Raw genomic sequence first — 245,747 nt, forward strand, 5'->3', positions numbered from 1 at the left:
AACATAACCCTTGGGGCCGCTCATGTCTTACGGTCTTATACGTGACCAGGTAACGCACTTTTTTCAATTTTTTGACCCCCCTTGTAACGCACCCGTAACGCAGCCCTACACCCCCCTTGTAACGCACCCGTAACGCAGCCCTACACCCCCTCTTGAATTACATAACGCTGACCTGACAACCCCCCCCCCCCCTAATTTTCGAAAAGATTTTTTCGGGACCGGCGGGATTTTCAAATTTTTGCACTTTCATTCAAAGTTTTTTCCCCCTCTGCTCGCGAATATGTTACGTTACGCTGGGCTTGATCCCCCCCTCCCCCCTGTAACGCACCGTAACGCTGGCTCAGAACCTCCTTCCCCCCTGTAACGCACCATAACGCTGGCTCAAAACCCCCTTCCCCCCTGTAACGCACCCGTAACGCAACCCTACATCTCCTCTTGAATTACATAATTCTAACCTGACAACCCCCCCCCCCTTCCCTAATTTTCGAAAAGATTTTTTCGGGACCGGCGGGATTTTCAAATTTTTGCACTTTTATACAAAGTTTTTTCCCCCTCTGCTCGGATATGTTACGTTACGCTGGGCTTGATCCCCCCCTTCCCCCCTGTGACGCACCGTAACGCTGGCTCAAAACCTCCTTCCTCCCCTGTAACGCACCATAACGCTGGCTCAAAACCCCCCTCCCCTGAGTGCGTTACGTAATACTTGGATACTAGATCTATCGATGATTCTGTTCGATTATCGACGCATTTTTTCTTGAAAGAAGACGCGCGTCACGCATGAGCGAGAGCGAATGAAAACATGACCTCTGGGGAAAACAGCGGATTGTTTGTCTGTTGCTTGTCGATTTGTCACTAATTTATCGGCGCAGTCAGCGAGATGCCGATAATGCATGCGGCCGCCTGCGACTCCGGGCGGAAGCAGCGTCATCCATACTGCCGTGCTGAGGAAAAACGTCGCATGAGCCTTCAGGCGTTGCCAAATTCCTCTAATAAATCATGAATTGTCGGGAAAATTCACAATCGTTTTGCCTCCAATTTTTCAGATAATTTTGTTTGCAATTTTACCTAAATTTCCTGAAGATTCCAAGGGAAAATATCCATAGCTTTCCTCGAAAATGAACATTTTATCGAAGGAAATTTGGCAACTCACGAATGCTCATACGGCGTTTTTCCTTAGCACGGCAGCATACTGCTGACATCCCACAAAATGTAAACTAGGTACTGTTTTGGTACACACGGGTTCTTTGCATACACCAGGAGATCCGATGCGCATCACCAGGTTTTCCTCCACGCTTTTCCTCCTTCATCGAGCCAGGTATGCTGTCGTGCTAAAGGAAAAACGCCGTACGAGCTTTCAGGCGTTGCCAAATTTCCCCTGACAAATCACTAATTTTCAGGAAAATTTTTAAATGTTTGTCTATCAATTTCTTAGATAATTTAGTTCGCAATTTTATCTAAAGATTCTGAAAATTTCAAGGAAAAATATTCATAACTTTTCCGAAAAATAAACATTTTATCAACAGTGGCGTGGCGTGCTTTGCGATGTATCGATTGATCTGCTACTTAAACCTATGGAAAAGGATCGATAAACAGGGTGTTCGCAGCGAACACCTCAATAATCGATACTTTACCATAACTTCAAAGGAGACATATCGATAATCGATCATTCACGCCACGCCACTGTTTATCAAAGGAAATTTGGCAACTCTCAAATGTTCATACGGCGTTCCTCTTTAGTACGACAGTATGCATACAAGGTGAAAATTAAAACTCGTAACACGATGCTGCGTGGAGGAGGTCAGCGATGAAGGAATCAAGAGCCCTTCCTAAGTTGCATTTTTCAACAGAAAAATCGCGATGTCTTTACAATAGGTTGCGTTTGTTTTTACGATTTTTCGGGGATGAAATCGTCAGGATTTTCAACATCTGACCAAATATTCTCATTCTTGTCGCGATTTCATCTCTGTAAAATCGCTTTCGATAAAATCGAAATCTGACTGCTATTTGGTCGTCTGGGAAAAAATTGACAATAAAAGCCTTTGATTTTGGATTTTTTGCATTTCGCCATGCACCGGAAAAAAAGTTTGATTATATGAGCTGAACGTTCGGTGTTCCACACTGAAAAAAAAATCTCGGTGTATTTACTAAGAAAAGGGTAAAATTACCAAGAACTCAGGGTTCTATTTGATCCCAGTTTTTTCTTGGTAAAATTACCGTTTATGGAATTGGTAATTTTACCGAGAAATCTCGGTAAAATTATTGAACTTTCTCGGTAATTTTACTGGACCTTGGTAAAAACGCCAATATTTTTTATCGACTGTGGTAGACCCGAGATAAAATGGCAAAGTTACCGGGAATTGATTACCAATAAAAGTGGTATTCTTACCTGAAAAAAACAGTAAAAATACCGATTTTTAGGTAAGCTTACCAGTCTGTCTTGGTAGAATTACCAATAATTCGTAAAAAAAAGTGAGATGGTAAAGGTACCAACGGACCTTGGTAAAAACGCCGAGAATTTTGTTTGGCCGAGAACTCTTGGTAAATATGCCGCGACAGGAATTTCTCGTTGAACCATCAGAAAATAAAGGGTATTCCCGTTATTGCACAAAGACATCTTGTTGCTTTAAAGAGATTCCCGGTTGACTCAACGAGAAATGTCCTGTCACGGGATATTATTTAATAGAAACAATTTTCTCAGGATTACGAAATTCGTGAACTATTATAATCTACCTATTATAAACTATTATAATCAGAGTGAAGGACGAAATTAATAATTTTTGCTCAGATAGAGAGGTGTAAACATGCGTCCTCCGAATCCATGCGATGATCTTCAAACCTCTACATTAAAACAAAAATTGGCAACAACACGCTGGAAAGTGGGTTATTTCAACAAAACTGCTACATTTCAGTCGCAGTTGTCTCGTGTTGCCGGTGGACTCCAACTCATTGTTTTAATCGTGGCTGTAAATATTTACTCCAGCTGACGGATTGGGTCTGCGGGTGAGAGAACCAATTTATCTGGAAAACCCCGCGTTTTCGGGAAAATTCCTCGATTTCCGGTCAAGAGACCTCAGATTTCGTCACCTTTCGGCCAAAGTATCACAAGCACCATGCGACGTTCAACAATTTCCGCCGCCATTTTATTTTTTTTTACACAGAAATTGTTGGTTGAATCTCTTTGAAAATTTCACTGAATTTTATCGGCAGCACGAAGAAAATTCCGTGAAATTTTCGGACAGCTTCGTTGAACAATTTCTCTGTAAAAAAATAAAATGGCGGCGGAAATTTGTAAACGTCGCGTGACGCCTGTGACACTTTGGTGACGATTTGTTCTAGAAAGATGGATCGATCTCACGGGTGACATGATTCCGTATTCCCGCATCCAATGTGGTTGATCCGTAAAAAATAATAATATTGATTCCGACACCAACTCCTCACGTCACAAGGAAAATCTACGAAGATAACGCATTATCAAGAGCATGTAGATAGCACCACTCACCTCCATAGTATTTACGCATGTGGTGTTTTCCAACACAAATAATGTCATTCTTAACTGCATGTTTTCAAGAGGCATTACGACCATCAGCATCAGAAGCGAGGCGTGCATTATCGCTTATCGATGCTCCCCATTAGACTCCATAGTAAATAATCGCGATCATTAAGGTGTTCGTTGCAAACACAATGTTCATCGATCGTTTTCCATAGTTTTAAATGGCAGATCAATCGATTATCGCATAGCACACCACGCCACTGATCAGCACTTGGATCAGGCGGGTGCATCTCTGATCGTGGCTTACAATTAGTTACACCGTATATGGTCGTATTCAAATCAAGAGGAGCTATTGGAATTGAATTAAAGGTAGACCCCGAGACCCGTATGAATGCTTGCTGTACACAGCCAATATCACAACGGAGATAGTTCCTTTTGATTAAAATACGTCCATATTGACGGTAAAATCACAAAAAAACGTATCTCGGCTCAATTTCAGAATTTTAAAACATCTAAATCATATTGTTTCTCGAGAGATGCATTAAACATACCAGAATACCCACTGGGCATTTTGGTACAAAATTAGGCATAGAAAAAGACTTAAAAGGTAAATGGAAAATCACACCGAATATATTGGGCACCTCCATCGAGAATCAGCTTAACCGAATATTTCAAGTTATCTGACTTTCTTGTTTTCTTCTTTTTCTTGCTAAAAAAAACTAGGAAATATATAGTTTTGAAACATTTGCGGCCCCCTGATACGAGACAGCGACACACCACGCCGTTAAAATATGACATTAATAAGCAGAGCTCATTTGATTAAGTCGTGGGAATTGAAGCAGCGACTATTCGAACACTGCCGTCGTGCGGTTGCATACCCATATATCTGAAGGCGATTTCTGTGCCGCGACTGCTACTGCGTTAGGCGACTGCGACGGATCGTGTTATTAAAACGTCGCAATATGGAGAGCTCCTTCGATTAAGTCGTTTGAATTGAAGCGGCAACTATTCGAACACTGCCATCGTGCGGTTGCATACGCGCAATTCTGAAGGCATCTTTTGGACCCAAAATTCTCCCCTCCCGCCCTCTCTCTTTTCGGCTGCGGAGTTCGATTGTTCGAATGATACGTATTCAGAAATGGATGTCGTGGTGTTGCATACTCATATTCCTGAAGATTGAATTTGATTTCTCTTCCTGGTCTCTATCATTAATCAATCGAATCAATAGGAACATTGATCATCATTGAATATCAATCGAACAATTAAAACAACTTGAGCATTGAACTCCTTCTGGTAACCTTTTTTAGACTTGTCAGAAACATGACTCGTAATAGTTTTAGCCCCTTTATGGCTAAACGAAATCCTTTAAACTTTATTTTAGGAATTCTATTCCAAAAAAGATCATGGAAATTTTTAGTGCCACCCGCACGTTTACCGATACGGTTAACTTTTGTAACCTAATCTGCAGATGATTTTTTTTTTTTTTTTTTTTTTTTTTTTTTTTTTTTTTTTAAATGGTAGCCAACAATAAGCGTCTAAGAGTTACAAATAAAACATAGCTTGACTGCACCTACCTTGGCATGATAGTAGGGTGAGTTATGTTTTATTATCTATTACGAAGGCGGCGTTTTCCTGCTCTGGGTTAGTTAAGCGATTTTAAAAATGGGTCGTTTATCTTCTGCAGACAGGATTATCAAGGATGTACGATAAAAATTCACAATCAGGAGCCTCTGAATCACTGTTTTGCGAGATTTTGCTCGATTTCCACATGAGCCCTGTGGTTCTATAACTCCGCGCTTTCTGGGGCTCACGTAGAGAGCGAGATACGCCCTTACCAGTGGCGTGGCGTGCTTTACGATACATCGATCGATCTACCATTTAAACCAATGGAAAAAATCGATTAACAGGGTATTCGCAACGAACACCTTACTAATCGATTCTTTACCACAGCTTTAAATGGGAAAATATCGATAATCGATCATTCACGCCACGCCACTGGCCCTTACGTCAGAGGAGCGACGAAGTAAGTCTTATCAGAGGGAAAATCCGGCTGAATTGACCTCGTATTTTTTGAGGCCCACTTTCGTTTTTCTCCACAAAGTGTGCGAGACCGTGGTAAAAAAGTAGTACTTGATGAGGAAATATAGTATAGTTTTTAAAAGTTAGCAAATACTCACCAATGCCTTCCGACTTTCACCATGCAGCCGTACTTTCCTCTAGCTTCCTATTTTTTTCTCGGTAACTTTCGAGAAAAAATAAAAACTAAATAATTAGACCATTTCCTCGAAAATTTACTCAAAAGTATCATCCACAAAAGTGGCGTTCAGTGATTTTCCGACAGACTTTGGTGATTCGGATTTACCCGGGTATTACTCAACAGACAACAGGAAATGACATGTGCGGTCCTAAACGTAGAATCAGCGCATTCCGAGAAATGTCCATCGCATCGCAACAATGCGGTCAATGAAAGCGGATGAATGAAGTTCGCGTGTGTGCAAGTTTACAACGCTTTTGAAAGGAGGACTACTGTCAATAAACAGACGCAGCCCATTCAAAATATTTTGCTCCGAAATCAGGTTGTTGCGTAGTTCAAACTCACAATCAGATTAGTGCGTCGGTCTTTGATGCATGGCGATCGGCAAAAAAATAAGACTGATCTCTCAGGTCAAAGTAAGGTTTATGTAAAAATGATAAGTAACTTTAAAGGAGGGGCTTGGGGAACAAAGGGCATACGTACAGTTTTTGGGGGAAAAAATGAGGTTTGAATGATTTCAAGCTATAAAACCAGTCTTAATGCATTTTCTGTGAAAAATTTGCTCCCCAATTCCAATATTTAGGCTTTGAAAAGTCCGTTTATAATTCCTTTCCGCCATGATGATCTATGTAATCTCGAAACTTCAAACACGTATTTCTCAAAATAACAGAAACTGCACTTATGCGCCTTGTCCTCCCAGCCCCTCAAATAAAATTAAAAATACAAAATAATGTTTCAATCGAACCGAATGCTTATTGAGGAAACGTGGACAATAAGCCCCTATTTGAATGCAATTTAAAATGTTATTTTGACTATTTCGCCTATAATGCGTTACGTAAATATTATAAGCATTCCGGCAAATCTTTTCTTTCCTGGCAACAGCCAGGGCCGGATTTATCTACTTTTCTCATTAGTTTTGAAACATCAATAAAAACCATCAAATGAACGTGCCAGCGGGGGAGGGGTGCATAAGACGCGTTTACTCGTGTTGGACACATTTTTTGCGAAAGCCCTGTCAACGCACTACTAGCAAAAGTTCACGGAACTTTGTGCGAAAGATAAGTTTCGTAAACCTTTCTCTGTGTGGACAAGGCCTTCCATTCACAAGTAATGAACGAAAAAATTATGAAAGAACAAACATAAATGTGGATTAATGATTTTAACTTCCGCCGCCGCGCCGCGCTGACCGCACCGTGTTTGGCGCAATGCGTGAAGTATTCCGACAGTCTTGTAGGCGCTGTGAGTTTCACGCTGGCCGCTGCTAAACGCACTGTGTTTGACGCAATGCGTGAAGTATTCACGCAGTCTTGTAGGCGCTATCCGTTTTACGCTGACCGCAATGACCGCACTCTGTTTGATGCAATGCGTGAAGTATTCGTGCAGTCTTGTAGGCGCTAATATGTGTTACATGCCGATCGCCGCGCCGAGGGCTTCTCCTTTTCATCTCAAGTCCTTGTCATCATTTCTCTCTAAGTCGCGCCATCCCGGGCCAAATTGCGTGTTTTAACTATTTGGTTTCTCTCTTAACTCGAATAATTAAAGGTGCTGTCCCTTGTATCTCGAAACCGACAAAATTCGAAATTATTATACTCTCAGGAAATGAGAGATTTTGTCGCCTTCTGTCGTTTGTAATTTTTTTTTCTGAATCCGATTTTTTTTTTTATACCTACATTTAAATAAATTGCAAAATTTGCCGCCCCCTATAGATTTGCCACCATGAGCCGCGGCTCATGCGGCCACCCCCTTAATCCGGCCTGGCAACAGCGCTAACGAACTTCACCTGCGGTTTTTTTTTTTTTTTTTTTTTTTTTTTTTTTTTTTTTTTTTTAAACCGTAGATTTATTTTTCTACTCCTGCAGAAGTACTAACTGTTGAAATTTGTGAATACTCTGGGCGCCAAATAATACAAAATTAACCTCCCCTTCTTCTCCCCTCACCATGGTATAGTTATGTTTTTGCCTCCCTCTTGAAGCCTATTCGGCCTAACTGCATTACAATTGCTTCAGAATCAGTGCAATTACATCGAACGATGCCTTTTTTCCTCTCGTGTTTATTTTTATAAAAGGAAATCAGGAACAATCTGCTTCGAAATTTTGCGACCATATGCATCATACTCTCTGAAATAACTACATACTGAAATATTCTGGATGTCATGTTGCTCATGTTGTCTTTTTTAAAAAAAATAATAAATAAACAGGTAAAATATGAGAGGAATTAATTAGATGATGTGATATCAACGGCGTAAGTGCGAAACCACGTGACTCCATTGCGGTGTCTCAAAATGTCTGTTCCGATTTTATTTTTTCAAGGTGAAACAGAAAACAGGTCAACTTTGTCGTTGGGAATCCGTAAGGATTCCATCAACAAAGAAGAAAAATCAAGGAAGTTTTCAAGAAATTACACCCATTCTTCAGATGCGGATCCAGCAATTTGGCAACACCGGCTTGCCTCCATTTAAATCTATGCTAAATGATCGATTATTGTCGAAGCACCTGGTCCCTCCCACAATCGATCCATTTCCATAGGTTTAAATGGCGGAGAAAAGACAATGTTGCCAATTCGCTGGATCCGCCAATGCCTTTATCCGAGGAAAAAATAAAGTATGGCAGGAAGTTTGCAACGTCGAAAACAGAGATACATGGTTTCGCTTTTTAGCCATCGGTATATGGTTAGGCTGGTTCTGGTTATATTACAATCAGCCCCATTGCGAAAATTTGTCCCTCAGTCAGCACTTTTTTCCTTCCATTAAACGGAACTGCCTCTCGCGCTCTGTCGAAATTCCACGCGACAGTCGCACTGAGGCCGAACTTTCTCCCAGTCGTCCTTTCGCAAACCCGATTTCCGCCGTCCAGCAACGGTCAAAATATTGTTACATGACGGGCGAAGATCAAGATATGGTAATCGAGCGTTTTCGGTCGATCGATTTAAAATGCAGCCCAACACAACGTACAGGCTTGCCATTCCGACTCGATAAACGGCCTTTCTTATACACCTAGACTGCGCTACGGAAGAACGCCGGACGAACATTCGAGAGTTGCCAAATTTCCTTCGATAGAATGTCTATTTTTGAGGAAAGTTGTAAGTACTTTTCCTTTAAATTTTCAGGAACTCAAGGTGAAATTGCGAACAAAATTATCTGAAAAATCGGAAGGAGAATATTCTCTAGTTTACCAGTAAATCCGTGTTTTATCGAAAGAAATTTGGCAACGTTTGAGGGTTCTTACGGTGTTTTACCTTGAAACAGCAGTGGAAGCAAAAAACGATGCTATATGCTCCGGCAACGCGCAGTGCCGACTGAGTCAACATTAGCAACGTCACTTCGGTCTCCAAGTCAAGTGCTATCTCCTCATTTGTTTGGTTTTTGCTTGTTACGTAAAGCTCCATTGCCAACTCCACCGCGAGTTCTCATAACCTCTGTGTAAATAGGCTAAATTTATGAGAAAAATTGCAACATCGCAGCGGAGCCCCGGCTTTGTTTGTATCGAGAAGCGATGAAGAATAACGATTGGTTTGCGTTAGTATTCATAAGATTAGACGCGATGTAGGTTTTGAGTTACTTCCTTGCGATTTAAAATCGACGGCCAGGGTATATTTTGTGCTTGAGGAAAAACTGAGTAGCTTTAGGTTTGATTGGTGCCAGATATTATTGATTCAGGGATCAGGATTGATATTTTAAGTCCTGCACTGAGGATTATACTTTTTTCTTCTCAAACTTGGACCGAATTCACCGAGCAACTTTCTTTTATGAACTTTGGAATGAGATGAAGTGGACGATGTGCGGTTGCCACCGTTGAAGGAAACCATTATTTTGCAGTTTGCGAGACCGCCATAGTTTCCTTTCTTATTGTTTTCCACTTTACTGCATTTCAGAATATAGGTGAGGAAAAGGTGGTCCAAACACACTTAATTGGACGTATTTTTGCTAAAAGGAACTATGCTTCACGCAACCTCTGTGCACATAGTTCCTTTCAGCATAAATACATCCAATTGGGATGTTAGGATAGTGCTGGATTCATCGTATGAGGAATGGAAGCCAAAAAATAATCAAAAGTTTGTTCCGAACTCTTGATAGGATAAGGTCCACTATTTCTATCTGATGTTAGAAGCAAAATGTATGCCATTGATTTTCCTATGCAGATACGACGATACGTGTTTTTATAGAAGAGCGCGAGATAGTGGCTCCTTATAGTAAAATATAATCCAATCGATCGAAGTACAAAAGCAGAGCAGCAACTATTCGTGCATTACGGTACGGTTTTTTGCCTACCCTCGCAGTTGAAGGCACTTTTACAAACCGTCCACTCGCAGTAATTTTCACATAAAATCGATGTCCCTCTCTTCTTCGCTTAACGTAATATTGTTTTAAAAAAAACCAACTAAAGGACGTGATTTGCTGTCTTGACCGTTCAATATTTTAATTTAATTCCTGTAGGAGTGTTCAATACTTATATTCATTTCAGTGCTGAATTTTGAACCGTATTTATTCGGAAAACGATAAGTTTAGCTCTTACATGAGAGTCGTCTGGTAGAGGTTATACATATACCTCCTCCTCCGCCCTCTTTCGACTAGAGCTAGCGTCTATTTCATGTTCAAGATGACAAGAATATTTGGCGTTAATCCTGAATGTCAATTCTCAGCACAAATGATACCTAAATATATTATCATGATATGAAAAAAACCCCGTTTTTCAAATAACTAAGAGGACCAAAGCTCTTGGAGTCCTAGGAGAAAAATCCTACTCGTATGATTTCTCATGTAGCCCCATCTGATTCATGAACATTGTATTTGCGAGCTGTTCGTAAGATGCGTGCTGAAAAACGGATTTTTCGCCCCCCCCCCCTTTATTCCACCACGTTACGAGCTCGTAACACGAGTTTGCAGTTATGGACCCCTAAAATAATTACGTAAAGCGCTACTCGACATATTTTCTCACCTAAACTGTCGTTTTTTGAAAAAAAATTGATTGAGGAATTGCCACCTCGCGTCAATTTTTCATTTCAAGTTTTGAGAAAAGTGTACTATGCCACGCAGCCCTGGACTTCTTCCCTCCCCTGCAACTGTAAAGTAGCTTCAGGGCGTTACGTATTTTATGAAAGGCCCTTTATAATCCTAAGTCATCTTCGGTTTCTCTGTATCTAGAACCACTTACTCTGCCGTGCTAAAGGAAGAGCGCCGTATGAGCATTCTAGATTTGCCAAATTTCCTTCGATAAAATGTTTATTTCTGAGGCAAGTTATGAATATTTTTCCGACAAATTTTCAAGACCCTCAGGTAAAATTGCGAACAAAATTACCTGAAAAATTGGAAGAAAAATATTTGCAAATTTTCTCGAAAACTCTTGATTTACCAACGAAAATTTGGCAACGCCTGAAGGCTCATACGGCGTTCTTCCTTAGCACGACAGCACTCTAGTGCTACCATTCTTTAGATTTTTTCATAAGTTTCGAAAATTTTCGGGAATTTCAAAAGTTCCGGGAAAATTTCAGGAAAATCTCAAAAGTTCCGAAATTTGGAACTAGATTCGGGAAATTGGAGCACAGACCTACTCTATTTTATTTCCCTCGGAAAAACCAACATAACTTTGCGCTTTGAAATATTCAGATTAATTTTGCGAAAAATGTCTCTCGATCCTCTCATGCAACGTAATACATTCCTGAGCTTCCTATCGATTCAACTGAGAGCTCGGTCTTCGAGAAAGTGAAAAATTAAGCCGAATGAAAATCGGGGTTTTCCGAGATCCAGGTCCGGAAGCCCTCTCCCTTTTATTCGCACCGCTAAGTCGTCGGTAAGACGATCATTAGCATAATATTCGCGAATTTAAATTTTAAAATGCTAATTAGTGAAGCGAGATACTTGCTATTCAAATTCGAGGAGATGGGGGGCGAACGTTTCAGCCGATGGAACGTTGAACAATCTCGGAGTTAGAACCGTAGATCGTATTCGATAGTGGTTCGATGTATCGTTTGGTTAAAAAAATAGAACGTGACCTTAAACAAAAATTTTAGGATTTAAGACGAAAAAGCTGAAAATTCTTAACACTTACATTCTTCATTGCCATTTTTTACTCATGATTATCAAAAATCCATCACGAAAAACCCGTTCCCTTAAATTACTCAATTGACTTCTGAGGCTATGTTTTCAAGTTGAACCATTCGAAATCGATACAATTTCACACGTTTGATGTATCGAATACGACCCATTGAAATCTTGACTTTTATGACCTTCAAGACCTTGGAACTAATATTTTTATGAAAACTTTTAAGCGACGAACACATGTGAAAGATCACGCTGGTTAATCAGGCTTTTTTTTCTCGTTCCTTGTCAGTTTTTCATCGCTAATAAGTAATAATGGTTTTTCATTTCCTATACTCGATACTTGCGCGCGTTCACTCTCAAAGTGTCTTCGACGTTACCGATGATGAGAATAATTATAGCTGTGTCGCGGCAAATATTACCGCCGCGCCGTGCTGTGTAAAAACGCCGTAAGTGCATTCGAGGGTTGCCAAATTTCTTTCGATAAAATCTTCATTTTTGCGGAAAGTTATGCATATTTCTCCTCTAAATTTTCGGATGTCTTAGATAAAATCGTAGACAAAGTCTGAAAAATTTGATGTAATATATTCAAAATTTTCCGCAAGAAAATTCGTGATTTATTGAATGAAACATGACAACATCTGAAGGTTCATACGGCGTTTTTCCTTATCACGGCGGATTATTCAGCCCCGCAGTTCCTCGTCTATTCCGATCCTCGTCAAATCCTGTTCCTGCTTCGCATGAGACTTTAAGTTTCCATCATCGATGATGACATATTCTCCTGTCGATCGTAGATAATTATGCCATAAATTGGCGAAGGTAAATGCCGATTGATGGCTCGTCTCGCTATTTATTTTAGTGGACATATTTCAAACGCGCAAATATATCTGTGCCGTGGCGTGCTTTGCAATATATCGATTGATCGGCCATTTAAACCTATGGAAAAGTATCGATACACGGGGTGTTCGCAGCGAACACCTTAATAATCGATTATTTACCACGGCTTCAAATGGGAAAATATCGATAGATCGCAAAGCACGCCACGCCACTGTATCTGTGAGATAATACTCGGAGAGCATTTCCCTGGTAAAAAATTGGCTATAGGAGCTGCCTTTCAAAATACCAGGAGTTCTTATGCGACTAAAAGAAGGCTATGAAAATAATATAGTGGCTGTAGAAAGCGGGAGCAAATCATATTGCGGGCTATAGTTGCTATCGCCGGACTTTACACTCTATCGCCATTGGCTATAAGAGGTCTATAAGAGAAATTGTGTGGAATTCGTGTGCTTTGGAAATATCTTTATACTTTTGATTACGGAAACTACCTTAAATATTTACAACACACACATTATATTTTCCTTTTAAATTATTTTTTCAACAATTAAAATTGAGAATAATCCATTCAGAGTGTACAAACATTTCAAAAGCATGAGTTGAAAAACGCTGATGAAACTCCGCAAAGTTAAATGTTAAAGCCTGAAACACAAAGCGGACGGCGAGCACTGGGCCTACAAACTACAGGGATTACCTACGCATTGCGCAATGACGTGACGTTTCCTGATTAGGTTTGAGCGCGCTAATGCGCGTTTTTGCGCTCTCTGCCCACCGCCGAAACCGCGCCGCAGCGTGCCACGGTCGTCTGAGCAAACTTATTTCACACCAGAGGTATTGCACAGTATCATAAGAAATTGAAAGCGCTCCAAACATATTAAGAATGACAGGCATCCTTCAAAAGTACGACATTCCTCGCAAAATAAATCAAGATACTACGACTCACAAAAAGAGAGCGGTAGTTTGTCCCAAAAACTAACTAAGTTAGTATCGTTTTAGTAACGTTTTAGCATTAAAAACTTTATCGTCCGGCTGTTGCTTAATCGCCATTCGCTGTAAAGGCGAAAGATATTGTAACAGCGGCTACAGAAGCTTTTGAAAATCTTACAGCCGGCTTATGTTATAGTATTTTGGAAAACATTCTACTGCCAATTTTTACCAGGGTTTGAAGGAGCTTTTAAGGTCAGCCTTCACTGTGCGACGCATATTAGAATGAACTAATCACAGGCTTGAAGTTGGATCCTCCAAGTCCCATTCGATCCAGATGTGTTCAGGACAAAAGTTTATCTCAATGCTAATTGGTTTTGGTGAGCACTATAGGGCCTCAGGACCATGGAGCTCAAAAAAAAAGAATCAAATAAATAAAAATAAATTCATAATACGGAGTCACTGGATCGGGCTCAGGCGAGGAATCCAATTCATAATAAAATTCGCTTCATGAATTCGTGATGTAAGTATATAGGGAGATTCTTTAGGGAGCAGTCACAGTCACTGTGTCATTTTTCCGAGTAAGCTACGGGATGACTTCATGAAGAATGCATGTCTGCTAATTTCTGTCTTGGTTTTTTCTATTACGTTATTTTCTGAGCGAATAGGAGCCAGTTTGAACTGCTTCGAATATCCATGGTGGGACTGCGAGAGGGGAATTTTCACTGTTAAATTACCACGTTGAAACGACCTATCCTAAGTACACGGACACTCTAGTCGCACGCTGATACCAATTTGGTTGATTCATGAGGTCTTAATGGAACAAGTCAACCGGATATGGTCCGTTTAGAATGCATCACCCCTACCCCTACCCAAATATTATCGGAGGAACCAGGAGAGTTCCCACAAAATGTGAGTCTGTTAAAATGATTCGTCGACCCTCCCCCCTTTTTTTCCCCCTGTTTCTATGTCTTTTTACCTCTCACATCCATGAATTCGGTACCTAATCACTTATAACTTAAATTCGTAACACACACTAGTCTAAAGTTGGCTGCAGGTGCATGGCACAAAGCCATTAAATAACAGAAAAAAAGGGGGGGGGAAATGATTCGTTTAGCCATGCATATTCGATCCGATGTACCTACACGGCGTGATTGAGAGTTAGGTGCAAAGCTTTTAAGATACGATTCTTTGAGTCAAAATAGAACTTTTTTGAGACGTCATCAATATTTTTATCCAAAAACGCTCAACTTCATAGTTGCATCTTATAGCCCCTTCCTCCTTAAAGAACGGTAAAAAAATTGAGCATTTTTTGTTTCGAATTTCTATGTTCTGGTAGTTTTTTAGTTTTTTAATTTTGTTCTCTATATTTTTTTTATTTCACTTACATTTTTTCCATTTTTTGATAAAATTAACGGATCGAATCACATGAAAATTGGCCTCCTAGAGTCCTTTACCTTCTCTATTCATTTTTTTTACCTCAAACAGGATAACTAACTTCGTGAAGGCTCGCCGCCCTGTCGCACCATCAAAAGCCCAAAATTTATGTTTGTACGATTATCGCCTAGCAAGACCCCATTGAAATATAATTTATTCCTCTCTCTCTAAGGTTCAAAATTAATAAAGAGCTTAAATCAAATCACCCCGGGATCTTTGTCTCATATCGGTCACTGTCCCTGTGTATTGACATTTCCTGTGAGCGATCAAAAAATCTAGCGGAAAAACCATTATGAAACAAATGAGCCAACAATAATATAAGAACTAACAATTGAACATAGGAGCCAAATATGCGAGTACTTTTTTTCGCTTACACGTGTGGTAAATATTTTCCCAATCATCCAAAAACGAATGAAACAAATGCCAATATAAGAACCAAATGTATGGGTACTTTTTTTCGCTTACACGTGTGTTAAATATTTTTCCAGTCATCTCACCTCATAAGTAAGTAAATGCGATTCGTTATCAATCTGATTTGACCTCGGGCCCTTCATTGATTCTATCAGCCACACGAGTAATAACCGAGTTACTGAGTTGGAATGCACCTCGTAAAACTTTACTTTGTATAAAAGTAAAAACCGATGCCGGACGGATGCCAAATCTCTGATAGAACCTGAAACCGAACCTGAACCTGAACCTGAATCTCTGGACGAGTCTCCGATAGAATTCGATGTTTTTCTAATGGCCACGCGGCAACCGTGGCAACAGTATTTGAGTTGTAAACGGAAGACGGCCATTGCCAGCTCATGCCGATATACATATCACGGGAGAAAAATTTCCCGACCCCAGGAGCCGAAAGTTACGTAAGTCGGAAAAAACCGACACGTGGATTTTTGCAGGAACGGTCGTGGTCAGCTCTGCCTTTCGTGGATGATGTGGGTGCATTGGGAATGGACCACTAGACAAGGTACGAATTTAAGCAATCTGATATATGTTTCTTAACCAGAATTTCACGTAGAACACGATTCACACTACGAAAATTACCGAAATCAACTTCTAACGAAGATATTAACGTTTTTATTTCGCACTGATTACGAGGAATTTGAACTGCCCGCTCACAAGAAACTCAAAGCTCTACGTGAGTCAAATCGCGCACTACAACGGTTTCAGCAAGCTTCTCAATCGAGCAATGTTCATTTTCCACCATGTGCTGTTCAAATTATTGGTAATTTGCTATAGCTGAGCCAAAGTGTCAAGATTGAAGTTGTAGATTTTTACATCGCAGAGACTGTCATGATAAACATTTAGCGTGCGATGTGAATCACGTAGAGCATTGGGTTTTCATGAGCGGGTGGTTTGAATTCACGCATCAAGAATCATTAAATATCTTCGTCAGGAGTTGATTTTAGTAATTTTCGTTGTGCGTATCGTGTTCTACGTGAAATTTTGGTTGAGAAACATGTATCAGAATGCTGAAATTCGTACCTTGTCTAGTGGTCCATTGATGCCAGTGGGAAAATGCGTCGTTTGTTCCAAGCGCTGAAGGGACGTCACCAGTGGCGTGGCGTGTTTTGCGATATATCGATTGATTGGTCATTTAAACCTATGGGAAAGGATCGATAGACAGGGTGTTCGCAGCGAACACCTTAGTAATCGATTTCTTACCATAGGTTTAAATGGCGGAACAATCGATATACCGCAAAGCACGCCACGCCACTGGACGTCACGTCACGTCGAATTGCGGAAAACCCGGTCTGCCGTGCTTAGAAAAAACGCCGTATGAGCCTTCAGGCGTTGCCAAATCCCCCATCGATAAATCACGAATTTCGGGGTAACATGTAAATATCTTTCTGCGAATTTTTCGGGGGGTTTCGCTCGTTATTTAATCTAAAGTGCCTGAAAATTTCAAGGAAAAATATCCATTAAGCTCTGCAAAAATAAATATTTCCTAAGAGGCAATTTGGCAACATTCGAATGTCTATACGACGTTTTTCCTTAGCACGGCAGCGTAGATGATAGCTAATAAAATGTAGGAATGGATCACCAGACAGGGCTGTAACTTTAGCGACACAATCGTAGATAATATATTTTGAAGACTCCGTGCTGCTATTTCAGCTGAAGCATATCGACGGCCAAAGTGCGACAACACGTAGTTCCATCGCAATTTTCCCAAAGTTCCGCTCCTACTTTATTTTTTCCAAGAGAAATAGACTAACTTTTAAGCTTCAAGTTTATACAGAATATTCTGTAAACATAGAGGAAAAGTCAAGGAAGTTTTCAAACAATTACGTTGACTAGTTTTCCAAAGACAAAATAACGTGTGGCAGAAGCTCTGCAACGTTGCAGACGGAGATAAAGGGGTTCGCACTTTAGCCTTCGATATGATTGAAAGTGTCCGAGGGCAACGATAGGATGAAAGCAACCCTGAATAGTATTTCTGGGTCCGTACCCGAAGAAATGATAAGAAATTGGGAAAAATAAAATTCTGGAGGTCTAGTGGTGGAATTTCTCCTACAATATTTTTAATTTTTTAAAATAATTGACCGAAAGGAAAAAAAAATTGAATTCACTGAGATCTCTTAAAATACATAATTTTACCCACATTATTTACGTCCTCCACAGAATAATCTAATGTTCCACTATTTAAGCGTTCGGGTCAAGAGAGCATCAATCGGAATAGGCTTTATTTTAGTGAAAATAGTTAAGATAAAAAAAGCGCAAATTAATTATGCGTTCTAGGGACTTTGAATTCTGAAATATTTATATGTCTTAGGCATGCAGCAGTCGCCATAAATTCGCAGGCAGCATGCGTGATAACTTGTCACATCGAAATTACTTGCATCGGCATAGCAGGGGTTCCATTGGTCAAGAACTTCAAAAGCACGGCCTCGGATTAGGCGCCTTCAAATACCGGTGATACACTCCGCATTGCCACAGAGTTAGTTTAGTTGCCTATCCGAACCAAACCAAACTAAGATCACCGATTCACGCACTCACTTGTGTGCTAGCTGGTGCCATACATTTAAGAAGAGAAGAAGTTGTTTGAATACCAAGCACGAGAATCACTGATTTCTATCTTATTTTCTTTACTTCTGAACTCAAAAGTTTTTTGTTGGACATGAGTAGATTTCAATTTCCCGGCGAGTGCTAATTGCTTGCCTGCGACTTATGTTTCAGTCATCAGTCTTTGGGCTTCCCGTGTGGTTCTGAAGAACTAGTGCAATTTGAAAAAAACTCAATCGAGAGATTTTTACTTTTCAAATTGAAAAATGTATTTCATTAGTGGTTACCGCACCTATCTACGTGACTATTAAATGTACCTAATTGTATTTCTCATTGTCATGGTGAAATTGGACTAGGTACATTATGCAATCAGTAGTTACAAATTCTGGCTCAATTTAGAAAAAAAATATGTACTCATTAGTTTCCTAATGCACATAAGTGTTTTTACAAATGGGTCGGATAATTCAGTTCCTAATTGCAAAATGTAGTTTGATGGTACCTGCCTCAAGGCATCTGATACTCTTCTTAATACCTTCTGCTTCTGTCTATGATTTTTTCTCGTGCTCAGAAAAGTATACATAGAAAACAACGTAGGGGAAAATGAGCATTTCCTTTCCGTCGTTTTTGGGACAGGGATACTTAATTCCATTCCCAAGTTACAATTGGATTAAAAAAATTTATTTTTTTACAAAAATGTACCCGTGCGATTTCTGTCCAAAATTAATCTGATTCTTGCAAGAGATGAGAAGAAAACTCATTGTCAGTGAAAACTTCAGTTAAAAATGCCCAAGATAATCCTGATAACAATTGCATTTTGCAAGGGAAGACTTGGCAACATGAAATGAAGTTACGTTCTTTCGAGAGGCAAACGACGATTTGAGCGCTGCGCAATACGCACCCCGTGATGCTGATCCACTGTTCGCCAGGACGGTCTAGAAAATTTTCGAAATTTGAGCCCTGGCCAAGGTATTTGCATTAATATAATATTCCGCGGCAACCGCAATCCTCCGACGGTTTGTCAAAACGAATACGGACGAAAATAACTCAGGATCGGTTTAATATGGATTAAAGTTTGTGTCACGTAATTTCTCACGGCCACATCGTCGTTTGTCGGTCATTGAGTCGTGGCTCTTTTAGGCATCAGAGTGTACCTACGCTGCCACACTAAGGAAAAACGCCGTATGAACCTTCAGACATTGCCAAATTTCCGCAGGCAAATCCCGAATTTTCGAGATTATCGAAGCGCATTTTTCTACCGATTTTTCAGAGAATTTTTCTCGTAAGTTGATCTACAGCGTCGGATAATTTCACGGGAAAATACTCGTGATTTTTCTGAAAAATGAATACTCTCTGAGAGGAAATTTGGCAACATTCGAATAATCATACGACGTTCTTCCTTAGAACGGCAGTACGTGTGCTTTGTCGTGTGCGACTGAGGATTCTTGCGATGCTGATGAGGCGATCTCCGAAAGGAGGCTGCATATATTCTCCTCCGAAATTCGGCCCTGCTAATTGTAAGATTCGCGCAGTTACTGTGGAAACCTTACGCGAATCCGCGATTTTTGCATATTAGCACGGCAGAACACATTCCGGGACACTGGAATGTGCTTCAACTTCACTCGAGGGCTTCATTAATTCATGGATCTGTCATCTCATCATCGGTTTTTTATCCCTCTTTTTTTCGTTTTTCCTCCTTACTGAAAACTGTGATAAGATTTGCTCCAACACTTTCATATACTGCTAATGGAGAATTTGCATGCAAATTTTTTATTGCTTTGTCTGAGAGTGCTTTAAGAGCTGATTTCACAGTATTTTTTATAATTTTTTTCTGATATGGGAAATAGCATAAAAATAAATTAAAAGTGAGAAAATACACCGCCTAATGATGTCATCTGGCGGCATTTTCCGCTTAAACACATGCATTTTAGAAGATTAGATCATTTTTTCAGATCTTCTCTAATAATTGTTCAATTCACGAACCAAGGGTATCCTCGTGTTCAGTTCACCCAGTAGCTTCCACTTAAACACGAAATTCATCAAATTTCAGACACCTGTAAATTCTCTATTGATGGTTTGCATGGTTGGACGGATTTCGTGTGTAAGGGCAGTGTTTACATTCGTTCCTGAGATTTCATTACTGAGAGCTCTTTGACCCGCATTTCATTTTACACGGCTATAACTAGAGGTCGGACTGGCTGATTTACATGACTTCTTGGCTATTAGCTGATCATTATGTCTCGATGAACCAGCACAAGCACGGTCTTCAAATGTTTTAATGGGTCAGTTGCGCCGGTTACAGAATCGTGTTTTGATGTATGATTCTGGTAGATAAGCAAAAAATAATAAGATCTGTCTAAACAGCAACTTTCTACACTCAATATTAACCGAGATATCGACCTTTAAAAAGTCGGGTTTTTGACGTCATCCACCGCGGTAGTGACACCTTTGGATTCTTCCACCTTGCTTTCATCTGAGTTTCAAGTTGAGGAACCATAGTGCAAATGCGCGTCAGGACCCGTTACCTCAGATTTTTAAATTGACTCTTGAGGCTGTGTTTAAATATTGAACCAATCGATATCATTATAATCTCACCCGTATGATCGGTCGAATACGACCTATAAAAACCATCAAGTGAACGTGGGGGAGGGGTGTATGAGACGTGTTTACTCGTGTTGGGCACATTTTTTGTGAAAGCCCTGTCAACACCAACAAAAGTTCAGTTCCGTAAACCCATCCCTGTTTGGACAAGGCCTTCCATTTCTAAAAAACGAACGAACAACTTATGAAAGAACAAAAATAAATGTGGTTAATAATTTTAACTTCCGCCGCTGCGCCGACCGCACTGTGTTGGCGCAATGCGTGAAGGATTCATGCAGTCTTGTAGGCGCTATGCGTTTCACGCCGACCGCTGCTGTGCTGACCAGTGACCACACTGTTTAGCGCAATGCGTGAAGTATTCATGCAGTCTTGTAGGCGCTATGCGTTTCATGCCGACCGCCGCGCCGCTCCGTTCCAGGTCAAATTGCGTGTTTGGTTTCTCTCTTAACTCGACTAATTAAAGGTGTTGTCTCTTGTATCACCGAAATACGACAAAATTAGAAATTAATATGGAACATTACCAGGAAATGAGAGATTTTGTCGCCTTTTCTCGTTTGTAATTTATTTTCTGAATCCGATTTTTCTCTCTCTTTTTTTGATCCCTACATTCAAAAAGATTGCAAAATTTGCCGCCCCCTACATTTTGCCGCCATGGGCCGCGGCCCATGTGGCCACCCCCTTAATCCGGCCCTGTTTGATATACGACTCTCTGGAAATTTAAGGTGTCTAGAGTTCAGGGCTCAATTGCATTCCAACGTTGCAATTTTTTTATTTTTTTTTGATAATTCATTTATTTCCTCAAAACATTTCCGAGCTTTTTTTCCGTGGTGCCGCGTGTATCGCGTAAGGGAGAGTGGGCCCCTGAAGTTTTCGAGGGTTGAATTTTTTTTTCTAGAAACACCTAAATTTAGATCAAGCCCTCCCCCCCCCCTCGACCACCCTCGGCGGAGGGTAATGCCCCTTCATCTCATGTTATCAATTATAACAACCCCTAACGTTTCAGCCCACGCGCTACCACCGCGATTGTCCTTTAGGTCTAATATAAATGCCCTGAAATTCTATATTTAAAATATACAGGGTGATCAAGGGTTAAACGGCCAGACTGCAGGAGCCGGAACACCCCCAAACCCCCTCTTTAAATTTCGATTTCAATTTTTTTTTTTTTCAGATCATTTACGAATTCAGGGCATAAAAGTACGGGGGAGTACAAGTTTGCATGCGATTTGGTTCACAACCGTTGCCAATATTCAGGAAAAATGATTCACTTTCCGAATTTTTTGGGGGGACGGGAGGGGGAGGGGCCGTAGCTCCGATTGGGGCACTTTTGGATAAAAAAACTTGATACGAACAAAAAAGTCTTATTTTGACCCATAGAACACGCTCCTGCAGTCTGGCCTTTTAACCTTGGATCACCCTGTACACTAATTAGGCAAGAAAAAAAAGAAACATAAGGGCAAGACTCTACAACGTTGCAATGCAATTAAACCCGGTGATTCGAGCCGCTTCAATTAAAGACTGGAGAACGTCATAAAATCCATGAAACTAAGTTTGACAACCAGGTTCGTCATTATTTCGGGAAGAGCCCCGAAAAGAAACCCACTCCATTGGCCCATTGAACTCCGGCGCGGGGCGGGGGGCGGGGGCTGCGGTAGAGTTGGCAATGCCGGTCCAAATTCACACGAATATCTGAGTTTAACGATCGGGGAACCTTGAATCGAACCAAGGTTCGCGACTCAAGGTAAATATTGAGCTCACAGCTCGCCGCCGCCACCACGCATCTCTGGTGTGGTGTGAATGAACACAATGCCCAGGTTCTGTTCACCCCGAAAATATCAAAGGAAGTGGCATTGCTCTTTGTTTCGTTTTAATTGACTCGCTTTTCCCCGTCTCGAATCAAATGCAAGAAAAAGCCTCCGAGTTGAATCGGGTGATCTCTGATCGTAATTCCGACTCGTAGACTGCCATGCTAAGGAAGAACGCCGTATGAGCCTTCAGGCGTTGCCAGATTCCCCTCAAAAACCACCGAATTTACTGGAAATTTTTTGAATATTTTGCTTAAATTTTACAGACGATTTTGTTCGCAATTTGATCTAAAATACCTGAAAATTTCAAGGAAAAATATGAAGAAACTTTCCAAAAAAATACATGATTAATCTGGGGAAATGTGGCAACTATCAAATGTTCATACGACGTTTTTTCTTAGCACGGCAGCGTAGAGCTCTGCTCACGAAATCACATAACTCGACTTTCACGAAAGCTCTTGAAAACATGCTGTCTCTAACGTACGGCAAGGTTTATCATGAGCTGCACTTACGTCCTTTTAACGGCAGAGTGACGGCTAATTCGGACCTAATTTCGTTGCTCCTCGGGCGTGAAGGCGTAGCTCGATTTCAGCATGAGTCCCAGAAATTATGGAATTATATGTAAAACAAGGCTCACGTGGAAATTAAGATACACCCACCGTCAGAGTGGAGACCAAAGACCATGGAACCGCGCGATCTGGTAATATCAGTCCGTGCTGCAAGTTTAGATAATTTTTTCCTTAACATTTGTTAGTAAGGAAAAAAGTTTACATTCAATATCTGAGCATGGGGTGAGAGGGGATGTTCGACAGCGCGTTATGTAAATAACAATTTTTCAAATTATTTTGTTTCACTATAATTACAATCAGGCTTTTGTATTAAAAAAAAAGTTCATAGTTTTTTCCGTTGCTTTGTGATATTGCGTTTTATTTTGAAAACTTCAAAGCTTAGGTAACACGTACTCAAAATTCAAGTTTCACGAGTACGTCGCGATCTTTGCCTCTTTAGCAGCAAAAGAGGAGGAAGAATGAAATAATGCAATAATCATTTGTTTCATATCAGAATCAATGGCGATTAAGTGGCGATGACTGATAAGGTTACCTTTTGTCGTTTTATTACCGTAACGTTTATGCTACGCATTTGGTCTTATCGGAGCAATTGCTAGCTCGCTAAAAATTTCGTGAAACTAATATGCGCATTGTAGGAAAGGAATAGCTGAAGACTTAGACGTCACTTATGAACTAGGGCAGTGTTGCCTTAGCGCTGCATATTTTTCTTTCTCTAGTCAATTCATGAGGCAAAACTGGACGAATATAACGGAAATTAGCAACTCCAATTCTCGTTCAGATGCGATTATAATGTCGCATCAAACACCACGATCTCGAATCAAGCTTACGTAATTCTGATGTTGATTAGAGCCGATTTTTTTCCGAGTTCAAACTGTAGAATAAGGTCAAGGTCAACATCAGGACATTGCGCGGTAGTAAAAACGGATGGGAAAGGGGTCATTACAGTCGTTAGTTGACACGGTGTGTTGATAAGACGAACGCGAACAAAACATTTCGCACATGAAAATCCTTCCTGCCCCTCAAAAATGTATTGTACATTTCGTGTGGACTTTGAAGACTTTTTGATAAAGTACATGGCGGCTCCTTCCCTTTTTCGAACCCGCGAGTAATTGAGCCACATTTTGCAGGAAAAAACTATTATTTCCAGCTCATTTCATGAACAACATATGTACCGTTAGTTTTCTTATGCAGATAGAGGCTTTTATTGATAATCCGGAAATAGTGGCTCCTTGTTGCTCAATGTAATCCAAATTTTCATTCGCATTTCAGTAATCGTCATGACGCAGACGCTGCAGATCCTGTTAGACCGGAAGTAAACAATAACAAATCTCAATCTACTAAATCGCAGTTTTCTCGGTTCAATTTTCCCAATGCGATTATCTCCTGGGTGATTTTTTTCTCCTCCTTCTCTCTTCTTCAGGGGTGGCGGTATTTGAGAGAGGTAATATCAGAGAGACGAGGAGTAAAAGTTGCTGAACGGATTCAAAATGCTTGGGTAGCAGAAACTTAAAACATTTTTTAGAAAATGCGCTGAAATTGATCAAAATTACAGTAGAAAGCTAGGGTGAATATCAAATGCAAATGGGAACGGGAATTGCTACTTCTCGTTGATTCCCTATTTTTTTTATTTAGGTACCAAAAAAAATCAATGCTCTTATTTCAACGAACGTTTGGGTGCCCATGCCCAATAACTTACCAATCTTTCTTCATGTTACTTATTACGTTCTTCACTTATTTATCGACGGATTTGATAGCGATTGGATCTCCTGTTTTCGCCTTCATGTACTTCGTCCCATCGTCCCCCTCCCTCTCCCTCAAAATTTCATCAAAAGAGAAAGGATATTTAAGTATCGCGGGTAGAAAGGAAATACCGATGATTGAGAATTATTACATCACCGAATGAGACTCTTCACCTCACTTGATTACTCTAATCCGCGACCATACGTTCACAATGTATACAATGTTGCATTTAGGTATGAACTTTGCAGAAGAAACGCAGTAAACTGTATGGACACAGCTGTGCAACATTTTTGTGGGTAAATGTAAACTTCAACTTTCTTTCGTTCTGCTTCGCCCTATTCAAACAAAGTTCGGGGCGAATATGTTTATTTTACCACGCTATTAGTGGTTCGCTGCACATTTATCGGTATACTTTCTCCCTTTGATTCGTGGCAGTTTTCACGTGCAGTTATGTTTGTTCAAGTTGATTTCCTTCCGTTTGAAGCGTTCTTTGTTCACGAGGAGAACGGTTTGAACAAATGCTCTGCGCTGATTCTTTTAACCCGTCATAAGGGTGGGAACCATAAGTCAATCAATGATTTATTGTTCCCAGGATAAAAACTTAAAATCCAAAAAGAAAAGCAAAGAAAAAAAAACTGGGGGTATAGTACGAATGGGCAACGATTCTACCAAATTTAGCAATTGAGTAAAGGTTCCTCAACTGAGGATGCCATTTATCCATGGTGGATTGGCGTCAACCGAAAATAAGGAACGCGAAAACCAGTCTGGTTAAAATATCTATCAACCAGCGGAAGTTTCATTTTGTAAAAATCTCTGAAGTCAAGGAAGGTTTTTTTAAATTTTTTATTAGTACCATTATTGTTATTATTATTTTGAGTGTGTCCTCGCTCAGGGCGGTTTCTAAATATGAAGTAAAAACAGACAAAAAATAATTGCCATTCCCTGGTAAAAATTGGCAGTAGAATCTGTGTTCCAAAATACCATAGACCTAAAGCCGGCTGTAAGATTTCCAATAGCTTCTGTAGCCGGCTGTATAATTTCTTTTCGCCTTTTACAGCCGATGGCGATTAAGCAACGACGATAAATTTTATGCTAAACGTTACGAAATACAGATACTAGGACTTAGTTAGTTTTTGGACTACCGCTCTCTTTTTGTGCCGTAGTATCTTGATTTATTTTGCGAGGAAAGCTCCGTACTTTTGAAGGATGCCTGTCATTCTTAATATGTTGGAGCGCCTTCAATTTCTTATGATACTGTGCAATACATCTGGTGTGAAATAGTTGCTTCAGACGCCGTGGCACGCTGCGGCGCGGCGGGCGGGCAGAGAGCGCGAAACGCGCATTGGCGCCTTCAAACCTAACAGGGATACTTCACGCATTGCGCAATGCGTGAAGTATCCCTGTTAGGTTTGTAGGCGCCAGTGCGTCGCCGCTCCGCTTTGTGTTAGGCTCTAATATTTAGTCTCGCGGAGTCAGCGTTTTTCAACTCATGATTTTGAAATGTTTGCACACTCTGTATGGATTATTCTCATTTTAATTGATGAATAAAAAAATGTTTTAAAGGAAAATATAATGTGTGTTTTGTAAATATTAAGGTAGTTCCGTATCAAACTTAATGATTTCCAAAGCACACGAATTTCTACACAATTTCTTACAGCCTTTTATAGCAAATGGCGAAAAAGTGTAAAGCCCGGCGATAGGAACTATAGCCCCACTGTATACTTTTTTATAGCTTCGTATAGCCCGGCTTTATGATTTGCTCCGCTTTTTACAGCCAGCTATATGATTTTCAATAGCCTTCTTTAGTCGGCTTTAAGAACTCCAATAGTATTTTGAAACGCAGCTCCTATCTCCAATTTTTACCAGGGTTGTAAAGGGTTAGCTGCAAGGCAGTTGCAGGGGGCTTATTTATTGATTTAAAGATGAAAAATGTATTTCATTTTGTAACTTATCTCATGGTAAATGTTTTGGTGATTTCACCAATAAATTTTTCCAAATTTTTTTGCAAGTACCTAGGTACTTATTTTATAAAAAGAAACACAAGAATTATCTGATAACCGTGAGTAGTAGAAATATTACGCAAAAAAAGACGTTAATTGGCAAGATTCAAAACCGACTTATTTTGTTTCATTGAGCAGCTTTTACCTAAGCATTATTTTCACAAGACTTGGAACTACAGGAGTTGTAAACATCGAGCTTAAAAAGGAAGTTGCAAACAATTTCCCTCATTTTATGCAATTAAAAAGATTTTACTTTTTTGTGTCATGCATGCCATTGTTTTAAGAGTCATGCATAATTAGTCCGATACCAAGAACGGAAAATTCCAGTTATTCTATGTATTCCCTCGAGACATAACAATACAAATAAAGTTTTTCGCAAGAAACTTCCATTATATAATGCGCCTTATCCTCAGGTTTTTTCTAGTAAGAACTGGTGAGTGTATTTTGGTTTAATGCGATTTAATGATTTGACGGTCACTGCAATGTGGAGATTATTTTTGATTTATCAACGTTGATTACGTTCGTGCCCAAATGACGTATCGAATATCGATTGAACCGAGTTTAGCATAAAAGAAGAGGCTCGCGTCGAAAATAAACAAGTTGAAAAAGGGTTTGAAGTTTTATTTCACTCACAAGACCGAATGTAAAACATAAATTTTATTCCCCTTTATACCGGACTAAATATTTTTCTTGAGTTCGAGTTTCTGATGTAAGAAACTTTCCTATGCTAAAAAGATACGAAAAATGGCCATACTTTCCTCATGATAGTAGGTATTCAATTACAGTTATACTAAAGTTTCCCTAATGAAAATAATGTTGGCAGAGCAACAAAAAAAAAACTTTGGAATGAAAGAAAAATAAAAGGGCGGAGAAGAAAAGTGACTTCCAGGGGCGTCTGTTCGTTTCAATGATCGCTCATTCGTACTCTCATTTTACCGTGCCTAAGAAAAACGCCGTATGAACATTTTGATCTGCCAAGTTTTCCCCGATAAAATATTTACTTTTAAAGAGAGATATGAAAATGTTTTTTGATAGTTTCAAATGCTTTGTACATCAAATTGCGAAAAAAATTCACTAAACAATTAGAAGAGTAAAGTTCACAAGTTCCCCGGAAATTTCTCATTTTATTGAGGGAAATCTAGCGGCATCAAAACGCTTCATACGATGTCCTTCCATAGCGTGACATTATTTCGCACCGTAAGGGATTTCAATATGAGTCCTCATCGCACAATAGCGATAGACGTCTGGCGATTTAATGGAATTAAACGTCTGATTGCTGAGCTTCTCCATTTTTGCTTTGTGCTTATTGCATTTCCTTGAACTGAATCGTCTTTTATTCTTTACATTGATTTTTGCTTAAGTTTCCTTGACTCTCCCTCCCACATTTTGATGACTACGTTTTCTTATGATTTGTGAATGCAGTTTTGACTGGATTTGCTGATTGAAAAGGACCCCCCTAAACTATCATCCCTACATGGTCATCACATGTCTGGTAAATGCATACATGTCATGTCTACATGTCTGGTAAATACGCATCGTAGACATAATAATTAGGGCCCACAATGCAAGGAGGAGTTACTATTTTTGTCTCATTTTAGCAATATCGTGCAGAGAAACAATTGGTTTCCCCTTGCAGACAGATGCTATTTGAACCGAAGATAGTGGCTTCTTTAGGATGAAACCAAATTCTCAGTCTGAATTGGGGAATTGGAACATAGTGTGCTCGTTAGAGCTACATTTTGCATAAACGAGCTGCTTTCTCTGATTCATAAGTAAAAACGCCTACCTGCATGGAGGAACTAGAGGAATATACGTTGTTTAGGAAATTAGCCACGAATATAAAAGTTCCTCATTGTAAAATGTGGTTCATTTAGATTGTTAACTGCCAAAAACCACTAAATATGATGGAAATCAGTCACGTAGATCTCTGAAAATAAAAAGATTACAAAAAAAGAAATCTAAGAACAGAGCGATGAGGTTTGATAATACCTACAAGTCATTTCAGGAAAAATGTTCCTCTCTGTGAAATTTCACCTTTTCAGGAGGATTTAAAGGTTTTTTTTCTTCAGCCCCGCACCACAAAAATTCCGATCTTTCCACCTCACATCTGTATGTATCTTCCTAAAATTCGGCTGAAATGGCGCCCTTGTGTTTACCGTGAGTGATGATTAATATACATGAAAAGTACTTAAATTTAGACATTTTTGGTTTTAAAATCGTGTACCATAAAATTCGGGCTTAGGAAACTGGATGACAACCGCGTCAGTGAATTCCATTCGCGAGGATCGAAATAATCATTTTTAAACCACACGAAATTAAAAACACGTCAAATGTCAAAATTTTAATCACGCGTGCGAAACTGCATTCGAAATCCTGAAACTCGTGTTTCGTTTGCTAAGAGCGGGAGGATTTTTCGGTCAAACATTTACGTAACACTTGACCGCCAAAATATTTCTCAAGTGAGATTTTGAAGCTTAATCGCGATTTCGAACAAGAACAAGAACCACCCTGACTGGATTACATTTTGCAATAAGGAACCAGTATCGCTGGCTCTCCCATAAAAGTACATATCTGCATAGGGAAACCAATGGCATGTGTGTTATTTCTAAAATGGACCAAAAATAGTGGTTCCCTATTGCAAAATGTAATACAACTATGTAAGCATTGCGGGAGCTGTCTAAGCACTCGTTGATCAGCAACATTATCTGAAGAGCAAAGCTGTAGATTGAATGGGCACAAGATGTTTTAGGTACCAGGTATTAACTTTTATGAAGTGGATTCAAATCAGCGAATCCTACCTCAAGCGCAATAATTACCCATCTCCCCAACTCCCAGCTCTCTGCCATGCTAAGGAAAATCGCCGTATGAACATTTGAACGTTGCAAAATTTCGTCTGATAAAATAGTATTTTCTGTAAATCTGAAAATTTGTTCAAACGAAATTTTGGAAGAAATTCAAATGAAATTAGTCCTTTACTGACAGAAGAAATAACACATAATTCCGATGAATAAATGTAATAAATAATGTAACTCAAACCTTCGGTTGACAGGGTGTCCCTTCCTTTGATTCCTACGCTGAAATCAACGCAAATTGTGCCGGACTCAACACAAAATTTCGGTTGGTTTGTACTTCATTTGAACCAAACGTAACACAAGAACGCAAAAACTTTTCTAGCAACAGTGTAGTGTATTCGAGAATTTCAATGATAAAAATTCATACATTTCCTTCAAAATTATACTGGTCCTCGTTAAAGTTCAAAAATGTTTGACTCTAATTGAAATTTTGAATGTTTTGCCTTGTTTAACCACGCAAATAGTGTCGACCCAGCACTGTTTTACCACCTTGTGTCTATACCGCGAACAGTATGCAGGGCCACATTTCTAAGTGTTTTATATTTTTTTCTCGCCTCCTTCAAAATTAGAGTCCCTTTATACCCAGAGTTACGACATCTCAATTTTGGTCGGGCTGAAAGTGGCCTAAAAAAAAATCCAATTCTGATTGGTTCTCGCTCATGGAGTCACAAAAGAGTGCACCAAGATGGCAGTGGCTCGAATGTGAACAAAAATAATGAAAATATTACCTAATTCTGCTTTATTAAGAGTAAATTGTTATTTCCATCGGTCCAAAATGAAAATAGATTAAGAAATTATGCACAAACCAATCTCATTTTATTTTTAATTGATCAGTTTTGTTGATGTTGTTGTTTATGGATGACAGACATCGCAGGATTCCTTATCCTTATCCCTCAATATCGTTCGTTTGGGTGCACACTTTTGTGGCACCATGGCCAGTCCAGGCCAGCTGATAATCGAGATGTCTTAACTCTGGGTATAAAGGGCGACTCTATCCAAAATAAACACTATACCGTGGGAAATTTTGCAACATTTAAATTCCCATACGGCGTTTTTCCTCAGGATGGCAGCACTATCTTTCATGTCAGCGAACCGCAAGGCACGATTCCCAGCCCGGATCATTCACCTCGCCGAGTCGTAACCCAAACATTTTCATTCGCGAAAAAACTTTTAATTAGTGCCGGCCCAATAAACGTTGTTTTACAGCTTTTAAGTCTTACATAAACTTTTGTCCGGCGCGGGAACGCGGGAATTTATCCCCCCTTTTCCGTGCCCCCCCCCTCAATGGAACCGGCATCTGGCTGCCCTTGCGACCCTGTTCCCGACTAAATTACATTCCGGGCTCGCCGGCCGGCCGCACAGTGGATCGAGTCACTTAGAGAGGTCGGAGTGCAATTTTAGACTAAAACTGCAAATTTTGATGTTTATTTCGACAAATTTTGAATTCATGGGGTGTCTATATTGCCGTGCTACGGAAGAACGCCGTATGAACATTCAAGAGTTGCCAAATTTCCTTCGATAAAATGTTTATTATCAAGAAAAGTTAAGAATACTTTTCATTGAACTTTTCAGGAACTTTATGTGAAGTTGCGAACAAAATTGTCTGAAAAATTGGAAGGAAAATGTTCATAAGTTTACTGGGAAATTCATGTTTTATCAAAGGAAATTTGGCAACGCCTAAAGAGTAATACGGCGTTTTTCCTCAGCACGACAGTATAGCAGAAAATGTCACGAGGAATCCAATGGACTCACTTTTAGAACCTCAAAGTTTTGTTTAAACGGAGTTATAATCGTTTAAAGTCTCCAAATTTTGTCCGGCCTCTCCTTTTGACTCGAACCACTGTGCGGCGGGCCGATAGACAACAGACAACAATCGAAAGAGCGCCGTTTCGCGCTTCACCAGGTAAGGCAGGTGAGAAGGAAGCCGAGTCCCAGGGAAGGGGGGCGGGGGGGCTTAAGGTCTAGGAGGTTCCGGGGGGCGGGGGGTTGAGAGGGCACCGCACCCGGGCGCGACTGCGGTGATCCGTGTTTACAAACAGACTTCTTTACTCCTCTCAAGGTCATCTACTTGCTGCCGTGGTGCCGTCCTGTTGGGAAAAGCTCATCGAAGGATCGCCCTGAGGTGGATCTTCAGCTTTTGCGCAATGCATTCTGGGTAAATAAATCTCGGTGCATTAACTCAGAAAAGGGTAAAATTACCAAGAATTCAGGGTTCTATTTGATCCCAGTTTTTTCTTGGTAAAATTGCCATTTATGGAATTGGTAACTTTACCGAGAAATCTCGGTAAAATTATTGAACTTTCTCGGTAATTTTACTGAACCTTGGTAAAAAACGCCAATATTTTTTATCGACTGTGGTAGAATTACCGAGATAAAATGGCAAAGTTACCGGGAATTGATTACCAATAAAAGTGGTATTCTTACCTGAAAAAAACAGAGAAAATACCGGTTTTTAGGTAAGCTTACCAGTCTGTCCTGGTAAAATTACCAATAATTGGTAAAAGTGAGATGGTAAAGGTACCAACGGACCTTGGTAAAAACGCCGATAATTTTTTCAGTGATGATCGATAATGAAAAAGGAAATACAACTTCTGGCTCATCCGTTAAAAAATCCATGTACATGGGGAAACAAATGACACAAACGTTGTTTCTAAAATGAGCCTGAGATCGCACTTCCTATAATTACAAAATGTTGTCAAATTTTTGCTTTTCCATTCAATCAAAGAAAAATCCATCACTATCCACCAGGGCACGTTTGATTTGACTTTGGTTTGATTCCCTCAAGAGACGCACATCAAAGCGCCTAAAGGTAGATTTTGTATGTAAATAAATCGTGAGTGGATCGATATCGACGGTGAGTTGGAAGCAGTGCTTTTGACTTTGTGTTCAGATTTTGGAGGATGATTTTCTGCACGAAATTATTATTCCCGCACGTGAATTATTTTGGGAAAATCTAAATTTAAGTTTGTTAATAAATCATTGAAGAGTGTTCGTGCCGAAAATCAATCTTCAAATCTAAAGTCGAAAGTACTCAGGGCCGGATTTAGGGTGTGGCCACATGGGCCGCGGCCCATGGCGGCAAATTTAGGGGGCGGCTTTTGCAATTTTTTTAAATGTAGCTATAAAGAAAAATCGGATTCACAAAAAATATTACAAACGAGAAAAGGTGACCAAATCTCTCATTTCCTGAGAGTATGTCTCTAATTGTGTCGTTTTTCTGTGATACAATAGACAGCACCTTTAATTAGTCGAGTTAAGACTAAGAGAGAAACCGAACACGGTATTTGGCCTGGAGCGGCACGGCGCAGAGAGCAATGATGACGCGGACTTGAAAAGGAGAAACCCTCCTTCGGCGCGGCGCCGCGCGGCGGCGGTCGGCATGTAAGACATATTAGCGCCTACAAGACTGCATGAATACTTCACGCATTGCGCCAAAGACAGCGCGGTCGCTATGCGGTCAGCAGCGAGCGGCGTGAAACGCTTAGCGCCTACAAGACTGCATGAATACTTCACGCATTGGGTCTTACATAGTGCGTGCACGCCGCACACTGTGGTATTTGACCGAAAAACCTGGCCAAAACCTCAATTTTAAATTTTTTTTTTTTGGAAAACCAATGTGATATTCGAAATTTACACCGTTTTTTACCCCAGTAGCCATGTATGTGCCATTTTTCGAGTGGCTCAATTTCCCGCGAAGAGACCACGAAGTTACCTATTTCTCAGCGATTTTTTTTATATGTTTCGACGCGCTACTCGTCGATCAGTTTACTTCAACTGTGCGACCATGGGAGGGAAGTTCGGCGATATGCAACACATTCTTAAGGGTATATTCTACACAACTAACCACAGTATTTTCGAAATTTCCTTTTTTAGTGATTTTCACAGGAGGTTGAAAAGTGATGTAAAAGTAAACGTTTTTTTCGAATTTCACAGTCCGATTAAAAATTTCTCTCAACTACTCTCAAGCGATTTCAGGCGGAATGTTATAGTCCGAAGTGGGTATTTTCAGGATTCAGGGTCGACAGACTGAGGAAAACTGAGGAAATTGAAATTTTTGACTTCAAACATGGACTTTTGAGCGATTTTCACAAAAATGAACGGGAAAAATTATGTCGATATGACGACTGAAATTGTATTTTTCCAACAGCTCTGACCCATTTAGTACCAATTGGGTGATATTTGGTCACCCAACCTATGTTTTTTTGGCCCCTACGCCCTCGAAAGAGGGATTAAAAAAAATAATTTGAAAGCGGATGGGAGGGTCACTTTAAAGTCTTGCAAAAGTGCTTAATCCGTTATCTAACAATATCTTCGTGCATTATCCTTGAGTATAGACATATTTATGCCATGATTTACTTTGACAGACAAATTTGAGTCCATGCGGCCCCGGGGATGGGGCCTTAAAAGTGGCCCTCTGGCACCATAAAATTACGCTGTGAGGCACACTTGAAGCCTCGTAAAAGTGAGATATGTGGTTTTCTTACAAATTTCTTAGTGAAGTGCCTCACTTTGAGATGTGGGACCATGGGTTAGGAAGGAACCCATCAAAATGAATCTTTTTCACAGGTGCTTTCTGTCCTTACAATGGTTCTTAATATGATAAAACTCATTTTCATCTTATAATTAATTATCCTCAAATCATCATATGGAGGTCCCGGCACTTTCATATTAGGACTAATTTTGATTCAAAACTGTCAAAAATCTAATATCTAGAATGATTCATATTAATTGTTTTGAGAAATGTACAATTACTCCTCAATGTGAGAGATCGGCTGTTTGGTCAAAAATTTTGAAGTGACTTACGCTGTTTTTAAAAAAAACCATTAATGAGGTAATAGAAAGTCCTTATTTCAAAAAGTAGACCATAGGTGAAGGAGAAACTCGTCTAAATGCACCGCTTTAGTTAGATACTTTGCGTCCTTTTAAAGGCTTTTTGGAGGGCTTCTTGCACCCTCTTTAAACTCTCCGCAAATTGTCGTATGATGTCTTAAGTGGTTAAATTGTGCATATTATCACTTAAGAAGAAGTACTGATTGTAAAATATTTTTAAAACTCGGCGATATCTGGTGATAAATAGTTTTGGCCAGCTTTTCAGGTCCAATACCACAGTGTGCGCCGTGCAGCAGCGGTCGATTTGAAACGCATAGTGCATACAAGACAGTAAGAATACTTCACACATTGCTCCAAACACAGTGCAGTCAGCGTGGCGCGGCGGCGGAAGTTAAAATTATTAAACTATACATTTATGTTTGTTCTTTCATAAATTTTTCGTTCATTTCATGCAAATGGAAGGCCTTGACCGCACAGAGATATGTTTACGGAACTTAACTTTCGCGCCAAGTTCCGTGAACTTTTGCCAGTAGTTGCAACGTTGCGTCTGTCCCAAGCAGAAATTCTGAACAAGTAGGCATACCTTAATGTAGCACTGTCCCAATAGAATAAGATGTAATTAATAAAAACTGAATTATTTTTTAAAGTATTCTGGACCTCCAAACTAGCGAGATACTTTCGGTGAAAATATCATTTTTTAACGCTAATTATTTATTTAATTATATTATATTTTAACGCTACTATTTTTTTAATTATGATTGTATAGGTATAGTTACTTGTTGAGCGTCCAGTTAAGAAGCAATAAAAACACCTGAAATGTCGTAAAAAAATCAAAATAAGGTCACTAAAATATGCAAAAACTTCGTCGAGTTATTGAACTTGTTCTCAAAAGCTTTTCAGGAGTGACACTGAGAGTCATCAATAAGATCGATAAAGAACATATCAAACTCCAGACCTGCACACATTAGGTAACTTAATGATCAAGAGTCGCATCGATTACCCAATTAGGAAACTCTACATCATTTGTGTGAAGTCATTTTTAGTTTGTTTGTCAAAGTCTCCTTGCAATCGGTTGATTCGAAATTAATCAGCCTTCTTACCCATATGCAAAAAAGGGGGAAAAGCTAAGAAAACAGTGTTCGAAACTCACCTTTGAGTTTTCGGAGCCAAATGGCGCATCAAACCCAATGTTTAGGCGCCATTGAAGATTTTTTAGGGGCCAAATTGACTTTTTGCCTGTACATTACGGCGCATTTAATGAAAAGTTAAATGCAAGATGTTTTCGTAACAGAACTAGTAAGTAGCTGTAACTTGGGGAAGGCAAAAGCACAAAGGACAAAATCGTGAAGAATAGAAGAAGCTTTCACTTATAGTGCTGAAAATTTCGAATAACCACCTGATATGAAAATTCAAATTTTTAAGGGGCAATTTTTAGGGGCCACGTTGGAGCAGAGCCTTCATTTTTTAGGCGCCATGGTCGATATTTTAGGCGCATTTGACGCGTTGGCGCCTGTGAGCCTCAAACACTGTAAGATAATATATTTTAAATACGTCAATGCGTAGTGTAAGTTTGTCAAACTACGTGCCTATTATTCGTGAAGCAGATTGCCAACAGGTAGGTATCATCGGTTATCGATCGGGAACAATCAGCTTGAATTTGCAAAATTAACTATCTGATTCGACTATTCGAGGCTATATGTGCAGGGTCAAAAGGATCCATTGTCCTCGGCTCCACAGCCGGTTCCAACAAGTCGATATTTGACGTCACCATCCAAAACCTTCCACCACCTTTGTGTGATTCTTGTCTCTTCAATGTTTTTTCTGACCGGCACAATATGACGCGTATGGCTCAGGGCTCAATATTTCAGGTGATGCTAGGTGGTCGAATTATTATTCAATGAACGCCGAGCCATTGCCGCCGAACGGCTCTTGTTATTACTCGTTTTTCCCCTCTCAAACAATGCGGAAAAGGTAGAATTTGTCATCGTTTGGCAACGCTAAACACTAAGCCCGCGCCGCCGCGCGAACCCAATTGTCGTTGATGTCCGCCGGGCGGAAACATTAAGATGAAGATAGGGGAAAATGTGCGAACCGAAATGAGCCGCAAAACTCTGTTGTCGGCTCTACAACTGCTTAAACGTTTTTTTCTTTTAACAAACTTCCTTAAGGTGATTCGTCAAGCTCGATTGACGTGGTCGAACTGGCATGCGATATATCGCATCGATTAGGTCAAAAATCTCGGCAGATTTTGAAAGTTTAAGCCGAAAGAAGGACGATAGTCCCTGCGCATGAGCATAAAGAATCATTCCAAACCGAAAAATTTGCAAAAATCAGAGAAATGAAAGCAGAATAGTGTTTGGGATAAAACCTCGCATTCGATTCAGCTATCGATTTCTATCTGTATCGAATGCGAGGTTTTTTCCAAACACTATTCTGCTTTAATTTCTCTGAATTTTGCCGATTTTTGGGCTTCGAATGATTTTCTTGCTCTAGGCTCTTGCGCAGGGGCTATCGTCCTTTGTTTGGCTAAAAATTCAGAAACTGTCGAGATTTTTTACCTCATCTTTGCGATATATCGCACGCCAGTTCGAGCACGTCACTTGAGCTTGACGGATCATCTTAATAAATTCATTTTTTGTAGGGATTTAACTTGAAATTGCTAATCGGGTATTTGTTCCCACTAAACGTCGAAAACCTTAGTATTTAACTCTTGTACCTACGTCCTTATAAAAATAACAGGATTCTACCATCAAAGCAAGGAACCACGCGTCAAGTCCATTTGACCTACCGACGACGCACTGCGAAAATAAGCTAGGGTCAGAGCGAGCCACTTAAAATAAAATTACAAGTCGACGTATTATATACTCACTTATTACGCGCTCTGCTATGTTAACTTTTTCGACTTTGCTGCAGGGCCGGATCAAGGGGGTGGCTACATGGGCCGCGGCCCATGGCGGCAAATCTAGGAGGCGGCAAATTTTGCAATTTTTTTAAATGTAGGTATTAAAAAAATCGGTTTTAGAAAAAAAAAATTACAAACGAGAAAAGGCTACAAAATCTCTCATTTCCTGAGAGTATAGTAATTTCTAATTTTGTCGTCTTGCAGTGATACAAGAGACAGCCTCACGTTAAATTAGTCGAGTTAAGAGAGAAACCAAACACACAATTTGGCCTGGAACGGCGCGACTTAGGGAGAAATGATGACGAGGACTTGAGATGAAAAGGAGAAGCCCTCGGCGCGGCAATCGGCATGTAAAACATATAAACGCCTACAAGACTGCACGAATACTTCACGCATTGCATCGAACACAGTGCGGTCATTGCGGTCAGCGTGAAACGCACGGCGCCTACAAGACTGCGTGAATACTTCACGCATTGCGCCAAATACGGCGCGGTCGGCGCGGCGGTGGAAGTTAAAATCATTAAGTGTTTGTTCTTTCATAATTTTTTTGTACATTTCTTATGAATGGAAGGCCTTGTCCATTAGAAATAGGTTTACGAAACTTGACTTTCGCGCAAAGTTAAGAACTTTTGCTAGTAGTGTTGACAGGGCTTTCCAAAAAAATATGTTCAACACAAGTAAACGCGTCTTATGCACCCCTCCCCCGCTGGCACGTTCACTTGATGGTTTTCATTGATGTTTCAAAACGAATGAGAAGGGGGCGGCAAAATACAGGCGGTCCATGGGCGGCAAGTAGGAAAATCCGGCCCTGCTTTGCTGCTTCATGCATTTACTACATTTTTAAAAATCTATTTGCCCAAGACTTAACTGCTGAAGCAGAAGCATTGTTTTAATTGAAATTTTGTCGCCATCCTCATTATGCTTTTGTGCTTATGACATGATAAATCGATGCTTGAGTGAGTTGGCAAGACACACAGCTTTGATTTCTCTTAAACTTTTGGTCTTTTCCCCTTCAATTACCCATAAAATTAATGTTTTCTATTTTTCTAAACATTTTTCAGTTTCTATAGGTTTTGTTCTCAGAGGCTGAATTTTCGGAAGGCTTGAGTGCCCCCGATTTACGGACAATTTGCGATCGACAAGACTGCGGCCACTAAGTTGCGATTATGGCGAACTGGTGACATTTAAATGTCCGAAAAACGATTGATTATTATCGAAATACGCTGCATCCCGTGTAATTTGTCATTTACTAAGGATTAACACATGGAGGAAAACATAGGTGCAAAATCCTAGAGTTGCGACACGCGACTACGGACAGCAACTTTTTTTATTCGGCCAATTTTTGTTGTTATTGTGTTGTTGTTTTCGGTCTCTCCTCGTAATCGTTGCTACAGCAAATTCGGCACGTGTAACTCTAATATTCCCCAAATTTTTCTGTTTTCTATTACCTACCCGAAAACAGGGGGAATTAGATGTGACGGACCAAAAACAAATAGCTGCAGCCGTTTCCAATCAGCGATGGAAACTTTTTACGATGTGACTTCTGCAAATATTTTTAAAATTGGCGTTACCGACAGGTATGCCAATCTTTCCAGTCCAATTATTCCACCGTAGATGAAATATTCACTTTTGGAATAAAATAAAAACAAACAAGAAAAAAAAATTAGAGAGAGGGTAAACAATTTTTTTTCTTTTTCAATATTTTCCTGCTGGACTCAACAAGTAAACAGCATGTTGAGTTGCAGGCACTCGCCACGCGGAGAGTAATCGTAGTCGAGAATAGACCTCACTTTGAATTTTCAGTCAGTGGGTGAGTCATTTTAATGCTTCACTGTATGCTCAACGCGTCACTCAGCAATCACAATTAAACGAGAAATAGTTCTACGGTCGCTGAAAATAACTTACTTTGCAGGAAACCACGGTGCTTGGTCTTTAAAATATTTTAATTTTAGTACATTACACAATATTATACTGGGTCAGTGTTATAAAAGCATCTTTGTTCAGAACCTCTGCATAGGACAAACGCAACGTTGATACCACCCTCTGAATACAACTATTCGTGCTCCATGGGTGTCCGCGTTGCATATACGATACATTGAAGGCGTAAGGTAAGTGGGACATCGTGATTAATGCATATCGACGGTGAAAGTCGGCAATCACATAACTCGTTTGCGGTGTCTGAAAATCTCCGCCTCTACATCATTTTTTTAAAGGAGAACAAATTGACATTATTTCTTGAAGTTTTTGCAGAATTTTCTTCGCATTGAGGAGAAAAATCATGACAGTTTTAAAGAATTGCCGTTGAGTAGTTTTCCATTAAAAAGATAAAGTATGACAGGAAGTCTGCGACGTCGCAAACCGAGTTATGTGATTGCCGACTTTCACCGTAGATATTTGGTTATGGATGCAGCCGAGAACCGAGGCACCGTTGACAGCAACGCCTGGATGCAACTATTCGTGCTCTATGGATGGCCGTGTTGCATACGCAATGAAGTGAAGGCGAAATATAAGAGGGACATTCACATTGTGTTAAAATAGCTTTGGTCGTTGGTTGGAATTGTTTCTGTGGGCCGACGCAACTTTGCAGATAGCAACGTCCGGATGCAAAACATCTGAACACCAAACAGTTCTACGTTTCTTTAAAACCTGGAGACTGGGGAGAAATTAAGCGACCTGAAATTCAGTTAGGATGATTCTGATTTGATTCCACAAACTGTTGAGTTACGATGAAGTTGGGCAATTCGTTTTGCGAACACGGCAAACCGTTCTTGGTCGACATCTTGCACACACCATGGTAACACGTAAGCTCAACAACCACTGTTGCCTTTTCAGTTTTTTATCGTAACAGCCTAATAATGCACTGTAAAGCTAGTGCAATTACACATAAGTAGGTGCTAGATTACAGGAGAGGGGCACAGTGGCCGATGCAACTGAACTAATTATATCTGCTTTTATTGTTTTTATTTCGGAGAAAGAGAGAAACTGTAAAGTGTGATAAGAAGAGGGCTCAAGGAACTCTTCAGAGTAGACAGTCTCAAGAACTTCCGTAGATATTTTGGGAAGGGTGGAATCAGGGCCGGATTAAGGGAGTGGCCACATGGGCCGAGGCCCATGGCGGCAAAATTAAGGGGCGGCAAATTTTGCAAGTACAAAAAAATCGGATTCAGAATAAAATTACTAACAAGAAAAGGTGACAAAATCTCTCATTTCCTGAGTGTTCATTAATTTCTAATTTTGTCGTATTTCGGTGATACAAAAGACTGCGCACCCTTAATTAGTTGAGTTAAGAGAGAAACCAAACACGTACGTAATTTGGCTTGGAGCGGCGCGGCGCAGAGAGAAATGATGACGAGGACTTGAGATGAAAAGGAGAAGCCCTCGGCGCGGCGGCGGTCGGCATGTAACACATATTAGCGCCTACAAGACTGCATGAATACTTCACGCATTGCGTCAAACACAGTACGATCAACAGCGGTCGGCGCGGTGTGAAACGCACAGTGCCTACAAGACTACATGAGTACTTCACGCATTGCGCCAAACACAGTATGGTCAGCGCGGCACGGTGGCGGAAATTAAAATTATTAAACCACATATATGTTTGTTCTTTCTTAATTTTTTAGTTCTCTTCTTATAAATGAAAGGCCGTGTCCACACAGAGATAGGTTTACGGAACTGAACTTTCGCATGAAGTTCCGTGAACTTTTGCTAGTAGTGTTGACAGGGCTTACGCAAAAAATGTGTCCAACACGAGTGAACGCGTCTTGTGCACTCTTCTTTCTCCGGCACGTTCACTTGATGGTTTTTATTGATGTTTTAAAATGAATGAGAAGAGGGCGGCAACTAGGTAAATCCGGCCATAGGTGGAATAGAAGGAATGCCCTAAAACTAATCGTAACTATCTAATGTAGCGAATTTGATCATCGGTTATAATGTGTATTCTTCGGGCTTAGAATGATTTTGACTTGACTGATTAAGCACCTGCTATTATTGAACGCAATTATGCAATCTGTTTAAGTTTTTTGACAAGCTGAATTTAGCATGGCATTACAATCGAAACCAGTAGGGCAGGTATGAAACGTCAATGTCGCTCATTATGAATGACTCACATATTCTACCATAAATAACAAATTCAGTAGGGTGCAAACTAAATATGCGCATTTTATAAACTTACGTAGTGGTCCATACATGCAAAAAATGAGCGAACTCATCGCATCGTATCTTCTGCCTAAAGGCATGTCAAAAAGATTCCTTCAATTCTGTATAATAAGACGCGACTCCTCATAAGACGCTAACGAAGCAGCGACTCGTTTACAGTTAACGTGAAGGAGGAAATTATGAATCGAAAAATCGGAGGACAGGTAATGTAGGACACGCGCTTTAACATGCAAATTGCAATTTTTTCGACGGAAAATAATAAGCGAGTTGGTGATGTAAATATATTGAGTAAAACAGTGTAGAATCTGGTCGAGGTGGCGATGTTTTATAGACTGTTTTTACGGAAGATTAGGTACCATTTAATTGATTTGAAAACCGCAGAGAGACATCTCGGCAAAATGCCTGTGAACCGTTGTATAGACAGACAACACAAGCATACCGCACCTACCGTGTTAGCAGGCACAAATAATCGAAAAGAAAAGATGTCTTACGTACGTAGAGCTGTATAATCGCTGAAAATTAATACGCCGGAAACCTCGATCCACAAAAGGGAATTAATTCCTGTACGGAATGGGCCAACATTTGGATTCAATGTAAAATAGTAGAGGATCCAGTCATTTTGCCACATATCAGGGGAAAATGTCGTATGGAGATTCTAACGTTTCCAATTTTTTCCATCTAAAATACATTTTCTGAAAAAGTAATCCATTTTTTCAGGAAGTCTACGACATCGCATTTATTCATAAAAAAATGTAGAAAAATTAGTAGAATCCGAATTTGGGGAGGTCACCAAAACCCCGCTAAAATTTCATCTCAAAACGCCCCAAATACTGAAAAATTCTCGAAATTTGCCAGATTTACCTCCTGAATTTCCAAGTTACGCCTAAACTACTCGTTGGAGCGAAGTCAAAATTTTAGGAGGATAAAACATTTTATTTGGAAAACATCGTTTCTCCGAGAGGATCCCATGCCCAACGGATGCAGTTTCCGCAAATTGACAACGCTGCAAGCTGCTGCATCGTTGCCGGACTGAGGCTGATTCAGCAATTTGGCAACACCGGATCTCCTCCATTTAAACCTATGCTAAATTATCGATTCTTGTCGGTGATGAAATCGCGTAATTTTCATCATACGGTCGGAGCTCCTGGCCCCTCCAAAAATCGATACATTTCCATGTGTTTAAATGGAGACAAGACAATGTTGCCAAATAGCTGGATCCGCCAATGTTGCCGGATCGGATGAAACGTTGAAAACGGGGATGCGAGCTATTTCGAGCGTGGAATTGGACGGGAGCATGACAAGCGCGCGAGCGACCTGCTCGCACTGCCGCATGCCGAGTGGTGCGCTGCCCGCGTGCCTGTCAGGTCGTTGCCCAACGGTCGGCGCGACTCCGCGGAAAACAGCCGCCGGGGGGGGAGGGAGGGGGGTTTCCCCATACGGGCTGACGCGACATCCGCCACTTTAGGGGGCTCTCAAGGGTGGATCCGAATCAATGAACCGTGCAAGTTCACGGATTGGCGAACGTTCCCCGGATGAGTTGGCGAATTTTATCTACGCGTCAGATGGATTGTTCCGATGCAGTTCGTTGCGGCGATGGCTGGAGTTCGAAACCACGTACCTCCGATTGCGAATTAGAAGACTTTCTATCATACTTTGTTTTTTTTTTTAACTCGGAAAAATAATCAACGTGATTTCTTGAAAACTCCCTTGATTTTCCTTCCCTACTAGCAAAATATTCCGTGTAAATTGAGATGTTGCATGTGTGAGGAATTTGCGATTTGACTGTTTATACTAATGTAAAAGTTCGCGAGAAACACGATGGTGCTACTGGTTTTTTCTGAAATCAACTCCCAAGCTCAAAAAAAGCTCTCAAGTTGAAGCCAAAATGGAAGGGATATCCCACCCTACCCTGAGAGTCCACGTCTACATTCAGACAAACTCTCCATGCAAAGATGGGGAGCAAAGACATTAGCAGGGTTGCCGTGTTTTCAGTTTTAGAGTCCCTAAATAAAGTGGCAGCCTTGTCAATGTATTTGTTCCCTATCTTTGCATGGAGAGTTTGTCCTAATGTAGACGTGGACTCTCAGGGTAGGGTGGAATATCCCTTCCATTTTGGCCTCAACTTGAGAGCTTTTTTGAGCTTGGGAGTTGATTTCAGAGAAAACCAGTGGCACCATCGTGTTTCTCGCGAACTTTTACACAAGAATCAACAGTCAAATTCCTCACACATGCAACACCTCCATTGCGAGCCATTAAGATTCTCCTCAAAAAAAATAAAGTTAGAGTGAAAATGTTGAAACGCCACGTTGGAGATATTTGTTTACTAAATCCGCAAAATCACAAATTGTGCATTATTTTGGGAAAAATTTTCGGTTTTACGGGGTTCAGACGTCCTGAAACCCCGAGACCATTCCCTTCAGGCTGCGCCACTAAGCGCGACATTAATCCGTCGCGTTGAGCTCAAGTTCTATGAAGTTTTGTGGAAACCTCTTGCTTCCGCCGAACCGCACCGAAGTTTGGTTTTGGTGAACATCGAAGAGTATGGACGGGTTGAAAAAGCGTTCAAAGTTTATTGATACAAAGATTAGCTCGGATTCGTATGAGCAATCAACGTGAATTTTAGTAGAGTCCACGCGCAAAGAGTTTACGCTTTTTTAGACCGGGCAGAAGATCCACCGTCTTGATTCGAGTATCAATGCTCAGCTGACACTTAATATTTAGTCGCACTTAAAAAGTGCGAAACTTTATGCGACGTGGACCTCAAATCGTCTCTCCTCTGACGTAAGGGCGTAGCTCTATCTCTACATGAGCCCCAGAAATCATGAATTGACATGTAAAACAGGGATCACATGGAAATTGAGATACGCCCTAACGCCAGAGGGGTGACGATATACGGCGGGAATTCTACATAGGGCCGTTTCCGGACTTCGCAAGCATTTAAACCGACTTTTTAAGGGTCTCTCCTTCAAGGCACCTATGACTCATGAGACCACTTTTCATCCCCCATGTATTATGAATTACCCAAGACTAACCTGCATGACCTTCTCTTCCCTAATATTTCAGAATATAACGGAGAAAGCCTGAAAAAATATCTGAGATAATTTCTTTTTATCCAAAGATATTCTAATCTTCTTCAAAGTGTGTGGCTCACGTAAGATTGGGCCTGACCCTCCCTCTTATAAGACCCAACGAGGCAAGCGCTGGACCCCCTCCCCCCCCCCGGGGCTTACGAAATACCTGAGTGGCTTACGATGTTCGTGTCAACATTGTTTAAACGCTGCCACAAATTGTGAACTTACGGAGCTTTTTTACATCTTGATCAAATTCAACATGCAGTAACTTATGTTACGTTACCTTGAGTACAAAATAAGTGAAACTGTGCTATTTTCGCGGCGAATTTCGCCTTGCCAACACGGTTTCCTCGGGATTTTGGCGGAGTCAGTGCGAGAGCTGACAACAGCGATGAGAATTTAAGGGTAAAATTACACAACTGTGACACTGATTGGATATTCAAAGGAAAATGGTCCAAGCTCCGTGAACTTTCAAGACCGCGTGTGCCGCAAGCTCAGGGTTGTCAACTTTAGCACTTTCCAATCGCTCCGCTCGGAATGGATTGGCGATGGATGACAATTTCTCTGCGTTTTTTTCAGAGGCAAACTCTCTCTCAAGGAGATCCTGCACATTTGTCAATTAGAACAAGGGCTAGAGCAAGAGTTAATTGTCACTCAATCAATCAGAGAATCTGGCGCCTCTCCTCTCCTGACCAGCGTTACTGAGAGGAGGGAGAGGAAGAAGGGAAAGAAGAAGAGAAAAAAAATGGAGAATGAGAAGAATGAAATGGTGAAAAAAAATGTAGAAGAAAGAAGAAGATGCAGGCGAAGATATGTCCGTCGTCCCATAACTTGCTCAGTTTCTTTACGGTTTTGTCAATGGTTACGTCTGTCGTCTTATGGTTATGTTTATGGCTATATCCATGGCTATATTCCTAGCTTTGTTCATTGCTATGTCCATGGCTTTATCCGTGCTTACACCGAAAAAAATGAAGGTGCTACATTAACATTGTTAAAGTTTGTTAAAAATACGTCCGGTCTAGTTGTTGCCTCAACGACTGTGGTTGTTACGATAACACGCTTTAATGGTGGCATTAACGATCTCAGAGGGTGTTAATTTTACATCCCATAAAGGATGTTGGCCTAACAATCATAGACGCGTATCTAACATATTCTTGCAACGTTGACTACACAATCTCTAAGATTGTTGCGTTCACACCCTTCAGGACGTAAATTTTACGCCCTGAGATGCTTATGTCTTGTCAATGACGCACCCACAGATAAGCCGTGTAAAAAGCAAATATTTCAGCCTGTTGATAGTATCAAAAAATGTATGAAATCTTGGATTTACAGCGATACCTGGCAGTCCTGTTGGCAAAGAGTATGCAATATACAATGGGACCACCTGAAATCATATCATCGCACATGGACAATACGTAGCCGTTTAGATTTGGGCGCGTGTTTCGCTTACATCTACATGAACAATGTCCAAGAGAAAGGAAGTCCCGCGGACTTCATTTGCATGGAATACAGAGACCTGGGTCGCTTATGCTCATCGCTTAAAAAATCACCCGAGTTATGCCGTGTGATGAGGACTGGTCTTTTTCTTACAGGACTCATTTCACTTCGGTGCCCGCAAAGTATCCGCGGTAGTGACACGATCAAATATTTTTCATAGAGGAGTTTTTGGTTTTGGACGCAAGGTACTTAATGTAATCACCAATGTAACAACGTTTATTCACATTAAAATTGTATCAGTGGATTATCATCAACAGTGCACCGTTGCGCGCTCACACTGACCAGTTCGCCTTCAAATTGTAAAGTAGGCAATCTTAGCGGCTTGGGAGCAGTAATAGTTGCCTGCAGTATTGTGGTCACGTTAATTCCTATCAAACATTATACTTGTAATATTGATATGTATCTACAGTGCATTGGTTCGCACACATTCTGATCGGTTCGCCTTTAATATTAAAGTTAGCAATATGAGCAGCTTAGAATCAATAAGTTGCTTGCAGTAATGTGACCACATTCATCAATTTTAAAATAAAGACATAATGATGATTGATAATTGAGGCATTAAGGAATTTTTCCCGCATTGATAATTAATGTTTTAAAATAAAGTATAAAATACGTTTCAGGATGGTGAAAAATGGGGAATAAACTGTTTTGCACGATACACTTGACTTTAAACTGATTTTCACAAATCTATCATGGCATCGACTACGCAGAACTCTTGAGCGTGATTGAAAGCTCGAATCCTCATTTTCTACTGCTCTCTTCTCAGAAAAGTAAGATTACCTTTAAAAATCGACAAAAAATATGTCACGTAACTCTATGATCGTGTTTTTAATGATGATCGGTGATAGCGCTTCAAGCGCACTTTTACCTGACAATGACGGTTGGAGCATTCCCAAATGAAAACTCTACCCTTCACGTAAGTCATTCATTTACGCACTAAGCGGTAGTGACGCTAGCGAGATTTAAATCGGTTGAACTTTTTGTTCATACTTTTGGTGTGGGTAAGGTTTTTTTATTGTGACAAAAACATCATTAGAGGAAAGACCAGTCGCTTAAGCATGACGAAATTGCTGAAAGCTCATACTTTACTTCCCCCGTACGGAGTGGAGTATATCCGCGCGCTTTTTTATCACGCTAAAAGAGTTCGCGTTCGCACGCACTCGCGTATTGGCACGCAGCTTTGCAATCAACAATCCATGACTAACTCTCGTAATGAGGGGCCTGAATCATTCCCCAAGAAGGGAACGCTTAGGCTTCCATCATTACCCGTAAAAACTGAACTAACAAAAATTTGGACCAATTTGAACAGAAACGTATGAAATGGCATCAAGCTTAAACCGAGAAAAGGAGCTGGAGGTTTCTTCCCTCCATAAGACTGCATAAACTGTGTACATACATCTAAATCTTTTAGTATCTATTCTATTTATTTATTTTTTTCCGTCCGCTACAAAAAAAACAATAAAACGATATAGCAATAGTTATGAATACATAATGTAATGAGCGAGCACAAAAAAGGATATTTTTTTCTTTTTTAATGTTACTTTATCGCGAACTAAGGGATAATCTTGCGCTTTACCATCCCTACAGTCCCATCCCCCCTCCGTCCCTCAGCAAGCCGGCCCCGAGCCATCAAACTCGGATCATCTGACCGGGAATCAAACCCAAGAGCAAGCACTACAGTCACTACACCACACTGCCGTACTAAGGGAAAATGCCGTATGAACATCCAAATGTTGCCAAATTTACTCTCAGAATATACTTAGTTAAGAAAGAAGATTACACTTTAAATCAAATTCCGAACGATTACCTCTGAAAATTTGGAAGGAGAGGACTCACAAATAGACGTATTTCTGTCAAACGGAACTATGTGCACTATGACGTGAGCCCTGTTACGCATATTCTTACGGGTCTTAGGGCTCATGTCTAAATAGACATAGTTCCGTCATAGTTCCGTTTGACAGAAATACGTCCAAATATGCACGGAAATGCTGATTTGTAAAATGAAGTTTGGCCATGTTCGAAGGCTCATACGGTGTTTTTCCTTTGCACAGCAGCACAGGAGGCCGACTTTTTCGGCCCTCGGAGCTACATGAAGCCTAAGATGGCTGAACCGATCACGAGTGGATCCTTCAGAGGCTATACACTCTGTCCACACTCTGTTACACTCTGAAAAAAAAGTGGTAACTTTATAATATTGTTATATTATAGGGCAACCCCTAGAGAGGGTATTTTAATATAGTATAAGCACTGTCCTCCCTCCCCACAATAGGAGGACAGTGATTATACAGTAAATATATATAAAAATGTATAGAAATAATTTATATAATTATTAAAAAAATAAAACCCCTAATAATAAAACGCTACGCTAACGGGTACGCTAGTCTCCAGCGATGCACTAGCGGTGGGTTTCAGTAAGGCGATGCATCGGATGTTTTGTTTGTAAACAGTGTTTGTTTACGAGCGATAATTGTGGAGATGACCTAAATACGTCATCCAGACGTCATCTGCATCTGCCCGCGCTCCGGTGCGACACGGCGCCGGCTATTGTTCTCGCCATCTGTAATTAAAACGAAACGCTTTGACAAGAGTTTGCAGTCTGCACTCTCGTCGAAAACAAACCGAGGCTCATCATAAAAATACGTGATCAGCACTGCCGTGCTAAGGAAAAACGCCGTATGAGCCTTTAGACGCTGCCAGATTTCCTTCACTAAAAACCGAATTTACTGATAAAATTTTGAATATTTTTTTCCAAAATGCTCCGACAAATTTGGTACGCAATTTGACCCAAAATATCTGAAAATTTCAAGGAAAAATATGCATAAATGTTGTCAAAAATACATGTTTTATCAAGGGAAATTTGGCAACTCTCGAATGTTCATACGGCGTTTTTCCTTAACACGGCAGCACAGGTGTGTAACTTATGGGTGAGTCCCGCTCCAGAGTGTGGAATTTCGGGATATACATTTCTCCCCCTTTTGAGCAGGGATAGAAGTTTGAATAGTCGTCAGTTTACCAACCGGATTTTTTTTTTGCAGGGTAAAAACGACCGTGCTATGCACTACTTACTTATCCTGTGAAATGAATAAAACGTGACGCATGAACATCGCAATTTTCATGTTAGCGATTTTTTTGTCGGCATGGAAAATGTCATGTAGAATTTATTTTATCTCGTTCATATTCGGATTGGGTGGGGGCTTTTTATTGAAAGTTACCAACACTATTCCAGTAGGCTTGTACTCTACGTACTCTAGGTGTGCGTATGATAAATTTTGATTCTTCGTGTGAGAGGGCCAGTCTTTTGACTATTTAACTCCAAAATAAAATAAAAAATTTCTCTTGGAGAGTAATTCTCAGTTGTCAATACTACGAAAATGGGTTTATTCTCGTGGTATTTAATTGATCGGTTATTTCAACTTTTCTATTCTTCAACAGTTTATTGTGTGATTTTCTCCGTCAATGTTATGACAGTCTCTCACGTTCTTACGTTAAAAAATAAAAAATAAACTAATTTTCATGTAAAATCAGAGCTAAAGATTAGTTAAATAATGGATAGAGAATGACACATTAACTGGAACTTTTTTCTTTCTATACCCGATCAATAATGGTTTAATAACATTAAAATCTAATCGCAGAAGTCTAAATTTTACGCGCTGATTGAGACCATAGTAGTAAAGAGAAGGTACGTGTAGGTACTTTGGCAGGGCCGGATTAAGGGGGTGGCCACACGGGCCGCGACCCATGGCGGCAAATCTAGAGGGCGGCAAATTTTGCAATTTTTTTTAAATGTAGGTATTAAAAATATTGGAATTCGAAAAACAATATTATAAACGAGAAAAGGCGACAAAATCTCTCATTTCCTGAGAGTGTAGTAATTTTTAATTTTGTCCTCTTTCAGTGATACAAGAGACAGTACCTTTAATTATTCGAGTTAAAAGAGAAACCAAACACGCAAAACGGCGCGGCGCAGAGAGCAATGATCACGAGGACTTGAGATGAAAAGGAGAAGCCATCGGCGCGGCGATCGGCATGCAACTCATATCAGCGCCTACAAGACTGCACGAATACTTCACGCATTGCATCCATCACAGTGCGGTCATTGCGGTCAGCGTGAAACGGATAGCGCCTACAAGAATGCATGAATACTTCACGCATTGCGCCAAACACAGAGCGGTCAGCGTGAAACGCATGGCGCCTACAAGACTGCGTGAATACTTCACGTATTGCGCCAAACACAGTGCGGTCTGCGCGGCGCGGTGCGGCGGCGAAAGTTAAAATCATTCAACCACATTCATGTTTATTCTTTCATAATTTTTTCGTTCATTTCTTATGAATGGAAAGGCCTTGTCCACGCAGAGATAGGTTTACAAAACTTAAATTTTGCTAGTAGTGTTGAAAGAGCATCCCCAAAAAATGTGTTCAACACGAGTAAACGCGTCCTATGCACCCCTCCCCCGCTGGCACGTTCACTTGATGGCTTTTATTGATGTTTTAATACGAATGAGAAGGGGGCGGCAAAATACAGGCGGCCCATGGGCGGCAAGTAGGTAAATCCGGCCCTGTACTTTGGTAGTGTGACATCCTAGTAAAAGAAAGCCAGTTTGATGTCTTCCGAGCATAATTTCATACTGTCGGCAATGCCGTCTGATATGCATAAGACTGACATCAAACTACTTTCAGAGAGGCTATCAGTCTTGTATCAGCTTGAAGTTAGATTAAAAGGTGACTGCCTCTGGATGGTATGTTCCTCGAGGTAGTCTGATTAGTCTGATTTCAGCCTAACCCACTTTTACGGATGTGAAAATTGTGTGCAATCTGACCCTCTGAAAAACAGATGTAAAAATAAAACTAAATACTGTGACTCTCCAAAAAACTTAGCAGATACGTGTTAGTGTTACAGGAAAAATCGAACTAAACACAGTTGAAAAAAAATTGCTGAATTTTATCCATAGAGCAAATTCAAGAGGGATTTTTTCATAAAAAATCTTTACAAGTCGTCAAAAATTTTAAGGAATTGTGGGAAAAATTCCACTCCAAACCGACGTAGACAATTCGAATCGCAGATAACTGAGACCCACATCGAACTCAAATAAACGGTTAGATCACCTGCCTGTCAGGTGGTGACTGATGCCATAGTGAGGGGAAATGCTGCATGAGAGCAGTGGAGGAAAATCTATATTTCATTGAGTTTAATCCTATGTGGGATTAAATGAATCCAATGTCGGCAGTTTGGTTCATTAACTAACTCCGAATTCATTTTATCTGAACTTTAATTAAAGTTGAAGAAGCCTCGAAGCCTACTAGAACAAACCATAATTTTTAATTTACTCTATCTGACATCACCTTTGAAGTAATTTAACCGTCGAATTGTCCTCAATTTCCCTTGAATTAATCCAAATCAACATTTTCTCGTGAACATTCAGATATTGCCAAATTCCTTCTGATAAAACATGCATTTTCCAGGAAACTCGTGAATTTTTTATTCGCATTTGTTGCAGGCTTTTACTCCCAAGATATTCCAATGGCTGACAAGAATGGCGATTCGGTGCCGCAGAGCGCCCGGGCGCGCTGTAATAGCGACTTGCATGTATGTATGTATATGTACATCTGTTCCTATGTATCTGGAAATTTCAATGATAAATATCCATATAACTAAACTATACATAATATCGAGATTTAGTGTAACCACATTTCACGTTCTCAAATTTCTTCACATTATTTTTGTTAACAGACGGCTAAAAAACATGACGCCTTGAAACGTTTCGTGAATTCTGATCGGCACCTTCTGATCTCCTCCTCCAACCCTTGTCGCCAACCTTTCACAGGACGTCCACGCCGTCGCCTTCCGGGAGGAACCGGGTTCCTGGGACCCAATCGAAAACCTGCTTGGGCAACCGATCGGCTGTCATCCTTTGCACATGTTCATACCAGACCAACTGCTTAGGCAAAATCAGGCGATGCCTGCCGTAATTAGGCTATGTCTGGTTGTATTCATCCAAATTTCCACTAAATGAGACAGAATGTAAAAAAAAAAAAAAAAAAAAAAAAAAAAAAAAACCAACAAAAAATACAGGAAATTTGGCAACTTTCATATGCTCAAACGTTATTCTTTCAGCGCGGTAAAGAACTTTAGATAAATCTCTCGCGGGGCACTTTTCCCGTGCGCTAAGTATCGAGCGCATCCCCATTCCTCGAAATCAAAATCGTGTCCCCGCCCGACGTGAAGTCTTTTTTTCACAAGTCGTAATCGGAGACGGAATCTGAGAGTAATCCAATCACTATTTTTACCAGTCCTGCCGTGCTAAGGAAGAACGCCGTATGAACACGATAGTTGCCAAATTTCCGTGGATAAAATGCTTATTTTTAAGGAAAATTATGAATATTTGCCTTCAAAATTATCAGACACTTTAGATCAAATTACGAGCCAAATATCAGAGAAATTGGCAGAAAAATACTCAAAATTTCCCTGAAAATTATAGATTTGCGAGAGGAAATTTGACAACGCCTGAGGGCTCATGCGCGGTTTTTCCTTAGCACGGCAGAGTCGGTGGCTTATGCTCGTGCGTGTGAGCTTCTGGGACCCCCCCCCGCCCCCTCCCTCCTGAACAAGGAAACTCGTTGGCGGGAACAGTGCATGGCTGAGGTGGAAGTTCGGGGCAGCGGGGGGGGAGGTGGGGAGGGGGGGAAGGGGGTCGGTGGTAGGAAGTTGGGGAGCCGAGACGCGGCGGCTATGTTGACTTATTTTTGGTCCGCCCTGTATTCTGTATTTAAATGACACGTTATCCGCGGTGTGTTTGGGTGGCGCTCCGCTAAGCTGCGTTGCCGGCTTGGAAAAAAAAACAAAGCGTTATGTAGTGGTATTCTTGGAGCCGCGTGAGTATTACATAAGAAGTCGTTCACGTATGACGTCAGTCACGTCGGGTATTTTGATGGGAGGTAGTTCTGGGACTGCCTGACATACCCCTTTAAACGAGGGTGGGACATAGAGGGGGCCGAATACGTGGAGGAAAAACTAGAAAAATTGGTGAATGGGCCAGACATAATTGAATACGTATCGTTTTAAGGTGAGAGGGTCTAACGCTGCGCCGCACAGTGGATCGAGTCAATTCGAGAGGTCAGACAGGAAATTTAGGAATTTAGGAACATAGAAAACATGAATTTGCAGATTTAACAACATTGTAGGTAGTTAAAAAAGTGTCCGACATGCTTCAATGTAGATTTTACAACTAGAAAAAATACTAATTTAACCATCCCCCGTTGTTAAATTAGCTTCCCACTATTGTAAAATGGACTTTTGAAACATATCGGACATATTTTTTAACAATTTAATTCTTAAGTCAGCAATCCATTTTTCCCGTGTTTATTTGACCATACGGTACCTAAAGAAGAACTTTAGTAAGAGAGGGCTGGCCAATCAGACGAGTCTATGACGTCACGTCATGCACAATGAATATTAAGGAACTACAACGCGTCACACCGTCACACGGCCGGAGCCTTTTCCCCAATCTGATGGCCCGGATGCTAATCACGCGGAGAGAGGAACTTTCTCTCAATTCAGATTAGCGGAATGGATGGGAAAGAGCAAAGAACAACTGTCACCAGGCTTTGGTCCTTCTCTCTGTTATGTCTTCCGATGACAGTATCTCTTTTGGAATTCGAGTATCGGGAATTTCAAGAGGAGAGAACTTACCTACGGCAAATTAATGGGAATCGTGAGACTGGATTCTCCGCACCGAGCAAGGATCCAAATATCGTTGAATGATATAAATGGACGTATTTCTGTCAAAACGGAACTATATGCATTAAGACATGAGCCCTGAGACCCATAAGCATATGTGCATAACAGGGCTCACGTCATAATGCACATAGTTCCGTATGATAGAAATACGTCCAAATGATGTCTCTATAAAACTGAAAGAACACGATATATAATGTAAACACATTGATGAAGTGTAGGAAATCAGGAAGCGTTCACCGCTTTCAATCATCAAATGAAGATTGAATGAATAGCCTTATTCAGGAGGGTACGGGTTAGATCTACAAGAATCGATCGAAAAGTAAAAACCTGAACCGACCGACACCGATTCCGTCGACAACCGTGAGTCAATCTAAAAATCCGTGAATGAATCGACCGAATTTTGTCCATCGATTCATGTCGAGCGAATTTTGTCGATCCATTTACGTCAATCGATATCAAATCGACGCCGTTTTTTTTTTTTTTTTTTTTTTTTTTTTTTTTTTTTTTTTTAACAATTAACACAACAATATTCATGTCGTGATCGGCTCACGTCGGTCGATTCACGTTCTTTTTTTTCCCGATTGATTCATGTAGACCGAATCCACACTCTCCCCTCATTTGGTCTCATTTTTAACGAAACTGTAGCGTTAATGTAAATTTTACAATTCATTTTATTTAGGGATTCATCTAAATTTTGTTAAATGTTTTATTCCCTAGACGAGAAAATGTTTAAGAGTGATTAATGGCTCCAGGCCACGAGTTACCCTCAAAGCTAAAAACTCAAAATTCAAAATTTAAGTGTACTCAAGTTTCCAAAAATATAACAATTAAATGGGAAAACGGAAACTTCAGAAATCAACTCAGGAGTGTTGCATGAAGTTTAAAAAAGGTTGAAAGATGCAATAAATGTGAGTGGAGGGGTATAATTTTTCCGGTATCGGACCGTACGACGCAACTATTCGAGCGTGGATGTAACGCTGTGCGGTATCATACGAAAATGAAGGCGGTTTCTCAACTTACTTAAATCTACTCGTAAAATGCCGTTCTCATGCAATACATTACGCACATTTATTTCTATTTCATCGCCCTCATGCTGTTTACTTTGTATCCTACTAAGTTCACGACTTGTAGAACATGAAAGTGTTTCGATGCATTGACAGTCCTGTTGCAAACGTATAAGTAAACACTTGTGTATATCTGTGCCTTAAATGCTCAATAGCAAAGGAAAATGATTTGATTCGGTATTTGTCAAGTTTGCCACGATTGCTTGCACAGGTGAACTTCAAATGTACAAAGCCGTGCAATACCCTCATCGAATTTTTTTTGCGATGGTCGCAAATGTCATATTTACTCGCGCACGTAAAAGCCCATCGTATGAAACTTTATTTTAATACATAGCAAAAAAAACTGTCCAATACGAAACTGTGAATCCCTCTTTTTCCTTATTTTTTCTTTGCTTACGCAACCCTAAGTAAATGGAATTGGCATTTTCCATTTTTTTGAGTGAGCGATGAGTATCAATGTGTTTTTATAAGCATGATTATAGGCACGACAGATAACAAACTTAGTAGGTTCCGTTATTCGCGATTCTGATTATCCGCAATCTGTACCAAGGAGATCTTTCTGGCGTATTTTACTGTTTTAAATAATGAGAAAATGTTATAATTATAAAGTAAGAGGATTTTTTGTCAGATAAGTAATTCTGTCGAAAAATGTATATTTCCTCCGCACTTGCTGTAAGAAGTAATGCTTATTCAATCTTTTTTCCATGACAAAGTAAAGTATTTTAGCTTTGTGAATGTTGTACATTTTCATATTATGTTTTAATAATGAAGTTTCCAATCATGTTTTAAGTTGTCTTTACTTCGTTTAAATTACCGATACGAAATTTTCGATCAATTTCGATAAAACTTTTGCATTTTCATGGTATTTTTTTAGAATGAAGTTTTCGGTTTACGTAATTTAAAGCACGTGTTTCCTTCATTTTGGTTTCCGATCGACCGCACCGTTGTGATTTTGTATAGTTGCATGGTGCTCTTTGGGAGCGAAGTTTCTGCAGTTATGTTTCTACTTTCATTTCAAAATAAACCTATGATAGAAGCTTATAGCCGGACCTAGATGCAGGAAGGAAGAGTACCTTTGAGGAAAAATATTGGCTCAAAATCAGCCATAGTGGACAAATAAGACTGTTTAGGACCCAAAAATGTCAGACCTTACGAACAGATGCAAGTTATGGTGAATCCTGAACTTTGGCACAATTCACTCTGGGTAAGATTACACTTCAAATTTTAATCATTCGGTGAATTATTTTGGAAAAATCAAAGGTTCAGTCTGTAGATCAGTCAATAAGGGATATTCGTGCTGAAAACTATCTCCCAGAATCTTAAATTATTGACATCAACAGTACCATTTCCGAATATACAGCTAGCGGTAGAAACACTAGATCAACGTAAACAGATGGCACCTTAAGCATTGTGTATGATGGGTAAATTATCCGACGGTTTGGCAACCTCAGCTCGACTATATGCGTGCCGCGTGTTTAATGTGTGAGTCAAAGCGGCAAACAAAACACTCGAATCCGCGCCAAGCTAGCCACCAGTGTTGCCATTTTTGTTTTCTCTAATCTCCTCCTGCATTTGCATCTCTAATTCATTTTTTATGAGTTACCTCGGCCTCCAAGTTGGCAGACTGCACGAAGATTTTAACGATCGAGACGCTCTTAAAAAAAAAAAGATTAAATGTATTACTCTTGTAACCTACTTGTCTATGGAAACGAGGCAGGACCTAAGATGATACATAGACGTCTAAAATTTCGAGGAAAATTGTCTTCGGTTCAAAATCGATTGGGGAAGTACACAGAGACATCGCTTTTAAGTATCAGTCATAAGGGGGGGGAGGGGGCGGGAAAGGGGGCTCGTAGGAACCTGAAAAATCTTGAGAAGGGAACGCCCACATATACACAGTATTTACTCACACTTCCAGGAACTGGCCGCCCGTGCCGTTCCCAAGAATTCCCATTCCCGATTTCGACAGCGTCAGTCTGGCTACAAAAATGTTGATCCAATGTTTGGGACCCTTGAAAGCGAAGAGGTTTGACCCCTACTCTAAATCTGGTGGGGGGTCTTTCCCCGAAAATATTATAATTTCAACCCCTATTTTCAGCATCTCTCAGTGTTTTCTTTTTTTCATCGTTACATTCGACCAAAAAATTTCAATCAGACTTCATAAATTTTGATTCCCTCCGCTGTTCTTGAATTTTCATTTACCTCCAGAGTGATAAGAATACCTGGTGGTCGTAACCCTCTCTCCCAGAAGGTAATCCCCCCCCCTCCCCAGTAGCGTGGCGTGTACTTTGTGATGTATCGATTGATCTGCCATTTAAACCTATGGAGAAGGATCGATAAAGAGGGTGTTCGCAGCGAACACTTTAATAATCGATTCTTTAGCACAGCTTCAAATGGGGAAATATCGATAATCGATCATTTACGCCTCGCTACTGGTGCCCCGCTCCTTGCATAATTGTGACTCTACGTAGCCGGTGAATATAATTTGACCCCAGTTAAAGCTAATGGATGATTCGCCTGAAAAATTGTACTGCTTCATTTTGAGAGTGTTAAATGAGATGAGATCGCAGTATTTTTCATAATTCTTTTTCAAGAATGGGAAATTTAACATAAAAATAGTTGGAAAAAGAGAAAATGTGCCGCCTTGTAGCGTCATCTGGCGGCATTTCCCTTTAGAAACATGTATTTTTGCAGATTGGGTTTTTTTTGTCATATTTCCTCCAATAATGGCTCAATTTCGAAACGAAGGATATTCTCGTAGGTTCTCATTTCAAACATGAAATTTACGGAATTTTGGACACCTGCAAATTCTCCATTGCTTTGCTTCCAGAAAAAAATGCTGTCGCTACGATTATGTGTATTGCCTACCGTAGTCGATACTTCTTCTCAGATATTCTATCTAATATTCCGTTTAATGTGTCCCATCATTGAGAAAAAAAGCTGGACCATATGAAACGTAAACACGGTTTTCTATATCAGCCTCATTATTCGATTTATATGACTGTCGCCTCGGTTCCAGAGGCCGTATCCTCGGTTTATAAACTACGAATCTCAAACCAAACCGAACTTTAGAAAAAGCTCGGTTCCACGAACTGATGAGTGCATCCGACCAGAGCGTAGCACACATCGTCGCCCCTTTGACGTACATCTCAATTGGTGCATCTCAATGATACATCTCAATTTCTACGTGAGCCCTGTTTTACATGTAAATCCATGCTTTTTGAGACTCACGCGGAAATCAAGATGAGCCCTTCCACCAGAGGAGCGACCAAATATGGCAATACTCTCCTAATATAGATACTCAGCCTAAGACTGTGGCCAGGGCTGGAAGCATGGGGGGGGGGGGGGCAACATTTTACGATGGGGGGCAAAGCTGTGTTGGTGGGGTGTGGGGGCCTCTAATACATATTGTACGCGTCCTTGGAGGCCGACCCCCTCGCCCCCTGCCTAGCTACAACCCTCACTGCAACACTGGTCTGCTCCATCTCATGAAAACTATGTAACCACCAGAAATGGAAAATTTCATGAAATTTATTCGAGTGAAATTTCACGAAATTTTATGAAATTTATTGAAACTTTTGGGGATAAATTCAGGAGGCTAAGAAATGCCTAGAAACAGTGATTCTAAATTTTAAAATTTTTTACCCCAAGCCTAAAACTTTCGCGCGTTGCAAATGTTTTCGTTTAGTATAGAGGTTAGGTTGGAGTTTTTCTCTCTAAACTCCCCTTTTTGCCCCCTCTTTGGATCTGGCACCTTCAGTAGAGTAGCATAATACCGCAGCATCAACAGAAAGACCATCTGAAACGCTTTCAGCCCTCCAAAGGTTTAATCAATAATTCTAAAAAAATTATAAATTTCAACTTTTGTGAAATTCATTCGAGCCTTATGAAATTTCACTTGCCATCTCTGGTAACCACCGTGAAAACTGGCATCACTGGTGCTGTGAGATTTGCCTATCCTGGCTCCCACGGCGCAGCGCGCGGCGCGGGAGCGCCACGTGGTTTGTTTATGTTGTTAATCGTGTGTTGTTGGGCGAATGACACCGTCTGGCGGTGTGAGCTGTCACTCTATAATACACCCACCTATAAATGATTCAACTTCCTTGGCTCCGTCTACCGAGGGCGCGGGTTTCTTGCTCCCGCCAGATAGGAGGAAAAAATCACAACTCATCAGCGAGGCGCGCACAGAGGGGGAGGGGGGGGGGAGCCGCGGGGGCACTCGAAACCTCGAGGGGAGGGGCCTAAATGTTTTGGTTTTTTGTGTCTCTATCTTTTTCCTCCGACAAGTTATTTCTGAGATAGCGTCACCGTCTCCACGGCCCGGCACCTCACACGTGAAGAAATAATTCCATTCGGCTACCGAATGTTCTTTCCTCTCGGCGCGCCGCAACGAATTGTTCGGTAGAAGAGGCAGTAGGAACGCAAAATTCTGAAAAAATTAGTCGGCTCGGTGGCAACTTCAAGCTGTTCTTATCAACAGATTGTTCGAATTAAAATTTTAAAGGATGAAAAATTTGTCACACGCTCATTAAGAAAAATTTCTCTCATTTCTCGAGAGGTCAAATAAATTTTGGTCGTAGACCCCTCAACCATACAACATTTCTTGCTACATCACTACTGGGTGTTCTTAGGTTTGTACTTACTCTCTGCTTAATCATCTATAAACTGTGAAGAGAACGCAAAATTCCGTGCAGAGTCTTTTCCTTCCGACAGATTCGCAGCTTTTCAAAGAAGCTCAAAATTGGAAGTCACACGGAGAAAAAAAACTTCGACCTGAAGTTTAGGTGATATGGATCTCTGAAGTTTTCGGATTGAGCATCTGAACACTTTAGGCCCAGCTGCTGAGGTTTGGATCACACATCTAAAACTTCAGTTCTTACATCTGAAGTACTTCGGTTTTCACATCCGAACAACTTCGGTTCTCACATCCGGAAAACTTCGGCTCTCACATCTGAAGTACTTCAGATGTGTGATCCGAACCTCGACAGCTATACCTAAAGTGTTCAGATGCTCAATCCGAAAACTTCAGAGATCCATATGACCTAAACTTCGTATCCCACGTACGAGGTTTTTTTTCTCCGTGCAGAATGAATGGGAATTACACAGCGCCAGGCAACCACCCGCTTCCATCAATAGAATCCCTCCACATCTCTTTTGTCTTCTTTGACTATAGCTTTGTCTATCAATTTCGACCATCAGCCCAGCCCGACACAGCTCCACAGAGCGGCAGCGCCGCGCAAATGTCTCCTCTTCAGCCTCCCGAAGACATACAAGAGACGCAAGACGACGGATGACGGATGGAGGGTCCTTTGTGCTGACCGCTGCCGTTGTCGCGCACAGAGTTGTAAAAAAAAACCCATCTCGTTCCAGATACAACGAGACTGACCGATCGGATTTCCTAAAAAAAACTCGGCAGCCGCGGTGGATCCCGGGAATGCGAGCGCGCCGCTTTTGGCAGAACCCTGCGAAGAAGAGGTTCCGCGGGGGCGGGGGGGGGCCGATGATGGAAGTGGTGGCGGGGGGGGGGGGGGGGGGGGGGGTTGACGTCGGGAGTCTCGTCCAGAGGCGAGCGTCTCGCGCCGACCGCGCCGAGAGCGGACTTCGACCTTCCGTCACGTGAACGACTGTCAAGGTCGGACGTCCTCCGACGCGCCGCTTATTCCGACGGCGACACCATACTCGACCGACTCTTACGGTTTATGGTGACTTACGACTCGCTCGTCAACGGTGCCGCGCTCCCTGAGCCGCCCGAGACCCGAGAGCCCGGCCGGCGCGAACCCGGCCGATTTCGCAGTCTTATGGCAATTTTGCTGCTATGTTGCCGGGTTTTGTGACTAAGGTGCTGATCTCGTCGGGTTGCAGTCGACCGCAATAGAGTACCTGTATAGGGAGAGTACCGACAGATCGGTTCATAAAGGGCTTAGAGCCCTAAAGTGCAGCCACCCTTCTAACCAACTTCTAACGCACAAAATTTCACTGCCAGTCTGCAGATTCCAATTCTAACCAAGATGGCCAAGAATGTACAGAAATGAGCGTTCTTCCGCGAAATTGAGTAAATTTATGCAAAAACTGAGTCAAACACGTGCTTAATAAAGGACGGTTCGTAACAATAGTATCAGTAAATCGCTCTGGATAATTGAAATTCATAGGTTGGCTGCCCTTTTGGGCCCTAACTTTATTCGCGGAGGCATCGGTGAAGGCCTGATGGACTTTCGGAGTTTCAGATCTGTCGGTACTCTCCCCATACAGGTACTCTAGACCGCAAGTGAATGAGTGAATTGTAAAAAGTAATGGGTGGTAAACCAAACCCAACCGCGTATGGATGTATTTTTACCAAACAGAACTATCTGCGGGTGGGGAAGATGGGGTGTGCTCGTAGTGAGCTGGATAAACAATGTAAAGTGGGCTCAATTGGACGTATTTCTGCCAAACAGAACTATATGCATGCCGGATTTAGGCCAGATTCATGGGCCGCGGCCCATGGCGGCAAATTTTGTAATGTTTTTAAATGTAGCTATAAAGAAAAATCGGATTCAGAGAAAAAATTATCCACGAGAAAAAGTGACAAAATCTCTCATTTCCCGAGAGTATATCTCTAATTTTGTCGTCTTCCTGTGATACGATAGACAGCACCTTTAATTAGTTGAGTTAAGACCAAGAGAGAAACCGAACACAGAATTTGGCCTGGAACGGCGCGGCGCAGAGAGCAATGATGACGAGACTTTGAGGTGAACACGAGAAACCCTCGGCGCGGCGCGCGGTCAGCATGTAACACATTTTAGCGCCTACAAGACTGCATGAATACTTCACGCATTGCGTCAAAGACGGTGCGGTCGCTGTGGTCAGCAGCGGGCGGCGTGAAACGCATAGCGCCTACAAGATTGTATGAATATTTCACGCATTACGTTAAACTTAGTGCGTGCAGCAGCGGTCCGCGTGAAACGCATAGCGCATACGAGACTGTAGGAATACTTCATCACGCATTGCGCCAAACATAGTGCGGTCAGCGCGGCGCGGCGGAGGTTAAAATTTTTAAAGCACATTTATGTTTGTTCTTTCATAATATTTTCGTTCATTTCGTTTAAATGGAAGGTCTTGTCCACACAGAGGTAGGTTTATGGAACTTAACTTTCGCGCCAAGTTACGTGAATTTTTGCAAATAGTGTTGACAGCTGCCTTTCGCAAAAAATGTATCCAACACGGGTAAACGCGTCTTATGCACCCCTCCCCCTCCGGCACGTTCACATGATGGTTTTTATTGATGTTTCAAAACGACTGAGATGGGGGCGGCAAAATATAGGCGGCCCATGGGTGGCAAGCAAGTAGAAGGAAAATATTCACAAGTTTACCAGGAAATTCGTGTTTTATCGAAGGAAAATTGTCAACGCCTGAAAGTTCTTACGGCGTTTTTCCTAGCAGGGCAGTATATTCCTGAATTTCCTCAAAAAAAAAAAAAAAACCATTTTATTAGGGAAAATTTTACAACATTCGAATGCTCATAAGTCGTTTTTACTTAGCTCGGCAGAATTCGTGCTGGACTCCCCCTTAGCAGAACGATATAGATTATTGCGACCCTCATGAGTGTACGAGAGTTGCCTAATATTCTTAATGAATCGATAAGTAACAGAGCCCGGCTACGGACTCCTGTCAAACGCAGTCCCGGAGCAGTGCGAATGTAAACAAAACACGGATAGCATTGAGCAAGTACGAAGCCATTATACAGAGAATGACACAAATCCTAAAATGGAAGCTCTCTTGCACGCCACGCGACGCGGCCACGCTGCGGCGGCGGCGCGGCGGTGTCGCATCGTCAGGGCCGTTCGCGGTGAGTTACGTTACGTATACTGGTACTGGTAGTACTGTTATGTCCTGCGTCTACGATATTGCTTCTACTTATCGGTTGCGTCACCGGAATATCGACGACTCCGAAGATGAGACATAACATATAGCCACTCGTTCCGAATTCGGGTCTCCTTTAACCGTTCTTTGAACTGACCATACGACCCGATGCAAGTATCAAAACTTCTCGAATAAAGTGAGAGGTGAGGCGTATCTGGCATACTTATATCTAGGCCCGGATTTACAGAGCAGGTCTGCCGTGCTAAGGAAAAACGCCGTATGAGCCTCTAGACGTTGCCAGATTTCCTTCACTAAAAACCGACTTTACTAGGAAAATTGTGAATATTTGTCTCGAAATTTTTTAGGACGATTTTGTTCGCAATTTCATCTCAAACATCTGAAAATTTCGAAGGATAATATGAATAACTTTCCACAAAAATACATGTTTTACCTGCGGAAATTTGGCAACTCAAGGATCTTCATACGGCGTTCTTCCTTAGCACGGCAGAGGTGTCCGAGCGAGGCTGTTGCCCAGGAGCGGCCACTTTTAGGAACCATGGCGGAACAGAAGTGTGGAGACTGTGAAAGTTACATGAAATTTTGCATCTCTGGAGATAACGCGGTGGCTGTTAATTATTTTAAGAGAACCTTTGCGTGCGAAAAAGAGATGAGTACGCCAGCTCTTAACCGATTCTGAAATTGATCACCTCAGTGAACTTGGCCGACGGCGACTAATCGAAAGAGAAAAAATGCTCGTGGACGCAGAGAGTTTAAAAATGCGTAATGCGGAGAGAGGATAGCTATGCGTTAGAAGTGGATTTTACGTTTTTTTTTTTTTTTTTTTTTTTTTTTTTTTTTTTTTTTAAGTGCTCACTTCATATGCACTTTTACATGTTGAGATCCTGTAGGCTATAAATCAACCTATCAGGGCAAAGGAAGAACGCCGCACAGTGGATGGGGTCAAGGGGAGAGGTCGGAAAAAATTTGGAAATTTTAAAAGCTCATAACTCCGTTAAATCAAAACTTCGAGATTTTAAAAGTGGTTCCATTGATTTTATTGTGATTCCTTCTAGGCACACCCCTGAAAATTTAAAATGTGACGAATTAAACATCAAAATTTGCAGTTTTTGTCAATAATTTCATATCCGTTCTCTCTGATTGTCTCAATCCACTGTGTGCTATATGTGTGTGTTTGGGCGTTGCGGAATCTATTTCAATTGTACATTTATTTTTAAAGGAAATTATAAATATTACCCCTTGAAATTTTTAGATACTCCCGAATAAACTGCGAAAAAAATTCTGCAATAGAGTTGAATAAAAACGTTCACAATTTTCCCTGAAAAACTGATTACTAATTTTATCTGCGAAAATTTGGCAACTCCTGAAGGCTTATACGGTGTTCCTGAGCAGTGAGCACGGTATAGTGCTGCTCAGAAGTTGACTGTTGGACCATTATCAACGACCTTGATCGAGACTCCCTATCTTACCAATGCTTCATATCGAATGGCTTGAATCGATAAATCCCTATCTAAATAATGCTATAAATCGATCGAGGTCATCGAAACGTTCACAATAGCCGAACTTATTTATTGGACATTTCGAAGGATAATTTTTTGGAATGCGCAACGGGGAAAAAAACTTGATGCATGGGACCCGAAGTTGAGGTCATATGGATCTCTGAAGTTTTCTGATCACGCATCCGAAAACTTGAGGTCGAGCTGCCGAAGTTCGGGCCAGACATCGAGGCACTTCGGTATGTACCGGAGTACTTCAGATGTGTGACCCGAACCCTTCGGTATATATCGAAGTGCTTCAGATGTCTGACCCGAACTTCGGCAGCTGGACCTCAAGTTTTTAGATACGTGATCCGAAAACTTCAGAGATCCATACGACCTCAACTTCGAGTCTCACGCACGGAGTTTTTTTCTACGTGACGCGTGTTTTTGGCCTGTTGAAGTGCCCAACAGCGTATGCCTGGCAGTGTTCTACATTAAAAACTCCGTGATCAGACCAGATCCCTGGATTTCCTACTCAGATAAATGATAGTGGCATTCGAAGTGGCAATATAGCATGGAATCACTAGTGCCCGAGTTGGTGAGTCTACAATGTAGTGACCTAATGAGACTCTCTGTCCTCCTTGGCGTCGTTCACCTTCGCGAATTTAGCGATGCTGCGCTGAATTCTGTGACTGCACGTAAGAGTCGCGATTTGAGCCCCCAGATGCTACCGGCGGGCTAATATCGATAAATTAAAAATCACCCGTCCATAAATTTAGCCGACACACAGTGGGTCGAGTCAATAGGAGCGGTCGGACAAAATTTGGAAACTTTAAACGCATATAACTCCGTTTATTACAAAACTTTGAGGTTCTAAGGGTTCTTGAGGGCTCCATTGGTTTCTACGTGGCATTTTCTTCCATAAGCACCCCTTGAATTTAAAATGTGTCGAAATGAACATCTAAATTTGCAGTTTTAGTCAAAATTGCCATGTCCGACCTCTCTAATTGACTCGATCCACTCGTGCGGCAGTTCGATAGCGGCCCGCCGCTATTATATTTTACATTATATTATATTTCACTATTATATTTTACTAACAAAACTATTTATATTTTTTGGAGGGAGCGGTGTTGAGTCAAGCTCAAAAAAAAAAAAATTTTTCTACAGAATCACGAGTTTGTGAAAGTTTCGGGGTTGGATAGTTTTCGAATTTAACGATTCAATCACGTCACATTCTTAGGAGCCCGCTACCGCGTGACGTCATGTCAAAATCAGAACCGTTTTGTAGAAAAGCTTCGATATTATCTGTAAAATTGTCGATTGCATATTGTAAGGTAAGAGGGGCTCGGACAAAACGTGACGCAATTCTTCAAAGGGATGCGGGATCTACGTCACGTTACGAGTGCGTGACGAGGGAAGAGAGGGGTTCAGAATTCCTAACCTGAGCGTGACGTGATGTATGGACGTACGCTAAGACCTGTCATGAGGTATGATGTTTACAGTCATCTCACTTAGTCCCCGTTCGTCAACTCATTATAAAATTCATAGAAATGGTCATCATATGTGATGAGTTCAAAAAAAAAATCAAGTAGCGAACACGCACGTATGTTCATCAACGCTGCTCAGAAATGAACAGTATCCTCTTTTTTGCGATAAAGCCCGATCGTGATCCTTGAGGGCCCTAGTTACATTGAGGCAAAAAACTTCTGTGCTTAAGCATGAGTGAAAAAACGCCATGAGCCTTCAAACATTGCCAGGTTTTCTTCAGTAAAACACGAGATAAGCTTATCGATAATTTTCCATCAATTTTTCAAATGATTTAGTTTGCAATATTAACTAAAGTTTTTGAAAATTTTAAGCACAAATATTCATGGCATACATCAAAAATAGATATTTATTCGGGGAAATTTGGCAACATTTGAATGTTCATACGGCGTTCCTCTTTAGTAAGACAGAAAATCGAACGTCGCACGGTGACAGAAGCCTGTGAGACGTGCTGCCGTGCTAAGGAAAAACGCCGTATGAACATTCGAGAGTTGCCGAATTGCTCCAAATTTAGCATGTATTTTTGAGGAGAGTTACGCATATTTGTCCTTGAAATTTACAAATATTCTAGATTAAATTGCAAACAAAACCGTCCAAAAAATTTGAAGAAAAGTATTCTCAATTTTCCCGGTAAATTCGTTTTGTATTGGAGGAAATATGGCAACGCCTGAAGGCTCATACGGCGTTCTTCCTTAGCACGGCAGCGTAGAATTTTCGACTGAAACTTCAAAATTCTGATGCGCATGCCGTCACACATGAATGTTAAGTAGTCCTCTGGTAAGAAAATTTCACGAGAAAAACCCATGGAGCCAATCTTAAGCTTGGGAGATTTAAACTTTTAAAGTTTCCACATCTCTTCCGACCTCTCCTATCGACTCTTGACTGTGCGATGGTGCCTTTTTCACGGATTACAACGTCTTAGGCAATTAGGATTGTAAGGACCTTTGTAATACCGTTATGCGTTGTAGACGGAGGTAAGGCGTTGCCCCCACTCACATGCATGTAATGTATCCGTCTAATTGTTTTCTGGTGGTCGTGTAGGTTTAAATTCGACGTGCAATGGTAGGTAAAAATATTTATTACAATTTGTTGCACGGCTTTTTTCTCATTGATACTTTTCATAGGGAAAACAGACCAACTGGAGGAAACTTACTCAGAAAAAAACCCGACAGGTGACGTAACGTCTGGTTTTTTTTTATTTAGTTGAATACAGTATTTTTTTATACTTGAGGTTCTAACCAGCGTTCAAAGCGTTATTGTTTTTACATTCACCTGCGCACCACCTCAATTTTTATAAATATGCCCCTTTTTAATAAGGTAGCTAAAGTAAAACATCTTGGTATGTGAAAAAAAAAATTAAAAAGATGGCATAAAAGTGATTTTACCAAAGATCCTGCAGACAAACTGCGGCGTTCAATGAGTGGTGTTTTTAGGGCATATGCTTCTGAGAAGTTCGAATTTTCTGGGATAAAGCAATAGCACTTACACGGATGAGTCAAAATTATCATCCTTACATTTTCATCCTATAAACTAGAATTTTGTAAAAATAAAAAACAAATCGGCCCGACATCACATTTACTACAGCGACCAATTCTCGTTTTGATGCGCTTTTTAATTCGATAGCATAATAATACTTGATGTGATATACTGAAATTACTCATCGGTTGGGCCGAGGATGAGTCACCTTAGAAGTCACCATTGAGGTTTCCATGACCAGAAAACTCTGCCACCGGAACCAAAAACTTCAGTGTACGTTCAAGTCGAAGTAGTTTTCGCCATGCATACAATGATTGATTTATATAAAAAACATTAGACTGGCAACATTGTAGGGTTCACGTCTAGTGTCAGGTGACTCATTGTTGACAACGGGTGATTCCCCGATATTATGAGCATCGGTTATGGGTACGTATACTTGATGTGCACAGATTACTTTTGACGCTTTAAGATGGTATTATTCGAATTTCACTTATATATTGAGCGTTTCAGTTTTTCTGTACACCGTTCTTCTCGCATTGAGATGATCAATGTGAAATTACAGTTTCTGAGAAAAAATCTTGTCAAAGCATTGTTGCGCTGATATCCCCCGCAATCGAAAGCTTCGAAGATGTTCTATCGGAATTAGTTAGGTAAAAGGGCTTAGAATTTCCTCGCAGGATATTATTTTTACCAATTTTCAAACAGCCCATAGGGCTAATCCAGTTAAGAAGCGAAATCACAAAAAATGTCGAAAAAAAATAAGGCCGCTAAGGAAAAAAGCCTTCGGTATCGACTGGCTTCAAATCCGTGCTTTCTGCAAATCTTAAATCGTAAAATTAGACGTGCGAATATGATGATACTCTCCATATAGAGATAAAAAAATCTTCACCTTCCGGCCAAGTATCACAAGCGCCTTGCGACGTTTAATTTCCGCCGCCATTTTATTTGTTTTGCAGAGAAATTGTTCAACGAAGCTGTCAGGAAATTTCACTGGATTTTCTTTAGGCTGCCGATTAAATTCAGTGAAATTTTCAACCAGGTTCAACCAACAATTTCTCTGTAAAAGCATACAATGGACTCGAGGCAATTTTTAAACGTCGCAAAGCTCTTGTGATACTTTGGGTGGAAGGTGACAAAATACAGATACAGATATACGATTGTAGTTTTTGTTCAAAATTGTTCTCCTAACCGTGGGGAATTTTTCCCATAACCATTTTCATGGTAATCATTTGAGTGGTTTCACGATAAGTGAAATAGTTTTGTCGTCGTAACAGTCCACACATTTTTCGGTCATATTTTTAGTAGAAATGATAATCACTCAATTTTTTCACATTAATCTTCAAAGGGTTACGTATTGTAACGCTTTCTAACGATTAAGTGCTCTATCTCTCAATTACTACTATGTAAATTCCGACAATGTGCTGTCTGTTAAGCGGGAAGAAGTCAGCGCAACAGACAGCACACTGAAAAAAAAACTCGGTGTATTTACTAAGAAAAGGGTAAAATTACCAAGAATTCAGGGTTCTATTTGATCCCAGTTTTTTCTTGGTAAAATTACTATTTATGGGATTGGTAATTTTACCGAGAAATCTCGGGAAAGTTATTGAACTTTCTCGGTAATTTTACTGAACCTTGGTAAAAACGCCAATATTTTTTATCGACTGTGGTAGAATTACCGAGATAAAATGGCAAAGTTACCGGGAATGGATTACCGATAAAAGTGATATTCTTAACTGAAAAAAAAACAGTAAAAATACCGGTTTTTAGGTAAGCTTACCAGTCTGTCTTAGTAAAATTACCAATACTTGGTAAAAAAATGAGATGGTAAAGGTACCAACGGACCGTGCTAAAAACGCCGAGAATTTTTTTTCAGTGCACATTTTCGGTCATATATATATATATTACAATTGAAAAATAGAGCGATAAATCTTTGAATAGCGTTATAACATGTAACTCTGTTTAGATCAATGCAAAAAAATTCGAGTGATTATAATTACTACTAAAAATATGACGAATAAATGTGTTGTCTGTTACGGCAACAAAACTGTTCCAGTTATCGTGAAACCACCCATTCCCCTTCCTCAAACGGAACTTTCCGAACTTTTTCGGACGGGAATGCAACAGGTGCGGGATTGCTATGCTGCTGCATCCCGACTTGACGGCGGGGAAATAATAAAAGAAACTTTGTTGTTAAACGAAACAATACCGTACCTACTTCAAGGTTCATGTTCTCTGAATAAATATTTTTCGAGTCGCGCGCTACTTTCATTTCCAAGAATAGTCGAGTCTTGGCGCTTAATTGAATTTCGTCAAACAAGCGAACATTGTCGATTGAGTGCGACAGAGAATGATGATCAATGCATGTGCGATGTGAGAGAAACAAAGACTTCCAAAAGGAATGGCTCTGCAAAGTTTGCAAGCAGGGATTCCAAATCTAGAAGAATTGGAGGGCTGAAAGGCTGACATAATGTATTTGCACAAACATAGAGATTTTGAACGAGTTCTGCTAGAATGTGACTATCCACCAAAAAAAAATACCCCCCAAAAAAATCCAAATTGAGTTATTGACGCCATAGCATATGGTGAAGTGTACCAGGAAAATTTTGGGATAAAAAACGACCAAAAATGTCGAATCAAATCAAAGCAATCGTTTGATGTTAAAAAATGTTATTTCGGTGAAAAGTTATTCAAAATCCTACTCATCTCAAATTCAGGCACAAAATTGCCAGATTATTATGAAACGTTACACTTGTTTTGACACAAATATAAGGTAAGCGGATCTTAAATCATACGATTGGAAATTGGTTCAAGAATTCTACTAAAACCTGAAAATCCGATTATTTCCACCCAACTCGAAAAAATCTGCACTATTGGATGTTTTGCTTCCTTGGACTCACAATCAGATCACTTTTCTTGTGGACGGTCATAATTACTGGTTTTAATGTCAGGCAAAAACTGATTATTGTATGGGCCACTAGACAAGGCCTGGACCAGAAAAAAAGTCATGTGTTCTGCCGTGCTAAGGAAAAACGCCGTATGAGCCTTCAGACGTTGCTCAGTTTCCTCCGATGAAAACAGAATTTTGTGGGAAAATTGCGAGTATTATTTGCCAAAATTTTCAGACAATTTTGTACGCACTTTAATCTAAAATATTTGAAAATTTTAAGGAAAAATATGCATGAATGCTGTCAAAAATACATCATTTGTTAAGGGAAATTTGGCAACTCTCGAATGTTCATACGGCGTTCTTCCTTAGCACGGCAGTGCTCTCCTCAGAATCTTACGCAGAAAACTACTCATACAACGCACAGTGGGCCAAGTGAATGGAAAAAGTTGGACAAAATCTGAAAACTTTGAAAGCTTATATTTTCAAAATATGAAACAAAAAAGTTCAAAAGTGGTTTCATTGGTTTTCTCGTGAAATTTTCTCACAGAAACACCCTTTGAGATTGAATTTGAGACGAAATAAACATCAAAATATGAAATTTTAGCCAAAAATTTCACGTCCGACCTCTTTTATAAACTCGTTCCACTGTGCGACGACGGGAAGTTTATAAATCAACTCATGGACGAGATATTCCGAGTTTATTCGAATCCCTTAAGCTTGGCAACAAAGACTATGCTACACTGTGTGTACATCAGGCTTGCTTACAATGTAACAGGCAATATTTCCATCTGGTTTTTCCTACCTGGATTTTTTTTTTCGTTCTGACATTATGAGGCTCTCTGGAATAAGTGTAACGCGCTGAAACCTTTCCTCCTCTCCCCTCTTTTCCTCCTCGCGATGCATAATCCTTACACAGAAAACCTAGTTTCCGATGAAAATACATCTCCTTTGAAACTGGAGATCGCATCTAGGCCATGGTTTGCGTCATTTCTCTGCGTGTGTGTGAGTGTGTGCGACCGAATAACCCAATCAGGGTTGATGTTCGAACTAATGATTCGGAGAAAATGTTTCTCGTTAATACCATAAAAGTAGCCGGGACGTATAGGTCGCGTACCTACATAGCGCAATATTATTCTGTTATATCGCGATGTATTAATGTTTTGGAGGCTAAAATTGCACGTTCATCATTGATTAATGGAAAATAACGAAAATAATTACCCATTACTTAGATCATGAGATTAGAACTCCCTCTAAAAATTTCTGGCTGGAATGGCGTTGAAACTCGTATTAGAGAGGAAATTTAATCTCTATAGCATCCATCAAGGGGGAATCAAGTGAAAATCTTAAAATAATTGAGTTAATTTTGATCTACTACAGGATTTATTTTCCAACATTTATGATAACGGTTCAAAGTTGAAAGAAAAAATTTAATATGCGAATATTTGGTTTGAATTTTGTTTTAAAATTGAGACTTCAAATGAGATGAAAAGGGCCGTCTTTAGATGACGTCAGATAATTAGAAGGGGGTTAGGGGGGCACAGGATTGCCTCACAAAATCCTCTCAAGGAAGATGAGATGGGGAGAGCAGACATGACATGAGAGAGGTAGGAAGGGGTAGAAAACTTGGAAAAAGCGTTTGACGACATCTGTGGACGGTTCGGAATTTAGGGACCACTTTATTAATTCTATCGGTCCTTTGTAGTTAAAAAAGTAAGTACCTTATTCATATTAAAAATACGGACACTTGGCCACATTAAGACTGTTAAAGGGCCAACAAATTTCAGCGATTTTTTATCAAAGAGGGATTGCTGCCAACGTATTACAGTTATTGCCTTTGCATTTATTATTAACATTGACAAACAAAATACGTATGTGTAAAGACATTTTCATGAATGTCATACTCAGAATTTGTTTTTCTTAAAGAAGAATACACGGTTTATCTTTTTTTTACATTGAATACTCATGGTGCTACAGGAAAATAAATCCGAATTTACAGTCATTATGAGTTATGCCATGACCTAGATCTGCTGATGTAACGTTCGTCTTTTGAGTCCTAGACAGTCCTTTATACGTCGCCTATTCAGTAAAACCGATCAGAAATAGACCCCAACGTGTTCAATAAATATCAACCTATTAAGGTACCTATCACTAACCTAATAAGGAGTTCAAGTATTGAAATTAGACATTTTAAAAGCGATCAATGTATTTTGCTTGAAATGCTTTCGGTGAAACAAGTTTAATGATGCTTTAATCCTTGCTCGGTCTAGCGGTCCATTCCCAAGGAAAAAATGTGTGACATAACCGATTGGGTCATTAATAATATCTAAAATGTGATTATTTTCTGAGCTGGCGACAATGGACAGGTCTGTGTATGAGTGCGAGCAGTTAAGCAGGTCAACCACACGTGAAATGTTCTCAGTTTATGACTTGATGGCCCTGTTGCCAACTCGCCGAAATCCGCAACTTCGTACCGAGGACAATTCTGCCGTGCTAAGGAAAAACGCCGTATGAACCTTCAGGCGTTGCCAAATTTCCTTTGATAATACGCTAATTCCCTGGTAAATTTTTGAATATTTTTCTTCCAATTTTTCAGATAATGTTATTTGCAATTTCACCTAAAGTTCCTGAAAATTTCAAGGAGAAAATATTCATAACTTTCCTCAACAATGAACATTTTATTGAAGGAAATTTGGCAACTCTTGCATGTTCATGCGGCGTTTTCCCTTGGCACGGTAGAAATATGGATTTCGGTAGGTTTTCTGCGCGAATGCGGCAACCGTTTGACATGAATTCCGACATGAAACGTCTTCTTTCAGGGGGTCTCAAGTTGGAAGTGGTCAGTTGCTGGTTTATTATCGATGGAATATTCGTCGAAGACACAACCCCACGAGTCCACTTACACATCAAAGTGAAGTGTAAGCAAGGTGAATTTAGGTATTATGTTTCACAAATTCTTATTGATATCAAGCTTGAAATCAAGTGAATGGTGAAATATGTAGATCGGATTCTGATCAGGGTCAATCATCATTCATGGAATGGAGTGAAAATGACGTCATAAGCAGAGATGGAAAATTTCATGAAATTTATTCGAACGAAATTTCACGAAATTTCATGAAATATATTGAGACTTTTGGGGATACATTCAGGAGGCTAAGAAACGCCTAGAAACAATGATTCTAAATTTTGAATTTTTTTACCCCAAGCCGAAAACATTCGCGTGTTGCAAATGTTTTCGTTTAGTTTGGAGGTTAGGTTGGGGTTTTTCTCTCTAAACTCCCCTTTTTGCCTCCTCTTTGTGTCTGGCATCTTCAGTAAAGTAGCATAACACCGCAGCATCAACAGAAAGACCACTTGAAACGCTTTCAGACCCTCAAAGGTTCAATCAATAATGGACCACTAGACAAAGTACGAATTTCAGCATTCTGATACATGTTTCTTAACCAAAATTTCACGTAGAACACGATACGCACAACAAAAATTACCAAAATTAACTCCTTACGAAGATATTTAATGATTATTGATGCGTGAATTCAAACCACCCGCTCATGAAAACTCAACGCTCTGCGTGATTCATATCCCGCGCTAAACGTTATCATGAACGTCTCAGCGGAAAAAAAATCTGGCAACCTCAGTCTTGACGCTTTGGCTCAGCTATAGCAAATTGCTTATAGTTTGAACAACACATGGTGGGAAATGAACATTGCTCGATTGAGAGGCTTGCTGAAACCATTGTAGTGCACGATTTGACTCACTTAGAGCTTTGAGTTTCTTGCGAGCGGGCAGTTCAAATTCCTCGTAACCAATTATGAAATAAAAAGGTTAATATCTTCGTTTAGAGTTGGTTTCAGCAACTTTTGTTGCGCGAATCGTGTTCTACGTGAAATTTTGGTTAAGCAACTAGTAATAGAATCCTTTAATTCGTACCCTGTCTAGTGGTCCATTCTAAAAAAAATAATAAATTTCAACTTTTGTGAAATTTATTCGAGCCTTATGAAATTTCACTTTCCATCTCTGGTCATAAGTCAGAGTAATCGATAATCGATCAGGAACAATTTTTAATGCTCCCTAATCTGCCGTGCTAAAGAAAAACTCCGTATGAACCTCCGGGCATTGCCGAATTTCCTTTGATAAAACACGAATTCTCTGATAAACTTATGAATATTTTCATTCCAATTTTTCAGATAATTATGCTCGCAATTTCAGCTAAAGTTCCTGAAAATTTTGAGGAAAAATATTCATAACTTTCCTATAAAATAAACATTTCATCGAAGGAAATTTGGCAACTCTCGAATGTTCGTACGGCGTTCTTCCTTAGCACGGCAGTGTAAGGGAAAACGCCGCATGAGCATTCGAAAGTTGCCAAATTTCCTTCGTTAATAATTTTCATTTTTGAGAAAAGTTATGAAAAATTTCCTTTAAATTTTCAGAATCTTTAGGTGAAATTGGGAACAAAATTATCTGAAACATTGGGGAGAGGGGGGGATATTCACAAGTTTACTAGAAAATTGTTAATGTGTTATTGAACATGTTTTGAAAATTGAAAATGAACAACTGAAAACACAATTGGAAATTTTTTTATCAAAGGAAATTTGGCAACGCCTGAAGGCTCATACGGTGTTTTTCCTTAGCACGGCAGCAAAGTAGCGGCCAAGAGGGGCGCAAGGGCCCCCCAGTGCGCTTAAAATTTGTGAGACCGATCTATTGTAAACACTTATATCTTCTGTTACGGAAGCTTTCGGAGGTATTTTGAGGGAAAATACATTAATTAATGCTTCCGCTATCCGTAATTTGTGGCGACACACAGGAACTAGAGCAAATGCACGTTTTTTCAGAAATAAGTTTGTTTCTTTTAGCAACCGCAAAAAATAGGAAGAAAGTGAAAATCTGTAAATATGGCAACATGCGCTTTTTTTCTTTTTTTCTAGCAGAATGTTTTTAGCAGTTTTAATCTTCATTTTAAAAAGCGTGCATTTATAATGACTTCGTACTAAGTTTTACAGTGCAATAGTGTAGGTATCTTTTTCAGAAAATACATGCATTATATGGATATTCTTCCATTTTTTGTTACCTATTCCCATTTTAAATTGCACGCATACTGAAAATATTTCAGTCGAAATTGTCCGACACCCTATCATCAAAGGCACACTTTTAGGAGGTCACTCATAGAATATACGGGTTTCATGTTCTCTTTATGCCACTCGTAAATCATGGTGATTTCATGGTAAAATTTTGAAATTGGAACAAAAATGTACGAGGTACTTGTGGGCCTTGGTTGCAAAAATTCGTTTTCCTTATGCCGGTGAGGTAAATCCAAAATAGTTCTCGACATTTTTTCAAGTAAAATTACCTGACGTGTAGGCATTGTTTAAAAAGTGAGGTTGAAATAATATTGTAAAACAAGGTCATTTTTTTCTTTCTTTTTTTCTTTTCTTTTATGTCTTCTTATGTGCCCCGTAAATGATAAGATAGACGATACCACCACAATCGGCCATATTTTCTTCATCTTCTCGTTTTGAAATATTTCGAAAATCTTTGAAAGTCAATCCCAAGACAAAATAGTCTCAATGTGAAAAAATAGGCATTAAACTTCATCTCTAACATAGAGTCAGATGAAGGTATTAAACTTTGAACTTCCGTTCCATGGTTCAATCTTGATGAGACTTGGTGCGTTTGTGATTAACTCGGTCCATATTCCCACCATGCCAAGGAAGAACGCCGTATGAGTATTCGAATCTTGCCAAATTTCCCCCGAAGAATATTTATTTTTAAGGAAGTTTATAAATATGCAAAGGCGGATCCAGCGATTTGGCAACGCCGGATTGCCTCCATTTATACCTATGTTAAATAATCGATTCTTGTTGGAGCACCTGGCCCCTTCAAGAATCGATAAATTTCCATAGGTTTAAATGGAGGGAATCCGGTGTTGCCAACTCGCTGGATCCGCCAATGTAAATATGCCTATGTAAAATTTTCAGAGATTGTGGAAACAATGCGATTGAAATTAGCGATAGAAATTGGGAGGTAATAAACACGAGTTGCCCTGAAAATTCGCATTATATCAAAAAAAAATTTGCAACGCCTGAGGGCTCAAACGACGTTCTCTCTTAGCACGGCTGATTTCCAGTGGCTTGGCGTGAATCGCAATCTATCGATTGTTATGCCATTTAAACCTATGGTAAAGAATCTATTATTAAGGTGTTCGTTGCGAACACCCTGTTTATCGATCCTTCTCCATAGGTTTAAATGGCATAACAATCGATATATCGCAATTTACGACACGCCACTGCTGATTTTGACGTCTCCTCGACGGAGGAACGTAACTTTACTGCCTTTGCAAGGTTGCCATATTGACCACAATGATTTTACAAAAAGTTATCTGTTCAGTCTTTACTCAAAATGTGTTTATTTTTGCATGGAATCTGGGGGAAAATAAGTGAAATTTTTATTAAGAAATGCCAGAAATTTTCTTGGTTCATTTGCAAGTTAAGAGGGAAATTTTGGCAGAATTGAATTAAAGTTACGTTCCTTCGTGAGGAAAGTGATGATTTGGACGTATTTATGCCAAAACGAACTATGTGTGTATAGGGTTTGCGTGGAAAGTAGTTCCTTTTAGCATAAATACGTCCATTTGTCCAGGCTCCAGGACAACCGTACTGCCGTGCTAAGGAAGAACGCGTACAATCCTTCAGACGTTGCCATATTTTATTCGATAAAACACGAATTTACTGGTGAAATATTGAAAATGTTTGTTCTAATTCTTCAGACAATTTTGTTCACAATTCCATCTGAAGTACCTGAAGATTTCAAGGAAAAATATGCGTAACTTTCAACTAAAATAAGTAATTCGTCGGGGGAAATTTAGAAACAGTTGAATGCTCATACGGCGTTCTTCCTTAGTATGGCAGCGTGGGTCAGAGCTGCCATGCTAACATAAAACGCTGTATGAACCTCTAGGCGATGACAAATTTCTTGTGATAAATTACGAATTCGTTGGGGAAATAGTAAATATTTTTCCTCCACTTTTTCAAACTATTTTATTCGCAATTTGATCTAAAATATCTGAAAATTTTAATGAAAAATATTCATAAATTTAATAGTAAGTGTTCAAAAGGGGAGTTTTCCGCTGTATACTGTCGTGCTTAGGAAGAACGCCGTATGAGCCTTCAGACGTTGCCAAGTTTCCTCCGATAAAAACCGAATATACTGGGAAAACTGCGAATATTGTTTTCCAACATTTTCAGACAATTTTGTACGCAATTTAGTCTAAAATATCTGAAAATTTTAAAGAAAATTAATCATAAATTTCATAGTAAGTGTTCAAAAGGGGAGGTTTCCGCTATACTGTCGTGCTTAGGAAGAACGCCGTATGAGCCTTCAGACGTTGCCAAGTTTCCTCCGATAAAAACCGAATTTACTGGGAAAACTGCAAATATTGTTTTCCAACATTTTCAGACAATTTTGTACGCAATTTAATCTAAAATACCTGAGATTTTTAAAGAAAAATCATCATAAACTTCGTCCAAAATTCACATTTTATCCGGAAAAATTTGGCAACTCCCGAATGTTCATACGGCGTTCTTCCTTAGCGCGGCGCAGCGTAGATCAGTGCGCGTAGCGCATACTCCTCGACCACTTTGCTTGGCGTCGCTCCTGGATTGCATCACTTTTCGAGAGAGACGGATGAAGTCAGAGCTGAGTCATAATTAAGTATTTCAAGTTCATGCCCCGGGACCCGACGATCGTACGTGCGATGGGCGGCAAACCGAATCACACCTCCACCTTCATTAGCATCCGCAATACCCTTTTTCCTGCCCTAATTGGATTCGTGTTCCAGGCTCGTTTAATTGAGCGACTTATCCTCACTTCTCAGTTCCATCCTCCCGTTTTTACAGCCCGGAAGAGAATCAATTGGACGTATTTCTATCAAACGGAACTATGGCATTCAGACATGAGCCTGTGAGACTCATTAGAATATATGCATTACAGGGCTCACGTCAGAATGAACATAGTTCCGTTTGATAGAAATACGTCCAATTTTTGATGGATGGATGAAACTCACCGAGGCCGCGGTCGCCGGCGCGAAAAGGAATCCCCCTACTACAGACGTGATCCGTAGAACTTGGCAACACTGTTTTTCCTCCATTTAAATGTATGCAAAATAATCGACTCTTGGTGAAGTCGTATTTTCTTCGTACACTGAAGAAAAAACTCCGGCCGTGGGAGCCGTAATTACGGGCTATATAGACATACCGCCCGTTCCGGGCTCAAAGACCGAAAATTCCGGCTGCTGGAGGCGTAGCTTCGATTGCTCCGGGTTCAGAGGCCGAAGCTACGGCTCCAGCAGCCGGAGTTTTCGCCCTTTGAGCCCGGAACGGACGGTATGTCTATATAGCCCGAAATTGCAGCTCCTACGGCTAGAGTTTTTTTTTTTTTTTTCAGTGTATTTTGTCGTGAAATTGTTTGAGAGATTCAAAGAAAAATGGTAACCATTTTCCCGGTAAATTCTTTATTAACTGAAGGAGATTTGGCAACGCCTGAAAGTTCATACGGCGTTCCTCCTTATCACGGCAGTTCGCGCCACTGCCACCCGTCACTCAGACTGCCGTGCCGAGGTAGAACGCCGTATGAACATTCGAGAGTTGCCAAATTTCCTCTCTGGAAAAATGACTTTTCGAGGAAACTTTTTATAATATTTCTTCCTTGAAATTTTCGGACATTTCGGATAAAACTGAGTTCACAATTCTCTAAAAAAGCGGAAGAAAAATATTTACAAAATTTTCCAAAAACACTGGGAAAAAAACACATTGGATCTAGAGTCCAGACTCTTGAAAACATTGACAAGAAAAAGGACTCTTGATTCAATCAGATTTAAGCTTAAATCAAAAGGAAATCCGCTCAAATTAAGAGGCTTGGTTCTTGATTTAAGCTTACATCTGATTGAATCAAGAGTATTTTTTATTGTCGATGTTTTTAAGAGTCTGAACTCTAGATCCAATGTGTTTGTTTTTTTCCCAGTGAATTTGTGATTTGTCGAAGGAAATTTGGCAACGTCTGAGGGCTCATACGGCGTTTTTCCCTAGCACGGCAGTGGAGCTTCTCGACGATGAGCGATGAGAAGTAAGTCATTCGTCGACATCCTTGTCTACCTACTTATTCGGAGCTCAACCGAGAATGGTCATGTTCCCTTCTTAAAACATACGGGGTCGCGCTCCGGCTCATCGGAATCAGTAATTAATCGCAATTAAATTAACTCGCCGCTTGAGTTAAATCGGAGTAAACGCTCGTGGTGAAGTGACAACCGTGCACCTCGATCCATAAACTTGTGGCAGTCATCGGCCTCGAACGGGACTGCACTCGTATCAACCAGTGCCGTGGCGTGCTTTGCGACATATCGATTGATCTCTCATTTAAACCCATGGAAAAGGATCGAACAGTGCTCGCAACGAACACCTTAATAATCGATTCTTTATCACAGCTTCTAACGGGGATCGGATGTAGCGATAATCGACCATTCACGCTTCGCCACTGGTATCCATTGGCGGATCCAGCAAATTGGCAACATTGTCTTTCCTCCATTTAAACCTATGGGAAAATATCGATTCTTGGAGGGGCCAGGTGCTCCGACAAAAATCGATTATTTAGCATAGGTTTAAATGGAGAAAATCCGCCGTTGCCAAATTGCTGGATCTGCCTCTGCTGGTATCAACTATCAAAGTGAAGCTCAGTGCCAAAATCGCGTAACATTTCTTCACTTCGCGATGAGGGTATCATTATTTAACGGATGCAGCAAGATGGCAACATAGTTTTCTCTCCTTTTGAACCTATGGAAATAAATCGATTCTCAGAAGGAACCAATCGAGAGCCAAAGTGCGAAACCACGTGTCTCCATCGCGGTATTTCAAACTTTCTGCTCCGATCACTTTTTCAAAGGAGCCAACTTTACAGCCTAAAATTCTTACACACGGAGAAAAAATCTTCGTGCGTGGGACCCGAAGTTTAGGTCATATGGATCTCTGAAGTTCTCGGATCACGTATCTAAAAACTTGAGGTCCAGCTGCCGAAGTTCGGGTCAGGTATCTGAAGTACTTCGATATATCGAAGGGTTCGGGTTACACATCTGAAGTACTCCGGTACATACCGAAGTGCCTCGATGTCTGACCCGAACTTTGGCAGCTCGACCTCAAGTTTTCGGATGCGCGATCAGAAAACTTCAGAGATCCATATGACCTCAACTTCGGGTCCCATGCACGAAGTTTTTTCTCCGTGCAGGATATTCTGCTAGCCCCATGTAGCAGTGATCGCAATAAGTTGCGATTTGATCGGAGAACGTCTACCGCGATTTCGTCGACGTCAACTTATTGCAATATTATTGGATACAAATTACGATAAATTGCGATTTCGTCGCATTTATTGGCAACGAAATCGCGGTTCTATCGACGCCGATTTACTGCAATATTATCGAACGAAAAATCGTGATAAACTGAGATAAAAGCTCGATTTTATTGATGTGATTTCATAGAGATAAAATGACGATAGGATAGAGGACATCCCTCGAGATATTGATGATCCCAGCGATTTTATCGGCAAGAAATCGTGAAAAATCGAAATTTAATTTCAAAATGTCGCGATTCTTCCGTTTTAAATGCTACTTGGAACGATGAAGAAAAGCGAAGGAGGTTTTCAAGAAATTACGTTGATTAGTTTTCCAAAGGAAATATAAAATGTGATAGGAGGTCTACATCCACAACGTTACAAACAGAGATACCTAGGTGGTTTCACAGTTCCGCACCTGGGCCATTGGCGGATCTAGCAAATTGGCAACATTGTTTTTCTCCATTTAAACCTATGGAATTATATCGATTCTTGGAGGGGCCAAGTGCTCCGACAAGAATCGATTATTTTATTAACATAGGTTTAAATGGTGAGAATCCGGTGTTGCAAAATTGCTGAATCCGCCTCTGACCTGGGCCATCGAGGTGCTCCGACAAGAATCGATAATTCAGCACTGGATCAATTTGGGGAATATCATGGTTGCCAACCTGCTGGATCAGCAATATCAGCATCTAGCTGGAGCCAGGACTCAGCATCAGGTATTACCGTATTAACATAAAACCGAATATGTAATGATCGCCGTTTGATACTTGCCTTCTTACTGGTAGTTCTACTGGATGATTATCGTTGGCATTTTCAAAGCAAGCATAAGTATCTATGGCGATGATAATTTAGGAGATGCACGTATTTGAACGGATCAAGATGAGTTCGAAAGAAATGTTAGAAGTCGCAGGCGAACAGTCAAATGGATGTGTTTCTGCCAAACGGAACTGTGTGCATTAAGACATGATCCCTGAGACTCATGAGAATATATGCATACCAGGGCTCATGTCGTAATGCACATAGTTCCGTTTGGCAGAAATATACGTCCAAATGAAGAGTGGAATTTGAAAACCTGGAAAGCGTCACCATGAGTTCCTAAGATTGTGCAACTGTTTCTTTTACTTTAGCAAGAATCTAGTGACCAAAGGATAACGATTCTTATACAATCAAATTGATTGCAAAAAAAACGTCCCAAAAAAAGCTCATGCCGTGAGGACATTTATGTTCCTTACCGGAAAGGATCATTGTGCAGTATCTTAGCAAAATCTGATGGTTCGTACCATATTTTTAATAAAGACTCTTTAAATAGTCAGCTACATATTCGATGACGAAAAACGCCGTATGAGCTTTCATACAGGCTCGGACTGGCCATAAAGCCAATCTGCCATTGGCAGATACGCCTCCTTGGCGCGCCGAAAACGCGCCCCTCTGACAGATAGCAATTAATATAAGAAGAGAAAAAAAATAACGACCGAAAATATATGCGGAAATTTTCTTAAATGAACGGAAGAAGAGAGAGTTAGGAGAAAAGAAAGGTGCATTTATACATGATAGTGGTGAACAAGGGTCCAAGAACTACTTTCTGAATTTTGAAAACGTTTCTGTGAAATTTTCACCATTTTGGTGACGTTGGCGCTTTATCATCCCCGTCCTTCATTCGCTACGTGCAACTCCCTCAGAAGCGATGGTCGGTTCGATTTTTAGACGTGCGCGCCCTTTATAGACCTCTTGAGAGACATTTAAACATATTTCTTCATTTTCAAAATGACAATTGATTTAGACATGTCATAGCATATCTTGGGCAAACTTAACCTTAATTTATCTCTAAATTCAAAAATAAGAGACGTCTAAAGTGCAAACGCGATACAACTATTCGATGGATGTCCACATTGCATACGAAAAATGTAAGACGCGATGGCGTGAGTCCTGAACTCGCAATGCTCTGCTCTATGCTACTAGTTTGAAGCACCATTACGAATAAGACGAACGGAAACAAACACAATATGAAAATAAAGCGAGGGAAAGGATGCGCTTTAACGACGGCGCAGAGATACAATTATTCGTACTTGATGGACGTCCGTGCTGCATCTGAAAAACTGAAGGCGCGATGACACGAAGCGTGAGCCCTCAATGCTCTGCTATATGCTGTCAATGAGATGTCGCTCAGATTCGAGATAAAAGTTAAAAAAGAGGCCCGAATACGTCTTTCCTGTCTTCGGCTGTGTTACTCACGTAGTGCTTGAAGCACAATCTCGAATAAGACAAACGGAAACAAACACAATATGGAAATAAAGCTAGGGAAAGGATGCGCGTTCACGACGGCGCAGAGATACAACTATTCGTACTTGATGGACGTCCGTGCTGCGTCTGAAAAATTGAAGGCGCGATGACGCGAAGCGTGAGCTCTCGATGCTCTGCTATTTGCTGTCAATGAGGTGTTGCTCAGATTCGGGAGAAAAGTTAAAAAAGAGGCCCGAATACGTCTCTTTTGTCGTCGGCTGTGTGTCACTCGTTCTTTCTTCTTTATTCAGGTTCTTGGCTGATTCTTTTTTAGGGAGGCTTTGATTACAGACCTACGTCTTAAGCTCGTATAAACCGCAGCACTGGCTCGGTTCTTTTGCGGAAAAAATTGTGCTTGGGTGCGTCTAGTGACTTTAAATTGTTGTTTTCTTCACGTATCTATAACACATATCTCAAAATGCAACGTCGCAAATTTCCTTTCGTCTAATTTGGTGGAAGAAAAACCGTTACTACATCTTGAATTTTCTTTCTCCTTTACTTTGTTACAATTATTTCGTGGCTGTTTCATGCCATAGTATTTGTTTAGTTCTTCTTTTAAAAAAATGAAAAACGGAGATTTCGGAACGCTCTAAGTTAATTCTTTCCTAGACAAAGGCACTTATCTCCATTCCAAGAAAGCAGAATTGAATGAAACAGTTTCTCTTTTACGAGGATATAAGTGGGCTAACTTTTGGCAGCGATCAGGGGGAAAAGCAGTGCAATTTTCAGCTAGAAGACAAATTACCAGTGAAAATACTAAAAGTGACTATTTAGCATAGTTAAAATGCAGATTCGGGTGAGAAACGGCGAATTGAGTAAATACTTCTGGAAAACTTGTCGCTGCATGCTCGTAAGCCGTAACCACCGAATACTCCAGAGAACTCTTTTCCATGAAAGTATCCTGGGCGTTGGATGTATCGTTTCGTTACTCTGCCGTGCTAAGGAAGAACACCGTATGAACCTTTAGACGTTGCCGCCTTTCCTTCGATAAAAACAGAATTTACGGGGAAAATGGAGATGTTGCAGGTGTGATTTGCGATTTGACAATTGATTTTTTTGTAAAAGTCGTGAGAAACACGATGGTGCCATTGGTTTTCTCTGAAATCAACTCCCAAGCTCAAAATAAGCTCTCAAGTTGAGGCCAAAATGGAGGGGATATCCCACGCTATCCCGAGAGTCCACCTCTACATCAAGACAAACTCTCCATGCAAAGATAGGGAGCAAACACTTTAACAGGGCTGCCACCTTAATCGAGGACTCTTAAACTGAAATCACGGCAACCCTGTCAATGTATTTGCTCCTATCTTGCATGGAGAGTTTGTCTTGATGTAGAGGTGGACTCTCAGGATAGCGTGGGATATCCCCTCCATTTTGGCCTCAACTTGAGAGCTTTTTTTGAGCTTGGGAGTTGATTTCAGAGAAAACCAGTGGCACCATCGTGTTTCTCGCGAACATTTACGTAGAAATCAATCGTCAAATCGCAAATTCCTCACACATGCAACATCTCTATATTGTGAATGTTTTTTTCCATCTAAAATATCTGAAAATTTCAAGAAAAAATATGCTTAAATTGCATCAAAAATACATGTTTTATCGAGGAAAATTTGGCAACTCCCGAATGTTCATACGGCGTTCTTCCTTAGCACATTCCGTCCCGAGCGACTTCTTAATTCTTTGGTCCTCTGACGTAAGTGGCGTATTTTAATTTTCGCGAGAGCCCTGCTCTGCGTACACTTCTATGCTTTCCGCGGCTCACGTGGAAAAAGAGACACGCTCTTCCGCCAGATGAACGACAAATTAACGGCCAGTGGCGTGGCGTGCTTTGCGATACATCGATTGTTATGCCATTTAAACCTATAGAAAATGATCGATAAACAGGGTGTTCGCAGCGAACACCATAATAATCGATTCTTTACCATATGTTTAAATGGCATAACAATCGATACATCGCAAAGCACGCCACGCCACTGTTAACGGCTCCCGTATACCTGCAACATCACCTGTTCACTTGCTCACCTGCTTCGTCCCGGCCGGAGCACCCCATTGATACCTCCGCGGCACAGTGGATCGAGTCATCAGGAGAGGTCGGACAAAATTTGGAAACTTTAAACGCTTATAACTCCGTTTACACAAATTTTTGTGGTTGTAAAAGTAGTTCCATTGGTATCCTCTTGAAATTTTCTTTTGTTTGCACCCCTTGAAATTTAAAATGTGACGAAATAAACACCAAAATTTGCAGTTTTAGTCAGAAATTTCATGTCCGACCCCTCTAAATGACTCGATCCACTGTGCGCGAGTCGATTGTTATTGACTATTCTAGTGTATCTCGAGTTCGAACGATCTGTTATTTCTTTTGATCCTCATTTGGATGAACGCATTTCGGCCAAACTGAGCTATGCGCATTAAGACATCAGCCCTGAGATCCGTAAGAATGTATGTTCAACAAGGCTCACGTCATAATGCATATAGTTACGTTTGGTAGAAATACGTCCATTTAAACAAATACGGGTACGTATCGATCGATTCATTTCATGCTAATAATCGTTCGATAAAAGACGCAGCTGATTGTCGCCGATGAAACAAGGGCTTTTTTACCGTCACTCTAGCTCCAATTGAGGGGCTTGGAGGACAGTGCGCATAAGTGTAGTTTTCGGAAAAATTGAGATATTAATGGTTTATTTTGGAACTGCATCGTCTTAAAAAGTACTTTGTGAAAAATTGACAATTAAAATTTAATTTTTAAGCAATAAAGAGTGAGTTAGAACTTCTTTCTGCCTTAAGGTTCCATGTTATTTTGAAACTTAAAACAATTTTAATTTTTTGAATAGGAATGATCTGAATAGGTGCATTATTCAGAACTTCTTTTTCTGTATCAATTTTTTTCAAGGTTGGTTTAGCCTGTTATTTTAGATGCTTTCATGTGAGAGACATAATATAATCTATCACTATCATCAATCGCCGCCTTTGGAAACCGATTATTACGAAATAGCGCTTTTTAAAATTTCCGGCTCTATTTTATTTTTTTGGGAAGGGACAAGGCGAATTCATCACTTGCAATTTTCATGGAACATTCTTCAAATGGCAGAAACATAGAAATGTTAGGAAATTACGTACGTCAATTTTTCGATCATACGAAATTTATGACGGGGAGTTCAGGACAGATCAAATCGAGTTAACTATCGAGGTGAGTCTCCACGGTGGAGCTGCATCAGTGGCGGGGCGTGCTTTGCGATCTATCGATATTTCCCCATTTGAAGCTGTGGTAAATAATCGATTATTAAGGTGTTCGCTGCGAACGCCCCGATTATCGATACTTATCCATAGGTTTAAATGGCCGATCAATCGATGTATCGCAAAGCACGCCACGCCACTGAGATGCGTCAGCAACAAACGGCCCTCAATCTTAATAATTTTTCCCACGGATCTTCAATAAATTCATAAAGCCCCTCACCATTTGGCAACCCGTCTCAAGCCGTGAAATCGGATGTTATTTCTCTTTTGCCGCGACACCGACTCGCTGTCCCTTTCTACGAATCTGGCACCTTTTTGCCACGGTTTTCTCTCGCTTTAACCGCGGCGCCAGGCTAGCGACTACGTCCGCGTGCCTTTGTCCAGCGACTGTCCAGCCATCCCGTTTCCCGTTTCATTCTGTATTCGCTGGTCGCAGCAGGTGCTTTGCGATATATCGATTGATCTGCCATTTAAACCTATGGTAAAGGATCGATAGACAGGTTGTTCGCAGCGAACACCTTAACGGTCGATTCTTTATCACAGCTTTAAATGGGGAAACATCGATAATCGAACATTCACGCATGGCTCGCGGCCTCGCAGCGAGACGAGTGGAAAAATTGCAGACAAACAGTCCCTGGCCTGTCACCGGGCAGGGAATTTGGGATGTTTGTAAACAAAGGCATTGCCCTTGGAAATCATCCGCAAGGCTTCGAAAACTGTCGTTTTTCCCCATTTGCATTGTCTGAATGACATTCTTTAATAAAGATTTAGCCGAGGCCTTCCTTCGAAATCGGTTCTGCGTGCTTCTCGCGAGGACGTTTGTTTCCGCGGCGATACACTGCCCTCCTTTGAAAGAGCACAGTATGTAGAGGATGAACAGGATTTTACCGAATGTCATTTCATTTTTTATTCTCAATGTAAAAACGCCTAACTTGCGCGGCACTCTTAGTGTTGAGAACCTCTGCCAACAAGTATACTAAATTTTTCAAAAACAAGTTTAACTAAATGCCAAAAACCGAAGTCACTTCTCACACATACCTCAACAGGAATGTAAGTTTTTAGAGAAAGAGACAATACCCCCTTTGCTTTTTTTTTTTTTTTTTTTTTTTTTTTTAACTGGTACATCTTAAGTTATCGCGATGGAGCTCATAAGATTTGTGCATTTTTGATCCACCATAATCCAATTTTACAGCTATTTATTTTGAACTTCACCACTGTGGCATCCTCGAGAAGTTCCACCGTGCCTAGGTGTAGCTAGGTTATTTTGCTGGGGAGGGTCTGGCCTTCCTATCAAGGGGTGGAGGGTTCTGGAGGGTATAAAATACTCAGTATCACAGAGGGGGGGAGGGGGGGGGGTCCGTAGGGCCTCTCCCGGGAAAATTCTAAAATTTTAACTCAACTTGGACGCATTTTGAAGCTATCAAAACGCAACTTTTTCACTCATTTCTGCATAATATTACACTGTTTCTTGCATTTCCAGCTCAATTTACTTTCGTAATGATGATGTCAGTAGATTTTAAGTTATTTATTTCCTCCATTCAGAATTTATGGGGAGGGGAAAATGATACTTTTTTCGTTCTAGTAGCCCCGCAGAGCTTGATGGGAGTGTTGATTTCCCCATGACTCTCCACGATAAGGGGGTTGTAATGGTGCCCCATTAGCTTCATACCGTCGCTGTTCTGGCATAGGGCGCGTCTCAAGTTCGACGTGAGCCCTGCTCTACGTATACCTCTGTACTTTCTGGAGCTCATGCGGAACTAGAGATACGCCCTTACGTCAGAGGAGTAACGATACTCCAGACGTGTCATTTTATTGATTTTTGAAGTGATCGAATCTTGAGACGGTCTCGTGCGGTCTTGTTGCGCGAGCAGCCACTCATAAGGAAAGACCAACACTGCCGTGCTGAGGAAAAACGTCCTATGAACATTCGAGTGTTGCCAAATTTTCTCTCAGAAAATAGTTATTTTTGAAGGAAGTTATGAATATTTTTCCTTGAAATTTTCTGGAACTTTAGGTGAAATTGCGAACAAAATTATCTGAGAAATTGGCAGAGAAAGATTCAAAAATGTTCCTGAAAATTAGTGATTTGCCTGAGGAAATTTGGCAACGCCTTGTGGTTCATACGGCGTTTTCCCTTAGTACGGCAGAGCAATCGATGATATTTGTATCGATACGATTTCCGGGTAATCGGGGAACAACGCTCCCTTGCTCAAGAGGCTATATGCTGACATCTTAGTTCTTAAAAAAGCACTTACAAAATTGCGTGAGGCGGTTTTTCTCGGTGCTACGGGGTGTTTTCCGAGTGCAGTTAGATCGCGTTGCGCACGCAAACTTGATAATTCCTCAGAATGGTGAAACTAGGGAAACCCTTACTTGAATTTGCGACGTGTAAACTCCCTACTACATTTTATTTTGCCAGGATTTCACGTAATTTTCCTCAAAAAATCACAGCGCCCCTTCATTCATGATACCCCTCAATTATTCGTCGTCTCTCTTAAATTACGAAAGACCGTAACTTCATATCAATGTTGCCAAATTCCTCCTTGCAAACAACACTTTTACCTGGAGAATCCTGTGCATTTCTGCCTGAGAATTTCGCCGGTTTTTCCTCTGAGCTCATGCAAGAATCAGACAAACATTGGGAAAAATTGCACCTATACATTTTCGAGAAAAAATTGAATAGTTTTAGTCAATTTTGCAACCTTGGAATGATAAACGAAACGGGATGACGAATCGTTCGTTTTTTACGTACTCTCCCAGCGGGCCGATTATTGAAACTGATAGACAAAGCTTTAGACGAAGACAACAAAAGGGATTTGGAGGGATCCTATTGGAGGAAGCGGGCGGCGGCAATGGACCTAGGAGGCAGGTGACGGACTAACTAACGACAACCCACCAAAGACCCGACAGCTAGTCCGTCATTTTCCTCCTTAGTCTATAGGAACCAACCATGTCAACCAATAGGATCGCTCCATACTCCCTGTGTCTTCTTTGTCTATCACTTTGTGTATCAGTTTCAATAATCGGCCCGCAGAGCCAGATGATGCAAAATTGACTCGGCATGATATTTGGACCCAGGGGCGGAATCCAGCAATTTGGCATCAACGGATTCCTTCCATTTAAACCTATGTTACATAATCGATTCTGGTGGGGGCACCTGGCTCCTCCACGAATCGATACATTTCCATAGGTTTAAATGGAGAAAAACAGTGTTGCCGATTTGCTGGATCCGCCAATGTTTGGACCGAGTTTAACAGAAAGAAACCAACCCGCATAAAGTTGAAACTGAGAAAAAGAGGTTTGAAGTTTTATTTCTTCATAAAGCTCAATGTACGTAGAAAATCAACTTTAACCCCTTTTGACACAGACTAATTTTTTTTTCTCGACTTTACGTTTTTGGCGGGGGAATTCATATATCCAACTAGTGAAACTGAAAAACATTCTCAACTCAATTTTATCGAAAATGTGGTTTGGTTCCTTCCTGATGAACTCGGTCCATTTATATCTTAATTTCTTTTTCAAAATTTGAAAGGAAAAAGGAGAAAATGAAGAAAAATCCTCCAGCTCATTTTTATTCCGATACCCACCCTTTTGTTAAAATAAAATTTAAAAACTCACTAGTCAAAGACAATTTCGAAACTATCCGACGCGCGTTTCGACCCGTTGGATCATCATTAGGGGCGCGACTTTTAGTTTCGAATTTTCTCTGACTAGTGAGTTTTTAAATTTTATTTTAACCGTTGACCTAGTCTGGTACTTTTTAAAATAATTGATCACCCTTTTGTTGTTTGCTTTTCCTTCGTATAATTACCCTTTCACATTATCTGAGCACATAATTGTTTACTTTTCCGTTCTTTATTTTCCTTCGTTCCCGGTTCTTTTCTCGTTTATCCCGACAGCTTGACAGACACCCTGTACAATCGCCAGCGACAACAATGTTAAAACCCGAGGAAACGAGTCGATCATCAACTCGACACAATCGCAACTGCAGTCAAGTTCATTGTTTAATCTGTGGCAAATCTAAACATCCGGCCGCTTGAATGGGCCTTATCGCAGCGCTAAAACGTCATATCGCGCGAATTGTCAACAACAATACTACGCCGCTGTGCCGAAACCACGTAACCCCACCAGGAATCCAACGTACTTATGCTGTTTTTCTTTGGCTCGGCTGAACGATTGACCGGTTTTTGCGTAGTGGAACGCAACGACGGTAACGATCGGTGCAGCCTGCAGGTCGCCCGCTGCAAGTGCGAAACTGCGCAAAAAAGCTCCATTGAAAGTTTTCGCGAGGGATGAAGTGAAGCCTCCGTCGGATAAAGTTCAAAGTTCAGGCGGCTTCCTTGCCCGGTGATGATGAAACGCTCCGCTGCCTAACTTTAAGTCGCTCTGAGTCGAGATTGAGTAGGACGGTGCAGCACGAAACCTGTGGTAGTGCTTCAAAACCTCCTCTTTCATATGTTCCTTGATAGGATGACGAGACAATAATCCTAGCTGTTGCCGCACAGTGGATTGTGTCCATAGAGATTTTGCAGGTGTCTGAAATTTGATGAATTTCGTGTTTAAGTGGAAACTACTGAGTGAACTAAACACGAGGATGGAAATGCCGCCAGATGACGTCACTATGCGGTGCATTTTCTCACTTTTAAATCTATTTTTATACTATACCCCATATCAGGAAAAAAATATAAAACATATTGTGAAATCAACTCTTTAAGCACTTTCAGATGGAGCAATAAAACAAGCAGGAAGCTCCAACGCATTGGCGTCGGAGAGCGGCTCTGGGGGCAGTAGTTGTAGTCAAGAATGAGGGCCTAGACACATTTTGTCATTGATGTACAATCCGACAACTGTCGATTCATGTTTTGTAACTTAGCAGATTTACGTAGCCGGTGTATAAATGTGTATTGGGCTTTGATATGGCGAATACATGGCATTATCACTTGTTGTATACTTTTAATTTTGAAAGCTCTTTGGAGGTCCGCTTCCTAAAAAATCTCTGGTTGATAAGTCGTTTAGCGAGGCTGCAAAAAATTTGCATTTTTATATCTGAAAGTGTAGGTATTGGTTTTTTGTATAATTGTTTTTTTGGATTGCTGGAAAAGTAACGCATACTTCTATAATTTAGGACTGAGTCAGGGAAATATAAGGTTCGTTAAATAGTAAATATTCCTAGTACCGTGTGACACTATTGTTAACGAAAAGTTTTTGCAACTTGTCAAAGAGGTTGTTGAATGATCTTCGAATAACTTTTGATGAGCTAGAGGTAATGGTTCTATCTGCAGCTCGTGGACTTCTGTACGATATTGTCCAGAATCATCTAAATTTTCAAAAAGTGTCCGCTTGTTCGATACCCAATTTGCTCATTCATGCATACAAGGAGAAGCGCATGAAAGCTTTAGCAGACATTTTGGAGATGAATCAAGAATTAGATGAAGAATTTATGACTTAAATCACGGCACCTTAATCACGGGATGACCTTAATTACGGCAACTATTTATTGTCCATGAGATGCAGATGGTTCCATTTCCCTAGCTCATCAAAAGGTATTCGAAGATCAATTTCATCAGCCACCCGTACGAACCACGTTTCTAGTGACCCGTACTTGCTTCGCACGTATGAAACATACAATCAGAGAAAACAGAATTCATCTTACAATAATCAATAATCAGTAGGACATGAATCGTTGCGATGTATAATACGACATTATAATGCGGCATTACTATTGTAATTCATTTTAATGGATTAGGGGCATTATAAATCATTATTGCCACGTCGGAATGAAATGTTGTAGACTGAATTGAAAAGCATGTTGGCAAAATTTATTATAAAAATAGTATAACATGTAGGTACATAACATAAAGGTAATACAAATTAAATGATTAGAGCGTGTATATTTCATTACATTATAGGTATATTACAATCATTTTTGTCATTGTTGGAAATTTTGATAGTTTGAATTTGATAGTTGATAGTTGATAGTTTGAGAGTTGAAAATTTGGTTATTTTATTTAGTTAAGGTGATTCGATAGACGCCATATTTTGTGTCAGAATGGCATGCGACATATCCCATCAATTGGTTCCATTTTTTCATTTACTCATCATTTTTCTCCAATTTTAAGTTTCGCAATTCTGTTTTCAGGAGACTAAAGCACTCACTTATCAATTTGTATATTTATATTGAGTTAAGGGTAGAGACGTATTCCTCACCGGAATTGAGGAATGGAGGACGAAGAACGAGGCGCTACAGACGAGTCCGTCCAGGACAAGTTAAAAAATTCCCATGAGCCGAGTGCCGTAGGTTAAGGGCCCGTTCGCCAAAACTAATCGGAACTGTATGAATGAATTGCTCCTTTTAAAAATCAAAACAATATCGAATTGCGATATATTACACAGTTAAGATAGGGCTATGTCCTGTCGTAAGCGGCGACATACAGTCGATATCATTTCAATAATCGCCCCAATGGCCACGATAGTTGTTAGACGTTTACGGTTTCCCTGGTAACCTTTGTTTGCTATCAGCTGATATCAAGTAATATAACTAGGAAGCTCCAACCCAGTGGTTAAAGCTTCCTTAACCGCGAAAACTTTAAAATTCAAATTTTCAAATTTTGAACGTAAAGTACATTTTTTCCATCACGAGATAAAAGCACAAACAAGTTTTGAATTGTTGACTGTATCACCATGATTCCAAAAATACAATACACAACATAGCATTGACTAACAATAAAACAGTATGCAATAAAATAAAGTCATGACAAGGAACATAGCCGAAAATGGCGCCGATTCCCATCAACCAACGCGCGGTCTCTACAATGTAACATGCTGCATTGATACTCCCCAGCTGGGACCGTCCGGAATAGCAGCTCTAGTGCAAGCACCAGAGCCGCTAAAAATATAAAACATATTGTGAATAGCTTTAAGCACTTTCAGATGGAGCAATAAAAAATGTGCATGCAAATTCTCAATTAGAGAGGTTGGACATGAAATTTTTGACTAAAACTGCAAATTTTGATGTTTATCTCGTAACTTTTTAAATATCAAGGGGTGGTTTTCGAAGAAAATTTTACGAGAACACCAATGGAACCACTTTTAAAACCTCAAAATTTTGTCTGAACGGAATTATGAGCTTTTAAAGTTTCCGAATTTCGTCCGACCTCTCCCATTAACTCGATTTTTGCTTCCTTGAAAATTTAGCTCACAAAGAAACTTAACGAACGACCGTACTATAATAGGGTACGGGTTGCTTCTTCTTCCTCCTCTTCCACACCTGATTAGCCTGACCCCCCCCCCCCCCCACAATTATTCATAAAATAACGAAAAACAATCGAAAAAAATTATTTTTGTTGAAAAATATTTGCTCTAAATGTGGGAGACTTACTAAGACTGGACTTCTCCCCCTTCCACCTTTATAAAAAACGGTAAGGCAAGCCTTATGCTCCCTCTCCCCGCGCCACCCAGTGTGCGGCTTACATAATACATAAACAACCGAAAAAGGAAGGAGAAAAACAATGAAAATTTGGGCGAAAAGCCTTGAGGCTTATCCCAGTTTGTATTAATGCACGATCCCTCCTACAGTGTCGTGCTGAGGAATAACGCCGTGTGAAAATTCGAGAGTTGCCAAATTTCCTCCGATAAAATTTTTATTTTTGAAGAAAGTCATCAATATTTTTCCTTGAAATGTTTACACTGTTTGGTCAAAATTACGAACGAAATTCTCTGAAAAATCGGGAGAAAAATGTTAATAGATACTCCCGAAAATTCGTGATTTATCAAAGGAAATTTGGCAACGCCTAAAGGCTCATACGGCGGTTTTCCTAAGCACAGCAATACGGGCGCAAAAGTTATTCGGTGCTATCGAGTTGCGCCGAAAATTCGGTTTTAATGGATAATCTTCGCGATTAAAACTTTTTTTTTTTTTTTTTTTTTTTATTACATATCGACTTCTTTATACAGAAATATGATACATTGTTATAGCATTAATTAGTGAATAGCTTTTATCGACTAAAAATGTTTGCAATTGTACAAAGATTAAAACTGTACGACAAAACTTCGCGAGCGATCCGACGTCACCGCGGGGGCTTGATATTTGCACGGCGGGAAATCGATGCAGCCCAATTACACATTTATACGTACACCAATGGCAAACTTGAGGTTGCGCTTAGCACGGAGGCAAGGAGACCTCATTTTCTCCGATGGGAATTAACTACGGGGCAAATTGCTCCGCGGCAAAAGCACTATCGATAAAAGCCACCCACCAACCATTTGGGGCGAAAAGTCCTCTGCCAAAGAATGAAATCTGGGACAATACTTGTGTTTTCGTCCTCGCAGCGAGATCGTTCGGGTCTGGCATAAAGAGGCCCAGAATGAGAGGGTTGGAACTGAAAGGGCCTAATTATATTGCAACGTTGCAAAATTGCACTCGATAGATTATTATGTTGGACCGCCCACGGGAAGAGGGTCATGAGCCTATGAAGGAAAATTTTTCGGTAGATATTTTTGTCGAGTTGGGTAAGAAAATCGGATTTTGGCATTTCCCTTCCGGAAAACCCTTGACATTGTTCTGGAGAATGAATTGCGAACTGCTTGGTTTTTTTTTTTTTTTTTTGGGTGTGTGTGTGTGAAAATAGAGGGTGTAAATTTGCATTTTAATTGAACGATATAGAGTTTTGAGTTTCTTAAACTTTGTCTTGATATAGAGGTGGACTCTCAGGGTGGCGCGAGATATCCCCTCCGCATTACGGCCTCATTTGAGAGCTTTTTTGAGCTTTGGAATTGACTTCAGAGAAAACCAGTGGCGCCATCGTATTTCTCGCGAAATTTTACCTGAGAATCAGTGCCCATATAACTCGCAAATTCCTGGCAAATGCAATAACGCCATTGTATTACTTTTCATGAAATGAGGTATACGAGTGGAAAAACCACACACAATGGTGCTTCCTAGCCTTCTAGATTACTACCATGCTAAGGAAAAACGCCGTATGAACATTCGAGAGTTGCCAAATTTCCTCTCAGAAAATGTTCATTTTTTAAAAAAGTTATGAATACTATCCCTTGAAATTTTCAGACGTTGTAGATCAAATTACGAACGAAGTCATCTCAAAAATCAGATAAGAAATATTCACAGATTTTCCTAAAAATCTAAGGTTTGCTGAAGGAAATTTGACAACGCCTGATGGCTCATACGGCGTTTTTCCTCAGCACAGCAGATTACACGTCAAAAGTTCTCTGTTACCTCGAACGAATGCGCACTCGCAATACGCATGCAAATTTCGATTGAAACCGGGTTCAAGTCGTCGGAAAGTTGGGGCCCGACTGGCGTCTATGGCTGAAATTTAAAAGCTTTCTCGCAGTTTAACTGTGAGTTTTTTTAATTTGCGTGCGCTCTTTCGCGAAATTTCCCATGCGCTCGTTGCGTGGAGTGGCGCCACCGGTAGCTTCGGTCGATCTCTGAACAGAGCACACGCGTATTTGTGTACCATTCACTCACGCAAATTCAACGGAAGGCTCGAAAGCAAAGGCGCATGCTGATGTACCGAAATGTATTTCGAAAACGAGAATTCGACGTCCAAGATGGCTCTGACGTCCAGCAAAATAGAGTTTGAAGTAATTATAAAGAAGAGATAGAGCTGTAGAGAGCGGTGCGATGGTAGAAATACCAAACCGTAAAATTCGATCGCACACTGAAAAAAAAAACTCCGGCCGTGGGAGCCGCAATTACGGGCTATATGGACATACCGTCCGTTCCGGGCTCAGAGGCCGAACATTCCGGCTGCTGGAGGCGTAGCTTCGAATGCTCCGAGTTCAGAGGCCGAGGCTACGGCTCCAGCAGCCGGAATTTTCGGCCTTTGAGCCCGGAACGGACGGTATGTCCATATAGCCCACAATTGCGGCTCCCACGGCCGGAGTTTTTTTTTCAGTGCAGAATTTGAACATTTCCACGCTTATTTCATTTCTTGAAGAGAATATTGCTAGATTTTTTTGCGTAAAATTTTCAGAGAATATCAGTGGAAGAGGGAATGAAAAACACTGGGAAAAAAAAACACATTGGATCTAGAGTCCAGACTCTTGAAAACATCTACAAGAAAAAATAATCTTGATTCAATCGAATTTTTGCTTAAATCAAGAACCAAGCCTCTTAATTTAAGCGGATTTCCTTTTGATTTAAGCTTAAATCTGATTGAATCAAGAGTATTTTTTCGTGTCAATGTTTTTAAGAGTCTGGACTCCAGATCCAATGTGTTTTTTTCCCCCAGTGAATATTACGAAATCCCGTGCAAATCGATGATTGGGCCCTCTTTAAGGAAATGCAGTGCAACACAGGAAAATGCGTAACGTCGCAAACCAAGATACGTGGTTTGACACTACACTATCAAGTGGTTATGAAACTTACACGAATAAAATTCTCTAAAAAATTGGAGGAGTAGTATTCACAGATTTCCCTGAAAATTCGTTTTTTTGACAGAGGAGATTTGGCAACGTCTGAAGGCTTATGCGGCGTTTTTCCATAGCACGGCAGTAAGGAGTATTGCACGGTTGCGCGCAATGATACATGCAGCTAACGTCTCTCCTCTGACATGACGTAAGGACGTGCCTCGAGTTCCACGTGAGCCCTGCTCTGCCGTGCTAAGGAAGAACACCGTATGAACATTCCAGAGTTGCCAAATTTCCTCTGATAAAATGTTTATTTTTGAGGAAAACTATTAATATTTTTCCTTGAAATTTGCAAACTTTTTAGATCAAATTGCAAGCAAAATTACCCGAGAAATTGGAAGAGAAATATTCACAAATGTTCTCGAGAATTAGTGATTTGTCAAAGGAAGTTTGGCAACGCCTAGAGACTCATACAGCGTTTTCCCTTAGCATGGCAGTGCAGTGCTCTCCGTATAACTCTATGCTTTCCAGGGCTCATGAGCAAATGTAGATACGCCCTTACGTCGGAGGAGGGATGAAATTACCGGGTGCCGAGAAGTCGAAGGGAGATCCCTTTTCCTTCCAATTTTGCACGCCCTCTCGGCTTGTAAACATGATTACATTGTTCGCAATCACTCGTGTATCGACTTTCCGACGGTTTTCCTCATCTATTCTGCCGTGCTAAGGAAAAACGCCGTATGAGCCTTCAGGCGTTGCCAAATTTCCTTTGATAAAACGCGAATTTCCGGGTAAACTTACTATCGTTTTCCTCCCAATTTTTCAGATAATTTTGTTCGCAATTTCACCTAAAGATTCTGAAAACTTGAAGGAAAAATATTCATAACTTTCCTCAAAAATAAACATTTTATCGAAGGAAATTTGGCAACTCTCGAATGTTCATACGGCGTTTTTCCTTAGCACGGCGGTATTCAACTCGGCTCTGGGCCCTCGACGTTATTTCGGGGAGGTGGGTGTCAAGGAGAGCTGGAATAAACCGGTGGGCGTGAGATCGAAAAACAGGCATAAAATCCCTTCCAGCCTGTCGCCCTGAATTAAAAATTAAAACCGTCGGATTAAAAATTAGGATGGAAAAGCCATACTGCCGTGCTAAGAAAGAACGCCGTATGAACATTCGAGAGTTGCCAAATATCCTTCGATAAAACATGTATTTTTGTCGAAATTCATGCATATTTTTCCTTTAATTTTTCAGATATTTCAGATTGAATTGCGTGCAAAAATGTCTCAAAATTTTGCGAAAAAATATTCAGAACTGTCCTAATCAATTCAGTTTATATCGAAGGAAACTTGGCAACATCTGAGGGCTCATACGGCGTTCTTCCTTAGCACGGCAGCATAGGTTAGCTACACTGCCGTGCTAAGGAAGATCGTCATATGAACATTCGAGAGTTGCCAAATTTCCCCAGATAAAACATGTATTTTCGACGAAATTCATGCGCCCTGAAATTTTCAGATGCTTTCTATGAGTTTGTGTACAAAATTGTCTGAAAATTGTGGAAAATAATATCCATAATTTTCTCAGTAAATTCGATTTATGCCGGAGGAAACTTTGGCAACGTCTAAAGGCTCATATGGCGATCTTCCTTGGCACGGCAGCACAGTGGCGCTTTTTGGAAGTTGGCAACGCTGTTTCTCCTCCATTTAAATGCATGTAAAACAATCGATGAGGCGATTCAACTTGCCACATCGATACCTATTTTAAAGGGATTTAAATGGAGGAAAAGCGGTGTTACCATCTTGCAAAATCGCCACTGGTTGGATACGAGTGATAGGACTTACACGTCAATTTTTTATCTTGTGGGGTGGGGTAGCTTCGCGTTAAAATTGCGTTTCAGTGGTCAGTCTCATGAATTTGCCAAAAATGAAATTCCTCTGAACAACGCCAGATAAATGGTACCTGCGTCATTATTCACAGCAACTCTGCCATCCTCCTTACGGAGTTCTGCATTTATTGAAGAAAAACTGGATTGCATTTTGCAAGAAGGAACCACTAGCATTGCAATGGTGCTAAGATTGTGCAACTTCATCCTTTGCAATAAAATTGCGGAAATTGTGAAAAACTATGAAATTTAGATGGTAATTTTTGTCTTAAACTTACAGTTTTTAGCGAGGAAAATAGAAACTATTAAGGGATAATCAGGTTTTTCCTCCAATACAAAAGAAGTTGCGCAATCTTAGCAACGTTGCAATGCTAGTGGTTCCTTTTTGCAAAATGCAATCCAACTATATGCAGTAGGGCCAAACAGCTTGATTAAGTTGCGATACTCCCTTTTTCCATGACGGCCGCGTCAGAGCATTGTCTAGGACACGGTGTTGATGGGTCTTTGTGTTCCCATTTTGAGAGCCCGGTTGCACTATGCTCATCGGATGCGTCGGCTAAAAATAAGTGTATGCGACGTTCATGTTAATAGAGCTTACACCTACTTGCGCCAACGTCCATTTTCATTCATACGAACCCATGCCTCTGTTGTCGCTTCTCCAAGCGAGTAGGAATGATCGAATGCGGTCACAGCAGATGAAAAATGAAAAAGAAAATCCGGAAAATCAAATCACTTTCTAATCATGTGCAGGCTCGGACTGGCCATAAGGCCAATCTGCCATTGGCAGATACGCCCCCTTGGCGCGCCAAAAACGCGCCCCTCTGACAGATAGCAAAATAAGTAGTTGAGAAAAAAAATTAAGATCGAGAATACATGCGAAAAATGTCTTAAATGAACGGAAAAAGAGGGAGTTAAGAGTGAAGAGAGGTGCTTTTACGCATAGTGGTGAACAGAGGTCCAAGAACTACTTTCTGAAGCGTAAACACTTTTCTGTGAAATTGTCACCTTTTTTGTTGACATACAGGCGCTTTATCATCCCCCCCCCTTCATTCTCTATGTGTAACTCCCGTAGAAACGATAGCCGGTTCGATTTTTAGACCTACGCACACTTTATAGAACTCATGAGAGACCTTTAAACATATTTCTTCCTTTTCAAAATTATTATTGATCTAGACATATCATAGCATATCTCGGGCAAACTTAACCTTAATTTATTTCAAAATTCAAAAGTAAGAGACATCTAAACTGTAAACGCGATACAACTATTCTCGCAAGATGGATGTCCACATTGCATATGAAAAATGTAAGACGCGATGGCGTGAGTGCGTGAGTCGTGAACTCGCAATGCTCTGCTCTAGTTTAAAGCAGCATTACGAATAAGACAAACGGAAACAAACACAACATGGAAATAGAGCGAGGGAAAGGATGCGCGTTAACGACGGCGCAGAGATACAACTATTCGTACTTGATGGACGTCCGTGCTGCATCTGAAAAATTGAAGGCGCGATGACGCGAAGCGTGAGTTCTCAATGCTCTGCTATATGCTGCCAATGAGGTGTCCCTCAGATTCGGAAGAAAAGTTAAAAAAGAGGCCGGAACACATCTCTCCTACCTTCGGCTGTGTTATTCACGTAGTGCTTGAAGCACCATTACGAATAAGACAAACGAAGACAAACACAATATGGAAATAAAGCGAGGGAAAGGATGCGCGTCAACGACGGCGCAGAGATACAACTATTCGTACTTGATGGGCGTCCGTGCTGCATCTGAAAAATTGAAGGCGCGATGACGCGAAGCGTGAGTTCTCAATGCCCTGCGATATGCTGCTAATGAGGTGTCGCTCAGATTCGGGAGCACAGTTAAAAAAGAGGCCCGAATACGTCTTTCTTGTCGTCGGCTGTGTTGATACTCGTTCTTTCTTCTTTTTTCAGGTTCTTGCCTGATTCTTTTTTAGGATGGATTTTTAGACCCACGTCTTAAGCTCGTGTAAACCGCAGCACTGACACGGTTCTTGTGGAAATAATGGTGCTTGGATGCGTCCAGTGGCTTTAATTTTTTTTGTTTTCTATAATTTCTGAAGACGAACGCCCTATGAATATTTGGATATTCTTCTAGCAAATTCGACATTTTCGAGAGACTTTGGAGATTTAAGCGCTCAACCTATGTATCTCTTTTTTATTTCAACCATGCTTCTAGAACTGCCTCTAGGGAGGGGCCTGACATATTTCTAATAGATTAATCAGTGATACCTTTTATTCAATGCTTCCGATCGATGTCAAAGAGAGAAGGAAGATAATCAATTTTCTAAGATACATTTTTTTAGCGATAGTATACTTTCCTCAAAATTGATAATTGGACGTATTTCTATCGAACGGAACCATGTGCATTAAGACATGAGCCCTGAGACCCATAAGAATATATGCATAACAGGGCTCACGTCATAATGTACATAGTTCCGTTTGTCAGAAATGCGTCCAATTGAAATTTTGCTGAGTCGAGCTCTTTCACTCAGCGTTGCTCATCCTCTTCGGGGAACTTAAAACGCGCCCACATAGATTGAGCGTTTCTCTAATACGAGCGTATTAGAACTTTCCCGCTAGTTTTGACTTTGAAACATCCAAGGATTCGATTCCAAAGAAAGAAAAACCAGTCATAATTATTCGAACCTATGTCTTAGACTATTCAAAACTATTCCATTTTTCCTTAAAAAAATATCTTATTGGGGGAAATTTGACAGCATTTGAACGCTCACATGACGTTTTTCCTCTTACGTGGCGGTAAGTGTTGGGTACAAGACGAGAGTCTAAGAGGCGGGAGCAGACAGATATCAAAAATTTAGAGCACATAATAACCTCCAACCGCAACCTACATGCAAATAAATGGACGTATTTATGCTAAAAGGAACTATGTGCATATGGTTTTTGTGAGACATAGTTTCTTTTGGCATAGATTCGTTCGAATCATCTTGTGTTCCGTAAGTTACACCGTCTCGTGATCCTTCTTTTCATTATTTTATTTCCCTGAACGAGGGAGTGACAAAACTATTATCCGGATAGTCGTTTAGCACGGTTTGACTTTGTTCAAAAAATAATTGCGTCTGCGCACGGCTCAAATTCTAACCAAAGACCAAATGTGTCTTATTGCTAGTAACAATGTTCCTCCTACCGTTCGCCTTCAATTGATTGTGTATGCAACACGGACATCCATACAGCACGAATAGTTGCATCCAGGCGTTGCGTATGTTATCGGCCGAAGCTTAAACTAGATACGGCTGAATCACTCTGCCCTTTTGCGTTTCGCCTTCAATTTAAGGCGTATGCAACACGGACATCCATAGAGTATGAATAGTTGCGCGGAGAATAGTATTTCGTGTATGAGACCCGAATTTCAGGACATATGGATCTCTGAAGTTCCCGAATCGTGCATCCAAAAACTTTAGGTCCAGTCGCCAAAGTTCATGTCACGCCTGAAGTACTTCGGTACTTCGGTTGAGAATTTATAAGAGCCAATCGAAGCACCGAAGTATCTAACTTCGGCAGCTACATCTTAACTTATCAAACACGCGAGCTGGAAACTTCACAGATCCGTCTTACCAGTACCGTTACTTCACTTATCAGTGGCGTGACTTGCTTTGCGATTTATCGATTGAATTACCATTTTAACCTATGAAAAAGAATCGATAAACAGGGTGTTTGCAACAAAACCCTTAACAATCGATTCTTTACCACAGCCTCAAATGGGGGATGACGGAAGTAGAGCCGCGGCGAAACGCGTTCGCTAGTTATCGAATTTTACGCGCAAGTGAGTTTATAGGTACTTTTATTGACTGATCCGTATGGCTTGAGCTTCGGGTCTCATGTACGATTTTTTTTCGCCTTGTGTATATTTGGGCGTCGCACACTGGATCGAGTCAATTAGAGAGGTCGGTCATGAAATTTTTGACTAAAACTGCAAGTTTTGATGTTTATTTCGTCACATTTTAAACTACGAGGAGCGCTAGCAGCAGAAAATTTCACGAGGAAACCATTGGTACCATTTTCGGAACCTCAAACTTTTGTATAAACGGAGTTATAAGCGTTTTAAGTTTCCCAATTTTGTCCAACCTCTCCTAGTAACTTGATCTACTGTTTGCCTCACGCAGAGACTTAAGCAAGGACAGCAAGGAGCAAGAACGCAGGGTGTGGGGATCCCTCAATTATCTCCTCCCGAAAGAATAATATTGGGGTATAATCTATTGATACTGAAATATTTTAGAGACTCCGTTTCGTCACCTTTCGGCCAAAGTATCACAAGCGCCTTTTAAAAATTTCCGCCGCCCTTTTATTTTTTTACAGAGAAATTTTCGGTCGAATCTGTCTGAAAATTTCACTGAATTTTATCAGCAGCACAAAGAAAATTCAGTGAAATTTTCGGACAGCTTCGTTGAACAATTTCTCGTCGCATGGCGCTTGTGATACTTTGACCAGAAAGTGACGAAGTTGCGAGCTTTCGTAAAGCCCTCCTCCCTTTCCCAACCCCCAAATTCGTTCAAAATAGTGCCCCAGCTCTGGCGGGATGGAACGAGCGTCTCATTGACCACATCAGCGCGAAATAAGGGGTCGTGTACCCCGGTCTTGAGGGCTCCCTGCACCATCGCTCCCAATTTAAGTCGGCCGAGTTGATCCAGATGCTTTGTTTCAACTCGGACGACCGGACTGCATCCACCTGTCGCGTGCATCGGGCAATTTCGCCGAGCAAATCTACGCGCCGCCAAGCCGCCGCACAGTGGCATGAGCTTGTAGGAGAGTTCAGACACGCAATTTTTGGCTGAAACTGCAAATTTCGATGTTTATTTAGTCACATTTAAATTTTAAGGGGGGCGTCTCAGAGAAAATTCCTCGAGAAAACCTCGATTTTGGAACTTCAAAGTTTGTATAAACGGAGTTATAAGTGTTTAAAGTTTCCAAATGGAGATGTTGCATTTGTGAGGAATTTGCGATTTGACAATTAATTCTAATGTATGAGTTCGTGAGAAACGCGGTGGAGCCACTGGTTTTCTCTGAAAAGACTCCCAAGCTCACAAAAAGCTCTCAAGTTGACGCCAAAATGGAGGGGATATCCCACCCTACCCTGAGAGTCCACGTCTGCATCAAGACAAACTCTCAATGCAAAGATAGGGAGCAAATACATTGACAGGGCTGCCACTTTATTTGGGGACTCTAAAACTGAAAACACGGCATCCCTGCTAATGTATTTGCTCCCTATCTTTGCATGGAGAGTTTGTCTTGATGTAGACGTGGATTCTCAGAGTAGGGTGGGATATCCCCTCCATTTTGGCGTCAACTTGAGAGCTTTTTGTGAGCTTAGGAGTTGATTTCAGAGAAAACCAGTGACACCATGGTGTTTCTCGCGAACTTTTACGTAAGAATCAACAGTCAAATTGCAAATTCCTCACACATGCAACATCTCCATTTCTTGAGGAGACCTCAATTTTGGAACTTCAAAGTTTGTATAAACGGAGTTATAAGTTTTTAAAGTTTCCAAATTTCGTCCGACTCCTCCTATTGACGCGGTTCAGTGTGCGCCGGCGGCCTCCCGGCGAACGCTTAAAAATAAACCGCACGCATCCTCCGAACGGCGTGACGTCAGCTTGGCACTTGGCAGAGCAACAAAGCAGAGCATCCATTTGAAGAAGCGCGTATCTGCGTCAGGTTTTCGGCCGGAGCTACGAGCTTTTCGGGCGGAGATCCGATCGGAATCCGACGCCTCGTCCGTCGTCGTCGCGATCCCTTTCGATTTCCGCGGCCCGAGGCGCGAAATCACCTGCGCCAAAGGTGACGAGGGTTCATCTCGGAGTTGGCGCTCGGAGCGAACCGTTGGATTCGCGGAAAGTCGGCGCGCAGCTTCCAGTAACGGAATCGGTTCCTCGAAATATCGGCAGCTTCGGTTAAGATCGATGGTTTTCGGAGTGCCGAGGAATGAAACGCCATTTATTTTGGTGGAGTCAAAGCTTTACGGGACGGAGCATTCCGCAGACCCATCAACGTTAACTTCCTACACTGCCGTGCTAAAGAAGAACGCCGTATGAACATTCGAGAGTTGTCAAAATTCCCTCGATAAGACATATATTTTTGACGAAATCCATGCATATTTTTCCATAAATTCTTTAAATACTTTATATTAAATTTCGTACAAAATTGTATACAAATTTTGAAAAAAAATATTCACAATTTTCCCAGTAAATTCGGTTTTTATAGGAGGCAATTTGGCAACGTCTGAAGGCTCATACGGCGTTCTTCCTTAGCACGGCAGTACATGAGTGTGGGATGCGTAAATGAGGCAGTGGCGTTGTGTAAATACACATTGGAGAAGCACGGTTCTCCCTGTGAAAATAGATTATTATTTTTGAATCATCTATCATTACTGCACTGAAAAAAGTTACGGGCTATATAGACATACCATCCGTTCCGGGGCCATAGCCTGAAAGTTCCAAGTGCTGGAGCCGTACAGTAGTTTAGACTGCTCCGGGTGCTACGCCCGGGACTATCGGCCTCTGAGCCTGGAACGCGTAGGGTATGTCTATATAGCCCGGTGTTTATATATGTCTATATAATTTTACTGGACCTTGGTAAAAACTCCAATATTTTTTATCGACTGTGGTAGAATTACTGAGATAAAATGGCAAAGTTACCGGGAATTGATTACCAATAAAAGTGGTATTCTTACCTGAAAAAACAGTAAAAATACCGGTTTTTAGGTAAGCTTACCAGTCTGTCATGGTAAAATTACCAATAATTGGTGAAAAAGTGAGATGGGAAAGTTACCAACGGACCTTGGTAAAAACGCCGAGAATTTCTTCTCAGTGTGATTCCGATCTCACGCAAAATGAGTTCGCAAAAATCACGCTGAATACTATTTCCGAAAATAGACTCCATTCCTCGAAATGTCAGGAGTTCACACATTGTTTTCCCGAGGTAAACGAACAGCCAGGCTTCGCGATTCGTTTTGTGAGTCGCGCATCGATCCGGTAAGCCGAGTGCTCATCATAATTAGTCCGTGGTTCGGTGAGTGCCATGTCAAAAATTGCATTCAGTGCGATATAGGAGAATCAAGGGTGAGCGTTTTGAGACCAAAGCTTGACTTCGACATGCTGCCGTGCTAAGGAAGAACGCCATATGAGCCTTCAGACGCAGAGGCGTAGGAAGGGGGGCCAGGGGGGCCTGCCCCCCCAGAATTGGAAATAGTATCATCTGCCCCCCCCCCCCAGAAATTCTGGATGGTGCAAAAACTCCTTCTTCAACGGCAAGTCTCTGTCGCCGTGGCCCGTGAGAGGATGCCTATAAATAGAAAAACCTGTTGAATGCAACAATTTCAAAGTATATTTTAACCCTAAAATGCATAAAACTGGGTGATTTTTAGGCAGAAATTGAAGGAAGATTAGCGCCACAAGTGCCTCGAGATGCGCTCAAATAGAATTAAAATTTCAAAAATTTTCCGGGGGAGGCCCCCCGGACCCCCCACTGAGCTGAGGGGTAGTCGATACCCGCCAGCCCCCCCCCCAGCAAAATAACCTAGCTACGCCTATGCTCAGACGTTGCCAAATTTCCTTCGAATAAACCGAATTTGCAGGGGAAATTGTGAACATTTTTTTCTAAAATTTTCAGACAATTTCATTCGCAAATTGATCTAAAATATCTGAAAATTTCAAGGGAAAATATGCATGAATTTCGTCGAAAATACTTGTTCTATCGAGGGAAATTCGGTAATTCTCGAATATTCATACGGCTTTCTTCCTTAGATCGGCAGCACGTCTCACGACACGATACGCGATGCCTAATTAATGGAACTCCGACGCATACGCCGGAGGGGGGAGGGGGCTGCGATTTTTTCAAATCGTTTTTACCGTAGACATTTTACCACGGAGGGGGTTAATTGGACGTGTGCGAGACAATCAGCCACTTACCACCACTAAGGAGTAATTTTTTCCACGCTTAAAATTTAAATTAAAATATGTTGTACACCTAACTTGGAACAGGATTCAACGAGGATTCTGCTGCTTCATTCGCTGCCTTAACCTATAGCTGAGATCTGCACACAAAGGTAAACAAACAGAGAGAAGCAGTGCTGCCACGAGCGGCAGAGGAAAAATTCCCCCAACTGTTCCAAGTTAGGTGTCTGTTCCAAGTTAGGTGACTTGACGGTACGAACATTTATTAGGTGCAACTTCTACTTCAAATAAATATCCAAAAGATTTCCTCTCCTCGTAAATTTTGGAGAGTTTTTTTATGAGTTTTTTAAAAATGTTTTGTAACAATCGTTGCTCAACTAAAACCTCAAAATATTCTTCTTTCGGCCGTGGGCAGGTCCAATGGATGGCGTAAGGGGCTTGGTGGGGGCTCATTTATTACTAGGGGGCCCTGCCCCCTGACCGCTACGCGGCCCAACCCCCGGGAGGGCGCCTCGCGCCCTCAGGCCCGCTTCGCGGGCCCTTTACGCATATGTGTAGGCAAAAATGTTCTTCCATTTTAACACACCATTTTGTGTTCGAGCTACGTCGATTTCAAAATTTTTGACGTAACACTCAGATTTGTAAATGATGAGGAATAGCCGGATGTACATAATTTCACAGTCCACTTACTGGAGAAATTTCCATTTATTACGTTATTTTTAAATACTTAATTTAAAAAATAAAAAAATCGGATTTCGACCGTCAAGAGTTAAAAATATTTGGTCCGTCCCGACGCGACGCAGCGCCTGCCGTCTCGCTTTGTATCTGCTGTAAATATTAATAGAAATTCAGCAATCAAGTAAATTGACCAATGCCACAAATCGAAGCCGGAAGAATGCAGGAAAAATTGAGTTAAACCTTATACCTTGGACCTTGAACCTTGAACCCTGAGCGATGCACCGTTCCTCAAATCTTCGAATGAGGAGCCCTTCACGAGCTTTTCCATTGTTTTATTGTTTATTCGAGTCACTCAGGTAGAATCCCACACCTCGACGTTTCTAGCGGAAACGACATATCTCTCACGCTATTAACATTGGACTTAAGTGAAATGAGCTTTAAAAGCTCTACAGCATTAAAAGTTCGGGGTTTCATAATTTTTTGCACATCTACATCTACTACAGATGACATACATGTAAAGATCATCCTTATCGGTCCGGCAGTTCGTCAGAAATAGTGCTTCCAAGATTTTGCTTGTAGCTGTATAATATAGATGACGAAATTGACTCAAACTGCATATTAGATGCTTTATAATTTCGAAAATACTATGAAAGAAGCCCCTCGGACCACTCTTGCGCCCCCCCCCCCTTTTCGAAATGTCCGCCGATTATTTTGGCTCGAGCAACATAAATAAGAGCCCCTCTCAATGTCTCAAACCTACGGCACCAACAAGTCCCTGAACGATTCCCGATACGACTTCTCCATTATCATCATATGTTTACCAGGGTATGATGAACCCGCAAGTTAAAATACGAGAGTTCAATGTCCTCCCTCCCGATTGTAGTGTTTGGACTGGCTAGAGGAAAACAAGGCATATCAAACTCGTGACTCACTCGTCACTGCACTCAAGGAGTCAACTTGCATAGGTGCATTAAAAAAAGTGTTATTGTAAGGCAGAGAGAAGGGGACGCTAAGTTTATGAGGAACTTGCCCCTTTCTGATTTCGAAGGTATGTCGGGATTTTTGACGCAAGCTTGGCGATTTTTGCAGGCATTGGTGGATCCAGCAAATTCGCAAAGTTGCTTTTCTCCAATTAAACCTACGGAAATGTATCGATTCTTGGAGGGGCCAGGTGCTCTGACAAGAATCGATTATTTAACATAGGTTTAAATGGAAGGAATCCGGCGTTGCCAAATTGCTGGACTGGCCTCTGTTTGCAGGTCACATTCATAAAAATGACTTTCTTGCGTAAAGCGTAGTTTGTCCGGTTTCGGATGTTGCCAGATTTCCTTTGATAGACACGCAATTTTTTAGGAACCTTTCGAAGAGTTTTCTTCCAATTCGTGGGCAATTCAATTGAAAATTTCACCTGCCGTGCCTGTGAGTTTCAAGGAATAATATGCATAAGTTGACTTAAAAATGAGTGTTTTATGGTTGGAGATTTGGAAACGACCGAATGTTTGAAAGGCATGTTTCCTTTGTACGGCAGTATCCATCTTTCGTCGGGAGTCCAGATCCAGATCAGTGGCGTGGCGTGAATTGCGATGTCTCGATTGTTGTGCCATTTAAACCTGCGGTAAAGAATCGATTGTTAAGGTGTTCGCTGCGAACACCCGGTTTTTCGATAATATTTCGTAGGTTTAAATGACAGATCGACCGATATATCGCAAAGCACACCACGCCACTAATCCAGGTCCAGCGCCCTTCGTTAGCGTCGAATGCGACGAATACTTTTTACAACATTTTAACCCATGGATGCAACTATTCGGGCTCTAAGGATGTCCGTGTTGCATACGCACGAAAATGAAGGCGTTTTGACTGTCCAGGCGCCAGGCACTCACCTTTTCACTCGCGGCGCGGCAAGCTTTAACATGCAGCGGGCCATAATATACGAAGATCTGAAATGACAGAGCACTTTCAATTCTTCGTTCACACTACTAAGATATCTCTTAGGCACAAAATAGTTACTTGCAGGCGTAGAAAGTTGGTATATTTTATGCCCCAGTTTTGATATCGCCATGCGTTGAGCATGATTCCTAGTGCAACTCTCCAGCCTAAGAGAATGTCTTCGTAGTGTGTGAATTAAGGCACGCTGTGATTTTAGATCCTCGCGGTTTTCTTCACGATGATAATATTTCCTCGATCTGCAAGGGGAGCGAGAGAGTAAAAATTTACTCCGAGTCAAAACGCCTTCATCTCCATGCGTATGCAACACGGACACATACGGAGCTCGAATAGTTGCATCCATGCTCTACGATGAAACATTGGCGGATCCAGCAAATTGGCAACGTTGTTTTTCTCCATTTAAACCTATGGAAATGTATCGATCTCCGAGGAGCCAGGTGCCCCGGCAAGAATCGATTATTCGACATAGATTTAAATGGAGGGAATCCGATGTTGCCAAATTGCTGGATCCGCCTCTGCGATGAAATGCATTTTGTGTTCATCGACACTGACTGAGGTCGCTTTGCATGTTGGTTTTAAAGCATCAAAATATCACAATTTAACGCTACCTCCCCCTCCCTCATTGTCTCCAGACCACTACCCTTGCAACTTTCATAAGCGAAATTTTTTTGTCCCCGAAAAAAAAGAGTAAGGTAAACGGCAACCTGATGACTTGGCGTACCTATCAATTAAAGCCTACCAAAAGCTTTGTTTAAGTATATTATTTTAAAGATCTGGTAAAGGACCCACCTACCGTAAGTAGAACACTGTTACCATATGAGGAGGATGGTCGTTCTTTATTTAAAATATGAAAATTATTGTAACGTCACAGTTAAATTAAGATACTGCCTGAGCCATCAATCTGGCTCGTGACCAGCTTTTTGTTTGATTGCTTGACACCAATTTTGAATAAACAACCTATCAATAAAGTATCTTCGGAATTTTGCCAAATAAAATGACAAGAGGACAACGAAATAGACGCCGTCAAAAATTCCTCTGTCATGCAGATTCATAATTATTTTCTAGAAAATCGAAGAGACTTAAGATTTTGGAACAGACAACAGGGAAGAGTACCTGCCTACAAGCGCAAAAAGGGCACGACGGGTACCACTCTGCCGTAGGGCCGGATTAAGGGGGTGGCCACATGGGCCGCGGCCCATGGCGGCAAATCTATAGGGGGCGGCAAATTTTGCAATTTTTTTAAATGTAGGTATAAAAAAATTCGGATTTAGGAAAAAAAGTCGACAGAAAAGGCGACAAAATCTCTAATTTTCTGAGAGTATAGTAATTCCTGTTTTTGTTGTCTTTCAGTGATACAAGAGACAGCACGTTTAATTAGTCGAGTTGAGAGAGAAACCAAACACGCAATTTGGCCTGTAACGGCGCGACTTACCTAGAGAGAAATGATGACGAGAACTTGAGATGAAAAAGAGAAACCCTCGGCGCTCGATCAGCATGTAACACATATTAGCGCCTACAAGACTGCACGAATACTTCACGCATTGCATCAAACACATTGCGGTCAGCGTGAAACGGATAGCGCCTACAAGAATGCAAGAATACCTCACGCATTGCGGCAAGCACAGAGCGATCAGCGCGAGAAGCATAGCGCCTACAAGACTGCGTGAATACTTCACGCATTGCGTCAAACACAGTGCGGCCTGCGAGGCGCGGCGGCAGAAGTTAAAATCATTAATCCACATTTATGTTTGTTCTTTCATAATTTTTTCGTTCATTTCTTATGAATGGAAGGCCTTGTCCACACAGAGATAGGTTTACGAAACTTAACTCTCGCGCTAAGTTCCGTGAACTTTGGCTAGTAGTGTTGACAGGGCTTTCCCAAAAAATGTGTTCAACACCAGTAAACGCGTCTTATGCACTCCTCCCCCGCTGGCACGTTCATTTGATGGTTTTCATTGATATTTCAAAACGAATGGGAAGGGGGCGGCAAAATACTAGCGGCCCATGGGCGGGAAGTAGGTAAATCCGGCCCTGCTCTGCCGTGCTAAAGAAGAATGCCGTATGAACATTCGAGAGTTATCAAATTTCTCTTGATAAAAAATGTATTTTTGACAACATTCATGCAGATTTTTCCTTAAAAATTTCAGATATTTTAGATTAAATTGCATAGGTACCAAATTGTCTGAAAATTTTGGAAAATAATATTCGCAATTCTCCCATGAATTTCTGTTTTTATCGGAGGAAACTTGGCAACGGCTTAAGGCTCCTGCGGCAGCACTGGTCCTTTGCTCTTCTTCATGATCGAATAATTACCGAGACAGCGAGATCTCAAAAAACCAAAAAAGTAAAATTCTTGAGGGATCGCAGCATTGTACCGTTGAGAAGAAAAAAATTGGATTTTTTTTTTAAACTATACATTTAATCTTATGAAGGAAGAGACCCTTAAACGCCTCTCTCTATTTCATATACATATGTTCTAAGAACGGTGACTTTCGGTTCTTTTCTGCTTGATCAGTGGCGATTTTTCAAGTTGGCAAAACTATTTTTCCTTCATTTAAATCCGTTTAAAATATCGATTTTAGGTAAGGCAAGCTGCCTCACCATCACCAATAATCGACTGTTCTGCTGTATTTGAATGGAGGAAAGACAGTGTTGCCAAATGCAGTCCACTTTTCGAATGAAGAAGTCATGACTCCTATTCCCAGCTGCAGTTTACCTATTTACTTAAAATATTATGTACTACTCCTAATTTCTTTTCAATAAATGCTTATCTAGCTACCCAGATCGTTCTCGGTTGCTTTTTCTTCACCTTGTGAAGCTGTGATACCTACAGTCGATGAATAGTGTACCTCCGATTACACCGTTGCATATCTAGACTACATTTTGCAATTTGAAGCTAAATAAATTCTAGCTCGGTTTAAAAACAACATATGTGCCATTAGTTTCCCTATGCACAGAAGTGTTTTTCCAGAAGAGCCAGAATTTATAGTTCGAAATTTCAAAATGCAGTCCCTCTCTACCCATGTCTTGGTTTTACTAAAAGAAAACCGCTCATTGATTGTTCTGGAAACTTTCTTCGCTTATTCAATAAAATATTCCTCCGTGAAAAAGAAGACGAAACTTCTCAAAAAAATTAAGGATTTCAAAATGTTGCATTGAAGGTTGGTCTAGGGTACTCATTTTTCGACTGTAGATACTCCTTTTTTTTTTTTTTAATTTTTTTTATTATTTTTTTTTTTTTTACATTTCTTGACTTGTATGACATTTTTGCCGAGGGAATTTACGTTGAGTGACCCTGATATGGTAAATTCTTGAAAATCTTAACGAAAACGCTCCAACAAGTTGAGTACACTATCATCTTAATTATTATAACCACACTCGGATGGGCGATAGAAACGCTCGTTTTTCCACAACTTTTTCGATTACTGAGCTACAATGTTTCGGTTCGGGCTCTAATCGTCGAGGGGGAAAAATTTTTCGGGGTTCCAGCCCCCCCCCCCCCCCCCCCCGACCCAAAGGGGTCTAGGGAGGAAATAAATGTCAAAATTTCACAATTAAATAGAGACCCTCCACTTCACTTGTGACACATTAGGTTATGTGGCGTATCGAGCGTTTCTTTAACTCATTCCGGTGTAGGTAATTCACTTTACAGAGGTTGTTGGCGAGAGATTTTGGAATGATAATTTATGAGTTTTTCTTTGAAAAATTAGAGAAAGATTGAGTCTTTGTATGGCAGAAATGAGGTAGATAAGGGTCAGTTTGCACGGATAATTTATTAGGTTTAAATTTGGGGTGTACTTATCAGAAAATTTGATAAAATTATCATATGAATAGTAGATTGATGTTCCGATTTGGGAAAATAAAGAACCAAAATGTTTACCAAAAAAATCAAATTTCATTATGCTTTTATTTTAAAATTATGATAATTTGAAAAGATATACAACAATTAAAGAGGTATGCACTAAAACATGCACAATGTTAGAGTAATTACACGAATTGATTACCATGTTACAATGTTCAATTCACTAATTACAGCTTGAAAAAAAGTACTTAGACAGTTTTTAAAATGTAAGTTAAACATACCTACATAAGGTTGGAAAAACCATTACAATATTTTTGGTTTTGTTTTGAGAAAATCAATTGAAATAATACCCTACCTACCTAAACAATATCACCAAACTCTTTTTTCTATGAAATATTTGTGCGAAAATGAGAGAGAAAAAAGAAAGAAAAAAACTCTCATATCGTAGGACAAGATTCAATAAATAAAATGAATAAGTATCTAAATTAACAAATCATTTGCTTCTCCTAACATATGTTGCAACGCTGTTGTTTAAACTGGAAATACTCTAATGTTAAGAAAAAAATACATGAAATACAATTGTCTTCATAACTGTTGGGAAGCTTTTCCCTTACTTCATCGCAAAGAAATACATTTTCATGGCGCATCAACAGCGTTGCAAGAACTATCGATTTTTCCTTGTTAACAGTCACTTGAGAGGGAAAATTTACCTAGGACATAAAGAAAGAATTTACCTGACCAACATTATCAAATGGGAAATAAGATAAAGGGTAAATCTGCGTGATATCGAGAAAAGATTCATGTGTACTACATCGGTATAATTTACCATAAGTACTAGGGAAAATGGGGACACCTCATTGAGTAAAATGACACTTACGATTTTTTCATGAAAATTAAAGTTCTTCTAGCTCATTTGAAGAGTGCTTCGTAAAAAAGATAACAAATTTCCTAAAGTAAACAAACGGAGAGACTTTTCTCTTTCTATTGACTATTATGTCAGGATACAATCCAAAATCCAACTTAAAAATGGAATACTATAAACAGATACTGCAGCTCAGTTCAAAACAAACTTTATAATCAAAATCAAACAATTATCCTTGACCAAACCTACAGTACCTATCTTTCAACAAAGCACATTGAAAACTGCTACAAAAAATTTTCAGCTAGTTGTAGGAGTCACAATAAGGTCAAAAAATCCACAAAAAGAATGACTTTCTACGTTGAAGCAAAACCTCATAATTAAAAAAAAAAAATACAAAAAAAGAAACGCTTCAGCTCAATTATTTGAGATTTCTGATTTGACATGCTAAAAGAGCAACTAAATATGCAAAATGAATGAAATACTCATAAAAAATCTCAATGAAAAAAATTCCTTTAGAAGGAAGCAATGTCATTGAACTCAAACATAAATCAAAGGTTGACGCAAAGAAGATCGCAGTCTTTCAAATGTAGCAATTATAAGGAAGGAAATATACATATACTAGCAATACAGATGGTTACATGAGGGTCTGTGACACTAAATAAAAAGCCAGTAAAACACATCTATTTGATAGATTGGTATTTAAACAGTTTGAAAGGGAACAGAACCGACACAATCTTCTCGCGAGCCACCTGTCATACATAACAAATAGGTACTAAACTTCAACAAACAAAAAAGCAAAATCCACTCAAATTTGCTTCCTATATTCAAATACCTAAACCAAAACAAATTTTTGAGGGTTTTTGAAAACTTTTTTTTTCTATTTTTATTAATGTACAAATTTTTTTACTACATGGTGAGAGACTGCTACGTAATTCCCAATTTTATATAGGTGCTCAATCGTCATTTTTATGGAAATTTTTATATTGTTTTTGGGGTTTTTTTTCGGTTTTTTAAATTTTTTTTAATTGATTTTTTTTTCTTTCTTTTCTGGTATTAGCACAGAGGCAGGTGTGTGCCTACTAAATATCTATTCTGCTTCCAAACATACATTTTGGCAAGGAAAAAAGATTCTATTTTCAGAATGGTTTTGTAAAATAGTTACAAATGTACACCTCGTGGGAAAATGCACGAGACAATATGTTTACAGAAATGATAAGCATAGTTCTCAGATAAGAATATTCACTTTTTGATCGATAGGATTCAATAATACCTAGCAGAAACGAGTGACAAATGGAAACATTGGGCGGCTAACAAGGGAGGGAGGATGGTCTAGATCATTCAAAATTAAAGAGAGGAGGAATGAAAATGAATTGGGTGTGCTGAGGTAACAAGACAGTTTAAAAAAGGACCTTTTGATTGTACCTCAATTTACACTTCATGCAAGAAAAAAAGCAGAATTCCACTAGGTACTGACAACAAAGATACAGCTACACTTCAATTTAATTAAAGAGAGTTGATGAGAGTAGCTTCATACTTTTGTCAAAAGAAAAGTAAATTGTATTTGAATGCCAGTTGGGCGGCTTATTTGAGAACACTAAAGTCAAAGTTACGTGATTTGTTGAACAAAATAGCTGTACATTTGTAGAATTACAATACAGGAAAATATTGGAAGCCAAAAATGGTAAACGCACATGACTTTTCAAAATAGACAGAACGAATAATGAAGTAAACTGGGTCAAGATGCATCATACATTGACTCAGCACAGTTTCAAAGCTTGAAGAGCTGTATTTTTGGGAGAAAAATTCTGCGCACATTGAAATGTTTCCTCAAATCTCTGCGTCACTTTTTAATATGGGAGGTTAATATAACGATTTACATGTTTTAAATCATTCGTTGTTAAAAAAATTAGACGGAATTAAAAAAATGACCCAGTGAATGAGCTCACATTGTGAAAGAAAGTGACACTGCACACGCTAACTTTACTACTTTCTAATTTTGAATTCTAGTAAAAAAAAATTGATTTTGCATTCCTCATAGGAGCGAAAAACATTGTGCATCAATGAAAAAAGACCCACATTAAACAAATTTTATTCTTGGGTTCGATATTTCTATAAAGCCATCTAAGAAAGGACTGAGGATTATTTGTCACTGACGAGAGATTGATTCTAGATTTTTTATCATTTTGTCCCCTGCACAGGGTTTGACAAGAGGAGAACCCGTGCATTTTAAAATTTCTTTCAAGGATTTTTGAGACAACAATATTTGAATACTAATAAAACAAGGTATACACATTTAAGAAGTGGATCAAGATCTCTCATAACATGACTTGAATCAAAATATCTGCAAAGGCGTTCATACATTCTTTGTGAGTGTTAAGGAGCGGCCGGATCAGAAGTTTTTTAAAAACAATTCCTGACATAAATGTGAAATGCACAAGTTTGATGTCAGAATAAAGACTTGGAAAAGTACAAAACAATTTAAAAGTAACTTATTTCTTGGGTCACTACAACAAATGCCTGACTTCAGTTGCTAGGACTTCTTGGCAAAAAATATTGCATGAAGCAAAATGATGTTACTAGAATAAGTCGGAGCAACTAAGATAGGGCTGTGAGCTGAAGGAGCATTATCTCATGGTTACACTTAACTGCAATAAACCAAGAGACTCCAATCAATCATTTTAGTTTTCATGGCATATTAATTAATCTTTGAATACCTATTTAAATGAGGACATGCAGCAGATAATGAGGATCCTTGAATTCTTCGAATTTACAGAATTACTCATCAAAGAAGGTGTTTGATCACAGACTTAAAATACAATCTAGACTGCTCATAAGGCTTCCATTACAGTGGCGGAGATGAGACAGCTAGGGGTAAAAATGTACCTTCACCTGAAGAGCTGCAAAAAGGTATACATGTAGCATTAGATGCTGCCCATATGCATGCCTAGCACTCGTTTACTCAGATAATTGGGTATCTGTTGCATATTCTAGGAGTTTGCAAGGGCTACATGCACAGTTTGCCTACCTATCTCCTAAAAGAGAGAGCTAGATTGTAGAATATGTCTCAGTACTCAATGGAATAAAATTTGTATACATCACTGGAACCTTAGGTAAATTAGAATTAAGTACCTGCCTTACTCCCTCATTAAGAATATTGGACCTAGCGTATCAAGTGAACAAATTTGGACTATTACAAATGAACATGAAGCAAATAAAGTTTCTAATCTACAAGAACTACCTACAGAGAATTTACATCTATACAGCAACTTCCTGTAGAGTGAAATAAAAAAAATCCAAAATTATGTGTAAACGAAACAGTCAGAGGTTGAAAGAAAATCCTTTGAGTGCTCTTTGTTCACTCATGAGGCTGAAGAGAGAAAGTTAATTTAGACATGCCTTGACATTAAGTTCATATACAATTAAATGACCACTGGTAAATATGATAAATTAATAATGACTGCGTTAGAAAATTCATAGGCATTCCGCTAAAACTAATAATCACATTTATAGGAACAAGAAAACATTCAGCTCAAATTGAATGCTGGAAAAATTTGACTACCTTTAAATCATAATTAAATGAGATTCAATGAGAATTGAATGTTTTAAATTTACCAGGGATACCAGCCTTGCTTATCCCTCTCAATGAAAAGATGCGACAATGGGGTTCCGATGTTTAAACTGAAAATCAGAAGTTAAGTGCAGTATGAGTTAAAGGCGTAACAGGGGGGATAGAATAATCTGTGAACAAGATTTAAAGAAAATGTTGGGCAGGATAGCAATGACACAGTCATCTCAGATTAAATGGGTCAAGTCAAGTAATGGTGACAATTAATAATAGATAATAAACATTACGGAGTCCTTCACCATTTGTGCATAGGGCAGTAAGTAGGTCACACTATTAGAAGTCACACAGAGAAGTATTTGCAGTGTTAAATTAATTGTGAGCATGAAGATTGCTTACAGCAATGAGAAGATACATTGAGAAGTCGGTTCGAGAATCGTGCCAGTTCATCGTTGCATCGCGCGTTGTTGAATAAGGAAAAATTCACAATACCGACAAAAATGCGAAGAAAATTCACCAGAATAGCTGCATACAGCTTTGTACAACAAAAATCAAATTAGAATCACCAAAAATTTAATTCAATAAAGACTACGAAATTCTGGGAGACCGCAACAATGGCCCAAAGTTTATTCACAACACTAAACATCGGAGGAACTTTAATAACAAATGAGGACTAAGCGTTGAATATTTAAAGGTCAAGTTGATGGCAAAATTTTAAAGGGCTTTTCGGCGTTTCTTCGTCGGAGTCGTAGAAATACCTTTGCTTAGGTGTTAAGCCTTTTTGTAACCGCCTCACTGCTTCCTTGATCAAGCTGCCATCTCTGAGTAGAGTTTGGAGCATCTCGTAAGGATCGTCACTTGTGCTACTTGAATTTTCTGATTTATTACTAATATTTAATCGATTATGCACGGGACATGGTTTGGTGACGGATCTGCTCTGGTCACAAGAACACGAACTCCAGTCACGGGTAGGGACGGTATATGGCGAATGCCTGCACTTGGAAGTCCTAGATGTTTGTTTTGGTTTCAGCCCGGAAAGTCGGAGGTTTTCCTTGATTTCGGACACTAATTCTTCCATATCGCGGGCCAAAAAATCTTGCGTTGTTTTCTTGTTTTCCGACAGAATGCTGATTTCCTCAACACTGGGCATCTTGCTAATAATCCACTTTCACTGACACAACATCGACGTTCCAGCCAACAGCAAGCCAGACAAAATGAGATCAACGCACTCCGAAACTGAACAATTCTTCGATCGCGAACCGTAAAAACTTTTCGAACTAACGAGTTTCAACGAAAACAGCGGATGGGTACGAAATTGCTGATGCAAATTACAGAGGAAACTGCATCAATACTTCACAAGTGTAGCGGCAGGTCACCTCGCAATCAATTTCTCAACTGGCGATGAATGGAGCGGAGGTCGCGATGGCTCTGTTGTTATTTTGGATACCGTCAAAACAACATTGCGCGGCGCAAAGTAGTGCCCGTAAACATTAACTGTTTTCTCCCGTTCAACGTTTGAGAAAGCAAAGCGATTGCAGCTTGCACGGATTGAACGATTATTTAAAGCGCTTCACAGCTTTTCTATCGCTGAGAAAGGGCGTTTGACGAATGTAAACAAGCAATGTTTTGAGAAATGCAGGAATGGCGGAGGGATATCACCTCCAAGGTTACTCCACCCCGTAAAGTATACAACTAGCATTGACGCAACGTGGCTGTGCCAGACTATTGGTTTTCAATAAAGTACGGAAGGTTTCGCCCGGGGGCGGAGGGGTGGGGTCTTGGGGTGAGAAGCTTAGCGCCATTCCCAACAGGGCGTTTTGAGTCTGGAGTAGGCGCCATGAGCGGTTATTCCTAAAAAGCCACGAGCGTTCTAGCGAGATTGACGACTTTTTTAGGGCTCGTACAACTCACTCTTCACGCTACGCCATGCGCAATTTCGACTGGATTAATCCCCCCCCCTCCTACAGCTAGGTAATTTTTAGTCACCCTCCAAGACTCGGAAATAAATTCGAAATCAAACACAAAAGGAAGTATTTAGAAGGACTTTGTCAGGCAATAAAATTTCATGAATGACGCAATATTTTGCTTCCTTTCACCTGACCCAGATGCGCGTGGCAATATTTTATTGCGTAGAAATAAAAGTAAGTAGGGGGTTCCCCCTGACCGTTTCGCGGCCCAACCCTCGGATACTTGTGTCACTGCCCGTCTGATGAGAATTATCGTAGTTTGAAGAGATTCAACTCCGCAGAAAACTGAAAGCAAAATGGCATGATTATGAGAGGAGGATTGAACAAGTTTGGACTACATTTTCCAATAAGGGGCGAATTATGATCTTGTCATGTCCAATAGAAGCGGAATAAGTATCATTCCAGCCTTTCTCACCATTAAAAAAATTAATTTTACGATTTTCGGTTTAAAATTTATTTTGTCATTTTCCATCGCCCCCTTTGGAGGAGCAATCATCCGAGCATATTTTGAAGAAAAGAAAGAAAGAAAGAAAAATATTCCTTATAGCTCCTTCTAAGCTCCTCAGTTATAAGTAACAGAGAAAACACTTAACAAACAAAATATCGCGATATAAACTGCGACTGTAAATAATGCCCGGAGCGTAAAACAATAGAAAAATATTTGATTAAGTAAGTTTTTTACCTCGAAGCGCTTACTTCATGTTGAGTTTTATTCCAAATGCATTTCAAGGTTCAGTGCTTCATCTTCAGTGGTATAAAATGCGCGATTTTTTCGCAAGTCACCCTGATTTCCCAAACTTGTCATTAAGTTTTTTAAAGTTGAAAAATGAACATATTACACGAGTAAGTCACCATTCGCACTTTTACGTTAAACCGGCTTGTTTCGTTCTCCAATATTCGAGGATGGGTTCGAACCCAACATGCAACTATTTTGACTCCGCGGTGAGCCGGGTTGCATACACTCGATTTAGCGGGCGGATCTAAGATGTGCCCACGGCATTCGCTGTAGGGTACAGTGATTATACTCGATATTAACAAACTGACATGCTCCCTAAAAGGCGAACTCGGCATGTAATTTATGCACGGGGGACCATGTATGTAATGATGTAATTAATTATGTAATTATGTATTATGTAATGTAATTACAAATTATGTAATTAATCCAAATGACGTGGCAACATTTAGCTACAGGAATTAGAGTCGAGCGTCACTAGAAATCCATCGCTCTATTATTCAATGGGAATTTTTCAGCACGATGAGTTCGAATTGACGGAGTTTTGACAGATTGAACAATCAAAACTACTATGAAAAATCGGACATGAAATACTTATGCCCTTCTACGCCTCAAAAACGAGGACTCGCTGATGAGGTACAGATATACGTCGAAACATGGTCGTTCATGGCGAACGTCAAGCATTGCTAAAGGAAGCTGAAAATTCGCCTTCAAAATGGAAAATATGCAACTCCACAACATTATTGTTTGACTAGCTATCGATAAAAATCTGAAGATGCATATTGTTATTTAGACCCCGCCCTGCTTCGATTTTCAAATCTGTTGCTAGCTGAAGTTTACATTTCGTGTTAGAATAGTACTGATAAGATCAACATCTTGCCATTAATTTTTTGCAGCGAAGAAAACCACGCACTACTGCTTGCAATTTTGGCGCGTACCTACCTACCTTTTTTAGAGTATACCTTTTTCTTAATCAATCACACGATGACACTGAGATATGAAGGCGATTGCTGTTTTCATTGAATAATTAATCGTAGAAGGAGCACTTACATATTGCATAATATCAGTGCGCATTTTTTTAGACGTCAGCTTTCAAAGACAACAGAGTCGTCAATGCAACTTTTAAAGTCTACCTGCCTATGCGGCATGAACACCAATGCTGAGCCCAATGCAATGGCGAATATTAAAAATATTGTTTCCGTGATCTATGAAGTGCCTTCAAATCTGGTTGATGCAAAAGTGTACACAATACTTGAGAAACAAGTGTACAAGTGATTCCACAACAAAATTTTACTGTGAAGCTGAATTAATGAAACTCAAAAACTCGGAACTTTGTTTCGGGAAGTAAGGCATGAACTCAAACCGGTCAAAATGTCAAAATATTTATGAGCTTTTCTCCCAGAACTCCGTTTCTCCCTGAAATTTGATTAGAAACTTCACATTTGAGTTTTAGCAATATCCTCTCTTGCAGCAGCGGTAACCTTGCTTACAATGACAACACAGCCATAACCTGTGAAATCGCACGGGTCGCAGAATTTTCTGTTGTTGATTTTTCGCTCTTCTAGTTTTGCTAGCCTTTAGGACCTTCCATTTTAGCTTGGAAGAAATTAGTGCAAATAATTTTTTGTGCATTTTCCCTAAAATGAACCTGTGATCGTCCCCGTTCCAATATGAGCTCCGCAAACAAGTGTCTACTTCGAAGTGTCACCAACTCTCACAGCTTCATTGAGCTGCCGCATAATCAAAAAATCGCTCTCGGAAGAAACCCATTAACGCAGGTCGTTGATAAGAGATGCTCCAGAGAACAAGGTATTTTTTATTTCGTATACTACATCCCACCTCAAGTTTTCATCGGCTGTTCCAGTAAATCACTTCAGAGAGCGGTGAACTATTTTCACCTGTCATCATCCTTCATTTCTTACATAATGCTCTTGCAGTCGCTGCTCTTTTATAAATGTAATCCACCGATAATTTTCAGTTTTCTTTTTTACCTTTAGCATAGTTTCCGCTGAAAGTAACCATAAATTTACCCCTGCAAGATTAACACAGTTAGAGTAACGAAAGTTGAGTGGTGTCATCTGAGTTATCGAAGTTGTGAGTCTTGATGATCAATGCACTCATTGGTTACTTTAGTTATTGATGTCATCATTTTTTATGAAGTAATGTAAGGAAGTGGTGACATCTTATTCTGTACAGCACAGTATGGAACACAATGCAAATCAATTCAATTTTTCAAAGGAACCAAACTGAAGCTGTGGTAGGAAGAAAATAGGTACATGGACATTGAACTGACTCACCTTTGATTTGCATGTCAACTTGTACATCATAGATCTGTCTCTATGGAAAGCTTACGTAGAGGAATTCTGTCTATGTGTTGGTGAGAGACGGTCCGACTCGTACTTTTTTTTACATTAGCCATTCATTATGTTAGCGAGAAAGAGCCGTGCCACTGCTGTGTAACGGCTGGAGGACATTTTATTCCAACATGCTTTGTTGCGCAGCTACGTCCATACCTGTTTTCTTCCACCAAGAAATTCAATTTAAAACTTCAACACTGGGGAATTTTCGAGATTCATCCCCTACCATTCCCTTATATCACCAACCTTAGAATCTAGGCAGTAAGTAGTTTATTGGATTAGTTTTCCTGCAAGACATTTTCCCCTTCTTGCTTCCTCTCTTTCTTCTCAAAAGAGAGTCTTTAGAAAAACTAAGCATTTCTTCTATCAAATCATCATCAGACCTGAAACAATAAATCATCTTTGATTTTCCTCTTATTTTTCAGTGATAGCAATTGCCGACTACAGCAAAAACGTGTTGAGCATCAAACAAGTTGGCAATAATGACTCTGGTGCAAATGGCAAACCAATTACCAAAAATAAAGAGGTGCTGCTGCAACATGGAGACAGGCTTGAACTTTTGGTGGGATACCATATTTACAGGGTTGAATTTGACCCCCCACCACGAAATATTGTCAAAGAAGCCCAGCTTAGACAGACCTCGGAAGAACCGCCTGCCAAACGACCTCACCTGGAAGCGGCTTTGAACGGATCGCATTCAAATTCTGTTAAAGTTGAAGAATTGGTGGTCCAAAAAGGACAATGGCATTCAATAAAGAACTCGGCACTCCTTATCTATGACTCGCCAAGTGTTGAAAGTAGAAGCAAGGTAAATTTTATTTCCTATTCAAGGGAAATATCTCTGTTCAGAATCTATTCTTAAAGTAAAACTCTTATCAAGAAGATCATGCATGTGTCACATCTGTAAAAATTTTCCCCATACGCAACTTATCTCACTCGTCTAATTTCTAAACTCTAAAATTGACCTTCTCTTGTACTTGGGTTTTTCAGATTGCTGCGTTTGATCTAGATGGCACTCTGATATTGACTAAGTCTGGCAAAGTGTTTCCTGTGGATAGATATGATTGGAAGTTTTTCCATCCCGATATCGTTCAAAAGCTTCGCAAACTCTGGAGCGAAGAAAATTACAAGATAGTCGTTTTCACCAACCAAAATGGCCTTGGCAAGAGTGTGCAAACTTCAGCTAAAACTAAAGAATTTCAGTTAAAGGTTGAAAAGGTTGTGGAAGAACTGAAAATACCTGTACAAGTTTTTGCAGCAACCCAACAAGATATTTTTCGCAAACCAGCTCCTGGAATGTGGAATGTATTGGTGAAGGAGGTAAGTCCGAATACATCACTTTGACCATTTGTTATCCTCTCAATGGAAACAAGTTTTTCACTAATGGAATGGTTTTAACAACCCCTCCTCACAGGGGCGAACTGGCATGGAAAAAGCACCTGAAAATACCAGTCCATAAGCGATAGATTGGCCTATTTTAATCCTTTTTTGTCGAGTGAAAGGAACAAACCAGTCCAAAATTATCTCAAGTATCTACCAGCCCACTGGGATTTTTCTCTGTGTTCCTGCTCGCCTGTTCGCCCCTACCTGCTGAAGAAAATGAATATAGTGTTCACAAATTTTGTCTTCAAATTTCAATTTTGATAAAAGCACATTTTTTTTTTTTTTTTTTTTTTTTTTGGATCAGTGGGGAAAATCTGGATTTGGTTGATCTTGCTCTCTAGTGCAACACAGAGAACTTGACTAGGGTACCAAGGGGGCAAAGATAGTCAATACCCATTCTTCAGGAACTGTTAGTCGCTTTACCTACTTAAGAGTCAACAGCAGAATGTGAACTTTTCTCAAGATTTAGTTTCCTCATCAAATCTTCAAGGCAAGCTCATGAAACCAAAATCAATGAATAAAGAACATCGACGATGAAATTATCTAATTGTTCCACTTGTGTAATTTTTCATTTGAAGTTCAGGAATCTCTGTTCTCCCAAAATTTCGGAGGAAAGAAAAGGTTAAAGAGTGAGAGGAAAATTTTTTTCATCGCACTGAAGGCTGTTGCCAGTCTTTGGCACTCTAACTCAGACACTTCATTATTTATCCAAATTATGGCTTGAAATATTGATCCAATGTTCCTCAGAGTAATGGGAAGTATTTAGCATCAAAAACTAGAAAGCAGTATTTTAATCCCTGATAGAGTTTGTCACCATATCGACGATTTTACTTAGTTTCCACCCTAAGGATCTCTTTGCCGGACTCATGCTTTATTTTATATTGAGTCTTTTGCATGGATCTTGGCTTGTTGTATCAACGATGACTATTGCAGTTAGCCAAAAATTTCAAAGGTAAAATCCACAACAGTATTTGCAGGAGCATCATTTTTATTGAGGGTTACTGGCAAATATCGAAAAATGAGTTTACTTGCATTTCTTAATCAAATATTGCCTCCCTTGTCGTTGTTCTTTACGAATTGAGGTAAAATTTACCTTCTCCTGTTTCACACACTTTCACCTCTACTTTCCTTTGTCTTTGTTGACGCTCTGATAATTTTGAATGAATTCATCCCTAACTAAGGTTTTATTCTGGAGGAAAAGTATCGCATTTGACGGGAATGTTTTCATTTCCAGATGAATTCAGGGATTGAAATTGACATGGGAAACTCTTTCTATGTGGGTGATGCAGCCGGAAGGAATGTGAACTGGGCACCTCACAAATCAAAAGATTTTTCGGCAGCAGACCGTCTCTTCGCATTAAATCTGGGACTCATCTTTTACACTCCTGAGGAATATTTCTTCAAACAATTTAAAGCTCCTTACTCATTGCCTGCATTCAATCCACGAGACCTATCACCCTCTACACCAGTTTTTGAAAATACTGATGATAAGAAGCTTTTCCCTCCGCATCAAGAAATCATAATCATGGTCGGTGCCCCAGGTTCGGGCAAGTCCTTTTTTGTGAAAAATTATCTGGTTCCGAATGGATATGCTCATATCAGCCGTGACAATTTAGGTACATGGCAAAAGTGCGTTTCGGTGATGATTGATGCTATTCATGCGGGACAAAGTGCAGTCATCGACAATACCAATCCTGACAAAGAGTCTAGAGAACGGTATATCAGCACAGCCCAAAAGTTTAATGTTCCTTGTAGAGTGTTCGAGATGAATGTGTCAAAAGAGCAGTCCAAACACAATAATAAAGTAAGTATTACCTATACTTTTTTTCTTATATTTTTCACCCTTATGATCATCTCTTTTTATTATAGTCATTAATATTTTGCTTTTTTCTTTCACTCACCATTTCAAGCTCATCTCTAAAAGAAAGAAAATTTCTTTTTAAAGAAGTATTTAAGTCGCTGAAAAAAGTTAAACGGGAAAAAGAAAAGTTGCTAAAGTAACCTCCTGGATAATAAAAAGCTGCGTGACACCTCTTGAGTGTTGCTATGGACACTCAGGCTGTTAAAATAACATCCTAACTACGTTGAATTAACAACTGTAGTGTTCATATCAACATTCAAGAGTTGTCGTGTAGATTTTTAACATTCGGGATGTTACTTCAGCAATTTTTTTTTTTATGTATAGAGCTCAACGAGCAATTTTTTTTGAAGCCACCAAAATTTCTTAGAGTAGCACTAAAACATTGTTGTTGAGCCATCTATACCTTATGCACTTTTAATTCTAACTTTTTTCCATCCCTGTCAAGATTGCCAGGTTTTGTGATAAAATGTGTATGTTTTAACGTATTCAAAGCATGTTCTAAAGTTGCACTCTATTGTGATCGTTAATGGCAGTAAAATGTTCATAGCATGAAAACTCTTGTAACTTCTAGGCATTCACCCTTCATGCTTTCAGCATAGAAGAATAGATTTTGAAACACCTAAATTCAATGTGTGCACCCGAGTTTTTAATGAGCAAGAATTCACTAACCTTATATTCTTTACTTTTCAGTTCAGGCAATTCACAGACTCAAACCATATTCCAGTGAATGAGATTATCATAAATAGTTTCTTGTAAGTGTATTTTTCTCCCTTTTTTAAAATTTTCATGCATGATTTTTGTGAGGTTCATCTCCACGCAAATGAGGAGACGAGACAAGAAAAGGTCTAGACTTCCCTCTGTTGATGAAAGTCTCTGCATGAAATAGCATCAAAATTTGGCGGATATTCTACACAGAACCTAATCATTGCAGATCATTCATTGTCAGATGTAGATTAATAAATATGTCAAGACTCACTAATCAGAGGCCACAGACATATCGACGGTGTAAGTCGGCAATCACATAACTCGTTTGCGGTGTCTGAAAATCTCCGCCGCAATGTTATTTTTTTAAAGGAGAACAAATTGACATCATTCCTTGAAGTTTTTGCAGAATTTTCTTTGCATAGAGAAGGAAAATCAAGGCAGTTTTGAAGAATTGCCGTTAAGTAGTTTTCGGTGTAAAAAATAAAGTATGGCAGGAAGTCTGCGACGTCGCAAACCGAGTTATGTGATTGCCGACTTACACCGTCGATATTGAAAATCTACGTCTGCTAAGATATTGTGGGAGAGCAATAATGGATATCTGAATTCCCGAATATGAATAACCATGTATTTTCTTAATATAACAACGAATTCATGTTAACATTTTTCTGTATTCTGTATGCTCGATGAAAAAGTATCTCTTTATTTTTCCCTAATTTCTACAATTTTATTTTTCAGTGTAAAGTATGAGGCTCCGTCTGTAGATGAAGGCGTGGAAGATATTTTAAAAGTAAATTTCGTCCCAAAGTTTGAAGACCCTCAACAAGAAATACTTTACAAGATGTACCTTATTTAAGGAAACTTGCAGAAGCAGTAGCAGCCAATTAGAGATTGCACCTTACAAAATCCTCACATTTCATTCTATAATTTTCTTCACCGTCACCAAGCAGCTCCAAATTTGGCGGTAGCTTTAAAATGAAATCTATCAGTTACTTTTACTTGTATTTATGACATATGTCTTGAAGTCCATTGTGTCCAAATTCAAATACTACAATAGTTAAGTAAGGATTCAAGTCCATCTCTCAAAATTTATCAAAGTTCTGTACTACTATAAATTACTTTATATTTATTTTGTATGTAAACATCATTAATGCCTGACACTAAGAAATAATCATTTACCAAAGGGGTTGTTCACAACATACTTAATGCTCTCAGAGGGGGGGGGGGGAGATCAAGGATAACATTATGCCAGCTTATTTTTATGTGTTGAAGGATAAAGACCTACGTCACATAACCATCATGATGTAGAAGTGGGTTGAAAAATCCCAAATTTAGCGTTTTGTATTTCACGAGTATCCTCAAAGCACTTACATTCTGAATTAGTAAAAAAATTTGTTTATTTTAAAAAAAGTCCCATTTTGCGGAACAATAGATCACCTTCCTCTTTATCATGTTCTTTTTTCTTTTTCTTTTTAAATTCCAAGATTAAGTCTCACCTCACTACAGATGGGTGTTTTTTTGTAATCCCAAAATTCCTTCATTTTACTTGTCGCAAATGACCTCAAACAGCTTCATTAGTGTCAAATTATTTCTCTGTAGCAGGACTAACGGCTCAATTTTTTTTCCAAATATTCACAATCGATTATGGACTGACATTAATCATTCCGTACTGAGAATTTCGCGTGATTGCATTCTATTTCTCATCGCATTTTCAGCTACCGTTCTCTCCCCACTGATATTGCTGTTACCTCTTGAGTCAGTGGTTACTATTGAAACCATAAAATGCAATCAATGTCAAGTTACTTCCTGTTTTCGACAGTATGTAATCTTGAAAGTATTGTTTCAAAGCGGTGTATCAATCAAAACATTATGACAGCTCCACTGTTTCTACTTCAACTCCGTGTGCCCTATGATGACCCTCAACTTACATTTGAACATCCATATACCAACAGTGAAACTGCAGGAATGTAGGTCTTGGTTTATAACCTCCTGTCATGCATCATTTTGTATATGAAAAAATATTCAACGTCATTTTTGCAAACTTCCTTGAGCTTTCTCCTCTGTGTGAAGTTTAATCTATAAAAATTTCAAATAACAGAGTTGTTTGTTCTCCTTTGAAAAATTAAAATAGGAGATTTTGAAACACCGCAAACGAGATATACATTTGTATGCATTTTACGCTGTTTCACTGTCGATATAGATCAATATTCAAGCCAAGGACTGCATGGTTGAACCTAAAACACCGCTAAGTCTTTCTCAGGTATCAGCAACAGATGTTTTAGAAATGGCAGCTAACGAAAATGTCGAGTGTTAACTACACTTTTTTTTCTTTCTCAACATAATGAGCTTATTAACATGATTTAGTTTTTTTTTTTTTCTTCCATGGCATTATTTTTGCTAGGAAACTTACTCCTTTTTGTTTCTTGTACACTAGTTTTAGAGCAGACTGAAAAATTAAAAGTTCTTTTAACAGTAATTTTTATTAACTGATTAAGGATCATTGCAAGACTTCATTGATAAAAGCCTTGAAAAGTAACTACATTTTTATGATAATTATTATGATAAACAATGAATGGGTCAGTGCTCAAGGTATTTTTCTTTTTTTAATAATACCCCCTACTATAAAGTACTTCATCAAATTCAGGTGTAATTCTCGCCTGTTCTCAGCCTTCTCTCTGTTAAGAAATACTCGTATCTCACGAAAATCAAATTTCCTGTGAATTTGTAATTTTTGTAAATTGTATAATGTGGATAGTAAATTTAATCCGAGGGACCCTTTATATTGACTTTTTTTATATCATGGTTGTAAATTAAAATGTGCAGCACCTGTTGTTTTGGTACATAAAATGCATCTCTCTAAAGTTCAGACCAGTTGCAAAAGAATTATCGAAGCTTTGAAAGATCAAATGTAGTAGAAATTAGTCTTTGAAATTTGATTTCAAGAAAAGTGTAAGTCAAATTCAGGTCTCCACAACCACTTGAAACTCTTCCCTCTCTTTTATATCAAAGTTTGTAATTCATATTTCCATTGCACGGTAATTCGTAAAATCTCTTCAAAACATTTGCAATGAGTCCTGAATTTTAGTGAGATGACTTCAAATTACATTGATACTGAGGAAATTCGTATGCTCTTTTTAAAATTTGAAGATAAGCTTTCTCATTTGTGTTTTTGTACTTTAGTCAATTAGATAAGTTATTTATTACCACTTGTGAATTCATAACTTTGTTGTTTTGTTTTAATTAAACATCGAAAAACTTTAAGTTTCTTGTTTTAATTTCAAACTTTTTTTTAACAATAAGACTTCTTCTCATCACAAACATAAAAGCTATCATTTTCCTAAGTACCAAAATAGTCCCTACTACCAATGTCAGTTTAAACATTATAAAATATTCCCTGCTAATACTTCTAAAATTAATTTCATCCAAACTAGCTTTCTAAGTTACCGTTTCTTTTTTATATTTTTTGTTTTTAACTGAAAGATACCTAACCTTAGTAAATAAGTATCATTACAAATTATCCCTGCCTCAAATTTTCAGATTCAAATCCTGGAATCTTGGTCTCAAATTAATTAAGTGTAATAGATTATTGTTCCTGTAATATGGAAAGATAAAATAGTCCGGATTAACTTCAAATGAACCGACCAATCTTATTTGTTGTAAGAGGTAAAAATACGTGTGTCCTCCTCTGACCAAAATTCTATCAAGGTATCATCAATGTTTACTTTTCCCCTTTTAATTCCATCTTCAAGCAACGTTTATTTGTCATTGTTCTGAAATTGAAGTCATGTCATTAAGATATTTAGTTCAGATTACAGAATCTCAATTAATGCAAAGCACTCGGCATTTTAATAAGAAATCCAAAATTTTTGAAAGGAGGGATTCTCTTGCTCTTATGGGAGTTTTACTCAGAAAGTGAGATTTAACAGGGCCTTTTTACTAACAGATATCTGGTTAAGACGTCTGAACAAAGTTTCTGAAAAATGAAGTTTCCTTTCTTCCAGTTATATTCAATTAACTGATAATTTATTTTGGACAACTTGAGAAGGACAGGCAATTTGAGAAGGGTTATAGATGAAAACAAAGACAAAAACCATGTCACGGCGCGACATGGTTTTCATATGAAAGTGTTCGATCATTAAGTTCGTTTCTCCTTCAGAGTGATGTTGTTGAGGAATCTTGGGAATGATTTTCGTTCATTATTGCCGACCCAAGGAAGAACGCCGAATGAGCCGTCAGGCGTTGCCGAATTTCCTTCGACAAATTACGAATTTTCAGGAAAATTTGTGACAGCTTCACTTCCAATTTTTCAGAGGATTTTGTTCGTAATTTGATCAAAATAGCCTGAAAATTATAAAGAAAAATATTTATAGCTTTCCTTAAGAATACAATTTTCAAGGAGAAAACTTGGGAACGTTCAAATGCTCATACGGCGTTCTTCCGTACTGCCGTGCCAAGGAAGAACGCCGTATGAATATTCGAGAGTTGCCAAATTTCCCTCGATAAAACATGTATACGTGACAACATTCTTGCAGATTTTTCCTTGAAATTTTCCTTATATTCTAGATTAAATTACGTACAAAAATATCTGAAAATTTTGAAAAATAATATTCACAATTTCCCCAGTAATTTCGGTTTTTATCGGTAGAAACTTGACAACGTCTGAAGGCTCATACGGCGTTCTTCCTTAGCACGGCAGCGTAGCGTAGCACGGCAGATTAGCCACTGCGCATGTTCGGCGCGCAGCGAGCGGGAAGTGTCACGGTCGGAGAAGCGCGGGAAATTCAAAACGACGCGTGACAGCCGAGCGAGCGTCGCCGTTGTCGCGCGAGAATCGGGATTTCTGGAGTCAGCAGGAGCCCCCTATCGTATTATTTAAACTTTCTCCCTTGACATTGACGTTACGTTACGCGACGTCACGATCGTTAGCGTCACGCAGCCACTATTACCGAATACCGACCGCGCCGGCATCTTCGAGTTTTGTTGTCTCTATGCGCGTTGCCATGGCATCTGAAACACCAACAACTTCGTTTGTTTACATCGCCTTTATCACCCACACTTGAAACATACCCTTTATCAAACATACAAATAGTTAATAATCTTATAATTAAAATACTGCAGTATTCTGAAAGGAACAGTATTATAAATACAGTTCTTCTGTATTCAATGTTAAAATGCATTAAATGTTCAAATGTAGTTTAATGCTCGTGTTTTTGCTGATTACGTTTTAAGTGTTTTTTGTAAAGGGAGCTTGTCTTCAAGGGAGCTTTGATTCACCACCTTCACGGATGGTAGATCGTTATTTTGATGACTCCTGTCAGTCTGTCCACCATCTCTACTTGATTTAAAAGTAAGCATCTTTTCGTTTTCTTTTAAATTGATATCAAGTAGCGTATAAGATCACATATCTGCTGCAAATTCCTAAGAACAAACACAAGTGCAGAAGATGTTTTTTTTTTTTTAAAAAAAATCCTAAATGGGTTTAAATTATGAGTTTGACCGACTTGATTATTGTGCCTCGCTTTACGACGTCGCCAATTTTTTTCTTATTTGATCGGAAAGCATCACCTACCTCTCTAAAGTCTGTGTGATTTATTATTTTTAGCGTATTTCCAAAGGCAAGCACACAAATAATACTTGCTGTCACCCTAATTCCTCCAGTCCCTTTATTCTAAAAATATTATAATTCAATGAAGAATTTGCACGACGAATTTCCTCTTCCCACCTCTTTCCATTCTATATACTTCATTTGTTATCAGTGTTCGAAACTCACAGGCGCCTACGCGCCGAATGCGCCTAAAAAATCGGCCATAGCGCCTAAAAAATGAAGGCTCTGCGCCAACGTGGCCCCTAAAAATTGTCCCCGTAAAAATCTGGATTTTCACAGGAGGTCACATAAAGAAAGAATACCAAATCTACTCGAATTGAAAAAACTCAGAGTTTTCAGCACTACAAGTGAAGCTTGCTTTTTCTATTCTTCACGATTTCATTCGTAGTGCTTTTGTCTTCCCCAAGTTACAGCTACTTACTATTTCTGTTACGAAAACATTTACGTCTAACGTTTCACTAAATGCGCCGTAATATATAGGCAAAAGGTCAATTCGGCCCCTAAAAAATCTTCAATGGCACCTAAAAATTGGACTTGATGCGCCACATGTCTCCTAAAACTCAAAGATGAGTTTCGAACACTGTATTGTTATCATAAATGCTCACTAGCCCGAAGGCATAGATAAAAAATAGGACAGGAAAATGCAGGAACAAGGCTGAAAAACACCATAAATTGTAAATTATTGTAATTATTTGTAAATTACTATGTTTGTCAGCCTCGTCCCCGCCTTTTCCTGTCCCATTTCATATCATTTTTTATCTGTTACAGCTACAGGTTTTCCATGGGATGACGTAAGGATTCGACTGATGGACGATGAGTTCGGAGCGACCGGTGACACGGAGCGGGTCGACGGAGCGACCTCAGACGAGCCGAGAGGCGGTGGAGCGGCCGGTGACGCGCTGGCGAAGGGATGATCGCCCGATGACGCGCTCCGGGATCGTGAACCCGGCGGAAATGGAGGAGGCCAACCGGAAACCCATCGAAAACCGCCCCGTGTCCAGGCGAGGCCTCAAAGATGAAGTGTCGGTGAGTCAGCCTCTCAGCTTTCAGTCCATGACACAGGGTGGCAAAAACTTGACCTCCAGGCTGATTCTTGAAATTAATAGACGAAGCTCAGGGTTGCCGGCGGTCTGGAAATCGGGAAAATTAGGGATAGTCAGGAATTCTGGGGCGACCAGGAAGTCAGGGAATTTGCGGCGACCGGGAAAAGTCAGGGATTTTGCGGCAACTGGGACAAAGTCAGGGAATCTGCTGACCGATATACTCAGGGTTGCCTGCGGTCTGGAAAATCGGGAAAGTCCAGGGAATTTGCGGCGACCGGGAAAAGTCAGAGAATTTCTGACACATCTACTCAGACACAATGGTCTTGAAGCAAAAAAAAATGCGACAAAAATGTACCCAAAAACGGTTTGTAGGGGGTGTCTACATAGTACGTGTGGGCTGAAAATCGCGAAAAATCGAAATCTTAGCTCCTAATTTCGAGGTATCTCAATTTGAAATTTTCATAGTAAAAGCAAGTTTCCTACTGACTTTGATCCGCTTTTTTATTTCTTTGTCCCTTGAATCGGTGTTGATCGGTTCACGTTCTTATTTTTCGTTCGATTCGTGTCAATCGGATCGATCAATTTCAATAAACAACCCTCTAAATCGAAAAAAAATCAGTGTTCAATATCAACCGAAGTTTACTCCCTGCAACCAAACTATTCATCTCAATGTGGCCTCCGATAATTCTACTCGTGCGTTTAAGTCTCTCGGTTAATATCGAAACTTGTGTGACTTTACGGGACGTTACTCGCGCCTTGGCTTCTTTGTCTATCGTTCTGTCTATCAATGTCAATGATCAGCCCACTGATTTTTTAAATGTTTGCCTTGTTTACCCACATTTTACTTTTACCCTAATTGGTCCTGTTCCGACCGGGCCATGTAATTTGTGCATTTTCGCATTTGTGCAATGTCGTATCTCAGTGAGAGTTGTATCGTGCCAAGGAATAAATTTTGACGACCACCCCTACAAATCCCAAGCTGGGTCAAATTAACCCGACAAAAATCCCAAGCTGGGTCAAATTAACCCGACTTGCAGTATCTCATGGGGGAGATACATACGGCGGATGATGGGTGGAGGGGGGGGGAGCGGCAGTATGTCACGGAGAAGGTGAAAGTTTCAAAAAAAAATTCATACCTTCAATAACATAGAAATAACTAGATACTTAATAATTAAAAGACTATCAAAATCAATGTATTTACATACGGGTCACTTTGACCCGACTTATTGAGACTTAAAAAAGTCTACAAAAAGTCCTGGTCATTTAAGGGTTGAAAATCATGTCCAAAAAAGTAGATCACCAATGTGCGAAAAAAAGTTGTATGAATGTTCAAATGTTGCCAAATTGCAAGTGAAACGTCCATTCATTCATCAATCGCCATTTTTCCGTGAAAAACCATCCAGGTTCACAAAAATTCATGATTATATTTCCTTCGTGTTTTCAGTCAAAATTGAAGTAAGAATAAACTTCTCCTAAAGTGAAGCCATTGAATTAGAATTTTTTTCTTCTTTTTTTCCTACCATTCACAGCTGTATAACTACCAAAAATTTTCAATGCTGTCTGTCGGTGCATATACGCTTCGCGTGAGTGTGAGCTCGTTTTATTTGAAGCTGCACGGCGCGCGGCGTTCCCGGGCAACTATATCAACTCGGCTGTCGCGAAATTGTATCACGCAAAAATGAAGGCTAATTATGAGTCGAAACACGAAGCGGGAGTTCGGCAAGGGGTTTCACTTTCGCTCTCGTCATGAATCTTGATCAGAGTTTCAGGTGCGGAGTGTTTTAGAGATCTATAGAGCAGAAAGAAAGCTATAAACGAGTTGTATGGAAAATGTGATTTTTTTTGTGTGTCATTGGAAAATTATCTCGTTTCTCAAATGATTGCTGATTTACAATCTCACTTGTTATCGGTTGTCTCACGTGTTGGGTGCAGAGCCGGATTCAGCAATTTGGCAACACCGAATTCCTGCATTAAACCTATGCTAAATCATCGATTCTTGTCGGAGCACCTGGCCCCTCGAAGAATCTATACATTTCTATAGGTTTAAATGGAGGAAATCTGGTGTTGCCAAATTGCTGAAGCCGCCAATGGTTGGGTCTCGTTTTCGCTTGGCTTTATGAGCTCTTCTCATTCTGTAGTTATTTATTTTTTATTTGTCTTGATATTTCCAGACTGATCGACTTCCCAGCAGAGCAGGGATAGAGCCAGGAGTTCGCACTGCTGGTTTCAACAGCCGAATCGGGACCGCCTCGAGATTGTCCTCCGCCATGATGAGAGCGCCCTCCAGAACGTCTGCTGGCCCTGTCATCAACATTGCCGGATCTCAGGTGAGATATATCGATGACCATACTGCCGCGCTGAGGAAGAACGCCGTATGAACATTCGAGAGTTGCCAAATTTCCTCCGAGAAAATGTTTATTTTTAAGGAAAGTTATGAACATTTTTAACTCGAAATTCTCAGGAGCTTTAAGCGAGATTGCGAACAAAATTACTATCTTAAAAATTGGAAGAAAAATATTCATAAGTTCACCAAAGAATTCCTTTTTATGAAAGGAAATTTGGCAACACCTCAAGGTTCATACGGCGTTTTTCCTCACCACGGCAGCATAGTAAGAAACCACGTATCTTCATCGCGATGTTTCAACATTTCCGTTCGTATTTTATTTTTTCGAGGAAAAACAAGCTGATTTTACAGCTTGAAATTTATATACTTATACGGAATATTATGCTAACAGAAAAGAAAAATCCAGGAAGTTTTTTTTAGAAATCACACAGACCAGATTTCCGAAGGAAAAAATGAAGTATGACAGGGAGGCTGCAACGCCGCAAACGGAGATACTTGGCTTCGCACTTTGAGCATCGACGTGCTGCCACTTCCTCAGAAGCATATTGAACTATAGTCTTCAAAATACAGGGTGTCTAGAAGTTAAGGTACTTAACTTTCGGGATCGATTTTTCAAAACGCGTAATTTCGACGCAACAGAGCTTAGGAAAAGTTCCAGATTTGCAAAGCTCCTTGCTGGGTAGGCAATTTTTACTGCAAGGACTATATGAAAGCGTAGCGATAGCAAAGGAAGCGCATATCTCACTTATGAAGCGTTTTCGGGCATATGTGTATAGAAAACAAAAGTCATATTTTGAGCCGAAAAATCGATCCTGAAAGTTAAGTACGTTAACTTCCGGACACCCTGTAGAACAGTAGATGCCTTTTGTGGTTCTCTTAGCGATCATCAGTGCAAGCTTGGACCATCGATTGTATAATGATTTCAGCTTGATGTTTTGAGACTGTCTTAGACATTCCATTAGCTTCTAAATATATATAAGTACTCTCAGGCAGAGTTGCAGAATTTCATGAACACCACGCTAACATGTTTCACGAAATGTCTTAATACTCCTGCAATGTACTCAATATGCCATAAAACGCATAGAAACAGAAAAATCTCAATTTTTAAATTTTTTTTAAAAAAAAATCAAAGTCAAATTTTAAAGGTTTCTATGAAATTCTCGGAGAATTTTTGAGAGCTGCGTGCGCACCCTTGAAAAATTGTTGACATTTAAAAGAACTGTGGATAAAATGGACCACATTTTGCAATTAGGAACTACAAATTCTGGCTCAGTTCAGAAGAAACGTATGCACCATTAGTTTTCTGATGCATATAAGTGTTTTTATAGATGAGTCAGAAATCTTAGTTTCCTTATTGCAAAATGTAGTCCAAATTATCCCTCACCTCTCAAGTGAGTTTCCTATTTTTTTTATGAAAAAAGTGATTAATTTTATGTAGATTACCGTGATGATCTTCGAAGTCTTTCTCTACCCATTCAGGGGTACTTACAATTTTGTTACATTGATCAACTGTATTTTAGCTGGCAGGGATGGATCGGCTTGTAACAGCTGATGGGTTGAGTGGAATGAATACCGTTTCTACTTCCAGAGGCGTTGGAGCCAGACAGGTTCAGGATAAACGTTATTTCGAGGGTTTGATCCAACTTAAAATGCGGGAACTCGGCGCAGAAATTACGAGACTGAACAAGGAAGTAGAAACATACGCCAAGGAACATGCTGCCTTTTTACTGTATGACAAGCGGGTCAAGGAGGCAGCAACAGAGCTGACAGGTGAGGATATTAAAATATTTTGTGGGTATTTACTTAGCTTTGTTCTTTCGTCACATATCTAAAGGAGTTCTAAGGAATTTTTTCACATGCCTGAACATGTTCTGTTTCCGCTTATCGCCTGTTGATTTGTAGATGATACTAAGTGGACCAGAAAACATGTTAAAAACTTTTTTTCTTAAAAATTGTCTGATTCATGTTTCTCTTCCATAAGCCAACCTCCCAATTTTGAATGTGATATCAGATAGCTGCATTACTTTTGTACTCTCAAAGTAGCAATGTTCTCGTACCTTAAATTCAAAAAAATTTCATACATTTGTGTGTTTCGTGTATTTTGACATGTTGAAACAACTTAAACAAGTTTATGGCTATTTCCAGAGTTGCAGGAAACTCTCGCCGATTACAATCTACTCGTAGACAAGGCTAATACCAACACTGAAATCAGAGATATTATGGAGGAGCGGGCAGAGCTGCAAGCCGCTAATCAGATTGCAACCCGACAACTTGAACAGTTGTTTGAAGAGCGCACCCGGAAACAGCAGCTCATCGCAGAAATCGAAGAAGAAATTGAATCGGTTGGTTTTTCACTGTATTTTTAGTCATTATATCTTGCAGAAATTGTAAAAAGACGTCCAAAAAGAAAGTCTGGTCTGAAACTATGTGTGACTTCAATTGTTAAGCTTTTTTTTTTCCAATCAGCAGTTAAGCATCATTTGACCAAAAGCATTGTAAATTTTTAATGACAAAAATTACAGTTGTTTATGAGAGTACTTGGTTTTCAATATTTTTTATTTGAGCTGTAGAAATTTCGTCTGAGTGGTGATAAAAAAATGCTCTTTATTTTCTAAATCCTAAATCCTTTATCAACCTAAAAGTATTACCTATGCTTAATAAAGTGTAGGAAAACCCAATTTAATAGAGAAAACAAAAGGAGAAGAACAAGAGAAAACATTAGGAAATAAACTCGAAATGTTCGTAAATCAATGTGTTGTTGAAAAAGATCAAAGGGATAAATAAATCTATTCTACTCTTTATCATTTTATATTCATAAAAAGTGGTAAATTCTTTCATGGAAGATCATAAAATCAAAGAAAATAGTATGTAGTATAAAACCTGAAATGTCTTTTTAATGCCAACAGAATCGTCGGTCAACAGAAAAGATGATAACTAACATGAGCCCTGCCATGAAGGAGCAGTACTCGTCACTGAAAGAATATATTTCAACCATGCAGGAGAGAGTGGATAAACTGCAGGAACAACTGGATGCACTTAATTTTCGGAAAGCTGAATTATTGGACCACATTTCATCAGTGCCTGTAAGCTATATTAAACCCAAGCTGACCATTAGATTTTTTGAAAGTATAAAAACAGGAGAGAAAAAAAGAAATAGAATGCCAGTTCATGACAACTAAACGAATAAAGAAAATTTTAATGTACGATTGGCGGTAATCATCCGACCGGTATCGTCACGGACCTCATTGCGGCTCACCAGCAATGAAGGTCACTGAGAAGCACAAAGGGCATAACTAGTGTTGCTATGTTACTTTCAGTTTGTGTATTGTGTAGATATATCGAGAAACCTTAGATCAAGGCTCATGATCGAATAAAATTAATTTTACAATGTACTAATCTTAGAACCGATCATTTATTTTTTAGTTACTCTGAATTAAGATGTTTTAGGCATTTTTTTCTTTTACAAGATAGAATAATGGTTTGATTCTAATATTTTCTTTCATAGATTAAAGTGGAAGCTGCTCGACTATCACAAAAATTAGCTGAATTGGAGGAGCGGCGAGAGGTACTGCTTCAGGAGGAGAGAAACAAGCTTTCACCAGAAGAGGAGCAAGAGCGATTACTAGCCCAAGTGAAATCAGATAATGCAGAAATTCTCAGTATTGAGCGGGGAATGAGCATGCTGCAAGATCAAATCAAGTTCACAAAGAAACAAATTGAGACAATCAATGATGTGAGTTGGATTTAAAGTTTTTCTAAATGTAAAAGTGCTCTGAAAAAAGGCCGGTTTTTCTGTACACTATTACTATGTTTGCCGACCCAGTATATTTTACATCTATGCTTTCGTCAATGTGCCGTTTGACATTTGAAAAGGCAACTGATACTTTAAGAATCAAGCAACATTTTATGCAGAAAAATTTAGCTTCTTGAATACTTAATTTAAATTTTTGCAAATGCCAATTTGCACCTCAGATTTTTTCAGAGAGAACAAGTTTTCATTGAGATTTAAGAATCAGGTGATTTTCAACCCAGGAAAGTCTTTGGGAGTAGTTTTACTGTTTCAGGTCTCAGCAATGGAATCTTGAGTGCAATCTAATGAAGAAGTCTCTAACATATTTTGTCATTGTAACAAAAGCCATCATTTCCACCTCTCTAAACAGTGGAAACCTTGAAAAATACTTTCACTTTTTTTTTATTTTGCAGTTAATTTCGCAATCCTTTGAGTAAAAAAGCTGAATGGCCTCTGCTTTTCTTTGACTTTTGTCCATTTTGTTCTGAAGACAAAATTGTAAAACTAGATATTTGTATCAATATCTAAGTTTGGACAGTAGACATCGTCTGTTAATCTCTCTTACAATCACGCCGAAAACTTCCCATTTTAAGATGCAGCATTCACTTTCAATAATTCATAAATATTTCTTACCTCCCAATTCATTACTTAGGTAATTTTTTGTTTAATTCATGCTTTCAGGATTTGGAGGAGAGCCAAAGTGAGAGATTCAAAAAATACCAAGAACTAAAAAAAAGGGAAGAGACCATCGAAACGTTTCTCATCAATTTTGAGTCCACGAAAGCGGATGAACTCCAGCGCCTAAATGACCTGGAAACTGATATCGTGAAAACTCTTACGAAAATGAGCAAACATTTAATCACTTTACCTCCTTCTGCTGTTGAGTATGAACTTTTGGAAAAAGATTTCAGTTCAGCTAACATATTTGCCGGTGATAACTCCGTGCAGAGTTTGAGTTTGGATTATCGCCAGTTGGGGATGACTCTAGAAAAGGTTCGTGATTCATTTTTTAGACTGGATGTTATTTTATTGAAGACTAAATTCTCTACGCCATGTACCCATTCATTGATGTATGGGAAAATTGTATTTCTCTTCATTTCATAAAGAAATAGTTTTTCAGCCTTCTTCCCCCGTAATTTTTTGCAATGTCCAGTGGCAATAACAAAAAAAAAAGCATTTTTCAAAAACTCTCGAAAAATCAAACTGTTAACATGTTCATTCAAGGAAACTTTTATAAAGTTATTTTTTAGAGTAAAATTCAACTCTTTGTGAAATTAATATAAAGCAGCCTTTAAAAAAAATAACTGTTTTTTCACTCGTTTTTTTTTTAGATATAAAAAGAGTGTATAACATTTTTTTTGTCAAATGTTACTGCCCCTAAATTTAATGTAGGAAACTACCTAAAAAGAGTTTCCTAAAACGAATATTATTAAAGATATTTTAAGAGCTGTCCATTTAAAATTTACAGGTCCCCTTTTTTTAACAGCCGTTGCTACCAGGGTGACCATAGATTTACTACTCATGTAGGTTTTTTTGTTAATGCACTGACAAAATTTTGCTTGCAGTTAAACTCAATGGAGATACGAATCAAAACTGAAATTGAAACCTTGCAGCAGAAAATCGCAGATATGAAGAATGATTTGAAAAAATACACTGACCTTGATTCATTGCAAGATAAATTTGAAGAGGAAAAAAAAGAACTGACCAATGAGCGTGAGGAACTTTTAAGAATGAAAGATACTGATCTCCCAACTTTGCAGGAAGCGAAGTCAACTTATGAACGATTGATGGTGAGAAGATTTGTATTTTCAACGATAAGTAGCATAAAACTTTCTTGCAAATCCCTCTCTTCATCCATTGATGAAAGAATTATGAACAAATCTGTGTCGGTCACACGTATTTTTTACTTTTTTATGGATAGGTATGCGGAAAAGTGTATCTGAATATCCTTTTTTTAAATGAGTAAAGAAGAATGATTTGAACTGAATAAGAGGGATTAAAATTTACTGGGACTAAATTTTGGAAAAATTTCACTTTTTTTCCCCTCTGTCAAAGTGCCTCTTTTTGGCGGAAGCAGTCTTCTTTAACCAACATTTATTTATACATTTTTTATTTTTTTCCTTTAATTTTTTCAACAAAATGTTTTCTTTTGCTCTAGAAACAACTACAGGACAACGATACCTACATCCAGTTGAAAAATTTAGAGAAAAGATTAGAGCTTATCGAGCAGAACAATTTTGCACTGAAGGAGTATATCGCAACCAAGGAGATGGAGACAAATTTCGAACCAGTGAAAAACAGAACTTTAGAACTCATGAATTCCTACAACTCTGCGCTCAAGGAAGAACTTGTCGTAATACGTAAATAATTTTGTTTGTCTCCTATATTTTTACTCTCATAAAATTCCATAATGATGAGATCAATCAACTGGGAATGTTTTACTATCTTTTCAATTTTTCTTCTTTTGTCAGTGTTCTTGGTAGCACAGGTTGCAATAAATTGCAATTGCATTGTAAAATTGTTGCTTTGTTATTGGGGGGTTGCATGTGCTGTCCATTCATTTGTTGAAGGCGCTCCTCTAATTAAAATTTTTTGCAATAAAATTGAAATGAGTTGAAATTTTTTGCATTGCAAATTTCACACCTTTCTCACACACTGAGCCATTTTATTGGTTGTTTAAAATCGGCATGTATCGGTTAAATTACATGTGTACAAATATTGCAATTTCATGGTTTAAAAAAATTGCAAAATTATTTCAATATTCTTGTTGTTGCTTTGTGCCACTTAGGGTGTTTGTTTGGTGCTCTGTCTTCAACTCATCATAAATGAAAGAAAATGGTCAAAGTAATGAAGCTCTACCTAGGTTTATTTTACAATAGATACAGCAATTCAGACATTTTACAAAATGAATAGGTAGTATTTTAAGATATAAATATAACAATATGATCTCATAAATATAAATATATAAATATATTCGCACAAATAACCAACAATTATATAACGAAACAACAACATGCTTAGAGAAAGTGGCCCTCAAGTTTTGAAAAACTGTCTTCTGACTGTTTTTTAAGACAAATCACTCCAGAAATAGAAGAACATCAATATCACCGCATGATTTTCAAGTGTGATAATATCTTGTTGTAGCTGTAAAATAATATTTGACCATCGCACTGGAATGGACATTTTATTAAAAGCACAGCTGGTACCAAGTAGCAATTTAAAAAAGTGTCTGACATGAGTTTATTTTCATTATTAAAATGATTGATTAAATAGTTTTGGTCAATCAATACGTTTAACACACTAATAGCTTTTATTTACATGCAAAAAATGCATCACAGACTGGGAATGACACCCTAATGAGTGTCAATAAAATATATTGGTCCCTGCATTTTCAAATCCTAAAACTACATCGTTATTTTTAAGCTCATTTTCAAGGGCGGAAACAGAGAATAATAAGGGAAGATGATGAGGATGCGAAATGTTTTTCAGAGAAAAACTTACTGCAAAGAAAGTGGAAATGAGACCATTTTTTGTTATAAACATTCACCTCTAGCTCTTTTTTTCTGTACTTGAAGGGGAGGAATGAGATGAGGGATCCAGTAAAATCGAGTAAAAAAAAAAAAACCTGCTAACAACTAAAAATAAAAGAGTCCTTAAAAACTCTGTTAGTGCAAGAAAATTAATGAGTGAACAAGTAAATAGATTGCAGATCTATAGCCAACAGTCTTGATATGCTTGATTACCAAGGCTCCAAGAATTATAAATTCAGTAAGCTAAGAGCCAAAACTGATCACTAAGAAAGTGGTGTATTCTAGTACTCTCACACTGAATACTTTTCATGTACGGAATTACAAAAGTTAAAAAATGTACGTGCACTGAAACTGCACTTAATCTGCACTAAAAAAACAGAAATTATTGTCCTGGCCTGTTAATTTTTAAGGCATCAGATAAGTAGGTAACTGAAACAACATATATCATCTCATAAATTTTCAGCAAATATTGATCACAGCTTTTTCATTTGCAAAACGAAAGAGGAAGTTGCAGTATACAAAGATGGTATTAACAAATATTTTTTTTTTTTTGGGGGGGGGGGGGGATCCATACATTTCAATTTTATAATTTTGATAAACTTCATGGTTAGTTATATTTTAATGTATTTTTACCTCTCAAGTAGGGAGATATTTGGCAGATTTCAAAGTCTTTAACTAATGGCTGTCAAATATATATAACAATCATACTCATTAAGAAAGATCCATCATATGTAAAATTGATTTTCACTAAGTATGATCATTCACTTTAATAATGGAGGAGTAGCATGTAAAATGACACATAACTTTGACTGTAAAAATTAACAAAACATACATGCATTAAGAGAAAAAAGAGGACGAAATTTTTCATGTTATAATTTGAGGTGATGTTCTTTAGACAGACAACATATGCTGAACAGACTGGGTATATGCTGAGGAACTTAACCGATAAGTGTCAACAATGAATGAGATTTAGTGCAAAGAATCGATAACATTAAAGGAAAACAAATGAACAGAGAGAACAGAGATTTACATGACATTATTGCGAATTGGAAGGAGTACTGTTTTGATAAAATGAATTCTGGGCTTTCATTGGCAACTAACTGATCTTTGAGATTTTAATTCCGATTAAATATTTATTTTCATAAAAATATTAGTTTCCTTCATTCAGCTGTTTCTTTTTTCCCTAAATTGTTTCTAAAATTCTTTCATATCTTTTATTTTATCATTTTTCGAAAGAAGATTCACAGGTGTTGCTTTTTTAAAAACCCTAAAATGCTAGGTCCAAAGAGCGATCAGGTAATTTAGCAGGTGAATGGACAATTTTTTTTTTGTATGCAAAACGGGTTTTTCTCATTTGTTTACCTTATTTATGCAAAAAATACATTGTTCTTTTAAAACAGGATAAAAAATATTTGAAGGTTCATGTACGTACATAATCTGCGAAATATTTGAAGTATCATATTTTAATATCTGTTCGGTTTTTTAATGGATCATCATGATAAGGGTGAAGCAATATTTTTCTTGCAACAAATATTACCAACAAAAATTTTAACTGCAAAAAGGGAAGTAGCAGGAAAGAATACCTCTTGTTTGCTTTGTTTCTTCCTCCTTTTTTCATTCAAAATACAATCAGAAGAAAATACATTGTACAGAGAATTCAGTTGCTGATTGCTCAACTTGACAATGTCAGCATCGATTTTTCTTTTATTCCATTAAAATGTCCAGATGAGTGGATATATTCAGGAAAGAATACTCATAAAATTGAACAAAACGTTAGAAGCTGTTCATTGGCTGCTGAATGAAATATTGTGATGAAACTTTCTAGAATGCTAGAAAAGTTGCACATGATTGAACTTAAAATTTGACAAAAATAAATTTACACAGAATAAAATTAGTCCCTACAAATAAAAACAACTCAAAATAAATACTTTCAAAAACTGGTATGGTTTCAAAGATTACTCAGGTAATTCGTTAGAGAGTTTTAACAAAAGCGTACTTTCCAAGAGCTCAAATTTTTACATGGATCCGCATTCTCGCATGATTCTGTTGCCCAAGGGAAGTGGAGGTCGGTAGTTGTACAAAACTTGTCCCTCTCCCTCGCATGGACAAATTTCATCTGGACTGTAGGTTCGCAATGTTCGGAAAGCTTCAACCTGTGGAAAATATTCATAAAATATTGAATTTCATTCGTATATAATCTTATTAAAATTGGAAAAACTATGTCCTAAAAACAGAAAAAATAAAACTTAATGGCACAAGTAAAACAAAAAAGAAGTGAGAAGGAGTTAAAGACATAGGGAATGTTGGAATATTATGAACTTTCACTCAAAGATCTATTTCTCTCTGGGTATTTGTTGATGAATGCATATAATTACCAATTTGAGAATGACTGAAATTTTTTGTCCAATCACAAAAAAAAAAAAAAAAAAAAAAAATCGCAAAAAATTTGAAAAGAAAATTTCACACTGTTCTTGAATAAATACATAATTGTCGGGTGAAGGTTTGCAATTTAGTGATGCCTAGCAAACTTGGAGAAGAATTTCTCTTATTCTTTTTCCCTATTTTCTATTTTTGTGGGCTACTCAAACCAGTTGAAAATAGTGTTATTTTACGACATTTTCTCCCATTATTTATTGTTCGCAATTTTTTCAATTTTAAAAAATTTTAGGACCAAAATAAAATCACCTTTTAAAGCCTGGAATTCATTTTTAATCCGCCCGCCCTCCCTTCCAAAAAAAAAATGCTATTGCAGCTGTTTGGATAGTATTATAATTCTGAAAAGTTACTATATTTAGCTGATAGAATAAATGGGAATTTTCAAGTTTTTGAAATACAAATCTAATTTAAAAAAATGACTGGATAATGGTTGAAATGACACTCACCTGTCTCTCTGAGACTGTGACTGGCTGTTTGAAAATGATCCAAATGACACTTTCAGAACAAGGTGGGGTCGTCAAAGATCCAGGATAGGTCCAGTATGAAACATCAGCTAGAAAAGAGGAAAGTTGGAGTCAGACTAATTAACAATTTCTTGTTCGGAGAACTTTTTATTACATGTTAAAAGTTAAAGGACTGCATACTTAGTTGGCTTTATGAAAATTTAAAAATCTTCAATGCCAGAAATAACAGAACAAGCAAATGACAGACCTGAGTATGGGTGAGCATGTAAAATCAAAACTTAGAAACATTGAAACTCAAAGTCACCTAATGTTCGTTTGAATAAACGTTATGAAATATGAGAATTGCTATTTATTACCAAATAATCTTCCTTGACAAAAATGCATAGAAAATGTTGTAATGTTAGGTACCGGCAAAACCCAATTTTCAGTCAGACCTAGGTTTGCCTCGTGACCCCTTTAGCAGAAGTAGGTTTACCTGCAGATAGAGGTTTGCCGGTCACATGAATAAAGTAAATGAGTTGTCATGTAAAAAATAATTCACTGAAATTAGATTCATAATGCACTTAGTGAAATCAAGATCAGACAAAATGCCTCGTCTATGAGATTGAACTGATAGAGGAACTCTATCTTATATTTTGAGTTGGTACTTATCAGATTTTGTAATAATTTTATCTCTTGTGATCAGTGTGAAGACTTTCAGAGAGTGTTTTCAGTGCATTAATTTTAAAAGCATTCGTTTCCCAAAACGAAGTCTAATACTATCTAAATCGAGAAGCATAAAGTTGGAAATAAGATCACTTACCAGGTAAAAATTTAGCAGGGTCAATCGTTCCTGTGGGAATCTTTTGGCCTTTGAACTGAATGTGAGGAATTAACTGTACGATTTTCTCAATTTCTTCATGAGATTCTTCTCCGACCTGAAATTCAAAGAGATTGAAGTCAGAATGAAAAAAAAAAAAGAACTAAACTGATAAGGGCATAGGTACTTATGAGTTTCGAGCTGTTTATTGTAAAAACGTTGCATTTTATCGTAAAAAAATGTTGATTTTACCCAAAGTCATTGGTATTAAGTACTCATTACGGAGCTGCAGAGAAAGCACAATACCCCAACCCACCATTTAAAAAAAAAATGATCATGATAATTATAGATTATTTAAATTATTTCGGTCTATTTTTGAGCCAATCGTAGGCAGGTCCTAACCCATTTGTCATTAATAGAGGCATTTCTCTCTCACTTGACATTTTTTTCATAGCTTAAAAATGTGTAATTCTTCTGCCTTCACTTTTGAATGTGCCCCTAGTCTCATTTCTGAAGAGTGCATATTCGACAAATCACTCTTAGATTTTAACGAGTGAAAACATGAGGCAGAAATTGAGTTCGCCTTCATATCGGAAATTATGCAATTTGACGCACTCGGAAGTCGATATAATTGTATCGTGCGTTTTGGCCTCCAAGAGCAACTTCAAGCGTAGGTCTAAAGTATCCAGTGGCCCGGATTTCACCCCCCGAAAGATCCCTCTCCCATCTTTCGATCTGAATAGTAAACTTCCCCTGATACGATCTGAAGTGAATCGCGAGTAACAGGAAAAAAGCTGATTGCGGAATTCATCGTGACAAATGAACAAGTGAAGGTCACAAATAGGTGCAGGTCAAGTTGAGCCTCCCAAGAGTCGACCGTTTGTTGACAGTGACCGTGAATGCAATCGCGAGTATTTCTATTTCCGCGAATCTGAAAGGTTTCCCTGGTGAGTATTGCGGATTGCATAAGCGCAACGGCGCGACTTAGAGACTGTCCGGATTATGCAATTGAGGCTTGAGGTTGCCAAACGTCCGGTTGATTTTGCTTGACGTCGTATTTATGGTGAAAAAGAAAAATGCAAAACTTTTTTTGAGACTTCAAGCGGGAGACCAAGGAATATCGATGTTCCCAACACACTCTGCGATGGTATTAATCTCTTAGTTGGACCGTGTTTCGCAGGATGGAACCAAGCCACATCAGTTATTGCCTTTAACTAAGCAATTTAATTTTTTACGAGGGAATGTTTGTGCGGATTCCTTCGACAAAATCAAGGAATTTGCTTTGCAAAATGCAGAAAATTCACTGAAATTTGCGCAAAAATACGTACATCCGTTTTCATGTAAAAATTAAATTGCCCAATTAAATTTTGTAGTAGCTGATGTGGCTTATGTTTCTTTCTGCTTAGCGCGGTTCAATTTTGAGCTTTTCAGCACTAAAGTTTCTTTTTCTGAGGATTTTCTCAGCGCAACTAGGATTTCACAGATCGAAAATCGGCGAGGATTTTGAGGAGTTAAAAATGTTAAAATTTTGAAACTTGAAACTTAAAATTTTACAAAATCTGACCTAATTGACAAATGCTGTAGGTACTCAAATTCTTTGCCGATCTCTAATCTGTAATATATTAAATGCTCGCATCACATCATTAGGGACCAAAAAGCGTCCGATTTTGAAAAATTCCCTTCCCCACCTCTGGAAATGTATCGATTTTTGAAGAGGCCAAGTGCTCCAAAGAGAATCGATTATAGGTTTAAATGGAGGAAATCCGGTATTGCCAAATTGCTGGATCCGCCTCAGGGGAAACGACGATTTAATGAAGAAAAAATCGACCGGAAAATGCTCTAAATATCTCTCCTAGCGAAGGTTTTTCCGGATGAGTTTGGCGGGCATGACGGGAACTCACCTGGAGTAGAACTCCGAGCACTGCTAAGCCGTCCGGATGTTGTACTGCTTCGCTGAACGAAGGATACTTCTCGCAATTCCAGTGCACCAAGTGTAGCTGCAACAGATCATCGATCGCTTATTAGAGGCCGTTCCTCGTGAGGTTTTGCCGATAGGGTCATCGGCGCCCTTCCGTATTCTGCCGTGCTAAGGAAAAACGCCGTATATAAACATGCTAATGTTGCAGCCAAATTTCCTCTTAGAAAATATGTACTTTTGTAGATAGTTATGGATATGTTTCCTTGAAATTTTCAGAAAATCCAGATTCTCTGGGACGTTGGAAGAAAAACATGTATAAACTTTCCCGGAAATTCGTGATCTTTAGGTATGAAAATTTGGCAGCGTTTGATGGTTCATACGGCATTTTTCCTCAGCACGACAGCGGCCTGATCATTGAAATTTATAGACAAAGCAAGAGACAAAGAAGACATAGGGAAAATTGAACGATCCTATTGGTTGAAACGTGTGGTTCTTAGAGATTAAGGAGAAAATGATGCACTAACCAGAGGGTCTCGCATGGGTTGCCGTTAGTCTATTACTTTCCTCCATTACAACCACCCGCTTCCACTAATAGGATCGCTCCATTCTTTTTTTTGTCCATAGCTTTGTCTATCAATTTCAATAATCAGCCCGTGGAGGAGGAAGAGTGAATTGGAGCTAACCGCTGAGGCTAAGTCACTAGACGATAACGAAAAACTGAAAGAGGCTGGGAGCAGTAACTCAATTGTAACAAGGTTTTTGGAGAAGAATTATAGCGTCCTTTATTGACCATCCAGTGTAAATACCTGGAAAGGGGTGGCTTTTGACCTTGGCCACTTGTTTTCTCTCTCTTAAAAGCTCGCAAGTAACTAGGGCGCTTTTAATCGATTGTTTTAGTGACTGTTTAATCGGGTGGGTTGGAGATGCTTCATCTTCATAAGGACGTTTCCAACATTGTTACATTTCATTGGCTGAATTTTGAAAACACTTGACTCAAGTAAAGAGTTTTTAACCTCCATTTATTAAGTATTCATATTTAAATAGAGAAAACAAACGAATATTAAAAGTGCGATGGGTTGAAATTTCGATGGCAAAGGATGAGGGAAATTAAGCCGAAGAAAATATTAAAGAATTATACTAATTGTACATGAGTTGTTTTCCTTAAAAAATGTAAGAGGAAATGTGTAGCGCCGAATTTTGAGATAAGCATTCGTAAAGAGTAACCATTGATTTACTTGGAGGTTTATTTGAAGCACATACTTTTATTTGGCCAATGTTTGGACGGTCAGATACTGCGTATAGTCCAAGTATTAAATCTTGGGAAGCAACAAAATCCTGACAATGTAACCAAATTGAATTCTCCAAATCATAATCAAAAGAACGTGTAGAGTTACTCGTAGAGACGTGTTGATTATCCGCGGTTTGGCTTATCCGCGATCGCAAGGTTCCTCCTGGGAAACTTTCCCTACGACTGCAACTCTTGATTATCCGCGGTTTGGCTTATCCGAGATCGCAAGGTTCTTCCTGGGAAACTTTCCCTACGACTGCATCTCTTGATTATCCGCGGTTTGGCTTATCCGCGATCGCAAGGTTCTTCCTGGGAAACTTTCCCTACGACTGCAACTTTTCAAAATTATTCTACGTTTTTCTCTGGAGCCTTGTTATATCGATGGCTAAAGTACGAAACCACGTATCGCCGTTGCGGTGTTTCAAAATATCTGCTCCTGTTTTAATTTTTCGAAGAGGAACAAGTCAACAAGTCAACGATATAACTTGAAATTTCTGCGGATTATTCTACTGATAAAGAAGCAAAATCAAGGAATTTCACAAGAAATTAATTAGTTGACAGGTTTTCAAATGAAAAAATAATAAAGTATGATAGAAAGTCTATAACGTTGCAAACAAAGATACGTGGTTCGGATATGGGCCATCGATATCTTTCGCCGGAACCTACTCATGAAGATTAATTACTATTTTTTTAGCATTCAGAAATATTCTTTATAAAAATACGTATTTTTATCCATCAAGAGCGAAGCCTCCTTGCTTGGTTTTCTTCAGCTGCGTTTCGTGGTTTCAGACGGATTATGCGCGCTACCTCTAGTTTCATGTAGACACGCATATCAGTATTTAAATGTTATTTTTCAGAGAAACTCACCTCGCCAGCGTAGGGTTTCCCATCGACAGTATGCTCAGATCCTTCGGTGTTTGATCTACCCCAGTGACAGTGAAATTGTTCCAATTTGTAAGTTCCATGCAATGGACCACCAGTCAATTCTAAAAAAGAGGAACGATCGTTAGCTCTAGAATGAAGATGAAACCTCTAAATAGCGATGTTTATATTACAAGCTGGTAAAAATGTGTCACATATTTTGAGAAGAGAACAACCCACGTATCATCCGCTATTTTCTATACATTTAAAACAAGCTAGTGGATCAGTTCGAAAACGACTCGTCTCGGTAAAATGGAAATTTTCAGGAAACTATAAAAATTGCGTAACAGCCAGGAAAGGAGCGTTTCTACGCAAAAACTTACATTATAAAAAACTCGAGTTGGGTCGTTTTCGGATTGAGAAGTTCAGTTGTTTCCAGTATGATTCTTAGCGCTGATGAGTTCGATGATGATCTTCGTATTTTCCCTGTAACCCCCGATTTTCTGGAAAATGGTCGGCACAGCGGAAAAAACTGAAGGCCATTCTCAAACTCAGAGCACTGGCGGATACAGCAAATTGGCGACATTGTCGTTTCTCCACTCAAACCTTTTAATGTATCGATTCTTGTACGGAGAAAAAAAAACTCGTGCGTGGGACCCGAAGTTTAGGTCATATGGATCTCTGAAGTTTTCAGATTGAGCATCTGAACACTGAAGGTCCAGCTGCTGCGGTTCGGATCGCACATCTGAAACTTCAATTCTTACATCTGAAGTACTTCAAATGTGAGAACCGAAGTTTTTCGGATGTGACTACCGAAGTACTTCAGATGCAAGAATTGAAGTTTCAGATGTGTGATCCGAACCTCAGCAGCTGGACCTTAAGTGTTCGGATGCTCAATCCGAAAACTTCAGAGATCCATATGACCTAAACTTCGGGTCCCACGCACGAGTTTTTTTTTCTCCGTGTGGAGGGGCCAGGTGTTCTGACAATAATCGATTTTTTAGCATAGGTTTAAATGGAGGAAATCCAGTGTTGCCAAATTGCTGGACCCGCCTATGGAAATGTCTACGCAACACTGATCGATAGAAAATTGAGGAAAGTTACCTGAGTCTTGTCCATCGACGTCGACTCTCCAAGAGTAGCCAGGGTTGACGATCCCAAGACAGTTTTCGGGGACGTAGCGCCAGGTCAGGGGCCGAGACTCGAGCGAGGAGTCGGACGTCACCTGGTCCGTAGGGATGTCGACGGGGCTCTGTCTTGAGCCGCCCGCCAATGGGTACTTCTCCGGCCATGTTGATGGACCTGCACAACACAAATAGAAACCTCTAGTCAGTCATCGAGAATTTTTCTTAAATTTTTCAGCTTATGGGGTGGAATTCGTGGAAAAATGATCATTGTCGTTTTCCTCATACAGTAAAAAGGGAAGTAAGTAAGGGGTGTAAAAAGGGAAATGGAGAACTCTAGTCAGTCATCGAGAATTTTCCTTCAACTTTTCAGCTGGGGGTGAAATTCATGGAAAATGATTATCGTCGTTTTCCTCATACGATGGTGTAAAAAGGGTCAATAATTAATTTACCCGCGCTGAAATTTTTAATTTTACACCCCTCCTATCCGTCTCGTTCTCGCAAACTTGGCAAAAATATATTGTACCGATTAGTCATGCAGTATGAAAATGTCAACTTCATCGATCTATAAATAGCTCACAAGCCATACTTTCTGAAGCTGAATTGAGGGGCTTGGAGGACAAAGCACATAAGTGCAGTTTTCGAAAAAATCGAGATATTAATGGTTTCAAGTAAAAATAGTCTTCAATGCGAATCCTGTGAAAAATTCGTTCCCAAATTCCAATTTTTAAGCATCAAAAAGTCAGTTTAAACTTTCTTTCCACCATGAGGATCCGTGTAATTTCAAAACATCGAACACGAATATCTCGAAATAGCTAAAACTGCACGTATGCGCCTTGTCCTCCCCATGGATCTCAATAAAATAATTGCACACACCCATAAACCGACTGTAACACGGAACAATTAACAAAATGCGAGTTAAAAGGAGCACGAATTCTAGTAAAAAGCTCGGTAAATGCATCGTTTCTCTAACGTAACGGCGTAAGGGCGCGAGCCCTGAAAAGCACGGAGTAGTACGAACGACAGGGTCCATCTTAAAATTCACTTACACCCTTACGCCAGAGAGCGACGAATTAGCTAAGTTGAATCAGCTGTTACAGAAAGGGCACAATCGACATTTTTTTCGAAATTGAGTTTTTTGCGGTTTTTGCATTAGTGTATGTAGACACATCCTGTAGTGCAGACAGGGCACTATATTCGCATTTTTTATGAGTTTTTGACAGGGGTTAATTTTATTTTTTCGTCTCCTTTTTTTGTTCCTAAGTATTCTCTATTGAAATTTTGTGTACATTTTCTTCACACCATCAATATTGTTTTCTGAAAATGTCATGGGAAAATCTGCATTAGTTCTCTTTAAAAAAATAAAATAAAAAGAAAGCAGAAATCTTGAAACGTTGCAATGGAGATATACAATTTCCAACTTTCGCTATAGACATGCATCATTGACATACATTTGAGATGAAAAACAAGGGCTAAAATAATTTTCTGGCTTCATTCTATCACTCTTTATGGCTCCTTCCCCCATGTATTCCAGAAAGGGCACTATTGCTCTTTCATCAAATGTCATTATTTACAACCCAGAAAGAGTATCATGTAAAAATGTTTTATGGAAATTGCTAGTCTACTTGGGGGACAAAAGAAAACCGCGAAAATTTTTTTTCCAAAAGCTTATAGTTTAATCAAATCGGTTTTTTGCATTTTCTGAACAATTAACATTCCTGCAATAGTGCCCTTTCTGTAATATGTGATTCAGTTAGGTAAGCATTCGCGTCAAAATTTACCTTCTAACACATAAGAGTTACGTCAATAATTGGAGCGTATGTACAAGAATATCAGGACCAGTACTTTATTCTCGAGAGGGAAAACTCGATCCACTAAACTAGTTAGGGGGCCTCCACCTCCCCGCCTTCTGCCCCCTCGGAGCACGGATGGAGCTTTGTGCATTTACTTAATTTTTCCCGGCTACTTTGCCGGTATATCGGCACGTCGCACAGCGGATCGAGTCAATAGGAGAAATCGGACAAAATTTGGAAACTTTAAAAGCTTATAACTCCGTTTAAACAAAACTTTGAGATTTTATAAGTGGTTCCAATGGTTTCCTCGTGAAATTTTCTGGAAAATACACCCCTTAATATTTAAAATGTGACGAAATAAACATCAAAATTTGCAGTTTTAGTCAAAAATTTAGTGTCCGACCACTCTGATTGGCTCGATCCACTGTGCATCGTTTCCCGAACGGAGGAGCGTAACTCCATTCCAAGGTTACAAAATTGACTCAAAAAACTAAGCATTTAACAAGAATATACCTGTGCAACACTGGAAAAAAAACACATTGGATCTAGAGCCCAGGCTCTTAAAAACATCGACAAAAAAAGTACTCTTGATTCAATCAGAATCTAGCTTAAATCAAGAACCAAGCCTCTCAATTTAAGCGGATTTCGTTTTGATTCAAGCAAAAATCCGATTGAATCAAGAGTATTTTTTCTTGTCAATGTTTTCAAGAGTCTGGACTCTAGATCCATTGTGTCTTTTTTCCAGTGAATTGTTTTCGATAATTATTTGTCTGGTCTTCGTATAAAATCAATAGAATTATTAAAATTTTCGGTCAGAAATGCCCAAAATTCTCTTGGTGAAAGTAAAATTTGCCGCGGGAAATTTGGCGACATTGAAATGTAGTTACGAACTCTCGTGAGGGGAACGACGAATAGTGAAAGAGGAAAAACGACCATTCACGAATACCCACTACCATGGAAAAACCCGTATGTTCATTCGAGAGTTGCCATGGATTTTTTCCTAACTCTTCAGCGAAAATAAATAAATAAGAATATGGTGAGATGAAAGCTGGAATTTTTCCTGAAGTGACAATGTAACGACTGTGCCTTGTTCATAGTTTTTAGATTAGAAAAGGTAAGGACTGCAGCGCTCATTTTAGGATAGCACCGTTGTTACACATGTATTTAAATAATCAAAGCATTATTTAGAAAATTGACAATGTTGCAAAAAATCAGTAATAGGTTTTTAGTCGATATAATAAGCAACGCTGGGATTAGTTACGACACAGGGGAAACAAGCGAAGCTCCCTTCGTTAGCGTCGAATGTGTTGAACTCTACATTTTAACTCTTGGATGCAACTATTCGGGCTCTATGGATGTCCGTATTGCCTACGCACAAAATTGAAGGCGTTTTGACTGTCTAGTCACTCGCCGCTTCAAAGCCTGTAACTCGTAGACCGATCAAGAAGCATGACTTTCCAATTTTAAGAAGATACGAATAGCAATACTCCTTGTCTGTCTGTCTGGCACGCCTCTCTTATTCTCGCAGATGCTGATTTGGAAGACTACCCACCGAATATACGAGTAGAAAGTTAGTTTTACTGTTGAAACCGCTTACGTCCATTTCATAATAAGCCCTGAGTTCCATGAGACTGCGTATATTCTAGGACTCATCATATCATAGACATACGAGGTTTTAGAATTCATCAACTCCGTTACTGAATGAACGGAGGTCGATGGCCACTCGCTCGCAGCCACCCAAATTGAACCATCTAAATCAAATGAGAGTATTCCCATCCTAACATGGGTTCTGTTACGCGTGGGTCCCAATGACTCTCGGGGCCTACTTAACGTTGCATTGAAGATAGTTCCTTTTCATTTAAACAGGTACGTCCAATTGGAGAGAGAAAGGGAACGTACAGGGAGCTCGGCAGTGATAGCAATTTGGCAACACCGTATTTCCTCCATTTAAACCTATGCTAAATAATCGATTCATGACGGAGCATCTGGCTCCTCCAAGAATTGATACATTTCCATAGGTTTGACTGGAGAAAAGACAATATTGCCAATTTGCTGGATCCGCCAATGACCGAACCAAACTTCCTCTCTGATGCAGCGAAACGCGACTGGCTTGACTCACTTTCCTCAAAAATTGCGAGCGTAAAAAATGAGCGATTACCGCCAAGGAAAAATTACGGTTCGGGGGAGAAGGGGGTTTCGATCACCGAAAATAAGCGCGATGTCGATGCCTAATGTCAAGAAATGCGTGACTACGATTCCGTGATAAGGAAAAACGCCGTATAAACATTTGAATGTTGCCAAATTTCTTCTATGAAAATATTGTTTCTTGAAGAAATTTTTGACTATTTCTCCTTGAAATTTTCAGACTTTTAAGATCAACTTTCAAACGAAATCCTGTGAAACATTGGAGGAGAAATATTCACAAATTCTCCTGAAAATTCATTATTCTTTGAGGGAGATTTGGCAACGCCTGACGGCACATATGGCGTTCTTACTTAGCACGGAAGAGTTACGAAGTTCAAATCTCCAACATATTACCTACCCACTTGTTTTATTGTTCCGAAAAAAAATTCATTAACAGTTTTTCTTCGGGGTTTCTGTGAAATTTCATCACTCATTCAAGAAAGTTCACTGAAAATTTTAAATAGATGTTTTGGTTTCTTTTTTCTTTTGAAAGATTAAAAACACAATAGGAGTTGTTTAAACGTCGCAGTGGAGATACACATTTTTGAATTTTAACCATAAATAGATAATTCTTGAAACGTTAGGAAAGTGGTTTACCAAATACCTAATCCCACATTTTCTTGCGTGAAAAAGCCATGGGGAAATGAACAAAATGAGTCCTTGAATATAACTAGCGGCACCTCAGCACCGAGAAACATTTCAGAATGGCGAAAACATCACAACTATTGATTATAACCAACAAAAAATCATAAAAATTGTAAAATCTCATTTTTTTTAAAATTTTCTAGCTAAAATTCAGCTAAAATTCTAGCTAAAATCTGCAAATTAGCGGAATCACGAAACAGTACCAGATGAAAGTTAGGGATAGTAATCCTATTCAATACAATTTAATTTTATTTTATTTTATTTTTTTTTATCAATGGGATTCTCAAGTAAAATGCACGACTTGACAACATTTCAAGAATCTTAACTGTTAGTAAACATAAGATACTTTCTCAATGTTTGGGTATTTATTTATAGCCTGATCACTACCATAAAATTCTCAAATTTATTCATCGTTAATTCCTCTCGAACAAAAACACGAAAGAGCGTTGCCACTCTTGGGGGCAAAGAGGGCGCCGATCTCTGCCCAACCTCGTTTCGCGAGTCTTATATTTCACGGTCACGTGTCCCCTCAAAAGGCCCCTCTGTCGGGGCCTTTGCCCCCCCCCCCCCCCGCTCTCGCTCAAATCGCGTGGCAGTATGACCGAGACTAATGGGACTTTCAACCCGATTGTGGGTTGAAGCGTTGGTATTTCGTATGTAAATGACGCGGAATGCGCATCATAAATTCAAGGCTAATTTGGCTAACAATGCAGCTTTAGCAGCGATCTGAGCAGAGATGTAAAATTTCATGACGTGTGTCCCGATGAAATTTTGTAAAATTTTACATTCTTACTAACTTAAGCCAGACTCATGTGTAGAGTGTAGACCCAGGCAAAATGTAGGAGGCGGCAAATTTTGCAATCTTTTTAAATGTAGGTATCAAAAAAAGAGAGAAAAAATCGGATTCAGAAAATAAATTACAAACGAGAAAAGACGACAAAATCTCTCATTTCCTCAGAGTAAAAGTATAGTAATTTCTAATTTTGTCGTCTCTCGGTGATACAAGAGACAAAACCTTCAATTAGTCGAGTTAAGAGAGAAACCAAACACGCAATTTGACCTGGAACGGAGCGGCGCGGCGCGGCGGTCAGCATGAAACGCATAGCGCCTACAAGACTGCATGAATACTTCACGCATTGCGTCAAACACACTGCGGTCAGCACTCAGCAGCAGTCGGCTGGAAACGCATAGCGCCTGCAAGACTGCATGAATACTTCACGCATTGCGCCAAACAGTGTGGTCAGCAGCGGTCGGCGTGAAACCCATAGCGCCTACAAGACTGCATGAATGCTTCACGCATTGCGTGAAGCATTCATGCGCGTCTTTCTATCTACTTTTTCCATTAAGAGTCAGGCCGTTTTCAAATAGGACGACTTGATTTTTTATCTCATTGTTAGTTTTCGGACTTGGTAGCCATGAGTCAGAACGAAGAGGCGTCGGACGGACGCGCATTCGCAGGCTTTTGCACGTGACGCCGACGCGAACGAGCGCGCGCGCGCGCACTTTCCTTTTTTTCTTCTTTTTTTCTCTCTCGCTCCGTATTTTCGTGTTGGCCGTGATTGCGTTTATCGTTCCGAGCATTTGCAAGGGGCAAGGAAACTGGTTTCTCACGGGATTATTGACTTCGCGCGTGTGGCACCGCGCCGCGCCGGCCGGCACGGCCTCTCGACCAAAACGGCGCGGCGCGCGGCGGTCGGAGATCACCAGTGATGATAGATTTCCCCTTTAAAATTTCATTTTTATTTTCGCCTGAAAAAAAATCTTTGAAAACGGTCGATCATCATGCACTGCTGACATCCTATTGCTCCAAAAATGTTGCCTCCCACGTATTGGGGCTGTAGACTCGACCTAGATTTGGGCTACATTTTGCAATTTGGAACGAAGATTACTGGCTTACCTATAAAAATACTAATGTGCGTAGGGAAATAAATGGCACATACGTTGTTTCTACACTAAGTCAAAAATTGTAGTTCCTAAGTGCAAAATGTAGTCCATTTGATACATAATCAGCATCTAAATTTGAAATTTTCAAACCTTCTTTTCCTCCTTCTCCGTCCCCATCTCCATCTTCCTCCTTATCTGATCCCTCCTTATCATTATCCCGATCTTCAACTTCATCTCCATCTTATTATTTCTTCTTTCTTCTTCATCTCGATCTTCATCTCCATTTCGACCTTTATTTCCAGCTCCAGCTCCCTCATAACCATTTCTATCTCAATCTTCATCTTATTCCTATTTTTTTTCTTCATCCTCTTCCTCTCCTTTTCCCCTTCTCCTTCTCTATCTGTAGCTTTATTTCCATTTTCGTCTCCATCTTTATCATCATCATCATCTTCTTCTTTCTTCTCATTTTTCGTTGTTCTTCTTCTTTCTCTTTCATCTTCCTTCTTTCTTCTTCTACACTCATTCTTCCTCCATTATAAAAATATTGGAGTTTTCATCGACTTAAAAAAAGACCTCCACCCTTTATTTTTACTTTTGCAACTTTAGCTTTTCACTTTTCCCCCGATGTTTTTTTTTTTCTTTTACTAGTCCAACTTTTGTTGAAATTGACGAAGAGTGCGGCTCCTGAGTTACAATGTAAACCTTGTGGGGTCATCCCATAGAGAGAAAAAAGAAGGTGTTTGCATTTCGGGCATCTTGGAATTTTTTGATGACGTAGGTCGGTACGGCGGCTTTTATCATCGGTTTTCTTGGAAATGGTGTAGTTTATGGAAAAAAAGCATATTACATAATTTGAAATTATATCATGAGTTGATTTAAGCAAAAAAATCGGACGTTATGGTCCGTTTTTCACATACTTCGAATTCCGGATTTTGCTAACCAGGTTGTATCGACCTACGTCACAGGGTACACAATCCTCAAGAGCAAACACCTCCTTTTTTCTCTCTATGGAGTCATCCAATATGAAGAGCTGAATGTACGTGGAACAACTATAAATACGATCCACGGTACCTTGTCTCCTAATAAATCGCACCGCATACTAGTCCACATGATCGTTCAGTTGACCCTTCGATTGCGCCGATGGGAAATGAAGCCACAGGTTGGTGGTGCAGAGCGACACAGCGAGATTTTTTTGCGTGAAGGGACAGGACAGCCTGCTATGTCCACGGGGAATTTGCCCGCGCAACCTCTCCGTTTCAATTCTCGAAACTCATTAAACGTAATGTCAGCTATTTGAGTCGGTCTCAAGAGAGTGCCAATCTCATGAGTCTTGTCCACTTGGATACCTACTCTTCTTCTAAATATATGATAGCCACGCAAATCTATATCTAACTGCTTCTACACTACAACGAAGCATGTGGGATCAAGAGGGCGCAAAGTCGCTTTTTATAACCTTCATAGGACCGCAAAAATGTAGCTTTTTTTGGCATAATGATTTTTTCAGAGCTAAAGCTCATGTTAAAGCTAGGAATCGGAGCATTAAATTAAACCTGAAAATTTTAAAGTAAAAGTCAATTTTATTACTACGCAGATTTTTCGGAAGGATAAACAAATTCGTGTGTTTTTGATCCCCCCCCCGACCCTCCACCCCCCACTTGTGGGGGTGTATGCCCCCTACGCTCCCTTTGGATCCGCCTACGACCGAAAAAGACTGAAAACAGCCGACTGGATCACTGCCATCGACCGAAGGTTCCAATAGACTCAAAGTCGCAATTGATCAACTTGAGAGCTCGAACAAAGAATTGAAAGAAAATTCCGATCGTCTGACGAGGTGCTATTGCTTATGCGAAGAGCGGCCGATGAAGCAAGGAGCATGCGCAATGATATATTCTTGGTCTTGGTGAACCATGATCAAAAGAGATTGACGTTTGACGTTACGCAAAATAGAGGGTCTGAATACTGACTCAGATCAAATAGAGACCCAAATCGTTGTGGAACGTGTTGATTGTAAAGGCATTATTTTGGTGTTTTTTCTTGAAAATGTAAGGCCGGAAACGACTTTAACTCCTGACCGTCAGTAGGGTTGCTTCTCATTGTTTGCTTCGGGTGGATTTTAGAAGAAGTTGTGAAATGGGTGGTTGTAAAACATGCATTGTCTATTATCACACGAGTAGCTCAGAGGAAACTCACTAGATTGGCTGTCAAAAAAAGATAACCGTTGAAATACAAAAATATGCAAGCACAAAATACATTCGAAACTTGTTTCAAAATTTTCAAAGTGTAGCTTGTTGCAGGCTGCTTTTCCATGAAAACTGCAGTCGCTTTCGGAGGGATCGAGACGAATCTAAATGCTTTGCAGTAATCTGTCCTGTTAAGGAAGATCGTCGTATGAGCCTTGAGGCGTTGCCAAACTTCCTATCACAAATCACTAATTTTCAGGAAAGTCTATGAATATTTTTCTTCCAATTTCTCAGATAATTTTGTTCAGAAAATGGCCTAGATTTTCTGGAAATTTTAAGGAGAAATATTCATAACTTTCCTCAAAAATAAACATTTCTTGAAGAAATTTGGCAACCCTCGAATGTTCATACGGCGTTTTTCTTCAGCACGACAGGAATCTACTAATACATTTTCGGGGCGCGACCTGAGATATGAATGTGAAAAAGTAAAAAATGTCATTAAAATCAGCTTTTAAACTAGACAGTTTTTTCCCACTGACAAATTCCTACGCGTGAAAAATATTTTTTTGTTGAAAGGATTGTAAAACTCATAAAACTTCCATTTCAGAATATTAAGCTAATTTGACTAGATTTTGGAAAAATAAACGAGACCCTAGACCAAAAACCTACGAGTAAATACAGAAATCATATTAAATACGCAATTCGCGAAATGGACACATGTTTGAGCCTCAGCTTATCGAAATTTCAACGCGGAAATTCAGCGTCTTATCAATGATACGGCTGCAGCCGACGAGCAGCACACTCGATTTTGAAGAGCTGTGCTTGCAGATGTGTGACGACAACTGCGATGGGGTCATCCCATGTCAGCGCGCTTTTGTTTGAGCAACTGTGCGTCAATGAGCACCATGCCCTTTGAGAAAACTCTCGATAAAATAGCAGACGTAAATAAGTAGGAGGCGTTCGTTTCAGAGTCTAATTCCAGCGTTTTTTATTTTCGCGATGTTTTAGTTCCTCCCATTTGAACCAGTATTAAACGTGCAAAATTTCCTTGGAACAAAAAATTCAAAACGGCAGTTCCTTTGATGATAGTTGTTGATAACCGATTGCGGTAATATTCCGCGCCTCCAAAAGGAGGCTCTACCGAAAAACGATTGTGATATGCGCCAAAGAAATTCGCCGCCTCGGTGAGGCAAACCAGAAGTCGTTTCAAAATTTTCGGAGAGAATGATAGGAGGGATCAATTAAATTGCAACAAAAAAATAGATTACGGCAGTGTAAAGGGTGCAAAGCACCGCAATTTTCATTGAAAGATCAGAGATCTTAAAAAGGTTAATTTCATTTAGCGTATTAAGGTCAGGCAGGGAAAAAATGGAAGTGGGAAAACTATATTTTAAGTTGCACCATAACTTTTAGAGAGACTCAATGCTAAATGAAGTTAACAAATTGATTTCGAGAACGTATTGGCGAATATTAAGAAGGGGTAGAGATCGAGCATTCGACCTTCCTCCTTCCTCATCCTTAAATCAGATTTTTCAGATTCATTTTGCAGAGGGGCTAATTTTCTCAGTGTAGATTTCTCTGATCCTACACTTTATTTCGTGGCTTTAATATAAAACTCCTCTTTTTTTAGTGTAGACACGAGTTTTACTTAAATGCGCGTCTTTTTCCCCCGAATACTACCTTAATGGGGACACACACTACGACAAACAACCGTTGATTGTGAAATACGCGTTTCATAAATCGAATCTCTCTTATTGACAAAATCCGTTAGCAACTAAATAAACGTCATAAAGATGTCCGATATTGACTGATAAGATTGAGTTGACATAAATTACACTAGTAACAGATTTGAGCTGACCTCTAAATTTGGGGCTTGATGATTTATTGGTCTAATCGTAAAGTTCAATTCATGAGGTGAGCTTTATCACGTATCGTATCAAAGCTGTAGAAGCAAGTTCACATAAAGGGCATACCACCGTTCGCTGCATATAATTCTACAGAGTTCAGGAAAAATAGATTTCTCTATGGGATTTTCATTTGACTTACGTGGTTCTTTCATACAAGGGTAGAAGTTTCGCTTTCCATCGTAAGACTTAATCGCTTTGGAATGATATGCGTACAAAATTACTTCATATTCCAGCGAACTGACATAACTTGGACATAGTTAACTAGAGTCTATAATGGGAGATCCAAGCTTGAACCGTCAGACTACAGGAGCGTGTTTTATGGATCAAAAAATACTTTTCTCGTCCATTAAATGTTTTCCAAAATTGCAGTTTGTACCGGGGCTAGAGCCTCCCTTGCCCCAAAGCCCTGAGAAATAAATTGTTTTCCCTGCAGTTTGACGAAGACAATCCACTAAATTTCATGAAAATTGGTATGCGCCCAGAATTTAATACGCTGAATTCATTAGTGGCATAAAAAAATTGAAACCTCAGTTAAACTTGCAAATTTTCAGGAGATTCGGTGAGTTATCATTCCCAAAATGCAGAAAAAAACCAATTTATTCCTCAGAACTTTGGGGGAGGACTGTAGCCCCTAATGAGGCACCTTTGAAAAAAATTCGATACGAGAAAAAAGTCTCATCCTGACCCATAGAACACGCTCCTGAGCAGTGTTGGCGTTTTAACCTTGGATCAACCAGTATGTCAAGTCCAGGTTATGGCTATACATATCAATGATTGATCCCTTATCGTATTATCGATTTATAATCGATTTTCGAGACCCCTTTTACCCCCTTTCTCGGTATTGATACGCACCCGTTGCGTAAAGCTGTACCCCATATCTCTCCCCATTACGCGACATAATTTAAAAACTGTCCTATGATTTAGAGGTGAACTTACACCATAATAACAAACAAACAAGTTGTACCGTGGGATGACTTCGTGTGGATTTAGTGACGTAACTAAGACAATGATTTAAAATAGTGCGAATGGGAAACGACATACGTTATAAAGTAACCGCTTGCCAGCAAGTATTATTCAACAAAGAAGACCATTACTACCTTGCTAAAGAAAAACACCGTGTGAAAACTCTTGCGCTGTCAAATTTCATCGAATGAAATATGATTTTTCTGCAAAACTTGAGGGTGTTTTCCTTTGAAATTTTCGGCAAGATTCATTCGTGATTTTAGTCGGCACATCTGAAAATGTCACATAAAAATACGCATAACCTTTCTCGAAATCGAACACTTTATTTGAGCAGATTTGGCAGCTTTCGAATGCTCATACGGCGTTCTGCCTCGGTAAGGCATGATTACACTTATGAGTTAATTATAAAATTCCGAACATTTCAGATGCCGCGTTTAGCTCGACTTCAACTTCGTTGTGTTTATCCTTTTCGTAGCAACGTTGCCGCCCAAGATTCTTATTTACATTCATATTCGTCGCTTGGCTGACATAAGGGCGTAAATACTCATTGAGATGAGCCCGGAAAAGCATTGAGTTGTATGGACGGCAGGGTTCATTGCAGAGTGTAGTTAGGCCCTTATGTCAGGAGGGCGGCGTATTCTCGAAGCAACGTTGTGGAAATATCGACACCGTCTCTTGTCTGCGGGTCGATTATTGAAATTGATAGACAAAGCTATAGACAAAGAAGTCAAAAGGGATTTGGAGGGGTCCTATTGGTGGAAGCGGGTGGTTGCAATGGACAAAGGACGTGGATGATAGACTAACTAACGGCAACCCACGAGAGACCCGATAATTAGTCCATCATTTTCTCCCTTAGTCTATAAGAGCCACCCGTTTCCACCTATAGGATCGCTTCTTACTCTCTATGTCTTCTTTGTCTATCGCTTTGTCTATCAATTTCAATAATCAGTCCGCAGGGGTGGACTGGCCCAGGGATCGATTGCCCCCTATACTTATTTGAAAAAACGAAAAATAGCATTTGCAGCCTATATAGTCTGTTCGTTTTCACAGCTTTGGTCTCCAATTTTATTGTGTTTGCTTTCCGTCCAACAATAGCTTAAAATGCGAATTAAGCTAGACACAATTTTCTACAAATAAACTTTCTGGGGGAAGACGCTCCTCTTCCTAGAGGGTCCCCCATATCCTCTTTTAGGGGGGCGGCTCGCCCCCTGGAAAATTTGAAGCCAGTCCGCTCCAGTCTCCGGCAGGTCAAGTTCAAACTATACTTTACGATCATTATCGAAAAGGCGGGGAAACTGTGATTTATATACCTAAACGATCAAGAAAATGACTCTTGAGTCTTGCAGGGTTGCCACCGAGAGTGAAATTCCCTGATATTTCCCTGATTTCCCTGACTAATTTTGGTGAATTTTTCTGACAATTGAAGATGTGCCAGATGGTGAAAAAGACATAATTAGAGATAGCTTTTGAGCAAAATTAGTTGTTCGAAACATTGAACCTATTTTAGAAAACAAATAGAGGTGACTAAACAATTTTTCCCTGACATTTTCGCCTTATTCTCCGACAGTTCTAGGTTTACCCCTGACATTTCCCGGTATTTTCTAACTGTGGCAACCCTGGTCTTGATAAAAGCTGCTTTCATAGAACATTTTGCGGTTAGTGGAGCGTACTCATTGCAATTTTTTGCGCTCATGTATGCGTCAAGCAGCAGATACTTCATTTTAGTGCGACGGAGAGCACTTAAAGCGTAAAACATCACTTCGGTGCGTCTGTATATACGTAATGACGCACTGGAATAAAGTTAATCCACGCTGCGTATTTATTTACCGATATGCTTTCGTTTGACATTGATTTGAGTGACATGCAACTTGTGCGCATTTATGGGAGAAAACAAATTTTTCAAAATCAGTCCACTTGAAAAATCACATTACCAAGCTAAATTCCCAGCAAGAAAATTCAATATTTTAGCTCATTATCTCCTTCACAATGCCTTTTCCTGACCACATAAGCTCCTGCTTAAATTTGTGAAAGAGCGACCCTCATTTTGAAAATCGGATTTAAATCACTCACGCCGCTGTGGGAGGAAGAGATTGTAAAATGACCACTTCGCAAAAAGAACTCAATCCAAAGTTCGAAAAGTTATATAGATATCACTTCGAGTCTGCTGTCTGCGGGCTGATAGTTGAAATTGGTAGACAAAGCGAGAGACATATAGGAGACAAAAAGGATATGGAGGGATCCTATTGGTGGAAGCGGGTGATTGCAATGGTTAAAGGAGGTAGGTATTTAGGTAATAGGCTAACTGACGACAGCCCACGAGAGACCCTTTAGTTATTCCATCATTTGCTCCCTTAGTCTATACCACGCCCTTCAACCAACAGGATCGCTCAGTATTCATTATGTCTCCTTTGTCTATCGAATTTTCTATCAATTTCAACAATCAGCTTGCTGGAGACTTGACAATTTTGAGGTCTATACTTTGGAGGACGTTTTGTCCCCTAAAGAAGTTTTCCCCTGTAGATGCTGAGTTGTTCTCTGAAAAAAACTTTTCGGTATTTTTCTGTTCACCAATACACCAAACCCGCTGCAGCGATTTATCTCTACATCCTCCTTTTACTTAGGGGCGCGTTAGACATTAAAAACTCAGTATTGCTATTTTTATCCAATCAAATTATTAATGCAATTTTTGGCGTTTGAAATTGCTCACGTAAAGAAATACGGGGGTTTTACCTGGCACAACGACAAATTGCTCTTACTTAGTGTTTGTGACAATCTAATAAAAAATGCAGCTGAGAAAAAGTGATCGACTCCGCTGAACTTTATTGCTTTGAGTGTCTCTACTCCACATGGCACGAGTTCAGGGCATGGCGATATATCGATTGATCTGCCATATAAATCTATAGGAAAGGATCGAAAAAACAGTATGCTCGCAACGGACACGTTGATAATCGATTCTTTACAATAGGTTCAAATGGATCATTCACTGGACGAGTTGGAGCTTCGCTAACCGATACGAAAAGGTGTGTTATTTTTTTCTCCTTTCTAGATTTGAATCAACATACAGATATGCCGATAGCAATAAATTGTAACAGAAAGCGGTGCGACTGGATTTTGCACCAACCTGTTTTTTAAGTTTGCAAATTCCCCATTGAGCTCCTGAACCTCAGGCGATCAGTTTGATTATATGTTCGCTTTCGTGTGAGAAGTCGACAATATGAGGTGAAAAAAGTTTTTCAGTCAGCAAGAGAGATAGAACATTGAATTTTCATGAAGGCCTCACCTTATTTTTTTTTTTAAAAGAAGTAGGGGAAGAAAAAGTTGTAACTCGTTAGAAAGGCGTAATAACGGTAAAAAAATAAAAAAATAAAATAAAAAAATAAATAAAAAAAAAATAAATAAAAAAAATTGCGCGCTGTAATAGAAACAAACAATGCAAAGTGATGAATATTTGAAAGGCATGATTTGAATTTGTAAAATAAATTATGCCATAGCCTAAAAAAAGAGTGAGACGCGATGATTCCTGCACAATGATGATCATTTCCCACTCCTATCTGAAAGGAAAATTTTACAAAAAAATATCAAAATACCACTTACTTTCGAACACAACTTTTCACACAAAAAATTAATCGTATTAAAATTATAATTCAAAAAATTATCCGCTTATAAGAACTTCCCTCTTTCCTTCCGATCATAACTCAGATCCTACTTCATGCAGCTGCTCATGATCTATCACGTGATGTTCATCCTGCGAACGAACTCTCGAGGAACTGCTGACATCCATTGAAAAAAAATGCAATCCGAACCCTCCGTTATAGGATCATTAATAACAAATTGCAGTGTCACACTGTAATTAGTCTGTCCTCATGCAAGTACCTAGTCTCTACGAGGCGAGGGGGTCAGTGGTTGATCAAACTAATTGATACTGGTGCGAAAGGACAATCCGCCTAGAACCAGTCGTTGTCCCTCTTCGCCTCAGTGTGATAGGTCAGGGGATCAGTCTTTCCTCTCCATATCGCCGATCAACAGCACGAGAAACATAGAAGTTCGAATGTTTCATTTCGAATTTGTGTTTGTTAGACAACTTCAAATACAGCTCTCCCAAACGGAGAAAAAAACTTCGTGCGTGGGACCCGAAGTTTAGGTCATATGGATTGCATTTTGCAAAAAGGAACCACTAGCATTGCAATGTTGCTAAGATTGTGCAACTTCTTTTGTCTTGGAGGAAAAACCCGATTATCCATTAATAGTTTCTATTTTACTCGCTAAAAACTGTAAATATAAGACAAAAATTACCATCTAAATTTCATAGTTTTTCACGATTTCCGCAATTTTATTGCAAAACATGAAGTTGCACAATCTTAGCATCATTGCAATGCTAGTGGTTTCTTTTTGCAGAATGCAATCCATATGGATCTCTGAAGTTTTCGGATTGAGCATCTGAACACTCAAGGTCTAGCTGCCGAAGTTCAAGTCTGACTTCTGAAACGTTTTGGTGCTTTCGTTTCTTTTCGCACCCTTGGTTCAGTCTGTGTTAGAACTTAGGTGCAGTTTTCTACCGCTCATCGGCCTTTATATTTAGTGATAAAGTCCGTACATAATAAGAAAATTCTGTCACCCATCCACAACATCGAGACCTTCGTTTAAACCTGATGAGTCATCGATTTTTTTTGTACGGTGCACGGTTAGTAAACGTTGAGAAACAATTGGAGAGTGAAGAAGGACATGGTGGACTAGTTACGAAAAGAGGCTCAGCGGGGATCAATTGATTGCGGTTAGCAATCTCGTTTAATTGGAACCGTGACATATGCGCAGTTTCATAAATCTCAATTGATCCTTGTTTTCTTCACTCTCATAATCATCGTTGTTACGGCTCGCTCATCTCGCACCGAGCCCCCGTTTCGGAACTCGACGAGCTTTCATGAATTCAGGGATGAACACTGAAAATAAAAATCTCGGTGTATTTACTAAGAAAAGGGTAAAATTACCAAGAATTCAGGGTTCTATTTGATCCCAGTTTTTTCTTGGTAAAATTACCATTTATGAAATTGCTAATTTTACCGAGAAATCTCGGGAAAATTCTTGAACTTTCTCGGTAATTTTACTGGACCTTGGTAAAAACGTCAATATTTTTTATCGACTGTGGTAGAATTACCGAGATAAAATGGCAAAGTTACCGGGAATTGATTACCAATAAAAGTGGTATTCTTACCTTAAAAAAAGAAACAGTAAAAATACCGGTTTTTAGGTAAGCTTATCAGTCTGTCTTGGTAAAATCACCAATAATTGGTAAAAAAAGTGAGATGGTAAAGTTACCAACGGACCCTGGTAAACACGCCGTGCATTTTTTTTCAGTGAAACTGCGGGTATCGACGCGTTGAGCCGTTTAGTCGAAGAAGGGCGGGCGTGACCACCATGAGTCAATTTTTCAAGAGACGAGAAAAAACTGTTACTCTTCATATATCTCCGATTGAAAAAAAATCAATATTCTGGAGACTGGTCATTGTTTGATAGGAGATATCAGCGGCGCAACTTATCAGGCGCGAACCAGCTTGCAGACTATTTCTGGGCCCTCCTCAATACTCCCTTCACCCCCAGAGGCCAACTTAATGAATTAAATTTTTAAAAAAAAGAGTTAAAGTTCCAGCACACTTTGAATTTTACTCACATTTGCCATGATCGCCGGAGAACCTGACAAATTTCAAGTTGTGTCAAATTCCCTGATATCGTAAGTCCGCCAGCATTGTTCCGCGAAGCAGTTCTCTTACTTTTACAACCTTAACGCTATTTTTCTGCACGACGCACAGTGGATCGAGTCGATAGGAGAGGTCGGACAAAATTTGGAAACTTTAAACGCTTATAGCTCCGCTCATACATAACTTTGAGGTTCTAAAAGTGGTTCCATTGGTTTCTTCGTGAAATTTTCTTCGAAATACACCCCTTAAAAATTTAAAATTTGACTAAATAAACCAAGGCCGGATCAAGGGGGTGGCCACATGGTCCACCCCCTTAATCCGGCCTTGGTGCAATGCTGGCGGCAAATCTAAGGGCAGCAAAAATTTGCAATTTTTTTAAGTGTATACATATAGGTATAAAAAAAAATCGGATTTAGACAAAAAAAATTACTAACGAGAAAAGGCGAAAAAATCTCTCATTTACTGAGAGTATAGTAATTTCTAATTTTGTCGTCTCTTAGTGATACAAGAGACAGTACCTTCAATTAGTCGAGTTAAGAGAGAAACCAAACACACAATTTGCCCTGGAACGGTACGACTTAGGGAGAAATGATGACGAGGACTTGAGATGAAAAGGCGAAGCCCTCGGCGCGGCGATCGGCATGTAACACATATTAGCGCCTACAAGACTGCACGAATACTTCACGCATTGCGTCCAACACAGTGCGGTCATTACGGTCAGCGCGAAACGGATAGCGCCTACAAGAATGCATGAATACTTCACGCATTGCGCCAAACACAGTGTGGTCAGCGTGAAACGCATAGCGCCTACAAGACTATGTGAATACTTCACACATTGCGTCCAACAGAGTGCGTTCAACAGCGGTCGACGTGAAACGCATAGCGCCTACAAGACTGTCTGAATACTTCACGCTTTGCGCCAAACATGGAAGACCTTGTCCATACAGAGATAGGTTTCTTTAAGTGTTGAGGTTACTAAATGTATTTTAAGTTGTTTCAACTTTTCCTCTGCAAAGCATTGAAACAATCGGACGCTGTCAAACTTCATATTTGGTAAAATGCGAATTTTGCGGAAAACTTAGGAAGGAAGGAAGCAGGAGGAGGAGGAGGAGGAGGAGGAGAAGGAGGAGTTGAAGGAGGAGGAGGAGGAGGAGGAGGAGGAGGAGGAGGTGGAGGAGGAGGAGGAGGAAGAGGAAAAAATGAGGGAAGAAAAGGAGGGAAGAGGAGGAGGGAAGAGGAGGAGGGAAGAGGAGGAGGGAAGAGGAGGAGGGAAGAGGAGGAGGAGGAAGAAGAAGAAGACAATTCAGAAACAACGGTGCACAAAATTACTCTTGTGCTGAAATGCACCGCTGCAGATAATCCCGACTAACGAGCAATTAAACGTGGAGTGCTCGGCGAAGTGGAGGAGGCTACCGATATCTGGCTATGCAAATTCCCTGCCGCGTCGTTTTACCTACCGCAAAACGCATCGTCCGCGACCGCGCCTCGCTACAGCGCAATGGCGACCTTGGATTATATTGGAAACCGTTCCCCGTTCCCCGTTCCCGTCTCCCGCGGCTGGAATTCCGGAACCGCAGGCGTCGAAACCGGAAGACTCGCCGGATTTCTCCGGTTCATAGTCGTTCCACTTGACGAGGAATTGTCATTCGCCTTTCGCATTTTCTATCGGGTGCATCAAGAAACAGCTATGCCGATATTGTGAGTGTGTCGAGGTCAGAGGAAGGGGTGCACTAAGTGGTTAGCAGTAGCACTAGAGTACCTACATACGGGAGAGTATTGCCATCTCTGTGCCGCTCTCTGATTGGTCCTTCGGTTTTAGGCTATCATGGAGCTCCAAAGTTGGCCCAATGTAAACAAACCTGACCCAGAGTGAGGGGTGCACTAAGAGGTTAGCAGTAGCACTAGAGTACCTACATACGGGAGAGTATTGCCATCTCTGTTCCGCTGTCTGATTGGTGCTTCGGTTTTAGGCTATCATGGAGCTCCGAAGTTGGCCCAATGTAAACAAACCTGACCCAGAGTGACACGCATCATCGGCTGAGAAATGAACGATAATCACACTCGAAGCTTAATTTTTGGCAAAAATATCCATGGAAGTTCGACCCGAGCTCAATCCAGAAGTCGGATATAAAAAAATGCCAATCACACCCGAAATCACGTCTAGAAATTTGAAGAACTTAGTCGCCATCGTGTTTACTTACATTGAGCCAAGCTACAAGAGCGGAAGGGCTGGGGTTTATTTACATGCGGGCCAACTTTGGGACTCCATACGATAGCCAACCAATCAGAGAGCGGCACACTTTTTCTGTAGTAAATGGATTGAGATGGAAATACTCTCCCGTATACAGGTACTCTAGTTAGCAGATTAAAATCGTCGCTCCTCTGCAGTGGCGTGGCGTGAATTGCCATGTATCGATTGATCTGTCATTTAAACCTATGGTAAAGAATCGATTACTAAGCTGTTCGCTGCGAACACGCTGTTAATCGATCCTTTTCCATAGGTTTAAATGACAGATCAATCGATATATCGCAAAGCGCGCCACGCCGCCACGCCACTGCTCCTCTGATGAAAGGACGTACCTCAATTTCCACGTGAGCCCTGTCCTTCGTGTGATTCTATGCTTTCCGGGGTTCTTTCATTTTCTTCTTTTTTTTAATATCATTTTGATCATTATTTTTGAACGGCGGGTCTAATAGTTAAGATCTTTAAGAAACGTTCACTTGTATTGAAACACTTCATGACAATTCAGAGCCTTTCGTGGAGATGTTTTTTCCAATCATTTTAAAAAGTAGGTAAAAAGCGCATTATTGGAAAAAGAGGACAAAGTATTTCAAATCTTGTGAGGTACTCACTGATGAGAGAGGACTAGGCTGATTCGTTAAATAAAGTGAAGCACCCTGTACATGAACTTGTCAGAAAACTCACCTGAAACAAACGAGAAAAATTTGACAATACGTGAAGAAATAATGAGGACAATGGCATAAACAAGTAACTTCGTAACGGGTGACAAAGACTTGTTTTATCATTATTCCAAAATAAAGAATAAAAATTGTAAAAATATTATGTTACTCGCAAAAGGAAGAAAAAAAAAAAAAAAAAAAAAAAAAAAAAAAAAAAACCACCCGAGCGATATTATGTATTATGGATAAAATAGTAAACTAGAAATGATGAAATTTCAACTTTTTTTTTTTTTTCTTGGAGGATGACAATACTTCCTCTCTACCCTAGGAGAGCGAGAAAGTAAAAAGGTCAAATGTGATTGAAAAAAATCGAATTTTTCAAGGATAGGTTATGTGGTAAAATGTTGGAATGCTTAAACATTTCCACAGCTAGATAGCATATGATTGGACGCTTTTAAGCTAAAAAGAACCATGTTAGACACAAATCCAATGCACATAGCTCCTTCTACCAAAAATAGTCCAATCAGAGGGTAATGATGATGTCGGATGTATAGCATGGATTGGCCAAAATTTGTAGACTATTATTCTTGGACCTTTTTTTTCTAAGGTGATCTGGCAAGCCTGGATACCTGCTAATGTCATTTCGCGCGGAAAGAAAATATTAGCGCACGTTTTCGCTTTCCAAACACTGAGCTAATAATAATGACACTTGATGAGATGCAGCTATTTACAGCATGGACATTGTCACCGTGAGCGAGTATGATGATCGTTTCATGGAAATCGCATTTGCAGGCCGGTGCAGGCAACCTATTTTAACTTAATTTACACTAATAGATTCGCGTTTCATCTACTTATCTACAACAGATCAAAGAAACCCCTTGTGCATTTTTCAATAACAAATATATGGATTGGTTTCATTTCCTATGAATGAAACTTGATGCAAAAAAAGCTATGTTGCGGAGTGTTCCTTTAAGCAAACCTATCAAGCCAAAAGCTTGAAGATTATGTTGCCTTGCTCAGGATAAACGCGGTAAGAACATTCAATTCAGATGTTGCTAAATATCCCATTGTGAAACTTTCATTTTTTATAAAATATTTTAATACTTTCTCTTGAGACTTGCCAGCACTGTACAGTAAACTGCGAGTAAAATTTCCTGAAAAATTGGATGAAAAATGTACATAGGGTTCCTTGAAAATTCGTATGTTATTAAAAGAAATCTGGAAACGCCTTCGACCTCATAAGGCGTATTCCCTTGCATGGCAGTATACACGACTGCAGATTAATACATTAATTTTCAGTGGCCACATAATAGAGATAAAACACCAAGAATTTTAGACGCTGAAGATCTTTAAAAAATGAACGGCTAACTTTTGTCATAGATACATTTAATCGCAATTATGTTGGCTTTAAAGAAGCCCCCACACCTTTAAATTGCAACTTGGAAAACTTACGATTTCTATTCAGTGCATACCAAAACATATCCATATTATTCACACTTCTGGAAAAGACAACTTGTAGACAATTTTTTTTTCCTTCTCACAGTCTAACAACAGCGCATATCCAACAAGTCGCTTGACTTATTCTCCAGGCATAAAAAACGCAAAAGACTGTCTGCTATGACCACAGTTGCCGCAGCGTGCCGTGAAATTATCCCTTTAACTACGAGTCTAATTGAAAAAATTCCACGAGGTTGCAACCCTGCCAATCATTCGTAGGTTTTAGGGGTTGGGCACTCTCGTCGTGATGAAGTAGACTCTTTTACACCCGAACACAAGATACAAGATAAAACGGGCGACTCCAGACAAGACTGTTGGCAAGGTCTTGAAGCCACAGGTCGCCCCTCCCCCCCCCCCCTCCCCGTTCTGTCTCACTACGCTTTCAGCTCTCAACGCTAGACAGTCACTAGAGGAAGTGAAGGAACCCAAGGATTGAACTATAGCAACCGCGAGTAGTTCCGGAGAATGTTGTTAAGTTGCCAAAAATTTCATCATTTCATTAAAAAAATAGAAAATGGGGCGGGGCGGGGAGGGGGCTGAGAAGGATTATCATGAGGTCCAACATCATTATTTGCGGGGATTGGAGGTCAAGGCGCATAAGTGCAGGTTTTGCTATTTCGAGAAATACGTGTTTGAAGTTTTGAAATTACATGGATACCGATTTTGGACGCTATGCTCACTTCGATTTTTCGAAAAAATCATCCCTAGTTAAAGTAAGCATGGAGTCCAAGATCTTGGACGTGATGAGCAACCGAACATATATAGCTGAGCATGGAGTCCAATATCATGGACGCGATGCTACATTACCTTATTATCTCAATATTTTCAATAACTGCACGTATGCGCCTTGTCTTCCAAGCCCCTCATTTCTCCATTTAGATTATCTCTTTGAGATATTTCTCAATTTGAGGTTCGTGAGCAAAATTCGTGACAATCATGAGCATTCACGGGAGGGTGATTTTATTTTATTTAATTTTTCATAACGACAAATGAAAAGAGAGGTAAGTGGTGAAAAGTGGCAAGATTGTTCCTCAATTTTCCTCTATGGCCCAATTTTAATAAGTGGTCGCTGGGGGCCTCATTCTTAGGGGGCAAAAACCAACGTCTTGGAGAGGCCATGGAATGGGTTTTATTCCCAGATGGCACACAGGTATAAAGACCACGGAAGTCAGAATGGTGGATTTGACGACAAAAACACAAGGCTCATGGGCACCACTTTCAATGGGCGGAGGAAGAGGTACTCAGTTAGACTGAACAGTAAATAATGTTCTTGGACATTGAGTAGTTGTTTTTACAAAAAGAATTTCATTGAGCATTTATGTTTAACTTTTTTTTTTTTCTCAACCACCTTATGTACTGTATAACGGAGCGTCAGTTGAACGTAGATGATGCAACATTAGAATTCATCTCCAGTGTATTTGTTAAAGAGATACTATTTTTTGCTTTCTTATCCTCTAAAATTCCTGTCAGCATGGTTCTACTCTTGTGAAAGTCAATAAATTTTCTTATCGCGCTGGAGGGCATAAATTAACATCAACAGGCAGTAAAGGGCAAGTTGATTTTATTAGCATATAAAACGCGTTTGTCACTAGGTTTGTTGAAGTCAGGTGGGACGTAATGACTAATGAGTGTATGATTTAATTTTAAACATTTTTTCCACAGAAGGATTTACCTCATGCACATTGATGCATTTTCCGTGCGAGCGGGAGGGGTAGATTGTTGGACTCTTCAATGAAACCGTGGTCCGATTTGAATAAATGCATATCAATCCCGAAACCAGATTGAAGAATAGAATGAGAAAAAAGGGAAAACCCCATTGGAAAGACTGAGGCGCAACCATCTAAGACAATGAAGATAGTTTTTTCCTCCTGTTTTCCTTTTTTTAACGGTTGGCACTGGTAAACTGCCGTGCTAAGGAATCACACCGTATGAGCATTCGATTGTTGCCAAATTCCCTCTTAGAAAATATCCATTTTAGAAGAAAGATATGAATATTTTTCCTTGAAATTTTCAGAACTTTTCAGATCAGATTTCGAACAACGTCCTCCGGAAAATCGTAGGAGAAATATTCACCAAATCTCCAGAAAATTCGTTGCTTTTCGAAAGAATTTGGCAACGCCTGAAGGCTCATACGACGTTCTTCCTTAGCACGGCAGTATAGCAGTGCTCATTCTTTTTCTGAAGATTGTAGAAGACTTCCTGGGCAACTTGCCAGGTACGTGTGTCACATAGATTAGGCACTCGAAACTCATTGCAAGGGTAATACGATTGAAATGGGCTAACTTTGAATCCTGTTTTTTTTTTTCATTAAATTGCAAAGCCGCTATTGATCACGAGTCTCCAACTCTTTTCAATGCATATCTCTCACTAACGCCTCGAGAGCCTGTCAAGAGTAGGCCGAGACGTGCAACTTTCTTGCGAGTTGAGGTAGGTTGACGCGAGTTGCGAGTTGTCAATGAAGAAGCTGTCAAATCTCAGAGCGTATAACTGAGTGTCCTTCCGAATAGACAACTATTCGCGCTCTCGGGTATGTTTGTTGCCTATGTGGCTAAATTGAAGGCGAACTTCAAGTGGACGATAACCATCAAAAGTTTCACGCAGGGCATTTTGGTTTGGCGAGATTATGGAGCGAAATTCATGTGTGAGTTTGTTATTGTTTGTTGCTCCTACAGCAAAACTAAAGGCGAGCTTCTGGTGGAATTTACCTACTATTAGGTTGACAACATCTTCATCGGTTCAATCGAAGCTTGTGGAGCAATGGAAATGTGTGTTTTCCGAATAGATAACACAGGTCTTGGCTGCGCTTTTTCAAAATTTTCGGCCTCTTTTTATTTACAAATAATAATAATAATAATAATTACCTACTGGACATATTTGCACGAAATTTTCTTGAAAGGGCAAAGGAAAGTCATAATTATAAAAAAGTAACGGCCAGTTGCCAGTTAGCCTTTAATAAAGTATAGCATTTAGACGGCGTAAGTCTGCAATCACATATCTCGTTCTTAGTGTCTGAAAATCTCCGCCTCTTTGTCATTTTATTGAAGGAGAACAAATTGACATCATTCCTTGAAGCTTTTGCAGACATTTTCTTCGCACTGAGAAGAAAAATCATGGCTGTTTTAAAGAATTGCCATTGATTAGTTTTCCGTTCAAAAAATAAAGTATGACAGGAAGTCTGCAACGTCGCAAACCGAGTTATGTGATTGCAGATTTACACCGTCGATTTGTAAAACCATTTTGTAAAAAAGAGAAAGTTTTCCCCTTATTTAGCAATAAGTATTACCACGTGGTTTCCTATCTCTAAACAAATCAGTGGTAGTGAGCTTGTCGGTCAATAAGATACGGATCCATCACAACATGGAAATAGAGCGGAGGAATGAGGCGCGTTGATGACGGCGCAGAGATACAACTATTCGTGCTTGATGGATGTCCGTGCTGCATCTGAAAAATTAAAGGCGCGATGACGCGAGGCGTGAAATCAAAATACTCCACTCGAAATGCTCCGCCATCGCGCCTTCAATTTTTCAGATGCAGCACGGACATCCATCAAGCACGAATAGTTGTATCTCTGCGCCGTCATCAACGCGCCTCATTTCCTCCGCTCTATTTCCATGCTGTAATGGTTCCGTTCGTGTTGTTTGTAGTTGTCAAGAGCTACATGAGCAACACATCCGAGGATAGGAGCGACGAAATCGGGCCCTGTAGCTGGATTCGGGTTAATTTGACATCTGAAGGTTGAGGCAAAACTAGTCAACAGTTTGCGTTGAATTTTTTTTACGCATTCTGCAAAAAGTCACACAAAATCGCAAGGAAACAGTTCCCTGATATGCTTGTTGCTTATGTAGCAAAATTGAAGGCGGACCTTAAGTGTGGACGATTTCTAAAAGGCTTTCATAGTTTAATTTTATACATCCTCATCTTCTTTCCTCGTATATTAACGTGCTTGTTATGATAGTACCTAGCGCAGCTACTCCTCACGCGCCATTTTTAATCCATCCTTGGTAATATCTTCAACCACCAACCACCACCAACGGTCATCGATGAGATTGAGGCTTATTTTGATCACTGTGATTTATTCCACTGAGCTTATTCCGAAACAAATGAGATACGAAATTTCAGACTGTAACCTATCGACTATTTTTTGTATTTTGAAGCTCCCTATTTGACCGCGCTCTCCATCATTGGCGGATCCAGAAAATTGGCAACATTGTCTTTTCTCCGTTTATACCCATGGAAATGTATCGATTTTTGGAGAGGCCATGTGCTCCGACGAGATTCGATTATTTAGCATAGGTTTAAATGGAGGAAATCCGGTGTTGCCAAATTGCTGGATCCGCCTCTGCTCTCCATTTACACATAAACATATCGGCGATTCAGCAAGCGTTTAAGTGAATCAGGGTACCCGTTTCTTACAGAAGGAGAACTCTCGTGACGTTCAATTTTGTCTTGTGGGACCGTCGCCAACGGCAGGAAGATAGAGCTCATCTCAATGAACAGCGAGCATCCCAATTGTTGTCAGAGAAAAGACCTATTTATTGTTGGTCGTAGAAATCGATCTACTGCGAACCTCGGGAAGTGTTTTGGTTTGAAGCGAAACAATAAAAACACCGCTTAACCTGAGGGCGCTTGAGCAAATGGTAATACTGACGTGCTAAGGAGAAACGCCGTACGAACCTTCAGGCGTTGCCAAATTTTCTTCGATAAAACACGAATTCCCTGGTAAACTTATGAATATTTTGCTTCCAATTTTTAAGATGATTTTGTTCGTATTTGATCTTACGTCCCTGAAAATTTGAAGGAAAAATATCCATGACTTTCCTCAAAAATAAACATTTTATCACAGGAAATTTGGCAAGTCTCGAGTGTTCATACGGCGTTCTTCCTTAGCGCGGCAGGATAGATTGACGTTGTTCGTGAAAGGCTTTCCAAATTGCACTGGCTGTTGTGTCCTGCTAAAAAAGAGCGCACTGCACATTGTCAGCGAGGAATAGCCTTTGAGAGAAAATTGACTCTAAACTTGGCCTGATTACATGGCGTCTTAAAGGACTAATCTCATGTTCATCTTCACTTTTCGCACATTTATAATTTAATTTTTCTTGAAATTTTGGCATAATAGTGTTCCTCTAAACTTGTAAAGTAAAGCATTGAAGATGAGGCAACATCAGTTAAACACTTATTTTTCCCTGATCCGATGAAAATAGTCACTCAGATGTGATTTGAAGATTGCCGCAAACTGCCAAGAAAAGGTCCATTTACCATATTAACAAAGCTTTCCAATACATCGATTCTATCATTAAACTCTCTGAACCGATGATACAATCCCAATTAAAGAAGGCCAAACTAACGCAATTTGGTCGAATAAATGAACAAATAAATAAAAATACACGTTCCTTTGATTGCGACATTGAAGATTTCGAGCGAATTGTTCTTTGAATTCCGAGAATATTATCAAATCCATAGATATATTATCAGAAAATTTCATGCGCAATATAATGCATTCTGAAAAATAGAAAATAGGCTGAAATTTTGGAACACCGCACTCGAAACATGCTGTTTCTTCTATTGACCGCGAAGATTTTTTGTTATGTTCAAAAGAGCACCGTTATTTGGCAGAAAATGGAAAGAAGCGACTACGCCGCCGGCATGCAGCGAAGAATGGATCGTGTTTTGTTTCAACTCGAGGCAATAATGATCCACTAATTAAACTTGATATCGCGGGCGACAGTCTTTGTCGCTTTGCTCGGCAACTAGGCATCGAGTTGTTACGAGCCAAACAATTGACTTCGAGTGGCTCCTACACTCCTCACAAAATAAAGAGGAGGAAACATCCACCGAAAAAAAGTGCGTTAACTTATTTGCGTGGATTCGAAAGAAAAACTTACGGAAGTTACGGATAAAAAATTGATGCCTACTTATGCATCTTAGAGAGATGTTTTAGAAAACAAAACATGCGGAGTCACGTTTCGGCAATTTATATTTTTCTATGATTTATTTTTAATTTATTTTTCCATTAACAGAGGAGTGGGGATTCAAAAAAGCTTGATCACCATCGGGTGATACCAAGATTGTGCAACTAGCTTACTCCCTTACCTGGAGTACAGCGGCCAACATTAGCAATAAATCCCTGTCCTAAAATTACACCGAAAAAACAACCCAAGTTACATGTCCCAGAGCCCTTCATATTGAGAGTAAAGACAAATACAAATCCATTTCTGATTGGTCCCCGTATTTTAGGCCTCCAAAGTGTCACAAATCGGAATAAAGATTACATTCTCACCGAATGCAAAGATGCTGTAATGGGCCGGGGAATTAGGGATACGGCAAGGAACAAACGGAGTGTGAGAGGAAACGGAGACAGGAATTTGGGAATGAGTTGATCAAATATAAGATTACAAAAAACGTTCAGTTTGTGTAATCTTATTCCCTTTTGTGACATCCATGAGCCGCGTTGTCTTAACTCTCCCTAGAGAGGGATTCAACCAGGTCTTAGAATGGAGATGTTGCATGTGTGAGGGATTTGCGATTTGACTCTTGATTCTTACGTAAAAGTTCGCGAGAAACCTCTAAAATCAACTCCCAAGCTCAAAAAAGCTCTCAAGTTGAGGCCAAAATGGAGGGGATATCCCATGCTATCCTGAGAGTCCACCTCTACACCATGACAAACTCTCCATGCAAAGATAGGGAGCAAATACATTGACAGGGCTGCCACTTTATTTGGGGACTCCAAAACTGAAAACACGGCAACCCTGCTAATGTATTTGCTCCCTACCTTTGCATGGAAAGTTTGTCTTGATGTAGAGGTGGACTCTCAGGGTAGCGTGAGATATCCCCTCCATTTTGGCCTCACTTTGAGAGCTTTTTTTGAGCTTGGGAGTTGATTTCAGAGAGAATCAGTAGCATCATCGTGTTTCTCGCGAACTTTTACATAAGAATCGATAGTCAAATAGCAAATTCCTCACACATGCAACATCTCCATTGCATCGTCGTGTATCGTCATTGTATTTCGTCGAAGTTCCATGCGACTTTTTTCCTTAGCACAACAGCATATAGCTAATGCTCTATTTTACAACCTACTCCACACATCAGACCAAAAGAGCTAATGCAGAAGTGCAGAAACTACACTCCGCCCGCGGGGCACATCAGCATCAACGACGACTCGACGAGGTGCCATTCTGCCGGGCGTGTTTCACGGTTTAATCTGCTTCGGAAGTAAATCAATTTTCCCATTCACGGGGCTGCGGAGTGGATGATCGAAAAAAGTCACTCCTTGGCTGGCGCAGCGCTTCCAGGCGTTAATTGCTGACCTTGGGATGCGTCATAAATCATAACGCCGCCGCGCCACCGCCACCAAGTGAGGAAGACCGAGACGCCAAGTGCAAATGCCACTTGGGCCGACTCATTACCCAGCCAGCTTATTTACCCACAGCCACAGCTCACAGCGGGCACTTAACCTCCCGGGATCGGAAGGAAACTTCCAATGCTGGGGTGTGATGGTGTGTGTGAGGTAGGTTCTAGGGTTCCCACCTCTAACATACGCTCCTCGCCCTATGAGAGCCTCATGATGGTAATAGGATAAGGTACCTATATACGGGAGAGTATTGCCATGTCAATCCTTTTACCACAGAAATCGTATGCCGCTCTCTGATTGGTCTGCTATCATAGAGCCCCAAAGTTGGCCCAATGTAAAAAAACCCCAGCCCCTCCCCTCCTATATGGTTTGGCCCAATGTAAACAGACAAGATGGCGACAAAGTTCTTGGCGTGATTTCGGATGTGATGGAAATTTTTTTATAATCAACTTCTGAATTGAATTCGGATAGAACTTTGATGAATATTTTTTCCGAAAATTAACATTTGAGTGTGATTATCATTCATCTCTCAGCCGATAATACGTGTTCCTCTGAGTCGGGCTTGTTAACATTGGGCCAACTTTGGAGCTTCATGATAGCCTAAAACTGATGAAACAATCAAAGAGCGGCACAAAGATGGCAATACTCTCCCGTATATAGGTACTCTAGTGATATGAAACCTGCATCTTGCTGTTCCTCTTCTTCTTCTTCTTCCGTAAATGCGAAGGATTCGAAAAGGAAGTAAAATTGTAAACAAACTCAGCCCGTAGTTTATGAGAGATGATATCTCTTCTTTCAGAATTCAATCCAAGTAGAGGCGCGTCAGCGCAGCGTTGAAAAATACTTAATTAGCTTAAACACAACCTTAGGGAATGAAATTTAAACCGTCATATCTCTCGCTAATTGCTAAATACTTGTTTTGACTGTTAAAACTCTAGAAATACGCAAAAAATCGACGAGGTATTTTCGCCCAACTTAGCCTGCTTCGAGATTAGGCCAAAAAACCTGTACCATGAGCACTTGAGCAACGTACCCTCTAATAAACACAATCGTTCTTTCAAGACAATGAGCTTGTCTTCAGAAACGTGCCCATATTCTTAAGTGAATCGGCTAAAATAGCAGACTGATTCAATTACTCTTATCACTAAATAGTTTCTTTTGCTGCTTCAATGAGGGTAAAGCCAGTTTGTCATCTTCGGCAAACTTGTTGGTGTTAGTAACAACCTATCCTCGATCCAAAACTCATTCGTTGCTAGAGAGTGCTTGTGAATCTGCGTGCATACAGTTATCACGATTTCGAGGTATGATCCAGGTTTCAGAAGTTCGGTAATTGTTTTAACAATTTTTTAATCAAAATCGATGAATTCCTTGGAAAATTGACCTCACCCGATAAAAACAGTAAGCACTCAATTCGTGGGCTCAATAGGCAACGGTGGAATTAAGTTAAGGAGTCAGAGAAACAAAAAAAGCGCCCTTAATTAATATTGCACGCCGCAAATACTGAACGAATGTCACCACAACGCTTGGATACAACTATTCGAGCTCCACGGATGTCCGTGTTGCATATGCGCGGGAGTGAAGGCGTTTTGACTTTCAAGGCGTTCGCCGCCGCATTATCAGCACCCGCAGCGTCAGCAGCGGGCTTTACTGAATGATTCAAAAGTGACGGAGGCTATTTCAATTTTTCGGACTGAATTGGGACGCCTACTTGGATTGAATTCTGAAAGAAGAGACCATCTTTCATAAACCACTGCCAAAGTTTGTTTACAATTATACTTCCTTTACACAAGAGAGTAATCCAACGAACTCATCAGAAAAAAACTGATAGAAGTTTTATACAAGTTAATTGGTTTGCTTTGTGTCTCTGACTTGCAGTGGCGTGGCGTGCTTTGCGATACATCGATTGCTTTGCCATTTAAACCTATGAGAAAGGATCGATAAACAGGGTGTTCGCAGCGAACACCTTAATAATCGATTCTTTACCATAGCTTCAAATGGCGAGATATCGATAATCGATCATTCACGCCACGCCACTGCTGACTTGTCTTTCATGTAGTATTATCATGTCGTCACCTTTCGACTAAAGTGCTACAAGAGCATTTTACGCTTCGATGCTATGCTGTCGGTCATCTCAATACCGTTTTAATTTTTCCTTTAAAACTTCTGCACAAACTTCCATGAAAATTTCAAAGACTGATCTTGATAGTGGAAGAAATATCGGGTAAAATTTTCGAGTGATTTTTTTAAAATTATTTTTTCCGTAAAAAATTAGACAAGTGGACAACACAGTGTCGAAGCAGCGCACATATGGCGCTTATGATACTCTGGCCGGAAGGTGGCGATGCAATGGCAAGGTTTTCAGCCAAGAAATGAGCCATTTTTTCTCCATGCACAAAACTTAAAAAGTCTTTCTCACTCGCAATCAGACCCACTTTCGTGCTATAAATAAGTTTCAAAGCTACAGCTGCGCCGTATGGCCTTTTTCCCCTCCCGATTTGGTCAACCCGTGCAGGACCAGACCGTTCATTACTCGAATCGAAGAGAGAAGGAATGAATGACCGCAGCGAAAGATGACAAGTTTCGCTCACGTCAACTAACGGAGTGACCAACTAATTTCCAGGCCCCTTCGGAAGCGGTTAAACGCAACCCGCAAGACAAGATTGAAAGGATGAATCACGCTGATCGTGTATCGGTTCGAGGATAAGTGTGTCATTCTTTCGAGCAGATAAGTAAGTACATCGCCCCGTGAGGGCACACGGAAAAAAGCGCATTGCAGCTCGGTCTCACACACCTCGATTCGATTCTTGAAATTGAGGCAATCTACTCTGCAAAGTTACACGCCCAGGTTACCGATGTCACTCACTGAGTTGGCTTTGTTACTCACATCCCAGTGGGGCCTACAGTCAAATATCCAGCAAAGATTTTCTGATTGGATTGTTAGTGGCTCTATCCAAAAAAGGTAAAAGATTTTGCGAAATGAAAGCGTGAATTGTATTTATTTTGAAAGATTGTATTCGAATCTTACTTTCGCTAGGCATAGCTCAAAATTGCTCTTAAGACGTCTGAATTTTCAAAAATCGAGTAATTTCGGTAGCGATTTTCAGCTGCTCTTACCGAAAAGCTAATTGAAATGCAACTTCAAAGCTAAATGAAGGGTATCCCACGGACTTAATTAGCAAAATCTCTCACATTTTCTGAAGGAAGCAAATACCCCCCCCCCCCCCTCTCTCTCTCTCTCTCGACGTATACATACAAATTCAAAAATAACCACCTTCAAAACAGGGACACGTAAACTATTCCCACGTGTCAAAACACTCCTCTCGGCACCCGGTCCCTTAAACAAGCAAACAAACAGCCCCGCTCTAGAGGATCGCTTCTGAAGACGCCACATGCGGGCTGGACTGCCGCGCTAAGGAAGAACGCCGCATGAACATTCGATAGTTGCCAAATTTCCTTCGATAAAACGTTCATTTTTGAGGAAAGTAATGAATATTTTTCCTTGAAATTTTCAGGAGCTTTCGGTGAAACTGCGAGCAAAATTATCTGAAAAATTGGGAAGAAAATATTTACATAAGTTTACTAGGAAATGTGTGTTTTATTAAAGGAAATTTGGCAACGCCAGGCGGTTCATACGGCGTTTTTCCGAAGCGAAACGGACCGAAAGTTTCAGAGCCGGCGCTCGGAGCTGACGGCGATAACCGGCGCGGTGTTTGCTTTGAAGGAGCGGGAGAGGCAAGGTCGGCTGAAAGACGTGCTGACTGGGGCTAGCCGAGTTTTTCGCCGCTTGCACGCGCGCGCGACCACGCAGATCACGCGAGCGCGAGCCAGGGCGGGCGGCCAGGCGTGGCGCTTCGGCTCCGGCGCGACAAAACGAGCTTCCGCTCCACGGATCGACACCCAACATCAACATCCCGGTGTTCCTGATGGATCCGCCGCGAGGCCTGCGCAGTTCTGCCTAGAGTACCTGTATAGCGAGAGTATGGACAGATTGCTTCATGGAGAGCTTAGGGCCCAAAAGTGCAGCCAACCTTCTAACCAACTTCTGACGCACTAACGAAGATGGCTAAGAAAGTACATAAATGAGCGTTCTTCCACAAAAATGAGTAAATTTATGCAAAAACTAAGTCAAATACGTGCTTTATAAACGATGGTTCGTAACAATTGTATTAATAACTCGGTCTGGATAATTGAAATTCATAGGTTGGCTGCATTTCTGGGCCCTAACTTTATTCACGGAGGCATCGGTGAAGGCCTGATGGATTTTCGGAGTTTCACATCTGTCTATACTCTCGCTATACAGGCACTCTATTCTGCCGTGCTAAGGAAAAACGCCGTATGAACCTTCAGGCGTTGCCAAATTTCCTTTTGATAAAACGCGAGTTTCCTGGTAACCTTATGAACATTTTCCTTCCGATTTTTCAGATAATTTTGTTCGCAATTTTACCTAGAATCCCTGAAAATTTCAAGGAAAAATATTCATAACTTTCCTCAATAATAAGCGTTTAATTGAATGAAATTTGGCAACTCTCGAATGTTCATACGGCGTTCTTCCTTAGCACGGCAGAGTTGCGGTCCCGCCTTGGATCGTTTGTCACAGGCTGGTCTGCCAGTCACCAACAAAGCTGGGACCGAATGGAGATGTTGCATGTGTGAGGGATTTGCGATTTGACTATTGATTCTTATGTAAAAGTTCATGTAAAAGAAACACGATGGTGCCACTGGTTTTCTCTGAAATCAACTCCCAAGCTGAAAAAAAGCTCTCAAGTTGAGGCCAAAATGGAGGGGATATCCCACGCTATCCTGAGAGTCCACCTCTACATCAAGACAAACTCTCCATGCAAAGATAGGGAGCAAATACATTGACAGGGCTGCCACTTTATTTGGGGACTCGAATACTGAAAACCCGTAATCTTTGCTAATGAATTTGCTCCTTATCTTTGCACGGAGAGTTTGTCTTGATGTAGAGGTGGACTCTCAGGATAGCGTGGGATATCCCCTCCATTTTGGCCTCATCTTGAGAGCTTTTTTTTGAGCTTGGGAGTTGATTTCAGAGAAAACCAGTGGCTCCATCGTGTTTCTCGCGAACTTTTACAAAAGAATTAATTGTCAAATCGCAAATTCCTCACACATGCAACATCTCCATTATGTCGGCTCTTCAACACAGAGTGATCCATCGATGAGTCCAAACCGCATCACCAACCATTCAGAAACGCTAAGCCGGACTTACGTGCGGTCGAGGCCCGTCCTAAGTATTTTTAAGTCCGGTGGAAGGACCCACAAAATTCGGCCCCTGCCGTGATAGCGTAAATAGCAGTTAGCGCGAAATGAAGTATAGAGGAAACGGGCTCAGAAGTTTTTGACCGGAAAATTCTATCGAAAGAAGAATCCGTCCTTTGTCAAATTGCCAGTAGTCATCCGAAGGACTCCTAGAAATCGTACGGAAGGAATAATGAACGAATACCTACTGGATACGATACGAATAATAAAACCTCTATAACTAAGGTTTCAACCATTTAAACGTCTAAGGAATCCATTTCTGAATTCCGTTTCAATCAAAAAATCATCGAATAACTCGATATTTGTATTTGAAAAGCGGCTGCCAATTTCTTGTGGGAAAATACATTGTAAGCGACGAAGAGACCAGGTTTGTCATGAAATGTGACGTCACGAGTGTACTGGTCCGTTCCCGCGTAAAAGTGACCGTTTTGAATGGGACGGTTCCCAAAAAAACTTTTCTTGAGTTTGAGAGGTCATCTCAAGCTTGTTTAGTAGCGCCATCGTTCTTTTCGTAAAATTTATATACCATTGGAATCAGTTATCAATTCGCAAATCCCCGCACCTTGCAACAGGCGCATTTTGCAAAAACACGATGACGCAACTGATTTTCCCAGTGAGGTTAAGATGCGAAAGTAGAAGTCGAAATCAGTGTCGCGCCTGATTTCCTGAAACCGGGAATGCTCCAGCTGGCAAAACTACTTTCGCGGCATACCCAGAATCCACCACGCAGACCACGCTATCAACGGCGTGGCGTGCTTCGATAAATATCGATATTTTCCCATTTAAAGCCATGGTAAAGAATCGATTATTAAGGTGTTCGTTGCGAACACCCTGATAATCGATCCTTTTCCACAGGTTTAACCGACAGATCAATCGATGCATCGCAAAGTATGCCACGCCACCGCACGCTATGATGAAGGGCATTTCATGCATGAAAGCTGTAAATAAACACAGCTCCTCGCACACCACATGTGTTTGCCATCCGATACTTTGTGGTATACGTACCATGACAAAACCGAGCAAGTCCATTATCTGATGAGCCATAGAATATACGCATTCTTAGGGATAGCAGGGCTCATGAGAGAACATACATGTTAGGTTTGTGCATCAAATGATTCGAGTATACCCGCGGAAACTCGGCGAGCGAATGAGGAAAATGTGAACGGGATAGGAAAAAAAATTCTGTTGTTTGCATTGTTTTTCCCACCTCAACCCAACCCTATTGTGGCGTGGAGTGCATGAGTCACAGTCGAACCAAAATAATGGCAGCTCATTTTTCACGCTGTACTTTTTTCCGATCCACAGCTGACATGGGTGCTTAACTCATTAACATGCGTGGAAACGCGTTGCATGGATAAGCTGCTGTGATGACGCACCGTGGCCAACGAGTTGTAAGTCAGTTGACGCTATAACGTAACGTGCTCATTTTTACATCGGCCCTGAGGTCCATAAGAACCCTACTATTTTGGAGCTCACCAGAAAATAGAAGCATTTTTTACACGGCATATTTGAGACAGGAGAATGAGAATGGTATGTTTATCATCGAAAGATAAATACGATGTAAGACACTTATTACACGAGGACACATCATTCGAGCAATTTTTTTCAGAGATTTGATGTTTTATCATGAATGATCAATTCTCTCCCATAAAAAAAGATAAATACAGGATTTGACTTTACTTCTATTTGAAGGCAAAATTTCTTGGTTCAACTTCCGTGATTTCAAAGCAGAATGGAAATGTTCGTCACGATTTCTTTGATGTTCGAAATTTGTATCATTGTTTTCATCGTGCACGATATCAGGTCCAAGCAGTTGGTCTGGTATGGACATGTGCGAAGGATGGCAGACGACCGGTTGCCCAAGCAGGCCTTCGATTGGGTTCCTCCCGGAAGGCGACGGCGTGGACGTCCTGTGAAAGGTTGGCGACAAGGGGTGGAGGAGGAGATCAGAAGGTGCCAATTGCCTGATGATCTCTGGGAGGATAGGGGCAATGGCGATTGGGCGTCGCAGAGCGCGAGGCGGCGCTATAAAAGCGACTTTAAGTATGTATGTTTTCTGAAACTTGGAGTGAAATGTCGCGGGATTGACTGAGTAACTTCAAAATCCCTCCATTCAACTTAATTGTGCCTCGATTAATGTTTCTTGTATGATTCTTAATCGACTTATGGTCAAAAAATAAATTTTATAGAAATCGGAGATAAACTTCCAGAACGTTCTAAAACATTGTGCTGAAGAGCAAGGCAACGTAATTCAATCTCATTGTTACATGGCAACAACATGGAACAGCAAAGCTATCGCTGCTACCCGCGCTGCACACTTGCATTGGCTTTTTATTACTCAATCATAAAGTTTTTTAATGTACTCTTCAAACAAGTCCGCAATTTATTTCACAGCATTTTTCCGAGAGAGGCTCATAATTCCAAATCTTCCATAAATCAAAACGAGTTCTGTCTTCGTTAAAATAATGTCAACATTCACTACACGGAGAAAAAAAACTCGTGCGTGGGACCCGAAGTTTAGGTCATATGGATCTCTGAAGTTTTCAGATTGAGCATCTGAACACTTTAGGTCTAGCTGTCGAGGTTCGGATCACACATCTGAAACTTCAGTTCTTACATCTGAAGTACTTCGGTTCTTACATCCGAAGTACTTCGGTTCTCACATCCGAAGTACTTCGGTTCTTACATCCGAAGTACTTCGGTTCTCACATCCGCAGTACTTCGGTTCTCACATCCGAAGTACTTCGGTTCTCACATCTGAAGTTTCAGATGTATGATCCGAACTTCGGCAGCTAGACCTAAAGTGTTCAGATGCTCAATCTGAAAACTTCAGAGATCCATATGACCTAAACTTCGGGTCCCACGCACGAGTTTTTTTTCTCCGTGTATATCAAGGTGTTGGGGGGTGGGGGCTGGGGAGGGTGTGAAAAGATCGGCTGAAAATTTTTTAATACATCATTAATGGAGCGAGTATCGAAAGCAGAAAAAAGCAACAATTGGAACGGCCTTGCAACGCCATTGCCCTCACAGCGTGGTCAACTACACGTCATGGTGTGAACTCCAATCGGAGAGATAAGCATCGTCAAGTAGCTCTGTTGCGCGCGTTTTATTTCTAACTGCAAATCATAATCATCTTATGAATTGAATAGCTATCGACAAGTCAGGTGTAAGTAAACAGCCTCGTTTCATTGACGCATGTCCCGTGTTTACGCCAAGTCACTCGAGTGTACGAAAACTGTCGGAAAAGATCAGATTTGACATAAGTTGTTTTTCCCGGATCAATTAACACTCCAAGCTCATACACCTTCCATTCGCATCAAGAACTCGGGTGGTTTCACGGAGAAAAACATCGCCATCACCGGACTTACGAATGTCGCATTGCGATGATACAACTATTTTAACTCGGGTGCATTTTATCGCATCGGCGTGGATTGAAGGCGTTTTTCAACGTGGTACTCCTTCCTATGCTACGTGACACGTAGCGTTCTGGCAAAATATCATTAATACAATAAGCGGAGGGTATGGATTCGATCGACATGAATCGATCGAAAAATGAAAACGTTAATCGATCGACATGAATCGATCGACAATTCGACACCGATTCGATCGACAAATTATTAAAAAACAGTCTGCAGTGTTCTTACAAATGAGCAACTATAGTTTTAAGTATAATTTCGTAATGCAATCTATATTTATATGAAGCAAGATGAAAAATATTGACAAGAAAAAGGGGCCAGATGTTACAATTAAGAAACGCGGGTTTCCTTACTTTTTCCTAGCATCTCTATCCCCTTTGCTATTTCCCCGACAAACTGAGAGGAAGAAGATCACGCCGTTTGCCATCTGGAGCCGCCAGTGTGCGACGTTGAAATGTGCAATGCACTTCGTTTCCTTTGACGTATAGATGCACGATCCTTCACGGAGACGAAAATTCGATTATGTACACCGAAGTTTGGTTCATATGCTATTTTAAAATTTTTGACTCAAATCCTCGCATACCTGGGTATTTTTCGATCATGGAGACCTAACTTCGGTTCAGACCAGATGTCTTTGATGATTTGAATAATTCGAGTCTAACTATATTATGGCTAGCAAAAACTTCGGTTGCCAGAACCGAGGTTTGGTTGCCTGAATCGATGTTGGATATCTTGGACCAAGACTCTTGGTTACCTTGACTGAAAACAAAGGTACACTAGAAAAAAATTCTCTCGGATCCGGAGTCCATACTCTCGGAAAGTTTGACGAGAAAAGAGATACACTTACTTAATCGGATTTTTGCTTGCATCGAAGCCTGCCTCTTGATTTAAGCGGATTTCCCTCGGATGAAAACAAAAATCAGTTAAAATCAGGAGTATTTTTTCTGGTCAATTTTTTTAGAGTCTGGATTCTAGATCCAAGACACTTTATTTCCTGTGTGTGAATCATGGACGAGACTGTGGCTTAAGGTGATTCGATGGACGCCATATTTTGTGTCAGAACGGCATGCAATATATCGCATCAATTGGTTCCATTTTTTCAGCTACTCGTCATTTTTCTCGAATTTTGAGATCGCAATTCTGTTGTCAGGAGACTAAAGCACTCACCAATTTTAACAAAGAAATTCAACGTAATAGAGGCGTGGTTTTTTCAGAGAGAAAATATCGCATTCGAGTGCAGTTTCGATATCAGTATCGAATGCGATGTTTTCTCTCTAAAAAAACCACGCCTTTATTACGTTGAATTTCTTTGTTAAAATTGATAAGTGAGTACTTTAGTCTCCTGACAACAGAATTGCGATCTCAAAATTGAAGAAAAATGACGAGTAGCTGAAAAAATTGAACCAATGGATGCGATACATCGCATGCCTTTCTGACACAAAATATGGCGTCCATCGAATCACCTTAACCAGAGCGAGAGAGTCCCGCGGACCTGGACCTCCTTAGGACTGGAAAATTTCCCCAATATAAGTCATTTTTCGTGATTTGTAGGTTTTTCCAGTGAAAAATTTCTGACTACACCACTGGAGCGAGATTTTTCCTCTGTGTAAATGTCTCGATCCGCGAATACTCGCGGAGAGCGGCGCGGCAACGCGGTGGGAATGGCGGTCTCGACCTTCGCTCGCGCGGTTCCGCTGCGGCGCGCGTCTGGGGCTCGCGTCTTCGGCGTCGCGCGAAACTGGTGTGAAAACTGCATCGCGGGCGCGTGATCGCCGATCGCTCGGGCGAGCGGCCCGCGTCAGCGAGTCAGCGCGTCTCACCTGTCACCTCTGATCTCTCCTCTGCGCCGCCGCGCCGCCACCACATCCGACAACCGCAGCCGCATTGTCGGATCCCCGCATCCTCGCCCTTTACTTTGCGAATCGCGAATTGCGAGTAGCGAGTGGCGAATAGTGGAAAAACAAGGGGGGAAACTAGAGTCCCTTTACACCCAGAGTTAAGACAACTGACTTTTGGTTGGGCTGAAAGTGGCCTAAAAAAAAATCCAATTCTGATTGGTTCTCGCTCATGGAGGCCGAAACGAGTGCACCAAGATGGCGGTACCTCGAATGTGAACAAGAATAATGAAAATATTACCTAATTGTGGTTTATCAAGAGTAAATTGTTATTTCCATCGGTCTAAAATGAAAATAGATTCAGAAATTATTCACAAACCAATCTCATTTTCTTTTTAATTGATCAATTTGATGATGTTGTTGTTTTTGTGTGACAGACATCGCAGGATTCCTAATCCTTATCCTTCAATATCGTTCGTTTGGGTGCACTCGTTTCGGCCTCCATGGCCAGCCAAGGCCGGCTGCCAGTCAGCTGATAATCGAGTTGTCTTAACTCTGGGTATAAAGGGACTCTAGGGGAAACAAGGCTAAAATACGCGATTAATAAAAACAGTGACGTTTCGACTCACAACTGAGACATTTTCAGTAGGAAATACAATAAAAATTGTATAAAAACGATGAAAACCTGAGCCTTACACGGATTGCATTTTGCAAAAAGGAACCAGGAGCATTTGCAATGTTGCTAAGATTGTGCAGCTTCATTTGTCTTGGAAGAAAAACCTGATTATCCCTACGCAGTTTTAAATTTAGGACAAAAATTATGTATCATGTAAATTTCATATTTTTTCATAGTTTCAGTAATTTCATTGCAAATGATGAAAATGCACAATCTTAGCATCATTGCAATTCTTCTGGTTCCTTTTGGCAAAATGCAATCCACATGGTGATGACCGGAATCCGAGAAAAAGAGAAAAATGATAACAAACAAGGCACATTGATGCCAGCACTGAGTAGCGAATAGCTAGTAGCGAGTAGCGAATAGCGAGTGGCAAATAGCGAGTGGCGAATTGCTGGCAGCGAATTGCGAGCAGCGCGAGTGGCGAATTACGAGTATCGAGTAGCGAGCGGGTATGAAATTTCTCGAGAAATGTTATGAAATTTCAAAAGGCTCAAATTAATTTTACAAAATTTGAACTGTATCGGGCCTTTCAGAATCATTTTCAGTCATTTTCTGTAAGTAAAAAGTCTTTTTTTTTTGCTCTGCTGAGGTGTGCAACAGGCCCTGTAGTAAACACTCGAGTATCGACGTAGGAGAGTTCGTTAGCACTTCATTCAACCGGGGCCGGATCGCCACTGTTTGTCACGAGATTTCCGAGTATCGCGAATACAAAATCACGAGCAACCAGCTCACGCGCCTTCTAAAACAGGAGAAATGCAAATTTTCTCACGCGCCAAAAAAAACAAAACAACTCCATTCGGATGCCAAAAAATTAGAGTAATTATAAGCGAACGATTTTTCAGCTGTCCCAAAGTGACAACCGCTGAGATCGAGAACCCTGGAACCAAAACACCGTACAATGGATTGGATTTGACCCCGCCCTTCTCAGGTCATTTGCGTGTGTCACACAATGTTGTTTTGGTGCTCGAGTTCGTCAAAATGGCAAAAAATTCTACGTCAAACATGAGCATAGAATCCTGATGACACAGCGGTTGACGTCAACGATCGAATACAAGTTGGGTTAAATTTTGCTATTGGGAACTACAATTTCTGGTTCATTCGTAAAAACACTTATGTGCATGGGGAAATTAGTGGCACATGCGCTGTTTCTAAGCTGAGCGCGAATTTGTAGTTCCTAAATGCAAAATGTGGTCCAGTTGATGGTGAGACTACAGAAACAAGAATTACGATTGCGACGGATATAAGGTGATTTGCTGTTTTACTGTTTCAAACTTTCATGAAATTTTCCTCACACTAATGATTGTGCGAGAAAAAATTACGATGCAGTTGCAGGAATATATTTTCAGTTTTCCATCAGAGGAAGAGGGAGATGTCCAAATAGAATATGAGGAAGCGAAAGAAGAAGAGGAAGATGGAAATGATGATAAAGAAGAGGAGAGAGAAAAAGTGTGACAGGCGATTTGCATTACCACCTTTCAAGATGCATGTTTTTCTGGTTTCACCTTCGATATACACCTACCACGGGTTTCTTACATCTTGATTACATAATGATGAATATAATGATTTACCGATTTCAAACTTAGAGCTCACTAATTAATTTACATGTAAGTACTACAAAAAATTGTATATAAACACGGCTACAGTAAGTAGGTCTAGAAAATATCAATACCATACAATATTCAAATCATAGCCTTCATCGTCTCCTTTAAATCTTCATGATGCGATGTTCGAATCAACAATACCCTTCAATCCTATGTTAAAATGAACAAACATCGAGGGACCGGTGCAATTTATTCATCTTCAATAACTGATGAAAACTGAGTAGAGGTGAACCAAAGTACACACTAAATACAAGACCCCCTCCGTTAGTATCATCGAGGAGGTGGAGTTTTTTTCTTTTTAAGATTAAACTTTACACGTGGGAAGCAACACGTACCATGCTCTCTAGATGGTTACAGGATATGACATCATTTAAGCAAGTTTATTTTATTTGTTGCGTCTAAAGTACGATACCTCCACTAACAGAGTCGTGTTTCGGTGCTTTATTCTTGGAGATCAACTAAAAATAAAAAGCTCTGTCCAAACAGCAATTTTCTACGTTTAATATTAGCCGAAATATCGCGCCTTGAAAAACTCGATTTTTGACGTCATCCACAACGGTAGTACATACCATGTTATTCACTACCGCGGTGATGGATGACGTCAAAAACCCGACTTTTCAAAGGACGATATCTCGGTCAATATTCAACGTAAAAAGTTGCTGTTTGGATGGATCTTCATATTTTTAGCTGGTCTACAAGAATCAAGCATCAAAACACGATTCTGTTACCAACGCAACTGGCCCATTGAAGTTTGTACGGATCTCGTTGTTTTTACCGATCTTTTGGGTATTCTGCTATAAATACGGGTGAAGAATACTAATAAGCATACCGAAAATATCACGTACGTGAATATCATGTACCACGTAAATATCAATATATCGTACGAATACCAAGCGTATTTATTCGTTGTTAGCCCTTCAGATCTATGTGTCTCAATACTGAATGAGTCTTTTTGACTGTGCGGAGCATGCGTTAACCTGATGGATTAGTTATGGAGTCGAAAGGTCCTTGCCCATAAAAATTCCACGCAGAGGTTGATTATCATTCCACGGCGGCGTTTAAAATTCACGAGACCCGAAACCTGACAGAAAATTGCAGCTCCTTGTTTTTTTATGTCAGCGTGTCGTTTCCCACTCCAAAGGCCTCGGGGTACTAAAAAGACGAACGGCTTTACCACGCGCGTTTGATGACTTTCGTCGGTCGCCGCACATTGGATCGAGTCAATTAGAAAGGTCGGACATGAATTTTTTGACTATTAAACTGCAAATTTTGATGTTTATTTCATAACATTTTAAATTTCAATAGGTGCTTACTGGAGAAAGTTTTTCGAGGAAACCAATGGAGCCACTTTTAGAATCTCAAAGTTTTGTATAAACGAAGCTTATGAGCGTTTAAAGTTTCCAAATTTTATCTGACCTCTCCTATTGACTCGAGCCACTGTGCGCCGTTTTGCCGAAACTGGACGTGTGTTTATTCGCAGCATTCTCAAATGCAAATTGAATGACTTCTATTTTTAATTTTTTATTTTCTTTTTTTCAAGCAGGCTAAGAGGCTTACCAGGGTAACTTTTTGACCAGCAGTTTAATATTAAAAGGCCATTTTAAAAAATCGGCTCTGGGCAAAACAATCTTACAGCATTGGGTACAACACTCCGTCAGAAGTTGTTTGACAAAGTGCTCTTGACCACCCACTTTCAACTCTCATGTAGTTTTATTTCATAGACTGTTATAATTCAAAATATTCTCCTGAGAGTACGTCATTTATTTGTAATGTTGAACAGGCAAAAATATGTAAATAGAATTGTGTAAAGATATGAGTTGGATTTAAAAATACAGGGTGTTTGAGAGCACACGTATTAGACTTGTTTCTCGGATATTTTAGGTTGGATGAAGTCCGAACAATACATGCCTAGGCTACAAGGCTTCAAGGAAAATGTATTCAATTTATTTATCAATCCTTGAGGGATGTATGAATCTGCGAAACCTGAAGCATGAAATCAACCGTTTTTAAGGAACGATCATAATAGGAAAATCAAACTTTGGCCGGCCCCTAACAGACACTATTCAATAGATTAGACTCTGAATTTGACCGATTGTGAGACCTTCCATTGTCTTACTTCTAGGCGAAAAGTATTTTAAGTTCCAGCTGCGAAAATTTTCTTTAAGGTATTCAGAGTAGGTATAAATGAACTGGTAAGATACTGACATTCAGAGACATTGGGAGTAGGTGGATTACATCATGACAAGTGAATCCCTGGTGGTAGATTGGCAATAAATTGATTAACGCACCAAAATGGAAGGTTTGAAGCTTCCTCGGATTTGAGAGCCTTAATAATTTCAAACAGTACAGTGCTAGTGAAGCTGCAAGGAGGAAAAAATAAACTATTAGTAAGAACTTACAGCTAGGTAAGAGAGCACAACTTGAGACGTCGCCTTGTGTACATGGAGATCGAGCAAGAGAACACCGAATTGAATATTCTTCCGTTAAAAAGGAGCAAAACTACTTCGCACTTATGCAAGAAATCAAGGACCTCGAGCAACTTCAAATATTCAAAGGACTTCACAATACTCACGAGAAGATAAAGATGAAGAACCACGTTTGTTTACAACTTGTTTTTTAGGTTACCCTGCGCGAATGTAAACAAGTCTAACTTCCACTCCCATTGGTTCCCGCCAATTCAGTGCCGCGCTCGGCAAAATATACAAATTGACGCGCCATTTTTCAAATTGACGGGGAGTCCCCTACTTGCGCGCACCCTGAGAATCGGCAAAAAGTCACCCGTACCAGGCTTTTTTCTCCGGTTGTTTTGGGTCATGAAAAGTCAGGGACCGCGGGATTGGATAGAAAATCGACCCCAAGGAATCCTAGTTTCATGATCCCTCCCAGCCCCCCCCCCCTTTGGAGGTAAGGGGGGGGGGGGGGGGTCATGATCCTAATAATTGGGATTCCTGATCAAATTACGATTCCATTGCGTCAGCCTTGAAAATTACGACAAATTTCACTTTAAATTGATGCCTAAAAAGCCAAAATTGGCCACCGACGGCCCGAAAATGACTCCTTGAAGAGGATGGCAATGTCTCGGCCCCCTCCTTAAATTTCTCTTTAGTCGCAAAATTGACATATATTCTACGGAAAAAGATTATACCCTAGGTAATCAAGCCCATTGAATCCTAATTCCATGGTTCCGGAGCCGCTCTAGCCCCTTTTGGAGGTAAACGGGGTGAGGGGGGGGGGGGGGGGGCTCGAGAGGGAAGTCAATAAAAAATACAAAAATTCTCTTAAAAATAGTTCAATATCGAGTTCAGTCGAGGAGTATGGAATAAGATCATGTGTTCGGGTACGCAACAATATTTTATCTTTTCAAATTCACTCTTATCTACGCTAATGTTTTAAAAAAAAATCAAGATATAGCAGCACTCCTTCACGTTGCTGATGTTCGACGTTAAAATTTCTCGCGCTTAGAATATTAGGGTGTCCATGCCCAAAGGTTCCACTGTTTTTTTGTTTTTTTTTTGGCCATCGAAGCGCCATTATTTACAGTGGATTGCTGTTTTTTTCAAACTTTGCCGGAGGCATGATGCGCACAGCTTGTAAGATTCTACTAATATGAGGGTCATACCTAATGAGCTTGAGCTAGATAAAGCAATCGCCAGATAATTTAATTTGTTTGAAAATATTTTCAGAAGTGTCCGTCATTAGCTTGGAGAGAGCCAGATTACCAATTATTGTGACTAATGTCGAAAGACAAGATAGCTTTCAAGCTTTTCATGTGAAGATGTGTAAACAAATGTTGACATTGTAAATGACTGGAAAGTGATATGTCGCTGTGAAAACATCGATGAGTCGTATATTTATTAAGATATTGAATTAAATATGAATTCAGCAATTCTTGAGAAACCCTTAAAATAATACAAGTGTTTCGTGGGAAATACTTAGAGGTGAAGGGTCTTTGAAAGTGATTTCAAAATCACACCTCTTCTTGTCCTTTCCCTTTGAAAACTGTTGAATATCATGCCATTGACCGCCAACCTACGAAAGGTGTTGTTTCCACGCAGACTTCTTCATTACAGAGTTAGAATGTTCGTGTATGCAAAGTTCGGTAAGTATCCAATTTGTAGACAAAGCGATAGACAAATGAGACAAAGGGTGTATGGAGCTATCTTATTGGTTGGAACGAGTGGTTCTTAAGACTAAAAGGGAAAATGATGGACTTAGTGAGGGTCTCCAATCGGTTGCCGTTAGTTGGTCTATTACTTACCTCCTTTGTCCACTGAAACCACCCACTTCGACCAATAGGATCACTCCATTTTCTCTTTGCTCTCTTTGACCATCATTTTGTCCATCATTTTGTCCATCATTTTGTCTATCATTTTGTCGATCGTTTTGTCTATCATTTTGTATTTTCTCTTTGCTCTCATGGTTTATCATTCTGTCTATCATTCTGTCTATCATTTCTGTCTATCATTATCTCTATCATTATCTCTATAATTTTGTCTATCATTTTGTCTATCATTTTGTCTATCATTCTATCTATCATTCTGTCTATCATTTTGTCTATCAATTTCAAAAATGAGCCCGCGGTCATGCCAACTTGCGAGAACAACCAAGACCTCAGGGCAACAATCCCTCTCCTCCAGAAGCTCAAAACAAAGCTCGGGATTCACTTCAACCGGACGAGGAGACTCATTCGATCCGTCGGGCGCCCTTGAGTCGGAATAAAAAGCGGTAGCAGCGCGCGTTAGCATGGACCACACTCGACTTGAGGCGAGCGGAAGCCGGTGACTGCGCGTTATGATAACTGGATTTCATAACCGCTGTCATTGTCGTGTCAGTCTTAATCAACCGCGGCCACTTCGGACGACCCGACGACCGAACCCATCCGTCATCCGCTCCCGCTGTGGAAACCGAGCCCCGACATGACGCCCTGCCCAAAAATTAACCACCTTTCGCACGAGATAAACTTTAAACGCCGATTAAGATAATATTCGGGTCGTGAGGCTGTTGATGCTCCTGCGGTATCGGGGGCGGAGGAGCATTTCCTCTTGGACATCGGAAGTCGACCTCGCGACCTAATTATTATCGTCCGCAAGAGAACGGCTGTCAAAAAAAAAAAAAAAAAAAAAAAAAATCGAAACCGTTCCGTAAGTCCATCATTTTCCCTCTTAGTCTTAAGAACCACTCATTCCAACCAATAAGATAGCTCCATACACCCTTCGTCTCATTTGTCTATCTCTTTGTCTATCAATGCCAATAATCAGCCCGCTGGAGCCTCTTTTACTAAGAGTGTTTGGGGGGCGGGGGTTCGCGCCTTACCCATGGTTGTGTCAAAAATGAGTTCTTGGAAATATCTGAAAAAATGAGGATCTTCAGCTCTCTGCAATGTACTCTGCAGAGTACCATCAATATGTATCAAATATTAACCTTTTAGGTGGATTATTTTTCTCCATTAGCCCCCCCCCCCCCCCCCCCCCCCGTCGAGAGAAGCAGGGAGCGGTAGGGTCAGAAATAGTCATTCCCTAAACAATTTAAAATTAAGGCATCGAATGTAGCCTCCACTGTTAGGCATGAGCGCATGCTCAGACGCGACATTGGTTGAAACGCCTTGATGCAACTATACGTGCTCTATGGATGTCCATGTTGCATATACAACAGAGTGAAGGCGCTTTGTTTTTACAGTCACCGCAGTCCTACACTGGGTAATCTCCTTTGTATATTTGAAAGGCTATAAGGAGAGAAAGTGTCAGGTCACTCATTCAATAGACAAACGAAATCGTAATCAGACAAACTTACGCAGGAAATCAAACACACATTTTAAAAACATGCGTCTGAATGATAATGTGTGATGGTTCTGGTTTTTTCGTTTGTAAACACTTGCAACCTTGTATTTCACTTGTTTTCTAATTGCTACCGAATTTTCGAAAGATTAAGTTAGAAATACGAGGCAAAATTCACATTTAGAACTCAAAATTTTCCCTCAAATTAAAAAAAAAAAAAAAAAAAAAAAAAAGTAGAATCCCAGCGGCTCAGTTCAAATTCCGTAAAAACCGCACTCAGCAGCATCACTTCAGCCTTCGTTTCGCTAAGCTTCATCGTATGTAATGACGGAGCAAAAGCCGAAAGAGCTTCGACTTCCTCATATACGAGAATGAATAATTTATATGCAAGCTTCGAATGCCAGCCAGATCCACTCTGTTGACGAAATGCAGCTCTTCGTTCAAAATGCGCGCCATTTCAACATTTTTTTCCGACAGGAATGCTGATGATCACTCCGTTCCCCTCCTCCTCCCGCCCTGTTGTAATTCTTATTATAAATGGTTAATTCTTTCGACTCACGCGATTAGCTTAAAATACCAGAGCTACGCAGCGTGAAGGGGCAGAATCTGTAGAGATAATGCAGGGATTGGATGCGCTGAGTCATTTTAATTTTTACGAGCTGGAATCATGAGATCAAGGTCAAAATTGTGACACCTTCATTATTACTCCGGTTTTTTTTTAACGAATTTTGATTGCATTTTTCGATACTGTCGTGCTGAGGGAGAACGCCGTAAGAGCCTTCAGTCGTTGCCAAATTTCTTTTGATAATAAAACAAAATTTAAGAATAACTACGACTCCATTTTGCCTCCAATTTCATGAGAATTTTATGCGTTATCATATGTAAATTCTCTGAAAAATTCAAGAGAAAATACTCTTATCATTCCTTAAAAACGAACATAATATCGAAAGAAATTTGGCAACTCTCGAATGTTCATACTGCGTTTTTCTTAACACGGCACTATGCCTGTTAAAATCGATTTAAAAATGCCACTCAGCGTGAATTATCACGTTTTTTAAGTTCTGAATTTACTGTATCTGAGCTGACTTTGTGCGGAGGAATTTTTAATAAAGGAGATGAAAAAAAAGAAAAAATCTCGCTGTGAAAGCAGATATGCGCGAGCTCTAGAAAATGTTTCACCTCTTGCTTTTACAGTTCTTTGTTCTGTTGCATCACGGCTAAAGTCGTGCACTTTGATTTTGTTAGAGTAATACTTAATTCAATACCATACGTTTTTTTCCCTATTACTATTATTTTTTTTTACAATGTTTGTTTTTTACATTGTGTTCTTAAGTCTCGTTCAAATCGGAGAGTCGAGTTAGGATTAGGCCTTAAAACGTTGGGCGCACTAGACTCGATTGCTGAGGGCCGGGCAATGCAGTCCAGAGCGCCTTCAGTTTCTAATGCATGCAACACTCACATCCGCTGAGCACGAATGGTCGCATCTAGAATTATAGATCAACGTAGCGTTGTGTCCGTTGGCTAAAAGTAATAACTAACTGATGGTGAGTTTTTTTCTTTTTCTTTCAGTTTCTCACTTTTTCAGTTCTCCCTTCTTCGTTCTCTTTGTCTTCCCTTGATGATCCTGGAAAACCTCAAATCAAAGAGAAAATAAGGCGTAGGAACTTTTTAGAAAGTTATTTTTTAAGTATGACACCATAGTCAAAGGCATCTGATTTTGAGGGAGGTATTTAGATTAATCTCCATTCTCTGAGAGTACTAAGACAAATTCCCTTCAAAAGGGCGGAATTTCAAAGTTTCGTCGAGGCTTTTATCCTAAAAATTGAATATCTGATTTGTCTCAAAGTTTATGAGTAAACTCTTCTCCTATTTGATCCCTAGATCAAACATAAACTTCGTTTTTTAATCTTAAAATGTATTATCTTTCATTTTTCAAAGAAAATAACCGTTTTTAGATCCATGATGTTAATCACAAGACAAACTTCGATGAGCTCTTGACAACATGAAGGGTACTCCTCTCCCCTCTCTCCTTGTCACCCATAGCATTTCCCCCTACCGAACTTTCTCAAAAACCTTTTTCATGATATAAGATTAAAAACCGAATAGTTCGTATGGTATTAGTTTTTAGATAGTTCTCGCCTGGCTGATAAAAGAACGTAACTAGACATTCAGATGAGCCTCGATGAGCATAGTGCTGTGGACTACAGGGTTCATTGCTGAGTTTGGTTACGCTCTTATGTCGAGAGGGCGACGAGTTTTCCGACCAAAAGCACGTGGGGTGGTCGATGCGTCATAAATTCGCACTGCCATAAAAAACGAGCTTGCCTGATTTATGATGGCGGTTTATCCACTTCAAGTTTGAAGAATGCCGAGATATGAGATTCAGGTTTTGCGAATGTCTGCAGATTAACGACACCTACTCCAACTGATGTCGGAGTTTCTTGAACTTTACTATATGGGATCGCGAAAAAATTGCAAAAGACAAAGCTGCTTTATTGACACAGTGCCAGTCGTTTCCTAATCTTGGGATTATTTTTCTGAATGGCTAAACGGTCATTTAATGGGCATTGTATGAGTAAAGAAACGTGCATCCTGAACAATTCTGCCGTGCTAAGGAAAAACGCCGTATGGACCTTCAGGCGTTGCCAAATTTCCTTCGATAAAACATGAATTCCCTACCGAACTTATGAATATATTTCTCCTAATTTTTCCGCCAATTTTGTTCGCAATTTCACCGAAAATTTCTGAGAATTTCAAGGAAAAATGCTCGAAACTTTCCTTAAAAATAAAAATGTTATCAAAGGAAATTTGGCAACTCTCGAATGATCATACGGCGTTCTTCCTTAGCACGGCAGAATTGAAGTATTCCGAATCTTACCGCTTGCATGCACTGAAATGAGAATGAGCGCATGTGTCTGGGTAAAAATACGAACCGTAAGTCGTTTAACTTAGAATTCTCTCATGGAGCAACAAAATTATGAAAAATAATGTTGAAAATTATACTATCAACGGCTTGAAAAAGAGAATAAACATGAAACCGGTCCATAAAATGTTATATGATCGCGGCATAATTAGAGAGAATTGTCTCTGAACTGAGAGTGTATTCTTCATTAATACCGCGCTATTCCTTGACAGGAATGTAAAACCGTTTGGAAAACCTAGATTCGAAGGTTTTATATTTGAGTTAGGTTTAAAAGCAGCATTAGGGTCCCAATGCCAGGAAAATTAATGAGATTTTTTAAATACTGTCGGATTTTTTTCTCATTGCAAATTTTCCGAGATAAATCCACATTTTACTTTACTGATGTTTTTCACAGTGCACTGTAAGAGGGATGCACATTTTTGGAGAATGTTATGTTTGAATGTCAAAAATAAAAAGTGTAGTTTTTGACGAACAAAAAAATGAGTAAAGACCCTTCCTCCCTATAGTATCCTTAAAAATAAGTTGTGAAAGATTTAATTCATATTTGCGCCGATAGAGGCCGTAGAGTTTACGTTAACTCGAATATTTTGAGCCCCAAACTTGGCAGATGAGGACTTTTTAAAGATTTTTTTCTTGAAATAGTATTTTTTGCACTTCAAACTTCAATCGTCCGGCTTATTTAATGTTTTAGAGCGCATTCTGTGCAAAAATGTTAGCATGAAAAATATGCGGATTTTGATCATTATTATAATATTATTGGATGCTTGTTTAAAATACAAGGCCAAGGCCTTTTTATTAATGGATGGTTACATGTTTTAATTTATTTAATTTAATAATCGTGGAAAAAAATGTTTTAATACATTTTCATTGTGTAAAGAACATTAAAAGAAATTTCTGGGCGTACCTATGAACTTTTTGTTTGTTGCGTCATGACTCGAAAAATTAAGTCAAGGGAAATTTGGCAACATCTGATGTTGGCCAGTTTTTCCTGCTATATATTTGATCCAAATAATCTATACCGACACTTATTTTCAGATTTTTTATCGCAGGTTTTCCACGAATTATCTGAAAATAGTTTAATCAGTAATTTTCGCAAATTGCCTCAATCTGCGCGGCACAGCCTCAAAACGAGGAAGGCCAAGTTTCCGATTATTTGCGCTGCTCAACGGATTTTCGATCATTTATCCTCCTTGTGATCGACGCGGTATTTACCGGACCTGAAGTGCACTCAGGCAGTTCATTACATGAAATCCACGCGACAAACAAGAAACGCCAAGATCACTTTGATGACAGACACAAAGGCGGATATTCAAAAATATTATTCGGAAATACAGTACAAAGAAGCTCATTTCAAAATGTAGGATCAGATACGTTATCCAGTTTAACATTCAGGGATATGCTGTCCGTGCTAAGGAAAAACGCCGTATATACAATAAAGAGTTGCCAAATCCGAGATTGTCCCCCCAGAGTGTGGCCGACACAACAGCATTTTTTCAAAGTCCGAAAACACGTTTTCGCTGTTGATCTCCGCCACAGATTTGGGGGTGGAATCAACAGCATTTACGCCGTTTTATCGCTTAAGTGGAAAACCGCGTAACAGCTGTTGATTTTCCCTGAAAAAATGCTGTTGTGTGGGGCCGTGCTCTGTGGGGACAATCTCGGACTTTTCGTCAGAGCTGCAGTGTGGCGCCAATCTCTGTGGGGCGCGTAGCCGCTTCTTCGTCCGCGAATTTCGTCTGTTTTTTAGTTTGGTTTTATCTCCTCATTTTATTTTTAAGAAATGCGGCGTACACGCGCGTCTAGAAAAATGCATGCTCAAACAAATAAGGCTGTGAAGATAAATAGCTCTGTCTTTTGAGATGGTCATCAGCAAATCACGAATATATACAACAACAGAACTTTTTTCGCTTGTCAGGAGGTTAAAAACGAACTATACCTTACTATAGGAAATATTTAACTTAAGAATGAATTTACGAGTTTATTGTTATTTGCCTCTCACGAGGATTAATGTATAAAATGCACCAAGAATTTTGGAAGCAGCAAAAAATCGAATTATAAATGAATTACTCCATAGAAATAATTTGAATTTAGTTGAATCGAAGATTAAGAAAGAAAAAGATATACGTTCAAAAATGTTTCAACACTTACAATGTTTTTGGCAGGTTCATTTTTAAGGCACTTAGGGTTCCGAAAATCGGGAATGGTTTACGGGTGGAATATATCACATACCTGAAACAAACGAGTGAAAGGTTCAATTAATGTGCTGTAAAAGAAAACTTCAAAACATAAAACAAAAATATGTGTACTTAACTGTGCGAGCAGCTTTGAGGAACAGAAAAAAATAATTCCTCGCTTCCGAGTTTAAGGAGAAAAATGTTAAAGCGTTGCAGATGTGTTCCGAGATTAATAAAATCTATTTTGCGGCGGACGTCATTGAGTCAAAGTTAAAATTATGGCGATTACGTTCACAGCGTCTAATTTTGATCTGGAACGTTCAGCCTGAGTGGAACCGTACACTAATTAATCTTTGATGATTTGTTAAAGTTTCACAAAAATTAAAACATGCATCATTCGTAATTTGGAAGTTGATCAATGTGTGTATCATGTCATGTAAATCCAAAATTATTACCGTATTAGTCTCTTAATTTGTCAAAAGATTAATCCTGGTAAACTGACGCAGCGAATGCGGGAAGGGTAATATAGAGGCAGCCCCCCACCCCACCCCACTCCCTCCGCCGAGGTGACCAAAAAATATTAATACTTTGAGAGGAGAGATGAAAGTGGTTGCAAGATTATTGACTGTATTTTACACATTAAGTGCGAGAAAACATTTCCCATAGAGAGTCTCCTCGATTTCAGCCATCACACACAAAGAAGAGAAGGGGCAGTAAGGGCTTTATGGGCCAAAATAGATCAATTCCTCCGCTTTTTCGATCCATACATCTGGTTTCCCAGAAAACCCACCCAAATATTCGTCATTGCCTGGAAGGTTTTGCATTGCACAACTTACAATAACGTTCTTAAAATGGTTGCTATACTTCATTCCTCTAGAGAAGAAAACCCATTCATCCATTTACCCCATTTTACCCATGAAAGGCGACTCAAAATCCTCATTTCTGAGGTATACTCGATACCTCTCCAGATTATTGTGCTGCAGAGATGTACACTAGAGTGGCCGAATCTTTCACGAAAAAGTATAAAATTGAATTCAAGCTTTTTGCGCGTAAGAGCCACAGAAGCGCCAAAGTACCGGAAGGAATTTTTTTTTAGATTCTAGGCGGGATGTGGACCAAGGCTATAACCAGCTACCACTCATTTAGATACTTAAATTCACCTAGAACAACAATTAGGCACGGTCTGTCTCGTAATTGAGAGTAGACGACAGTGGCTCCCAGCAGCGTCATCTATTTAACTCATATTATGTAAGGATAAGTAAGTGGTTAATTAGTGAGGCAGTAACAATGGCCCAAGACGAATTCCCAGCAGTAAATGAATTTAGAGACGAGATACGAAATGGTGCAGTTCTTTCAAGGAGGTGTAAAATCATAATCAAAGCTCATGGATCAAGTTAGGATAGCATGCGATGACGACTTTTTGGCTTTTTCATTGTTTAAACAAGCTCCTATGCGACAAAACTATGATGAAGCTGGCCGAAAAATTGTACAAAATAGAACAAAAAATCGACGAAAGAAGCGATCAATTGCTCAATTTGTAAAGCCTTTTCTTCCTCGTAAAACTTTTTTGAGGTGTTGATGGTGCCAAGACTTATTCATCGATGCTATCTTGCTGGGATTCCGGGGCTACATGAAATATTTGTTATTTGTCCCTGTAGTTTTTAACTCGTTTGGAATTCTTTTCCAGTTCCTGTTTTTTTTCACAGGTATCGGAGATCTTAGCTATTTCAGTCGTTTCATCTAAAAGAGATTAGAAGAATTTTGAAGGAGGCTCGATTTCGAAAATTTTACACTCACTGCTCTCTTCGCTATCATGGCGAACTATGAAAGCTCAAGACATTTATTTTATAATAAAAGCATCAGAGGTAGAGATCGTGAGACAATGAGACTGCGATCATAACACAACTTGGTAGAAAGGGGCGGGAGAGATAAAAACACATTTTGAGACTGAAGTAGGGGAGGGGGGGGGGGAGGTTGGCAGAGGCTATTCACCGATTTGAAGAATCTCGAGGTTATTTCGGGGAAGTTCCGAGAGCTTGTGATGTCGGCGGGTTCGTTCGTTTATTTATTTATTTTTCTTTTTGATTTTGTTGGCGGCTGGAAGGAGGAAAAAAGGAGACGCAAAAAAAATCAGAAACAAAAACAAACAAGGGAACGAGGTAGGTGCTCCGATTCGCGAGGGATCCATAAAATTTGGATGAAGGCCGAGAATAATTCTGTTCCCCCACGTGAGATCGATCCGGATTATACAGATTATGAGAGGTTTTTATACTTTTTTTCCGTCTTCAACTTCATCGCCACCTCTGCCGCGGAAAACTGCTTCCAGATTTATTGAAAAACTATTTTTCAATGACAAGGGTGGCAAGCAGGTAACACGCAGGACCATAAACACAGGCTGTTGAGTCATCGAGATTTCCCAGAAAACTCCGGGAATTCCCCATATGCACGCAATGTAGTTGACCTATTAAAAAGATTAAGAAGTAAGAAAACACAAGTGGGAAGCTCTAATACACGGGTATTAGAGAGACACTTGGGATTCTGCGGGGGTTTAGACTGGAAATTGAATATTTTTTGTTATTTGTAAGCTTTAAAAAGGAAGAGATTAACCTTATCGACTATCGAATTCTTTTTCCAAGTGAGGGAGCGTGGTCTTTGCCATGTGCGCAACCATGGTGGTAAAGTATGCGTGCACATGAAACTTTTTGACGTTAAGAGAGGTTGCGCATTGATTTGCAGAAATATTTTATTTTGATTTTTTTTTCCCCATGAGAACACTGACAAATAGGAAAAAAACTCGATTTTTTTTAACACTCGAACTGCAACCACATACTTTTTTCATCAAAAAACTAAGCTTCTCTGTATAATGCCATACCGGAAGTGGTCGATTATCATATAGAGCAAACAAAATTTTTAGCAATACTGCTTTTTCAATCTACTCTTGACAAAAATTGAACGAAAATATGGAGCAGTCAGGAGCACATTCAGTTGCCTATTTTCGAAAAATCTATTTTGAAAACCGTATGTTAAAACCGAAAGTGATTGAACAAGAAGACAAAAGTTCGATGTGACCAATCGAATTCTATACTTCGGGGTCAGTTTCCTCTGGCTTTAATTTACGGGGTCTCTCAGAACTACGCTCTTGCACAGCTTTTTCCAGTTTTGCGCCAAAAGTTGAAAGCAAAACTGCCGTGCTAAGGAAAAACGCCGTATGAACCTTCAGGCGTTCCCGAATTTTCTTTGATAAAACGCGAGTTTGCTGGTAAACTTATGAACATTTTCCTTCCGATTTTTCAGATAATTTTGTTCGCAATTTTACCTGGAGTCCCTGAAAATTTCAAGGAAAAATATTCATAACTTTCCCCAATAATAAGCATTTAATTAAAAGAAATTTGGCAACTCTCGAATGTTCATACGGCGTTCTTCCTTAGCACGGCAGAAAACGAGTGTCTTATCTTAATTTTGATCAACATCTCGCATTCTTTGTACTTCGGGTACAATATTACTTAGTTAATTCGATGCTTTCAACTTTAAATTTGAGACCATTAAATTTTTTTTATTCGTTGTGCTCAAAAAGGGTACTTGACGTTGTGTTGCGAGGCGTCCTGGAAGGCTTTGAATACGTGACTGTTAAAAACCCATTTTAATACAACGTAATTTGAATTAAGACCCTATCAAACATCCACAGCTATGACGTCATACATCCATGAAAACCTCAAACAATGATAGCGGTAAAATCGCATCCATTGTTGCCAGGTTGTGCTGAAAAATCAGAACCATTCCCCACTTAAACCCATGTAAAATATCTCAATTTAATGGCACAACCTGGCAACCTTGATCGCATCCGTCAATAACTAGGTAAACCACGGATGCGCCGTGAAATTGTTTTCGCCGTGAAAAAAAGCATAGGAAAAAAAAGAACAAAAAAAAAAAATGCAAATATTGAAACGACGTCGGCCTCGAACCTTCCCGCCATTCAGTGCGTAAGGAGAGTCTGCCGTGCTAAGGAATAACGCCTTATAAACCTTCGAGCGTTGCCAAATTTCCTCGAATAAAACACGTTTTTTGAAGAGAGTTTAACTTATTTTTCCTTTCAATTTTTCAGATATTTTAGATTAAATCGCGAACAAAATTCTCTGAAAAATTGAAAGAAAAATATTCAGAATTTTCCCGGCAAATCCTTTTTTTATTGAAAGAAATATGGCAACGCCTAAATGCTCTTACGGCGTTTCACCTCAGCATGGCAGAGTTGTTAGGGTTCATATTTCACGGCGCGAAGACACAAAGAGACGGCTTGTACAGTGGTGACGAAGTGATTCGAACCGTCAAAATCTCCGTGAATAGAGCCTGGCCACTGTTGTTGCACAGTTATCAGTGATTTATTCATAACTGTGTGTGACAACAGGACTCTGAGTTGACTGAAGACAAGGCAGAATATTAAAATTCAACTGCTCCACGCGATTTTCCGAAATTTCCGATGCCGGCGCGTCGTTAACGTATTCCACGATCTGCGTTATGCATACAAATCACTGTTTTCCTCGGGTTTTCCTTGTTTTCCCAGGCTGATTTATCGTTCTAGCAACTATTCTATTGTTGTGCATTTCCTTGCTTTGATAGCAGTTACCAACGATACATGGTAATTTTACGTCCTTGATTTTGAATTTATTTTACACAAATGGCCTTGGCTGATTTCAGGTACCTACTCGGTTGAAGAACGCTCACTTTTTTATTTTTTTAAAATAGCGAATATTTCTGGTGTTATTTTTAAGTCAGAGCCACGTTTCCACGAGGTCTACTACCTCTAATCGGAGGTTAAGCCAACATTACTTCCAAACTTGGTTGAATTTGTTTTCTACTTCTTTTTCTACGTAGTTTCCGTTATAGTTATCAATATTAGCTTCTAAAAACTTTTTCAGAGTCCAAAATTCATCGCTCTCCGTCGCGTTGGCGCTTATCAGCTTATAATCAAAATAAATGGAAGCAATCAAAATCAAATCAAAATGGAGCGATCCTATTGGTTACAGCGGGTCAAAGCAATGTATGAAGGAGAAAGTAGTAGACTATAACTATACGGCAACCCGAGAGGCCCTGTAGCTGGTCTAACATTTACCTCATATCGATGCTTTTTCGTGCATACAGTAGACTCTGGATTATCCGGATTAATTGGTGCCGGGCCCGATCCGATGAAAAAGAAATCCGGATAATAATAGTAAACACAAACACCACCAACCAACACCACAGTATTCTTATTATGTATACATCATGTACATACCAACACGAATTTAAAAGGTTAACGCCAAACTGAAAGACTCAATGGTGATTGTGAATGGTAGCCGACAGCGATAAATTACAATACAACGATTAAAGCGCGCAATGCGTGAAGTATTCATGCAGTCTTGTAGCCGCTAATGTGCGTTTTAGGCTAACTAACCGACTGCACTGCGTTTGGCGTAATGCGAGAAGTATTTATGCAATCTAGTAGGCGCTAATGCGTTCCACGCCGACCTCACTGTTTGGCGCAGTGCGAGAAGTATTCCTTCAGCCTTGCAGGCGCCAATATGCCTTGCGACCGCTTCTCCGCGGATCCGCTCACTTATCGGAATGCGTACGTAGTTACATGGTAGCAAAATCGATCCGGATAATCCAGAGTCCGGATAATACGAAGCCGGATAATCCAGAGTCTACTGTACGTGTATAGGAAAAAAAGTCATATTTTGAGCCGAAAAATCGATCCTGAAAGTTCAGTACTTTAATGTCCGGTCACCCTGTATAACAACTACCCGTTTCAACTAATAGGATCGTTCCGTTTCTCCTTCGTCTTTCGTCTTATTTGCCCATTGCTTTATCTATCAGATTCAATAATGAGCCCTTAGATTCTTACTTTCAACTCTCCAGTTATGGACGTACGAAGCTAATTTTTGGACTCAGCTCAGCTCGTTTTTCCCCCCGCTCAACTACAATATTCAACCATGAAACCACGATTCTTTGACGGACGCGCGACAGAGCAATTCATTTTGCGATCACACTGGTCCTCCGATCCGATGGAAAGCGCGATGACTTTGATCATTGGGGCGCCCGTCGCAGCCGGCCGCGGCGGGCGAAACGAAAGGCGCAGAATGGCGCTGAGGGGCGCCTGCGAATCAGCGCCGGCCGTGATGCGATTGAATCGAATCGGCGCTTACGGTCGCCGCGCAGTGGAACAAATTAGAGTACCTTTTTAGACAGAGTATGGCCATTTTTACTTACTGGCCTACAACTTAGTCAGTTAAAAACTTCGAAGTTCTAGATGGAGATGTTGCATGTGTGAGTAATTTGCGATTTGACTGTTGATTCTTATGTAAAAGTTCGCGAGAAACACGATGGTGCCACTGGTTTTCTCTGAAATCAACTCCCAAGCTCAATAAAAGCTCTCAAGTTGAGGCCAGAATGGAGGGGATATCCCACGCTATCCTGAGAGTCTACCCCTACATAAAGACAGACTCTCCATGCAAAGATGGGAGCAAATACATTAGCAGTGATGCCGTGTTTTCAGTTTTAGAGTCCCCAAATAAAGTGGCAGTCCTGTCAATGTATTTGCTCCCTATCTTTGCATGGAGAGTTTGTCTTGATGTAGAGGTGGACTCTCAGGATAGCGTGGGGTATCCCCTCCATTTTGGCCTCAACTTGAGAGCTTTTTTGGAGCTTGGGAGTTGATTTCAGAGAAAACCAGTGGCACCATCGTGTTTCTCGCCAACTTTTACATAAGAATCAACAGACAAATCGCAAATTCCTCACACATGCAACATCTCCATTGGCTCCATGGGTTTCCTCGTAAAATTTTCTACAACGAGCACCCCTTGAAATTCCAAATATGACGAAATAAATATCAAAATTTGCAGTTTTAGTCAAAACTGTCATGAACGACCTCTCTAATTGACTCGATCCACTGTGCGCCGCGCCCGGTCGGCACGGATCCGATCGCTTTCAGACGGAAGTGGATCGACGGCCAATCAATCAGCCGATCAATGCTCATTTATCTTCATCGCGCCTCACCGTCCGGCTGATCGCGCCGCAGGCTCCATGACCTAACCTCACTCCGAAAACACGTAACTCCACGCGAGGAGACAGGGATATTCTGCCGTCCAAAGGAAAAACGCCGTATCTCCATTCAACACTTTTTCAATTTTTTCCTGACAAATTCTGTTTTGAAAAAACCTAACAAATATCCATCCTCCATTTTTTCAATGCCACTCCACCGGGGCGAACTGGTAGTCGAAAAGTTAGGAGGCGACCTAGATTTGGGGGCCCCCTTGTCGTTCGGGGGCTCCTCTAAGAAGGTCCGGGGGCCCTCCCTCGGAAAATTTTGAAAATTTCACACTTTTTAAACGCAATTTTAAGCATTATTGGAGTTAGTTTCTACAGTACTTGAACTTCAAAATACCCTATTCTCAGGATTCTTTGGGGGTCCCTTCATCACATAAGCTTTAGGCGACATTACATGTCTCTTAGAGACAAATTTTCAAGGATTTTGGGGCCTTTTAGTGACTGAAAAGGATAGGAAAATTTCAACATTACGGGGAAAAAACAATGACTCGAAATAAATTCGCCGCGGGGGCCCCATCGGGACCTCCGCGACAAGTTGTTCACTCCACCACACCCTTAGGACCGAAAATAAAAAAATGAGGCCTTGTGGCAATTGAATTTTCTTGTAATAGAGCAGTACGCGCTGGAAAAAAGAAAAAAATTGAGTGGAGTTACGGGTTGGAGTTTTGCTGGGACGGCAATATTCAGCTATTGGCTCATAGTTGAAATTGACGGAAGAAAGGAAAATGGAGGTATCGTCTTGATTGACCGGTGAGGGCTGGGGGGGGGGGGGGGGATGTGTGGTTACGGAAAATATTTGGACTAGGTACAGATTTCGAAAGGTCGTGTTCATTATGCAGTTTCCACGCAAAATATCATCTTAAAATTATACCTAGAAGTGGCAAAAACGTGGCTTCTATACTCAGAAGCATCTTCGCACGTACGCGCGTTCACAGCCGTAAATGAAAAGTGCCGGTACCGCAATTTAGGTACTAACGTGAAAATGCAGAATCGAGTCAGTTGTCCCGGCAGGAAACCGGTTATGCAAAATGCAAAGCTGGATCTGACACTTCGCGACTCAGCTTACGTATGAGCCAGGTTTACGATATTTTATTGGGTACTTGCTGGCGAGAGGGGTATACTCTACTACACAAATGTAATGATGCAAATCCGATGAAAACAAGTTCTAGGATCCTCCAATTACGTGCACTTAGCCTCGAGCTGCCTACTTCTGTGCAAGTCCATTTCATCGCAATTTTTGATTCGTCGAAGATACGTGATTTTAAACACGAATAGGTGATGCGATTTGCATGTTGTTGCCATTTCAGGACGTTCGTCGAACATTCCTGACGTAAGAATAGGTAAAATTAATGAATTTTTGATCTCTCATTGGCAACATTGTGTTGTAATCACGCTCCACTGAGTCTTTTATGAAGCAGTCTCTGCTAGAGAGATTTAGGTTTAGTTGAAGAACTACCCCATTTATTTTTGTAGAGCATTTGCTTGATTTATTTATTATTCCCAAGAATTCTTAAGGCCTAAATTATCACTTCAAAACGCCACGGTAAATTGTTTTTCCATTAAAATGAAAAATGGAAAGAATTTGAAAAGTAAAAAAATTGAGCGAAATTATAAAAAACGAGAGATTCAAATTAAATAGGGATAAAACTAGGTATAAATTGTGGGATAGAAGGAGTCACAAAAGGTTTAAGAGATTTCCTAAAAAAATTTCCATTCATCAATTTTCCGTTCATGCACAGAACTTATCCCCTAACCCCTCTCATCTTTTGGATTCCACCAGGATGGCAAAGTACGATGATTTCCAATTAATAAGACCAAAGAGGAAACAAATTTCAAGACGAACAATGGGCCTCTAATTATTTCCCACATTTGCACTTTGTGAGTTACGTCACAAAGCTCATATGAAAAACTTATCTCGCTCCAAAACTTCGTTGAGAGTTAGAGCACCACACCAAAACCTCTTATTTTTTAACTCAAAAATACAAATTATACTTTTGAAACGCAAAGATAAGACTAATTCATGACAGGTGCTCTTTGTGAGAATCTCTGAAGACGCTCGTCCTTGGGGATTTGGCAGGTGATAAAAACGTTATCGGTTAACACCTCTCACTCCTGTTTCACCGTTATTTGGTGCGCGAAATAGTGGCGTAGCGTGCTTTGTGATACATCGATTGTTATACCATTTGAACCTATGACAAAAGATCGATAAACAGGGTGTTCGCGGCGAACATCTTAATAATCGAATCTTTACCATATGTTTAAATGGCATAACAATCGATACATCGCAATTCGCGCCACGCCACTGGCGCGAAAGTACAAAACACTAAGAGCTCGTCGAAAGTATATGTAATATGTCTGGAAGGTTTGGATGCGCGTCAGAACGTTAGAAAGCTGCAGATTTTGTAGAGTTCGATTCAGACTTTGAACGTCGCGTTGAGACTACTCACACACGGAAATCCGCCTTTGAATTTGATTATAATAAATCACACAGTAAAACATCGCGGCTCTTCGGCTGTCCCTTCTCTAAAATTCACTCAAACAGGTGAAACATCCCAAATTTCCTCCTCCAGCGGTACCAACTTGCTGATTAACGATCAATGACCAGGAGGGCGATTGAGGCTGGTTTTGAAGCTCTCCCTCGAACCGGCACCTAGTCGCGAACATAATGCATTCACCTCTGAAGTGACCTTACACACACGTCTACACATCGTGGACCAAGGCCGCGGAACTCCAAGGCGAGTGGAATCGTAATTAAATTGATTCAAATTCGAACGCCGTCCATTGTGCCCCTCGTCCTCAGGACGTCACACATACGTCAAAATTGACGATTTTCGTACGACCGGTTTCCCTTGATTGTGTTTTGATTTTAGGTATATCTAGGGTTACGACATAGATTTGAGCAAGTTTCCAGATGAAAAAAGCTACGCTTCGATGGCGTGAATTGCGATATATCGATTGTTATGCCATTTAAACCTATGGTAAAGAATCGATTATTAAGGTGTTCGCTGCGAACACCCTGTTTATCAATCCTTTTCCATAGGTTTAAATGGCATAACAATCGATATATCGCAAAGCACGCCACGCCACTGACTTCAATGGCATTTCTCACTCATGGCTCTCAAAAATTTTAAGCTGTAGTTTGAGAGTAATATATACTTTTTGTTTAATTGATAATGTTTGTCGTTTCTTCATCTTATTTATTCGATGAAATTTTATATTATGAGTCTCAAAAATTATAAGCTGTAGTTTAGGTGTAATATTTTTTTTTTACTTATTGATAATTTGTTCCGTTGTTTACCTTATCTTTTGAAAAACTCAAAAAACAATTTATTCTTGCCGAATGTCATAGGTTCGTTGTATCCCAACAAGATGGACAAGCTAATTTAGATCCCTGGGAACATTTTACGTACACCTCCATATCCTTACATTATTGAGATAATGAAAAATGAGGAGTACTTGAATAATTTGGCAAAAGCTAATCTAGCACATCATACGCCTCGTAATGTCAACTTGGCATTTCAATTTATTCTTCACTGTCTCGAAACAGCACGAAACAATTCAATATGCTAAATAATTACCGTCTCATGCTGATTGCTGCTAAGCCTGTGTCAATAAATTACTTGATTAACATGTTTTAAACCTTTCTTGACACTTTTTGAATGCTGCGCCCCAAAGCCTTTATGAATTTATCTTTTTCGTCGATTTACACCCATGCGGCTGGTCAAAGTACAAAACCACGTATCTCCTTTGCAATGTTTCAAAGTTTCAACTCATATTTCATTTTTTCCTGGAGAAACAAGCGAACATCATAGCGTGAAATTTAAACAGAAAATTTCGCTAACAGAGCGGAAAATTTCAGTAAGATTTCAAGAAATTACGTTGACTGGTTTTCCAAAAAAGAATAAAGTATGACAGGAAGTCCGCAGAGCTGCGAACGGTGATACGTGCTTTCGCACTTTGGCCATCGATATACTTTTGCACAGACGTTAAAAAAAAAGTTTCATAATTCGTACCCAAATGCCCATACATTTCTCTCTGACAAAACGAACAAGAGCCTTATCAGTCCGAAGCCGGTGCTGGTCGATGGACGATTTATTACCCCGGCCAGTTCTGCCGTGCTAAGGAAGAACGTCGCATGGTTCATCAGGCGTTGCCAAATTTCCTTCGATAAATCACGAATTTTCGGAAAATTTGTGAAATCACGAATTCTCGGGAAAATTTGTGAATATTTTTCTTAGAGAATTTGCAGGTGTCTGAAATTTGATGAATTTCGTGCTTAAGTGGGAACTACTGAGTGAACTGAACACGAGGATATCCTGCTTGGTTCATGGATTGAGCAAATATTGGAGAAGATATGACAAAATAATCTAATCTGCTGAAATACATGTGTTTAAATGGGAAATGCCGCCAGATGACGTCACTGGACGGTGCATTTTCTCACTTTTAAATCTGTTTTTATACTATTTCCCATATCAGAAAAGAATTATAAAAATACTGTCAGATCAGCTCTGTAAGCTTTTTCAGATGAAGCATTAAAAAAATTGCACGCCGATTCTCCATTTTGCAGATATTTTGTTCGTGATTTTACCTAAAGTTCCTGAAAATTTCAAGGAAATATATAATAACTTTCGTAGCTTCCCTCAAAAATAAACATTTATCGAAGGAAATTTGGCAACTCTAGAATGTTCATACGCCGTTTCTCCTTAGCACGGCAGAGTTGTACCTTGAGCGTGCGAGGGGGACTGGTTCAGACTGTGGATTGGGGCGACGACGCACAGTGGATCGAGTCAATGGGAGAGGTTGGACAAAATTTGGAAATTTTAAAAGCTTACAACTCCATTTATACAAAACTTTGAGATTTTAAAAGTGGTTCGATTGGTTTCCTTGTGAATTTTTGCTCTAGAAGCACCCATTAAAATCTAAAATGTGACGAATTAAACATCAAAATTTGCGGTTTTAGTCAAAAATTTCATGTCCAACCTCTCTGATTGACTCGATCCACTGTGCGACGGCGCGGCGCGGCGCGACGGGTAAATCCCAGGAAGGGTTCATTGACATAAGTCGGCTGAGAGCAAGCAGCATCGATGATGAAAGTACGATTAGTAGACGGAGGTAGGTCATCCACCAAGAGTGGGACTACGCCCTCCGGTGAACCGCATGTTTACGTCTCTGGCGCCGCACCGCATGCCGCCTCGCACGTTGTCAATGTGGATGTGTATGATCAACAGGTGTCTGACTCCTGGTGAGTGTTTAGATCTCGCGGCCCCTGTTGAGTATGCAACTGGTTGTTCTTGGTAGAGGTGAGGGAGGGATAATGGTGCAGGAACAGAATATTTGCTCATGCACTATATTTTAGAGTATGTTTATCAGGTGTCTGACTCTTCAGTCTTCCTGGTGAGTGTGTAGATTTCGCGGCCCCTGTTGAGTATGCAACCGGTTGTTCTTGGTAGAAGTGAAGGAGGGATAATGGCGCAGGAACGGAATATTTGCTCATGCACGGTATTTTAGAGTATGTTTTCTATGTGAATGTGCATGATCAACAGGTGTCCGACTCTTCAGTCCTCCTGGTGAGTCTGTAGATTTCGCGGCCCCTGTTGAGTATGCAACCGGTTGTTCTTGGTAGAAGTGCAGGAAGGATAATGGCCCAGGAGCAAAATATTTGCTCATGTACTGTATATAAGAGTATGTATGTTCAAGGCGACAGGGACGAATTCCTGGCGGAAATCGGCTTGATTTTCGAGGAGACAGCGTATTAGGAATGAACATGTTTGAGAAATCATGGACATTAAGGAGATAATTTTTCACGATATCATGACCAAGCAGTTGGTATGGTGGTACGCTGCCGGCGTAAGAGCAAGGAATGCCCACAGCCCTTAGAGTCTTCACTTATTTAGATGTACAACAGCAGTGACATTCATCGCGCACGACGGCACGAAAAGTTGCAGCCGGGCATCGCGGTGGCAATGAGAAAGTCAGAGCGCCTTCGGTTGTTTAGGTATGCAACACGGTCATCCATCGAGCACGATAAGTTGCATCCAGGCGTTGTTATCCTCACCGCAGAGCGTCCTGGTACCCATCAGCCGAGATACGAACTAATAAGGCCTCTTTTTGATTCAGCTGACGGGTGGAAAACGATGATCTTTTCTCTTAATTCAAAAGGAAGGCGGCGCAAATATTATTGAGCAGCTGGTAAAAAAGAGCTGACTTCCTTGTGAAAGAGCAGGGTTGTTCCCTAATATTGGTCGGTTGCATTTTGCATTTATTTTCATTCAAGAAATCTGTCAGCACTTGAATCTGAGTAATTTACAGACTACTTTTTCCCGTACTCTATGACAAGAGGATTCGATTCAGATCTTGCACGAGTGTCAATTTTCGCATTCGACAAATCCGAAATTCCTTGCCTCTTAACCCGCAGCGTAGAGAAGCGTGAGTACTCAATATGCGTTCTGAACTATCAACCACACCACAATGATAAACATATTTTATATTAAGTATAATCAAGGTTTAACATAGGGTAACTCCATACATTCAAGTTCAAAAATGTGTTTAAAAGATCATTGGATTTTAGAAACACGCGCACATAAAGTCAGATGCAACGACAGGTGTGCAGACTGTTCTCGGCCTCCACATTTTTCTTCAACCTGCGGGGTTTTCGCGAAAAGGTCAACACGACGCGCTGATCAAAATTGTATTAAATTTATAATGTAAGTTCTTTTTATTCCGTAAGAGTTGAAAATCTGCAAAAGTTTGAAAGTAAAAGAACAATTTGCACCCCTGCCACGATACGGTATGCACTAATGTCCACAATACTGAAACATCTCAGTTTACTTTTGAGTATAACACAAGTACTACGGTCAGAATATGGTTCATAAACCTAGAAGATCGTCAAATCGTGGGCTTTGTACCAAGAAAATGAGCCAGAATTTCAACGAAGGACCAATGTTACCGAGCACCGATAAAAGTTATTATCGATCGATTAAACACGAGAACAAGGAAAATTGACGGCCGGACAATTGTCTTGGAAGAAAGCGAAAGCTCGAAGTTGACGGCATATTTATTGTGGCAGATTTCACGAACCATAAATTTACGCGAACAAGATTTCTTTCAGCATATGTGGAGAAGGCTCGGAGACTTGGCCTCCGTTCAATTTTTAGCTCCGCTGACGTAACAGCGTAACTGCGCTTCACAGTAAACCCTGCCGTCCGTATAAACTCCTGCTTTTCAGGGCTCATCCGTGTGCGAAGTTGCTTTCTTCGTTCGCAAAAAAATGAATCCGAAGTATTAACCTCATCTCTGTAACTTTGAACTCTGTCATGTACAAAGGATAATTAATATCGTGCGTGGTCTGTTATATAACCTTGAAATAAAAAATATTCTGCAATCATATACTTTTTTGAAGCTCAAGAACGATATATTTTTTAATTTAATTAATAATATTAGATTTCAAAGGGAATTGTATTTCAAGACAAGGGCACCCGGCCGTTTTTAAATGGGAGACGAGGAGGGATGTTTTTCGAAAATTTTTCAAACTAGCGAACATCAAAATTCTTGAAGAATAGATCCTCCCCATCCTTTGTATTGGTTCCCTATTAAATCACAATACTATACTTAAAAAAGTTATAGGTATTTTCTTAAGAGAGATATTTCATTTTTCACGGGAATCAATTTGCACGATAGAATACAATATTGGAAATTCAGCAAGGTGACACTATATTTGAATCAAATGAACTAAAGTGCTCCTGAAATGTTAATATCGATGGCCAAAGAGTAAAACCACGTATCTTTATTACAGTGTTTCTAAATTTTTGCTCTTATTTTAGTTTTTCGAAGTGAAAAAGGTCACAGCATTCTGCTACCAGTGAAGAAAAATCAGAAAAGTTTTCGAGAAATTAAGTTGACTAATTTTTTAAAGAGAATACAAAGTAGGATAGGAAGTCTGCAACGTCGCAAACTGAGATACGTGGTTTCGCACTTTGGCCATCGATATACTACATATTCGAAATGAAAAACTATTAAGTTCAAGAACCATGTAAACAATCATTCATTTTACAGTTGATGGTATATTTCACTTTTACACTTATCTAAGAATATTTTTCATTCAGTGCTCAAATAATCGAAGGGTTTTCAATACAACTCGTGATTGAAAGACTCTTGCTGAATGATTGACATATTTAACAAGATTTTATGATTTGACGAGTCGAGATAGCAAAATATTTCCGAGTGAGTCTGTTCACCGATAAAGCTGCACACGTGAGGAAAAGAATCGTGGGACTTTGGTTTAGGAAATTAAAAAAAAAAAAAACAAGAAAAAGAGAAAAAAAGAAAATATGACGTCTAAAAGAATTCGCGAAGGTTTTATTATCATCAAAATCCTCGACTTATACCTCCCTCTTTGTTTTTTGCAATTAGTATGAGTAAAAATAAAGGGAGGGGCAAAAGTTCATCTCAAGCTTTTTTGTTCAAGATGATCGTGAGCTTTTATCTTGAAGCAATCGGAGGCTACAAAAGAGTGGATCACCATACGTTCGCGTGGTACTATTCCAAGTTCTTAAGTAAGACAATCAAGTGTAAACATATATATTCAGAATATGCTACATTTAATTTGATTGCGCTAGGAACGGCTCCTTTGAGAAGCGAATTTGTAACTAAAGTAAGAATGGACGAGATGTTGTTTATGATCCTCAGGAAATATAGTCACCATTAATAGGTTCCTAGTAGCTCGTATCACATGGTTGGTAAAGGTAAGTGGACCACGTTTAGCAGAGAGGAACCGAGCCACATCAGCTGTTACCAAAAACAGGCTAATTTAATTTTTTACAAGAGAGTGTTTGTGCGGATTCCTTTGAAAATGTTAAGGAATTTGCTACTTAATATACCGAAAATCTCTAAAATTTGCACACAAATCCGTACAACCGTTTTCATGTAAAAAATTAAAATGCCCAATTTTTATATGACATGCCGTTCTGACACAAAATATGGCGTCCATCGAGTCACCTTAAAATGTTTATGCACTGGGGGCTAGAGATCCATAAATTATAATTGAGCTCTCGAAAGGAATTTCCTAGGCGGAAGAGTGGTGGGAAACAAAGGAGCGATAAAGGCTGAAAAGGCGGACGCTACCAGAATGAAATTAGAATCAATGGGCGGAAATGGAACGAGCACAATCAAAGCTCTGGGTGCGCGGGGAATTCAAATTAGACACCTAGTTTTCGTTTCCATGCACGTTGTCGAAGTCGTCACTTAGCTTCAATTGAAACGGCCGCATTTTCTGACGCAAATCAATCATCAATAGCTGCTCGGGTTACCATCGTTTCGTTTCTCTCGCCTCCTTTGTCTCGCGTTCCCCCTCGCAAATGGCGAATTCGAGGCGTAGGTGTAAAAAATAAGATGAAAATTATTTTAAGAATGCACCGACTCTCCCTAAGACGACTTCTTCATGCTACGTTCATACTCGGCAAGGTTGTAATCGGGATCTTCAAAACTCCGGTCGATTGTTGAATCGTTAGTGAATATGAGTTTGATCGATAACTCCCTATTTGCACCAGGCCCGCCACAAGAGGAGGGGGGGATTCCTGGTTCCCTGGTTCCGGTCCCGCTCTAGAATTGAAAATAGTATCATCTCCCCCCCCCCCCCCCCCCCGAACAAAATTTCCAGATGTTTTGAATGCAACAATCCGAAAGTATTTTGTGCTAAGGAATAAAAAAAAAGCGTAATTATTCTGCAGAAACTGATGGAAAATCTCCGTCATGAGAGCTTCAGAATGCGTCCAAGAGGACTTAAAATTTTAAAAATTTCCCGGGGGAGGCCCTCGGACCCCCTCTGTGCTGGGGGCCCGGGCCTTAAAACTGGTACCAGGGCCCGAGATAGGATGTGACGGGCCTGATTTGCACAATGCTATTATATCGATGAAGGCTATTCGATAGCGGTTCAACAATCGCCGAATCGTTATCGGATGAATTTGATCGATAACTCTCTATCTTTACAACGGTATACATCGATCAAGGTAATTCGATAACGAATCGTTATCGAATGAATTTGATCGATAACTCTCTATCTTTACAACGGTATATATCGATCAAGGTAATTCGATAACGATTCAACTATCTCCCCGCTGGAGAGCAAGGGAGGAGGAGGAGGAGGAGTGCGCGGGCGGGCGCGCGTTAAACTTTCGACATCGGCATGCATCACTCAGCAGGGACAAATATACGCAATTTAAGAGGTGCGGCGTCGACGGCAGGTCTTCATCAGTCAACAGTCGCTCTAAACCGACTTACTCGGCAATTCAAAAACGCCGTATGAACCTCCTGGCGTTGCAAAATTCCCTTTGGTAAAACACAAATTTCCTGGTAAATTTATGAATATGCTCTTCCCAATTTTTCAGCTAATTTTGCTCGCAATCCCACCCAAAGTCTCTGAAAATTTCAAGGAAAAATATTCATAACTTTCCTCGAAAATGAACATTTTATCGAGGGAAATTTGGCAACTCTCGAATGTTCATGCGGCGTTCTTCCTTAGCACGGCAAAATTCGACTTAAGGATAAAATTTTAAGGTCCCTAAAGACGCGCGAAATGCACGAAACACGCGCGAATGCATTCCTGCCAATTTTCCTCGCAAAATTTGGCTATTTCAAAATTAATTTAAGAATGCCCGGGTCGAGAGTATTCCCAGCGGGCGAACGCATTACTGCCTTGTTAAGGAAAAACGCCGTATGAGCCGCGTTAAACGTCGCTAGATTTCCATCAATGAGATCGGATTTACTAAGAAAATGTTTAACACTTTCCTTAAAATTTTTCAAAAAATTTCGTTCGCAATTCGATTTAAAATTCTGAAAATTTCAAGGGAAAATATGAACTTCTTTCCCTTTGAAACGCATGTTTCATCCGGGGAAATTTGGCAATTCTCGAATGTTCATTCGGCGTTTTTCCTTAGCACGGCAGATTACATGCCTCATGTAATTTTAAGCACCGGCCTCCCTCGCTGTGCGGATAGTTTATGAATTTTTAAACATTCAAAAGTAACGGAGATGCTGATTTACGGCCTCGAGATAAATGGGTTTTACTGGTAGGAAATAATTCACGGCTCCTTAAAATGTAGTAATTGCGGCACTAAATCATTGGGCACTCGTTAGGCAGAGGTTCACCGGAGATTTCGCAAGGGACAGAGACTCTGTTTGTGGATATGGTCTTAAGGCAGCCTGAAAACAGGAAATGGGCCACACGCATGGCTTCTTTGGGAGAATCGGATCATTTGTACACCTCGCCATACTCTCGTGTAGAGGGCCTAGGGTCTCTTCCATTAAAGTATGTACAAGAGTTACGAAATTTCATTGAATTCTATAGAATGGAATCTCGGGATAAATTTTTTTAAAGTTTCGTTAAATGTTTGATAAAGTTTCTCTGATAGACTTTTGCGACAGCATATAAAACGTCTGAAAATGGTAGAAACTCAATTATAGGTATTAATTTTTAAATAAAATAATCTTGGGCCGAGCTCCAAAGTCCCTCGATGAATTCTGAATTACTTTCACGAGGTGCATTCTTAGCCCCAGAAAATTCTATTAAATTACATTAAACAATCTCAGCAAAATTGAATTTCAAAGAAAAATCCGAAAATTCCGCCCTCGGTCCCTGCCAAAGCTTATTGAAATTGCATTCCAAGAAGTTAGATTCATACATGCTCTAGGCTAGTTAATAAATCTTCGTTATTAATGAATGCAGAGACTTAGCATTTGGGCAGATTTTTAAACGCTGATAACTCCGTTCGTACAAAACTTTGAAGTTCTGAAAGTGAATCCATTGCTTTCCTCGTGAAATTTTCTTCTGAAAGCACCCCTTGAAATGCAAAATGTGACGAAACAAACATAAAAATTTGCAGTTTGAGTCAAAAATTTAATGTCCGACCTATCTAATTGACTCGATCCACTGTGCGACATTTAAAATTTTCTGCCGCCGTACTATTTTTTTTACAGAGAAATTGTTGGGTGAATCTGTTGGAAAATTGTTCTGAATTATATGTATATCGGCAGCACAAAGACAAGTCAGTGAAATTTTCGGACAGCTTCGTCGAACAATTTCTCTGTAAAAAAATGAAATGACGGCGGAAATTTTGAGACGTCGCATGGCGCTTGAGATACTTTGGCCGGAAGATTAAGATTTTACGGTATCATTTGTTGCGAATCTATACGCGTTTAATCAAAACACGACATCGTGACATCCGTTGCAAACGCATGCAATCCAATGACTCGCAATGATAAATGACTAGTTTTCTGCTGGTTTGGAGTTCCTGGTGGGCGCCGCGACGCCATGTCACTGGCACGACGACGGCGCTGGGTCGTCCGCCAAGCGCAGCATGAAGCGTCGGGACGCTGCTGGGTCGGGGACTTCCAGCAGCACCGTTAATATTCGCCGATTCACAGTTCATTCAACTTTTACTTTCGTTCGGATTTCGCGCACCACCTGTAGGCGCGACTGCGCGCTTCGCACGGTGGAATGGTGGGATTGCATTTTGCAACAAGGAACCAAGAGCATTGCAATGTTGTTAAGATGTGCAACTTCATCCATGTGCAAGAAAAGCACGGGAATCATGCAGGAATATGGAATTTACATGGTACTTGTTGTCTTAAATTTACAGTTTTTGGGGTTTAAAATAGAAAATGTTTACAAGATGATCAGGTTTTCCCTCCAAGACAAAAGATGTTGCACAATCTTGGGAACATAGGGATTGCATTTTGCAAAAAAGAACCAGGAGTATTGCAATGTTGCTAAGATTATGCAGCTTCTTTTGTCTTGGAAAAAAACCTGATTATCTATGAACAGTTTCTATTTTACTTGCTAAAAACTGTAAATTTAGGACAAAAATTTCCTCGTAAATTCCACATTTTTCCAGGATTTCAAAAGTAGATATTGCAATGGATGAAGTTGCACAATCTTAGCAACATTGCAATGCTTGTGGTTCCTTTTTGCCAAATGCAATCCATAGCAAAGCTCTTGGTTCCTTGTTGCAAAATGCAATCCAATTGCAACAGTTTACCGTCTGAGTGCATTTATACCGGAAGTACAGCATAGCAAAACAGCAACATCAACAAATTTCGCCTGAATTAATTGGCATTTATTTAACATTTTTGACGTTAAAAAAATTCGATTACGCCACGTTTCGACTGTGTATTTACAAAATATCTTGTTTGTAAAACTTGGAGTAAAATGAGTGATTTATTTATTTAATGGAGGACCATATGTTATACGGACCTATATCTAGAAGCTGATGTGGCTTGGTTCTTTTCTGCAAAACGCGATCCACATTACCGTGACATTCGTGTGCTTTACTGTTATACCTGAATAAAAAATATGTTTAAATTTTTATTGACAGTTTTGATCGGTATAGCAAAACATCAACATCAACAAATTTTGCTCACATAAGAAAAAAAAGTTTAATTTTATAAGCACTAGAGGTCTGCGGTAAAACTGCTCGAAAGTTCCTTATTGATACAGGGTCAGTAATTGTTTCGCGATATCTTCCTCATTCTCATCACTGCAGAGAACAATGTCGTGCATCATAGTAGCTTTCGCTCTTTGCGATCTTGACTGCAATTCTAAACCCTCTTTCCCGTGAAAAAATCTGTGGATCAGAGTTGAACTTTTTGGCCATCAAAGTGGGAAAAAATACCCACCGCGTGTAGCCCAGCGGAGGCACGCCGCAAAAACTCGAGGGTATCAAGCCGAGAGCCACGGGCTAGGTCTCTACTCCATTTTACGTGGTGAAAACGGTATGAGTGAAGGAAAGTATACACACAACATAGAATAATACTACCAGTGGCGTGGCGTTAATGATCGACTATCGATATCTCGCCATTTGAAACTATGGTAAAGAATCGATTACTAGAGTTTTCGCTGCGAATACCCTGATAATCGATCTTTTTTCATAGGTTTGAGTGGCACATCTATCCATATATCGCAAAGCACGCCACGCCACTGAATACTACTCACTCGAGGTTTACAATGTTGAAAATCTCCTCTCGTCTCATTACTTATTAAGGGAAATCTGAGCCAATTCGTACCGGTGGTTCCGTTAAAAAAGTTTGCACCTAACGTGATATTTCAAAATTTTCACTCTGAGTGCAACAGATTTTTTTGAAGAAACTTCATGGGGCGGGGGGGGGATGTAACAATGGCGGATGTGAAAAATTACCTTTTCGAAACACATTCAAAAAATTGTTTTGGCATCGAGAAAATTTTGAGAAAATACTTGAGATGTGCTCTTCGAGATCTGTACATTATGCCAGAGCCAAACATATTAAATTTTGGTGTGAACAAAACAGTTTTTTAAGTGTGTTTCGAAAAGGTAATTTTTCACATCCGCCATTGTTACATATAAGGCCTCCTATGTGTATGCAGTGGCGTGGCGTGAATGATCGACCATCGATATTTCTCCATTTGAAGCTGTGTAAAGAATCGATTATCAAGGTGTTCGCTGCGAACGCCTTGATAATCGATCCTTTTCCATAGGTTTAAATGGCAGATCGATCGATATATATCGTAAAGCACGCCACGCCACTGGTGTATTGCATGAATACGTATGATCGCGAGCATTATTTTTAAAAGCCATCCACAATTTTTCGGGGGCCAAAATGATTTTTTTGCATGCGTAGGTATTATCGATCCTGCCGTGTTTATGAAAAACGCCGTATGAGCCTTCAGACGTTACCAAATTTCCTCTGTTAAAACACGCATTATCAGGGGTATCTGAGGATATTTTTCCTCCAATTTTTCAGAGGTATCAAATCACAATCAGATCCTAATTATCTGACAATTTTAAGAGAAAAGAATCATAACTTTCCTGAAAAATAAACATTTAACTGGATGCAATTTGGCAATTCTCGAATGTACATAGGGCGCTTTTACTTGCGGGACGGCAGCATTCAGTGGCGTGGCGTGCTTTGCGATATATCGATTGTTATGCCATCTAAACCTATGGAAAAGGATCGATTAACAGGGTGTTCGCAGCGAACACCATAATAATCGATTCTTTATCATAGGTTTAAATGACATAACAATCGATAGATCGCAATTCACGCCACGCCACTGAAGTTTTGCGAGGGCGGCAAAGCCTTATTCTTCAGAGGCACATTGTGTGCATTGCCCAGCGAAATTATGATGCTGCCTGCTGTTTAGTTGGTTCTGTTGCACCCTTTGACGCCTCGTTTCATGTCGGCAACACTGCTAGTGACCAAGACCATGGACCATGGGACTTAAGCGATCACCGCAATTAGATGATAGGAAGCACTTCAAGTTGAAACACGGTCTTCACAGCCAATGTGTAACCTTATAACATTCATGACATTGCAAGCGTAAAAGTGACCCTTTCCATTAATTGCCCACTTTATCGGTGTCGTGAGAGTTAATTGAACCGGAGTGGAGGCGGCCCTCTTGTCATCGTTGAAAATTTTAGAGTTCCCCCGAAAACGACTAATTTGTCGCTGCAGTGTTTTTTGTTTCATGTGTGTCAACCTGAAAGGCTAAATTACAACGTCTAGGATCGGCATCTGCAAGTGTTTCTGAAGGTGGAGAAATCAGTCGGTTATTGCGTCACTGAGCTGTTTAAAGCATTTTCAATTTCCCCGGTAAAAATTGGCGATAAGAACTGCGTTTCAAAATACCATAGGAATTCTTATAGCCGGCTAAAGAAGGCCACAGAAAATCATATAGCTGGCTGTAGAATGCTGAGAAAATCATACGGCCGGGCTATACGAGGCGATAAAAAATTATGCAGCCGGGCTATAGTTCCTATCGCCGGGCTTTGCACTTTATCACCATCGATTTTAAAAGATCATAAGAAATTGTGTAGAAATTCGTGTGCTTTGGAAATCATTAAGTTTGATACGGAACCATTTTAAGTACATTTACAAAAAACACGTTATATTTTCCTTTAATACATATTTTTTTTCATCAATTAAAACGAGAATAATCCATACAGGATGTGCAAACATTTCAAAATCATGAGTTGAATAACGCTGACTCCGCCAGGTTAAATATTGGAGCTCGCACAAAGCGGATCGGCGACGCACTGGCGCCTACAAACCTAACAGGGATACTTCACGCATTGCGCAACGCGTGAAGTATCCATGTTAGGTTTGTAGGCGCCAATGCGCGTTTCGCGCTGGCTGCCCGCCTGCGCACCGCAGCGTGCCACGGCGCTTGAAGCAACTATTTCACACCAGAGGTATTGCACAGTATCATACGAAACTGAAGGCGCTCTAATATATTAGGAATGGCAGGCATCCATCAAAAGTACGGAGCTTTCCTCGCAAAATAAATCAAGATACTACGGCCCAAAAAGAGAGCAGTGGTCCAAAAACTCACTAAGTCCCAGCATCCGTAATTAGTGACGTTTAGCATACACTTTATCGCCTGGCTGTGAGTTGCTTGATTGCCATCGGCTATAAAAGGCTATAAGAAATTGTGTAGCCGGCCATAAAAGCTATTGGTAATCTTACAGCCGGCCATAGGTCTATGGTATTTTGGAACACAGATTCTACTGCCAATTTTTACCAGGGTTGGCGAGTTGATAATACCTTCTGTTTTTCCTCCATTTGAATCCATTAAAAATATCTATTTTAGGCGCAGCAAGCTGCCTCACCAAGAATCAATTGTTTTGCATACATTTAAATGGAGGAAAAACAGATCTACCAACGTTCAAGAATCGCCACTGGTTTATGGTGATCGCGCAAATGGAACCGAGTTCATCGGAAATGCATCAAGTTGCGGACCGAATAAAGATGTTCCAAATTCCACTCCTTTGAAAGACTCCATGTTGGACAAAGTTTAATGACAATTTCCGTGTGCAGAATACTTTCTCTCGACTTTGAATAGGAGAAATCTTACGACTCGTTGAATTCAAGAACCACCCTCAACTCATCTTTTTCCAAAATGCGACTTGGCATTTGATAAAACTCGGTTCAAATCATAGAGTTGCAAAAAATGAAAAGAATTGCGTCCAAACTCCCAGCTCCTACGTTCAGCATTGACGGAGAATGAGCCCAAAAAAATGTGCCTGACGTCAGCCACACTCCACACCACAGCCACAGTGAATAATACCTGAAATGCATGTAGGTAAACTTGCTCAAAATGGAAACCTTCCTGGGAAAATTCATTTACGTGTGGGATTCGGTGATCATTTGGTACCTACCCGAGTAGCATTGTTATCTACATTCTAGGAGGCGCTCATCAAGAAAATGTCTACTTTCTAGATAGAACAATTTTCTTGAAAGAAAATAGGTATAAAGTAGATCTAGAAAATATTTGACACAAGAAAATATAAAGAAAATACATTTTTTCCTTGCATTTTCTTAAAAGAAAACATTAAGAAATTGGCTAGGAAATAATTCTACTTTCAATAAATTTTCTATCTTTTTTCCAAACGGGAAGTTGACAGAAAATAGATCTATTTTCTTTGGTCAGACTTTTGACTCGCAATGTTTCTTACTTTCTGGATGACTCTCATTTTCTTTGTTTTTTCTAGAAATTTTCTTGATATTTTTTTTCTAGAAAAAAATTCTAGTTTGCTACTTGGGTACTACTGCATGAAAAATAAAAACAGTCGGGGAGAAAGTAATCTTATGCTTATAAATAAGAAAAAATGGACTTTAGAAGTGAAAAAACTCTTCGCATCATCCCTAATACCTTCCACCCATCTTCTGAGGTGCTTTTGCGAACACAGCAGTGCAAAAAACTGCTGTGCTGACAAAATCACATATCTACATTTTGGAAGGAGCCCTGTTGTTCATTAAGTCCCATATTTCCCGCGGCTCACGTAAAGATGGAGTCAGGAGCTTTTTATCGTCGAGGCAACGAGAGGCCACTCAGTATGCGCTGGCCGCTCGACTCAATCCTCGGGAGGAAGGCATGCTCCATCGGCGGCCATTAATATTTTCACGCACCGATAATGACCCGAGCAGCAATTGACGCAGGTCGTTGGCGATTCGCGACTCTTGCAAAAGTACGCGCGCGGGCTTTAATTAGTTTTTAATCTGCTCTGCTCGCGTGGCGCGCGCGAAAATCGGCTCGTCCGACGGTCCGACGAAACCGCAATGACGCATGCGTGATAGCGCCGCGTGCAGAATGATGAGTGATGTGAGGCCGGTGCCTTAACACTGGGGAGCAGTGGCGTGGCGTGAATAATCGATTATCGATATCTCGCCATTTGAAGCTATGATAAAGAATCGATTACTAAGGTGTTCGCTGCGAACACCCTGATAATCGATCTTTTTTCATAGGTTTGAGTGGCGTATCAATCGATATATCGCAAAGCACACCATGCCACTGCTGGGGAGCACGCTCTATCGAGCTGAATATCGAGAAAAATATTGAGATACCTAAGCTCGCGAAAAAGCTGGAGTTCTTCGAAAATGAACGTTAAAAAGCAAGTAAAAATGGACCGCATTAAGTGAAAGGGAACCAACCCACATTATACATACATATAAAACCGCTTTTACAGCGCTCTCTGGCGCCTAAGTCCCCCATCCTTCTAAAGCTCTTCAGGGAGTTGGCACACCCTCATTCTGAAACCCCCAACCCACATCATCCAAAGCTAAAAACTGGGCAATTAACTTTTTTACAAGAGAACGATGGTTCGGATTTTTTTGAACATTTTTAAGGACTTGCTTTGTAATATGCAAAAAACCCACTGAAAGTTGCACAAAAATCCGCACAGCCGTTTTCATGTAAAAAATTAAATTGCCCAATCAAATTTGGCAATAGCTGATGTGGCTTGGTTCCTTTCTGTTAAGTGCGGTCCAAAAGTAGCCCGAACTATAACGAGGTGGTATACCATCTTGTAAGAAATAAATCGTATGTGTGTGTCATGCAAGAGCGAACAATTGCTAGAACGCCTTCAATTTTTCATACATGCAACAATGCAACATGCACAGAAATACGATGACTTCGGCGCTGATTGTGGAATTATGACGAAATTAATGGCGTAAAAAAGGATGTTTAAAATTGAGCGATAGCCTCTGTCAACGCGCAAACAGGTATACGCGGAAGAGAGAAAAGGGTTCCGTTTCTTTACATGGACGGACAAACCCATCCTTTTTTTTTTTGGCATGGCAGATTTTAATTTTACACTTAAACTGATTACAGTAGAGAGTCGCGCGATTTATCATCGATGACAGTTTTGATGATACTGGTTATGCAATGTGCGCCGTAGTAATATGAGTATCCACGATGATTATATTGATACTGGCATTAGGGTAAAAATTACAGGCGTATGAGTGTGATGGTTTCATATTAGTGTGAAAATGTTGCCAGGTGTGTAAAATAACAGAATTTGGCGCCGAAAAGTTATATTCCCGTTGCAGATAGACTACGTCACGGAACGATTTCTCTAATATCCTCTCGAGGAAAAAGTACGTTTGTAAGTATAACAATTCTCTGAGAGCCTCGGGCAGCTATCCTTGTTGTATAAAACAGTCTGCTGAAGCTGAGAGTCGGGTGAGGTATACTATTGAGAATAATTTCAATCACTGTTTCGACCTTAAAATGAAAAGTATTGGAATGATTGCTGCGGCATTATCGATTTATCGGTAGATCGCAGGTATATTTTAAGTGGATGAAAAGGAGTTGAGTTGATTTGAAATTTGTTGGAAAATAAAGGGGAGAAAACAGTTGTAAAGAGAGGTTTTCAGAGTAGTGGTACCTATCGGTGACTGGAAGAAAATTTAAATTCAGCATCTTCGAAAAAAAATATTTTATTAGAAACTTACGTGCATTGGGATTTATTGATAACACGGAAAAATCATTAGCCTCTTACCTGAAACGAAAAAAACAGTGAAATTAGACAATTTCTTAAAAGAAAAAAAAAAGAAAAAAAAGAGGGAGAGAGAGCGAGAGAAATATATGGATTACATTTTGCAATAAGGAACCACTATTTCTGGCCCATTTTAGAAACAATTATACATGCCATTGGTTTTCCAATGCAAATATATGCTTTTACGGTAGAGCCAGAGATATTCGTTCCCTATTGCAAAATGTAATCCATATGGAAAAACACAGAAAACTGAAATTCAAGAAAATACAAGGACGGATTATTGCTTGTTTTTGGAAGACAATACAGTGATTTTTTTTTAGAAAATCAATGATCATTGATTATTAATTTTTTCTTTCTTTTTCCCTCTCACGGCGGCAACGAGGTGTAGGGGTTCGACTACTCAAAGGTCCGCGCACAAGCTAACCTGAGGGTACAACTGGAAGACAACTGGAAGTGATAAATGCTGTCTGGTGGTCTGGTATCCTGGCCTGCATCACTGCCAGCCCCGTGGAAAATACCGGATTTCCTGGCCTAAAAAAACCAACATTTTGCATTTCTTCCACCAAAGTCTGACACCAACGCCGATCCTCGATGTCTGGAGGCAGATATTGGATACATGCAATGAATCCATTAAGAAGCTTGCACCGCGGGCACAAAGTCTCCAGGGGTTAAACCGTCGTTAGATCGACAAAAGGAGGCCCTTTAGGTGAGCCCTATCGCCCGTATGACTCTATGCTTTTCAGGTCTCATGTGAAAATTGAGTCAAGTCCTTTCTTCGGCAAAGCGACGATGAGAGTATGACCTGCGTACTCACGTGTTTCTGATCGGGCAAGAATCACGGACCATGGCTTACACAATTAAAAATACGATAAATCCCAATTAAACCGAATTCATAAAGATTGTGTAGAAATAAGCATCATGCCTGAAAATTATATTGTTATTTTCGATAATTTGTACATCAGTCGGCTTTTGAGTTTATGAGCGGGAAAAGTAAAATGCATTGTTGGAAAAATCAGGGTTGCGATACTGGTACCATTATACCCTTGGGGAAGTGTTTTAAAATTAGCCGGCACGCAAAAAAAAAAAAAAAAAAAAAAAAAAAAAAAAAAAAAAAAAATTGTAAAAAATAAACCGAAGTTATGACACGAAGGCTTGAAGTAAGCAATCAAAAAGATTCAGCTTTTTGCAGAAAATCTATGTGAGTTTTTTATCCGTTATGCTCAGCACTTAAAGTTGTCAGAAATGCAGAATCTTATAGTTGGACGTATTCATGCTAAAAGGAACTATAAGCATAGGATTTGTGTGAAATTACGTCCTTTTAGCATAAATACGGCCAGTTGGTGTTCAAATTATATAAAATCACCTGAGTAACGCGTAACGCATGACGTCTGAGGCACGAGGCGTTTCGGAGGTTGGACCGCAAAGTGGACAGGGGGCGTATACCCCTCAGTTTAAATATGTTGAGTACCAGTTACGTTCAAGAATGAAAGTTTCCAAAAACAAAAATTAGCAAAAAAGAACGAACCAATAGGTTAAAATGTGTTCCAAATCAGATTTGAGATGGAAAAGAATAATCTTTTTTCAAAATGCGTAATTGAATTTTGCACGATCGAATAGAGACCATTGCCTCCCAAGGGTTTCATGCGAGGGGAAAAGGTGCAGAAGGCTTTTTCTCCCCCTTCTCGACCTAAAATTTATTTTCAAAAGGGTAATGATTATACAATAATATTTTCATTGGTGTAGCTTGAAATTTTTGTGTGTGAAAGGCGAGGGCCCATTTCGTCAACTTCCGGCCAAAGTATCACAAGCGCCATGCGACATTTCAAAATTTTCGCCGCCATTTTATTTTTTTTCTCAGAGAAATTTTTACTTGAATCTTGAAAATTTCACTGAATTTTATCGGCAGCACAAAGAAAATTCAGTGAAATTTTCGGACCGCTTCGTTGACTAATTTCTATGTAAGAAGATAAAATGGCGGCGGAAATTTTTATGCGTCGCATGACGCTTGTGATACTTTGGACGGAAGGTGACTACTGACTATTTACTCCTAACGGGCGTCAGCGGCTAAATACTATCCAACTTTTCGGGGGGAGGGGAGGATGGGGGGGGGGGGGGATCAGCCTTCTGGAGGACCAACCTCTCTCCGTGCGGCTCCTCTTGCTGCGCTAATGGATATTCGTTAGCGTATCTTGGAGACCCTCCCCTCTAAAAATGTCTTTATTTTAGAGCCCCCCCCCCACCTCTCGAAAAATGTCTGACTCCGCCTAATCCTCTCATTCACCTACTTTCCACCTACTCCTTATGACGATGGCAAGAGCCAATCGCCGAGGATTATCTCTGAAGAACCGAGATTTGCACTGAAGAGCTGCCAAAGCGATAAGATGACGCGAGTCTCTTTGATACTCCGCGAAATTGAAAATTGAGAAAACTGAGATCCTTATAAATAACTGGAGTGGCTCCTCGAGCGTGGATCGAGAGGCGGGCTGAGTATCTACACGAATATCACTGTGCTCGACGAGATAAACGCTCTCTTTTCCTCCTGTATGTCATGTCTATCGATACGCGAATAACACTTCAAGCTACACGTCAAAATAGCCCCATAAATCTCTAAGGGGTCCCGTAAAACACCCACGAATCACACGATCAGACTCGTGATGGAGTCATGAGGCTTTGACTGAGTGGTCCCGGAAGTCGTAAAAATCGAATGGTTTTTTCAGTGGGTTTTCCGAAGACAATTACACCATTCTGACGGTGGAATTTGGAGATCTAGGTGTTAGCCGCGGGAATGTAAGTCAGACGGGTTTTTAGCCATAGTCTGGCAGACTTGGGTCTTGGAACTCCTGACATAATGTGTCGTCAGCAGGGCCGGATTTACCAATAGGCTACATAGGCTATAGCCTAGGGCGCAACATCCGGAGGGGCGCAAAATTTTTGAGAATTTATTCAAAAAGGTGACCTATTAAAAAACCAACTTGCAAACGTAAACGTACCTACCTCAAAACTGTTTAAAATCGTGTTTTTTTAAAGGGGAATTTGAACATGTTCCTAACACCTAACATCCTCCTTCTGATCTGGAGGGGAGGGGCGTCTGGGGGACCCCCCCCCCCCAGGAGAGCGCCTACTTTTAGGGGCGCTATCCTAAGTTTAGCCTAGGGTGCTAAACATGTAAATCCGGCCCTGTGTGTCAGATGAGGACGCTGTAGAGATCGGGGGAAAGGGAGGCAGGAGAATAAGAAAGAGGAGAAAGCGGAGAAAAAGACGAGGAGGAAAATAGGAGGGAAAAATATTCAAAAACTCCAACAAAAATATTCAAAATTTGTCTAAGAAATGAATTTTTCATATGAGGAAATTTAGCAACATCCAAGTGTTCATACGATGTTTCTTCTTAGCATGGCAGTGTACTTCTCAGTTTTTTCCATCTCAAAACGCAGTTTTTAAATTTGAATTGTTCCTTGAAGCTAACCATGCACTCCCGTGACGCAAATTTTAACACAAACTCAAACCTGCTCCCTTCCTTAAGCGCGTGAGTGATGGTATCCTTCATTCTCAAAGTGCTAAGTCCCGTAAGCAGTTCGTCGCTTAGGTCGATAAAATACCTCAAAATGAACAACTTTGATCAGCCAGGAATATCAATCTTTGATTTTTATCATGCATTAAAATTGAGAAGTGCTAACTTTAATTATGGAATATTTAAGTAAAATAAACTGAAGAAGTTACTGTCACATTCAGCTGATAAATTTCGAGGAAGTTGGACATTGGCGGATCCAGCAAATTGGGAACAATGTCATTTCTTCATTTAAACCTATAGAAAGGTATCGATCCTTGGAGGGGCCAGGTACTCCGACAAGAATCGATTACTTAGCGTAGGTTTAAATGGAGGAAATCCGGTGTTGTCAAATTGCTGGATCCCCCTCTGAAGTTTGAGGAGGGGCACGAAAATAATCCTCGAAGTTGCATTGAGAGTTTCGATTCGTCTTAAGTACCAAGTCTGGGTCTCGCCTACCGTCATCTCACCAGGCGAACAACTAACTTTTCACCAAGGCAACTATTTTTAAACACTCTCCCTATATCCTTGTATCCGCGTCTCATTTCGAGTTATTTCCCCCTTAAACCGATGAGATCTTTGAAATCTACTAGGAACGCGAGATTTTGATACGTGATACATTTTCCCTATAGTTTGCTTTTCAGCTTAAGATGAGTGATCCTATTAGTAAACTGAGAGTTTTTTCGTTCTGAACCGGGTATAAAAATATCGTTCAGTGTTTAATTTCCTAATTTCTGTCTGTCCCCGCAAAATATTTACAATCGTAAAATGCGCACCTTTAAATATTGAGACATACAAACATGTTCGAACTGATGAGGTATATACGGGAATGCAAATTGATATCCACGTAGCACTTTTACATTTTTTCGATTTCGCATGGTTCTTTTATTATTCAATTTCAATAAAATATGGTTTCCGAATTTATTTTTTTCCAATGTGTCGTACAATTTTTATGACAAATTAAATTATTTTTTTGTAGTATGAAAATTCATGGGATTTTAAGACAAGTCACAGAAAAAGGTTTACTCGGTAACTGGTAAAAAAAAATTGCGTAAAATTCATAACCATTTCTTATTTTAAGATGGCGGCTTTGAGAATATCAAAGGTACGTAGGCAGATTCAGGGGGGGGGGGGCTAGAGGACGTGCCCCCCCCCCCCTCCGTTCGCCCAAACAAAAGGAGAAAGAAAAAGAGAGGGCAGAGGGAAGGAAATGAGGAAAGTAGAATGAAAGACGCTTACATTCGGTAAAATTTATTCATGACGAAATTGACTTAAACTGCATATTAGATGCTTCAAAAATTCAAAAATTTTCTGAAAGGGCCCTCTTACGCACCCCCCCCCCCCCCCGGTGTCTATATGTGGATGATATCTTTCATAAAATTTTACAACCCACGTTTATTACAACTGCGACGGCTTTAAGAGTCGCCGATAGTAGAGGGAAGATTCCACTCTCTATAGCTTGGAAATTTGGGTAGATTATTGGCCAAATTGTACGTGTCTTAAAAATAGACAGGTACATCCTGGAACTCTTTATACCTCCAAAACAGGTAAAATCTTTGTGACCAGATTTGCCGGAGGTCTCAAACGACTGGCGCCCCATTCACACTTGAATCCAACGAAACGTGCCCTCGTGCATCGTCATACAACCACGAGACTATGATGCCGCACACTGGATCGAGTCATCAGGAGAAGTCGGACAAAATTTGGAAACTTTAATAGCTCATGACTCGGTTTATACAAAACTTTGAGGCCTTGAAAGTGGTCACATCGGTTTTCTCGTGGAATTTTCTTTTAGAAGCACCCCTAAAAATTTGAAGTGTGACGAAATAAACATAAAAAATAGCAGTTTCAGTAAAAAATATCATGTCCGATCTCTCTGATAAACTCGAGCCACTGTGCGCCGGTTTAAAGAGTGTGTATACGTTTACGGAGAGTTTTTCTCGGAAGTGCCGGATTGCAAAAAAGAACGCGGGAACCATTTTGGGCATGAAAAAATCGGCGGCGCTGATGGCTAAAGGGCAACCGCGGAAGTTTGCAGGTGGGTGCGAAATTCTTCTTCGACATCCTTGCCGATGTTAAGATTTAGGATTTGTCTTGAGCCAATGAATGAAAATCACGGAGAGATTATCTTTAAGATTAAAGCGCACGGGAGAAGGAGCGGGTTCTTCTAGGAAGGAAGCGATGGCGATGGGGTCCAAGGCTTGCTTTTTTAGAAACGATTGCAGGATTTTTACCCACACTTTTCTAAAAGGAAGGGCGGAATTTTCTGGATACTGATAGTCATGATGAGGTAAAATTTTGTGAAAGACGAGCATATCTTATATTTTCAGTTTTAAAGAATTTATAGCCTCATTCAACGCTAATGTTTTACAATGAGAGGAGAAAGAAACTGAATCAATTATCCTATATCAGTTTTGAAGCAACCACAAAAAAAAAAAAAAAAAAAAAAAAAAAAAAAAAAAAAAAATTAACCACGCAAAATTCTCATACACGTCGATGGCTTAAGTCAAAAAATGCAAAACGTAATTCCAGCAATTTTTTTTGTTTCCTTTTTTTGGAACTACGATATAACATAAATTAAGAATTTTAAATTTGAAAATTTCTGTGGAAATTTTTGGATGGAGCAAGAAAAGTGATAAAACATTTTGAAAAAAAAAAACCGTTCGTCAGGTTTTAATGAAAAAAATACGGTTCCTCCGTATGTATCTATTTTGAATAAAATTGAGCGAATAGATTTTGAGAATCGGCTGTACATAGAAATTAGGGACGCCGAATGGACAGACACACATTTTTTCAAGAATTTTCTCTTTCTTTCTTTTTTTTACGCCAGGCTCATTTAAACGTCTACAAAATGATATAGGTAGGTAATTTCAGTTTTTTAAGATAACAATACTTCCTCTACCCGCAAGGGAAGTGCGAAAGTAAAACTTAAAGCTAAACCATTGAGCATGTGCGTGGGTAATTTGCAACTTCGGGATCGGAAATAGGTACGTATTATCCGGCTCACGAAATCTACATGATCGATCAATATTAGACTGTTTTGTAAAAATGTCATTTTTAATACATGTCAATCCCAAAAAATGTGTAAAACACAAAAACATGAGAATAGTTTTGGAACGTCAAAATATAAAATACCCCGGTTCGCAGAACGTCCTACTGAGTTTAAACACAACTTTTGAGTAAGTCCTTCCCGATGATGAGAAGACAGCAGAGTGACTTTAACGAAAGAAAAGAGAGGGGCGGGGCGTTATCAAAGAGGCAAACTAGTCAATGAGACAGTATATCAATATCAATAAATTGAATAAACAAGCTTATCACGGTTTCTCGAGAAGATAAATATAACATTACTCGTGCGCGAAGAAATCGGTCAAACAGGTGTACTACAGAGGTTAAATGTAACTTTATCAACACCAATGCCTACTGGAAGTGTAGTTAGCGCAAAATACGTAAACTGTAAAAAGTAGAATTTTTTTTTTTTTTTTTTTTTTTAATGAAAAAAGTAAGTTACCGTCAGCATCGGTGTATCCCCAATCCTGCGACATTCTGAACTGGAGCGGTAACCAAAAACTGAACAAAAACCGATGAAAAAACTAATCGGAACGAAAAACGAACTAGTAGAAGTAACCGGCAACACGTAAACTAATCGCTGCGCACTGGTTGATGAATTTCAGCAGGAGTCGAATGGGGACTGAACTAGGAAGACGCGGCACTGGATTTAAATGGTTTGTTTACATCGGAGGTTAAGGCACTGCGCGCCACGGTTTTCGAACTACCCTCCCTCGGTGAGATCGGCACTTGCGACCATAGTTGGAGAACTTTTGACTTTGAAGCTAGCTCCGACGTTCCAGCTCGACTGATTGATGAGCACTGCGCAAGCGCTCAGCTTACGTTGGCTGATAAGAACATCGTAGTGAGCGCCCCACTCCACTTATCGCGTGAGCAAGTTCAACCGTTCAACGTAGGTAGGATAAAACTTGTCTCCGGCCGGAGCATTCATCCGCGTTCAAGCGGCAGGGTTTCTAGATAGTCCAGACATGCCGCATTTGACTGTTTCGTCGCGACGTGTGCGCTCTGGCGGCTTGGTGGGTAACTCTCTCGTGGCGGGAAATATCGCTCGGTTTGAATTGACGCTCTTTTTCCTACACGGCCGTCACGTCGCGTCGCTACATTGCCGTGCCGAGGAAGAACGCCGTGTGAGCCTTCAGACGTTGCCAAGTTTCCTCCGATAAAAACCGAATTACTGGGAAAATTGCGAATATTTTTCCCCAAAATTTTCAGACTATTTTGTACTCAATTTAATCTAAAATATCTGGAGATTTCAAGGGAAAATATGCATACGAATGTTCTCAAAAATACATATTTTACAAAGGAAAATTTGGCAACTCTCGAAGGTTTGCACAGCATTCTTAGCACGGCAGTACAGAGATCGTCCCCATCTGTGAAGAGTATCACAGGCTCTGAAATGTTAAATTTACAGGAGTCACAAAAACTTTATTTGCGTTGGCCGGAAATCGATGACCTAAGTGCGGAACCATGTAAATCCATTTCGACGGTGTAAGTCGGCAATCACATAACTCGTTTGCGGTGTCTGAAAATCTCCGCCTCTATGTTAATTTTTTAAAGGAGAAAAATTGACATCATTCCTTGAAGCTTTTGCAAAATTTTCTTCGCACAAAGGAGAAAAATCACGGCAGTTTTAAAGAAATGCCGTTGAGTAGTTTTCCGTTTAAAAAATAAAGTATGACAGGAAGTCTGCAACGTCGCAAACCGAGTTATGTGATTGCAGATTTACACCGTCGATTTGTAAAACCATTCTGTAAAAAAGAGAAAGGTTCCCCTTCTTTAACAATAAGTATTACTACATGGTTCCCTATCTCTAAACAAATCAGTGGTAGTGAGCTTATTGGGCAGTTAGATACGGATCCGTCACAAAATGGAAACAGAGCGAAGAAAATGAGGCGCATTGATGACGGTGCAGAGATACAACTTTTCGTGCTTGATGGATGTCCGTGCTGCATCTGAAAAATTGAAGGCGCGATGACGCGAGGCGTGAAATCAAAATGTTCCACTCAAAATGCTCCGCCATCGCGCCTTCAATTTTTCAGATGCAGCAGGGACATCCATCAAGTACGAATAGTCGTATCTCTGCGCCGTCATCAATGCGCCTCATTTTCTTCGCTCTGTTTCTGACGTCGCAAATCGAGTTACGTGATTGCCGACTTACACCGCCGATTTGCGACGTTGTAGAGGTTCTATCATACTTTAATTTTGCTTTTGAAAAACTGGTCAACGTAATTTCTTGAAAATTTCCTTGATTTATCTCTCCTCTGTGGGCAGCATAACGACGGCGTCAGTCCGCGACCACGTATCTCGTTTGCGGCGTTTGAAAATCTCTGCCTCTACAATATTATTATTTTTAAAGGAGAACAAATTGACATCATCTCTTCAAGCTTTTGGAGAATTTTCTTCACACAGACAAGAAAAATCACGGCAGGCTTAAATAATGGAGGTGTTGCATGTGTGAGGAATTTGCGATTTGACTGTTGATTCTTACGTATAAGTTCGAGAGAAACACGATGGTGCCACTGGTTTTCTCTGAAATCAACTCCCAAGCTCAAAAAAAGCTCTCAAGTTGAGGCCGAAATGGAGGGGATATCCCACGTTATCCTACGAGTCCACGTCTACATCAAGACAAACTCTCCATGCAAAGATAGGGAGCAAATACATTAGCAGGGTTGCCGTGTTTTCAGTTTTGGAGTCCCCAAATAAAGTGGCAGCCCTGTCAATGTATTTGCTCTCTATCTTTGCATGGGGAGTTTGTCTTGATGTAGACGTGGACTCTCAGGGTAGGGTGGGATATCACCTCCATTTTGACCTCAACTTGAGAGCTCTTTTTGAGCTCGGGAGTTGATTTTAGAGAAAACCAGTAGCCACCATCGTGTTTCTCGCGAACTTTCAGGTACATAAGAATCAATTATAGTCAAATTGCAAATTCCTCACACATGCAACATCTCCATTGCCGTTGAGTAGTTTTCCGTTAAAAAATAAAGGATGACAGGAAGTTTGCGAAAACCGAGATAGGTACGTGGTTGCGGACTTACACCGTCGTCGATATCCTCTGTAGATTTGAAGTTTTAACGTTGGCGCTAAAATAAAATAGGAGCGAAACTTTTGGAACACCGCATTGGAGATACGTGGTTTCGTGCTTCAACCATGAAAATATAATTCAACCAGAATTTAACTAAATTTTACGTTGCCTCATTCCTTCGCAAATTTCGATTTTTTCATGAAAAAATAAGCAAAATTTTGACCTGCATCGTGTGAGTATGTTCTTTGTAATCCAGCGGAAATTAATATGAAGTTTCAATGTAATGTTGTTTGGCTTCCTGTTCCTTCAAAAAAAATGATTTTCTCCCCACTTGAAAGCAAAAAAAATAGAAGAGGAAGAAATTGAACTGAGAGCATCCAAACGCGAAATGAGCCCTCGCGTTCAAACACTTGCAGCCTTATTTTTGGATATACAAAATTAACCTTTTGAGAAGGAATAACTGAAGTGAACCACACTTTGCAATTGGGAAACTGCAATTTCTGGCTCGGTTTTAAAACAACGTATGTATCATTTGTTTTCCTTTAAACATATCGACGGTGAAACTACCAAACCACGTATCTCGGTTTGCGACGTCGCAGACTTCCTGTCATACTTTATTTTTTAAATAAAAAACTACTTAACGTCCAGTCTTGAAAATTTCGGTGATTTTTCCTCTTCGTGCGGAGAAAATTCTGTGAAAATTTCAAGGAATGATATTGATTTGGTCTACTTCAAAAAAAATAAAATGCGAGCGTAGATTTTTAAACACCGCAAACGAGATACGTGGTTTGGTAGTTTCACCGTCGATATGTATTTTTACGGATGAGCCAAAAATCATAGTTCCTAATCGCAAAACTTAATCTAAATGGACTGCATTTTGCAATTTGGACCTATATATTTCGGCCAGGTTTAAAAACAACGTATGTGCCATTAGTTTCTCTACGCAAATAAGTGTTTTTTTCACATGAGCCAGAATTTATAGGTCCAAATTGCAAAATGCAGTCCAAATGTGCCTCAGGCAGCTTGGATCCGTCAAATTGAGACCTAGCAATGCTTTCGCATTTGCTTAGTATCTCGATGTTCGATAACATTCCGATGTATAGACATTAAGTTTGCCAGCTCTGAACACCTAGGACACCAATTTGACAGTCACCTAGCACTCAAATATTGTTCGATAGTGAGCTTAAATACGCCTTCATTTCTGAGAAAGGCAGTAAACGCGACATTCATTGGGCACGATTACGCCTATCTAGCTTAACGCTCTACGACTACGAGTACAAGTACCAGTATTCAGACCAATTTCCGCAGATGTATTAGGTTTAAACTCAGAGCCCATAGAAACATACTTTTCTAACTAACCCTTAGTGCCCAACAGACCCAATTCTTGCTCCTCCCCCCCCCCTCCCCCGGTGGCCCGCAGGTTATTTGCAGCCGTTACAATCGAGTTTTGGATGTGGGTCTACAAATACATCGTAAAAAAGTAATCAGACGCGCCAAATTTTAAAGAAAAAAATGACCTGACTATCATTTCTGGGAGAATTATTATGCCGGTGCATGCGAGTTTTAGATGTAAGTAGGTCTACAAAGATATCCTAAAAAATAATCGAACGTCAACTTAAAAAATAGTTAAAAATCGCAAGTGTCGACACAGCCGAAGATAGGAGAGACGAATTCGGGCCTGGGTTGCACGCGTGAAAGATAAAATATGAAAGATTGGAAATTTCCGTGAAATATTTCATGAAATTTCACGAGGCTATGAAACATCCCATATTTTTTAGGGGCTAGAGTATGCAACTCGCACTAAATCGCCCAAAAACAGAAGAGAGCCACAACTTAAACATTTTGCGAAACATGTAAAGGAACCGGTGTTTTTCAATATCTTTCTTAAATTTCTGAAATTTCATTAAATATATCACGTAAAATTTCGAGATTTTATTTTTCAAGAAAAATTGCAACCCTGATTCGGGCCCCGTTTTTAAACCGTTCTCTCGAATCTGAGCGCCACCTTATTGACGGCATAAAGCGGAGCGACCAGGGCGATGAAAGTTCACGCCTCGCGCCGTCGCGCCTTCAATTTTGCAGACGCAACACGGACATCCATCAAGGACGAATAGTTGTATCTCTACGCCGTTATCAACACGCGTCCTTTTCCTTGCTTTATTTTAATGTTGTGTTGGTTCCGTTTTTCTTATCTATCGTGGTGCATCAAGAGCTACGTGAGTATAACACAGCTGACGATAAGAGAGACACAATCAAGCCCCATTTTTAAAATATTCTCTCGAATCCGAGCGACAACTTATTGGTAGCGTATAGCGGAGCGTTTTAAATTCACGCCTCGCGCCTTCAATTTTGCAGACGCAACACGGACATCCATCAAGGACGAATAGTTGTATCTCTACGCCGTTATCAACACGCGTCCTTTTCCTTGCTTTATTTTAATGTTGTGTTGGTTCCGTTTTTCTTATCTATCGTGGTGCATCAAGAGCATAACACAGCCGACGATAAGGGGACGTTATCGGGCCTCGTAATTTAGCTTTTATCCCGAATCTGAGCATCTGACATTTCTAAAAAAAAAATCGTTCGCATTACCTATTAGAACAATGCAACGATAATAAACACAAGTTGTAATTCAATGCAATAAACTTTCGTTTTTTTTCATTTATCATTAAATTGAAACAATTTCCACATTGAGGTCGATAAATACCGATTTTTAACTATCGATAAGATGTAGCTCTACGTACCTATCAGAGCGATAAACCGATGGTGAAAATGCAGAAGTGCGTATCTCGGAAAACACGATTTTCTAGGGAAGTAAAAAAATTATCTACGTTCCTCTTTATTATTGGTAGAGGGTTAATAATTCTTGAGGATAGTAAGAATAAGATGTTTTTCCAGACTCCATCAACATTTTGGATAATTTCTCGAACTGATAGAAAATACGGCAGAAATACCTAGAGTCGCGTTTTCGGCGCTAAGAATTAACACTTCATCACGAGATACGCATTTTTGCAATTGGTGTTTTAAACCTGTTGTTGGCGGATTTTGATCATTTAAAGACTGGAAAAAAGAGTTTCACGCTTACAATTCCCTCATCAGATAAGATTTAGTTTGATCTTATACGGCCAGATCGAGCATTGTTTGATTGGAAAATGACATTTGATCACGAGATACGCATTTCTGAATTTAGCGTTTTGAACCTGCTCTTGTAATTTTAAACAAAAACAAATTTCAAATTTCTAAACGAACAATTGACGCCATTCTCTACCATGGATTGATTCCGATGTTTTCATACATTCAGTAGATCATTTCACCTATTAAAAAGCTAAGTTAACAGTCGAATTAAGTATAAAGACAGAAAATAGTAAGACCTGATAATAAATGGCAGAATCACTCTTGGGAAAACACATGAATGACACCATCTACTTGTTTAACAAAACGGAATTCAAAGTTACATTCTAGAAAAGGAAAAATCTAAGCATCAGATCACTATCTATGAAAACAAAGCCATGGATACAACAACAACACAACGCTGTCCGTAGGAGTTGTACATAGAGAAAAAAAAGGAGGTGTTTGCATCTTGAGGATTTGTACCCACCTACGTCATCAATGTAAACAAGACGCTCGTTGAGGGTTATGTTGACGCTGTAAAAACGGACCATAATGTCCGATTTTTTTACTTAAATCAACTCTTTATTTAATTTCAAGCACTTTTTATAGAATGACTTTTTCCCTTAAATTACACCATTTCCAAGAAAATCGACAGGATAAAAACGTCGCTGTACCCAATGACGTCATCAAAGCTATATATACTCTATGAAAAATTCCAAGATGCCCGAAATGCAAACACCTCCTTTTTTTTCTCTATGGGAGTTGTAGCTGAAACAAAAATGCTGAGGCCTTGTCTCCACGGGACGTTTCATGGGATTTGTCCCAAGTTCGAATCGCATGAATGAGACTTCTGGGCTTTTTTCGCGTTTTACAAAACAACAAAATTTCTTCATCTCTCTGCAGACTCTAATTTGTATGATGAGTATTCATTAACTCAATATTTTTCCCAACTTCGCGAGTGAGATGTATCCCTGGGAAAAATCCCATGAAACGTCCCGGGGAGACAAGGCCTACATACATCCTTATGAGAAAAATGAATTCAAGTCTGTTCATGATGTTTGAGTTGTTAAGGTGAATCTACGTAGTTTTAGAACCATGTGAAACCGGTTTTGAATGATGAAATTTATTTACTTTGACTTTTTTCGACGAATTTGATTTGTACAATGTGGATAGTTGGTCAGGAGTTTAGGTTCAAATTTTAAAGCCCTTTTGAAAACAAAGGCAAAGCTACGACAGCGGTTCCTTGGTAAAAATTGGCAGTAGAATCTGTGTTCCAAAATACCATAGACCTAAAGCCGGCTGTAAGATTATCAATTAGCTTCTATAGCCGGCTGCACAATTTCTTATAGCCTTTTATAGCCGATGGCGATTGAGCAACAGCCAGGCGATAAAGTGTATGCTACATGTTACTAATTACGGATGCTAGGACTTAGCGAGTTTTTGGACTACCGCTCTATTTTTGGGCCGTAGTATCTTGATTTATTTTGCGCAGAAGGCTCCGTACTTTTGAAGGATGCCTGCCATTCCTAATATGTTGGAGCGCCTTCAATTTCGTATGATACTGTGCAATACCTCTGGTGTGAAATAGTTGCTTCAAGCGCCGGCACGCTGCGGCGCGGCGGCGGGCGGGCAGCCAGCGCGAAAAGCGCCTTAGCGCCTACAAACCTAACAGGGATACTTCACGCATTGCGCAATGCGTGAAGTATCCCAGTTAGGTTTGTAGGCGCTGGTGCGCGCTTATCGCTGGCAGCACGGCATTCCGCTCTGTGTTATGCTCCAATATAATCTTGCGGAGTCAGCGTTTTTCAACTCATGATTTTGAAATGTTTGCACACTCTGTATGGATTATTCTCATTTTAATTGATGAACAAAAATATGTATTAAAGGAAAATATAATGTGTGTTTTGTGAATATTATGTTGGCTCCGTATCAAACTTAATGATTTCCAAAGAACACGAATTTCTACACAATTTCTCATAGCCTTTTATAGCCAATGGTGATAAAGTGTAAATCCCGGCGATAGGAACTATAGCCCAGCTGCATACTTTTTTATCGCTCCGTATAGCCCGGCTATATGATTTGCTCCGCAGTCTACAGCCAGCTATATGATCTATTGCCTTCTTTAGCCGCCTATAAGAATTCCTATAGTATTTTGCTCCTATCGCCAATTTTTACCAGGGTTTTCATTGATCAATAAGTTTGAGTTAGTAGATAGGTACAAGATTTCTCTAGTTTCTACTTTTGGTAAAAGATAACATTTTAAAGTAAGAGTATTTTTATTTTAAACTTTTTGTAGCAGCGCCC

General features: G+C 39.9%; 3 protein-coding genes across 4 annotated transcripts; 2 read left to right on the plus strand and 1 right to left on the minus strand.

Annotated features, from left to right (window-relative positions):
- Positions 1 to 121,140: 121,140 nt before the first annotated feature.
- Positions 121,141 to 129,206, plus strand: PNKP (Polynucleotide kinase 3'-phosphatase). Of its 2 annotated transcripts, none has more exons than XM_019051143.2 (6): positions 121,141 to 121,451; positions 122,425 to 122,807; positions 122,990 to 123,319; positions 124,617 to 125,186; positions 125,934 to 125,995; positions 126,684 to 129,206. In XM_019051143.2, exons 1-6 carry the CDS (start codon positions 121,313 to 121,315, stop codon positions 126,799 to 126,801), a joined length of 1,602 nt encoding a protein of 533 aa, XP_018906688.2. In that variant the 5' UTR covers positions 121,141 to 121,312; the 3' UTR covers positions 126,802 to 129,206. The 2 variants fall into 2 exon arrangements, with proteins under 2 accessions (XP_018906688.2, XP_018906690.2); XM_019051145.2 differs by lacking the exon at positions 121,141 to 121,451 and adding an exon at positions 121,458 to 121,598.
- A 1,731-nt stretch (positions 129,207 to 130,937) lies between these two features.
- Positions 130,938 to 142,351, plus strand: LOC109036764 (intraflagellar transport protein 74 homolog). Its single transcript, XM_072301794.1, has 10 exons — positions 130,938 to 131,292; positions 132,319 to 132,576; positions 134,765 to 134,920; positions 136,458 to 136,707; positions 137,083 to 137,279; positions 137,844 to 138,020; positions 138,443 to 138,670; positions 139,409 to 139,720; positions 140,293 to 140,517; positions 140,886 to 142,351. The coding sequence occupies exons 2-10, from the start codon at positions 132,364 to 132,366 to the stop codon at positions 141,093 to 141,095; spliced, it is 1,968 nt and encodes a 655-aa protein (XP_072157895.1). The 5' UTR covers positions 130,938 to 131,292; positions 132,319 to 132,363; the 3' UTR covers positions 141,096 to 142,351.
- On the minus strand, positions 141,576 to 238,214 carry CAH1 (carbonic anhydrase 1). The gene is made up of 7 exons (XM_019051151.2): positions 237,756 to 238,214; positions 151,128 to 151,325; positions 150,030 to 150,148; positions 147,858 to 147,953; positions 145,960 to 146,074; positions 145,140 to 145,246; positions 141,576 to 144,410 (listed from the first exon to the last, which is right to left on the minus strand). Exons 1-7 carry the CDS (start codon positions 237,787 to 237,789, stop codon positions 144,273 to 144,275), a joined length of 807 nt encoding a protein of 268 aa, XP_018906696.1. The 5' UTR covers positions 237,790 to 238,214; the 3' UTR covers positions 141,576 to 144,272.
- Between the last annotated feature and the right edge of the window lie 7,533 nt (positions 238,215 to 245,747).

Source organism: Bemisia tabaci, chromosome 6 (genome assembly GCF_918797505.1).
Source record: "Bemisia tabaci chromosome 6, PGI_BMITA_v3".
Lineage (NCBI taxonomy): Eukaryota > Metazoa > Arthropoda > Insecta > Hemiptera > Aleyrodidae > Bemisia > Bemisia tabaci.

Excerpts from the sequence above, each read along its gene's own strand:
- CAH1 (XM_019051151.2), bottom strand. The coding sequence starts at position 237,789 with ATGTCGCAGGATTGGGGATACACCGATGCTGACG. Across the intron at positions 146,075-147,857 it reads TGCTCGGAGTTCTACTCCAG|GTCGGAGAAGAATCTCATGA; the intron begins GTGAGTTCCCGT and ends TTTGAATTTCAG. Across the intron at positions 145,247-145,959 it reads CCCTGCTAAATTTTTACCTG|CTGATGTTTCATACTGGACC; the intron begins GTAAGTGATCTT and ends CCTCTTTTCTAG.
- PNKP (XM_019051143.2), top strand. The coding sequence starts at position 121,313 with ATGAGCTCCGCAAACAAGTGTCTACTTCGAAGTGTCACCAACTCTCAC. Across the intron at positions 121,452-122,424 it reads GAGATGCTCCAGAGAACAAG|TGATAGCAATTGCCGACTAC; the intron begins GTATTTTTTATT and ends CTTATTTTTCAG. Across the intron at positions 123,320-124,616 it reads GGAATGTATTGGTGAAGGAG|ATGAATTCAGGGATTGAAAT; the intron begins GTAAGTCCGAAT and ends TTTCATTTCCAG.
- LOC109036764 (XM_072301794.1), top strand. The coding sequence starts at position 132,364 with ATGAGTTCGGAGCGACCGGTGACACGGAGCGGGTCGACGGAGCGACCT. Across the intron at positions 136,708-137,082 it reads GGCAGCAACAGAGCTGACAG|AGTTGCAGGAAACTCTCGCC; the intron begins GTGAGGATATTA and ends GGCTATTTCCAG. Across the intron at positions 139,721-140,292 it reads TGGGGATGACTCTAGAAAAG|TTAAACTCAATGGAGATACG; the intron begins GTTCGTGATTCA and ends TTTTGCTTGCAG.